The sequence below is a fragment of the Misgurnus anguillicaudatus genome, chromosome 13, assembly GCF_027580225.2.
Source record: "Misgurnus anguillicaudatus chromosome 13, ASM2758022v2, whole genome shotgun sequence".
Classification (NCBI taxonomy): Eukaryota; Metazoa; Chordata; class Actinopteri; order Cypriniformes; family Cobitidae; genus Misgurnus; species Misgurnus anguillicaudatus.
The window spans coordinates 19,734,595-19,978,387 of record NC_073349.2 but is presented as its reverse complement, the minus strand read 5'-3'; the positions used below and the strand labels follow the sequence as shown (position 1 = coordinate 19,978,387).

At 37.5% G+C, this 243,793-nt stretch overlaps 10 protein-coding genes and 2 long non-coding RNA genes across 19 annotated transcripts in view; 8 read left to right on the top strand and 4 right to left on the bottom strand.

Annotated features, from left to right (window-relative positions):
* The first annotated feature begins 1,657 nt into the window (after positions 1-1,657).
* On the top strand, positions 1,658-34,099 carry fignl2 (fidgetin like 2). Of its 2 annotated transcripts, none has more exons than XM_055188881.2 (3): positions 1,658-1,836; positions 19,414-19,551; positions 29,450-34,099. In XM_055188881.2, the coding sequence occupies exons 2-3, from the start codon at positions 19,527-19,529 to the stop codon at positions 31,495-31,497; spliced, it is 2,073 nt and encodes a 690-aa protein (XP_055044856.2). In that variant the 5' UTR covers positions 1,658-1,836; positions 19,414-19,526; the 3' UTR covers positions 31,498-34,099. The 2 variants fall into 2 exon arrangements, with proteins under 2 accessions (XP_055044856.2, XP_055044855.2); XM_055188880.2 differs by lacking the exon at positions 1,658-1,836 and adding an exon at positions 17,756-17,962.
* Positions 34,100-39,144: 5,045 nt separating this feature from the next.
* Positions 39,145-42,108, top strand: LOC129435168 (uncharacterized). 2 transcript variants are annotated; one of them, XR_012372922.1, is made up of 6 exons: positions 39,145-39,555; positions 39,985-40,027; positions 40,653-40,777; positions 40,919-40,984; positions 41,050-41,148; positions 41,953-42,108. It is a non-coding gene; the product is annotated as an uncharacterized lncRNA (long non-coding RNA). The 2 variants fall into 2 exon arrangements; XR_012372923.1 differs by having other exon boundaries at positions 39,146-39,555; positions 40,653-40,744.
* Positions 42,109-43,932: 1,824 nt separating this feature from the next.
* On the top strand, positions 43,933-76,487 carry stat6 (signal transducer and activator of transcription 6, interleukin-4 induced). The gene is made up of 20 exons (XM_073875323.1): positions 43,933-44,080; positions 60,798-60,940; positions 61,062-61,206; positions 63,151-63,231; positions 63,357-63,564; positions 65,479-65,570; positions 65,666-65,814; positions 66,331-66,465; positions 66,652-66,828; positions 69,204-69,291; positions 69,437-69,559; positions 69,637-69,729; positions 69,826-70,029; positions 70,221-70,315; positions 70,410-70,543; positions 70,654-70,803; positions 71,967-72,027; positions 72,806-72,916; positions 74,557-74,630; positions 74,713-76,487. Exons 2-20 carry the CDS (start codon positions 60,810-60,812, stop codon positions 74,799-74,801), a joined length of 2,340 nt encoding a protein of 779 aa, XP_073731424.1. The 5' UTR covers positions 43,933-44,080; positions 60,798-60,809; the 3' UTR covers positions 74,802-76,487.
* A 1,536-nt stretch (positions 76,488-78,023) lies between these two features.
* Positions 78,024-88,716, top strand: LOC129432544 (THAP domain-containing protein 6). 3 transcript variants are annotated; one of them, XM_073875321.1, is made up of 6 exons: positions 78,024-78,042; positions 86,292-86,395; positions 86,643-86,835; positions 86,982-87,071; positions 87,175-87,657; positions 87,765-88,716. In XM_073875321.1, the coding sequence occupies exons 2-5, from the start codon at positions 86,316-86,318 to the stop codon at positions 87,418-87,420; spliced, it is 609 nt and encodes a 202-aa protein (XP_073731422.1). In that variant the 5' UTR covers positions 78,024-78,042; positions 86,292-86,315; the 3' UTR covers positions 87,421-87,657; positions 87,765-88,716. The 3 variants fall into 3 exon arrangements, with proteins under 3 accessions (XP_073731422.1, XP_073731423.1, XP_073731421.1); XM_073875320.1 differs by lacking the exon at positions 78,024-78,042 and adding an exon at positions 85,120-85,193; XM_073875322.1 differs by lacking the exon at positions 78,024-78,042 and having other exon boundaries at positions 85,063-86,395; positions 87,181-87,657.
* Positions 78,044-82,685, bottom strand: mipa (major intrinsic protein of lens fiber a). The gene is made up of 4 exons (XM_055189367.2): positions 80,747-82,685; positions 80,303-80,467; positions 79,373-79,453; positions 78,044-79,287 (listed from the first exon to the last, which is right to left on the bottom strand). Exons 1-4 carry the CDS (start codon positions 81,104-81,106, stop codon positions 79,102-79,104), a joined length of 792 nt encoding a protein of 263 aa, XP_055045342.2. The 5' UTR covers positions 81,107-82,685; the 3' UTR covers positions 78,044-79,101.
* Positions 88,717-90,849: 2,133 nt separating the features above from the next.
* On the bottom strand, positions 90,850-94,147 carry ptges3a (prostaglandin E synthase 3a (cytosolic)). Its single transcript, XM_073875319.1, has 7 exons — positions 93,994-94,147; positions 93,813-93,882; positions 93,608-93,706; positions 93,428-93,517; positions 92,250-92,306; positions 92,035-92,062; positions 90,850-91,874 (listed from the first exon to the last, which is right to left on the bottom strand). The coding sequence occupies exons 1-7, from the start codon at positions 94,107-94,109 to the stop codon at positions 91,855-91,857; spliced, it is 480 nt and encodes a 159-aa protein (XP_073731420.1). The 5' UTR covers positions 94,110-94,147; the 3' UTR covers positions 90,850-91,854.
* Positions 94,148-95,772: 1,625 nt separating this feature from the next.
* dtx3 (deltex E3 ubiquitin ligase 3) lies at positions 95,773-102,954 on the top strand. The gene is made up of 5 exons (XM_055188233.2): positions 95,773-96,597; positions 96,766-96,813; positions 99,389-100,197; positions 100,391-100,608; positions 101,045-102,954. The coding sequence occupies exons 2-5, from the start codon at positions 96,801-96,803 to the stop codon at positions 101,118-101,120; spliced, it is 1,116 nt and encodes a 371-aa protein (XP_055044208.1). The 5' UTR covers positions 95,773-96,597; positions 96,766-96,800; the 3' UTR covers positions 101,121-102,954.
* Positions 102,955-103,897: 943 nt separating this feature from the next.
* On the top strand, positions 103,898-145,813 carry LOC129430868 (uncharacterized). Its single transcript, XR_008639662.2, has 3 exons — positions 103,898-104,005; positions 104,695-104,939; positions 144,770-145,813. It is a non-coding gene; the product is annotated as an uncharacterized lncRNA (long non-coding RNA).
* rnd1b (Rho family GTPase 1b) lies at positions 126,814-140,950 on the bottom strand. The gene is made up of 5 exons (XM_055188472.2): positions 140,688-140,950; positions 140,204-140,291; positions 130,672-130,781; positions 130,411-130,545; positions 126,814-130,299 (listed from the first exon to the last, which is right to left on the bottom strand). The coding sequence occupies exons 1-5, from the start codon at positions 140,805-140,807 to the stop codon at positions 130,054-130,056; spliced, it is 699 nt and encodes a 232-aa protein (XP_055044447.1). The 5' UTR covers positions 140,808-140,950; the 3' UTR covers positions 126,814-130,053.
* Positions 145,814-146,431: 618 nt separating the features above from the next.
* On the bottom strand, positions 146,432-171,120 carry cacnb3b (calcium channel, voltage-dependent, beta 3b). The gene is made up of 15 exons (XM_055188876.2): positions 170,993-171,120; positions 163,378-163,747; positions 159,175-159,294; positions 158,971-159,093; positions 158,471-158,592; positions 158,241-158,293; positions 157,997-158,016; positions 156,763-156,843; positions 156,016-156,074; positions 155,837-155,925; positions 155,598-155,749; positions 152,746-152,841; positions 152,457-152,627; positions 152,336-152,383; positions 146,432-150,520 (listed from the first exon to the last, which is right to left on the bottom strand). The coding sequence occupies exons 2-14, from the start codon at positions 163,417-163,419 to the stop codon at positions 152,354-152,356; spliced, it is 1,158 nt and encodes a 385-aa protein (XP_055044851.1). The 5' UTR covers positions 163,420-163,747; positions 170,993-171,120; the 3' UTR covers positions 146,432-150,520; positions 152,336-152,353.
* Positions 171,121-179,176: 8,056 nt separating this feature from the next.
* adcy6b (adenylate cyclase 6b) lies at positions 179,177-233,492 on the top strand. 4 transcript variants are annotated; one of them, XM_073875316.1, is made up of 24 exons: positions 179,636-179,853; positions 184,722-184,929; positions 185,050-185,125; positions 186,033-186,925; positions 212,041-212,186; positions 212,517-212,638; positions 213,429-213,540; positions 214,029-214,156; positions 214,241-214,399; positions 214,877-215,018; positions 216,780-216,908; positions 220,007-220,035; positions 220,364-220,511; positions 220,628-220,725; positions 220,822-220,909; positions 222,125-222,241; positions 222,533-222,685; positions 225,422-225,597; positions 225,883-225,906; positions 226,034-226,166; positions 226,330-226,593; positions 229,649-229,853; positions 230,463-230,587; positions 230,936-233,492. In XM_073875316.1, the coding sequence occupies exons 4-24, from the start codon at positions 186,034-186,036 to the stop codon at positions 231,062-231,064; spliced, it is 3,519 nt and encodes a 1,172-aa protein (XP_073731417.1). In that variant the 5' UTR covers positions 179,636-179,853; positions 184,722-184,929; positions 185,050-185,125; position 186,033; the 3' UTR covers positions 231,065-233,492. The 4 variants fall into 4 exon arrangements, with proteins under 4 accessions (XP_073731418.1, XP_073731417.1, XP_073731416.1 ...); XM_073875317.1 differs by lacking the exons at positions 179,636-179,853; positions 185,050-185,125 and adding an exon at positions 179,177-179,290; XM_073875315.1 differs by lacking the exon at positions 185,050-185,125.
* Positions 233,493-235,234: 1,742 nt separating this feature from the next.
* The window catches only part of galnt6 (UDP-N-acetyl-alpha-D-galactosamine:polypeptide N-acetylgalactosaminyltransferase 6 (GalNAc-T6)), a 12,945-nt gene continuing 4,386 nt past the window's right edge, over positions 235,235-243,793 (top strand). The window contains exons 1-7 of the mRNA XM_055188701.2: positions 235,235-235,446; positions 236,413-236,917; positions 237,776-237,948; positions 242,021-242,170; positions 242,584-242,818; positions 243,270-243,387; positions 243,507-243,707. Of these exons, the coding sequence (XP_055044676.2) occupies positions 236,439-236,917; positions 237,776-237,948; positions 242,021-242,170; positions 242,584-242,818; positions 243,270-243,387; positions 243,507-243,707 (1,356 nt within the window). The 5' untranslated portion in view covers positions 235,235-235,446; positions 236,413-236,438. The remainder of the gene's footprint in view (positions 235,447-236,412; positions 236,918-237,775; positions 237,949-242,020; positions 242,171-242,583; positions 242,819-243,269; positions 243,388-243,506; positions 243,708-243,793) is intronic.

Genomic DNA, 243,793 nt, shown 5'->3' with positions numbered 1-243,793 from the left:
AAGTCTATTTTCACTTCTGTATCAGATTATTCAAGACAAACATGAAAATCCTTCTCTTTATAAGTGGCTTTTGCTCTAAAGTAAATGTTTTAAGCTCCGTGTGTTGTGGGGGTTGCCATTGAGCCATCTGTTTGTGTGATCAGGTTGTTTCTGGATCCACCGGTCCAGTCTGACGAAAGAAGCGCATTCCTCTGACTGATATAGAGCTTGTAGATGCTGCATCTCTGGGTTCCAGCGCAAATGCAATTACGGCAGCCTTACAATGTCACGGCAGACACGACCCTGACAGGGGCTAAAGAATGAGCAGTTTAGAGATTGAATTATCCTGCCGCAGCCCCTCTGCCTCTGTCTAGGGTGTGAGGGATGATATAGAGCTGTCTAGAGCTTAGCTGCATCTAATTTTCTCTCCCTCGCTCTTTTTATGTATATCTGTACGGGCCAACCCTTTAATATATATTAATGGTATATTTACCCCAAAAATTCTGTCATCGTTTAATCACCCTCATATTGTTTCAGACCTGACGGTTTTTAAGCAGAACACAAAAAGTTATCACTCGAGCTCCTAAAAGCACAAAAATACATAAATATGAAAAGAAATATTTAAAAAATCACCCTGTGATGTTTATCTTCTGGTTATCTTAAGCCCTGATGCTGAAATTTTAAAATGTGGCTCTGTGCTTTTCTTGCCTTTCATTATGCATGACATTTCCACTGGTGAGATTTTGTAACTGAATCGCTCAATCCTTGACATCGATTTTTGCATTTGTAATTGGGCTACACTCTTAAAGGAAAACACCACCATTTTTTTATATTTTACTAGTTCTTACCTCCACTTAGACAAATTAATCCCTATCTTTTTCAACGCGTACACTTAATTTTTGTACAGCGTGTCTTGACTGTGTTAGCATTTAGCCTAGCCCCATTCATTCCTATGGCTCCAAACAAAAAGTTTATTTTGTACTCGTGTAACTACTCATGTAACAGTCTTTTTTTATGTAACAGTCTTTAAATAGGTAAAACATAGAAGTGTTTGGTGGCTTCTAAATTCATCCCTGTTTGGATCCTAACGAATGAATGGGGTTAGGCTAAATCCTAACACATTCACAACACGCTGTACAAAGATTAAGTGCACGCATTGATAAAAGATAGATATGTATTAATTTGTCAAAGTTGAGTTAAGAACATAGTAAAATATTTTAAAAAGTGGTGTTTTCCTTTAAAAATTAAGGTTCTTCAAGGTTTTTTGCCACAAAATAACCACCTCTGCCCTAACTTTTGAAAGTCTTTAGACCATTTATTCACTACCTAAAGAACCTTTTGTGCAACAGAAAGGTTTTGGGGATGTTAAAGCTTTTTTTATGGAACCATTCAGCCCAACAAAAGCCATTTTTGTAACCTTTATTTTTAAAGTTCTTAAAAAATAATGAGATTTAAATCTGTTTCTCACACAAAATTATGGTTTAGAGTTGAAACACAGCACACGGGTAATAAATTAGATACTTTTGTGGTCATTTTTGAAGCATGGCCTGTCAGTAATTCACAAGGTTTATTCTTTTGTGTTTTACAAAAAAATGGCCATGCATGTTTTTCAAACAACATAAAGGTGTGCAAGTAATTTTATAATTTTTATGCTTATCTGTGCTTTTGTTTTGTGCTTTTTTTAATTAAAGCTCCCTACAATCTTCTAAAAGAGTTTTGGGCTTTTACCGGACTGCACAAAGGCAGACAGAAAATGCAGAGAATAGATGTCAACAGCATTCAAAAATATTGCCCGTATATGACAACCACAGCTGAATATTTCCGAGCAGTCATGCCATCTGCTAGGCCACCACACAGGTAAACACATCGCATTCCCAGTATATCTCAAGTTTCATGCGCCTTCGTTCTATTTAAGAAGCAATTACTGTCATATTATTTAAGACTGGACAGCAGCCAGGAGCCACAGTATTGGGCAAAAACCTACGCTAATGAATTTGCGCCTCACCACTGACAGAAATCAATGCATGGTTTCTCTATGCTGTAAGTATGCTTACAGTAAAAACCTCCCTTCCTTCACAGTTACAGTCTCTGCCTCATTTTACTGTACACTCTCTATAGCATACATTGCACTTTTACAGATAAATTAATACTTTTACAATGGCTCTTATAATTTTTCCACTGTAGAGCACATGAGTCATTGAAATGGTAATATCAGCAATGAATTAAAGGTGAAGGGTAAAAGGACAGAAGAAACCTCCAATGTTACTTTGCCTATATCAGGAAAAAGAAATCACTCACCATAACAAACCATTTAGCAGGACAGTACATGTGCCAGTACACTGAAAAAATCTGTGTATCAATTTGTATTTTTGTGTATGCACAAACTGATAAACAGAGAATAGTTAGGGATGATGTGTAGGTTGTGTGTGTATGTAAAAGCTAATCATTTAGACAGTGTAACCTTGAAACAATACCATCATAGATTTATTAATGTTGAGAAAGGAGTGCATGCTGGAGAATTATGGAGTATGTTATGTGTTGAAAGATGTTGTTTGTGAATGTGCTCTATGTGCCATTCTGCATTTTACACTTTCGTTCGATATGATATTGTATAACAGTACATAAATTCACAATAGCAGCCTTTCATAACACTGAAATCACACAGACTCACAGTAGATGTTATGTGTAATTGACAGAGCTTTGCATATAAAGGAAACATTATAAGGCCTAAATATATGCTTTGATTAAATGTATTAAAGTGCACCTACACTGAAAAAAAGTATTCATTCAATTTACACATTTTTTAAAGGTACGGTTGCAATCAATTTATTTAAAAGACAAGTTCTGTATTTTACACGTAAAGCCCTGTTTTCAGATTGTTTATGATGAAATTGAATGGTTTTGACTGAATTTTGGACATATGATGCTGGCCCGAGAATTTTCGGTTTCTGTTGTATGACCCCACCACCTCTACAATGGCTGTATAGATGCACTGGAACAATCCTTCCTAAAATGCAGTAAACCTTCGTTTACAAAGACAGAAACTCACCGAGTGGTCAGGGGTGTTCACTGATATGCTCACACAAAAATTGCTGCAAAAGATGCTTTCCAACAGGTGTTTTAGCATTCGTTGTAAACTTGTGGACCTATTTTTCCAAACGCCTCACACCCGTATATTCTTCCGCTGAGAGCTTGAATAATAGACACTCCAGCTCAGTTGGTGGCAATAATCCACCTTTGCCAATGCAAGAATACAAACAACATTCCCGGCGTCGAGTAATACCGTACCTCACAGCACATCTAATACAAGTCAATGGAGTTGGACAAAAATTACGATAAAACCTGTTGGAAAGCGTCTTTTGTAGCGATTTTTGTGTCAGCATATCAGTTTACACCCCTGACCACTCGGTTCCATTTCATCATAAACAATCTGAAAACAGGGCTTTAAGTGTAAAATACCGAACTTGTCCTTTAAGCTATGTTTAAACAAACCAAAAAAGAAAAGTAAAAAAAGTAAATGTAGCTTAAATAAATTGATTGCAAACACTAACCACTTAAAAGATGAGTAAATGGAATGAATAATTTTTTTCAGTGTATTATGTCCTTTTTACAAGATGTAATACAAGTCTCCGGTGTGCCCAGAATGTGTCTGTAACATTTCAGCTCAAAATACCCCACAGATAATTTATTATAGACAATAGTTTCTGGACAGAGTACAACTTGCTGAGGGTGGAAACTATAGTAATGAAGGACTGTAAGTGGGCGTGGCTTTATCAGTGTGACCCCACATTGATAAGAGAATCAAAACGGCATGTCTTTTGAGACTTGCTTTGGTTTAATAGGGATTTAAAAACAAGGAGCGGGTGTTTTTTATTGTAAGGTGGTTGTGTTCACACACTGCCAACACACATTATGTCCAAAAACCTTGTTAAAGTGGATTTTGCATAGTAGGTTCCCTTTTAAGCCAAATTCTGACCTTTTTTAAAAGTACTTTGACTTTTGGCTAATAGCCTAAATAATGCAAAATCCCAACTAATTATTTTTTAATTATATGTCATAAAACTGTTTCTTTGGTTTTAAATTAGATTTGGACTTCTGGAGCCCACTGTACAGTAAAAGCCACCGACAACCACTGTCATAAATAAAAATGCTTTGAGACTTATTTAACAGGGAACACCGATGCGGCCACTTAATGACAAAGATCTTTTTCAGTGCTGTCTAAGCTTAGCATTAAAAGACTGGACTCTAACCCAGTGATGGCACTTTAGGGAGCTGATGAAGAGGGCGGGGAGCACTAATAGATTCTCAGCTGTGCCAAAATGGATCCTATCTCCTCCCAGGCTGCTGCGTTGTCCCTGTATTTGTGGATAAAATAAATTATTGATGGATAGCTGATCGGGAACTCAATTACCGGCAGATTACTGGGAAAGGCGGACACAAGGAAAACCAAGGACTGATTGAATTAGCACCCGAGCGTGGAGAGAAAGTGTCCTTCAGAGTCGGCCCTCCTTTCAGGACCACATAGAGAACCCAAATGCCGGGGCCCATTGCTGTCAACTCGTGTGTCTTTCTTCATGTGCCAAGTCTTTTCGGGAAAATTTGCTAAACAAATAGTAATTTCCTTTGGGCTAAATGTACAAATTGTAGTTTCCTTTGGGCTAAATTTACAAAATTATTGCTGTGGGTGTCTTGATATGATAAAGTGTAAAATCTTCTGTAAATTGGAAAATAAAGTTTTTAGATTTTGATAAACAAAGAGACAGTTTAGTATAAGATAAATAATAAATCCTTAAGATTATGTACTTATCGAACAACCAAATTTGTGCTATATTATCAAGACAATATATCATCATAACAAGATGATATTTAAAACACTTTCAGATCAGCTGATGCCCAGCTGATGTCTGACCAACGACCACCGGCCGAACCAGTTTAATCCCAAATTACCCGTTCACATACCTCAATAGTATTTATATTTATAAATATATATGTAACTCTCTCATGGGTTTTTCTCCTCCTAGGAGTTTTCCCCCTAGACTAGCAGGAGGGTTTTTCTCCTATGGAGGTTTATCATCAGGCTTTGTATTTAACTGCAAAATTTATGCAAAATAGATATTTCTAAATAGTAAAAAATTCTGCATATGTAAAAAAACACAAAATAATAGCTTTCTTGCTTGTTTCAGACAGGACCACACGCGTTTGAAGGTCTGAACGTCCTTGATCAGAATAAAAATGTCAGTGAAGCTCACAATATGAGGGCATTACAGCTTGTGAGTGTTTATATGTCGCCGCATGCGCGTGTGTGCTATGTGCATGGACATGTTAACATGCATTTACATGCATAGACCGTGGCACATCTGTTGAATATGTCGTCTGCCACTGCTGCCATTTTGAGATTCAATATAAAGCAACAATGAGACAGACGTGGGCTCAAAATATATGTGCATAAATATTGGCATTTATAGGAATCTCATTCATATAACATGATGCATTGAATTGGAATCCTGCCTTCCAAGGAAAGAAGCTATTATAAAGTTAATGTGGGCTCGGGATGGAGAGCTAGGAGCTGAATTGGGTGCATTTATCTTTTTCTGTTGGTCAGCAATGGAAAGAAAAAGTTCAAGAGAAAAAGGTTGCTGATACAGAGGAACACCTTTATTGGACAGATCAATTTGCTTCAGTCATCATCAGACACTTTTTACTGATGCAGGGAGGGAGCTATGTGTTCCTCTCTCGGTATCCAGGGTCAAATTCTGTCCATTTGGAGTTCAATATATGGTTTGCATCAAGTTTCTAGCCGTATTTTAAGTCCAGGTTAGCCTTTACTTTTAGGTTTTTTAGCAAAAAGGAAAAACAAAACGCAGAATGAGCACACCTGTTTGTGGCCATTGAAATTGCTCTTTTGCTTTGTCTGCTACACATTCTGGAATATACAGAGACTTTCTTGAGGGTTTAGTGAGTGCTCTAATGTTCAAATAAATACACATTTATTGATAGACTATAAAGAATACGCTGATGTCAGCTTTACTGACAGCCTTTAGCCAGCAGGCTCCAGGAGTATGGCTCACCACCACAGTTTTCAATACCGTGTGTGTGGGTTTGTATCCCAGCATCTCTGTTTCTCTCTCCAGACGCCGTTCTGGCTCCAGCTGCACCCCCCAGTGTTTTTGCCTGTTCAATTTATTGCACCTTCAGGCTCTCTGCATGAGTCAAACCTTGCCCCGCTAGAGATATTGTACTCGCGTCAATCAGACTTTTCATATTTGTCCTTGGTGCTATGGAAATATATTCAGCCGCACATACTCCGACCATTGATCACAGCCGATTAACGCTTTGAATCAGATAAACGTCTGACAGAGGAATTAGTTTATTTTGCTAACCAAATCTATTTCTGATCAATACGTTGGGCGATGTTGTGCACTTAAACTATCAATCACAGAGAAACAGAAAGGAAATCAACAAAGTTTGATAATGCTGTGGTATGCTTTTAAAATCTGTTTAAACAATGTAAGCACCTTGAACATTAAGCAGAGATGGTTTGTGCCTTATTTGCCAGGTACAATGACATTGATCAAGTGAATAGTGACTGTGGACTTCATGAATCATGCATCTGTATGTGATCTGGAATGTGTCCATCCCTGTCCGTGACTCATCCGTGCTAACTCAGAGCTTTAGCTATATTTAGAGTTCCTGACATCAAGCACTGTTAAGGGAAGAGCTGATGGAAAGTTATCCCGACACAACGGGCAATTCAAGGTTTGAATAGACAGAGGAGCTCAAGTGACATATGGAGAGTTGCAGAGGCCCAAAAGTTATTGTTCACATGTTGCCCCCGACAAAAAAGATAAAAAATCTGTGCATGCCTAAAAACGTGTTAAAGGGACACTCAATTTTCTTTGAAAGTAGGCTCATTTTCCAGCTCCCCTAGAGTTCAACATTAAATTTGTACCATTTTGGAATCCATTCAGCCGATTTCCGGGTCTGGTGGTACCACTTTTAGCATAGCTTAGCATAACATTGAATCTGATTAGACCATTAGCTTCGCTCTTAAAAATGACCAAAGAGTTTTGATTTTTTTTCCTATTTAAAACTTGACTCTTCTATAGTTACATCGTGTACTAAGACAGACGGAAATTAAAAGTTGCGATTTTCTAGGCTGATATGGCTAAGAACTATATTCTGGCATAATAATCAAGCAGGCGCAATGATATTACACAGTGCCCGATAATAGTCCCCTGCTATTGAAAGTAACCAAGGGGACTATTTTCGGGCGCTGTGTAGGATTTAATAAATAAAATTTTAGGATTAAATAAGAAAAATATCAAAACTTTTTGGTTATTTTTTAGCGCGATGCTAATGGTCTAATCAGATTCAATGGATTATGCTAAGCTATGCTAAAAGTTGTACCACCAGACCCAGAGATCAGCTGAATGGATTCCAAAACTGTAAAAACATAATGTTTCACTCTAGGGGAGCTGGAAAATTAGCATATTTTCAAAAAAAGTGGAGTGTACATTTAACATCAACAAAGCCTAATGCTGCGTTTACACCAACCGCGTTTCAGGCGTCAAAATCGTGTCTACCACGCCTAGTTTGTCGCTTGAACAGTTTGATAACATTGCCGTGTCAAGAGCAAAGTAGACGCGCGGAAAAATCCACCATTAGACACGCGTCAGAGGCTAAATCCGCTTCTTGTGGGAGGGGCAAGTGCTATGCGGTTTTCTGATTGCAAGATGACTGATGTTGATTGTGCATTTATCGAGAGAGTTACTGGTTTGTATTTAGTCACCTTACTATAGGGGGTAAATAAACGGCGCGGGTTGATAAAAATCACGTGACTCAAAAGTGAAAGGTGTATTTACAACTTACCAGGTTGCCCAATCTCCTCACTGACACTCTTCCAAGCGAGGTCCTTTTTATTCCTGTCTCTATAGAAATAAGAACTTGTGTCGTATAGCTCCGGGTGACTGCTTACGGACAATATCAAGCGTTCCTTCATGCTGAATGAGTGACTCCAGGCAGGGCTGCCGCCACAGCAGGCTTCTGATTGGTTAACGCGGTAAATTCCCCCAAAGTTCATATTTTTCAACTCTGGTGTCAACCGGCAATTCACGTCAAACGCAAAATGCACAAAAAGCACAATTTGCGTGTATCACGCGTACCGCGGCAGGTGCTCAATTCGGCGCATACGCGCAACTAGACGCGCGAATGAGGCGGAAACGTGTCTTCCGCGCCGTGCCAAACGCCTCATCCCCACCGCGAGACCTCCAGACGCGTGTCAATGCGTCTTCACATTGACTTAACATTGACATCACTCGCGCTTCACGCCTCTTACGCGGCTGGTGTAAACGCAGCATTACTGTTGCACACAATATTCTTTGTAGTAAAAATAAGTTTTGGAAAAAAATGCATTTGGTATACACTTTTATTTAATGCGACTTACAGTCCATTTAAGCTATCCATTTTATCACTATAGTTGAGATACAGAATTTTTTTTAAAACCTCTGACTTTTTATTTTTAAAAGTGTAATTAGAGACACAATTTTCCACTATTAGTACAACAACCAACTGGTCATTTGGTGACGTTTGGTGACGTTGACTAATATCTTTCTCTTATTACTCGTATTTAAAGCACCCTGCATTCCTTCTCATTTAGTTGAGCTCCGTTCAGCTATTTTTGTACGCAAGAGCATGTATTATGTAGAGAAACGTGTCTGATCCGGTTCAGTTGAACCCGAAACCGGTCTAATTATATATGGCTTCCTTAAGGCAGATTGTTTGTCTAAATATATAGTTTTGCACACCACTAATGCTAGAACAGTTTCTATAATAAATGACTTAATTCTGTATGTCAAAAATTAGGTAGGTGATTAGGGTGAGCATATTAACCAGTGTTTTCATATCACACCAAATGATTATTTTTTTTATACAATTACGATCTGTTTAGCCACACATGAACTGCAACAATCCGAGTGGTTAGCCGCAGTAACCAGAGTTTGGCCCTGCAGCTAGTGGATAAGCCCACTTCTGTCTTTAATTAAAGCTCTAAGCGTTCTCATCTGACTCCTCTTTCAGCTTTTGAAGAGCATTGCCACTTTAATCAAAGAACATTTAAAACCACATACTTCCCCTAAAGTCTTTGCGGGTAATATTAGAGTTTGCAATGATCCGACTCGCTTTTTTTCTAAGCTGGCTGGTTTTCTCAAAGCTATTAAATCCCAAAATTACCAGATATGAGTGGTGTCATCGAACGCTTTTGTTTAATACATTTCTCGCAATGGTTTTCCACTTGATTTTCACTGGCTCTTAGGCCACACAAGTCTAAATTTGACAGAGGCATGTATGTATTGCGTTTGGAATGGCATTAAAATCTAAATTCATCATAGGTGACCTTTTGTGTGCACAAAGGCCTGCTTGTACTGCCCTAAACGCCATGCCTGGGCCACACGGAAAGTTCATGTTTCTCTGTGGGCTGTGTCACATGTCCTATGCCAGATTAGCAGCCTTGCATGGACGTGACTAGACATCTGTGGGAAAGCAAGGTGTTAAAACAAAGCCTAGTTGGTTCCGCGGCTGATGGCACTTACATTGCAAAACTTGATCTTAGCTAGTGATCTGTTAGCTAGAGGAAATTTAACAATTACATTTATTCATTTTGCAGATGCTAAATCCAGAGTGGATTAAAAAACAACACAAAACATTTTTGTGGACAAATGTGAATCTCATAATCTAGTTTGATTTTACATTAATTTCAAACTTTGACATGACCTTACCCAGTCAATATGAAATAAATTTTCACAGGTCGGAGCCGATGGTGTGGGCAGCGCTTAGACAAGTGTTGCTTTCGCACTTTCGGTGACCCAAGTTCGATTCCCGGCTCGTGGTCATTGGCCGATCCCATACCCCTCTCTCCTCCCTATACTTTTCTGTCCTATCCTCACTTACTGTTAAATAAAAGCAAAAATGGCCAAAGAAATATGTATACAGTACTGTGCAAAAGTCTTAGGCCACCACCACCAGACTTGTTGTTTTAGAAGTTTTTATGTCCATCCATATTTGAAGAGTTTCGTTGCAAAACGAGATAAATCCGTTTTTTTTACATTTTTGTCAAAACATGTTTATTATTATGTTATCATGTTATTATTTTGTTTTATGGTGCTACTTAGCTGTATTTTTTAAGTTATGAAGGTTTAAATCAAAACAAACCAACTGCAGTTGAATTGATATTAATTGGAATGCACAACCAAACGAAACTCTTCATTTATTTTTCAATCTATTTTATTAAGATACATACAGAAAATACAGGAAATATGTACAAAAAAAATAAAAATGTAAATTTTCAGGACTAAATGTCTTCTTTAGGCATGGTCAGTGTTTAGTGTGACCTCTCTTGGCACTAAACATATCTTGAGCGTTTTTATTTCTTTAAAATTGGAGATTATGATTAAATTTTATAGGTTTAAGAAATCCTTCAGTTTCCTGCTATTGCTCAAGTGGAAGGGGAGTTTACCCTAAAAACTTGACACATCAGTTTACATTTTTATACGGTTTTTGCTACCCAATCTCACAAGGTTTCGTGATATAGTCATGTAATTTTTTTAATTCTTCTTTTCGTGATATTATCACGAATTCCCGAGTTTTTTCATGATCGTATAACAAATTCATGTTTTCATGTGATTATCACGTATTGTTACTCAACTGCTTTTTCCTATTTTTAAACCATTGTTTAGGGTTAGATTTGGTGCTTGCGCTGGTTTATACTATTTTTCTGATCTGCCTGCCATTAGGGTTAGAGTTGGGTTTGGGTAGGGATGTCATTTTATGTAAATCTAACTCTAAACCGAAGCGACAATGATAATCACACAAAAACAGGAATTTGTTATACGATCACGAAAAACGCGGAAATTCGTGATAATATCACAAAAAAAGAATAAAAAAATTATGTGACTATATAACGAACTTTCGTGAGACTGGGCTGAGTTTTTAATACTATATACACATTTCCTGTATTTTCTGGATGTATTCTATTAAAGAGACTGAGAAACAATTATATATGATCACTATTGCAAAAACAACAAATCAAATTCTGGCATGGTGGCCTAAGACTTTTGCACAGTACTATATATCTTTTTTTTTTTCAGAACATTCTTGACATTATGTACGATGATTTTAAATTTACATTTAGGCATTTAGCAGATGCTTTTATGCAAAGTGACTTACAAAGATTAGGAAACAATAAAGCGATATGTTATAGTACAAAAGGTGCTCATACCAAGATACAAGTTTTCACTATTTGACTTTAGTTAGGTTTTCATAGACTGGGTCTTAAAGGTTTTTCGATACCCTGGATGGCAATGGATATTAAAATCTGAAATCTATGACTTCTGAATAGATACTTTGGTATCTGGGCAAATCAGAGCTCACATGGACATCTTTTCTTGTCAGTCTTTTCAATGTCAGTCTTGCTTTCTGTTTCTCCATAAGCTCAGACTTTTAAAAACACAGAGCTTAAATCACTGAGTAACTGAGGAGCCACATTGCTGGATTTAACCCCAGTGTGCTGATCCCTCAGGCTGTTGCTTAATTCTCCAATTTTCAGCTGTTAGAGATAGAAAAGGAATAATAAACATTTGAAACTCCCAGCAATAATCCATCTGACCCCTCTCCCCTCCTCTATATGGACACTGAGGCTGAGCTAGAGTTTCACTCCGTCCTAATCTCAGCCAAAGACTCTGCACTCGCCCAACCTGCTAATGAAACCATATCAGCAAACTTCAGCAGCCTGAGTCTGATTATCACCACATTCATGTCTACCCCCACAATCTAACACATACACACTTTTGAAACTCAATGACAACTGTGTGTGTGGTGTGTGATAGCATTATGCATTTGGCACTTTTCAGGAAATATGTTAGAAACATATTTTTATCAAATCCTATAAAATTTTTCATTAGGTTACTTTTTTCAACAAATATTTTGGGGAATAGAAAAATCAAAGAATTTTTATTATCAATGTCAAAGTCTCAATTTTAAGGCTACACACTGTCATCATACGGTCAGGTTTCATTCAGATTATATAAAAATGTCAAAAATGTTATTTTTAAATGTTTGTGTCCTGTGTCGTTTTCTCAAAAGATATATTTTTTAAAACTCTGATCCAAATTTCATATCACTTACATACACCAAACTTTCCATGTTCATTTTTAGTTAAATTCTAAAGATTACCACAGAGGGATTTATTCACATAATGCTTATTGCATGATTTACATACCAATTTCTATTTAAAACACTGCAAAAATCCATGTTTAATACATGTGCATATAGTATTTTAAAAATGTATGCATTTAAAATGAAGGGTATCCAAAATAATTTCTGTATTGTTCTAAAATTAAATAACATTTTTGAACACATTTTAGGCATATGTAAATATTTGCATATTTATTGAGATTGTGTCCTATTTGCATATTTAATCACACTTTTTTTCTCGTGTTTTTTCCCTATTTTTAAATCATTGGGGTTGGGGTTAGATTTGGGGTTTGGGTTAGGATGTACTTTGGTTTCTACATGTTTTGTTCCGCTTTTAAAACTATTCTCGCCTGGAGTTGGGGTTTGCGTTAGGAAGGATGTCTAAAAATGTAACAGAAAGTGATTCTAACACCAACCCTAAGCGACAATGGTAAGAAAATAGGAGAAAACAATACATAAAATGAGACGAAAAAGAAAGTCGTGCTACAGACACAAAAACTATTTATAGAAATTTGTGCGAGTGATACGACAAAGACGTTTGTGCTACAGGCAAAAAAGCTGAATTTCGTGCCATGGACACAAATAAATTAATCACATTTTTTGTGACTATTACACGACTTTCCGTGAGATCAGTCTGGTTTAAAAATGTCCCTATTCACATGTAGTGTCTTGCCTTAAGGATTTTAAAGGAATAGTTTACCAAAATATGAAAATACTCTTATAATTTACTCAAACGTTCTTCAGGTGAACACAAACAAATCATTTTATATTAAGTAGGGTCAACATTGCAAAGCTCCAAAAAGCACATACATCTATGATTAGAAGTAATCCAGATGACCAGTGGGTAATAAATAGATGTGGAAAAGAAAAAATATATATATTTTGATCTTATTCAACAATTGATGTGTCGGATATCCATAGCAGCACAAAGATCAGTGTGATAATGTCATATATGACGGCACTATTCCTTTAAAAATTCAGTACCAATAGTATGGACATAATTGGCATTATAATGAACATAATAATATGGACATATTATTGATCAGGTATATAAATGTTTCTAGCATTATAAATTTGCATAAATTCCCAACATACTTGGATTATTACATTATAGTGAGTCATAGGACTGTACCCTTTTATACAGAATATCGAAATTTTACCACTTGACAGCTTGATTGACATAGCCTATCTGATATTCATTCAGCTACAGCAGAGAATGAACACGTGTCTTCAGGAGGGTCATTCTCTGCCTAATTATAGACTCATTTTATTTTAAGTGGTTGCTTGAAAAAAGCAGGACAATATTCCTTCTGCCAGCCCTGTGTTAACACACGGCAGTGTACAGCTGTCACGTAAGATGAGAGCCCGAAAAGTAGCCTATTAAACCGACTCCTGTCCGGGGCGAACAGTTAAAAATGTAAACTAACATAAATGGCCGAAGCCTATTAAGTCTTAAACGGAAAATCACCGGCGTGTCATCTTCATTAAAGGCTGTGTGAGAGTAGCTCTGCTCTTTTGCTCACATAATGAGTACCAGCGGGGGGTAAATGCAACGCTTGCAGTTTCTCATTCAACCAAATTACTTATTACCCTGATTCATCACATGGCCGTCATTTCTGCACCTGAACCTCCTTCACCATACTGGTGCGACACGAACAAGCTGCTTAACACGCGGAGAACTGGCATGAACTCTTACCCTGAGGTCAGATTGTGATTTTCAGTGTTTTGGGTCAATAGTAGTATGTCTCAATCCATGTTTGTGTTTAGATGCTCAGTACTTTTGTGCTTATAATGTAGTATGCCTAAAAAGATCACTAAAGAAAAATTACAATTGTGTATCTTTTATATCTCAGTGATTTCTTATAGACAGCAGTGAGTTCGGCTTTTTGAAGAAAATCTGATTTGTGATACCTTGTAAATAATGTGAAGTTTGTAAAATCAGTCGAAAGTCGAAAATTCCAATTTGATCTTAGCCAGTTCTCATCAATGCTAAGATAGCTACATAGCTCCTGAGCAATGGGGTTCTCTTAAAGGGACACTCCACCTTTTTTGAATATTTGCTCATTTTCCAGCTCCCCTAGAGTTAAACATTAGATTTTTTACTGTTTTGGAATCCATTCAGCCGATCTCCGGGTCTGGCGTTAGCACTTTTAGCATAGTTTAATCCATTGAATCTGATTAGACCATTAGCATAGCGCTTAAAAATAACCAGAGTTTTGATATTTTTCCTATTTAAAACTTGACTCTTCTGTAGTTACATCGTGTACTAAGGCCAACAGAAAAGTAAAAGTTGCGATTTTCTAGGCTGATATTGCTAGGAACTATACGCTTATTCCGGCGTAATATCAAGGACTTTGTTGCCATACTCTGGCTGTAGGCGCAATGATGTTACGCAGTGCCCGAAATAGTCCCCTGCCATTAAAAGTTACCAAGGGGATTATTTTCGGGCTAGTCATAATATCATTGCGCCTGCTGCAGCCATTTTAAAGAAGTTTTAAAAAGGAATAATATTCGAAACTCTTAGTTCATTTTTGAGCGTGATGCTACCGGTCTAATCAGATTCAATGGATTATGCTAAGCTATGCTAAAAGGGGACCCCCAGATCCAGAGATCAGCTGAATGGATTCCAAAACGGTAAAAATCAAATGTTTAACTCTAGAGGAGCTGGAAAATGAAATTCTTTTAAAGAAAGAACAACTTATGAACAATACAATTTTACTTTGTGGTTGTACTGGGTGGTACACTTTGAGCTGAGTTGATTTTATGAGTGACACCTGTCAAACTCACTCGTCCTTGTCTTTTTCTTTCTTTACATCTCTCTCTCTCTCTCTCTCTCTCTCTCTCTCTCTCTCTCTCTCTCTCTCTCTCTCTCTCTCTCCCTCTCTCTCTCTCATCTTTAAAGTAAGGCTGCTTTGTGGTCATTAGTGCTGTACTCAGCAGGCTTGCAGTAGCCAGACTGCTTGCCTCAGCGTTAATGTTTATTTTTTATCTTTTCTTGTAGGCTATAGAGTGATAGGTGAGCATCCTCATAAGGTCCTGCCAATCTACTCCCATACAATCACTATCCTGATATCAGTATAGCCTCCTACAAAACTACATCGCTCTTCCACAACGAAACAGCATTGCGAACTTACAGCATCTTACGTGGCATTGTGACCACCTGTACATACTGTAGTATACCCATTTCCACTTTTAAATGATGCTTAATAAAGGATAAAATGGCTGGTGATCATTTCACCCCAAGCTATGTGCTGAGCTACAGTTGTTTCCACTGGAATACAATTAAGAATAGTACTGGTTGAAGCTTTTTGTGAGGAAGTCCTTTTTGAACGGGGGTGGTGCTGAATGGTAGCATTGGGATAAAAGACCTTTGTTGGACAAAGGATAGTTTTATAGATGCTGATGGTGCAAGTTGCTGTGCAGAGTTGACTTGGTCACCGGCCGCACTGTTGGCTCTTTTTTCCTCACAGCACCATGCACAATGAGTCACGTGTGGTTGTTAATTTGGAAAGGATATAGCATTATGATGGAGATGTATGCCATCAATGATATCTGATGGATTTAGGAGCCTGTGTAACAAGAGCAGGATGCACAACGCAACTCTCTAAAAACAGATCCTCAGCTGTGCCGCAATGCTCCATACACAGACACAACTTCACCCACGCTTTACACCCCTCACAAATCGCTGATGAGCTCCAAAAATAAAAGCACAGGACTCCGGTGCACCTGTGAAAATGTAGGAGTCCATTCCTTTATGCCCCTCCCATGCTAACATGCTAAACGGTCAGTATGGCAGCTGCGGCCGTATCATGTGGTTATCGAATTTTGGGTTTTATGTTCACATTCTGATATTAAATTAAAATAATTTGGGAAGATAATGAGTATATATATCTTGTTTTCTTCTTTTTAGCAAAGCTGAAAGTCTTAAAGGGACAGTTCACCCAAAAATGAAAATTCTGTCATCATTTACTCACCCTCATGTTGTTGCAAACCTGTGTTAGTTTCTTTGTTCTGATGAACACAAGGGAAGATGTTTTGAGAAATGTTAGTAATCAAACAGTTTGTGGACCCCATTTACTTCCAGAGTATTATTTTTTCCTACTATGGGAGTGAATAGCGTCCACGAATGGTTTGGTTACTAACATTTCTCAAAATATCTTCCTTTCTGTTCATCAGAACAAAGAAATTTATACAGCTCTGAAACAACATGAGAGTGAGTAAATTATGACAGAACTTTCATTTTTGGGTTAACTGTCCTTTTAGGGGTCAACTTGGACTTTGGGGTTGATATAACTCTTCATGATCGAAGCTGATGAAAGTGTATTTAACAACTATAAACATGAGTATCATTAAGAATTGTCTAGAATGTTTAGGGCTCATTTAGTTAGAATTAAAGGTATAATTGAATGTCCATTAACAATGTTTTATAAAGTATATTTATAGTGTTTGAGTAAAAAAATCAATGTCCTATTCAAATAACCAGTTTGTATTTTTCCTTGCATTACAATAAAGGCAGAGGCATCCAAAATGTGTCCCGCATGATAAAAGCAGGGTGGAGTTATGAAGTTTTAAGGACATTTTAAGAATTTAATAGAGTTATGAGGTTTAATTACAAGCTTATTTTGAAAATTTACATGAATTAAATATTTACAAAATCAACAGATGTAAAGTGTGCCCAAAATAATTGATTTATGAAATAAAAGGTTTTTGCAAAGTAGTGACAATATTTAAATAATACAATATTTACTAGGGCTGGGTATCGATTCAGATGTTCTGGATCGTTTGATTCGATTTCGATTCATAAGCTGTCGTTTCGATTTCGAATCTCAGTTCGATTCCGATTCTCGGACAGATTTTTATACTCGATTCTCGATTCAACTCAATAAATATAGATTTAATACAAATTAATAAAATTTGTGGGTAATTAATAAAAAGAAATGAAGAGCCACCAACCTGTATATTACATTTTTTAATTTTAGGTACACTTGGGTAAATTAAAACAGAACCCATCTCTAATTTATAAATGCATACAATTATGTTAAATACAATACAATTTTGATGCAAGATGAAAAATTTTTCATATTTCTTCTATTACGTTATTTAGGTAAATGCAATTTTATAATGTTTGCATGCTATTATAGTTTCAATATCAATTAGATGCGTAATACTTGATGTTTTCGTATATTTGAACTAGTCAGCATGTTTTAATCAGAGTAATTTTACCATTTTGACCAAAATAAACACCATTACCCAAACTCCCTCAGGGACTAGTTCAGCCTCTACTGTTCCCAAAAACTACCTCTCTCTCTCTCTCTCTCTCTCTCTCTCTCTCTCTCTCTCTCTCTCTCTCTCTCTCTCTCTCTCTCTCTCTCTCTCTCTCTCTCTCTCTCCCCACTCAAAGCATGATTGGCCAGCTGCCCCCACTCTATAGTCAACCTCTCTCTCTCTCCTTCTCTGCTTAAATACTTTTAACAAAAAAGAGAGAGAGAGAGGTAGAGAGAGAAAGAGAGAGGGGGGATGGAAGAGGTGGGGGAGGGTAATTGTGTGCGTGTGTGTGTGCATGTGTGTGTGTGGGTACTCTGTTGTCACTGGTTGGGAGGGAAAGAGAGAGAGGGAGAGTTGAGTTGAGTCGTGTCCCATATGTGGAAAAAAGCATAGTAGTGCACACACGAGTCTGTCCGCTCCTAGGATTATCTAACTGGTTTTGAATCTAATGAAGAAATGCAGGCATGAGAAGGTAACTCTAGCTTGGTTTTAAAAATGCATTCTTTTCTGTGCGGTGTTGTCTGTAAATAATTCGCCCTGTCTTAGCACTGAATTGCACTTTCCTTTATTCCTCCTGATAGTTTGAACTCTTCTTCTTCTTCATTGCAATCCCCCTCTTTTAATGTGAAACAGATCCTTCTGCATTCCTCATTCTGCATGCAGGTGTGTTTTAAAGTGTACGACTAGATGAGAAATCATTTTAGGTTTGGACGTGTGTGTACAGAACGGGGTTAGTAGAACGTGTCAGCTATCATTCTGAACAAGTTTCAGTGTTTTGGATAGTGTTTCAGTCAGTGAGCATGCATGTAAAATCTCTCTCTTTAATGTTTAAAACATTTTCTTTGTAAAATCAAGTTTTGGATATTTTTTTATTTTAGTTGATGCATGTCATGTAGTTTCACGATTAATTCATTTTGTGCCAAAACCTGCAGTTATATACTGTAAATGAACATTGACAAAAATATGTTCATTTTATATTAAACATAGTTTGTGTTATGTGCATTGTGGAGTATTCTGTGTTTTTTATGTTTTGGCATATGTTTGATAAAATAAATGATGTTTTATAATAAACAGTATGTCAAAATAAAGTTTCCATTAAGTTTCCCCAAAGCTGCGCTGGACGCCACACTGTTTGACTAACATTATTATGTAATATTTTTCATTCACGTGTGAGCTTTCTGCACGCTCACTTGAGAAGAAATGATGCTTTTCTGATTGTTCAAGCCCTGTATTTACATACAGTACAATTTTTGCAATGTAATTTTTATTGCTTTCTGTCTGTTATTTGGTTGTGAGCTTTCAAAATACAGAAGTAGACTTTGTGCATTATTTTAATAGACTTTAAAACATTAAATATCTTATTTTTTGTTATTTTACTACCATCTTAAAGGTTATATCTTATTTTTATTAATTATTAATTTATCAACACATTTTTTATTGTCGATTTCTTGCTATTCATTTTTTGAATGCCTCACATATCCACCCTAGTAAATAACAGATCTAATCGATGTGATTGGGGATAAAATGAGCTTAAATTTTGTAAAAGCGTACTCTCTGCTGTGGTTACGGGGCGAGAAGAGCAGCTATGGTATGCGTGGTGCTTTTTGTTAGGAAGGTTTAAAAAGCCCTCTTTAGAAACCGGACAGAGCCATACAATCAGCTTAATGCCTGTGTGCGGACTCTTAATGAATACCCTCGTGTGTGTCCAGCCCACAGAGAGAGTGCTTGTGTCCATGACTGTTTCACTCTTGTCCGAATTTGAGATGACGGCTTAAAAGGTCTTGATTGTGGGTTGCGTGCCCGTAGGCGTGAATTCATGCATCATCAACTTGTTTACATTTACAAGCGCCGTATGGATTATGCAACAAGAGCGTATGCATGTACTTCTGCTGAATGTTTCCCGTTCTTCTCTTTCCCGAATAGATTTTATACGGAGTCCCAATGTGAGTGCAAGTGAATGATGGACTACGGCCGTACAGACGCTAGCCTGGGTTTCCCTGCAAAACTATCACCGTAATCGAGACCAGGTCCGCAGAATGCTGAGTCCCATTGTTCCCTATAGTAAGTTCAACCACATTCTCTGTTGCTAAACACAGTTACTGTCAAGTGATGTACTAATAAGAAAATTCCCCTATGGCTACAATTATTTAAGTATTTGTTAAACCTGTTTAACTAATGGCACACGCACACTTGACAATGTCAAACGTGTTTTTTAGCATGTCTCCAGAAAGTTCACCTAAATGGTCGTTGTTTATTTCTGTAGTATGCTTAAGTTAATGATGGGCAAGTTACCTTTTTATATTCAATACTCCAACTCCATTCAGCTAAATTTCTCTTATCTTCTATGGAAGATAAACATCACACCGGTTTGGTAGCTGAGTAACTAAGAAATTTTTTTTTAAGTCACATAATTATGTACAAAATTATTCTTATTCTGGGCGGTAAATTGTCTGACAATGTCATCTTACCATGATTACCATCCTTAACCCAGCAGTGTTCAGCTCACAGTTGCTTCCTCTATCTGTCTTTCTCTTCTGTTTCACCTCCACCCCCCTCTCGACGGACCTAATAACTGACGTGTCCAGTTTTAGCCCCATTCCTAACCCCCCTGCCAGGCTTCATTTGAGCTCGGCGCTGGCCCTCTCCAAAACAGCATTGTTTGTTGGCCAGCATGGGGTTTCTTCCCCCAGTTCTGCTTGAGGAGATGCTTTTTCCCCACTCTTTAGCTCTTCTCCCCTGCACTTTATAACCATGACAGTTACATGAAAAGAGGGAGGGAAATCAAACTAAAGGACCAAGTCACCTCAATTCGAGATGTAATCGTGTATTAATGAGGAGCCGGCTTGAATAGTTTTAAGCTGCCTTGCTAGATTGTTGCTTCAACTATTGAAGTGTAATATGGTGTTATAATTCCATTTAGCAAGGGCTTTTGTTATGTGTGCCAATAGACTTACTGTTTAGTTTGTTTTGTTAAATACCTTTTGTATTGCAAATCCAGTTCGACCTACAAATATAGTTTGAGAAATGATGAAGACATTGAGGGGAGATGGTTATCTTTTCTAATCGATACTGATGATATTGCTTAGACGTTAACTGAAGGTTCCTCTGATGTTCGTTCAAACATTCCTCAGAAGCTGAGTACAAAGAAGTATTTTGTATAGGAACTTAAATGACGGTTTATGTCTAGACACGCCAATTTAGTTTCTCTGTCTAGCACATTTTTTAAGAGAAGTAGTCTTGCCTGAACTGATATGACTGTATTGGTTAGTGATAATAAGCTTTTATTTTTTCAATAGGTATAAATTTAATTTCATCTGATTTAATTTGTTAAGTCTCACTCATTTTAAATAAGAAGTTATGATTTGGCAAACGCTTTTTCCAAAGCAACTAAGCAATGTCTATTCCTTGGGATTGAACCCACAACCTTTTGCGCTGCTAACACAATGACCTATCACTGAGCTAGAGGAACAGTATTCACCGTCTGATAACATTTAAAATCCGTAAAAAAAAGTAAAGTATTTTTATGTGTAGTCATGTGGGTCTCTATGCACACTTTATTTTAAAAAATGTCACAAAGCCCTGACAGAATTTTTTGAATTCTTTGAGGATCTCAATAGTGTTTTGTGTGTACGTGTCTGTGTGTGTTTGTTCAATTTCGTGTTTACTAGTTGTGTTAGGTTTGGAGGCTAATGTGAATTAGATTTTGATTTTCCAGTGCTGCAGCATGTATTTGCATTCAGAACTAGTTTATTCATTCAGTTTTTTATTAGAAACTGCATGTGTGTATGTATGTGCTTATCTTATATGTGGACTACAATGTTAGGACATCTCCTGAAAATTTCCAGTTTAATTTCTATGCTTTTAAAGGCATGCAAACTCCTTGTGTTCCCTTCAGTCCTTTAGTCCTGATACAGTATGTATGCTAGTTTTACCTCATAAGTCCTCTGTTCTGTCGTCAGCTGAATTTAGGGCAGCTTATATAGTATATACGTGAACAGTGTCACATCCGTGCTGGAATTTTCTTAGTGGCTGAGCATTTTTGACGTTGGTGTTTATGTTTGACCTGAGAGGATAGGCATTTTTGTACTCGTACAGTCATGCATCAACACTTACGTGTGCATTTGAGTGTCCATCTCATATTGCATCCACAAACCATCATGTGTGATGTCTCTTCCGTAACTCCGTGATGTGCACGTAAGGGCCACGAGCTGAGTTGCAGTCGAACCTGAAGGAAATCTGAGAGAGATTCCTGGGGTCATGGATACTCCTGGAGGGATTTGGTGAAAGAATCTGTAATCTGCACTTCAAACACACCCTAAAATCAGTCCCAGGCTAGGAGTCCACGAGTGCCCAACTCTTGTTGCTCTAAGTCTTGTTGCTCAGGGGTCCTGCTGTCCAACATATTCCTTATTGAAGGAGAAACAATCATGGCCAGATCCACTTCTAGCGCTGACCCATCCTCTCCCCTCATTACGACCTTATTTCATACTAAAGGACCTGGGCGATAAAGGCAATGCTCGAATTGCATCCGTTAACTCATTAAGGCTTTGAGTCTGGTCTATGGGAAGCGGCTTACTGGATGCCTCTAAAGAAGTGATGTAACAACGAACATCCAACACATCTATTCTAATGAGGGCAGCGGCTCTGAATGCGGCTCTGAAGGGGCCCTTGAGTAAACAGCAAGGTGCTGAAGTGTTGGTGTGAATGGGCACGGGGGTCATTAGCGGCGGGTGTGAATTGGCTTTAATTAGCCCACAGTGCACTCAGTGAGATGGAAGAGTAACGGCACCCATAGGAAACGGGGGGTTAGAGATACACGTTGTGTCAGGTACCCCGCCTCTGCTCATCATCTCAGCATCATTAAAGACAGATCATTAGGCCCATTGCCGCCACAATTACCATTCCAATTAAGACTTCCGGGGCTTATTGGGCACCAAGCGTGTGACCTGCTTTCAGCTCCTTCTGTGGGCCAGAGAGCCAAGATACAGAGAGCCAAGATATCTCTCCATTATGTCCATAACACTTGCTTGGATCAGTTTTTAAAAATCAAAATTTTGTTTAAATTTGAACAGACAAGTGCAGAGATGATAATAAGTCCAATTACAGGTCCTATTTGTAAGTGTAACAGAAAATCCCAATACATAATAAGTAAAGCGGTCAGGGAATTTGAGCGAGGGCACTGTAACGCAGTTAGGGAACTCCGTGAGGGGGTAGGGTGGATGGGAATGAGGGAGGGGTAAAAAAGAGATTGGAAGAAGGGGATGGAAGAGAGATTGGGTAAGGGAGACAGATGGAAGGGGGTGATTGGTCATCACAGAGCTTTAGGACAGCTGTTCTTTGATATATTAGTGGACACAATGACCCAAACCTGGCCTGCGGCCACAGAAAATAGGAACCCTGTTTTTTTGCATGAGTGGGGGAGCCGGGCATTTGGCCATTTGTGGACAAGAATTAGCTGACCAGGGGGTGGGGGAGTTGTTTCTAAAATTATAAGCATCTAGCCACGCATCTAATCATTCATTCACACCACTTAAACTCCGGTAAGACTCTATAAGCTTATAGTCCACACCTTCATTTTTCTCCTAATGCACCTCTCAAATGGACCATTATCCATTTTTGATTGCTTTAAAGAAAGCACATTTCATTTGGTACAAAGTTGGTGTGATGCACAATATTTGTAGCGGCATGCATGCCAACATACCAAGATCCATCAAGGGAACCAACACCTGGCAAGGCTTAGTGTCCCATAGGGCAAAAATAATAACACATACAAAGCTAGATTGAGGATAGAAAGAGCGAGATAGAAAATCAGATCTTTCACTGCCACTCTAGTAGATAGGTTTCTTCCTCTAGGGACCCCACTGGGCCCCGCCTGAAAAGAGCCACGGCGTCTGCAAGTGCGCTGAGGAGCAGGTGTGAAAACTCGTAAGGGCTCCACCGCCTCTTTCTTGCTTTTTTAGGCTATTGAAAGGGAGCAAATGAGAGAGAGAGCTCCCGTTAACCACACTGCTGTAACTAATGCAAAGATTTATAATTGTCTTTGTAATGACCTATTATGCATGCCTTGTGACTGATGATAAGCTGTTGCTGAATGCAAAATTATCTAACGGTTGTTTGAGGACGCACTCGTGCTTCTTTCTTTATTATGTTACTAATAAATACAGTTAGTTTTTAGTTCCTAATTTTACATAAATACAGTATTGTTTTTTAAAGATTGGAATTTGCATGTATATGCATTTAGCAGATGCTTTTATCCAAAGCGTCTTTCAGGGCATCTAATCTATACATTATCAGTATGCATGTTTACTGGGATCTAACCAATGACCTTTGTGTTGCTAACCAATAGACCTACAAGAATAAGGTCAAGCTTGACAAGCTCAGGAATTAAATAAAAAATCAATTACAGATTTGGTATTTTTAAATAAATATTTAGGATTATTCGTAATGTCTAATGCTACATACACACCAAACGCGGGGTTTCACGTTACTCTCGGGATTTAACTTCTTGTCATGCAAATATTTTCCTCGAGTTGAATATTTTTAACTTGGGCGAATAGGGAATGTTTTCACGGCAAACGCGCCACCCATATCGCATCATTCTCATCGCCCCACGCGAGGACGCATCTGATCGTGTCTTTGCATTGACTTTTTATGTAATCTATCACGCGCAAATCATTGAACTCACGTCTGGTGTGAACTCAGAGTTAGTTACTTATCAAATTTAAGGAGATTTATTACATTTAAATCATCTTGCGCAGTCCTTGAGTGCACGCTGTTCTTAAAAATAAAACATAGCCATACCACAAAGAAGTGCTTGGTGATGCCATAGAAGAACCATTTTTGGCTAAATGGTTCCATGAAGAACCTTTAATATCGGAATAATCTTTCAATTTCACAAAAAGTTTATTTAGTTTAAACTGTTTTTTAGGTTATATAAAGTTAAGAAAGAAATGGTTCTTAAAAGAAGCTTTGACTGAATGGTTTTTCTACAGTATGGAATTGCAGTGTATACTTACAAGTGTATTGCGAAAGTCTCAAAACATAATATAATTTTTTTATTACACATTTTTCCTCAAACTTGCTCAAGCCTGTTCCACTGACAGTAGAATGTTTATAAAGAAAATCTTTTTTCAGATTCATTTTGTTATAGAATATCCTGATAGAAAAATGGATTTTAAATACCCATTCTTATTTAAGGAGGGCTAACATCTTGCAAAGACTTATTGCAGTCTTTCTGCATCGATCCAGAGATGTTTGTACAGAATACAAATCAGCAGATAATTAGAACGCTGGGTGCCATCTTATCTACAGCGAAGTGATTAATTCATGTAAACACAATCCTCCTGGTGCTCTCACTTCAACCAGATCTTCTCTGTCCTTCTCTCTCATCTTTCTCCCTTCCTCTCCGTCTCGCTCCCCCTTCTTAATCACTTTGCTCTCTTGAAAGAAGCCTTCTTTTGTGGCATATATGTGGTCTTCAAAGAGAGTTTCTCACATACCAGAACCGTGGGCTGAAGTTTCAGAGCATAATTCCTAACAAAATCTTCACTATACAGCCATTCAACTTCTGTTCAGTTGTTTTGACATTTTAGTGGGAGTAATTAATCAAAAACCCTGGACTTGAGTAATTGTGCGTGTGTCTTTTGTATCACCTCCTTGGTGGTTTAATGTGAGTGTCCTTATTGTGGATGTCTGCCGTGCACACCATTTCTTTAGGTGAAGATGCAGTGAGTCTCTTTAAAAGCATTTGTGGGATTTGATATTGGAATTAGCGATGAGGGGGTTGCTTTTAGTAGATAAACCTATTTAAATCTATGTGAGGGGTTTAGCGAGTGGGTACTCACAATAATACCTGATTGGATTGATTCAGCTCGCTTCTGTTTACAACTGGCCCCTATGCAATCTGCTTGGTTTAATGGCCCCGTGTCCCAGAAGGCTTGTTGCATCCATGTAGGTTTTGTTCCTCAGGGCAGGAAAACAAAAGTGACGCGGCCTGAAAGTGCACACGGACCCCTAGGGAGCTGTGAGACACAGAGCATCCTTTGGCAGCCGGGCCGGGCCTGCTCTCACATTGCAGAACCTTCTGCTCTGGCAACCTGCTTGTGTTGATGTAGTGGCGTCTTAGAGATCACAGCTAATATTTCTGTAAGCCTGACCTTTACATGTAAAAGCGGATTTAATGAGGTAGATCTGCTGATTTTGGTATTTTTAAAAAATAAGTGTGTAAAGCTACGCTATCAAAAATTGACTAGTCGGCAGGTTTTCTGAATGAGTTGTTGACTAATTGGTTTTAATGTATAAGGAAATAATTAGGCTGGTTCACCTGACCCCATTCGGATGCATTTCTTATGGTGATTAGATACATTTTTGCATCCAGAAGCACTTAGATAGACTCCAACTGAGTCCAAAATTATTTTGAATGCACATAACATGGAGATGCACAGCATTAAAAATGTTAACCTGGCTGTGAAAACCCAGCTAAAGGAAATTTTTGTGATTTAATGTCTTTACATAAGTGATCCTACATAATGTAAACAACATATAACATTGATATCTTTATCATTTACTGAGTGATGTCAAAATTTGAAATTAAAGTGAAATCATTGAGTAAATTGAAACGTTGAGACTTTAGACTGGAATCCACAGACATGGTCCCAAATTGTAACTTACAAAATATAGATAAAGTTTTTTCATACACTGATCAGTACCCCTACATCTGCTGTTTCTTCAGCATGTATTTGGAGAAAATCAAGATAGAGCCCAAACAAAACACACACAATCTCCAAAAGTCCCTCAATAAATCCCAGGACGGCACAAAGGCTGTCAGTGCGCTGCTGCTGAATAGATTAATAAGATTTCCATAATTAGGCAGGCCTCGGACAATGGGATCCCTCAGCTTTTGTCTCAGGACCAACAGGATTGTCAGGCCAGGAGGACGTCTGCTGACTGGGCCGCCCAACAATGGATGCACAGACAGTAAGGCGACCATTGGAAACATCTGTCTCCCTGCCAGCCTCGGACCCTCACAGGGCCGCCACTACAGGCCACTCCTCAAAGCATTGACCAGGAACCTCCATGTAGACAATGAAGTTTTGTTTCAAAAGCCCTTCTTATATTAATTCACACAGAACTTATCTGTTTACAACAATCGTGTTAACGGTCATCACCCCACCAGAGAGTGGGGACCAAAAGTACATCTGGATATCAATTTAGAAAAATGAGTGACTTAAAAATCACTTTTTTTCTGAGAATATCAGCATTTTATTTTTGTTATTTGGTATATCCATTTTTCTTTTAATAGGAGCATGCACATCAGCTGGCATAGACTCATTGCACAAGTTTGTGCGAAGCCTGAAGATCTGTTTTATTTCATCACGAGAGCATTTTGTGTGCTTTAATGGGGGCAAACAATTCTGACCTTTTGTACAAGTAGGAAACATGGTCAATATTATTATTTTTTTATTTTATAGTGACCTAGACATCATCAACATTTTAGAGTCATAAATATTTAATTTTTATAAAGTTTAATGTTACTTAAAAAAATTCGAAAAATCTATAACCTTGTTTACGTCCAGGTTCAAAAGATTTCTTTAGTGTCAGATTTGATTGTATAATTCAGAGTGATTCTTTCTGAGGGTTCTGTCTCAGTGAGATGTAAAAAAAAACCCTAAAAAAAATTCAGTGGTCATATGTACCTTTATATGCAGTCATATGCAGTACAATTAGACCATCTAATTTTAAATGTCCATAGTGAGTTCAACTCTGGTGCCTTAAATAGAAGCGCAGATTAATTCACATCTAGATTATTTAAGAATCCCCGCTGAGGTGTAGATATAATTGCAGATCAGCTCATCTGTTTTTGAGTTCTTGCTAATGAGTAACGCTTTTAGCCGGGTAGCAGGACAAGAAAAGGCGATATTATGATCCGCCAAACCACTCCTTTTGAAGCAGACATGTTTTTGGGAATACCCAGACCCAAAATGCATTTCCTTATCCAGCTAGGGCAAGAGCTCTCCCATCTGTGTTGCTACACACGCACTCATGTATATTGATGGAGTGGACAGCAGTTTTGGCCGCCTGACTGAGTTTCCTAATGTCAAGCCCCTTCCTCTCATACACACTCATGCGCGTGCATGCACACGCACACATATGATGGCCGGAGTGCCTGCTGTCCACTCCCCTCCTCCTTCTCTACCCGCTGCAGGCTTTTATGAGCTCCCCTGGGCTGCCATCCATCTTTGTCACACACTGGCCTCATTATTGGGCTTCTTACAGCATTTCACGAACCAACCAGCAGATGAGAATATCCTGCTGGACACTGTTCTTATTGACTGGATGTTGACCCATAACATTGGAGTTTTGTAGTGCATTGAGTGTATATGGGAGTTGAAGTCATACAGGAACTTTACCTGTGTTCACTTTGTTTACTGTGTCATTCATTTTTTCGTTAATTGTTGTTTTGCTTTGGAGTGTTATTAAAGTCATTATTATGAGTAGAAGCACTAGTTTGGTGCTCTGGATTTGAAGGACATTGTAATCCAGTGGCCATCTGGTCTGTTGGTGTGATCTTTTAGAATAAATAGCAGGCGTAATCTGAAGACACACATGGGAAGGTTTGGCGATGGGAGGGGGGGAGAACTTAAGAAACGGAGAAAGCGCACAAAAGGGGGGTGGGGCAAGTTTTTTTTTTTGCAGAAAAAGGAGGAACAGCATACATACAAGACCGAAGTTTGATTTCAACGGCAATAAAGCAACAGCTTGTAAGCAATTGCAAAAATCTGAATACCGAATATTTTCTATATTGCAGCCAGCAAATAAGATTTATGCTTTATTCCTTTACCTTCCCATCTCCCCCTGTAGCTCACACCCCAGGCTGATTCCTGACAGTTCAATAATGCCAAGCTATGTAAGGAATTTCAAGCTAATGCCTCTGGAAGGAGCCGTTGGAAATCCCTCATGAAATGGCTAGTTTAAAGCCATTCTCTGTTCGTTGTAATTCAAGATCAAACAAGAAATGGACATGGCAAAGGATTGAGATCTTTGCACTGGGAAGAGGCAAAAATAGTACATGCCGTAATTTAATACTTTTGGGCCTTTATGATACATTATTATTTATTTGCAATAAGGTTTTTATAATTAATATCTTAATGATCTCTTAAACTCTCTTCAGAACTTGTTGATTTGCTTTACTCAACAATTTTTTACTCTTTGAAGCTGGAAATGCAGAGAAATAAAAAAAAATTTGATAGAGAACAAATGGATCCTAAAACCAAACTTTGTTTTTACTGAGCTTTATTTTCCCTCTTCACATGTGCATTAAGATCTCTTTCATCCCCTCTGCATTAGGCCAGCATAATTAATCAGGAGAAGAGTGTTGGGGATTGCCAGAGGAATGGGCATTCCACATTCCCAGTGCTTCATGGGAAGTGGTCAGTGAATAGCGCAACTATTCCGTCCACCCGTCCCTACCCCCCTTTTCCCACATCATCCCCTCCCTCTCCTCCTCTGTTCCTTCTTCTTTTTCCCTCCCTCTGTCAAGCCAGCCACAGAGGGCTTTTGGAGCAGTGCTTTGTGGATGGACTGCAGTGGTGGGAGGGGATGTATTGAAGAAAACATGGACAGGGTGATAACAGTTTCTCCTCTGGGAGAGCTGCAGATGGCAAAACAAGGCTGCTGTGCGGCTGAGGGCTTGAAAGGAGCAAATTCATAGCCCTCCTCTTTTCTGCTTACTATAGGAAAAAATTCTGGCAACGCTTCTACAAGAAACACCATACAGAATAACAAACAAAAATCAACCTTGCATGCAAGCAGCTTATGTGAAAATTTACTTGTCTAGCTTTATAACTGTTATAAATGACAAAGAAAAAGAATAAAAAGCAGAAATACTAAAACAACACATTATATTTTTTCTTTTCAGAGTTGTTTTATGACTAATCTAATACATTACTGTCTTCGGCAGGCCTTTTGAAGATGCACTGGAACCCGGAGCATGCCCAGCCCCTGAGCCAGTGGCCTGAGCAGCATTTGGACGTTTCCTCCACGACTTCATCCCCTGCCCACAAGTCTGACCTGTACCCCAGCCGCAACCGTGGCTCCTACAACTATGCTTGGGCAAACGATGACATATCAGCCCTTACTGCCTCTAACCTGCTGAAGCGCTATGCTGAGAAATACTCTGGAATGCTAGACTCGCCATATGAGCGCCCTGCCGTAGGTGCGTACCCCGAACCTGTGGCTTTTGGGGCTCTCAATGGAGGCCAGAAAGGTGAACTGGAACCTTGGCCTCTAACACACAGCACTGATGGGGCATATTCCGTGGTGCCTCCTTCCTCTCACGACGGTCTGACGGGGCCAAAGGTTCCCACATCAGCAGGCCCACCGGGCTCAGGCAGTGGGTCAACAGTTAACAGCAACCTGTCGGACTCAGGCTACAGTGGGACCAGCTCCTGCAGTGGCCCCCATTCCAGTGACTACCCCCCCAGTTACAATGGCACCTACCTCTCATCAGGGTACTGTCCCCAACCCACCTCAGCACTTCCACCAACCTCGCTACATGCCCTTCAGCCAAACCCCACACTTCTCCCCAGTTATACACCTTCTGCCCCTGTATACAACTACCCCCCTAGCACCTACCAGACTGGCCTGGCTCCTAGCTACACCCACCCAACTTCCCCTTACATTGCCTCTGGCATAGCTGCCCACTCTCCGCTTCCCTCAAGACCCACAGTGGTTGGAGGCAGCTATGGCTACCAGAACAGCAGTCTAGGAGGCTCGGATCCTGGGGGCTCTCTGAAAAGGAAAGCATTTGAGATGACCCTGGAAGAGGAAGATGGGGATGGCTCTCGCTATAGAAAATATAGCTATGACCCCATGAAAGCTGGTGGGGGTTCTCCTTACGGTGTTGCTGACAAAGCAGAGTGCCGTGGAAATAACTTCGGAACAGCCAGCACAGATCCTCAAACATTTAAGTCCAGCAAACCTTCATCACAGTCAAGCCTGGAAGGAGATAATGGGGGAAAGTACGGTGGGCTTAAACCATTGGTTTCACCACCATACGGCACAGCAGGGGACTACAGCCCTCCAGCAGCCATGACGGGCGAAAATGGAGGTGCAGATCAGGGCTTCTCTCAACAGCGGTCTCAGAAATGTTCAGATCCTTCGAAAAGCATGGAGCCCCGTATGCTGGAGCTGGTAAGCAGGGAGCTTCAGGATTGCAGCCCACCTTTGCTTTGGACTGAATTGGCTGGAAACTGTCACATCAAAGCAGCACTCGAGGAGGACCTGCTGTGGCCTGTCTTGCGGCCCAACCCTGCTGTCCGCCCTCCCAGAACAGTTCTGCTATTTGGCCCACAAAGAGGGGGCAAAACCACAATTACACGATCCTTAGCATCTCAAATGGGTGCCACCTTCTACAAGCTGAGTGGTGCAACACTGGCCTCCAAATTGAAAGGAGAGGCAGAGCAACTTTTTGTTACTCTGTTCACAGTGGCAGCTTCAAGACACCCCGCAGTGGTGCTGCTAAGCGAGGTGGAGGCCATTGAGGAGGAAGGGCTCAGACTGCAGCTGCAGGCCCAGTTAGAGAAGATCCAGCATGGTCAGACCAGCTTCGTTCTGGTGGTATGCACCACAAGACGGCCTGACTTGATCAAAGATTCTCTTCTGCGTTGCTTCTCTAAGCGTTATCACATTGGTCTGCCAGATGGGAGCGCACGCAGGCAGGTGCTTCTGCAGGCGCTGGCGCCCCAAGGCTGCGGTCTGAGCGAAAGAGAGATGTCAGCTGTACTGCAGCGTTCTGAAGGCTTTTCGGTCTGGGAGCTCCTGCAGCTCTGCCAGCAGGCCCTGGCATCGGCTTCAGCCTCCGCACCCGTGCCTCTGCACGGACTACCTGCATCGCTTTCTTCACCTGCCTTCCAAGACTTTGAAAATGCTTTTTGCAAGGTTCGCCCACATAGCACCCCCAAAGAACTGGACACTTGTATGGAGTGGAGCAAAGTTTATAGCCACTGAGAGACTGGTTGAAAACTTCTTACTGCTTTGTTTTTGTTTAAAACTACTTGTTGCAGCCAAAAGAGTGGGATTTGTTGAGAAATTACAGTTTTTGGTGGGGAGACATTTTGGATTTAATGCATTTAATCTAGGAAACATGCCATGGTGTGTTGGTTTTCTATAAATAAACATATACTTTATTTTTTCCCAAAGAAATGAAATATTAGGCCTTTCTTAAAAGGCATTTATTAGTTGCTCGGCTTATCTGATACAAAGTCTGAATCATATTTTGGAATATCACTTGAATTCCAATAAGCCTTGATCCTGGACTAAACCTGGAGATTAGAGATAACTTGACTTTTCCTGAAAAAATATCCCAATTAGTTGCAACTCTCAGGATTCTATTTATTCTAGTTATTGCCAGTCAACTCCAGTGAAGTTGTATCTTTTGCATTGACTAACGTAAAAGGGTGTTTGGTGTTGAAGGGCTTAGGATATATCAAAACTTTAGGAAAGTCTTTGTTTTACCAAAAATGCTCACCAACATTAAAGTCACAGCATTCACCAAAATGTATCTACTGTTATGCAACATCCTAGGAAAAAGCAACAGTATTTTACAAAATTAAATGTTAGGCCGTCGTCATATCTTGTGCACTTTGTCAAAACGCGGCCATTTTACCAAAACAGTATGTACATTGCTACCCAAATAGTATTCAAATTTGAATCCATAACAAGTCAGACAAGAGAAAAACTATTAACGTTGGCACACTTTCTACAGAACGTTGGATGAAAATAGTTTGCTAATGGTAATATGCACCAATACACATCAATAACTAAGCAGCCCTCACATTCCTCACAATCTCTGATTTGTTTTTGTTGGCGCTCAGGACTCTCGAACACAAAGACAAGTGTGGGTCCATGACTGTTTTCTCTCTTCTGATTTACTCAGTTTTTTCTTAGTATATGTAGTCTTGTTTGAAATACTCAGGAAGAATTTCTTTACCTCAGAAATGATAAAGAATGTATGTAATCTTAGGGTCTTAGTAGTACGCATTGAGGTTGGAGGTGAGCGACAGATCTGACACAGACTTGTATACACACTGCATCTGTGCTGTTACCTCGTAGGTGAAACTTGAAAATGCTACAAAGACAAATAATGAATGTAATTCAGGTACTTCAGAGGATATCTGATGCCATTAATCCATGTTTTTAACTCTATGAAAACATTTTCCCTTATCCTTTATTTTTGATGTAGATTTTGATGGAGTGATGATTGTCTTCATGCAGTGTTTATGTAGATGCTTTATTCTGTTGGACAAACTGTTTTTACCCAACCCAACCAAAGGTACGACGCATATTTCGAAATGCACCGAGTATGTTCAACCTTGTGCATGTATTGAAAGACATTTAAAAAAAAGAACCCTACACAGTATTGAAAAAGCAAAAAAGAAACACCCCAAAGATCAAAATCTGAATGTTTTTTTTGTAATTGGCAGCTAATCATGTCTAATCGCAAACTTTATTAAACGTGTCACACCATCACGTGTATACTGTATACAACTTGTAAACACGCTCACCATGTAGACAATCCAGGTAGAGCAGCCTGTTTCCAAAATGTGTAGCATGTTCAGCAAGGTATGCCCATGCTGCTACCACAATTTCTCATCTTTATCAAGATCTTTTGATCATGAGTTTATCTACATTGTCTGTAGATCCACTTATGTGGAATTTTGATAAAATGTCTTGCCCCATGATCGCCTCTTTCTCTCTACCCTATGATTTGAGCACAATGGTTTGTCTCCCTGGTTGTTGTATAGCCATGTGGTGAGCTGAGCTTCAACCCCCCGCTCTTCTATCTTACCACAGCCTTTGGGAGAAGCCATATTCTGATTGATGTCCAGTAACCCTATAGCACTCTTCAGCTCTTCAACTACAGCTGGTGGCTTCACTCATGCCACACGGGTCAATCAGGATGACCCCAGGAACACGTATTGATCCAAAACTTCAGAACCTAGCAGACTCATAGACATCCAAAGCGCACGAAAACATCTTATGTAATGTAGATGTCAAAATTCAGCTCCAAATTTAAAGGCAGGGTGCATGATCTCTGAAAGGCAATGTTGATATTTGAAATCACATAAACAAACACCCCCCTACCCCAATAGAATCTGGACCTTCTTTTGACCGATCCACCCCACACATATGCAACCCAGGCAACGATGTCGGTTAGCATGCCCCTTACTGCAGATTGGCTACAAGTGTGTTTTGGTACTCAGCCCAACTCCTGCACCCCGCCAATATCACTGGATCGTATTCGAAATACTGATTTTAAAACAGAAACACAAAGACGCAGAGCAACTTAACAGTTTGTCCAACAAAATTGGCATTAATTAGCTGTTTTAAATCTGTTAGTACAGTAACTTCGTTCTTGGATCTTGTTCTTGTACATTTTCTGTAACCATTTCTACCTCATTTTTGCAGCATATTGTACATGAAAATATTTATTTCATGTCTTTTTTGATGTCTGTTTTAAAAATGATAATGTTCTTGAACTGTAATGGTCTACCTCAGAAAAGACTGTATTTTAAGAAAAAAAGTATTACACAATATTAAAGAGAATATGTTGAAATTCTCTCTTGACTCAATCTCTCGGCAAGAAATGCAGATTGACAAGGTGACCTGCATTCACTTCATATGCTCTGAAGGTCTTAGACCTAACATCAGTACTAAGATTATCTAACATTTAAAGGGACATTCCACTCCATTCATTCTTACCGTTTTGGAATCCATTCAGCTGATCTCCGGGTCTGGCGCTAGCACTTTTAGCATAGCTTAGCACAATCCATTGAATCTGATTAGACCATTAGCATCTCGCTAAAAATAACCAAAGAGTTTCAATATTTTTCCTATTTAAAACTTGACTCTTCTGTAGTTACATCGTGTACTAAGACCGACAGAAAATTAAAAGTTGTGATTTTCTAGGCAGATATGGCTAGGAACTATACTCTCATTCTGGTGTAATAATCAAAAACTTTGCTGCCTTAACATGGCTGCAGCAGGCGCAATGATATTACACAGCGCCCGAAAATAGTCCGCTGCTATTGAAAGTAACCAAGGAGACTATTATCAGGCAGTGCGTAATATCACTATATTGAAACTCTTTGGTTATTTTTTAGTGTGATGCTAATGGTCTTATCAGATTCAATGGATTGTGCTAAGCTATGCTAAAAGTGCTAGCGCCAGACCCGGAGATCAGCTGAATGGATTTCAAAACAATGAGAATCAAATGTTTAACTCAAGGGGAGCTAGAAAATGAGCATAATTTCAAAAAAAGTGGAATGTCCCTTTAATATGGGGGCCATTTGCCAATTATATAACAACACTGAAAATATCTGAATGGTAGTAAATATTTGCTTTTGAGGTAGTAGAAATGATTCATATAGCAAATGAAAAGGGCAAATGAATTACTGTTTAACCAGTGTTTTATTATTTTGCGACTGGTGAATAAACTCTATAAGGATAAGGAAATGACCTTGCTTATATCACCGTGTGTTAGATGATATAGAATATGCTTCAAAAAGCCGACCCCCTCTTAACCTTCATTAGGTCCAATATATTTTTCAAATCTGAAGATTAATCTCTCTTTGAATGTAAAGTGCTGATGGATGCTGATGATTAGGTCTCAAATTAAGATGAATAATGCAGGGTTATACGCATTCATTGCCCTCCAGTCCCACTATGAAAGATAATTGTCCTCGAGCCACCGCCGGTAATGTAAAGTAGTTTCATTTGTTTTATAAACGTATATAGTCAATAACACATTCACCTTGTGGATGTACTAAGGGTTAAGAATACGAAGGGAGAATATAAAGGTCAATATTGGCTTCGAACTAAAGCGGTACTAAGCTCAATCTGAGACTTTGCTTTGATTTTCCAGCTGAATATCTGATCAATACACTGGCTTTTATTTATTTAGCTTTGAAATGAGATCAGTATGTATATGTTTTTACTAGTGTTATTTGGCTAGCTAAATATTTGAGCTGTAATCGAAGATTGTGAGAAAGCTCAGGTTTAATAAATAAACAAATGAGGAAGATAGTTCGTTCAATATTTGTGTCATGTACTCTAATTACAGGGCAATAATTCAGAGGCAATAGGAAGGAAACGCTTTGCAATTTATTTGCACAACAACATTTTCAGTGGCTATTAAGAGCTTGTTTTTTGGGGGGTGTATCTCTGTTTGGTTGTATAGTGTTGCTCTTGTAAGATTTATGTTTTAGGTATATTTACATATTAATTAAAAATATGGTTGTTACTGTTACTATATATATATGTTGTAACAGTAACAACCATATTTTTTACATATATATAAACATCACTTACAAAAAAGAGAATACATGGTTGTATCTATTTCTTGTATAATGTACTGGAACATATACCTAAGCAAAAATTCCCTATTCCCATATATTTTCCAGCATAACCTTTCCCATAACAACTTATGCTAGCACGCTCTGGAGGATGTGACCTGGTCAGCTTGAAATCGACCTCTTTGACTTGAGAGCTGGAACAGAATCTGAATTAGAGTATGACCAGGTATACAAAACATTAACCTCATTTAAGGCTGAAAATTACAGATGACTTTTAAAAAAATGTTTAGAATGCATAGGGAGACATGCATATATGTTCGGAAATGTTGTATTCCTGGTGGAATAAAATAATGCAAACTTTTTGGGATGGTTTTCCAGACAGTGATTATCTTAAACCAGGACTAGGCCTTAGTTTAATTAGGAAATATAACTAGTTTTAACAAACATGCCTTACTAAAAACATTACTTGTGTGAATTTTGAGGCGTTTTAGATAGGAAGTTGTTTCCAGTTTAAACAGCTTTTAAGATTAGTTCATTTTCTTAAAAAAAAAAAAAACAGATAATCTACTTACCACCATGCAATCCAAAATGTTTCTTTGAGGAAAACATTCCAGGATTTTTCTCACTTTAATGGACCCCAATACTTATTAGTTTTAATAATAAGTGCCGCGTCACAGGACCGGAGGAAGACGAGTTTAAAAGTGCATATTTTTAATTTTCTTGCCTAAAAAAAATACTTTCGCTAGATAAGTCCCTTATGCCTCGTTTGAGATCGATTAGATTCCTTTGAAACTGCAATTTTAAACTGCATTAAAACGTCCATTAAAATGAGAAAAATCCCGGAATGCCCCCCTCAAAAAACATAATTTCTTCCCGACTGAACAAAGAAAGACATAAACACCCTGGACTACATAGTGGCGAGTAAATTATCTGGATTTTTTTAAGAAAATGAACTAATCCTTTAATATTTTTTAGTCTAGGACTAGTCTAATCCCTGTCGGGGAATTAGATGATGTAATTTTTAACCCAAAAGACCCATTTGATCCAAATGCCCATTTTTCCCTTGTATATAAGGGGATAGTTCACCTTTCATTTTTGGATGAACTATCCCTTTAAGGGTCTGCTAAAGATAAAAGCTTTATAAGAATTTTTTTCTTCCACCCTTATCTTAAGTACTATATAAAACATTGACATCACCGGTAAATGGAATTAGCAAATTAAAATAAGCATATTTTCGATTTCAAAGATCAAGTATAGGCTGATTTCATATACAATAGAAAGTTTTGGCCTTTATGTACTCTGTGCTTAGCACTGCGCATTGATGACCTGTACGCACATTGGTATGTGCATTGGTACATAATACGAGTTACATATTGAATTTAAGGTTTCTACAAGAATACATTATATACATTACACTTTTACAGTGTCAATAATATGATCTATTCTTTTGTATTTTAAAATAGAATTGTATTTACATCAAGGTATGATCATGATGGAAACCAGAGAGGGTTCATGTGAAGTGCAGCATAGGCAATAAGATTTCCCATAGCTTGACACACTGTCTCTACCAACACCATGTCCATAACCGCTTGTCTTTTGCGCTCTTTTGTCCTATCTAGCCTTGATACTGACAAGGTTGACATCAGAGGAGATCCCTGACATAGGGTGAGTTAAGGCTGCCAGCTGGTAGCAATCAAGTCTATTTAGGAGTCAGGGACACATGGACCCCCAGGGCCCAACCCGTAACTAGCCCAACCCTTAGCCCTAACTCCCCCCAACCTACCGAGTTGGGCTGTATTGATTCCAGATGTGTTCCCCTCAGTACCGCTCAGTGCTGGGTCTTTACCTAAGAGGACCCTGAAATAATTACAACTTCACAACCTGTGAAAGAGAGGAGAAAAATGTGTAAGCAGGGCTAACATCAATATAAACAAACAAGTAGATGAGTTACATGGGTCAATCAACCAAATATTTGTAAATTTCTACCCTCTATTTATTCATTTACATTCATAATGATTCTATATAAAATAGATGTCATACTTAATTAAGTTTTTTTGTTGTTTTATCTGTTAAAAGTGACTCACGGGAATGTCAAACAATATCATTGTGATCTCAAACAACTTGATTGTGTCTATTCCTTAAAATTTTTTTAAGGGAAGATACATTTTTAATGCTGCTGTTACTTTTTTAAACAGCTGCAACATGTTTGTTCTGATAGAAATGAATCACTTCTTGCAAGCAATTTGCAATTAGGGACTTTTTATTGATAACATTTGCAACTTCAAACTTCATTTTTAGACCTGTCAAAATCTATCAGCGGGACATTGATCAAGTCAACTCCAAGTTAAAGCTGAACCCCTGAAGCTCATACTGCATTCTGCTGACCTATTCTCTCAAACACAGGCCAAATGAATCATGACCGGTCAGGAAATGGACTCTGATATGAGGAATGCCTGAGAACCCCCTGCATGACCATGCTACAAAAGGAATGAGTTAGTATTTAGTCTACGAAGTTGTACGTTTTGGTAAAGGCAGGATAAAATGTATGTTTTCTTTTTTGTTCAATACAATTTATTGCACAAGCTTCACTTTTACAAATGACAGGCCAGTTAGACTTTCACACGACGACCGACTGCCCTCTAGTGGTGGTATACGATTATTACAACCTTCAGCCACTTAAAGGGTTAGTTCACTCAAAAATTAAAATGGTCATTTTCTCATCCTCATGTTGTTCTAAACCTGTATCATTTTTTTATTTTCTGATGAACACAAGTAGATATTTTGATTAATGATAGTAAGCACACAGCTGATTTTAACCATTGACTTCCATAGTAGGAAAAATAAATGCGATGGAATTCAATGGGTAACATTAACTGAGTGCTTACAATAATTTATCAAAATATCTTCTTCATCATTTATCACAATACTTCCGTAATATTTATTTTCCTACTATGGAAGTCAATGGTTACAATAATTTATCAAAATATCTTCTTTTGTATTGATCAGAAAAAAGAAATTCATACAGACGAGAGGACGAGAAAAAGATGACAGAATTTTAATGTATGGGTGAACTATCCAATGAAAAATGTACGCTACAGTATTTAGGCTACTACAGGTTATCAATTCACTACAATTAATAAACTTCTACAGAATAATTATAATTGTAATATACATATAAAGTAGATTAATTACCATAATATACTACAATTTACTACAGTTTACTGTAAATCCTGACGTATTTAGAACAAAATGTGCATGCATGTTTATGAAATAATTGAACCCACCCTCGGATGAAGATCTAAAAAGCTATGTTTTAAAAGCACAATATTTCAGTTTATTTTAATAGAAGAAATATTTATTGTTAAACAAGTTCTAATTTTCAGTTCCGTCTGGACGTGGGCCATCTTTTTTACCATCTTTATTGTTTTTTTAACATTTTGTCTTTTGTTATGTGTTATTAGCTATGGTTATTAGTCATGTTCGACTTCATGCTGCGCTGCGAGAACCGACATCATACGTTGGTGACGTCAATGTATCGCGAGAGCGAGTCAAGAATTACGCTCTCGCGGTACATTGACGTTATCAACCTGTCTGCGCAGCAAGAAGTCGAACACACGTATTTGCGGGCGCGCGCCTCCGTCCTCGTGAGTTCAAAGTGGATTTTAACCGTTTACCTCAGACGACAGTTTTCATTTCTATGGCAAATTCTAAGGTAAGTTTTTATTAATTCCTGGTTAAGTCATTAAAATAAGTTCACAGTTATGTTTGTTTTGTTTTTAGTAACAGTTAATTCGATATGACTCAAATATTCTGAACTTTAATGTTGAATGTTGATGCAGTGGTTTGACTGTGCTCGTGACGCATCTGAGCTAATGTAGTGCAGATCTTTTATTTGTCTTTAACGTTACCTTCTATAAAAATGTGTTATCCTCGTTCTTCAAATTTATTTGACATTGTTTAGTTAATTATAACGCAAGTTATTTAAATGTAGGGTTTGACGCGTAAATGTAAGATTATTTAACTTACAGTACGGGCACAGTTTACAGTAACGTTAGCCTGTTAAAACTGTTAAGAATTTAAACAGAAGCCATCAATTCTGGATTAATAACTATTGTATATTTATGTTCACTTTTCTTTACAGGTCATTTTCTTGTTGTGTTTTGATGTTTTCCATTGGCTGAAGAGTAAGTATTACTTTGTGTTTATATTTGCATCCAAAACACAAGTGCTCAAAAAGTGCATATCTGGTTTATCATTGTCATTAGGAAAATATAAGAAAATAGTTTAGGATACAATGGTTATTGTTCAGCACAGCAATTCATTTCTTTTGTATGTCACTATTCCTTCTACAGTATGTAGGCTTACATATTTCAAACCCTTTGTTTTCAATAGACAGAGACAAAAGTTAATTCATAGTTCAGAGTGGATGTTGACATAAGTTTTAGAGAGGCTTCATGTTGACATATAAAATTGGTCTTTGTGGTGGTGTACATAACAGCATTATTTTCTATCTTTATGTATTATGGTTTTAATCATAATTTTTTAAATGATGGCTATGTCCATGAGCTACCACCCACCATTGTAACGCACCACCAAGCTAGCATTTTGTAATAGAAATCAATCATTTACAATTTATTTTTGAAGCATCTCCCCTACAACATTACAATGCATTTAGTATTTGTTTTGTATTCAGGTCAAATTCTACTAATCATAATAACTAAGATACAGTGTTTTGTATTTCACAATTTATATTTTCTTTTGAAAAGGGGCCATTATTTGTTTTTTATTTTATTATGTTTTATATTGTAGGCAGATTACCATGCAATTTGAAGAAGTGTGATAAAATACACAGAGGTGAAGTCATGTGTCTTTCCAGATGCCCAATCTGTACCACTCAAAAAGTAATGAAGTGACACTGTACCATGACAAATAATGTAAACATTCTTTATTTCTTTCAAAGTTGTACTTGGGCCACAGTTTTTTGTATTTCTAACCAAAACATTACATTTATGATTGTATTCTAATGAAATACGTTTTTCTTTTTCTGAACTTTATCAAACGCAATGATGGCTAAGATGAGCCTGAAGAGGAGATTTGGGAAGATGCTGTTTATAAGTCTTTGCTTTGCCAGATCACCTGTGGTAAGTTTGTAAAACATATATTAAAAATAGGACCAGACCAGTATCTAATCAAATTTTTTGATCAGGTCGAGATGTCTGCTAACAAGATGCCTTGTTGGTCTGGGCGAGTTTGAAGTCTCTCACAGACAGTCCAGAAGGTCTGGAGTCCATCTTAGCTTTTATTGGTAAGGGACTGCACAAAAGGCTGCTTGACCCACACGTAAAGCAACCAGTCAATGTTTGCTCTGTTCAGCATCTCTTTGGGGGGGGGGGGGGGTTAAAGTTGATATGACCAAAGTATTCCGACCCTTTACTCAGTACTTAGTTGAAGCACCTTTTGAAGTAGCAGTTACAGCCACCGGTCTTTTTGGGTATGACACAGCAATCTTTGCAACTCCTGGATTTATTTTTAACCAAAGCGATCAGAAGCACCATTCACTTCTATAGTATTCTTTTATCCTACTATGGAAGTCAATGGTGCTTCCGGACAGTTTGGTTACAGACATTCCTCAAAATATCTTCATGTGTTCATCAGAACCCATCAGCAACCATCAAGAGAAATTGGAGGCAGCTGAGCTAAATTGCAGATATTGATGCAAATGATCTGTATAATGTAAATATAATATTAATTTTTTCATACATTTGCAGAAGTTTCTAAAATTCAGTTTTTAGTTTGTCATGGGGTATGTATTGTAGATTTATGAGGAAAATATCTAAACAATTACAGTATCATGCAACCACCTTAAAATTTAAATGTGAAAGGGGTCTACCCTGAATACTTTCTGAATGCACTGTAGGTGATCTTGATTGAAGCTTATTGTCACCGTAAACACAACAGCTTTCTTCCTTCATCAGATGGCTATGCTATGTTTCTAGACAGACCATTAAAGAACACACACACACCCTGATGTGCAATAACAAGATTTTTTTATACATGGGCTAAAAATGCATCATTTTTGAAAATGAAATAACTTTTGTTTTCTCTTTAGATGCTTTCATCGGGTTTTAAGTACAGTATGAGCCAGAATGGAAGGGTGTTGGTGGCCATAAGAAGACTGTGAGCTAAACCTACAACAAAATTCATATTTGCAGTTTTCCTACATTTTCTTTTCTATTCAGATGAATAAAATGACTTTTAAATATTATTTTGTTTTCATATTTTATGTTTTTATTCTGTATTTGGAATATTCAACTTCCGCACTACTAACTGGAAACCTAACTGTTTGAAAGAATTTGTTTTTATCTATAAAAGATCAATTTTAACAGCTGCTTTCATGTTTATTTAGAAAGGGTAGGCACATGCCATCGTTCACATTCAAACTTTACCTACTTTATGTGTTTAGTTTTATGGATGGGTTTGTACTGTAGGTAATGAGCAGCAAGTTGCATTCTTGTAATAATTATACTAAAAACATGATATGTACAGCAAATCATTTGGTGCGTATTGAAATTTAAAGTGAAAATCTATATTTAGTGTTAAAAAGTGCGTTAAAACTGCTTTGCGATATCAACCTTGATTCACCTATGTTGAAAGTGTGACGTTGAAACAACATTGATATGTTGTGAAATCAACATTGAAACAACGTGAAGTCAACTTTGATTCACTTTGCAAAACCAAAAGGTAATTCAACGTTGATGCAACTTTGGTCCCTGACGTTGATTCAACGTTGAAATGCCGGCTGAGAAGCTAAGACCAACCTAAACCAGCTAAAACCAGCCTGGCCAGCCAAGACCAGCTTAAACCAGCTAAAACCAGCCTGGCCAGCTAAGACCAGCCATCCTGACCAGCTAAAACCAGCCTGGCCAGCTAAGACCAGCCTGACCAGTTTAAACCAGCCTGGCCATCTTAAACCAGCCTGACCAGCTAAAACCAGCCTGACCAGCTAAAACCAGCTAAGACCAGCCTAAACCAGCCTGGCCAGCTAAAACCAGCCTGACCAGCTAAAACCAGCCTGACCAGCTAAGACCAGCCATCCTGACCAGCTAAGACCCGCCTGACCAGCTAAAACCAGCCTGACCAGCTAAAAATTGTATGTTAAATTAAAACTATGTAATCTGTTATTTTGTGAAAACAACCAATTTCAGTATAAATAATATTTAACACCAACAAAATAACATTGCGTGTTAGCTTCATTAGCCCGTTAACGCTTAATGTCTTTTTAATTTATTTATTTTATTCATTTCAAACTGATAAAACCTTTTATGTGCCAGTCACGTTGCTCATTGGCGCTGTAACGATTTCCTTAGTTTGTATTTCCAGGAAGCAGAGAAGATGAGATCATAAAAACTTGAAGAAACTGAGTTCGTTTAAGAAAACGGAAACACATTTCGAAACTCCTTACTGGAAGCTAAGCTGTTTTGAGCAGAAAGGTCTTTGTTTCCCCGCCTACAGTCGACGATGGCACTCGTCGACAACAGAGCTGCCTATGCGTCTCACGCGCGTTACCGAACACGCACAGAATCCCCACACTGTTGTCTCGGTAGGCAGCTCACTAGGTTTTGAAACACATCCGCATGACTCACTGTGAATACATTTATCTACGTATTAGCCCACTTTGGAAGACCACTTTTGAAGAATTGCAATTAACTTTAATAATAATGCAAAAAACTTTTAATAATAATGTGCAACTTCATCCATTTCTGTTTACCCATCACATAGCTTAAATGGTTAGGCTACAGTGTGAAATTTTATTGGAAACTATATTGAATAAGACTACATAAAACTGGTAGTGTGTCTAATGATATTATTTGTCAGATGGTAACCAACAGAAATTTAAAATTTTAATTTTAATAAAATTATTTTGTAATAGTTTCAATATTTAATCGTGTTTATAATCAACCATTAGAATTTGTATTTTTCCCTCAATATAACAAGTATATGGTTTTATATTTGAATTGGAAAAATATATGATATGTTAATCATATGCTAATTAAACGAAATATACATTTTTCAAAGCCTTGTAAAGTTTTCTAGATATCCAGTAGAGCTGCGTCAGGGTGGCAGCAACTTCAGTGTAAAGTGAAAGTAAGTAGGCTAGATAAAAAAACAACAAACGCACACGGAAGACGCAGACCTATTTCTCTTTGAGTTTGTTAAAGAGCTGGCGTCAAAAGCAGGTATGTTCTTAATATTATAGTGTTTGATATATAAACTATGGACTGTAAGCTTATTAACATCTGCATTTGTTAATCGTTTAATGTTGCTGTAAGAAGGAAATGCGAGTTTTGTAACATTCACTCAACCGTCGCTTTGAACTCTTCTGTAAGCGAAACGTCGGTGTCGCGCGAAACGCGGAATAAAACTCGCATCTTAATGTTCTTGTGATTAAATATTCGTTTAAATGGATCAAATACACTTATAAATGATGTAACTTTGCTGTGCCATTACATATATCTCAAACAAACTGCGGCAAAGATTAAAAGATTAGAGTCTGGCCTGGCAGCTCCATGACTAAATATAAGAGATAATATTCACTCCTATGTGAACGTATACAAGTTTACTCATATACCTGTACTGGAAATATAAAGGACGACTTGTTATTAGGCTTATATATTATTGTACTATTCCTGTCTTTACGAATAAGTTACAGGTAAACGGTTTGGTAAAATAGGGGAAAAACATTTGGTGTGGCAAAACGATTTCACGCCCTACTTTCTGTTCCCCATAAGCTGTTTCTGACATTAGTGTATTGCATTGTTTTGTACATTATTGAGGTGTCAGTTTTTATAAACTCTCATCAGTGTTTTTGTATCATTGCTTGTGTAAGCTCCAGTCTTACGGATGTAACAGCCACATGCTGTTATTTTCATAAATATTACATGAAAACTAATGGATGGGTGTGCTCTCGCCTTTCTAAATGTATTAAAAGGTCTAATGGGGTGTTTGTTTCTGTATATGCAACAGGCATTAGATGAAGTAGTAGATTAGTGTTGGTGTGCCGTAATTGTCATTTACTTTCCCATTTGTTTATTTTGGACATTTTTTATTTTGAAAAAAGATGGTTTCTGAACAATGCTTATGAACTGATGTAAATAATGTTTAATTGGTTTAAAGTTTCAGTCAAGGATGTTCTGACCATAAGTGTAGTGCAATGTTTCACTCAATAGTAAGAATTATTGAAAGTGTAGTTCAGAAACAAAGACATTACACATACTGGAAAAGCCAAAAAAATCTTGCCAACCGTTTTTGATGTTAAGTACACTACTGCCATTAGCTGTAATTTAATGCATATAAAAATAACTTAAAGAGTACCTATTACGTTGCTAAAAGCAACGTTATCTTGTGTATTTGGTCTAATGCAATGTGTTTGCTACTTTACAGTAAAAAAAACATTATTTTCCACATACCGTACATCAATGGTCTCCCCACACGTAGTCTGTGAGTTGCCTGCCAAAGCACATTCTATAAATAGCCTCAATTTTAGTATTTAATTATTACATATTTGTTAAATCAGCGTGGCTTGGTTTACGTATGTTAACATTTAAAAAATGATAAAACATAAAATCAACAAGTAAAAGAAAAAGTTTTGAGTAGACTATTTTAAAAAAAGTAGCCCCTTAGATTGTTTTATTGTAGTAGCCCTTGCTGTGCATTATTGTTGGTCCTCTATGCCCTGCCTCTCTGAAACGCGCTGATTTTGTACAAAGCTTATCATTCTGAAAAGTGCAGTGTCCTCTGATTGGCCAACTAGCCAGAACGTTGTGATTGGCCTGAATACTTCTGTTGTCACCCGGAAATGAGACGCTCCTTACCATGTTTGGAAGATTAGCTCCCAATGCAATACTGACAGGAGTTAAAGGTGCAGTGTGTAGAATTTAGCGACATCTAGCAGTGAGATTGTGAATTGCAACCAATGGCTCAGAACACCGTTTACCGAAACGCATAGAGAAGCTACGGTAGCCGCCACAGGACAAAGATGTCGTTGTATAAGAGAAAAACGAACAGTTTGTAGAGCAGTTTGTCCGTTTAGGGCTACTATAGAAACATGGCGGCACAAAATGGCGACTTCCATGTAAGCGGACCGACAGTGTATGAAGAAAAAAAACGTCTCATTCTAAGGTAATAAACACATAACAGTTGATAATGTAAGGTCTTTATACACCACTGATAATATAGTTATGTATATAATATTGCATTTCTGTCAAGAGGTCCTTCTAAACTTACACACTGCACCTTTAATATCGTCTTTACTACCTTATCAATACGAGTCGAATATGATCCAGAAAATGCAAATGACCAAGCTGATCGATCAACTTGCCAGCGCAGCTTGAGCAGGACATAACAGATTGGTAAGGTAGGATTCTAAAACATTAAAGCTCACGTAACACACGCTGTTTCTGCATTTCTGATGTTAATCTGGAGTACCTATAGAGTAGTATGACATCCTTTATATCTCCAAAGAGTCTTTAGTTTAATCAGATTTATAGAAGAAAGATTAGCTTTACCGAATCTTTCCGATAACGTATGAAAAAATGAAGAGGAATGAAAAGAAGGAGGAGTTATACCGCGGGAGGCGCGAGTACGAGTCATGCAACACTATACAACAACAACATTTTAACTTATGATTCACTACATGTTCTTGTCATTTATATAATATGCACGCGACTATTTCCAACATAAGACAGTCTTACTTACCGCGTGCAACTCGTCATGACCCGGTTGGGAAAATCAACTGCATCAAACACACACGGAAAACTCCGCTGCTACCCCGGATATAAACTATATCCATTGTTTTCATAAGGCTGGATTTCTTCTCCTTACATCCAAAAACACACTTCATCTTTTGTGTCATTGTTGAGTTTTGAAATTAAACAAAGCTGAATGGCGTGATAAGATGTTTGCAAGCTCCAGCGTCTCCCGCTGATTGACGGGTGGGCAGGGTTTTCCGGGGGAAGTGCCCATATAAAGAAGTGATAAGTATCGAAAACCCCTGAAACGTCAGTTGGACCTGTAATCGAAAAAAACTTTCCGAAACTTGTACGAACCCTGGCGAAGTGCATTCGGCACATAAATACTTTGTAACACGCCCAACTGCTGTTTTGACACTTTGCCTACGTTTAGCATGAGGAAACAACTCTATAACTGTGTTAATAAGTCAGAATGCTTGAAATACCATTGAACCCCCCCTTTAAAACCATGTCTGCATTTGTGATCATAGAAACAACAAACAAGCGCTACTCTGCATGGCTCAAAACTTGCGTTTGACTTGCGGTTTAAGCAGTAGTACATTTTTTAAATATTATAACATAGACTACTCACAGGTTGTGAGTCAGAAGCCGGGGGAATTATGATAATGACCACAGTGTCCATGTCATCAGGTCGAGGAAGTAAACTGTTGCCTACAATTCTTGTGTTCGTTGTTGTCCAAGAAAAGCGATTTAAGTTGGAAATGATAACGTGCATCATCGTTTACTTTGGGATTTGTACCTTTTGGGTATCGTTAACATGTATTAATGTAAAATTGTGAATCGGATAATAGGTGCTCTTTAAATTCAGTGATATTACCTAATATCATGTATGACAGAAATTGCAGTGCAGACAAAAGCACTTTGAGTTTGTTAATACCTGTATAAGTGAGTTGCAAATCTACTGCTCATACACTTAACAGATACAGTAACAAAAGAAGTGACCGGTTAGTCTGTTGTATTCAGAGATGGGAAAAGTAAACACATCCTTTACTCAAGTAGAAGTACGGATACAAATGTTTAAAAATACTCTTAGGTAACAGTAAAAAAGTATCAGCTTTCCCATTTACTTAAGTAAAAAGTAGCCATTATACTACCCAAAAAAGATGTTAGCTTACGAAGCAGCTTACTAATCTTACCTGTTACATTTAAAGCGGAGGTCATAATAAATTATTTTAAGATTAAAAAAATATATAGTTACATATGTTAAATGGATAGTTCACCCAAAAATGAAAATTCTGTCATCATTTACTCACTCTCATGTTGTTACAAGCATGTCTAAATTTTTTTGTTCTGATTAACATGAAGGAAGATATTTTAAGGGATGTTTGTAACGAAACCGTTCGTGAGCCCCATTCACTTCTATGGTATTTTTTCCCTGTTAGGGAAGTGAATGGGGTTTAAAAACGGTTTGGCTACAAACATTCCTTAAAATATCTTCCTTATGTTATTCAGAACAAAGAAATGTAGACAGGTTTGTAACAAACTTGAGAGTGAGTAAATTATAAGAGAATTTAAATTTTTGGGGTGAACTATCCCTTTAAGACTACACTTACTTCCTTACCAATTTATTTGAATTCCCTTACACTCATAAAATTGTTTCATACTCAACAGATTTCTACAAAATATTCAATTCACACAGAGACCATCGTCTTCATTAGCATTATAGCAACATTTCAGGGGAAAAGTCATTACCTGGGAAAGATCGGTGGTGATACGCCTTAGTTATTTATTCATCCCATTCACCATGCTAGCAAGACACAATTTAAATAATTTTATCTTGTGGCATATTAGGTGTCGAGAATTTTGTTAATCACATACCTAAACAACAAGCCAAGAAAAGGGAAGGGCTGCTGCCTACCTGTCTGTGTGATGTGCCAGCTAGACACGCAAACATGCGCAGGGGCGGGGAGAGGGAGAGATCGGATGGGAAAATAAATTTTTTTAAAATAAAAAATACAAATTTAAACTAAAGTAATGAGCCTGGTTTAAAAATGTAAGAAGTAAATAGTACAGATATTTGAGTAAAAATAAAACGTCATAAAAATAAATAGCGAATTAAAGATATCAGAAGAATCGTATGCCACTAACTAAGCATTTGTACTTTGTTACTTCTCATCTCTGGTTGTATTGTCTGTGGTAAGTACTAGATTGTATTTCTTTTAGTTTCATTGCAAGACTTTTCAAATTCTTTTTCCAATAAGTGAATTAAACTCTCATATCCTCAATAATCTTTTTATTCTCAGTTGTTTTGAGGAGATTTGCTTAACTATCCTAAGTTTTGAGTTATATACTTACTATATACACCATAAAGGAGTCCTATTATGTTTTTTTTTACATTTTTAGTGTATAATGTGGTTTAAACATAAAAAATATTTCCAAAGTTACAAAGTCCACTCCAAGGAGATATATTTACTTAAAGAGAAAATACTGCACATTTTTAAGAAATGCAACATATGGCTTATTGGAACTACAACGTGCTTCTTCCATGTGTTGTGACATCACAGTTTTGCTAATTTAAATAATTCCCATTCAAGGCATGCGCTAAAATGGGGGGCGAAGCCTGGTTGAGCTGCTAAAGTAGTGTGTTGTCAAGTTGTTAAAGAGATGTTGTTTTTGTATTTTGTATAACACAGATATATTTAGACCATGTAAACCACGAATATGTGCAAAAAAATGTTGGTTTGTGATGTTGTGTCTGAAATGTGTAAGATGATAACATCATGTATGTGTAACTTATCTAAAGCCGCTCTTTGTGGGAATCAAACTGACAATCGATCTGGCATGATAGTCAGGCGCTCTAACTAGGTTTAGTCAGGTTCTCTAACTAGCTGGTCTCCGTTACACTTGCAATAGTGTTTCTGGCCGATCTGTTTGTTAAACTAAAAAAAAGGGCAGCGGAATCAACACAATTGTTAATCTTCACACCTGAGACGCTGAAGCTTGTGGTTATGGTTAGGGACGGGATATTTACATTACGGGATATAACACATGCTTTAAAGGTGCAATGTGGGACATTTAGAAGGATCTCTTGACAGAAATGCAATATAATATACAGTAGGCATGTGACGGTATAAGATTCTGGCTGTATGATAACCTTTAGCAAAAATACCACGGTTTCACGGTGTTGCGGTATTGCCATTGCAACACTAAAATGTGTTACTTTCAAATGCTGGGTAAAAATAAAGCCTTTAAATTATAATATGCTTTCAAAAAATATAGAGTATTTTCGTAATGTATATTAAATGTAAACATCAAATCAATCACATGACTTAATGATTTGATGAATTTTGTATAAACACAGCTCATACCTTGGAGACGGTATCACAGAACATTTTAGTGGTTTTGAAACCTTGACTGTTTAAAACCTCGGTATACCTTGAAACCGGTTATCGGCCCATGCCTAATATACAGTGGGGCAAAAAAGTATTTAGTCAACCACCAATTGTGCAAGTTCTCCCACTTAAAAAGATGAGAGAGGCCTGTAATTTTCATCATAGGTACACTTCAACTATGAGAGACAAAATGAGGGAAAAAATCCAGAAAATCACATTGTCTGATTTTTTAAGAATTTATTTGCAATTTATGGTGGAAAATAAGTATTTGGTCAATAACAAAAAGCAAGATTTCTTTCTCTCACAGACCTGTAACTTCTTCTTTAAGAGGATCCTCTGTCCTCCACTTGTTACCTGTATTAATGGCACCTGTTTGAACTTGTTAGCAGTATAAAAGACACCTGTCCACAACCTAAAACAGTCAGAATGCAAACTCAACTATGACCAAGACTAAAGAGCTGTCAAAGGACACCAGAAACAAAATTGTAGACCTGCACCAGGCTGGGAAGACTGAATCTGCAATAGGTAAGCAGCTTGGTGTGAAGAAATCAACTGTGAGAGCAATTATTAGAAAATGAAAGACATACAAGAACACTGATAATGTCCCTCGATCTGGGGCTCCATGCAAGATCTCATCCCGTAGGGTAAAAATTATCACCAGAATGGTGAGCAAAAATCCCAGAACCACATGGGGGAACCTAGTGAATGACCTGCAGAGAGCTGGGACCAAAGTAACAAAGGCTACCATCAGTAACACACTATGCAGCCAGGGACTCAATTCCTGCAGTGCCAGATGTGTCCACCTGCTTAAGCCAGTACATGTTCGGACCCGTCTGAAGTTTGCTAGAGAGCATTTGGATGATCCAGAAGAAGAGTGGGAGAATGTCATATGGTCAGATGAAACCAAAACATAACTTTTAGGTAGAAACTCAACTTCTTGTGTTTGGAGGAGAAAGATGCTGAGTTGCATCCAAAGAACACCATACCTACTGTGAAGCATGGGGGTGGAAACCTCATGCTTTGGGTCTGTTTTTCTGCAAAGGGACCAGGACAACTGATCCGAGTTAAGGAAAGAATGAATGGGGCCATGTATCATGAGATTTTGACTCAAAACCTCCTTTCGTCAGCAAGGGCATTGAAGATGAAACGTGGCTGGATCTTTCAGTATGGCAGTGATCCCAAACATACCGCCCGGGCAAAGAAGGAGTGGTTTCGTAAGAATAATTTCAAGGTCCTGGAGTGGCCTAGCCAGTCTCCAGATCTCAACCCCATAGAAAATCTTTGGAGGGAGTTGAAATTCCGTGTTGCCCAGCGACAGCCCCAAAACATCACTGCTCTAGAGGAGATGTGCATGGAGGAATGGGCCAAACTATCAGCAACAATATGTAAAAACCTTGTGGAGACTTACAGAAAACGTTTGATCTCTGTCATTGCCAACAAAGGGTATATAACAAAGTATTGACATAAACTTTTGTTATTGACCAAATACTTGTTTTTCACCATGATTTGCAGATAGATTCTTGGGGAATCGGACAGTGTGATTTTCTGGATTTTTTTTTCTCATTTTGTCTCTCATAGTTGACGTGTACCTTTGACGGAGGTTGCAGGCCTCTCTCATCTTTTTGGGTGTGAGAGCTTGAACAATTGGTGGCTGACTAAATACTTTTTTGCCCCACTGTATATATAACTATATTATCAGTGGTGTATAAAGACACAAAATGTACTCTATTGTTTTTATCACCTTAGAATGAGATGTTTTATTTACATACATAACATGGCCATTTTGAGCCATCATGTTTCTACAGTAACCCTAAACGGACAAACTGTCCTATAAATCGCATTTTGTTACTACATGGTCTTGGACAATGACGTGTTTGTCTTGTGGTGGCTACCGTAGCTTCACTATGTGTTTCGAAAGGGAGGGGGTAAGCTGTGGATTGAGCTGTTAGTTACGATTGACAGTTGCAGTAGTAGATGCCGCTAAAAGTCCCACATTGCACCTTTAACTGGGATACCAATTAAAACACATTGGGGCTGTTTCTCAATGTCAAGGATACTTCCTTGGCAGGACTGGTCTTTCCAAGTCACTTTCTTCAGAGGCTAGGCGAGGCTCCTCTTTAATATTTGGAGACCACATAAATGGAACAGGCTAGCAAGTGCACATCATTGTGTCATTACGTCAGTAAAAAGTTTCTGACGTAATGACTGCGTGCATAGGATTGTGGGTGATTTGAGAGCACGAAGGATAAACAGTGTTAGACCTTTATTAATCATTTAATGTTTTTAGTAAATGAAAAAAAATGTTAAACACACAAACACTTAAAATAGGGTACTGATTTGTTATTACTTGGATTTGGAATGGTGTTTTTTTTTGTCTTGGAGCAAGAAGGATACTGAATAGAAACAGCTCTATTTTAAAGAATTGTCAGAAAGCAGCAGTGACAGGCCATGCATTCCACACAAAATCCATTCTCCTTTTTCCCTCAAGAAGAGTTCGATCACTCTGTTGTGCAACAATAAGTCCTTTTCTATCGCCATGGAGGCCAATGCTGAAAGTCGAGTCCAGTAGTATTTCTGGCACAAGTTTTAATTTGTTGTAGGGCTGAGAATGTCTGTTTGACCGAAGCAGTAAACACAGGAATAGTCACTGCCAAACATGTCAATGCGTACAGCTGCCTCCTGCTCTCACCCAGACTTTAATGCTGCAGGAAATCAAGGATTTCAACAGGATTTTTGCCTTCAAAATATGTCATGGTATACATTACAGTCAGTTCTGTTTTTAGCCGGGACAGATCGAATAGTGTTCCGTGAGTCTGTGTTAAGCTGAGTGCTGTATGCGGGAATTTTTCCAGTATGTTTGAAACTGGTCAATCCAATCAAATGATGAGAAAATGCTGACGTCATTATAAGCCTGCTAGACACCAACTCGAAATCTGATTGGTTAATGGAATGATTCCATTGCCATTTATCTTAAGCTGAAGGCGCCTGCACTGTTCGTTCTAAAGGCCTAGGCAGATTTCTTTGAACCTGGCAACACATGATGTCAGCCACAGGCTGAAATATGATTGGATAAATGATCTATCAATATACACTACTGGAAGCAGCGCAACCAAGTGAAAAGCTATGAAATAAAGATAATAGACTATTATTGGATTCATATAATACACATTTATGGAAAAATATATTAAATTAGTGATTCAGATAGTGCCAGTAAAGAATCGAATTTCTCTTTTTTTTTTTTGCATGGCTGTTAATAATTTGTTAGACGATACAACTGTTGCGCCTTAGTACTGAATAGTTAAAGACATACATTTCTTTTGTTTATGTTTCTTATTTAAACTACCTAAATAAAAGCAAAGCTTTCACCAGGCCAGTTTTTCCTGCAGTGCTGCTTTGTAACAAAATTTAAATTTAACACCTTAACTCAAGGCTTTTTTGCGCACACTGAATTTGGTAGTATCTTGTATCTAAAACATGTTCAGTTTGTTAGGGGTAACAATTGTTCCAAGCACTATTGGTCCTATAACCTGACATAACTTGACACAGTTGTGATGTGAATATATGAATGATTATTGTCATTCACACAGTCTGATGCATACAGGTGTTGTTATTTTCTGCTTGCCTTACATTAGGCCTTTTTTTATAAATTAGTGCAAAGATGATATGAAGTATCCCATGTACACTGTAAGAAAAAAATTTGTCAAAAAAAAAAGAACCAGCAGCTGTCACAGTCTTTTGGGACACAAAGAGTTCATATTAAATACGGAGTGCACCATTTCTGAAAAACGTTTTGGAAAAGAGCGTCGGGCCGACTACCAAAACACACTTGTAGCCAATAAGCAGTAAAGTGTGTGTCTACTAAACAACATCGTTGCCTGGGTTGCGTATGTGTGGGGCGAGTCTATCAAAAGAAGGTCCAGATTCTATTGGGGTAGGGGTGTTTGTTTAGGTGATTTCAAATATCAACATTGGCTTTCAGAGATCATGTACCCAGCCTTTAATAAATTAGAGGTACATACCAGATGTATACTGATCTGTACCTAAATGGTCCATATTAGGACCTTTTTAGGGTACTGTCCCAGTGACAGTTTGGGACCTTCTTTCTTGACAGTGTAAAACATTTGAAATTGTTGGAATGTTTCTGAAAAAGTGTTTGCTTCTAACAGATAATTTTAAAATCTGGTTTCATCAGACGCTGCCATGGTTATGTGCCTGGTCTGAGGTTAACTTTCAGTCAGTGCTTGTTTATCGGTCTGGCTTGTGACTAAAGTGACCATTGGAACAAATGCCATGTCAAAAAAAATGTTTTGGTTTCCAAGGATAAGGGGAGACGGCGTGCATGGGTCACTGCTGTCTCGAGAGATTTGGCAATTGGCAGCCAGGCAAGAATTCAAGAATCTGTGGCTAACATTGTATTAAGTGTAGCTCAGTGTAGTAGTTGATACGCTTTAGCTATGATTTGAATTAAGGTAATTTACTGGTTATTATTTTGCTTGTTATCAGAAATGATCTACTCTAGATGGTGTTGTTGTTATTAATTATTTGTGGAAGTCTACCAGAAGTTAGGTTTGGGCCATAAAAGCTGTTTGTTTATGTTGTTTTTGCTGAAACCCATTATGTAGCTTAGTACCTTAGTGCAGTGGTTCTCAAACTTTTTCAGCATGCGGCCCCCCCATGTGTACAGTGCATTCCTTTGCGGCCCCCACACAGAAAATTTAAGACAATTTTGTTCTAAAACGTAACATTTTAATTAGTCAAAACATATTATAGTATGCAAAGTAGTGCTGTTGGTTAGTAGTCTTATTTTTTTAGGTTTAATTACACAGAATTCATGATAAATTAATGTAGTTTATAAAATATCATAAAACTGGGGCCCCCATGGAACCATCTAGCGACCCCCCTGGGGGCCCCAGACCCCAGTTTGAGAACCACTGCCTTAGTGAATAAAACTTAACACTTTAGATGTAGTGCAGTTATACTGTAAGAAATCCGAAATATATATATATATAATTTCATTTAAATGCTAAAAGTGTAGTTAGGCCAATTTACAACAGCATTTATTGTGTATTATATAGTCTTTGTTTAAACCAGGTACTACACCCTATCATTTACAGCGAAATGAAAATTGAAACTCTTGAGTAATCTGCTTTTTTCCTTGTAAATATGTTTGAATTTGCCACCCACCACTATATTTGAAATAGAGTTGTTAGAAGACCTATGACAGGTGTAGTAGAGTCTGAATAGTGTAGGTGGTGGTGAGTCAGAAATACACTGGAAACACTGAAGATTTAAAATATAATGAAAGCATTTGATTAAACAAATATATGACAAATATTAAGTCATGTGAATGAATAGCTTTGGGTGAATTTAACTTAAAATGTCCATATAATTAAAGTACATTGCATTAAATGCTAGGTTGATTTAACATCAACTATATAATATCAATTTCTATTTTTCTGATAATTACTCCACTTAGTTTCTTAAGTAAAAATGAGTTTAACTTTAATGTAATTTGACATACTTTGATTTAGTGCAGGCTACTTAAGGAGATACACGTGAATTTATGAGTGAGTTTGTCAATCATTGAATGAACTTGATTCTTCAGAAACATGTACGCAACTGTGTTTTATATGCTTTTTTATTACTGTAGAGAGAATAGGGTAATTTACCAAAGCAAAGTTTAATCAGCTGAACAGTGACCTCACAGCACACTACAATATACAATAAAATAACACGATTAATGCTAAGAGCTTAAACCTCTATGATCTTTTATTAACCCATTTACTCCTAAAACGCCTAAAACCTATATTATTCCAGGATAAATACCCTTATCTTCTTAGGGTTTTCAGAAAAAATACTAAGAATTGTCAACATCTACCAAAAACGTAATATCCAAGCCTCTGTAGCACATAGAAACATGAAATTAAAAAAAAACGGCGGTAGATGTAATGTTTCAGTGGGCAGCATCAGGTGCAAATGGGTTGATAACTATTTAAATAACCTGTCAGTTTTTATTCTTTAACCAAGCTTAAATAAACAAAGCTTTTCAGGCTTTCATCTATTTCTCACAGCACTTTGTACTAACAATTTTAAGTTCATTACATGTATATTTTTTAGTTTTTGAAATTTTGTAGATTAAATTAGTGCTGCACAATTAATCGCATCGCAATCGCGATGTCAGCCTGTGCGATTATATGACAGCAAAATGTTGCAATTATATTAAATAAATTAATGTGTGGACTTGTTAACACAAACTTTCTGATAACAGTTTGATGATTTTCCTTGCTATTTAAAAAAGAAAGAAAAACGAACAAAAAAGGCAGTGCACGTGTGGCATGCACATGTGTGGTGTGCGTCATCACTTATACCAGAGCAGAGATGGATGCAGAGGAGGTTGACAGTGATCTGGTAGCTAAAAAAACCTCTATGTCTGTTGTATGGCGGTATTTTGGATTTAGGATTACTGACACTGAGCAGTTGCTACATCACGTGGCAATACGAAAACATTTCGAGTTTTACAAATACACATTTTAGCTAAACTGTGTGTGGATTTTCCTTAAAACCCATCAAGTTGTCTCATGATACCATTTAGTATAATCGCAAATCGCAATATTAGCAGCAATAACCGCAAAATGCGAAAAATTACCCAAATCGTGCAGCCCTAGATCAAATGCTAAATTAACAAATATTTTTAAAGTTTTGGTCCAAAATGCTAAATTTTAGGTGATGTTGACTTGATTGTGTAAAGGTGGTGTGTTTACATTTAACGCCATCTAGTGCTATTTCAAAACGCATAGAGTAGCCGCCACAGGACAAACATGACATCATCTGAGACAAAGTAGGGGCGAAACGCGCTCTGTATAACAGTTTGTCCATTTAGGGTTACTGTAGAAACATAACAGCAACTTTTATGTAAGGGGACCCGCCGTTTATGTAAATTAAAATGACTCATTCTAAGGTAATAGAAACGTTTAAGGTCTTAGGTCTTTATACACCACTGATAATATAGATATATATTATATTGCATTTCTTTCAAGAGATCCTTCTAAATACACCTTTAGGTAAACCTTTGAGTTTACAATAATTTTCCCTGGTTCCTACTGAGAAATTTCTAGGGTGTGACGATACATCGATATGGATCGATACATGGATTATATTTCTAACGATCCCGATGCAACGACGCCACGCATATGAGTTACCTTTATTTTGACACTCTCCACCCTATCATTCCTTGACATAACGTCCATCTACGCATTTCCGCCAAAGCTCGCATTTTTGTTTATTTTTGTCTGCTAGCGTCAGCGCATAGATATATACACTAGCTGTCGCTTGGCTACGGCAGTTCATTGGAACGAATGGGTCAAAAAGAGCCGCCATCTTAAAACAGGGGAGCCCCTCCTCTTTATTGCATCAGCGGCAATGAAGGCAAATGTGTAACGAAAATAAAATCACCATAAATCGTCATGAATGCGATTTTCTAAGAGGGGGGTTTGTTCGTTTCAACGATCAGACATGTATTTAGCATTGAGTCCAGAGAAAATGTAAAGTTTTGATATTAAGAAAATCGACTAAATATAATGCATAGTGCTAGTAGGCCTAACATCCATACGCAGCACAAAAGTCCGGCATCGTCCATGAATTCGAAGTACAGGCGGAGATAGCATAGTTTCCTAGCTACTTCCTATGACAAGACCCCTGTTCCAAGATGGTGGTGGTTTTTACGCATGAAAATCTCTTAAAATATACCACTGCAGCACTTGTATAAATGTTAGATTTGAAGTTGTGTGACAGATCAAATGCTTAAGTTTAACAGCTTTTTTATATTAATAAATTTTTTCTAAAACTACCTCAGTGATTGTCATCACCATTGCACATTTTGGCACAAAATAGTGAAAGACTAAAAAAGTGTTGTTTTTTTGTTAGTTTGTTGTTGAAAATGTTCCAATTGGGACAGAGATTTTCAAAGCGTTTAAAAATCAAGATCGATAAATTAATCGAATCGCAATTGCATCGAATACGTGTTTGATGTATCGTCAAATATCACATCGGGCAAATACCACATCGGGCAAATATCACATCACCGGTGGTGAAGAAAATCGATATTGTATCACATCGTAAAGAACTGTTTGATTTACTCTCCTAGAAATTTCCTATGTTTTTGCTTTTTTGTATTTCTTTGTTGTTTAAATACTGAATAAAAAAGATTGGATATTTGCCTATATTAAAACGATTTTTAAGAGTCCAAATGAACTAATTTAGATGGCCATATTGGTGAATTCTGATCTTAATTTAAGGGAATTTTAAGTGAAAATTTCTCATTGTGATGAAAAAAATTGCAACCAAACAGGTTTTAACTGATGGGTAATTTCATATTTAATTGTTATAACTGTTTTAATAATGTCTAAAAACATAATAGAGTTATTTACTGAGAACTGCTCAAACCTGCTCTTGATGTTCTAAAAATGTTTTACAGTCCAAGCCAAAGCTAAATCTCTATCAAAGTATGTATACTCTAGTGTCAGAGACAGTAATAGGGAACATGATGGAGCATGCACGCATGCCTTTCAGCACATTTCAGGACTTGTACTGTATGGCTGTATGTCACTCCTTTGAAAACACATTTCGAAAGTTGTTAACACATTAGCAAATATTGATGGTGTCCTTAAGTTAATATTGTACGTTTCACTATCAAAAAACCTATGAAAATAAATGTCTGTGATGTCAATAATGCACATTGTACAGTTCAGCCCAGTCTCACGAAATTTCGTTATATAGTCACGTATTTTTTTATTCATTTTTCGTGATATTATCACGAATCCCGCGTTTTTTCGTGATCGTATAACAAATTTTTGTTTTCGTGTGATTATCACGTGTTGGTTGCTCAACTGTTTTGTCCTTTTTTCTTACCATTGTCGCTTACAAAATGACATCCCTACCCAAACCCAACTCTAACCCTAACGCCAGGCGACATATAAAAAAATCTGAAAAAATAGTATAGACCAATGTATAAAGTGACATTCTAATGCAAGCACCAAATCTAACCCTAAACCGAAGCAACAATGGTTAAAAATAGGAAAAGGCAGTTGAGTGGCCAATGCGTGATGGTCACACGAAAACAGGAATTTGTTATACGATCACGAAAATGCGCGGAAATTCGTGATAATACCACAATTTTTTTTTTTTAATATGTGACTATGTCACGAAACTTTGTGAGACTGGGTAGCATAGTTACAGTAATTTTAATTAGTTTGTTTATTAGCTACGGTATCATTACTAGGTTTATCACATTAAAACTAGATGTTTGTGTAGAGTACATGTAAAGTGTAGCATAGCTGATTCACTTTTCAAAATATCTGGGTATTAATGTAGACTTTTTGTAGTTTTTGTATTTTGTACAGTATGTTGTGGTATTGTATGTAATGTCTTCTGTCCCTTGTGTTAGTAAGAGATAAGGAAGACGCACTGTTTTCTCACTACTTGCTAGACAAGAGTCACATAGCAGATTGGTAACAAATTCCTCCAAACTTTTTCTGTCCTCTTTGCTCTAAATCAAAACTATGTAACAGCCCATCATGCCACATAAAACCTGAAATACAGTCTGTCATGAAGTGTTGACTTAAGAAGTTTGTTATCTTGCCATCAGATCGAAATTAGGAAAAAGATCCAGAAAAATAAACGAATGTGCAAGAAATGTTGCATGTTCTAACCTATAGAGACAGAGCGCAGCGCGTCATAACCTGAAAACCACGCCCAACGGGGGGGAAAGCAATCCAACCGTCTCCATTGACTTTGTATTGCGAGAGGCCGCCTCCTTGTCATTTCTTGCTTATAACAAAAAACTGAATAATGCCTAAAAGCTGCTGTGTGACAATATGTACAGCTAACAAGCCAAAGAACCCAGAAATACGTTTTTATAAGCTGTCGAGCCGTAAAACCCAGCCTTTAAGGAGAATAAAGTGGATCGCCGACTACGTTTCCCCCTATTGGACGCAGTTTTACTAATAGGAGTACTATGAAAAGTTGCCTGTTTCCATTTCTGTGTCTTTAAACGCTTGTTTTTTGAAGTTGACAGCTTATAAAAAAACGTATTTGTTTTTTTTGGCTTGTTAGATGTACACCTTATCACACAGCAGCTTTTAGGTATTATTCTGTTTTTAAGTTTAATCTGTAAATACGTTTTTATAAGCTGTTGACCCCAAAAAACGAGCGTTTAAAGACACAAAAATGGATACAGGCAACTTTTTATAGTACTTCTATTAGTAAAACTGCGTACACTAGGGGGAAACGTAGTTGGCGATCCACTTTATTCTCCTTAAAGACTGGGTTTTACGGCTCGACAGCTTATAAAAACTTATTTCTGGGTTCTTTGGCTTGTTAGCTGTACATATTGTCACACAGCAGCTTTTAGGCATTATTCAGTTTTTTGTTATAAGCCAGAAATGACAAGGAGGCGGCTTCTCGCAATACAAAGTCAATGGAGACGGTTGGATTGCGTTCCCCCTGGTGGGCGTGGTTTTCAAATTTGCATAACTGCGCTCTGTCTCTATTATAAACATGATTCCTGTAATAGAAATACTTTATTTTATGTAATACAATTCATTTGGCTAAGGTCATAGGCTGTATAAATAGCAAAATAATAATAGCAAATAGCCAATCTTTCGAACTATGATTAAAATATCAGGTTGTCGTGAAAATGCCTATATCGTGTCATTAGTAGTTGGGTCGCTCTCTGTCTGGTGCAGAATCATATGCAAAAGGAAGAGTGATTGCTTTTTTAGTGCTGGTAAATATTGTCCTAAAATATATTGTTACAGTTCCTGCAGACTATGGCGCTGTGGGCGCAGATGACCCCGCAGTTACAGTACCTGCCAACCCAGACGCTGAATGAACTCTATCCAGACACATTTCCATTGGACATCAGGCACTACCTGGCCAGTTGGATAGAGGAACAGGCATGGTATGATGTCACTGACATATATAATACAGAAGTCAATAAAGTTGAACTAACAGTATGGACTAAGTCATACTATAAAACGCATGACCCCATTTATAAACATAACTCTTGTTATTGGATTTAGGGAGAACTTTAATGTAGACAATATGGAGCAGGAGCCTCAGGCTCGAAGACTGCTGGAACAGATGATACATTTGATACATGAGGTGTCCAAACAAAACCCTAGCATGGTGGAGAGGGTCAAGCTACAGCAAATAAGCAAGAACTTGGTATGTACTGAAAATACTCACAACACTCATAATTATCACTGGTTAGGGGCAGACTGAAAGCTAAAAAGTACTATTAAAAATCTTTGGTTTTCATCAAAAATGAAAGTGAAATGAATGGCTTCAGAGAATCCGCAACAGAGGCTGTTAAAGCGATACGTCAGGCAAATATCACCCTATGATTTACTTACCCTCAAGCAATCCGAGATGCATATGTTTATCATCTTTCAGACGAGACAATTGGGAGTTATTTTAGTAAATATTCTTGCTTTTTCAAGCTTATAACGGTAGAAAACAGGGATCAACAACTTCTGACTTTGAAGCCCAAAAAAGTGCATCCACCCTTCACAGAAGTAATCCACACCATAGATATGTATAAAGGCTAGATGTGTTACGGCGGAGTCTCTAACGTCATCACCTGGCGGCCATCTTACCACAGGGCGCTCGCTCACTCGTAGCATTGAGCCCCAATGGTGCAGGTACTTTTAAATGACCATAACTTGCTCAATTTTTTACCGATTTTCAAACGGTTAAAAAAATAAATAAAAATGAATGAAACATGTTAAAGCATCCAGAATTATAGCCAAGAAAATTGAGCAAGTTAAGGTCTTTTAAAAGTACATGCACCATTAAAACTCAATGCTACGAGTAAGCGAGCGCCCTGTGGAAAGATGGCCGCCAAAATGCGTACGTTCCACTCAATTAGCCAGCAGCGCGGGCGAGACATCTAGTCTTTACATACATATCTATGATCCACACGGCTCCAAGAGGTTAAGAAAGGGCTTTAACGTACAATTGGTGCACTTTGGAAAGTAAAATATTCATATTTTAAACGTTATAAACTGTAAAAAATAAGCTTCCTGTATAGACGCCATATTGGACAAACATATGATGGAATATACCATTAAGCTTCAAAATGGACAATCTCGTTCACTATATTTGTGTGGCATCATTGATGTCAAACCTCAGTTGATGTTCAGTTCAGAATTATTTATATAGCGCTTTTTTACAATGTTGCATTGTTTCAAAGCAGCTTTACATGAAAGAAAAAAAATACAGAAAACAGGACAATTATTACATTTATAGAATAAAAAACACAAGGTATTATAGCAAATGTTATTTTAGTAAAAGATATACTCGAGTAATCTACTAAATCTACTAAAACTGAGACTATAGGACATTAGTAAATTAATATTATAGATGACATCATATTAAATCCAATATTTATAGACTGGCAGTATCAAACTTCTGCCCAAATGCTTGTGCGCCCAATTCAACATCACCATTCATAATGACACGCCCTGTTTCTATAGCATCAAATTACTAGCTAAAATGAAACATCACAAAATTTAACAATTGAAAATATATCAGCATGATAACAACTACCTTAAAGGACCAAAACCATCTTTCTGAAAATTTTATCAGAAGTGTAAATAATTTTTTATTTAGAGCCGAGTCCTGTTCGTTTGCACGGAGAGGGCGGGGTTTATTTCTTGTACTGCAGCCAGCCACCAGGGGGGGCGATCAAAGAGCCAGCGGCTTCACTTTTCAAGATGCATGAGGCACACCCGGTCTATCCAGCTTGCATAAAAATTCCCCATATAAAAAGATTCTTTAAGAACAGTAACAGAAAATTTGCAATGATACCATGAACAGGAGTGCAACATGTAAAGAAAATAGAGAAATGTGGATAAATGGATCATTGTAATAAAAGCAATATTAACAGAATTGTCCCTGAGCCAAGCTAATGCCAGCAATTTCCAGTAAGAAAGTGAAAAGGAACCAAAACTCCACTAATTTATAAATGGAGAAATAAACCTTTTGAGAAACCAGGCTCAGCTGGGAGGGCCAGTTCTCCCCTGACATGTTACAGCTTGATGCTCCATATTTAATGATTTAATGATTATACTATTTGTAGATAAGTAACTGAATGAATGTCTTTTTTAGAGCGTGTTCCTTCTACATCCCTTGCAGCTGGTGAGGACAGTACGGGACATTCTGAGGAGAGAAAGACAATTGTTACAGGCAGTAAGAACAAAGCCTGTTTATTTGGGATTTATTAAGAAAAGAGGAACAGAAATCTTAAATAAATAAATAAATAAATCATGTAAAGGTTCATTGTGTGATTTCTCTTTGTATGTGTTTGTCTATAGGGTATCCATTCTGACTTCTCACCCTATCAGCCTATTCCTCAGGGTCCTTCATCTTCCAACGGCACCCAGCAACTTCAACGGCAAGATTCAAGAATTGATGTGGACAATTTGGTGCTCAAAGTTTTAGAACTTCAGAACTGTCGCCAAGAGCTTCATCGGATTCAGGCGGACTTGAACTATGAAAAACAGGAAGCTGAGTCTGGACCTGGTAAGAAGTCTTAAAAACTCAAAAATCATTCAAAACTTGTCACATTTTAGCTTCTTCAGTCATAGCTTGCCTATAATTATTTGTTAATTTCTGAAAAAATAAGGATTAACAATTATTTCTGTTAAAAAATACTTCAAGCACTTACTGTAAAAAATGGGATGTTTCAACCCATTGATACCAAACCACGTGTTGTCCATAAATTAGTTCATACTTTACCATCCATTGGTTGAAACAACAGACAAACCTTGCAAGAGTAATGCTTGTTTCAGTGCCATGATTGATGTTTGGTGGAGTAGACATTTTTACTCCACAATATAGTAAGTGACAACAGAGATTACTTTTTTACATTACAACATTTACATTGTTTATCCTAATCCCAGACCAAAATAAAGCAATAAGCCCCAAGAAGCAGTGGGTTACCAGTGCATTTTATAACAGCTAAGGGGCATTGTAAGGCACGACATGAAGCTGTTATAAAATGCACAGTAACACCACTGCTTCGCGGTTCTTATTGCATTTATAAAACTGTTACTTCATATGCATAGCAGGGTTTCATAAAACGAAACAAATAAGTTGTAATTATATTAGTACAAATATTACTCTTGCGCCAAACAAAGTAATTCCTCAGAATCAAGTGTGTCTGCAACAGAGCGCAGTTCTCAAGCAACACAGGCGCAACAAAGACACAATGACAATATGATTAAAGACTGTGGTGTTTATTTTCATAAATTAACATTCATCTAATTTATACATTAACATTTATATCGTGCAACTGTTAAAGTGATGATCAAATATGCGTGGAAGCATGCTTAACTTTAACTCTTTCCCCGTCAGCTTTTTTTTTAAGTTGACACCCAGTTTTAGTTTAATGCCTTCCAGAAAAATTATCTTCTTTAAATAAACATAAAATATATCAAATGAAAGAACAGACGCTCCGCTTTAAAAAAAAGGTTTCATCCTACCTTTATTTGTTCTCTATCACCTCTCAAATTTTCAGCTAAACGCTGAGATAATTTCATTTTTGTGAAGAACTTTTCTAAGAGATCAGATTCAGAACCACGATCAAAACATACATGGTATGTTTATAATGCGTGTTTGAGCTGCCTTTATTTAAAAACTCCATGTACTGACATATCTTAACATATATCAGTGACCAGTGTTGGAGGTAACGCATTACAAGTAATGCGCATTATGTTATAATATTACTTTTCTGAAGTAACAAGTAAAGTAACGCATTACTTTATAAATGTACACATTAATATTTGAGTAACTTTTTTAAAAAATAATGCAAGTTACTTTTCAGTTTAATTAATTTAATTTAAAAATAAAATAATGTACTGAATTAAACTGAACATATTAACATAGCATTACGCACTCTGTGCGCCTCAGCGGGAACAGTTTGAGTCAGAAACGGAGATGGCAGGTCAGAGCTTGACATTTTTGCGATCATAAAAAACACCTGCAAGGCCTGAAAGAGATCAGGCCTCAGCCAAGTAAGAAAAAGTAACGCAAGTAACTTAAAAGTAACACAAGCATTACTTTCCATAAAAAGTAACTAAGTAACACAATTAGTTACTTTTTTGGGGAGTAACTTAATATTGCAATGCATTACTTTTAAAAGTAACTTTCCCCAACACTGTCAGTGACATTGTTTTGTCTCAATATGCATACCAGTATTGTTTTGTAAGGTTTGTTTGTAAAAACTACTTAAATGTCATAATATAATTAAGCTCTAGTCCTGGATTAATTTAAATCTTGCCCCAAAAGGTTTACCATGAAAAACCATAAGCAGTCAACTTTAGCTATTGGTAATACAGTTCCGCATCTATTTGATAGACGTGCAGACAGACAGACTAGCACACACTTGTAAAGCATGATGTTATCGTCTTGTTTTTGTTTACCCCCCAACAATAGGACAGAATGAATTGGATCTACAACATTCAGATCCAGTCGCTAAAAAAAAACGCATACAGCAACTTGAGTACAATTCTTCAATTTGTGCAGAGGTAAACATTTGAAAGCATTTGTTATGTAACAGAGTAATATGTGGACATTAAGAAAGACACTCTTTGACCCTGATCTACGTGCTACGTGTTTACAGAAACGTGTACAGCTCCTTCAGGAAGCTGTTTGTGCCCTGGAGCAGTGCCAGTCAAGTCTTATACACAGAATTAAGACCTGGAGGTGGGAGCAACACAGGGCAACCATTGGCTTGCATTTCGATGACAACCTTGGACACCTTCAGACACGGTGAGGTTTACCTTTGTGGCCTTCCTGATTTTGCCAAGTGAGAGATATTTTTGGGTCCACGTGATTTTTGATCCTGCAACAACATTCCAATCAACCAAACAGATTTGTGCAATAAATGTACAGTTCATGTGAAGTTTAGGCTTACTATCAGGGTTAGGTGCACCATTGTTTTTCCACTTGTTTAGCGATAAGTTATGCTTAGGGTTTGGGATAGGAGACCCAGGGACATCTCTAAATTGGCAAAATCAAGTCGAGCATCATTTACAAAATTACGTTTGCAGAGGTCCTAGAACATTTTAGAAAATTCAACATGAAATGTGACTTACTTTTTTATTGATGTTATAATGTGTTCAGGACTGTTGCTTTCTTTTCAAAAAGACAGGCTTGTCTTTTGATTTAAGTGTTTGCTTTCTTTCCTGCTTGCTCTCAGAAGCCAAAAATTATGGTAATTTTTTATGTAAAGCCGTCCATTGGCATCTGCTTAATTTGGGTGTCCTCTGTTTTTCTGGTTTGCAGGTGTGAGCAGTTGCTTGGGGTGAACGGAAATCTAAGACAGGAGGTCATGTTGGTAAAGAGAGACCATGGAGTGGCTGAACAGTTTCAGACGATGGAGGAAAGTCTGTCACGTCTTCTCCAGACTCTCATACAGAGGTAATTAACCTGTGTCTTGTGAGAACGACTTTTTGGATTGCAATTTAGTTTGGTGCCTTGCATTTGCAAAAGCTTTATTCTTCAGAATGTCACGCTAGGTTGCCTCAGTTAGAAATTACACAATAACAACATGATAATCAGATTTTTTAAAAATTGTTTTTATTGTTTTTTAAATTGGTTATTCAGTTCCTTGGTGGTTGATAAGCAGCCTCCCCAGGTGATTAAAACCCAATCCAAGTTTTCCACCACTGTGAGGTATTTACTGGGAGAGAAGATCGCCCCTGGGAAACCCGTCCTGTTGAAGGCCCAGATTATTACTGAGGCGCAAGCAAGAAACTTGGGTCAACAAGGAGTCATACCCAGGTGAGAATTCTTATCATTGGCGTACAGTTTACAACTCTCCGTTTTTCAATGCAGGAACAGATCTTGTATAAATAGCTCAATGCACATTCCATATTTCAGATCTGGTGATTGTCATAAACTGTTTACAATGACATCCCTAATAGTATTATGTTATTATATAAAGAGATGACTCAAAACAACACTGGTCTAAAATCACATGCCTGTCTTTCAGTTCAAATAATACAGCTGCGAAAAACTCAAGAGACCACTTTAAAATTGTTTTTAGTTTCCTAATTTTTTATGATTTATAGGTATGTGTATGAACACAGTGGTTCTCAAACTTTTTGGCTTGGCATGCGTTCCCACTCCCCGTGTGTAGGCTGCATCCCTTCGCCCTCCCCCCAAAGAAAATTCATGATGTAAAAAAATCTCAAACTTAAAATTTGAACTAAACAAAACATCTCAAATGATACAATGAAGTGCTATTGATTTAAAAACGTATTTTTCTCAGGTTTAATGATGTCATATAAATTAATGTATTTTCTAAAATAATGTATTTTATATCATCTATTTTATAATCTATTTATTTGTCATAAATCTGGGGCCCCTTGGCATAATTTTATGCCCCCCAGTTTGAGTATCACTGGATAAAAGGGGACATTTCACTTTTTCAAGATAACAAATAAATCTTTTGTGTCCCCAGAGTACATATGTGAAATACCCCACAGATAATTTATTATAACATGATAAAAATTGCCACTTTGTAGGTGTGAGCAAAAATGTGCCGTTTTGGGTGTGTCCTTTTAAATGCAAATTAGAAAGTGCAGATTAAGGGGCAATATTATCCCCTTCTGACATCACAGGTGAGCCAAATTTCAATGAGCTATTTTTTCACATGCTTGTGGGGAATGGTTTACCAAAACTAAGTTACTGGGTTGATCTTTTTCGCATTTTCTAGGTTAATAGAAGCACCGGGGACCTAATATTAGCAACAGTGGCGCAGTGATACTTATGTAATGCGGTCTGAACCGTGGGGTTACCGGGGTATTTTATCAAGGCTTAGAACACGTTTCAACCAATCAGAATGAAGAACCAGAACGAGCCATTTTATAAAAATGTTTTTACCTCAACTTAGATGAATTAATACATACCTATCTTTATTCAATGCATGCATTTAATCTTTGTACAACACGTCATGAATGTGTTAGCATTTAGCCTAGCCCCATTAATTCCTTAGGATCCCAAACAGGGATGAATTTAGTAGCCACCAAACACATCCATGTTTTCCCTATTTAAAGACTGTTACATGAGTAGTTACACGAGTAAGTATGGTGGCACAAAACAAAACGGGCGATTTTTAAGCGGATAAAAATGTAAACTATATTGTATGGTATAAGAGCACTTAGTTTGTAGCACTTTGACCTCAGACGCAGTAATATTGACGGAAGTTTGAGCGAGAGGGGTAGTAGTTAAGAGTGATGATGTTACTGCACGCCGAGGTCAAATTGTTGCAAACTAAGTGCTCTTACCCCATACATTATAGTTCTCATTTTTTATCTGCTTAAAAAATTCCCACGTTAATTTTGTGCCACCATACTTACTTGTGTAACTCTTCATGTAATATGCATCCCTGTTTGGATCCTAAGGAATGAATGGGGCTAGGCTAAATGCTAACACATTCACGACACGCTGTACAAAGATTGAGGTAAGATTGAAAAACGTTGGTGTTTTCTTTTAAACGTGGAAAAAGTCAGATGTTTATGATATGTTAATTTAACTTGCAGAAGTAGTACTGGTGTTTTGTCTGTGATGCTAATTCATTGTCCATGTTACCAATATTTTGTTTTGACTGAGATAAAATGGTAAAAAAAATGAATGCACTGTAAAATAATAAACAGTGCATTCAAGGTATGCATTTAAACAATATAAAGCAACACTTTATCAGTTGACATATAGAAACAGTTCACATTTGCTTAACAGACATTGCAAACTACTTACATTTCGAAACAAGAATTCATTTTAATGGTACCTTGCGTCTTGACTACTCTTCCTGTGTACATAAACAGACAAAATAAAAACCCGACTGATACTAAAGCATTTCGGATATACATCTCACTTTGATCCGTAACATGTCATTGTTTCATAATGGCACTTTTGTGCTGCATCCGTATGTTGAAATCTGCCTACGAAGACTGTCGTACATGTTATACATTTTAAGGCGTTTGTTACTGTGCTTAGACTTAAAGAGGAAGTGCAGGCACAACAAGATAAGCAAACAGATTCAGGGTTTCAGTTGAGCTGCTAACCAGACTAACCATGTAACTGTTTACATACTGTAAACTTATATAGCCTGCTAATGTTTTATGGTAATTATTCGTCTGTTTTTCTCCATTTAGTGAAAATGTAGGAGAACTTATCAACAGCACAGCCATACTAGAACATAACACCGCCAGCAAGAGCACATGTGCCACCTTCAGAAATATGGTGGGTGACATTGCAATGACATCTGTTTGCACAAACTTTTGCTTTCTTAGGCTTTCTTTCTGATTCGGTTATGTTTGTGGAAAGGTTTTTAGATCAATATGTTGGTAAATTCAGGCATTTTATAAACCGTTTTTCTCCTCTACAGTCGATAAGGAAGATCAAACGTGCTGACAGGAAGGGCTCAGAATCTGTGACAGAGGAAAAGTTTGCCTTGTTGTTCACCACAGAATTGACCATCACAGGCTCTGAGTGCCCCTTTAGCATGCAGGTATGGACCGATGGACTGTTTTATGTATGTTAACTCATATTTTCAAAGTTACTTACTGATCTTTTTTCTGCTCCCAGATCATTTCACTTCCTGTGGTTGTAATTGTACATGGCAGTCAGGAAATTAATGCAATGGCAACCGTCGTATGGGACTGTGCCTTCTCCGAGCCTGTAAGTACCATTGGAGGGACACAGCTTTTGTTTAATGCCACAGACCATCTACAATGTCCATCTGAAAGCGATTGTTTTGTGATGTGGCATTCTCAGAACAGAGTACCGTTCGTCGTACCCGAGCGCGTGCCCTGGAAGCAGATGTGCGATGCTTTGAGCAGTAAATTCATGTCTGAAGTGCAGACGCAGCGTGGTTTGGACGTATACAATCTTCATTTTCTCGCCCAGAAGATCTTTGACCAACCAGACATCTCGGGAGACTTTACCAACATGCCTGTGTCCTGGGCTCAATTCAATAAGGTACCTATGTAACTTTTAAATGCCAACATGTTTGAGGTTTAAACAACGTTGCAATTGAGCAACTTCAGCTCATTTTTCAGCACTTTTCCAACTATAAATTTAATTTTGATTCCTGTATTTGTCTTGTATTGAAACAACTCAGGGGTTAAATGGGAAGTAAATAAACATCTGTGACTAACTTCTGTAATAAGGAAGTTCTGCCTGGCCGAAACTTCACGTTCTGGCAGTGGTTTGAGGGAGTGATGGATCTTACAAAGAAATGCCTGAAAGAATATTGGAGTGAAGGGTACAATAGAATAGCAATGACTTTATTTGTTTTCTTTAGTAAAAGTTTAATCTTTAGACAATTGGGTTGTAACTGCCTTTTATTGCTTCTTCAGATTGATCTTTGGCTTTATTGGAAAACAGCACCTCCATGTCATCCTGCAGAACAAACCCAGTGGCACATTTCTTCTGCGCTTTAGTGACTCAGAGATAGGTGGCATCACCATCGCCTACGTAGGCGACAGTGAAAGTAAGTCTTAAGTCCTTATATTCATTCATACATTCAATAAATCTGTATATTATTAAGGCATTTAATAAGATCTCAACATGTGCTAGAGAATTAAAGCTTTTTCTGCTCAGATGGAGGCAGGAAAATACAGAATATTCAACCCTTTACCAAGAAGGATCTGGACTCAGCTGGACTTGGTGACCGTATACGAGATATTAACTGCATCACTCATGTGTATCCTGACATGCCAAAAAATGATGCATTTAAGAAATTCTTTACAGGCGAGTAAACCAAATTTACCAGACTCTTAAAGTCCCCCTGTGGTCAATGTGATGTTTTTATGGTTGTTTATATGTCTAAGAAATGTTGTTTATTAGTTATTAGTATTTGGGCTGTGAATAGTGATTGGGATCCTTTTGGGCTAGTTCTGAATGTCCATTGGGTGGTTTTGATAAGGTCTCGTAGCCTTAAATTGCGCGTGCTACGAGTCTGTAGGGTGTCCCATCTCTCATTTTTACTCCCTGAAGTGTGCTCATCAGCGCCCCCTTTGCACCCTTGATGCGGTTTTTGGCTAAGCCCGCACTGCTGCAGGCTTCACGCACTTTGACAACCCAGAAGTCCTTGTGAAAGAGCAATCAGACCAATCAGACGACGGATGGGTGGAGTTCACACTGATGGGCAACTTCTCTTCCTATTTCCGGCGTGACACTCGAGTCTGTTCAAAAATATGTGGACTATTGTAGACTTGCGTCAAGGGTCCCTAAAGTCCGCACTACATGATGTCATCAAAGTGTGGACTCTGAGGATGTCAACAAGTCCAGAGTGTGCTATTTTGGACAGGGCCATGAGCTCTACTTTGCAGATACATGTCTGGAACTGCCGAATGCTACATCTATATACATATACTGTATATCTATGGTTTGAGCTGGTAGATGGGACTAATTTGCATATTCATATCTATGGTCCGAGCTGGTGTGATTGAGTAGAGGCAAGGACTAATTTGCATATTAATAGAAGCTCGTACACTAAATGAGGCATTGGTGTAGAGCAGGTTTCACCAACCCTGGAGATCTACCCTCATGCCTACTTAAGATCTAATCCTGCTTCATCACACCTGCCTCAAAGTTTTGCGTAGCCGTGAAAAGCTTGATTATCAGGTTCAGGTGTGTTTGATATGTGTGTTTTAAGTGTTGAAGGTGAACTCTTCAGGAAAGTAGATTTCCAGGAACAGGGTTGGTGACCACTGGTGTAGAGTTACATTCAAGAGGAGTCTTAAGGAATACAATTTTGACTAAACATCACAGTCCTCATTCACTTATTTGTGTGTAAAACCATGTTTTATTCAAAGTACAGTCAAATAAATGATATGCCAGATATAAGAGAACAAAGCAAAGTGTATAGCATATTGCAATTTACAAGGTCTTTTTTCTCCTGTCTTAAACAGTGCCCTCCCCCCCTCATCCAGATGGATACCTGCCATTTAAACTAACAACAGTAGTCAACACGTAAGTTTTACAGAATATATAAACTGAAACTTCTTACCATTAACATTGAACGTGTTTACATTCACAGTCTTACTCTGTGTGATAATGTGTAAGGACTTATAAATGCATAAAACTGTTTCTTTAATGGGGCAATGTGTAGTAGTATTTTATTAGTCAAAATCAATGTCTTTATTCATAAATATGTCCTCATTGGTGTCAAATGACCTCTGCCAATGATGTGACTTTTCTTTGTAAGCTTAGATTTTCTTTTCTTTATTTACATTGAACGGGTAAGTCCAAGAAGGCTTCCATGTCATTTCGCCAAATTGAAAAACTAATAGCAGAGAGGGACAAAAAGTACTAGCCCACCGCAACGCATTTCCACAATGTGTTTTCGTTCAGAACACGTGAACCAGTTGAAACCGACAATGAGAGTATATAACGGCTACCGTACTTGGAACATACCTTTGGAAAAGCGAGGCGCTAGAGAGCACTATTCCTTTGAATGCAAAATACAGTTTCACCACTAAATGGGGGGAAATCATACTTATTGTTCCTTTAAATGTGAAAAGGTCATAAACGGGTTAATCAAAATATGTTTTTGCCGGAGTTTACTTTGTTTCGGTTTTGTTCATGTGCACTGGTAATGGAACTGCCTGCAGGAAATATTCCATGCAAATGCAGTTTTCTGCATAGCCGGTTTATTGATTTCCATGTAAACTCATTTTTAATAGTTATCTTTTTTGTGCATGTAAACACACCCATTGTCTGTAACATAATTGTTTTTTGTAATCTTCAGAGACCATAGCACCACATCCTCCAACATGCCAAATCAGAACGAACTTTTATCTGACCTCTATGCACTTAGCCCTTCTATGCCAATGTCTTTCGGCAACCAGGTTGATCCACAGTAAGTATAAATGTGGCAGTATTTACGTACAGCACATGAGAGACTCGACTACAATCAGCGCAGCACATTTAAATAAGACATAGAAATCAGTGGCGGCCGGTGACTTCTTTTTTCGAGGGCGCACGATGCGAAGTTCCTCACAACATGTGTGTGGTTCGTCATTTCGAAATATGTGTTCGGTGCGTTAGGTGAACCTACTATATGTGCATCACGTGCCTGCTGCGGAAGCGTCTAAAGGGTTTATGATAAAAAAGACGCCCGGGTTTACCAGATACTCGCATAATCCAGGGTTCCCGCGGAGTCTTAAAAAGTCTTAAAAAGTCTGAAATTTAGAAAGTTAAATTTAAGGCCATAAAAAGTCTTAAAAATGGCAAGATTTTCACCCTAGGTCTTAAATTTAATTAACACAATTCTTAAATTTCTTAACTCCATTTATTCCCGAAAAGGTTGTCCGAAAAAAATAAAATGGTAAATTAAAATGCTGTAGAACTCATCAGTGACGGAGAACTAATTCTGCACTTTGCGTGTCACTGAATGTCACTTCAATCCAGTTTTTAATCATTATTTTTTAAAGAGGATACAAATGTAGGCTATTATAATCCACGCAATTGATGCCATAAGCTATATTTCAGGTGTTGTGATCCGACTGTATACTATAGGTTTGGCGAGAAACAAACCTTAAATGCAGTTTTTTATAAGCAAAAATCTTTTGTGTTAATTTAACCAACTAGCCCGTGGCTTACCAGAGCATTTGCAAGGTTCTGAAACAGAGGACCCAGAAGCGAAAAAATCAACACTGCTTTATTGAAAATCAACTTAACAGTCAGGCCGTCAAGTCCCCCGCCATTAACAATGAGTCAACTTTAGTGTTACACAGTTTTCATATGCAGCCTACAAATGCGACCTCTGGAGGCTACAGCCTTCGGATTTAGAAACGGCCTTGTTTGCAACACACAACAAACCACAAACAGCCTTTTAATAGTAAATTTCCTTTTCATTTCATTATTGTGTAATTAGAGAGGGGAATAAATGCGATGGCGGTATAGCGCATATTTATGCATATAACGTATGGGTGGAAAGTGTAAAACATTTTAACAAGGCACATATCAGCAGCTGACCATACTGATCTTCCCATATTAGTGGATTTTATTTGTCAAAAAAAAAAAAAAACAATAAACAAAGATATAATAAAAATATAATGTTTTGAGAATTTCTGAGATCACTGTGCCGCTTTGGTCTTAAATTTCACTCATAATGGTCTTAAAAAGGTCTTAAAAAGTCTTAAATTTGACTTGGTGAAACCTGCAGGAACCCTGTAATCTCATGCGTAATTAGAGTTTACTGTTAAGTGAGTGTCTTGCGTGTATTTTGTGAACGTGAGCGTTTTATCATAAACGGTTTGGACGCGTGTGCAGCAGTCACTTACTTTGACAAAACACATGATGCACATGGTTCGCGTGACGCAACAAACACATGTTTTGAAAACACAAGCAACACACATGACACTCCAAACACATATTTTGAATTTGCGCCCCTCGGATGAGCAGTCACGAGCCACCACTGATAATAATTAATTATTGCATTATTGGTTTATACTTTTTAAATGGCATTTTTGACTTTGTTCATGTTTCGTTTTCCAGACATTCCACTCTTTGTTCACCCCAGTATATACCAGACCATCACATGTCTTTTACAGGACCAGTAATTCCACCAACCATGTAAGTACCAACCACGAGTAATGCTTGTTGGTACCACAAACATGATAAGTTGTGTTTCTCACATTTTTTTATTCTGTAACATAATAAATCCCACAAGTGAGTTAATGGACATGGACGGGATTTTGTCGATGTGTCAAAGTGCCACCGAAGACCCACATTCTGCTTAGGCGATTCATACCGCTCTTCTCTTCCTGTTGGATTAAGGCTAACTAACACATGGCTCGGTGCTCCTTCCACTGCTTGTCTTACTAAGGTCACAAAAGGATATGATAATCTGATGTGTATGTTATATACACTTGTCTTATGTGTCTAAACGCACACATGCATGAATCAATCAATCAGTGGTAAACAATAAGACTGTGGGCAGAGGGATATCATCACATGGTTTGTATAAAACTAAATGTTGCGGACATTCATAGTGAAAAATAAACTAAACTAGACCAGTGTGTTCAAATTAGCTTGAAAACAAGTAGTGTAGGATATTTGGCACTTAAGTCATTCCTGAAGTATCAGGTTTGACAAGAAAGCAGCATTATAATTGACAAGTGACCTAACAAATATGTTGTTTACTCTATGCTATCAGTAAAGCCAATAAATTGTTGTATTAAATCTTAGTTTAGGCCTCACAGTTATAACTAATACGTGTAAACTTTGCTCATCTGACAGTCTTTTTGTATTGAGTTGATTTGCATATTTACCATTGAATATTCAGTATTCTTCTGATGCTACAGTCAGGTTAGCCTATAGAAAAGCTAAAATCAAAATCGAATGTGACTATAGTGAGTTTTACTTTACATGTTCATGTATCTTGATGTGTCAATTTAGTGGCACAATCATCTATTTCTGCATTTTAGCACTTCTCTGAAAACCTCTTTACATGACTGATAACCATAAATTGTGTAAAATACATTTTATATGCACAGAATTAAGGTTTTGTGTCCAAATGATGAAAGGTATGGGTCTCTGCATACTCTACAATGTTTCGGTGAATCTTCCTTTAATGCACACAAGTCGCCTCGCTAAAAATTGAAATGTAATATAGTTACTTTCCCACAAACTGTGATTTTGCCTTCTATAAATACTGTTCGTTTCCCTTGTAAAATAGTAAACTTACAACTTCTAAGTGCTTTGAAAAGGCAAAAATATCAAATGAGCTGTTTTTCAAGGTTAACAGTAACCTAACTGTTTGTGTGTATTTTTAAAAGTCATAGGAGAATATCACATTTTTTGTTTTAATTGCATAAGATGTTCAGACGAATACGATGGCTACTTGTCATCATAGATCTCGTATCCCTTGTTTAGTCATGACGTAAGAAATACTGTTTCCGGGTCCAAGGCTCCACTTATTTGAATAGAGGATATTATTTAAACAGCCGTTTATGAGCGCTATTTATTCATATTACACCTTTACACAAACATTTTATAAACTCACAGTGTACACAGCTAGCAGGCTCACGGAATCACAGCAATATATTCGTATAAAATCTCGGATTTTGTTATGAAGATAAAAATTAGGATTGGATGTTTTTGATAATTTTGCATGATAATACGAGTGTATATAGCAAGATTTTTATGTTATTTCCCTATGGCATTTGAGATCGGTTGCCAGGCCCCAAAAGCGGTGCATGACGTCAGACTAAACAAGGAGATTGCAATGCTCAGTCTCAAAGGAATGTAAAACATTCATAAATTTGTCCCTGAGGTTTGGAAAAGAAATTGTCAAAGTTTAAATATTTGTGGTTTTTTTTCTCTTAATGTAATGTGAGAAAAGTAAAACTAGAATCTTTTTTTAAAATATATATATTCTTTTTTTCCACGTTTTAGATGATTATAAATAAAGTACAATGGCATGAGACAGTGTCTTGGCTGTGTATTAAATGTTTGTGGTTTGACCAGAATAAATGCTTGACTTCATTTTCATAACCTAAAGTTAAGTACAAAAGTTTATTTTAACACAAACAACTGTTCATTGTAATTTAAAAATAAACATAAAAATCATCAGTTGACACTCCACTTTTTTTGAAAATATGCTCATTTTTCCAGCTCCCCTATGGAGTTAAACATTAAACATTTTTACCGTTTTGGAATCCGTTCAGCTGATCTCCGTCTCTGGCGGTACCACTTTTAGCATAGCTTAGCATAATCCATTGAATCTGATTAGACCATTAACATTGCGCTCAAAAATAACCAAAGAGTTTTGATATTAGAGTTTCGTCCTAAAAATTATTCATTCAATTTACTCAATTTTTTTAACTCTTTCACCGCCAGCATTTTTTTTTTTAAAGTTTCCAGCCAGTGCCAGCGATTTTCTGAAAATTTTCTTCTTTAAATATATAAATATACAATATAACAAATTAAAGAACAGACCCTCTGCTTTCAAACAAACAAACCCGTTTCATCCTACCTTCAGTAGTTCTTTTGTAATCAGCTTTTGAATATGGGTAGGTTTCTGCAAAAACACCACATTTTGAGCAAAAAGCAGAGATAATTCCATTTTTGTGACAGACTTTTCATAGAGATCCCATTCAGAGCGATCTTTAAAACAGACACGGACACGCAGCCGCTTGCCATAGGGCAATACTTCCGGGTTTAAAAAGTTGCGGAAGGGCGCCACCTGGTGGATAATAGCGGTGTTGCGGAAAGCCGGAAATACTCGTCATTGGCAGGGAAGCGTTTTCTCTTGATTAAGGAAATATCTCATTAATGGCGGGGAAAGAGTTAAGGTAAGTGGTTGCAATCAACCTATTCAAGCTACATTTAAACAAAAGTTTTTTATTTTACTTTACTAATCTTTTTTGTTTAAATGTAGCTTCAATAAATTGATTGCAACCACTTACCTTAAAAAATGGAGTAAATTTAATTAATCATTTTTTCCCAGTGTATTTAAAACTTGACTCTTAGTGTACTAAGACTGATGGAAAATTAAAAGTTGTGATTTTTTTTAGGCCAAAATATGGCTAGGAACTATACTCTCAAACTGGCGTAATAATCAAGGACTTTGCTGCTGTAACATTATGCTAAGCTATGCTAAAAGTGCTAGCGCCAGACCCGGAGATCGGCTGAATTGATTCCAAAATGGTAAAATCAAATGTTTAACTCTAAGGGAGCCGGAAAATGAGCACATTTTCAAAAAAAAAGTGGAGTGTCCCTTTAATGAGAGCACTGTGGGCTTGTACACTCCAAACTTTGTATTCCCACAAAAAGCAAAGACATTCAGTAGCTTAAAATGATCATTTATACTAGTTTCAACAATCATTTAAAGTTGAAAATTAAACCTTAACACTTGTAACAAATGATATATTTGCTTACAGTGCCCATGAAGGTGAAACGGTCAGTGTGGTTTGATGATCTTTCAGCTATAACCTTGATCTCCTCCATCAGTGGGAGTACAGAAAGGCAAAGAGAAGGGTGAAGCATTTACCTTTTCATTCATCAGATCCAAAATGTTACAATAACATCAAGTGAATTCAATATCCAGTACAACACAAGCTAAAATACAGATCTCAGACTGATGGGCAAGACGTAACCTCAATCACACTAAGCCCATTTTTGGATAATGCCCTAAAATATAAGGAAAAAAGTACTCAGATGCTGACTGTTGCTCCAATGAGTAAGGTTTTCAATTCTTTTCACAATGAAATACAAATATGTTTATGTCCGAGAAAAAATCTGCATTTTCCAAACTTGCTTTTTACACACAAAATGATGCCAAACTTTATGCATGCTGATATGAATGGCAGAAAACAAAAAAATATCAAACATTGAATAAATCTGGAGGTATTCAACTCAAGTTTTGAAAATGATATGGGGAGGGGCGGGGGTTTGGTCAAGTGTTTGTATCAGGTAAGAGATTATATCAATAGCTTTCATGTGTTTATTTGATTCTATTAAAGAAACACACATTGGGCTTTTATGCCACAGTTAAACAGTTTAAAACGGACTCATAGTAGAATCGAAAAACTACTTTTAGAGAAACCAAATGTTTAAAGAAAACTCATGATACAAACACATGGTGGATTCTGAAAAAGAACTAAACTGGAAATTGCCAGAATAAAACACACATGCACAAACACAACTTCTTAATGTAAGACTGTAAGTAAAATGTAAACTGTTGCAAAATGTCACATCTTCGAAATACCAAAGAAAAGAAAATGGAAACCTGAAATAAAATGATTGTGATAGATTTAAACACTGTGAAACTGTAAAGCATGCAGAAGTCCACTTCTATACTGTAGTTCACTCAATGAGTAATGACAGATTCCCATATAGTGGATGCCATGAGTAGTGCCATCAACCGGTTTGGCGGTCGATAACATGTTCCCTATTCCTGCCGGTACAGCAGTGTGAAGCTTTCTCAGGGTCTTGGTTTTTGGGAAGCTGTTATCCCGGAAGGCAGACTCACTTGGTATGTTAATAGTGTGTTGAAATTCAGGTGTGTGAGATCATTGTATGTGTGTTTTGCAATGTTTATAGCGCTTGTGTTTTGAGTTCGATAGTCTCCACTCGCACCTCCTGTTGGGTTTCAACCCCAGGTGGCCGGTTGCCCTTGAGCATAGCCAGTCGCTCAGACAAACCACGCGTGCGTGGAAAAAGCAAGAAGTCGTAGACCACAGCACCCATAGCACCGCCAATCATAGGGCCCACCCAGTACACCTAGAAGAGAGAAAACATATAAATTAGTAAAAGCACAGATTATTCCCATTTGAACCTTTATTTTTTATCTCATGATCATCCTCACCCAATGGTTTATAAAGTTCCTAAAAAGCACAGCAGGGGCGAAAGACCTGGCAGGGTTCATTCCAGCTCCGGTGTAATACATCTGCAATGAGATTTGAATGATTTGGATGTTAAAGACTATCGTGTAGCACCTTTTTTTAAGAGGGAGGAAAACTACAATACACCCAAAATATGTAACACCATGAGTCTGTATCCTTTGAATCTTAAAAGTGCATATTAGTATCTCAAAGATACGTATTGGTACCAGAGAGCAGACCATCCCAGGCCGGATCCGCATCAGAGCTGCTGCCATGAGTCGTCTGCTGTCTGGTATACATATTTGTACCAAATTAAACATATTTTACCTTCTTAAAGGGACATTTTTTTGAAAATACGCTCATTTTCCAGCTCCCCTAGAGTTAAACATTTGATTCTTACTGTTTTGAATCCATTCAGCTGATCTCCGGGTCTGGCGCTAGAATTTTTAGCATAGCTTAGCATAATCCATTGTTTCTGATTGGACCATTAGCATAGCACTAACAAATAACCAAAGAGTACTTGACTCTAGTTACATCGTGTACTAAGACGATTTAATAGAAAATGGCAACTTTTAATTTTCCGTCGGTTTTAGTACACGATGTAACTACAGAAGAGTCAAGTTTTAAAATATCGAAACTCTTTGGTTATTTTTTGTGCGATGCTAATGGTCTAATCAGATTCAATGGATTGTGCTAAGCTATGCTAAAAGTGTTAGCGCCAGACCCGTTGATCAGCTGAATGGATTCTGTACACTACAAATTGGCCCAGTATTTGTTCTGAAGTTCTGTTATTTATGCATATGCAAAATTGCACATTTTCTTATTTTGCATTAGATTTATGCAGTGGTAACCACTTGAAAAACCACTGCTCTAGATATCTGAAAAAACAGGAAGTCCTAAATCCAGCCTCGTACCCCAAGCAGGTGACCCATAAGCACTGAGAAGCCAATGGACAGGGCTGCTGACCCTAGTCGCCCGTTTCGTCTCTCATCCGTCACAGCGAAGACACAGACCACAAGTTGCAGAGTCAGGAATATCTCTATGGTGGTGGCCATGCCCAGACTGATGCCTGGCTGAAGCTGAAAGAGATGAGACAGGAAAGACCTTTTGTTTCTGTTTTCAAGTTTAAATTTCACTGAAATTGACATTTTTATCACATGCGCGACCAGTTTCTCTCACCTGAAACGTCAAGTCTTTATGATAAAATATTTAAACATTTCAAAAACAACTGCACGATATATTTAAGGCTAACATCAGCAGCAGTTTCCCAGGGTTTAGGAATGCTCATGTTTCAGTAAATCCAAGCTGGCAATTCAGCAAATGGACCATGAAAGGCTGGATGCATGAAAGGCCCTTACCGTGTTCAGGGCCAGATTGCCTCTGACATTGTTTGGCGTGACTCCATACAGCACAGCAGCCCCGGCCAGCGCACCCAAGCATTGGGCACAGATGTAGAAGACGGCACGAAACAGAGACATCTGGGAGCTGATCAGGTAGGCGAATGTGACGGCCGGGTTGATGTGGCCACCGCTGACGTGGCCGATGGACTGGATGAGTGTGGCGGCTGCCAGCCCAAAGCAGAAAGCGACCTGGAGCACATTGAGTGGTCCGGTGGTCCAACGGAGAGCTGCTCCCAGCCCGAAGAACACAAAAAACATCGTGCCATAGAACTCGGCAAATACTGCCCGCCAAAAAGACAAGGTCCGGAATTCCCACATGGTTGTAATGGTGTTCTCAAAAAATGGAGGGATGTGAATGGAAAGAAAAAAGCACCTCCAAGTTTGCAAAAAGAGCTTCCTCTTAGATCAGTCTACTGTCCCTTCTATATTTGTGGGTGGACACAACAAACAAAGGTTTATAAACTATGAAACGCCTTTCTAACATACACCCCAACTCATCTGCCCTGTTGATTTCTCACCTCTGGTTTTGTCATAAAACATCAAACATGAAACAGGCAGATGATCTCTGCATCTATGTAAAAGTCCTAGATTATTTTTAATAAACGGACATGGCTAGACAAAAATGACCATGGCCTGTGGACATTCAACCGCTCTAATGGGGCATAGAGAGGATGTGGGGTATTTATAAAGACCCTCAGTGACACTATAATCCTACTGGAGAATTGTGGGAGGGGGCTGCAGACAATACAACAAATCAAAAAAAATGTTTAACCCTTTCCTGCCCTAGTCACTTAAATTTATGGCTAGAAATGTATGATGGCAAAATGCAACAATTATAAAGTTTTATTAAGCTTTTTTATGAATTGATCAAATGTTAAATTATTATTAGTAATAAAATCAATTAATTAAAAAATATCTGATTATCTGAAAGATATTTTTTCTCTTATTGTTTATGCTCTAAAACATGCAAAAGAGACTGTATGAAAACACACTGTGGACCACTTTAAAATTACAGCTCATGAAATGGGCCAGTGCAGAGGAAGGAATTGCTTCATGCTGGCCCTTAGCTGAACTCAAATACAATTTCAGGACCCCTAAAAGGGTCTCGTCCCCTAACACAAAAAACTATTCTAGTTCAGAACATACACACACACACACACAATCAGAAAAAAATGGTCCCAAGCTGTCGATGGGCCAGTACCTTTTGATAAGTTTCTTATGTACCATTCAGGTGCAGATGTGTATACATTTGGTACCTATATAAACCTTTGAGATAGGGGAGAGCTGGGGCAAAAGTACAATTTTTCAGAAAAACTTAATTTTAAAAGATAATGTTATAGACAGATATATATTTTTGCTGTGGTCAATAACTCTCAAGTTTGGTCTATCAATACCAGGTGAAATTTTGTAAATGACTTTAGTATTATTTCACTTTGAACATAAGTGGTGAATTGTTACTTTTGACCCCACCTGCAGGGATGAAAGTAACACAGGTGGATCAAAAGTAACATAACAAAACAAGATAGATTTTTGTGTTACACATGTTTTTACTCAATATACATGACCTTGTTACTATGTTTTTTATTTGTCTTATTTGTAATTTTCATTTAAAATTTCAGTTTTATCAAATGTTTTAAAAGCAACCAACAGTACAAACTTAAATTGTTGAAAAAAAATTCCACAGTTTGAACACCATGAAAATGAAATGAAATAAAATAATATCAATTGCCAAAATATACAACAGTATTAGCAGTATTAGACAGTAACTCCTCACATTTAAACATGATTTACTTTTATTTTGAGAAGTGAAACTTCAGGATGTGTTATAAGAAAAAAATGAAATGAAATGAGGTAAATGAAAAGGAATTTACCTATCATGGTTGAAAACACATTTCTGTTTGGGATGTAAAAATTTTCAGGGCTAGGAAAAAAGCGCTATTTCGTCCCGTCTTACTTTTGCCCTCGCTCTCCCTTACTATTATTCACTCATTGGTACCAATAAGGTGACCTGTTTAGGAACTTTTTTAAAGGGTACTGCCTCAGTGACAGCTAGGCACCATTTATGAACATTTTATCTGACAGTTGCAGGACAGAAGTGAATGTGTGTTTTGAGTAACACAATAAACAAATGAAAGTGATTCAAAACTCAGGGTCGGATCCGCACTGGAGCTGCTGAATTTAGCGTGGATCCGGTCCAGAGTCGGCTGTTGTCTGGGACTGTATTTGCTCTGACAAGACAGTGTTTTCTCAAAATCATGTTTTGTGGCTTGATCAATCCAAGAGCAAATTTCCTGTTTGGAAAAATGTTTAGTCCACCGAGACCTAACATCTGCTTTGCTACTGCTTTTAATATGTGCCCCATCTGATATCGCACATAAATCACATCCCTCCAGAACCAACAACACTCCCTTCTCGTTCCATGGGATCTAGGTGAGAACTTTTCCTGTACACCTCTGGTAAGGGCTGTGCCAGTTGGTTCTGTAAAGAACTGATTAGGTTGAAATTTACATTGTGTTTGCAGTCAGGACTGCTGGCCTAAATCCCAGTAAGGCTCTGGAAAATCCATGTTTGGAGAGCAGGGGTATCAGTCTCCTCTTTAGGCACACTGGTGAAAGGATATTGCTTTGCTTGTGCTTTTGCTCTTTTATTAGGTGTGAAACAAAATGCTGGCTGCGACAGTTTCTATTGCCTTTGATTAATGTTTGCTGTGCAGTTGCGTCTGCGATGATAATGCAATGTGTTGCATCTTTCTGCAAATGGTACTGGATTGTGCATGTTCAAGCATTATAGTTTAATAACTCTTTTTTTTATTTTTGGACCCCTATTTTCAGTAATGTCATTTTCATACAGCATACTGTCGGGTAAAGAAGAACATTGTTTGAGGCACTTGTTCCTAATATTTTAACTACTTACACAACTAGGTGTCATATGTTTACCCTGCTGTCAAGTTTCAAGGAAACTTACCAAACCAGAAGTGTTTGCTGTGGGGGAAAATAAATCTGGTTGGGTTACGAGTTCTGCAATGCAGCCTTAGTGTTGTATCTCTATTGTGGGCAGGATTACTTCTTGCGCTGGGTGCTCATGTGTTGGTAAGCCACCTTTTGTTGTATGGTAGTGTCAGCTTAAACCTATTTTTCGTTTAACTCTGGTAAAGACTGCTGACACCAACATAATACTGCTCAACCGGCCATACTACCAGTGTAAACAAAATGCAAGTCCAGTCATTTCTATACTCTCAAAATACCCCAGGCTTCACAAATCAACATGGGACCTATGCAGTAAAACTATTTACTAACACTTCTTGTCATCCTATAAGGACTACAGGGGACACTCTAGTGCTTAATGAACCCCTTAATAAAGTTCTCTATACTGCCAACATGTCTGTCAACCTATTTGTTTTTATGAACATTGAATATATTTGAAGGCTTGAAGTTTGTGACCATAAAAGACATTCAATGAGCAGTCTGAAACAAGTGTGAGATACTTCTACTAACATAATAATAATAATAATTTATATATATTTAACAAGATTGTGTTACTATGTGTTACAGTTTTTCTCAGTCGCTTTGGAGCATTTCTTAAAATTTGCTAGAACAATTTGTACAAACTGCAAAAGCAGCCAAAGCATGTAACTCCTTAGTTCATCTAGGAGTTGAACTAGGAGAAAAAAAGAAAAAAAAAACATGTCAGTGTACATGTCAGTCCCATCAAAATGACAAGTCACATGTGTCACTGATCATGAATAAGACAATGGAAGATCAAGATCATCAATCAAAACAAGACAATGAAAAGACAAAAGTACACAATTATAGCTGTCAGTATTTTCTGAAGTGAATTTTATAGGTACAGTTTTGATAATTGAAACATTACTGGCTGCACTTTGTCAATTTTAACAGTATGAAGTTACTCATTTGTGTAGGTGAAATATTGATTGCAAGAGATTGGACATAATTCACATTTACACTTTTACTTTTTTCTGTAAAAAAGTTACACACATTGTGGTATTGAATAAATCGTGTTTTACAGTGCAAATACAAAATAACACAACTAGAAAGGTTTCCTGTATGATGTAAAAAATTCTAATCTCAACTCAAAATGTTCTCCTGATGGACATCCTGATGTCCCAGGCTGTCAGACAGATTGCCACATCAGATAATTTTTATCAAATCAGTTCACCATTTACAAAAGTCTACAAAAAATGTTGCGTACACTTTGTGATCAGCACCCCCTTGTGGCGAACCACTCGGAGTTCCAAGCACTGTGACGTGTTTCTGGCTAAAGTGGATACAGCCATAGATATGTATAAAGGCTGGATGGCTCAAGGCGGAGTCAGCTGTGTCGTCACTTGGCGGCCATCTTAGGTCAGTGCTGCCATAGTGCTGCTCCCTGCTGCTGTGGACGGAAGGTGAGTGACATACGCCAACTAAAATGCTCGTAACTTGCTGAATTCTTGACGGATTTACAAACGGTTTGGTGTATTACAAACCTTATTAACGTGGCTATGATTTGTGCTGATGCCGATGTTTAAATTGTAGCTTCACGTTTTGAGAAACGCTTAACATTGCAGAGTAGCTGTGTGTAGTGATGGGAGAAACGAAGCTTTTCGAAGCTTCGAATCAATTGAACCAATTGCTTCGAAAATTGATTCAGTTTTTCGAAGCAGTTTGAAACCCACACACGGTGGCGACCCCTGCTGGTCAAATTAGTGTAAAAGCAGATGTGTCCAGACATTTTACACTTTTTTTTACAAAATATAGCAAGATTTTTATTAAAATATGTTTAAAAAATTATTTAACTTAATTAAGACATAGTTAAAAGTGTATTATGTGTTTTTAGTTTTATTTAGGGCAAACAAATGAATAAAACTAACTACCCTTTTAATTATGCACATTTTTGTCATTAAATCTGTCTATAAACAAAAAGTAGACAACATGGCAGTGTTATTAGTCAGAAGGATAAATGTTTTATGAACTTTAATAATAAAACTGACCCGATAAAACTGACTGGTCATGTGATCAACTCCCCCTAGTGGTGAACCATCGGATTTTCGAAACGTTTCGAAACAGTTATGACGTAATGAAGCCTCTTTTGCTAAAATCATGTGACTTGGGCCAGTTTGAAACAAGCTCCGAACCACTGATTCGAAACAAAAGATTTGTAAATGTTTCGATGCCTCATGAAGCAGTACTTCGAAAACGACCATCACTAGCTGTGTGTTTCATGGCTGCCCTCTACTCTAAAGTGATACCACACAGTCGACATTTTCAATTATTAACAGGTTTCCTGAGACCAGTTTCTTGACAACCTAATCTTTTGTCTAAATGTAATTTTGTGGATGTGGTTGTATTTATTTGCTGGCTAGCAGTGAAGAGGTCGTAAGTGAGTCACCAAGCAATTGTAATTTCGTTTCAACATAGCTTTGAGTTACACATGATTTCCAAGTGGTTTGGTTTCTTAAAAACATCTTTACATTTGGATTACTTTGTTGGTTTTTTGTTTACAGAACTTCTGATTACGCTTGTGGAAAATGCCTGATTTTTGTGCTGCCTACGGCTGCACCAACGAACGGAGTCTCCAAACCAGAACGCGTGGGATCACCTTTCACAAGTAAGAAAAGAATAGAAAATATTATGACTATTATTAGGATACTTAGTAATACAAGTTCTGCTAGGAATAGTGTAACTGAGACAACATTACAAGATTGGCTACATATATTTGCATACATGCAGTACATAGAATCAAAATGATAATATATTTTATACTGTATTTTAGTCCATACCCTCAATGTTGAAGGAAATAAAGGTGCAAGGTTAACAATCATTTATATCTGACTACTATTTCTCCCATTTGTAAGGTTTCCCAAATGTAGCGAGCGCCGGAGACAGTGGGAGCGTGCCCTGAGAAGGGAAGGTTTTGTGGCTAATGACAGAACACTGCTCTGCAGTGAACACTTCAGAAATGAAGATTTCGACAGGACAGGGCAGACTGTCAGATTGAAAGCTGGAGCTGTTCCATCTGTCTTCAACTTCCCTGCTCATCTTCAGAGGGTACGTGTATAATTGGCCAACTAGATTACAAGGTGTTAAAGATGGATGCATCGATATTTAAATGTGATTTAATGTTACACTTTCTGCAAGTTTACCAATACATAAAGTGTATTACAGATCAATTGAATATTTAACTATTTTTTCAGCCGGTAGCACCAACAAGCACAAACGCTTCAAGAAAAGCAGGAGAAAACCAGCCCATGTACCCCGAGCAGGATCAACCTCCACCTGATGTTGTGAGTATTTGTACACATGAGGAATGTCACTAACAAATACACTAACCCTAACCCTAATTAACTTCATTATATATATATATATATATTTTATTTTTTTTCAAAGCCACAGCCATCCACTAGAGAGAGGCAAAGGAGTCGGAAGAGGAAGGCCCCTGACCACCAATATGCAATGCCTTCCTCTCCAAAGGCTCTTAAGGCCAAACTTGATGCAGCCATGGCCACAGTGCGTAAAATGTGGCGGGAAAAGAGCAATGCCTTGGCAAGGGTAAGGAGGGCCAAGAAGAACATGAAGGCTCTTCTGGAGGAGCTGAAAGCTAAGAACCTCATCAAGGAAGAGCTGAATGACTAAGCAGCAAAGGCAATGTGACAGCACAGGATGACACAGAGTCCCTACCAGCTGATCAGTCTGCTGTTCAGTCCTACCGCATAGACACATCTACCAACCTGTCGGCTGTAGAAATGTCCTCTGCAGAAGGAGAAGATCTCCCTTCCCCGTTTGCAGACATTCCTGCCCTTGTACAAGACCACAGCTATCTTCCCAAGAAGTTTGATGGTCTTGTGGAAAATGTGCTTGTGTACATTTCAGGTAGAGTTAGACTTTATAGTAGATTTAGCCTATAACTAATTCATTTCCCCATGCTTATTAATTAAAAAAAGTCATTATAATGTGAATCTGTCCACCATTGATTTCAGGATTTGTGGTGCGACGCACACTAAAAAAGCTTTCCTGTGATGTCTGCCGGGCAAGCCTGTTGATGGATGCTGAATCTGCCAGTAAGGACCAGAGCTACCATCTGCTGACGCTGAAAAACAATGGAGGTCTTGTCATCCCATCAGCAGGCACCGTGAAGGTCGTCAGGGCAGCAGAGTGGGTTGTTCGGCAGGCAGTAGCAGATTCCAGGAGATCGCAACCCATCAAACTGTTGGAGGTCCTCTACATGGTGAGGAAGAGGATAGGTGGAGAGGATGTGTTTTTGCTCGGGGAGCACATCACTGACACGCGATATGGCATTGACAGTCACCACCATACACTCTTGACTCTGGTTGTGTCCCTCTTCTTCAAGCTAAGGCTGCACCACATTGCGAAAATGTCAACGCTTAGCTTGCAGAAAGACGGTGTGAGACAGAAGCTCACAAAAACTGTCCTTTTCAAAGGGCAGTAGCGCAAACTATTTGTGCACTTAAAGGATGGGTTTTCAACTGGTGGTCTGTTTAGTTTGCTACTCTTCTTTGATGTTTGCACGTGAATGAGTGGTGTATGAGTGTGTGCGTGAATGGGTGAATGTGGGGCTTTGTAAAGCGCTTTGGGCACCAAGATGGTGTAGAAAAGCGCTATGTAAGTTCAGACCATTTAAGAGAGAGGAGGAGAGGGAGGGAGCTGTATTGATTATATTGTATTGATGGAAAGAGTTTTGTGTCCAATTGTGTCTTAATGTTTTTTTTTTTTTTGTATATTTTGCATATTTTTTTGTAAGTTTTTTCTAATTGTGTGCCTTTGGACCTAAGTAAAAAAAAACAAAAAAACAAAGACCCATCTCTTTTCTCTTTATTTTACAGAATGGCAACTTGAGACAGATTTATATTATACATAAATTTACACATGTATTCAATAATGTTAATATTAGTAATAAACTAAATTGCACTATTTCATGTTTCATGTACCTTATAAATATTGACATCATTACTGTGTGTGTGTTTATGGGTATACCTAGTACTTTACCTGTCTAGTCTGCTTAATATACTATTTTCTTAATAAACTCCGTGGCTATAATTTTTCACAAGTATGCAGTTAAATAGCCGCATCCCTGACGTTTATGACACACCAAGCCGTTTGAAAATCGGTTGAAAATTGAGCAAAATATAGATATTTCAGCACTACATGCACAATAGACTTTAATGTTATAACTGGACGAGCGGTCCTGTCCTAAGATGGCCGCCGTGTGACGTCGTCGGGTCCCATTGGCTCTCAGCGCCATCTAGCCTGTATACATATCTATGGATACAGCTACGGCCAAATCTCTCGAAATGTTGGGTTTAGCGTTGTAAGATTAGGATGGAAACAGCGGTTCTGGTTAGGTATGATAGAGTTACAGCCTAAATCCCGTGAAATATTTAGATTCAGGTTTAGGGTTAGGATAAAAAACAGCGCTCATCCGGCGAGATTTCACAAGATTTTGGCTGTAGCTGGATTCCTTTTAGCCAAAACCCTATGACGTAAAGACTCGTTTGCGAAATCCAGTCTTGGAAAAAAGTGACTTACAGAACAGGCTTGTTCGACACGTGGCTGATAACATTACATGGAAGAAAACATGGTTATAACCATATAAATACTGTATACCAAATATTATTACCATATAAATACTGTATATACCAAATAAAGTGAAAGAAGTGCACTTTCAAATTTTGCATAATATACACCATGTCATGCTTTTTATCTACATTTTAGATACATTTTCTGATGTAGCTGATATATGTACCATACGTTAAGATATTTGCCATTTATTTGTCTCATGCAATGTTTCAACACTTTTCTGGAAAGATTTGAGTTTTTCTAAAATAAATGTGAATTTTAATTTACGCATTAAAGATGTGGTTTGTTTTTCTTGAAAGTCAAAACAAATCTTTAGAATCAGCTGTTAACTGCTAATTTGTATTTCATATATGACCTGTTTGAATAAAATAATAATAATTAAAAAAATCTTGTTCGACACGTGGCGCCGCATAACCTGACAGGCGGATGACATCAAAATACCGCGAGAGATTAGAGTCATACGGAGGAATCTGCTGTCGAATCGCTCTCGCGGTACTGTGATGTCATCCGGAATCGAAACAAAAGATTCTTAAAGATTCGAATCTTCAAGAAGCAGTTTCGACAGCACCCATAAGGCAGTAGTTCTCAAACTGGGGTCCGGGGCCCCCAGGGGGGACGCGAGATGGTGCCAGGGGGGCCCCAGTTTTATGACATTTTATAAAATACATTCATTTATCATGAATTCTGTGTAATTAAACCTAAAAAATAAGGCTACTAACCAACAGCACTACTTTGTATAACTTAATATGTTTTGTATAATTAAAATGTTACATTTTAGAACAGTTTTTGTCATAAATTTTCTTTGGGGGGGCCGCAAAGGAATGCACCGTACACAAGGGGGGCCGCACGTGGAAAACGCTTGAGAACCACTGCCATAAGGAGCACACGCTTAAAAATCAAGGTGGTAAAGAATAGCAGGAAGTTGAGGAAAATTAAACTTTGCATTGGTGTACAAACAGAAGAGCACAACGTCACGGAACCTAGTAATAGGCTACTTAACTGGTCACAATGACTAAACACTTTTAAAGGCTAAATAATGTGTAACACTGTTGAAATTACACAGTAATGAAATGTTTAGGTAATTAAATCTTATTATGGCAACACTGTTGCATGTTTACAAATAGAAAATACAATTTATATCCGGATTTCCCCAGCCGAAATTTTATCAGGGAAGCACAGTTTTTGTATTCATATAAAATAAATATTACGCCTATAATTTCAATCATTAAAACACAGGTTAAAAAAATCTAGATTTTTACCAAAGCAAAATGTGAAAAGCTTAATAGCTGTTCAAATAAGTGAAACAAAAATAAATAACTAAAACTTAAAGATCAGATTGATGCCAATAAAACAATGCTAATATGCTATATTGTATATTCATAGAAATTATAATTTTATTAAAGCCCCATAACACAACAATCCTCTTATCTGAATAATATGCAAAAATAAACCGAGAATGGCAAAGTGTTGTTTATAGAGACAGTTTATTAGAAATATGTAGACAAAAACCTCACTGCATTTAACAAACTTAAATTTATAAACCTAAAACTGTCAGGTCACAACATTACTGTTTTAATCTTTTAGTCACACCTGCATTGATATTTAGAGTGCAAACACAAATTGGTCATCTATTGACAAGTTATCCTTTTGTTCTGTACAGCGGTGAGGTGTATGCCTTTATTTACTTCTCTCGACGTATATGGAAGAAACCAGTGTACAATTGCCTGCTACACATCTAAGTGTGATACAAAACAACAAATACTAATTGACAACCTGAAATAATTTTGGAAAGCAGCGTGTACAGACATGACTATGTACTTTGAACATTTTGGATTGATAGAAACCTATCTGAAGGTCAAAACGGCAGCTAAAACACATAAAACAGGTTTACAGATGAAACACTGCAAGGGATTTGAATATGCTCATTCCAGAGGCAGCAAATGTTTTGGATGGCATTTGGAAATAGAGAAGCATATGCATTAAGACAATGCTTGCTTCACTCACGCACAGAAATTTGAGCCTCCACACACACAAAAAATAGAATTAAATAAAATGTACAGTTTGACAGAGGTCATGTCGGCAAAAAAGTGTTGATAAAGTCATTTACATCCCTTTTCCATTAATACGAATTACAATGTATGCGTAATAGGATGCAAAAACCCCACTGACACAGAGGAAAACGCCCAAGACTGTAAAAGCCATTTCTGAGTAAACTGAGCATTGATGGTTTCCACAATACATTATGGAAAGCTCATAACTGTCCATGCAGAATATAAAATAAAAGTGTATATTGTCGAGGGGTCATCAACACAATAGTAAAAAATTCATCCCATGTGACTTTCTGCAGAAAGACCTTGAAAAGTGTTTCATAAATGATGCAGTTTTTAAATGGCTACCAACTCAAACCTAGTCTCTCTTCATTTAACTTAAGTGAAATCCTTGCTTTCTTCTGTATGATGATTTTTTGTTCCTTCACTCAAGGTCTGGCATTTCTGAAAAAAAAAAAATCAAAGATACAGTTACTTTATGATACTGAGAGATTCACTGTAAAAGCTAATATTCTCACAATCCTTCTCAACACACATTAGCTCAAGTCCTTTACATAATCAAAGAGAGGAAGACGAAAAAAAAGTTCACAGAGGGAAAACTTACTTTCATCATCACTATCCGCAGACTCTTCCTGAAATTTAATATACACACAGGTCAGACACAGAAAGTTTGTAGATATGTAAATCTCAAGACATTTAGATTGTTTTTGCATTCTTAGTTTATACATTTATCTGTTGTATGTAATTGCTTTACAACATATTAATCTGCATTTTTTCCTGGTCAGCTCAAAAATACCATAGGCGGATTTTTTCACTTACATCATCTGCACCATCCACATCTGGTAGGTCATCTTCCCCACCCATGTTGTTCATCATCTTAAAAAAAAAAGAAACAAGAAAGTGATGTGATTGTCAAGTATGGTAACCCATCCCAGTAAGTATTAAACACATGCACTGCAAGTCATGAACACACACACAAAGCAGTGGGCAGCAATTCACTGCAGCACCCGGGAAGCAACTGGGAAAAGGTGCTTTGCACAAGAGCGCCACAGTTGCCTTCTTCCGTACCTCTAACTAATAGGCCACGACTGCCACACACACAAACTGTCTAAACTCACCTAAAGGATTATTAGGAACACCATACTAATACTATGTTTGACCCCCTTTCGCCTTCAGAACTGCCTTAATTCTACATGCCATGATCCAACAAGGTGCTGAAAGTAGTCTTAAGAAATGTTGGCCCATATTGATAGGATAGCATTTTGCAGTTGGCATGATGGATCCATGTTCTCATTCTGTTTACGCCAAATTCTGACTCTACCATCTGAATGTCTCAACAGAAATCGAGACTCATCAGACCAGGCAACATTTTTTTCAATTTTCAACTGTCCAATTTTGGTGAGCTCATGCAAATTGTAGCCTCTTTTTCCATTTGCAGTGAAGATGAGTGGTACCCGGTGGGGTCTTCTGCTGTTGTAGCCCATCCGCCTCAAGGTTGTGCGCGTTCTGGCTTCACAAATGCTTTGCTGCATACCTCGATTGTAACGAGTGGTTATTTCACTCAAAGTTGCTCTTCTATCAGCTTGAATCAGTCGGCCCATTCGACCTCTAGCATTAAGTCATTTTTGCCCACAGGACTGCTGCATACTGGATGTTTTTCCCCTTTTCACACCATTCTTTGTAAACCCTAGAAATGGTTGTGCGTGAAAATCCCAGTAACTGAGTAGATTGTGAAATACTCAGACCGGCCCGTCTGGCACCAACAACCACGCCAAGCTCAAAATTGCTTAAATCACCTTTCTTTCCCATTCTGACATTCAGTTTGGAGTTCAGGAGATTGTTATGACCAGGACCACACCCTTAAATGCATTAAAGCAACTGCCATGTGATTGGTTGATTAGATAATTGCATTAATGAGAAATTGAACAGGTGTTCCTAATAATCCTTCAGGCGAGTGTATATGCATTTCAGGGAACATGAAAATATTGAAACAACACCTCTGAAAAGCGGTCAAAACTGGACAATTCTTCATCCGAGTCATCCTCCCAGTCTTTCCAGTTATTGAAGTCCACACTGAGCCAATTAAGCTGCACAAAAAAATAATGAGAAAGATCATTAACATGAGTGATCTCAAGAATGAATTTTACATATAAATGATTTCAACAAGTAAATTCTACCTTCGTTTTCTCTTTTGTTAACCTCGGCCAAGATTTGCCAGGTTCTGCTTTTCTTAGACAGCAAAACACAGACCTGTCTGTGCGCTTGTGTTTAGACCCCTGCAAAAGATAACAATTATTTAAAAGAAAGGATACAATAAACTATGCAGACCACCTGAACTTTGGGCTTAAACTTTGAGATGTTTGCATGAAGTGAAACACTTACATTTGGGTCAATGGATTCAAATAGTTCTACTTCATTATGGTGTTTCGCGTTATCTATTCCACCAACACAACTAAAACAAAATAACAGCATATTTATTACATTATAATTACCAATCCAAAAATTAAATTACACTGTGACAAAGTAGGAAATCCTTTCTAACTACTGTAAGATGAACACATACCTGAAATCAAGCTTTGTTTTGTCAAATTTAACTTGGACGTCTTTGCTGTCTTCTATACAGAATTCAATGAAGACAGCTTCTCGTCTGTCATACCACTTGGCAGATGCGTTCTGCATGTTAAACAAATAAAATTAACCTGTATATTGAAATCAGTATGCAGAGCTTAAGGCCATACCACACCTTAATATAACATTTAAATAAAGTGATTTAATTTAAGATGGGAATTGGCAAACATGTCTAAACAAGAAACCAACTAAGTGAATGTATTAAAGCAACTCCCAAAACTTAATTTATTCTGCATGCACTTTCCAATGCTTCAGGAAAAGTTGTGGGAAGGACTGGTGAGTGACACCCAATATTCATTTGATCATTTTGACTGGGTATTATTCATTGCAAATCACTTTACAAAACAAAGATGTCTGTGCAGGAGGGGCTGTTAGGGGCGGAGCAACAATGACGTTACCATGACAACACCTGTATATCTTCTGGCAGGTTAATGCACAGCGCTACAAACACCAGCAACTAGTGTACACAACCTAAACTATGTGGTTCACCAATATAAAAAACACAACTGCAAACCAAACCATTGCAATTACATTATGTTAATGCAAAATGGCTATTAATGCATACTATGCTGGTTAACTTGTTGATCCTGCAACGTCATGCATCCACAATATTATTTAACCCCTTTCGTTTCAGTAACTACAACTGGTTATTAAAATTAACTTGAATCCAGCTGGTGTCGTTATATTATATATTATGGTCTAAAAATTGGAAATAATTAGTTTTAGTCATTTGAATAAACTATAAACAGTAACTAGAACACAAGACTGCTGTAAGTTAATACACATACGTTTAGATCTGCTGAAAAACATTCTGGACAGGATTAATGGACAACATTTGTTAGTTATATCAAATCAACATCCTAAACCTGGGACATAAATTCAATGCATATTATTTAGGACATAAATTCAGCCTTAAGCATAACGACAACAAGCACCCTGTTAGCCTTGGTGAATCGCATAAGGCTTAATCCAGGGTGTGAACATTTGCTTGTAGATTCTACTGTAATGCAAACTAGTGTTTAACTAGTAAACAGCCGTGCATGAGTCAACTAAGCTGAAGCTGTAAAATGTTAGCAGTGCAAGAACTGAAGGCCTCATCTATCTGATGCTAACTAACTAGCCAAGCTACGCTGTGAGAACAATGTGCACTGTTTCCACCGCTGTTAACTAGTTACTGTTTTAATGCAACCCAATATATTGTGCTCGAGAATAATCTTAAAAAAAAACTCAAATTAAAAATTCAGTCTGATTTGCACACCAGAATTGCCGTTTGCCTGTCAGTCGCTATCCACACATTGGCTAACTAGCTAATAAGTTAGTGCATCCTCGTTACTGGCAGTAAAGCTTACATGTTAATATCTTCTTTCAGTTTTCACCAAAAATCTGCGTTGTCCCTCTCGCCTCTGTTAGCGTGTTGTATCTATGCTGTCAATCCAAAGCCAATGCATAAAGAAAAACGCTAGCTGCTTGGTCAACCTGCACGAGAACAGCGCGTGCCTGCGTTGTACTCACTGGCGCGCGGTGACGCATCCTCCCAACGTTTCTAGCGACTTCTGCTGCGCGCTCTGCGCCAGGCGCGCACCCCGAGCAAATGCGTCTCTATGGTAACGCAATTCTTGCTCCGCCTCGATGGTACAGCAGGAAGCCTACTGATGCAGGACCATTGTAGTACCTGTGATTATATGTTTTTTTCTTTTTCAAACAAATACAGACAAAATAGAGCAAGAGAGTAAATTAAAAATAATTATAAATAATATTATTCGAACATAAAAGAAAGTGACAAACTATGTACACATAAAGTTCTTAAATACAATCAGATAAGATGCGTTCAGTGTATGGCATCAAAGTAACGCGAGAGCGATTGCAAAGTCGTGCTTTGGAATCGCTCTCGCGATAGTTTGATATCATATGCCGATCGGTCTGCGCAGAAGTCGAATACACTTAATAAAACCACAAAAATGTAGATAACGTAGTTTTAAAACAGCGCCACTAAGCGGCTACATTAGTTTCCAATCCAGTAAAACTACACAACGATTGATTGTGTGGTTTTAAAGAGCGCCACACAGTGTTCGCAGTCTGTTATCCGTCTCAAACCAACAGTCACAGACTACAGTGACGAACTTCCTGCCTACATGATCTTGTAATCATAGGATTTTCCTTTAGAATTTACTGAAAGATAAACTATGTGACAACGAAGCACAGCATACAGACGATGACTTTGTGTCGCAAAGGTGCGGAAGGGGAAACATTTTGCTCGTGACAGTCAAAAATGCTCTTTGTATTCGTGGTGGCTTGCTTTGGCCAAGGACGGAGAACTGGAACATCACAAAGAGAAGGAGCTAGTGTATTGATCGGCATGTGTAAAATGATCAAGAACAGGGATATCTGAACTTGGGTAGGATATCCCAAGTAAAAATTCGCTAGAATTGTCATCGCTTTTAAGGTAAAATCAATGCAGCGGTCGTCTTTTGAAAGGAATTCTCCAGTTGCAGTAGGTTCCCTATACATTCATCTCTTCTTCCGGCAGTTACTACAGAAGGTGAATATGTTATTTCATTCACACAATAGGCTTTATGACAATGTTTTCCCCGTTGTTGTTCTTATTATTATGCAAGTGCCTGCGCTAAAGCAGCTGCATCCTGTTTTTCATGTATTTGCAAAATAAACAATGTCTTGATTTAACTAACATTTATATTTTCTAAACCAGGGAAACAGGCCTGTTACTGCAATTAAGAGGAATTTATGGGATCACAAGGTATTTTTTTTTTAAGAAATGTAATTGTTGCAAGCACCATGTGAAATGTGTAAGCTGGAGCAGATAGTGAGAATGATTCTTTGTTTAAACAGTGAACACATATTTTAGACTCTGCACAGCCTGTTGGTGTTATACGACTTGGCAATATTCAAAAGAAACTATATGGTCTAGAATATTCCCCCTTTTTGCCACAACAGTCTATTAGGAATAGGATACAAAAATTTATTACACGAACTAGGCTATGACTAAAGAAGAGAATCACTTTTTAAGAGATTAAGAGATGGGTGGTTGTAAAGGATGCGGAGATAAATCTGACATCTGAGAAAAATGTTTTCCTGCAGCGTGTCTTTTCAGGTGTGAAGTATTGTGAAGTCACGCAGGCTTGACTCATTATGCCTATTACTCACCATAAATGTCTGTCGTTACAAGAAAATGGGCGAATTTATTACAAGCACAATAACATAAAAGGGTAAATGTTTAACATAACTGTAATTAGATATGACATATTAAGCAGTCACCCCATGTGTGACGTTATACTTAACCTAAAACTCTATTATACTTCTCATTAACTGAGATAGTAGAAATAAGGAATATTTGCACATCGTACATTTTTTTAATAAACACACATTTTACTGCATAAATATACATTTATACATGTATACATTTAAGGTCAATCTCTGAAAACAGAAAACACAACATGTGATTGTATTGTAGAATATATGAAGAGCTCAGATGCAAAAGCCGCTAAACAACACCTGTGTGCTCTCGGCACGTATTTCATCAAATTCTTTCGATTTGAATACCCAGCCTCAGGTCTTACAGAAATACTGGTTTGTTGGCAGAATCCGTTAAACGCCACATTGATTTTTCAGCAAAGTCCTCTAAGCTACTGGTTCCCAACCTTTTTTTGGGTGGGGGGCCCTTATTACATATATAACAATCTGAGCCCCCCAACCCTCTACATTTATCTTTCCGCTTGATTTTACTGTGTTACATTGACAAGCATGTTGAGATGGAGAGAGTAAAATTCGAATAATTATTTTACACAATAATATTTTAACTACCATATCTTGGCATTATAAGCATATAATTTAAAAAAAAAAATTCATACAATTATTAGTGGAACATTTTATTTATATTTCTAGACATTTCCTGGAATAGAGGGCATTGATGTCACTTTTCCACGTGACCATGCCGGAACTCGCCCTGTTGATTGGCAAATGATTCAACAAAATGGCTGGTTTTCATAGAGGCTGCTGCGTTGACTATTATCAGGTTAAATTGAATTAGTTGGACTTGGATAGCAGAGGTGGACAATACTTAGTTACATTAGTTACATTTTCCAAGCATCTGTGCTTTATTAGGGTGTTTGTATTGGGAAAAACATTACTTCACTACAGTCTAAAGCATAGAATTAAACTGTGTATTCTTTAATATTGCATATTAAAATTTATTTAATACCTAATTACATTAAAATTGTGTAAATTTTACTTGAGTAAAAGTATGTTAATGTACTTACATATTAAATGTAAAACAAAAACGTATTATTAATGAAATGTAATAGAATAAAAATTATGATAATATGCTTTGGAATGTATGTTTTCCAAAGAAAAACACGGATAAAATATAAAAACATGAAAAATACTTTTAAGTAGAACGTAAAACCTCTGCTTGATAGTGACCCTAGCAACTTATCAACCCACCTGTGGTCTGTGGACGTTGGAATGAATGATCAATTTACTTCTCCTTTCGCGTTTTTTTTGGCAGTCTGTTAAACGATAGCTCCGAATTCTTGTTAATCTGTTAGTACAGTCTATCGCACAACAGCTGTTTCCCATTTTGAAGATGTTTTCACCGTGTTATCGCCGATGTCACGCTGTACTCAAATGCTGCCGCTCTGTCTTTTGCCACTCAGTGGGCATAACTACAGCACTCTCGCTGACGGTGACGTCATGTGCATACCCTCTATAGACATTTTCTGGAATAGCGTTTGTAATGCTACTTCTTCTGTGGCACAAAGGGAGTTTCTGCATGAGAGCGCCCCCTGGCTTTGGGATGTGCCGGGATTTCACTGTAATTCATTCAAATTCATTCATTGAGAAAACGGACATTTGCATGATTACTCGTTACAGCCCTATTCCCATTAAAGTAAATTACTGAACCTAAATATGAAAGCCTTGTGCTTATTTACAAGAAAACATGTCATACGCTCTTAGATGGTTTTGCAACTGAGCTCTTAATATAGAGAAATAAGCAAATAACTAGAAAATCGACAAACACTAAATAATTGCATATTAATGTGTTAGTCATTTTAATGACATTTGCAAACTGATGCAATTTTAAAAACAAAGTTTCTTTGTCTGGCTGAATAGTTCCCTAAAAACCTTTAAAAAATTAATCCACAGAACCAATATTTTGCAAAGAAATAGTAATGCAAAAATTTTAAACAAATGGTTCTTTACATAAACTTTGACTTAATAGGTTCTTTGGGGATTCACAAATGCTTCTTCTATGGCATTCTGTAAAGAACCTTTATTTTTAAGAGTGTGTGCAAACTGATCTCTTTCTCTCCCAGTTTCATCTGATGAGATGAGTGTGCGTGCGGGGCAGGGCAGTGACGAAGTACTGGTGTCGCAGGCGGTGTGGGATTACCTTGCAGCCGCTGGACGGTCCTGGTTGGTTGACTTCGAGGATAAGCAGGGACTGAGTGCAGACATCATCCGACGTGGGGAGCGTGGAGGCTGCTGCGCCGTGCGGCTCTCCCCAGTAGAGGGCGGCAGCAGGGCCAGAACTGGGCTGACGGAGGGGCCAGTATCTCCTCATACTCGCAAAGCTTTTATAGACTTATGCCGCTGTGCCCGGAAAGAGATGACCAAACAGGAGGCAGCTCCTAAGAGAAAGCGTTCTCTGTTACCCTGTGTGACGGCGATGGAACCCGATGGGGAAGGGAGCTTGCTGCCTCCACTCCCTCCTCAACCACGTCGCTCTCAGAGACAACAGCAGAAATACAAGAAAAATGCAGAGGTGGAAAACTGCATGGTTTTACCCATGCAACATGAAGCCGCGGCAAGAACCGGGCCGGAATTAAACGGCGATCAGTTAAAGGAAGAAGAGAGCACCATTTGCTCTATCTGCATGGGGGAGATTGCAGAAAAGACAACTCTTGACAAATGCGGCCACACTTTTTGCCGGTCTTGTTTAGAACAGGCGTTTCAAGTAAAGAAGGCGTGTCCTGTGTGCAGGCTGGTGTACGGTCAGCTTATCGGTAACCAGCCAGCCAATGGGAGCATGATGGTGGAAAGAGACCAAGACCTAGAGTTGCCTGGACATGAAGGTTACGGCTGTATATGCATCATTTACAGTTTCCCTCCAGGTTTCCAAGCGGTAAGTTATGCTCGCAGCCTAAAAAGAAAAGCAGTGAGTTTTACATTCTGATCACTTCTTTAACAGAGACCCTAAATCCGATTTCATTATCCAGCACATAAAAATGCACAGTCGAACTGTTTGTAATTAAGCACACAGTTTTATTGCTAAAGAAAATGGCTTGTGTTAACCATTATGTTTTGAATGATTTCAGCAAGAGCATCCTAACCCCGGAGTAAGATACCCAGGCACAGACCGTGTGGCATATCTACCTGACAGCCCTGAGGGAAATCGCGTTTTACGCATGCTGCGTCGGGCGTTTGAACAGCGCCTTATCTTTACCATAGGCACCTCCATGACTACCGGGATGCATAACGTCATTACCTGGAATGATATCCACCACAAAACCTCCATATGGGGCGGACCACGCTGGTATGCAATTTAATACTTGCTGACCAAATCATTTCTTTAGATCCTTTGAAATTGATCTCAACATGTACAGTATGCCTCCATGAACTTTATGTAAAATGCAGACCGCTTTTGTTAGACTACTTATATAACTGAAGGCTTTATTTAGCTTTTAGTTCTTTTAATATGAAATGGCTCTGAAATGAAATATGTTTACATTTGCTTTTTAGAAAATATGTTTTGTGCTATAAAGGCCACCATCCTCAAAAATGAGCTAATAATATTAACCGAATGGCATTGCTATATTATACATTCATCAAATACTTTTACAGACCGTTCAGAAATACCGTTTTGTTGGAGTCAGATAAAAAGTGCTCTTTTACAAGAAAACATATCAGATGCACTTAGCATCTGAGCTCTTCAGTTATATTATATTATAATTTTTATGCTCTTTCTTCAGCTTTGGTTATCCAGATCCTACATATCTTGTGCGGGTAACAGAGGAACTGCGAGAGAAGGGAATAACAGCCGATTGACCGTTTCTACGTAGCATCTGAGATGTTTCAAAAGGATGACAAATGTGTGCACTTGACCACAGTCTCTTCATAAACTCACTGTGTCGGATCAAGCCACAATCATCTGCTGCAGCATTGGATCAGTTAGGACACTGTCACAATGTTTAACGGTATCATTTTAGTCTGTGTCTTCAGCTTTGTTTCTTGGTTGACATGACTGAAGGCAGTGTTTTTCCATACACTTTTCTTTGGCACTTTACCAAAACATATATTTTAAAGGTACTCAGCTAAGTTAAGGTACCCACTGCACTGCTAAAATGTGAATGTACACATTTATTTATCTGCAGTATAACTTTCTTTTCCCTCATTCAGGTGAGAACCAATTATTAGGCCTCCTATATCTACGGTTCTTCCATCCACATTATGCTTAATGGCCTCATCACATTAAGGTAACATCTGGATGAGGAAAAATTAAGGGGAAATGGCATAGCACAGCTAAATGGGTACAGCTGGGACAATCCCATACAACCTTTTTTTCTAGGAATCAGCACTAAGAGGCACTTTGCTATGGAGGTAATCTTTGTATTATGAGAATTTAAAGTGGATTCTGCCTGATCTTCCAGAGTGGTTTTTGTGGGCCTTTTTAATTATAAGGTCCTGGTTAAAAAGATGCTTTGATTTCAGTCCTTTCTGACGTCCATTTTCCTTCATTCCTAGAAAATGCTGCCGTTTTTCAATTTAATATCGAGTGCATGAGAATTGTTTTTGTCCTTTTGGTGTTCGCTTGAGTTCTCTTGTATTTGTATGCTGTTTACTGATTTTTTGGTTTGTTTTACATTGATGTCAACACTTCTGTCACTTATAAAATGATAAAATGATGTCAAACTGAAAGGGCGTGTATAACACTTAGACCAAACTAAAAAGCATTATAGCTCTTTTTTGTGTTTCTGCCTCAGACTTCTAGATAAGCCTAGCATTGGGTTTATTTTAAAGGAAGATAAGCTAATTTTTCATGCAGAGTTAAAAACAAGACTTCAATTACAAAAGAAATGGGTACATCTTACAAAAACTTGTCAAGGTCACAAAATTTAAAGTTATACTTGGGATTACTGAAGCCTAATTTTAGGCCATTGCATTTTTGCTATTATGGTTATGACAAATGCGGTGAAAAGGTGTGCAGCAGAAATATCACGTAAATTATATTACAATTTAAAAAATTTCTTAATTGCAAAGATGATTTAATTTCATATTTCTTTTTAGTTTCTTTTGATTGTGAAATAAGCCCAGGTGTGGTCTTGACAGATTTTGTGGGATTCACCCAAATGTCTTATATTTCTGCTTTCATTAAGCAAATGATCAGACCTTTTCATTAAAAAATGATTGTGCCTTCTACCAAAGGTCACAGCCTGTTATAAATGGTACTCTGTACTCACCAGTTTATACTTATTGCAGTATTTCAGCTTTAAGTCCATCATACTTAAGGGACGGATTATTAAGCATAATATTATTTAACACAAACCAAACTGTATTTACGTTCTGTTAAAAGCGTTTGTATTGTGTGCAGTATCATTAAATGAAAAGAGTATCATATTTGAGTTTTCGTCACCCCCACCATTTATGTTATGAAGGACCAATTCAATCAGGATTTGTTGGACTAAAGTGTTCCTGTCATGCAAAATTCTATGCACTCAGATTTATAAAATAAACCTTTTCAGATGACTGATTGTTCAAAGTAAATAATTTGCCTTTATAGTTGTGTTGATTTGTATTACATTATTAAATTGTATGCTACAATTAAAACATGTGCTTTACATTTTCATACTTGAATAAAGAGGTTCAGTTCTGTTACATTAAATTGTTTTTATTTTACGCTTGACACATTTAAGATGCAATTTGCTCTTAGGTTGCCTCTGTGTTTTTTCTGAATCTTAAAACTAGGATAGAGGTCTTCGAATGGATATTGGCTTTGTTGTGACCATCTCTAAATGCTTATCTAAGTCATCAAGAGTTTCTAGACTTTTTAAGTCGTAAAGTGAGATGAGTATGTTTGGAAATTGAGCGCACAGCTCTGTTGGCTACTGATCGAGCTGAGGGGGCAGAGGCTGCGCCTGCCCTCCTGAGCTCAACAGCGCCCCACATTGTACATTTGTGGTAAAAAAATGGAAATGCAGCGAGCCTTAAAGGTATAGTTCACTTTAAAATGAAATTTCTGTCATTTACTCATCCTCATGTTTTTCTAAACCTGTATGAATGATTTTTTTCTGATAAACACAAAATAAGATATTTTAAGAAATGATGGTAAACACACAGCAGATAGTCACCATAGACTTCCATAGGAGGAATAAAAAAATATGATGGACTTTAATGGGTACCGTCAACTTTGTGCTTACCATCATTTATCAAAATATTTTCTTCATTTATCACAATACTTTCCTACTATGGAAGTCAATGATCACTATCTGCTGTGTGTTTACCATCATTTTTCAAAATATCTTCTTTTGTGTTATCAGAAAAAATAAATTCATACAGGTTTAGAACATGTTTTTTTTTACGGCTGGAATTTGTAAACATAGGCAATGTCAAAACGAAGTTTCTTTCAAAACCACAGTTGTTTTGTGTTTACAAAACAATCCAACAGAGGGCACTACTTCATCACTTTACCACAAATTCACCATGCCCATAATTTCGTGTTCGGCTTCATGCTGTGCTGCGCAGAACAACCTGCTTTTTGACATCACAGTATCGCGAGAGCGAATAGAGGGCTTTACTTTGGAATCGCTCTCGCGGTACCATTATGTCAAAAAGCAGGTTGTTCTGAGAGCGCAAGAAGTCCACCACACCTAATAATAAACTGTTTTTGACCGAGGACTCGCACTATGAAGTACGTATTGGAGGATGAATAGTAGGTAGTGATACTTATTTAAAAACAATCAAATATATTCAATTGTTTGACATTAACGACATCTCCGTCTTTTGGGCAAATGCTGAGACGACGAGCCACACTTCAAACAGGTTTCAATGCCATTTGACTTTATCCGCATTATTTTTTTTTGAATTTGTCCTCATAAAATTGAGTATGCTAGTATTATCGGTTTATGTTCCCAGTAAACACTAATCCTTCCTGTAAGTAATTATCTGAGAACACAATATAGTTAGCTGATATCTGTCTACCAACAGTACATCAGGTTTTTGAGGATGTTTTGGCAGATATGCTATGATGGGTGGTGTAATGGTAAAGTGCCGTAAATTGAAAAACCCGTTTGAAATTTAAACTTAAGGCATTCCCAGCATGGCCTTGAGCAATGCAGTAAATCCCCATCTGTTCTGGAGTGCACAATGATTGTTCATGTGCCCTAACCAAACCGCTCTATGTGTATTAGGTAAGAGCATGAAAAAACACAGTGTCACATGGTGCTACTTTTTTATTTGTCTCATGTTTATTTCTGATTCATTATTAAAAAGTCAAATAATTCTATATATATTTTAAGAATGCTGTTAAGGGAATAACGTCATTCTTTTAGGATCTTTAATTTGCTAGACTTACAACTAATACTGAAAAAATCTTCTAATTCCCATTCACAACATTACATCTCAGAGCTGAGGGGTCAGGTGTGTGAGGCTCATGTGCAGGATGGATGGACCATGAGGTTCTACAGTGATGTGAGCTCCAAAGTGAGTGCCTTGCCGGACATCTGCTGCTCTTGCATCTCACAACCCGGCCCATCTGGCCCAGCCAGTTTCCTCATGCCAGGAAGATTCTTTTTCCAGCCTTTCTTTTTCGCTCTCATCATTCACATTTCTAGAAGAATATGAGGACCATCAGATCCGAATATTTGGAAGGTAGGCTACTACTTGCTTGGGTGAACAGGATAGTGTTTAAAAATATTCAGTATGTTTTTAAGAGCCCCTATTTACTTTTTTGTGTGTTAGTGTGTATAACTATATGTTAACCATCTGCAAAGTTACAAATCCCAAAGTCTACAATGACTACAGTATCGTCTCAAACACGAGTTTGGAACAGTGTAGAGTAGCGCTTGTTTGTTGTTTCTATGATCACAAATACCTGGTTTTATGTTTTAGTATCCTACCTTACCAATCTGTTGCAATCTGCTCATGCTGCGCTGGCAAAGGTGATCGTTCAGCTTGGTCACCTGTATTTTCTGGATCAGATTCGGGCTTGTATTGATAAGGTAGTAAAGACACATTTATTTCCTATTGGGAGGGAGCTGATTTCCAAATATGGCAAGGAGCGTCACATTTTCGTCACATGCCTAAGGTATTTGGCCAATCACAACACATTTGATAGCTGGCCAATTGGAGCATACCGCATTTTACCGAGCTTTGTACAAATCAATGCATTTAAAAAAAGACGGGGCATAGAGGAGAAACAATAATGTATGGTATTTGGAAAATAATGTGTTTTTAAGCATAAACCACAGGAACACAGTACACCAAACACACACACACACACACACACACACACACACACACACACACACACACACACACACACACACACAAAAACATTATTTTAGCAACATAATAGGGGCTCTTTAAAGGTTTCTTGTTGTTGTTGTTGTTGTTGTGTGTGGAAGTTACCAAAATAATATTGAACAGATATGCCCACCAGTCTGTTTCTGTGCCAATCAGGGTGGGCTTTTCAGAAAAAATGGTCCAAAAATTGTCCAAGCTATCATTTGGGCAGTATGCTTTAAAACGGTCCTAATATGCACTCTTTGGTACCAATATGTTAGCCTGGGTGCCAGCCGATCTTAGCCCCGCCCACAAGAATGTGAAGACGGGAAGATCGGTCTGGCGTTTCTCCGTTGAGGAGCTACTATGCTCAGACAAATGCTGGTCGAACCAATCAAATTGTCAGGGCGGGCTTTATACGATGATGGACAGATAATCAACAGTAACGTAATGAACCACGTCACCAAAGAGCGCGTGTGTTGAATGGCTGCCGCTGTAGAGTTCAGATGTGTGGATTCTGACATTGAGTCTGTTCTAAAAGATATCGACAGAGCATTGATTTTAAAAGAGGAACAGAGAAACGCGAGCAGGGCATTTGTTGATGTTTTTGCCGTCCTTCCTATTCGGCAAAAGTTGGTCGCAACTGAAATGGCTAACGTTATCACGGCGATGCAACTCTGCGTGCACGACGAGATGGATATAATTAGCGGTCGTTGCCAGCTTCTTTTCGGAAGCCCGGAATCGTGGTTGCTGAATAATTGGAGGGACATGCTAGGCTCCAATATTTTCAAGCCAACGTAATGGGTATTGTCGTGGATGAAGTTCACCTAACGTACAAATGGTAATAGATAGTCTTGCTCTGACTTAGTAAATACTTCATGTTGTGATAAACGAAATGTTGTAAACATAATAGGTGTTGATGTTCATTCGCTAACTCAGTATAATCAGTGTCATTGTAGCGAAGTAACTAGCAGTTCGGTCAGGCTGTAAAAGACGTAACGTACGTCACACACTCCGTTGCTCTGATTGGTCGTAGGTCTATCCAATTGAGTGCAGAGGCATTTTTCGGTTGAGACACGCCTCATAATTATAGCTCAATGGAGCGGTATCAGACTCAAATTCTGACTAGAATTGAGTATGACAACGTCAGGCTACCAATATGTACCTTTGATGTACGAATATGATCTCATTAGGTTCGAATGTGTACTTTGAAATCATGTGTAGAAAGGTCTGCTCTGCAAAATTGCCGGTTCTGTGATTTGGTCTTTGCTCCACATGTCTAATTCCCAGGGCAATCTCTCTCACGTCATTACCCATCTGCCTGTATTAGAGTACAAGGGGGCAGGGAACCATTGAAATAAACCCAAAATGCAAATATTGAGAACAAATTGAAAGAAATATCTTTGTGATTGTAATTTTCTAATTGGATAAATCAAAATGGAATAAGAATAATGAAGAAAACAAACAGCATTGTGAACAATGGTGGTAAATAGGACCTCCAACAGCGTGTAACCATTGAGATTCATTGAATCTTGCCCGTTTGGCACAGAATGACAATCAATTGTGATGGCTGAGCTAGTTGCGACCTTCAGCTACCAAACTTTTCTCTGTCTCTGTCTTCCCATGGCTCTGTGCAACATTGTGCAGTGTTTTATGAGATTTTGGCTTTGACATTTCGGTGCCTTTCTCTACACAGAAGCTACCTTGTGCCCCCTTCCCGCTGCACTCTTTAATTATACAAGATCTGGGCTCGGACAACCTTGGCATGCAGCTTCTCTCTCTTTGATTCTCTTTGTCTTTCTCTCTTTATTTCACTCTAGCATACTCTGTAGCATACTTTGGCAGGAATAGAGTACACGCCTTTTATTGAAGATGTTTGAAAAAGTATTTGTACCCTATACGATCTTCCATCTTGCAGATGGGCTTAGACCTGCTTGAAAATGCTTGCAATGCAAATCATACATGAATTGTGTTTGCATTTCATGCACAGAAGAATAGTAAGAATACTATGGTAGTGTGCTAATCTGAATACAGGCATATAAAAATAGGTTTTGTCTTTTGACTTAGATTGGTGCAGTGGGGAACCTTCAGGGCCTTCTACGCCTTCAGAGAAGGCCTAAAAAATTTATAAAAATATTTTTTATTATAATAATACAAATAAATAATATTCAATAAAAATATGTTTTTACATTTTTTTATTTCTATTTAATTCAATTTAATACAATACATGTAATATATTTTCTCTCATCTATGTTCTAACGTTAAGCTTACTGTCAGGTTCATGTCATGAAAACATCTAATCCAATCAGAATCGTCTGTCTCTATTAAGGCCCGGTTATCTGGCTCATCCATTGGTTAGGACTTCATGAATCCCAGGGAAGGCCAAGCTATGTGTTTTGGTGTGGAGAGTGACGGGCAAATCGACCAATCACGTTTTGATTTCAAGTGGGCGGGCAAAAAACAAAACATTGTAAGCCTTCATGAAGTCCTAATCATGCAACAAACTGGATGCGAGCTGCCATAAAACACGAAAAGACGAAGATCATAGACCGTTAATATTAATACAGTCTAATGGCCCGAATTTCTGCGGTGAGAGTGGTTGAGGTAAATGGCGGAAAACGTGATTGACGTTGTGGCTAGCTTGATAGGGCTGAGGTAAAAACGAAATAACTTAAGCGCGTACTCGTGAAGAGCACAGCTGGGAGAAGCGCGTGCAGAGGAGCCTGCATATGACGCGAACACGAGAAAAATAATGGGTTCAATTATACTTTTACTTCCTGACAGTTTCACTTGTTACGCGAGGATATAGTAATGACTGACAGACGACGCCGAATTACATACAATATCATTTCCTAACTAAATCTGAGAGAATGCGAAAACATTCAAATATTTTTTACCTCGCTATACCCGACAACAGTTATAAGCCACAAGGAGGTGCACTGAGAACGCAGGGTGCTATTATTCCCCTTATGAAAAAGATTAACAAGGTATCCTACAGCTAAATATATATTTCCAAAAAATAAAAAACAAATTAAAGAACTTAATTTAAGCTTGTTAAATGCAAATTTACAGAGCCCCTGTCATTACAGAGCAGCAGTCTGTATTTGTGTTTATCAGTTAGATTAAAGTAATTTTAAACTTTAAAACTGCATTTAAAGGCAGACATGCCCATTCTGTAATATAACTTTGCGTGCTCAGATATTTTACACGTTCACTGTATGATTTAACGAAATACGAATAGCCTAGTATTATGGATGGAGAGGCATTTGCACTTCATTGCATATTTTGAAGGCCCAGCTGAAGTACCCACGGTTCGCCACTGGATTGGTGTATGGCTTTTTTCTGCCCAATTTAACAGAGGCCCATAGATTCTGCTGACAGATTTACAGATGGACATTAGGGCACGAGAACAGCTCTGGCAAGGGTTGTGTTTTGGCTCGGTTTCCAGAAGACAGATTGAAGAGACTGCTCGAACTGTTATTCATTACTTAAAGCCTGTTATCACTTGTGACAGTTAAAGGCATTATGATTATTCCTCTGTGTGCAAGAGAGATTAAAATTAGGGTCTGTAATTGCCTCTTAAACCTATTATTAAATAACTATAGAGGAATGTCAGTTAATAGACCGGCCATCACTGGGGTAAATGGGTCAGAGAGGAATTATGCATGCGGGATGATGGAATGGTGATTTTTAACACTATGGTTGGGTGGTTTCCCGGACAGGGCTTATCCTAGTCCCAGACTAAAATGCATACATTTTTAGTCAGTCATGAATTTTGTGTTATAATACCATTTATAACCAGGCCTAAATTGGCCATAGGGAGGACCAGGAGAATTCCCAGTTGGCCGGTCTGCTTTTTGACTATGAGGGCCGGTGTTGTCATGCCACCGGGTTGAAGGTTGCTGTCCCTAGGGTGCCAGCACTCACAATATTATCCAGCCCCACTCACGTTATTTGCGGGTGGGAGATGTCACCACCGCTTTATGCCCACGTTGATTTTGTCCCGACTCCGAGTCCCGACCACTTGTTGGAAGAATTCTTGCATTAGGGTCCATTAACATCTAAAATGCATGGCAAACACAGGATGCGATACTTTCTTCTGCCTTTTAAAGCTTGCCTGTAAACATGAGTTTTGTTTCAGACGCATTTATATTTCCACATTTATTTATTTATATGTTTGAGCGTGCGTCTAGATTATACAATAAACTTAAGCACGACTTCATACGAACAGCCTCTAAAAGTAATTTTTTTTAAATCTAAGTCATAGATGTAACAATGAATCGTCATTATCATCTTTTGCAAGCAGTGGCGGCTGGTAAATAGGGGGAAAAAAGATACTTTAACATCTTACCAAAAATATATAGTGTAAATAAAAAAATTATAATATTAATTAACAAAATAATAACAAACTAAAATTATTTTGTTGTACTATGTCACTTAGTCATATTATATTTTATTTAAAAAAATCAAAACTAAGTTCGTTGTGTGTCGTGTGTGTGTCTGGGGCGCCACCCAAACGAGTGTGTATGCAGGTAAAAGCATGTGACCAGAGGCTCAGCTCTTATTGGCTTGTTTCAGATCCACCTTGGGGCGCAGCACTGTGCGCCCCAAACCTTCCCACTTTTGTTGTTAGCAAATCAATATTGTTTTTATGTTTTTGACCTCATGTGATTGGATCGTTTTCAGAGTCTGATTGCAGATTGACATGTACTGCTAGTTACAGTACTGATCAGTGAAAGCAAGTAAAATATCTCGAGATAAAATAAAAAAATATTTCTTGTTAAAAGCATGTGACCAGAGGCTCAGCTCTTATTGGCTTGTTTCAGATCCACCTTGGGGCGCAGCACTGTGCGCCCCAAACCTTCCCACTTTTGTTGTTAGCAAATCAATATTGTTTTTATGTTTTTGACCTCATGTGATTGGATCGTTTTCAGAGTCTGATTGCAGATTGACATGTACTGCTAGTTACAGTACTGATCAGTGAAAGCAAGTAAAATATCTCGAGATAAAATAAAAAAATATTTCTTGTTAAAAGCATGTGACCAGAGGCTCAGCTCTTATTGGCTTGTTTCAGATCCACCTTGGGGCGCAGCACTGTGCGCCCCAAACCTTCCCACTTTTGTTGTTAGCAAATCAATATTGTTTTTATGTTTTTGACCTCATGTGATTGGATCGTTTTCAGAGTCTGATTGCAGATTGACATGTACTGCTAGTTACAGTACTGATCAGTGAAAGCAAGTAAAATATCTCGAGATAAAATAAAAATATTTCTCCATATAAAATCACCATTTAAGGCAGGGGTGGGCAACTCCTGGTCCTGAGGGCCAGTGTCCCTGCAGAGTTTAGCTCCAACCCTAATCAAACACAGCTGAAAAATCTAATTGAAGTCTTTAGGACTGTTTGGAAATGACATTCAGGTGTGTTCGATTAAGGTTGAAGCTAAACTCTGCAGGACTGTGGCCCTCGATGCCCACCCCTGATTTAAGGGATTAAGGAGCTTGGACTAGGGTTGCCGCGGTGACGTAATTTTCCCACCGGTTAATCAGCGCGTCACAAACACGGTGATACCGGTGTCACCGTGTGGGAGGGGCTTATAAATGCGCATGCAGACGTGCACATTTTACTTTCACTTTTGAATTACGCAACTGTTTAAATGCAGTGCTTGCGTACGCTACGTTAAATTGCGTATGAATTTGCGTGCAATGCGAGTCCAACAGCTGATTTAATTAAGTGCTTGAGTCAATGTGCGCAGGTAATTCTCAAAGAACCAGCCAGTCCCAAGCAGAGCAACCGGCTACTTCTCCAAGCGCTGCTACTTCTCCAAGCGCTGCTTGAATGATGGGTTTATTATTTTTCTTGATGATAAACACAACAACAAAACGATCTCGCTTATATTAAACATCATATATTTATATTATTAAAAAAAACGAGTAAGCACGCGGCTTCTGCCTTCGTCTGGTCAGTCAGCTTGCCTCGCAAACTCTGACAGGAATAAATGAAATCTCACCCCTGGTTCTTTGTGACGTTAAACGGTTTCCGCTCCGTTTAATACAGCCACCAGACACATTCTTTTGGCTCTCTCTAACTAAATTTTTAATTTACACAAAAATATCAAAACGACGGTGAAAGACGGTGTCGCGGTGGGCAAGTGATCTAACCGGTGAGAGGCTGAAGCACCGGTTATCACCGTTTCACCGACTATCGCGGCAAGCCTAGCTTGGACCAGATTGACCAGCAGGAAGTGATCGCGGTCGAGTTTACACTGTGTGCTTATCCAGCACTCATGGCAAACGGAGTTGGTTAACATTAGCTGGATGCTATGTAAGTCATGCCTTTTATTGTTTTCCCTGTTTCCAATTTCAAAGTCTGCGAGATAGACTGCGTAAAATTTTCTGGCGCATTTGAGCTGCCTTTGCGTAGACATGATGCTCAGATGATTACCTGGGTTAGGGTTAGGTTAGGTATATTCTGTATATTTCGTGACTTGGTCAACTTTGTTGCTTCCAAATGGAGTTTAAAATAGCACCCAGAAAAATCCACTGTGTTTAAGGGAACTTTGAGCTTTTTGACTCTGTTGTAAGGGAACATGTGCTTCTTTACCTAAACAATTAAAACAAATGTAACTTATAAAATAAAATCCATTAAGGTGAAATTTACTTAATTATTTAACAAATGTTTCTTGTATTATTAAGTCAAATTTATTTGATTTTGGTAGGTAAGTTACTTTAAAAAGTTTGTGCAAATTGTTACTAGGATTTTATTAAGTAAATTTTACAAGTGTGTTCCCTGCAAACCCACACTGTAAAAAAAGATTTGTAGGTTCAACTTAAAAAAATAAGTTGCCTTAAAAGTTTAATTCCATTCGACTTAAAAATATTGTGTCAACTAATATTTTTAAGTTAAATTAACACAAAAAAGGCAACCAGGTAACTTAATTTATTAAAGTAAAGCAAAGTAAGAGTAACTTTTTTACAGTGCACAACCTTCACGCTGTTAACACAATGCTTTGCACTGTTCCTAGCTGTCACTGGGGCCCCTACACTTAGTAAAAAGGTAAAATAAATGCTTGTTTTACAATCAATGAGTAATCATGTTAAATTATCTGGATTATATTTTTTCAATAATCGAGGAGCCCTAAATTGAATAGAGTATTTGTTATAATACCATGCTGTAGCCTTGATAACCTCATATTTTATAAACTTCATTCATTCCTTTTTGGGTTTTCTGGTGATGCATGTCTTAATAAGACTGCCTTATTTGCAACCCCAGTTTTAGGCGTTTAGCTTAATCAGTTGTGAAGAAGATTGTAGAGATGGCCCATGAAGCTGTATTGATAAAACCGTAAATATGTTTGCTATAGTACTAAAGGCGGGTAGGCATGCAAGTATTGATGGTGGCAGTCACCTGAAAAGACATTTGGACTAATTAATTTACATTGGCAACAGTTTGCTGTGCGTCTATGAGGCTGTTTACACTTGGCATTAACATGTGTTTTCGTCGATCGGATCACAAGTGGACGACGTTAATGCCAGGTGTAAACGGTGTTCAAAACGTTTTGAGCTCGTCCACTTTCGACCACTTTCAACCACATCCAGAGGTGGTCGAAACCACTTTCGATCGGATCGCTTTGGAGTTGCGGAACGCACATGTGGTTGAATGCGTTCGAACAGCCACACGTGACCGCCTTCTCTCCGCCCATTTATCTAATTTGAGGTATTAAACACAAGTTTTACGTCTTTTTTGACTTCTGGCGTGAACATACGGTGAACAGCGCTATTTTTAGCCTTTCATTGATAAAACTAAGCGGCTGATCTCCGTAGTTTCGTTTTGAAAGCGTGTGAAAGTTGCGCGATCCTATTTCATCAATTGCGCTGAAAATTCAAAGAAAGCTCTTACATACTCATGTACAAAACACTGTTTACTTGCTAAACAAGCAGTGCACTCCGACATAATATTAGTTTGCGTCCATATAAACTCATAATTACTCCCGCTCGTGTTTGAATGACAGCAGAGAGACTCGCCCACCGTCTCACAGACCACCCCCTCATAGTATTCAGCACAGAAGCGGTCGAAAGTGGACAAAAGAGAAGGATTTAAATAACAGGTGTACACATAATGTGTCTCTCTCGACCACTTGTGATCCGATCGATGAAAACACATCTTAATTCCAAGTGCAAACAGCCCCTATCTGTTGTATCAATACCAGCGTGTTTCAGATCCACAAATTGAACTTTAAACATGAAGAGGTCAGACTCAAGGATATTCATGACTCATGAGCTCTGTATCCTGTCCAGAGTAGAGGCCATTCATGTGATTTTTAGCTCTGTTTGGCTAAATCTTTGGTTCTGGGATGAAAACATATCGCTTGGTCTACTGACCAGACAGAAGATAGTTTTAAGTTGCTTGAGGTGAAAGTACTTTCTTCTTCTTCACGCCATTCCAGCTTCTACAGCTATATTCCTGGCAAGAACCAGTTAATCCATACACAAATTTTATTCAGACAAGTTGATCCATACACAGGTTGGGGGAGGGACAATTTGGCATCTCCGGTTTGGCTAACGTGCATGTTTTTGGCCTGTGGGAGGAAACCGGAGTACCCGGAGTAAACCCATGCTGACATAGGGAGAACATACTTCTGTTCTGCATTTGCCTTTTTCTATTAACATAAATATTATATTTTTATATGAAATTCATAATTTTTTATGCCTCTTTTTTCAAAAGTAATAAAGATCAATGCCACACAAACTTCACAACTTGGCTAACAGGGTACAACTGTGAATTGTAAAACAGCAGCAAAGCATCAAGAAAGCAAAATCAACTCCCAAATAACAAAAATGAGTTGTTTATAGATCAAGCGAACAGTACAGAACATAAAGTCCCTGTGTGTTTCTTGCATAACCCCATTTAAGCTCACTTTGTGCTTCACTTGCCATAGTTTTGTGAGTACATGGTGAAATATCCTCCAAGTGCTCGCCCAGGGAGTGTGAATCCTAATCGCAAGCCTGTCATTGGGATTTAACATCAGCTAACTCACCAATTCCTTTATTCTTAGCCTTCCAAAAGAGCTCAATGTTTAAAATGTAACAGCGGTTGGGTAAAATATAGACAAACGAAACAAATGGGATATATGAACCTAGAAAATGTCCACATTTAACATATGTTGAAACAGCCCAACTAAAACACAGTGATCGGGTTTGTCCATTTTTCCAACCAACCTGGCATTTTTAGAGTTTACAACATCAGAGCAGGTTTCTGCTTATCTCATGTTAAACTTAAGTAACCAATAGAGTAGCATTACATCCTTTTATAAATCCAAAGAGTCTTTAGTTTTATCTGATTTATAAGAGACAACAACTATACCCACTGGTGTCAAAAGTATTCACATTCATTACTTCGGAGAAGTATAGATACTAGGGTTTAAAAAGACTTCTGTAGAAGTTGAAGTATCAACTCAAGCTTTTTAGTGAAACTTGAGTTCACTCAAGTGTAAAAGTAGGCTACTGGTTTCAAAACTCCTTAAAGCAGGGGTCTCAAACTCAAACTGGCTTGGGGCCATTTCTAAGACAGACATTTCATCGGGGGGCCGCAAATTTTAACGTTAAAAAAATACTATATTTCTGTAAATGTCATGTTTATTTTCTATTATTTAATGTATAATAATACTTGAAAATAAGCAGTGGTTTTATCTTTTTAATATACATTATTTTATAAAAGTAAGTATATCTTTTCTTAACCTTATCTTAAATAACCTAGACCTATAAGTTAATTCCATAAGACCTATTAAAACTTTTCACTAAACTAACAAAGTTAATTTCTGTATAGATTTATAAACTATTATAAAAAAATGTTTTTTATGTTTCTGTTTGGATTTATTTTGGATTGTTTTCAGTCATATTGACTTCATTATGTTCTTTATTATTTCAGTTTTAATGAATTTTCTAACATATGTGGAAAAATATTAAGTGAAAGTGATCCTAAAACTTTTGAATGGATATAGTCAATGTTACATAAGCTGGACAGTTGGACAGAAAAAAATAATAATACTGCTCTATGTGTACTTGAATAGTAAGCTACATAATAATATATTATACTTCATTATATATAGCAGTATACCTACTTTTATCTTCTGTACATTTCTCCTCATCTTTTCTCTTTTCTTAACCTGGGCACTCTTTTCTTATCTATAGTTTAAAATGTGTTGCATACATCTACCGCTTTGCCTCCCTCCCTATGCGGTGTCTCTATTAGATGCTGTGACTTGAGGTGAACTAACCCCACCGCAGCTCAATCTTCTCTGAGTAACAGCTGATATCCACCCGGAAGTAACAAATCTTCTCTGTCCCGACAAACACTACAAAGTCCCGACCAGATTAACTGATCGCATGTTGACAAATGACAATGATATGATTGACGCGAGGTTCAGTTGAGGAATTAAAATCCGATCACGCATTCCGTTATCCTCGACATCAAGGACACGGAGCGCGCGCGGTTCATGGCTTCGTAGCAACGGGTGACGCGATCCACGCCACGAACTTTGGAAAGTAATGCTTTTACTCGTTTTAACGTGTTGTTAGACGCGACATGTGAACGAACTCTTAAACGTTTAAATCAAAAATCAAACGAATATAAAACAAAGTGAATAAAAATCTTTCTGCGGGCCAGATTATGTTATATTTTTGAAAGGTGACGCGGGCCGCAGAGAGGGGGAGGGCGGCCCGCAAATGTCCCGCGTGCCGGGAGTTTGAGACCACTGCCTTAAAGGAACAGTATGTAGGATTGTGGCCAAAACTGGTATTGCAATCACAAAACTTGTGGCTAAAACTGGTACTGCAATCACACAACTGGTGGCCAATACACAAAATGACAACATAAACATCAGTTGAGGGCTGCAACTCCACTTTTTAAATGACAATATCCTGGCCAGACCACTGTTGTGAGTGATATAAGTATTTGAAATGAAAATGTTTTCTTAATGTCTAGTTACATATCAGGGCCATTTTATGATTAATTGATATAAATTTCTTACATACTGTTCCTTTAAAGCATAAAAGTAAAAGTAATGTAAGGAAAAAATGCCATTAAGGACAAAAGCTTAGGGCCTATTCTGCACTACCCCACCTTCTCAAAAAAAAAACCTTTTCTAAAATGTTAATGTTGAAAAATTTGGGATGCACCTGTTTCAGCCACATATATGGCCATTAAAAACTAGGGCTGGGCAAAAAAAAAAAAGATTTTTCAATTAATCTTTTTTTATGTGGTCGATTCAAAATCGATTCATAAAAGCCATGAATCGATTTTTTTCCATACACTGTAAAAAAATTCTGTAGAAATTACAGTATTACTGGATATTACTGGCAACTAGCTGCCAGTAACTTACTGTAGATTTTACATTTATGTTATTTACTGGCAATAGTTTGTTCAAAGTTAAATGAACATTAAACATTTTTAGTCTTTATCTTCTACAGTAAGTTAATGCCAACCAGCTGCATAATTACAGCTAATTTTTTACAGTGTATGTATTTCCGCAAACATTAAACATAAGATTAATGTTAATCTAATTACAATTCTCCACTAGACTATTCTGACTTTTTTCAGCATACATTTTTCATCTTGCATCAAAATTGTATTGTATTTAACATAATTGTACGCATTTGAAAATTAGAGATGGGTTCTGTTTTAATGTACCCAAGTGTACCTAAAATACAAGAGTTTAATATACAGGTTTGTGGCTCTTAATTTCTTTTTATTGATTACCCTTGTAAACTTATGTTCACTGTTCTTTTTTTTATAAATGTAGTATTTGTATTAAATATATATTCATCGAGTTGAATCAAGTATAAAAATCCACCTGAGAATAAGAATCGAATCAAGAATTGAAATTGAATCAATTTGATAGCTTGTAAATCGAAATCGAATCGATCTGGAACATCTGAATCGATACCCAGCCCTATTAAAAATGCATTTTAGTACAATGCAAATACATTAAAGAACCATATATGTGTACTACTAAGCATTAACATGTTTCATGGAGCGGAAGATATGATGACTAGTTGCCTGTAAGTACTGTAATGGTGCAAAAAGTCAAACTTCAGAGGCATGTCATCAACAACCTTTATTGGAATGTAAATGTACATTGTACAATGTAATCTTGTACGGTTGTCAATCGCATTATCAAACGCTAATTTATTCAACGTCTCTCTCTCTACCAAACAAACTACTGTAGCTTAATTTGCGGACAACGAAGAGAAAGCACCCGTTTAATAAATTAGGTATAATAACTTTTAAGAAATAATCTGTTTTTAACCCCTTATGGTAAATGGACTGCATTTATATAGCACTTTTAACAGTCCTATGGCCCTCCAAAGCGCTTTACAATTTTGCCTCACATTCAACCATTCACTCACACATAGACGGCAGTGTCAGCAATGCAAGGCGCCATCCAGCTCGTTGGGAGCAGCTGGGGTTAGGTGTCTTGCTCAAGGACACCTCGACACTTGGTCAGGTGGAACCGGGGATTGAACCACCAAGCTTCCGATTTGTAGATAACCTACTTGAACCACTGAGCCACTGCCGCCCTTATGGGATGTTGGAGCCATTTTTGTTTTTGAGTCTTAATTTGGCTCATCTTTCTCTGTGTTTCAGCAAATGGAATGATTTTTGGTGACAAATCTCATATTGGCACACATTTTGAGAAAATGCTTTGAAATAAAAAAATGTATACCATGTGCAGATTTACTACCCTTTCTGGTTGTTAGTGTACAAAAAGCCACAAAATTAACGCGTGTAAGAATATAAGAAACTTTTTTCAATTTTTTATGTTGCATAAATCTGTTAATCAATCTAAGTACTGATTAAAACTGCCAAATGTTTACAAAAATTACAAAAAAAGACTTAACTGTTTAATTGCCAAGTTCGTAAGTGATGTCACTGATTTGGAAAAAAACACAAAATGACCAATTTTCAATATAAAAAGTGATTTTTTTTCCCTTTTTCATGATCTTGGGCATGTCAAAGATTAGTAAAAACATTGGCTTTGATACATTTTTAGTTTTTGTGTGCAGCATCAGATTAGATTTTTTTCTCCCTAATTAGTTGTTCGTGGCTTTTTTTGCCCCATTGACTTCCATTATAACGACATTTAAGCCATGACATCATAATCATGCATTATTGATTGTTGGTGGTTTTTCCTTTTGTAATGAGGTTTTTGTAATTTGTCATGTTTACTGTTGATCACCATGTGGCACCATTAACCCTTTAGTAGGCCTGTGCAAAAAAACAGAGCTTAATTTCTGGGTTGTACATTAAGTTATATGGAGTATAACAGCATATTATTGTTTATAAATTTATTATAAATATATATTTTTTTTTAAACTGCATACGGCACAGAAATACTCATACGTCATACGTCCAACTGCTTTTTTGACACTTTGCTTATGTTAAGCATGAGGAATACAACTCCTAAACATTGTTAATAAGTCAGAATGCATGAAATGGCTTTAACCCCTACCCCCCTTAAAGTGTTTTGACTGTAAAATAATGTATTTGTTTGATCATATTAAAGTCATGTGATCCATTTAAATATTTGATCAATATGGCAGCTGCATGCAGTACCAGCATTGCTGTGCCTGCTTTTCTCTTTAATAGCAATGTTACATATATGAAACTTACATACAATCATATGAATTCGTTTTAAGAATGCTTAAAAATGAGTATTTGACATGTTTAATAGCCCTGGTGAGTTGATCGGGTTATACAAGAATGAGTCATCATCAGTGGTTTACATTCCTCTTTGTTGTCTGGCAGGTTTAATTGCAGGACTCTGTGGCTGGTCATTGCTCGAGCGCTCCACTGTATTTCGTTGGTGGTTGGAGAGTTAGAATGAGAGTAAACCTGACTTATGACTTCAACACACAGCTTTGGGTTGTTTCTGCTTGGGTTGCCGTACACAATGCTCAATACTGTCACATTCTGCACATCACATTGCGCCGTCACCGCCACAGCCTTTGTGTGCACTGTTGCCTAGTAATGGCATGAGGGAAAGCACAATGTCTGTGTGCACATGTTTGTGCATCTTTGCTTTGGCTTATTTAATATCCTGTTTGAGTTACTTAGAGCGGGCGTGCGGATATTGTTATAATCGGAAACCAATATTTAATTAGAGCAGCATTATGAATTAATACTGTACGTGAAGATGAAAAACATGCCTACGTTTGCGATTACTCGTCCAGAGAGATAGCACAGAACCGCTTGATTTGCTTGACTGAATTGTGGGCAGGACATACCATTTAATGTGTTTGGATGTGTCCTAGAAACACAGAAGATTTTGGTGCTTCTTTAAAAAAAAATAAAACGGAAGAGTGAGTCTGGCAAAGCTTCAGGAACGTTAAACAATTGATCATGTCTGCATTTGCCCTATACAGAGTGAGGGGGTGGACAAGGTGCTCATGGGAAAACATGAAATCACGACACTGTCAGCCAGTTGCTGCATGATTAAAGCAACACACGAGATGTTTTGCTTGGATAAACAAATGTTTATATAAATATTATATGCATGTAATATTGTGCAGTATATAATTAATAATACATTTTGTATAATTAAAAAATATATATAAAGAATCTAAAACTTTTATGCAACACTAATTAATACTTTATAGTGTACTTTAGTGCTGGGCAAAGATTAATCGCGATCAATCGCATACAAAATAAAAGTGATTTTTTTGCATAATATTTGTGCGTGTACTGTGTCTAATTATTGTGTATATTTTACCACACATTCATATATTCATTTCAGAATTGTTTCACTTATATATAATTTTTTTTCATTTATTTTTAATATAGAATATATAAAAATATAAATAAATATAATTAAACATGTAAATGTTTCTTAAATACATACATGAATGTGTGTGTATTTATTTATGCATAGTAATTACACACAGCACATACTCATATATTATGCCAAAAATCACTTTTATTTTGTATGCGATTAATCGTGATTAATCTTTGCCCAGCACTATTTATAATACTAATTAAAGGTAGCCTACCAGATCAGTCTTATAGAGAATGAGACGTGGTGCCCCATTTATAAAGCGTGCGTATGCACAGATTTGATCGTAAAGTGTGCGCAGGCAAAAATCCACGGCAAAGTCCATATTTATAAATGTTGATGTGGAAAAGTGCTTAGCGCCACGTCAGGGTCTGAGCAGACGTACGCACTTTTGCTTGTCTGATTGCTGCAGGTTTTTGGAAATATAAGCCATTCTTGCTGTTTGAAATTGGGTTTAAACATTGACAAGCGCTCTTTTATATGTCTGACATTAATTACGCATTGTTTAAAGGCGGAGATCTGAAACTGCTCGGCTGCGCACACAAGTTCAAGTTCATTTGCGATTTATAAATTTGAAAGGGGTACGCGCGTTTTCTGCGCTTACGTTTGGTTTATAAATCACACGTACGCATTTTTATTAAATGATCGTAAGATCAAATGTAGGATGATTTTTACGCAGCATTTTATAAATGAGGCCCCTGGTCTGGAAACCATACGCTCATTTTCTCGTATTTGAGGCGTGATTTACGAATGCCCAAAGCCGTTTATTGGGCGCTACGAATGTCTATCAAATGCGTCTGTACGTAGCTCATAGCCAATCGTTTTAATTACACCAGATGACGTATGTAGAGCCACATAAATTCAAACGTAACTTTTATCAGTACTTGCACACAGCTGAAAGCTATGCAACTAAACCGGTAGCTGTATACAGTGTTGATATTGAAAAGCAACACAATTTAGTGGCACGGTGACAACCACAGTACAGGCATAATGACAATATGATATTAATAAATACTTACCATACTTACCATTTATAAGTTAATTGTACTTCGTCTACAACGATGCCTAGCAGGTTGGTCTATAAAACTCTGTGGCTGTCATGTCTCGGCATATCCAAACATTCTTCTTGGATATGAAATTGTTTAATGCCAGAAGTTGCTATTTTTTTAAATAAACTTGTGTTCAAAACTACTTAGAACACTATCTAAGGCTGCATTGAAAAGTAACTGCCCGTCTGGATTAACAAAACTGCTTTGGTGTGTCGCATAGACGTCGTCATCATCTTGCTGCCCCCTCCCCATTCTATTTCAGGGACAAAAAAGGTCCATAGTTTCCATGCTAGACTTGCAGCGTAAATAAATTTGTGTACAAGGCAGCATGGGGAAACCCAGGCTAAATTAAAGGCGGAGTCCACGATGTTTGAAAAACGCTTTGGAAAAGGAGACGGGCCGACTACCAAAACACACTTATAGCCAATCAGCAGTAAGGAGCGTGTCTTTTTCTTTCTTTTTTTGTTGTAAGGAGCGTGTCTACTAACCGACATCCTTGCCGGATTGCGTATGTGTGGGGCGGGTCTATCAACAGAAGGTCCAGATGCTATTGGGGTAGGGGCGTGTTTGTTTAGGTGATTTCAAATATCAACAGTGGCTTTCAAACATCGTGGACTCCGCCTTTAAAGGGACATTCCACCTTTTTTGAAAATATGCTCATTTTCCAGCTCCCCTAGAGTTCAACATTTCATTCTTACCGTTTTGGAATCTATTCAGCTGATCTCCGGGTCTGGCGGGACCACTTTTAGCATAGCTAAGCACAATCCATTGAATCTGATTAGACTATTAGCATCGCCCCAAAAAAAAAAACCATCAAGGACTTTGCCGCCGTAACATGGCTGCAGCAGGTGGAATGATATTATGTAGTGCCAGAAAATAGTCCCCTGCTATTGAAAGATACTAAGGGGAGTATTTTCGGGCACTGCGTAATATCATTGCGTTTTCTGCCGCCATGTTACATCAGCAAAGTCCTTGATTATTACGCCAAAATGAGAGTGTAGTTCCTAGGCATATCTGAATAGAAAATCGCAATTTTTAATTTCCCGTCGGTCTTAGTACACAATGTAACTACAGAAGAGTCAAGTTTTAAATAGGAAAAATATTGAAACTCTTTGGTTATTTTTTAGGCGCGATGCTAATGGTCTAATCAGATTCAATGGATTATGCTAAACTATACTAAAAGTGGTAGCGCCAGACCCGGAGATCGTCTGAATGGATACCAAAACGGTAAGAATCAAATGTTTAACTCGAGGAGAGCTTGAAAATGAGCATATTTTCAAAAAAGTGGAGCCTTTAAGGTACACATAGCACATGACATTGCATTCTGGGATTGCCTTGTCTTCGAAGGAGATGTGCTACCTTAGAATGTGGGTAAATTGAGGCATCTTACGATGCTTCATAACTGAGATCTTTTGGAAGAGCGCATCTATCTTTTTTAGGCAACTTTCTAGGTTTGGGAACAGAGGTGTATTAAGTTAAAATTTTAATTTAGTGCACAATAACACATTCTCATTCATCACTTTTTTTGTTGCAATCTGCCATAGCATAAGGTAATTATTGCCCTGTGGGCTTTTAATCATTTTTACTGGAGTAAATGCAAGGCACATGTTATCCTTGCAGCTGTGTATGCTTCATTAGTCTGCCCAAAGCTCCCAGACGCTTATGGACATTCATAAATTAAGTGCCAAATCAAATACATCACATTATTATTTTGTGTGAAAAACATGTTTCGAAATATCAAAACATCAACAACACAATCTTAACAGACAGAGCGTTTGACTGGCATAATGCCCCTTATATCCCTACATACCAGTCTGGGATAAAACCGATGGTTGTTGATGAGCTGGCTGGGTCCTGCACTGCGGCAGAGCCTGTGTGTGAGACAGTCGGAGGGTGTAAGTGTCTGTGGCTATGCTGCAGAGGCAGACAGCTCATCAGTAATCTGGGAACGATGCTCACTATACCCCTTCTCAGGAGGCGTGTATTCACACACAATCAAACCCAAACAGAGATCTGCTTATTTGGATTGCAGCTCACTCACAGTTCTTTCGATGAGACTTCGATGTTGTTTCTTTTTGTCAGGCATGAAGGATGTTTTGAAGGATGCCGAGAGACCTGTTTGCTTTCAATAAAGACCCAGCTGTCAAAGCAAGATCACAGAGGATAGTGATACGCTTACTATTTTGCTACTGTTTTTAAACCAATGTAGCAATATAAAGGAAAAATATTTAAGGAATAAAATGAATCACACTAGTTAAAGCAATTGTTCCCAATCGTTATCCTTTGGGGTCTCATCTAGCTACGTACATATACGACAATCTGAGCCCCCCCAACTCTCTACATCCATCTTTCTTTTGATTTTGTTATTACATTGACAAACATGTTGAGATGGTGCGAGCATAACTGAAATAATTATTTTACTTAAAAAAATATTTTGACAACATTATCTTGGCACTGTTAGATGATTTTATATAAATTATAGTGGAATATTTTATGCATCTTTATTTCACCTTGAAGCATATCGGATATAGATCCTTGTACAATATGCAATCAGTTTGTAACCATAAATGTACATTATACAGTTTTAACAAAAGCAAATGATGTAAAACAAGCTAAACGACTTTTTAGAGATATTACCGGTTCGTAGCATGTGCCATGATGCCTGTGGCCCTTAAACATATCCATTCATGGCTAAGTGAGCAATTCCTCTTCTTGTGTCTGTCCAGATGTTGGCCTAATTTGCTGACGCGTGACGTCATGGCTTTCTTTACTGGTATACCCACACACCCTTGTTTTCATTTCAGGAAGCAGACTTTGTATTAGGACACTATTTGCACAGTTAAATAAGCTGAGACTGGAACTTTAGGTGTACTTTCACTCCATGTGGTTAACTTGGCATTTAACAATAACCCAGATACTTCTGGCATGCTTGCATAAGAGCTTTTGAGTGGATCAGGAGCACGGCAGGTGACCATGAGGTCACGGAGACCCAGCAAATGTACTGATTTAAGGCCGGAAGCCATGCTTTTCATCAAATCCTGCATCCTGTTTTAGATGCAATGTACTCTTTTCTTTTGATTGCACATTGGATTGAAGCAATTTCATTTTACTCACTTTTTTCAGTAAAACCATCTAAACATCTTCAAATCAAAAAATGCATTTTCTTAAAAAATTATGTAGAATCTTGTTTTTTGAGGAATCTAACAAATTTGTTGTGCTTTAAACAATTAAACAAAATAAATGATTTTTAATAATAATTTTACATTTTTTTTGTCATTTAAGCATAAACCTTACTAATCTTTAATCAATTACACAGAAAACAAGACTGGATGTGTACATTTGCTTCTGAAATAAATGTATCTTGTTTAAAAGGGACATTCCACTTTTTTAATATGCTAATTTTCCAGCTCCCCTAGAGTTAAACATTTGATTCTAACCTAGAGTGGCCATTCGTGCCAGTTCCGCCGGACACGTCCCGAACATGTTTTCGGGTGCGTTCTCCAGAAGTCGCGTTCTCACATTTCAGTTAAAACACATTAGAAAATTAAGATTTATTTCTTTTAAGACACACAATCATTGTAGTTTCATTCTTACCTTGTAATGTAACGGTTGCTTTTCTGTAATTGAACCTGAAATATTAAACCTTGATGATGTATGCGGTCGACCAACGCGACTTCCGGAGAACGAACCCGAAAACATGTTCGGGACGTGTCCGGCGAAACTGGCATGAATGGCCACCCTATTCTTACCGTTTTGAAATCCATTCAGCTGATCTCCGGGTCTGGTGCTAGCATGTTTAGCATAGCTGAGCACAATCCATTGAATCTGATTAGACCATTAGCATCGCGCTAAAAAATAACCAAATAGTTTCGATATTTTCCTAGTCCTAACCATATCTGCCAACTTTTAATTTTCTGTCAGTCTTAGTTCACGATGTAACTACAGAAGAGTCAAGTTTAAATAGGAAAAATATTGAAACTCTTTGGTTATTTTTTAACGCAATGCTAATGGTCTAATCAGATTCAATGGATTGTGCTAAGCTATGCTAAAAGTGCTAGCGCCAAACCCGGAGATCAGCTGAATGGATTACAAAACAGTAAGAATCAAATGTTTAACTCTAGGGGAGCTGGAAAATCAGCATATTTTCAAAAAAAGTGAAGTGTCCCTTTAACAATGTTAAAATGCTTAGCTAAAACACAAAAATACTAAATTAATTTTTTGTAATATTGCATCGGTAGTCCATCGCTAACCAAGTATCAAAAAGCCCTACAAGCAGTTCTTTAATCTAATGTTAGGGAAGCCTTTAGAGACTTTGATTTCATTATACATGCGTGCGATAGGTTACACTTCTTTGTACTTGATTACATTTGCTTTAATAGTGAGCACTTTTGGCAGTTGGGTTGGGGTCTCCATCTCAGCCATACGGCTTCTGGCAGCGTTTGGACACTGCAGCAGCTTGTGCTTCACCCCCTTCCAGATGTTGTGTCTTGAGACAGATGTGCACCATATCGCATAACCAATGAATCTGTTAAGTATGTGGTTAAGAATGGAGATGTCTTATTGGCATGATCTTTCCTTTCGTCAGCTAGTATCTGATGGCCTACCTGGCACACAATCAATGAAGGGGTGCCATGGGTTAGCATTTCTCTGATGAATACATGTAAACTCTAGTAATGCTACAGCAATATTTCAGATTTATTTATTGAATTAAGCATTAAATTTGAGTTTCCAAATTTTCAGATTAATGGTTCCCTTCTTTCTGTGTTTTTGAAGCTTTGATTGTGTTTACAGTGCGCAAAATAACATGTGTTCATGTTTCATTTGTAAAAAAACGTGGTATTTTTCACACAATTTACTTATCTGTATGCGCTGTTTTCACTGTCCTAAAAACGGGCTGATGTCTTCCTTGTTCTATGAAGTCCCTTCTTCAGAAATACGTATTGAGTTCTGATTGTGTAGTTTGTTTAGTGTGTTGTGATTCGATAGCAGTTTAGCTTGCCATTAGCTTAGCTGGCGACTGACGTATTCCTGTGGGTGGAGTTTAGTCAAAAAACTGTTTTAGTCAAGTTTTAAATAGGAAAAATATTGAAACTCTTTGGTTATTTTTTAACGCGATGCTAATGGTCTAATCAGATTCAATGAATTATGCTAAGCTATGCTAAAAAAGGGTGAGCCAGATCCAGACATCAGCTGAATAGATTTCAAAACGTTAAAAATCAAATGTTTAACTCTAGGGGGAGCTGGAAAATGCGCACATTTTCAAAAAAAAGTGGAGTGTCCCTTTAATGCTTCACCTTCTTATATATATAATAAAGACAAAAGCCTCAAAATATCTCAACCTAAAAAAAATACTCAAAGTCATGCGTGCCACACAAAGGCAAGCTTTATTACTGCAAAGACAAAGAGAGGGGAAATTCAATAATTCAAAACAATAATGTTAAGAAACAAAACTGTGTGTACAACACAAACGTAAAATAATCACCTCAAACGATGAATCCAAATAAATAAGACTAAGCAAGTTTACATCAAGCACATATTTGTCAATCCACGACATAAACAAATATTAATCTCATGACATTGTTTTACATGTCTTACAAAGATTACAAAACAGGATCTGTACAACTGAGGAACCACAGTACATGCTTGAAGTGTAATCGTACGCTACGGTGTGCAATGGCAGTGTAATGACTGACGGCACAGAATCATTTATCTATGATGAATCATCTGGAAAGCTCAGATTACCCAGAGCTTTAAAAAAAAACATTTTTGCAAGTAAATCAGCAGCTACAACATCCAACCAGTCACGTGACATGTTTTTGCAATCTCCATCACCCAAAAGTCTCTCTCTATTTGTGCAGTTTGTACACAATGCAAAGGAATTAAAGTTGCGGTCACAGTGGCGGAGTCTGTAAACAGCCACTGGAGCGAAGAAATTACAGTGGCTGCCCACTTCCATCACTGGTGATTTGTTGTGATGAGAAAAAGATACATTTGTGTACAGAAATGAGAAAAAACAACAAACTAAACGGTTTGTATGTAAAAATGGAAAAATATCTTTCAATAAACAGGGCCAGCCTGTTTTCATTCTGACCTTGCAGATACACACAAAAATCAAAGCCCTTATCACGAGTCAGTGTCTGAATCCTCTTCCAAGTCCACCCGCCCTTAAAGCAACACTAAAGAGTTTTTGCTCTTTGCTCCCCCTACAGGTTAGAAGCGTAATTGTCCATTACCACTGTCGTAAATACTGCAGCATAGCTGGCTCTGATTGGATTGTAGGTCTGCCGTAAAGCAAATTTTTTGTAGTTTTCACTCGAACTACAGGACCGCGACCCGACGGTTGGAAACTTTTTTAGTGCGGTTTTGACCGATAGAGGGCTGCAAAGCGAATGTGAAAGTGCCGTTCACCCTGTTTCGAGTGGATGAACGACTGAAACTTTTTTGGAAACGTTATTTTAAGGTAATAAAAACTCTTTGGTGTTGCTTTAAAACTGAGAGTATAGTCTGTTTTTATACGTGTACATACGTGAGCATACATACGTGAAGTTTATTTGACTCATATGTGTACACAGATGTTCAACGCATGCACATTGCGATAATATGCAATGCATCTTCTGGTCTACATTAATTCGGTCTCTTGTATCCGCATGCACGGTAACAAAAATTTAGGGGTGCGCATACAGTGTACGTGGACCCTCGCGTATGCGTATAAACGGGACTATACTTCCAGCTTAATGCATTTACCTCCCATATGCTCATAAACGCAACATTACTATTCCTATGAAAAGCTGAGGAACAAATGTGATGTACTCCAATAACTGGTTTAATTTGTGTTTTAATACGACCGAAAATGTTACCTAATAACAGAATCACAATATATTTGCTTGTTTTTACAGCAGCTGTGATGTATTTCAACTTACATATACTGTACGTACGTACGTCCACAAAGCAGTAGCACGGATTAATTACTAGGCTTTTTTACTTTTTTACTTATTGCCGCTCTACAGACTCAAATAATTATTATTGCTTTGTGGTGTAAAGCAGACTTAAAAATCAGCACTTTGCACATAAAACACGAAGCTTTAGGTATATTCCAGGTAAGGTTATCCACAAATATTTCAGGAAGAACTGCTGCGGGGAGGTCAATATATGAGCACGGATATAGAGGAATGGACATTGGAGGTCACTGAATGCTACGATAAAATATCACATAGATGTGTGACTAAACAAATCTATGCTGGTCCGATCACAAATCATAACATTTTATAAATTCATGAAAACGTCAACATAGTGCTACAATATCTCAGGAGGTAATTTTCGAGAATAAAAGAAGATTAATCAGGCCTATTTCGATCTGATAAGAGTTAAAGGTGCTCTAAGCGAATTCACGTGTTTTAGACCATAAAACATTTTTTGTTACATACAGCAAATATCTTCCCACTATCTGCTTGCTGCCTGTCCGCTGATCAAACTGTAGACAGCCTAGGCTTCACAAACTGCAATAAAAACAAATTGGCCAAACCTACCAACAGAAACGAAAACAACGTGTTCCAGCCAATAAACGACAAGAAGGATTTGGGGGTGGGGGTTAGGCGCGTTCATGAAAGCACAGAAGGGAAGGGGAGGAGTTAGCTACGCTCCGTTTGTTTGAAAACAGTTCAAACATCAACAAAAAGTAACGTCACACAGATTCGCTTAGAGCGCCTTTAAACCTCACGGATCGGTTCACAGATTCTTGGTTGCCTACACTACAGCAGCAGGAGTCGTAGATACAGATCATCACTGTAATGGACCTCGGTCACACCCCTCCAATCCCTCCGATAGTTATTGCTTCTAAAAATAGAAGCTTGTACATATATCAGAGAGTATTTCAGTGAAGGGAGTGATGGTTTGGAAAATCGACTTTGGTTGGCAAATATTTTTGGCCCTCTGTTTCGGTCTTAATCGCTTTAAGAAATAAGTGGTGGCCCACAAAAACAGGCAGCTTCCACTTTAAAAAAAATAATAATAATAATCACATTTTACCTGCACAGCAGCCAATCAAACCAGCATGATAATGCCAAATAAACGTCAGTGTCGGATGCAGCCGCCCTTCTCCTTTACGTGCCCTGGGCCTCATGCACTGCTCCACAACGCCTTGAGCTATTCCTCCAGCTAGAGTCTTTAGTGCATACTGTATGCATGTCTTTCATTTTGAATCTCAGATAGCGATCTCATATTTATACACTATACGCTTACATTGTACGAAACATTATTTGTAACCTTTTTTAAACATTTGTTTTCTATTTACTAAGTTGAATCATTCCGAGCTTCAACTGGCACAATAACACTGGTGCGACAGTAATTCGCTTGATAATAGCAAGGAGTGACTAGATGACAGCTGATGATCGAACCTCTTTAAAAAAGCAAGATAAAACAGGTATGCACTGTTGAAGAACTCAGGACATAGAGGACAGCATGGTGTCCGCTTGTTCTGATAGGTGTTTCGTTGGGGGGTGAGGAAGGATCCCACAATTCAATGATGTGGCAATCGGAACCCACCCCCCTTCCCCAGACTAAAGCGCGGGGAATGGTGTAGCTTTTTGGGGGGAGCTGAAATCTCCACTCACATTACGGAGCAACTCTTTGCTTTCTCCTTCTTGAAGGTGGAAGAGAGCAGCTCAGACCTGCTGGGAAGGTGGAGAAGGCGTTTGGACAGCCGACGGGTCGGGCTGGGTTTGGCCAGCGGCTGAAGCTTGTTGATGCAGGCCAGCGCTGCGGTACGAAACACGCTGTGGATGCTTTTCTCAGAGGTGAAGGCTGAACATTCCAGATAAGCCTCTGCGCCCAACTGTTTGGCCATGGCAGAGCCCTGCGAGGGGAAATTGAAATTAGCCACTGGCATACCTATAATAGCTTATGTTGTTTAGGAAGGCAGCAGTCTTGGTTGATGTGAATAGAAAGTGACAGTGATTGGCTATACCTGCTCATGAGTGATGGGTGTTTGTTTTTGATTGGACAGCTCCATCAGTGTGCAGACATCTGTGCGAAGGTCTGTCTTGCAGCCAATAAGGAGAATACGAGTACTGGGACAGAAGTCAAGGATCTCAGTCCTCCACTGCAAACAGATAAAAACGTGCCAGTTAATATGAAAAAAAGATTTAATATTTGTTGTTTCTTACCCATAAAGTTTCATTATGTAATTATGAGATAAGTGCATCAAATTTAGGTTTCTTGACATTACCTTCTTAAGTCCACTGTCAAAGATATCTGGGCGGCTGATGTCAAAACATAAAAGCACTGCATCAGAGTCACTGTAGCAAAGGGGTCTCACGTTATCATAGTATGGGGATCCTGAAACGAGACAAGAAAATGATCAATGATGAGGTGCAATATGACTATCTTACTAATGTATCTCAGAGCAAATAATGTGGGGCGGGGCTTTTATCCCTGGAGTGTGCAAAGATAAAGAGGTAGAGCTTTCCTATTTCTCACTTCATTTCAAGTCAGATCCGCTCATATCTTAAAACCGCCTTCCTCTCACTGCTTGCCCTGTTGGCATTTTAAAGGAGAAGAAAATGACAACTGAGCTCTAAATCCTCATTGATCTGTCCGTCTCGTTCTTTCCTTCCATTTATTCAGTAGATTATGCAACCGGAGAGAGGGCTAGGGTATGCAGTTCATCTCATCTTGCTCAGGATCCTTAAGTAAGCCGCCCACCCCTCCGCGCACCCCCACATATATGCACTACCCTCCAGTCCCCCTGTTTCCACAGCAACAGCCTTGGAGTCAACCATCTGCAAAGCGCCATCCTCCTACCCTGCTATAAAGGCGTCCTTTAACTGCCTATCAATCATTTGATAGAGAAGTGCCCACCCACTTGGTACCGAGGAACAGGGGTGCTGTAAACAGCCTTATATACTCCGTTGTGGCCGAGTCTATTTGTCTGGATGAATCTTGCATCTTTCTAATGAGAATCTCGCATGTAACGGATTTCAAGCTAAAGGGGTGTTTGCATGAGTCAGTGAACAACTTGCTGTGTGAATAGACTGACATGCTCGATTGCAAAATGAATTGCTGTGATAAATGTGGCAGATTCTCTTAGCAAAGCATCTTACGGTGCATACAAGGTATACAAGGTTGTGTCAGTTCATGTATTCCCATATTGCTAGCACCCACTGAGCAACAGGAACACTGCAGGAACTAGGCTAGCGATGGGCTTGTCTTCAAGGATATAGAAATTGACCAAACAATATATTCCTGACTCAAATGATACAATCTTATTGGTACAAAAGCTGTATCCTTTTACAAGGGTCTTAATAGGTACCATACAGACATGTACAATACACGTTACCAACATGTACATTTAGGTACTAATATGCACTCTTTAGGTACAAAAGAAGACTTTTTATAAGGGTGTCAGCTTTTGTAACTTATTATCTGAGAATGTGGATTACTGTGTTAGCAGCACAGAAGGTCGTGGGTACGATCCCAGGGAACACACATATTAACTCTTTCCCCGCCATTGACGAGTTTTTCTGGCAATACGTATTTCCGCTATTATGCACCAGGTGCCGCTCTCTTGGAAGGTTCAAACTCTGTGTATGTTTTGAAAATCGCTCTGAATCTGATCTCTATCAAAAGTCCTTCACAAAAAAATCCTTGTGTGAGTAAGGTTTGGGGGGGGGTGCTAAGTTGCTTTTCAAACAAAGTGCTCAAAATCCTCCTTTGCAAAATGTATAACGTTTTAAACGGAAGAAAGATCAAACAACCATGCATTAGGAAAATTAATAACTGCGTTATATTTTCTATAGATGTGTAAAACCATATTTTGGCTGAAAAAAAAAAGAAGTAAAAACCGAATCGTGACCTTAGAATCGAAAATGTAATTGAATCGAGGATTTGGAGAATCATGATAGGCTACCCCTATTTGCGAGGTACATTTGCAAATAATTCATAAAGTCATGCCTCTGCAATTCTTTAAATGATTGTGTTTTAGAAGTACTTAGGGCTGGATTTTTCGATTAATCGTTTTTTTTCTCGTGGTCGATTAAAAATCAATTCTCAGAGAGCAGAATCGATTTTTTCTTTCATATTTATTTCCGCAAACATTGAACGTAAGATTAACTTTAATCTAATTACTAGTCTTCTCCGCTTCGCGTCGGGTCCTGATCACACTGTCGGGGCTTATTTCCCAATAACTACCGGCTGCCTCTACATTATCCCTTACGTAGCTAACTTCTCTCGCTTCTTCACAAAGTTCACAGGTTAAAAGTGCAAAAGGGTAGGAATCAGTTTGAAAGCCACACTGCAGGCATACCTGCATCCTGACACACAGATCACTTCCTCTAGCTACACGAATGGGAAGTCATGGACACGCAGGCCCGGACGTGATGCTGCATTCAAGTGCTCCTGATCTAAATGCAGCAATCGATGAAGATGTACAACAGGGGACTAAGAAGCCATTTCAATTATACTTGACAAATGACACATCCAAGCAGACAGAGAAAGAGACAGCAAGGGTAATACCAAGGTCTCACCTTCAGACGGTGAACCTACCAAAGACCACACCAGACATTGTATTAAAAGCACACTGTGACATAAACCTTATTGAAATAAACGCTTGCAGCCATTTTTGAAAGGTGGCACGGAAGCTTAACCAGACATGGCATTTAGGTGCGTTTATACCTAATGTTTACGTATTTAGAAGTATGAAATGCATGATTAGGATATAAATTGGGAAATGTATTATCTTAAATTAAGGCCACTTTGATGCTGTATTTGAAATACACAAACCAAAGGCAGCATCAAAACGGTCTTTGATAGTAGAAGTTGTAGGCTTCTATGCTGCAATGCCTCTTTACACAGAATTTCAAATCAGACAGGAAGGGTTGTGATGCGTGAAAACAAGGGGGAAAAGAGCAGTGTAACGCTGCAACAAATGCACTAAATGCTTCTTTCGTGAAGATGCCATGCCTGGAGGGTACTAGCTTGGTTGAAAAGTGGGCCAGCTTGTGCATGCGATTGATACGAGATGGTCTTTCTGTTGGGCCCAGAGAGAGTCTTCCTCCAAAGAACAGATGGAGGTGGAGTGGGCTGCTTTTGTGTATCATACAGACAAAAGCCACGGCTCATTGCAGCGCATTCCATCTGCTGAAGCCCTTTAGCGACTCTATAAGAAATCCTATAAAGGAGTTATACCAGCAATTCCAAAATATGTAACAAAATATGTCATAAAAGTGAGCAGATAGTGATTGTATATGATTTTTTGGATGTTACAGGCACACTAGTAGTATAATGCATTTCTCAAAAAACTGCTTGGTGTATTTACTTGTTTGCATTTCCTATGATGCATCACCCTGCAATGCAATGCAAACCCTATAGTGTGCGCATAAAGTTTTGGTGAAGGATGTAATAGACAAGTACTTTCAAAAATACAATACCGTATATACCCGAATATAAGACGACCCTGAATAAAAGACGAAACCCCTATTTTTCAGTCTTATTTTTGGGAAAAAAATAGATTTTTTGGAAAAAAATCTGGTTTTCAACAGAAAATAATTTTATTTAAAAATTCTAGTGATACCGGTAATTCATTGGAAAAACACAATTCATTAATTATTTGGATTAATTTGTCACAAAATAAAGTGCACTCTGTCAATGAATGAGTTCAGAAATGAATGAGTGACAAAAATTAATAACCTTTCCACAAAAATGCAATAATTATGTAGGCCCATTTATGTATGTAACTGTGGTACTGGGAAGATAGATAGAAAATAAAAATCTTGTGATTTTGTCTACTGTATATCGCAAATATAAGACGACCACGACCCCCCATTTTTCAGCCTATTTTTAGTTCAAAAACCTTGTCTTATATCCGGGTATATACGGTAACTGCATTTGCATTACTTTGTAAATTGCGCAAATTGAAAGTACACCCAATGAAATTTTGCGAAAACTCCCATTAATTGCAAACAAAATTTTACACTTGCACGAGGTGGTTTTATACAGGCATATCAAAAAAGGAATATTGCAAAACTTCACAAAAATTTGAAACAATTTTTGGCATTTGCAGGTCACATTATCATTCTTTAACTCTTTCCCCACCAGCAATTTTTATGATTTTCATAAAAGTTTAATGCCTCCCAGAAAATGCTCTTCTTTAAAAATATAAACATACAATATATTAAATGAAAGAGCAGACCCTCTGCTTCTTCTGTTCTCTTTTTTATCACCACTCGTGTATGGTAGCTTTCTTCAAAAACACCAAATTTTGAGCAAAAAGCTGAGACTTTTGATAGAGATTAGATGCAGATCGATCCTCAAAACTTAGACGGACATACAGCTGTTTGCCCTAGGGCGATACTTCCGGGTTTTATAACCTGCCACCTGGTGGATAATAGCGGTATTGCGGATTGACGAGATAACTCGTCAATGGCAGGGAAAGAGTTAAATATGCAAAAATCACATACTATAACCTCCCAGAAGCTCACCTCATATTGGGAGTGGCCACACTTCCTTGGCATTAATTCTTGGACAACACGACTGCATCTTCTTTGATTAAAAATAATGAAATATATGTAGACCCACCTACATCCTTTGCCATGATTTTTTAAATAATTTATCGTAAGAAGCAAAAATTACGTTTTAGTTATGCTGTCATTTCACAATCATTTTAATCGACATTTAGAAAATACCGCAAAAGTTTTGCTAATGAAACAGACATGATTTCCTTCTGGTAAACAGATGCCTTGAAGTACCAAATCTTGTTCTCTGTTTGTAACAAGCAATTGAAACAACAGTGACACAGCTTAAAAATGAACATTAGTAGACACAGTTATCTTCACAGCTTATGACTAAGCTTCTGTCTGAATGAGTCATAACTGGTCCTGTCAATAAAGTGTCACATCTTCAATTTACTAGAGAATAGATATAAGCCTCAGGGCTCAACACAAATATTTTTTATACTGGCCCGATTGGGTGGTTCAGGTTTCCACTTGCCCTGCCAAAATTTTCACTGTCTGGCCCCAATAAAAAAAAGTCAGTGTTACATATTAATAAATACAAATTCAAAAGTCAAATATAATTGTATACATATACAACAGATGTTCCAACGTTATTGCATTGTTTCTTTCGTCGTGTTTTACCTAAGTAAATGTCTGCATCCAAGATGTTAAATAATATACATTGATGATGAAAATATATTTTAGTGACTGAGGGTGAAGCACAGGCACAATAGGGCAAATGACAATACTTTTTACTGCCCCAAATGTCTCTCACGCTTGCCCCGGGCCACTTTATGTTGAGCCCCGCAGCCTTAATGATTATTCCAGATGTGAATGAAACCAGTATCAAATAATAAAATTAGATGGTATCATACTGTATTAGTTGACATTTTAAATTGAACACAGATGCAAAGAGCTGACACAGTAAAATATCAACCCCATGTATACTCTTCAAATCGGTGGGAACTGCTCCGTGCTGTCACACTCATGTAAAAGCAAGCGAGGGGCTGAGAGGTCAACGTTCACAAAGGAACCTAAAGAAAGTGAAAGCCCCTGTTCTTTATCCCATTAGAGATTATGGGAACAAAACCTGGAGCATTCTCTGTAGCACCCCTACCCCCATTCCCAAAGATGCAGAGATTCCTTCAGAGAACCTGATGAGTCCAACAAAGGACCTCCCCCCTCTCATTGTGAGGGTCTGGCCATGACCCCGCAGGGAATACCCTCTTAAAAGGGCCCATCGCTGTTTGTGGCATTTCCTTTACGTTGCTTGTCATCAACTGCCAATAGTGACCGAGAGCTCATTAATCTGTAGGCTGTTTTAATGTGCTAATGGAGCATTATTTTTACGCACCTTTCATCCTGCACGCTCATCCCATACTGATGCAGCGGAATTTATATTTGCAGAAATGTACATCCATCAGCATAATGGCAAACACAATTCAACCCAAGCTAATACCTTAATGCAAATTAAATATAGCCTCCCTCCATATTAGGAATACAGCAGCCATCTTCTAAGAGCCTACAGGTCTTCCAATTGGCTGTACTGATTAAGAGAGACAATTGATTTTCGCCTGCAAATTCTTTCTGAGCCCTAAATAAAGCAGTTCAATGCCCAATGATGAGGTCGGTTCAATCAATGAACAGAAGACTAATAATAAGAAGCCTCGGCTACAATAGATAAAACAATCTGGAGGGCTACTTTTTGGATAGTCAAACCTTTTTTGTTTTACTTGTTAATTTTATTTTATTTTACTTGATATGTATTATCATTATTTAAAATGGTAACATGCTGTACATAAAAGAAGCAAAGCTATTTTAAAAATGTGCGGGCAAACTGGAATAAAACGTCATTTATTGTTTTATTTTTGTCACTAATAATGAAACCTTTCATCATATCACATTTTTCACGCAAATATATTCTTAGTTCTTTAGTTTCAAATTTGGTCATGCGTAATAACTTAGCATAATTTGACCTAATGTTACCTTGTAATTTATGCACCGATAATACATTTTTCTGCCAATACCGATTTTTTTTCAGACTAAGATGTCATTTTTTGAATGTTATTCATTCATATGACCATTAATATTGAACATTAAATTTGTGATTTTGTTTTTTATATATTTTCTAAATACAGGTCAAATTCATTGCATTGTTCTGTTCTCTTTTGATTGACAGGATATATCGGCCATGACTATCGGCTGTTTTTAAACTACCGATTACTGGCCGCCGGTGAATTCTTTTTTCAAGGGTGCACAATGCGAAGTTCGCCACAACATGTATGTAGCCCGTCATGTGTGTGGTTCTTTTTTTCAAAATATGTGTTCTGCGCGTCGAGAGATCATGTGTCTTGTCAAAATAAGTGCCTGCTGCAGATGCGTCTAAAGGGTTTATGATAAAAAAAGACACTCGTGTTTGCCAGATACTCACATAATCACACGCGTAATCAGAGTTTACTGTTAAGGGAGTGTCTTGCATGTATTTTGTGAACGTGAGCGTCTCTTTTATCATAAACGTTTTTGACGCGTGTGCAGCAGGCACTTATTTTGACAAAACACGTGATGCACATGGTTCACATGATGCAACAAACACATATTTTGTAAATGCAAGCAACACACATGACTTTGCGCCCCTCAGATGAGCAGTCACGATCCGCCACTGCTACCGATATGGCCGATATATCAGTGCATCTCTAATTAATGCAGTTTTGTAAAGTTAAATATCAATATTATAATTGTTTCCCCACTCCTAGCATTAATCTATGTACAGTTTAACCCATAAACCGACTGATTATATGTCAGTGAAATTTTGACATTTTAGCATTTGAAGAATCTGACTTGATCAAATTTAGCATATTTGCTCAAGCAAGCAACCAGTGGGACATGAATAATTTTCACTGAACATTGTTGTATATCTACAGTATCAACAAAGATTATCAGCTTAAAACTAGCTTCACCCTCTCATTCCCATACAAACCCTCACTCATCCCTTAAACTGCTTTCTGCCTCTCGGCTGGCTTGTCTCCAAGCAGAGTAATCAGATCAAACAGTGCAAGCACAGACCTATGGCATCTTAACAGCACATATTTTATTTAGTGTTTATTATAGATATCCCACTGCTACCTCTTCCTCCACACCATCCGTCGATCTAAATCAATAGACAAATAAATGATAAAAACCTAGTCTATCAGTAGTCTTACATCACTGGGTGCTAATTATGATCCTGAAGCTGACGTGCATTTAGTACACATCCAAAAAAGAGATGAGATTATGCATTCTGTCATTTACTGGAGATTTGATATGAGCCGAGCAGACAAACAGCACGTTGTAATCAGGTCAATAGGCTACAATGGGAAGCTGTAGGGAGATTTGAACTGCCTCAGTGATCATGAAGCTTCTGATTAGAGACTACTGACTGCATATGGAGCTAACAGAAAGACAGACACAGTGCTTAAAATGACAATTTAAGCATTTGGCAGATAAGTTGTACTGCATTTAAGCTTTACATTTTATGAGTTTGTGTACTCCCTGGCAATCGAACCCTTGCCTTTAGGCAGTGCCATTCTCTAGCATCTGAGATATACAAAAGTTAGTGTAACTTTGTAGCATTTATGCAGCTTGGTTGTCTACTCAAAATGAAAACTCTACTAATGAAACTCTTTCCATTTAGAAACCCATACTTAAAACACATACTTTTTTGAAACACATACTAAAATAGTTCTATGAATTAGTGATAAACCGATATATCGGCCGGCCAATATATCTGGCCGATTTGGAGTTTTATGTGTATCGGCATCGGCCGATATGTAGCTGCTGTGTTCGCCGATAGTTTTTTCCGGCATTATTTACAGACAAGAGTGTTGGAAAGACGCAAGAGATTGCAGGTCATGTAACTAAAACCAACCAACCGTTCCATGACAACATCGAAAGCTCGGCCTAACAGCTGATCATAGCTGGACAAAGCGGGGTTTTAATTTTCATCTATATATATATTTGTAGTAGTAAAATGCTAGAAATAAATATCCTTTGCTGACGAGTTCCTCGTCATTGTGGAGAGCATAGTTCATGGTTCCATAGCACCCTCACCTGTTTTTACTTTTTGTTAAATATAGTTTTTTTAAGTTCAATAAATGTTACTAAATTGAGACTTGTAACATTTGGCATCATCATTGTGTCATTTTTATGATGTAAATTGAGTGAGCAAAAGCAGTATCGGCTCCAAATATCGGCTAAAGAAAATCGGCAGCCTGTATCGGTCATCGGCTAAGGCTGATGAAACAAAAATCTGTATCGGCACTAAAAAAAATCCATATCGGTCGATCCCTACTATGAATATAACAGCATGATCACAAAACAACATTTATTGTCTTATCTTATGAAAATAGGGGGATAAATTTGCCATAATATTTTGTTTGCTTTCAATGTGACCTGTGAAGTCCAGGCTAAAGTCTATCTAATCTTTTTATGAGATTTTGAGCATTTAAGTTTGATGTCATTGATTTCACACTAAAGGGACAGTTCATCCAAAAAATCAAAATTTTGTCCTCATTCACTCCTATGTCGTTGCACACCTGTTTACATTTCTTTGTTCTGATGACCACAAAGGATGATATTTGAGAAATGTTTGAAACCAAATCGATCATGAGCCGCATTGACTTCCATAGTAGGAAAAAGAATACTATGGAAGTGAATAGGCCTCATGATCGGTTAAGTTTTAAACATTTCTCAAAATATCTTCCTTTGTGTTCATCAGAACAAAGAAATTATACAGGTTTGTAACGACACAAGAGCGAGTAAATGATGGCACAATTTCCATTCTTGGGTAAACCATCCCTTCAATTTCATTCTTTGACATGGCCTTACTTGGTCAATATTTAAGACATATTTAACAAATAGTTTTCCCATATTTCTGTACTAACATGGATTTACTCCTAATCTGCATTGCAAAATTGTGAAAATGCAATAGAAATAAATCTCAATTGAACTGAATTAACTACACATCAATGCAAAAGTAAAATTAACTGGGAGAGCACAGAGACGGCACCGTACGTCAGCATTCTCTTCACATCACACTAGCACACTTCAAAGGGCATATAGTATATCAGTCAAGCACAGACTCACACTAATATATCTTTAAGTGATTTTCATTTGCCATCACTACGACATTCAATTATGTTGAGACTCACACACACATGTAAAATAATCATCACACTACCCAGCTTGCATAACCAAGCAAATGTTATTGTTGTAAATATTTGGAGGCAATCTTACCTGATGTGTCCCATAAACTCAGTTCAACACGCTGATCATCAAGCTCCAGGCAAGCTGTGTAATTCTCAAACACTGTGGGCACGTACGTCTGTAAACATGTAAACACTGATTAACATGCGTGTGACGCTGCAAAACGTTATGTATGTCATGCATAGAAATACAGTTAGTAGTACGTGCATGATCAATCGCATTTACACGTCTAAATAATTATATATTATTATTTAACACGTATTGCGTATTAAATAATGGCACTTAAAGACATAATAACTGGACCTGTTAGACAACTATGCTTAAATAAATTACAATGAATTGTGATATCATAGATATTTTGTTATAAAGAAAGTATCGTTAAAATGATCAACATGCCTAATAAAAATAACCTTAATGCATAAAAACTTTAAAACAGAAAGTGAAGCTGTAATATTACTTACATTGTTTTAACTAAAAGCCGTATTTCTTCAAATTAAATGAATCGTTTACTCACCTCTGGATAACAATCCTTCGCCAAAACCTGTAACATCGCAGTTTTCCCGCATTGAACATCCCCAACCAGCACCAGTTTACATCTGACAACCAGTGGCTGTGCATTTCTTCTTTCCTTCATGATTCACAATATCTACGTTACTAACTAACCAAAAGAAAAACCGAAACCGACTAACTAAAACACGAGGATACGCGAATTTCTTCGGTAACTACGCAGTTCACCTCAAGTATCCCCCAGTTGATGTGACTGACTGAACAGCGTAGACTGCGGATTTATATTCGCCTCACAACAGCCAATCAGTGTGCCCGCTGCTCGTGACGTCGCACATTCCGCTTTGCATCCTGATCCTGCAACGTACTTTCCCTACGACTCAACCTTTTGGGAAACTTTTTTTGGGATTCATTTATCCAAAATTCCAGGGGAGTGTTATTTTTAACAACGCTATGTCTTGGGTCATTTTCCGATTGCACAAGGCTTTTGATTTATATACCCTGAAATGATATCATTATAATGATTATGGCCTCTGAGAATAGCGTGTGTATTATTACAGCATATTCGTGTTTCTGTTACCTCTCAATATGTTTACCTTTAGAGGTATATTCCAGGCAATTTCCTGTTTCCAGTAGTAACTAATTAATTTGTTTTCACCAATTTTTTAATAGCAACAGACATGACAACAGGACAGTTAGCACCATCCTGTCTTTAATCCCAACAACACTCTAACCTTTATTGCAATTTAGTTGCAATGTCCTTCATATACTGTAGAACCTCAAGTGTTACGTTTTGGTTTCATTTCTAATTTACTTTTTGACAAATACCTTAGACATGTCTTATTTTTTCCTTTAGGCTATAGTGCATGAACGCTTATAAAAATCCCCTTGACTCAAACTAAAATAGGTGTTTGCATGACTGGATTATTTAACAAATTGCTCTTTGATCCCTGTCTGTGTTTGTTTTAAGCAAACCTCTTACACTCTAAAGCTATTTTGGGGATTTCCGCCTGGATTTGGCTTACCAAATTTCAAAAGCTTCCCATACGCACATGCAGAGTTTGGTATCATTGTACAGGAAACCCTTTGAAATTACATAAAACATGGTTGAAAGTGCTGAACATGGTTATATGTGATGTCAGTCCTCTAATAAACACAAAAATAAAAAGGCGCATTTGATGGTTTTTTTTCTAAAGTCTGTATTTGAAAGTTTATAACTCTGGCCCTGGGTGCTCCAGCAACCTGGAGACATTTTTGATTGATTCTAGCTAATGTCAACTTACAGAGGAAAAAAGATTTTTTTCTCTATCATAATGTATGCAAAAGTCATTCTACTCCAACTGAAGGGAGGAATAATACCCTTTTTGTATTCAATTTCCACCTAAACATTTGAAGTGTCCCCATAACCCATAACCACATACAGTGGAATACATGCAATTTCTTTATATCATTTTACAGAAAAACCCTTTGAAGTTACATAAAAAGCTGCTGTTTGTGACAAATATTGTTATTTAGGTTGTTTTTCATACAGATTAAACACCAAATTTTCTTTTTTTTGTGTGTGTGTTCTAAACACTCTTTGAAAGTGTATAACTCTGGTTCTGTATGATCTTGCAGACTTCAGATAGTTCTGTTGTTACCAGCAGCAGACTAAACACCCATAAAAATAATGATCTCTTTAGCATGTCGAATTCAAAAGTTATTCGTATTTTACTGAAGGGAGTGAAAATACATTTTTGATATAAAAGTACTTTGTTTTGTTTTGCACATACAATAAATAGCAAGGGATTATTCATGCACACAACCAAAGAAAATGCTGTGAATGGACTCATTTTGTAGAGTAGGACCTAAAATAAAAGATGGTGTAGCATTAGTGGCTATCTGAGGCAGTTCACGCTCAAGTTTCACGTAAATTTACAAAAGACCAATTTTACCTCATTATTCATTTGACGATTGATGGATATGTTATGATTATAGAACAGCAGAATTCCTGAGAATGAGAGCTTTCATTTGATATAAGACTTGCCCATGTTTGTCATATTTGAAAAATATGAAATATGTGAATATTAAATCATATAAAAAATTGGGGGGGGGATAGTGTAAATTAAGTGTAAATAACTTTCTTACAGTAAAATATATGTCAAAGTGATGCATATCTCCAGAAAGTAGAGATTCTAAGCTTTCAAACTGTATTTCAAACCAAAATTAAAGGATAATTTTATATTAAGTCATAACAGCACACAGAAGTTTATTTATTGATGGGTGTGAGGTCACAAGTTTATTGGGTTTGATGGGACAACATCAAATGTCTGCACTGAGGGAGACTCAAAAAGCTACTGTGGTCTAGTATACAAACACCTCCAAAATGCCTCAGACTAGGAGGAATAGACTTATACAGGACTTATATGCAAACATTTCCGCCTTCTTTCTCACTTAAAAATTCAATCATTGCTCATCACAAAATTGGATCTAGTTTCTAAGACCAGATTCATTCGTTTTGCTGAGCAAATTAGATATATAGGGGCGGTTTCCCGGACACGGATTAGACTAGTCCTAGACTTAAATAAATGTAAGGGATGTCCAAACTGAAAACAGCTTGCACTGACATATATTAAAATACATCAGTGCCCATTGTTTTGCCTCAAAAAGCACACAAGTAATGTTTTTAGTAAGGCATGTTCATTAATTTCCTAATTAAACTATATAGTCCTGGCTTAAACTAATCCATGTCCGGGAAACCACCCCATAGGGTTTATAAACTGTGTGTTTTACACTTTATAAGCAAATACACCTTAAAATAAAATGTATTGTCTTTAATTAAACTGGAAACTTACAAATATATATATATTTGGTGCCATTGAACCTGAACTAGTTAGTGATGTCATGGAGTGTGGTATCTGCAGCAGGGGTGGAGACCCCATGAAGTATGTATGAGAAAAGAATTCCCTCGCTGTAACAGCAGAGCACAAAGCGCAGCAAAGCAGGTGGAGCTGAATAATCAACAGCGCAGAATGCCACCTTACAATCTGGTGCAGGAGGAAGAGGAAGGAGGCGACATGAGGTTATGATCACTATTTAACCTCAGAGGTTCATGGTCACAATAAGGTTTCCATATGGTTATCCGTGACAAAATAGTGTTTGATTTATCCATTTTTATTCATTTTTTCCTAATGGACTTTTATTAAAAGAATTAAAATAAAAATGTATTAAAAGTGTGTTTTTCGAGGTCTATCACGTGCATACCAAATGATTGCCTTTTAAAAGATTTCCTGCAGATTCAGACAAACTGCTTTGTCTCCTAAGTCATTAATTGAGTTATTTTCATTTAGCATTCATTTAGCATCAATAGGCACAGACATAAGGACAATATAGGGCTATTAACACATCCCTGTCCCTCCTCCTAATGGCTCTAAACTTTAATGATGTGTGAATTCCCTAATTTCCTTTTGTGAAGACCTTGACTGTTATGTTTGTTTGGCTTCAGGTTGATGTGTTTGGGGTTCACATTTATATGTTAATTGCTATTGCAAAGTTCATTGAAAATGTGAACAAAATTTGCAGGCTGCCTGTTTATTTTGCATATGTGTTTGATTTTCATGTTCTCTCGTTTCATGCACTATAGATATTTGTCATTTTGAAAACTCTTTTATAATATATTTTATATTGTTACAGTGCGTACATGACCCTTAAAGCAAAAGCATGCAACCATGCTGCTGAATAAACATTTGTTTTACCATATTAAAGCTTGTAACCGTGCCGCTTTGTGTTGTTTTACATATGTATGATGTTCAGTTGTTGGCGGAGTGATAGAGATCAACCCTTGTGTGACAGATGGCTGTGTCATTTAGAGATAAAAATGAAAGCATCCTAGCATCACCATCTCAGACGGGAAATGGAGCATAGAGAAGTAGCATATGGAAACGGCAAAGCCCATTTGTTCTGGGGCATGTGGGGATCTGATGAACAGTGCGAGGAGGTCAAGAGAAACAGTGAAAATGCTCTCTCGAAATATACAGTTTACTATCTCTAGTAGTCAATCTAGACCACCCATATCCTAACTCTCTCTCTCCTTCTCCAACTCTGTCATTACAGAAATTTCTCTTTGAGCTTTGCCACGAGGACCGTTATGCCCTGATGACAGGGGATGTGACACTATCGGGTATATCAGGCCACACCGGTAATCATCTCCTGCTAAAACACCAGCTGAGCGAGGAAAAAGGTAGAGAGACTCCAACAACACCCCCTGACCCAAAACCGCCCACTTGCACCAGACAGAAACACAGCAGGCAGCTAATTAGCATGTGCTAATGAGATCCTGTGCCAAGGTGACCGGCATTCAATAGTGCAGGGAAAGCGTGGTGCTTGTAAACACAATTACAAACAAGCTTGACAAGCTTTGCAACTCAAAACAGCAAATTTAGTAAAGTGTTCACAGAATAAGCTTTAAAATATCTATATGTGCCGCAGGGATAGTTTCCTGAAGTCATTCTGTGGCTCAGTTGGTACTGGTAGAGCATAGAGTTGGTTGTGGGTTTGAATTCATAATCTTGATGAAAAAATGTATACCTTTATTATACCTTTTATCCAAAGCGACACTGTAAGTCGCTTTAGTATAGATACAATCATCCGCCATATGCATGAATGTAAATTCTGATTGTCAAGCACAAATTTGGGTGTTTGGCCTAGTTTGACCCTTGGTGATTCTCATGAAATCCAGACTTAAAGGTGTCCAGCATCAGATTTTTTTAAAAAGCCATTGAAGCCAATATTTTATTTTGCACATATGAGATTAGGGTCTGAACTTAATTTAACCATTATTTTTTGAGGATTTAAAAAAATATTTCCTATAGAATTATTTACATTTTTTAGATTTTCATTATCAAAAATTATAATTACCGCAACATGTTATTACATTAAATATATGGAGTTACAAATTCATGTTTCGGTAATGAGAACTAAAAAGTTGTCTAGGTACTATGACAAACTAAATTTCAACTTTTATCTGGAGAGAAAAAATAAGAACTGCTTACCTGGTAGCCATCTTGAGTGTCACAGTCAATTATGTCCTATCCAACAATTTTTTTTTGTGAAGATGTTAGTTCCTTGAGGGCTTTAAAAATGATTGAAAATTGTTGCGGAGGATGAGAAAATTTTTATATTCCTTATTATTGTCTACATTTACCAATTATCACCAAATACCACATGTTTCTTTACTGTAAATGTTTATAGTATAACATGCCTTGAAGCTCTTTTTAGATTTTTTAATTATAAATATTTTTATGTCAAAGAACCAAAATCTAGTCATGGACACGTTGCGGTAATGAAAATTTCCCCCTTAAATGTGAAAAAAAATTGGTTTGTTTGATGTCATTTGAAATCATGTGCAATATAGTACATGAAGAGATGTTTGTAACTGTATGCTTCTTATTTTGATACTCTTACTTTGCATTTACTTTATTTTTATCAAAATGTTTCATGACACCTCATAAGTCTAATTTCACGAGAATCACCCACTTGGGTTTTCCTGATTTCGTTTTGTATTTGATGGATAATAAGGAAACCATGCTATGTGCTACAAAAAAGTTATATTCTATTCTATTCTATTCTATTTTGATAACTTTGCTTTTCTATCCCAATTCCCAACAAATGCTCATGCACTGCCTTCTAGTGGCCATTTTATAGGCAGACATTGTGATATGCTTCTGGTTTAAACATGCATGCTTTAGGAAATGCACAGAAAGAGGTAGAAGAAAATCAAGTTTTTTCATTTATTTTCATTTTCCAAAGCATAAAATACTCTGTTCAGCATTAGATAATACTTTTTACCACATTTTTCTTTTGTCAGAACTTAGTGCTGGGTCAGTTTTGTCACATCAGTACAATATGGTATAGGTAACTACATTGGAAGAGTGTTTACACACTTACAATATGCATTTATTGCATTGTATTCAAACCAAGCAATACAAAACCGAAATAGTGCAATCATATGGATTTCCCTTTACTCTGACCCTTATTAGTCCAAAATATTGTCTTCATCTTTCCTCCTTCCTCCAGTGTTGCATACAGTACAGTAAATTGTGATACAGAACAGCATAAACATCTAATAAAATAAACAATTAGCATTCAAAATATAATTCGAAGACCTGGAAGGATATCAAGCACATTTCGGATTGGGAAGAGCTTGTTTTAGTCGTCACTGTCGTTGTGCTTTAAAGCCCGTGTCTATTCAATGTTGCTTTCAAACCAGATTAAAATGTGGCTTATGTTAACTAAAGCAAAAAAGATTTTACACATTTAAAAGGTTTTGTTCAATATAAGTAAATGATATTACATTATGTACATGTTAAATGAAAAGAATCTGTATTTGTGCTATATTTAGACAAATTATATTAAATGTGTAATATGTATATATTCAAGCAGCTTGTGATGGTTAATATGCATCTACGTCTTTGCCATTGCATCACTCTATTTAGTTTACAGTGCAGTGGTTTTCTACAAATGGCTGTATCATGCATAGTTATGATTAGATTCAATGTACAATGAAACTGCATGTGCATGTATGCAAAATAAGTTCATTTACATAAGAGATTGTCTTGCAAATGAGACATTCTGTAATGTGTGATAATATGTTGAAATAGTGTTGTATGGAAGAACAGCAAGCAAGAATCTGAATTTCAGCAGCAGATCATCAAAGTGATTATCATGCAAATAGGTGTTGATGGCAAAAGATAAAAACGACTATCCAATTCGTGAACAAATCACTGTTTTGAGTCTAAAACAGGTCTAAATTATTCTTTCATGAAACAGACATTGCAACTTTCTTATGAATGCACTAAAAAGAATCAGGAGACCAAAGCTATCATACTATCAAACGTTACACTCAAATAGAGGTACAAAAGCTTTCACAGGATCAGTACCTTTTCATAAAGTACACCTTTGTACCTGAAGAGTGCATATTAGTACTTCAAAAGTACATGCAGGTACCTCAAAATACATTTTGGTACCTCATATCTGTAACTAAATAGTACATATTGGGACCTTTTCAGGGTTACCGTCCCAGTGACAGCTTTTGTACCTTTTTCTGACAGTTTAGAATACTTGAAAGATCTAGTCCCCAGTCAGCAGACGACTTCGGGCCAGATCCGCACCAAATCCGCACCGGAACTGTTAACTGCGGTGCGGATCCGGCCCGGAGTCGTCCGCCGTCTGAGTCACCATTCATTGTATTTGCATGGAAAAGAAAGACAAGTACATTCTTAAAAAACAGTGCTTCTGTGTTATATAAAGAAAGTCATACATGATGTGCGTAATGACACAAAGTTCAGCAAATAATAGATTTTCTATGAAAGGGACACTCTTTTTTGAAAATATGCCGATTTTCCAGCTCCCCTAGAGTCAAACATCCGACCTCCACCATTTTGGAATCCACCCAGCCGATCCCCGGGTCCGGCGGCACCACCCCCAGCACAGCCCAGCACAATCCACCGAATCTGACCAGACCACTTAGCATCGCACTCAAAAATAATCAAAGAGTTTCAATATTTGTTTTCTATTGAAAGGAATAGTCTATCCTTTTTCCATATTAAACTATGTTATTACCTTAACTAAGAAGAGTTGATACATACCTCTATCATCATGGGTGCACTTTATCGCTGTGGCGCCCGGCGACACTTTGATAGCATTTAGCTTAGCCCCATTCATTCGGAGATAAAGTTAAAAGTGACCAAACACATCAATGATTTTCCTATTTAAAACAAGTAGTTATACGAGCAAGTATGGTGGCACAAAATAAAACGTAGCGCTTTTCTAAGCGGATTTAAAAGGGTAACTGTATTGTATGGCGGAATAGCACTTTTGGGAGTACTTCGACTCGGCGCAGTAACACTCTCCCTCTCATTAAGAGAGGGAGAAGGGGAGCGGATTTTTCAGGCGAGTCGAAGTACTCCCAAAAATGCCATTCCGTAACAAAAAAAAGTGCTAAAGCGTAATAATCAAGGACCTTGCCGCCGCAACATGGCTGCAGGAGGCGCAACGACATCACGCAGTGCTCGAAAATATTGCTCTGCTATTGAAAGTTACCAAGGGGACTATTTTCAGGCACTGCGTAACACCACCGCGCCCCCCGCAGCCATGCCACAGCAGCAAAGTCCTGGATTATTACGCCAGAATGAGAGTGTAGTTCCTAGCCATATCTGCCTAGAAAATCACAACTTTTAACTTTTTTCCGTCGGTCTTAGTACACGGTGTAACTACAAAAGTTTTAAATAGGAAAAATATCGAAACTCTTTGGTTATTTTTAGCGCAATGCCAATAGTCCAATCAGATTCAATGGACTATGCCAAGCCATGCCAAAAGTGGCACCACCAGACCCGCAGATCGGCCGAATGGACTCCAAAACGGCAAAAATCAAATGCTCAACTCCAGGGGAGCTGAAAAATCAGCATACTTTCCAAAAAAGTGGAGTGTCCCTTTAAGCTCTTTCAGAGTCAAAGGGCAGTACCCTTTTAAAAGGTTCTAATATGTACCATTAGGTATAGATATGTAGACATTTGGTATACCAGTGTGTACCTTTCAGGTACTAACATGCACTCTTTGGTACCAATATGTACCTCTGAGGTACTAATACTGTATAAACTCTTTAGGTACAAATGTGTACTTTTTTACTCACACCCACCCAACGACAGCTGTCCCAGGGTACATATTTTGACCATTTTATCTAACAATGTATTGTGCAAGAGCTCTGAGCATGTTAAGCAATGAAAATAAAGCTAATGTTGCGTAGGAGGTGAAGGTTGAGTGAACTGACTGGCAGTCGTGCAGGTTCGTGTTAGTCTCACAAGGCAGATCTCTCTTTGAAAAAGTGGTGAGAGCTCTCTGATGTCACTGCCAGAATCCCACCAGGCATGAGAGCAGGGACTGGAAGACAGACGGGACCACTGAGGGGCTGTGGACAACCAGTTTATTTCCGGATACGTTTAAATGTGCAAAATTTATATTGGTTGGTTGCCTAAACAACACGTCGACTTATGGGTCTTGAGGAAGCCCTGCATTATTAGGATGTTTTCGGGTTCACCTAAGCCCATTTAGATGCATTCTTAAAATATAAGCATTCTTGTTTTGACAAACAGGTCTTGCAATACGCTTTTAAATGATCTGACATGGGGTCTCTAGAAATGCAACAGATAAAATACAAATAATAAATAATAGCACAGATTGCTATGCTAATGTTTGTGCTTTAAAGGAGATGCAACTTTTCAGAGATGATTTTACCATGCAAGCCATCTAATATATCAGAATGTTGTAAGCACCGGTCGTAACTAAACCACTTAAACTAAAAATATAAAAATGTGAAAAGAATTCCCCTAACTAGTTTACTACTTTTTATAGCTTATCCCCAGTTCAGACCAGTTAAGTGTGTCTATCTGATAGATGTATAGTGTGTGTGTGTGTGTGTGTGTGTGTGTGTGTGTGTGTGTGTGTGTGTGTGTGTGTGTGTGTGTGTGTGTGTGTGTGTGTGTGTGTGTGTGTGTGTGTGTGTGTGTGTGTGTGTGTGTGTGTGTGTGTGTCGGCTGAAGGCCTGCAGCAGAGTGGTCCTGAGATGTAGAGGACAACACGTGTGTTAGTGCAGGAAGAGGGCCACTGTTGTGTGGTCACTGTTAGGTCTCGCTTACATTGAGACTGTGAGTGGTCCAATTTCTCACAAGCCCTTCATCCCTCCACTCCTCTTTATTTTTTTTAGTGGACAGCTGCTCTGAGCCCTCATCTCAGTCTGGGGCAGTGAGTGGCTGGCCTTTGAGGAATTCTGGGGGTCTTTCTGGAATGTTCAGTTTCACTCAGATTCATCTGTAACAACCATAAGCAGTGGCAGATAGTTTATTATAGGTTATGTACCCTATGGTGACAAGAAATAAGTCACCAGTTACTTAAAGGGTACCCAGACTATAAACACATGTATGGCATAATAGGCTATATGAATGTGAATTTAAAAATGTTAATACACTTTGAAAAAAATCTTTTCACTCAGAGGCCATTTTGTTTACATCACAATACCTGATGTCAAAAGGTTGCAATCAAAACCAAAGCCTTGCTGTTTTTTTACACTGAATTTGTGCTACAGACGCTTTCTTGGCCGCCATATTATATTTTCGAACTCGTCAAGGTTCGATCCGGTGGACCGATGACATTGACATTGCACACTGACGCATAGAATTGTGGTACAAGAGAAGGTATCTCAGAAAGTAAAGCAACATTGGATTCGGATGTGCCTTGATGTCTTCCTGCTTTAGAATGCTGCCTCCAAAGGCACGCAGCCAGAGTTAAATGCACACAGACAGTAGGTGGCGATATTTGGTCTTAACATCTGCATGCCATTAAATATACAAGAACATCAACTACTTATGTTTAGACCTTAAAGGAAAACACCACAGTTTTTCAATATTTTACTTAGCCAAATTAATACATACCTTATTTTTTATGTGTGCGCCTAATCTTTGTACAGCACGCTGTGAATGTGTTAGCATTTAGCCTAGCCCCATTCATTCCTTAGGATCAAAACAGGGATGAATTTGGAAGCCACTAAACACTTCTATGTTTTCCCTATTTAACTCTTTCACCGCCAGCGTTTTTTAAAAAAGTTGCCAGCCAGCGCCAGCGTTTTTCATGATTTTCACAAAAGTTTAGTGCCTTCCAGAAAATGTTCTTCTTCAAATATATAAACACACAATATACCAAATGAAAGAACAGACCCTCTGCTTTCAAAAAAAAAAAAAAACGTGTCATCCTACCTTGAGTAGTTCTTTTGTAATCAGCTTTTCAATATGGGTAGGTTTCTGCAAAAACACCACATTTTGAGCAAAAAGCAGAGATAATTATATTTTTGTGACGGACTTTTCATAGAGATCCCATTCAGAGCGATCTTTAAAACAGACACGGACATGCAGCTGCTTGCCATAGGGCAATACTTCCGGGTTTAAAAAGTTGCCTAGTGGATAATAGCGGTATTGCGGAAAGACGGAAATACTCGTCATTGGCGGGGAAGCGTTTTCTCTTGATTGACGAGATATCTCGTCAATGGCAGGGAAAGAGTTAAAGACTGATACATGAGTAGCCACACGAGCAAGCACGGTGGCACAAAATAAAATGCGGCGACTTCCTTAAGCCGATAAAAAACGAGAACCACATTATATGGCAGAAGATCACTCCTGACTACTCCCCCAATCTCGCTCAACTTTTGTCAATATTACTGTGCCAAGATCGAAGTGCTGCAAACTAAGTGTTCTTCTGCCATACAATATAGTTCTCATTTTTTATCCGCTTAATAAATCGCCACATTTTATTTTGTGCCACCATACTTACTTGTGTAACTACTTTAAATCTGGAAAACATGGAAGGGTCCGGTGGCCTCCAAGTTCATCCCCGCCTGGATCCCAAGGAATGAACGGGGCCAGGCCAAATGCCAACACATTCACCACGCGCCGCACAAAGATTAAGCGCACACGCATTGATAAAAGATGGGTATGTATCAATTCGTCTAAGTTGAGGTAAGAACATAGTATAATATTGAAAAACGGTGGTGTTTTCCTTTAATATTAATGGACAGTAATATGAATGATAAACAATACAGAAAACATACAAATGAAGGATGATAATAATACCCACCCTTATTTGTGGTAGTGCTCATTCAATTAGTTCTTGTGTCTCTGAGAACTGAAGGAAAAGAAAAAAAGCGTTTAAGAAATCATGGCTACAGGTGTGATCCATATTGTTAACATAAACTCACCTGTTGGCTAGAGTTGGCTGAGGGTGGGGTTGCCACATTTTGCTCCACCGTAGGATTCGTGGGGGCAGAGCCTGGAAGGTGAGTGGCCCGCCAATATATATCTAAATATTCAGCTAAGTGTTCACAAGCATCTTCTAGCTGATTCTCGTCCAGTGTGACGTCAAACATTTCCTAATGCAAGTGAAAATTGGACAAACAGTAATGATGCAGAATATTGCACCTGTTCATTTATTGCAAACGGCAGGATCAGAGCTTTTGTTAAATGTATGTGTAGTACTGCGAGACTCACTGCCGGGCACTGCGCTAGTTTATCTCCTGCCATCATTTGCAAGTTGAGATGTTTGCTTTGAGATTTCCCTCTGGATTTAATGAGTCTTTGAAGAACCTGGTGTAGAGTGAGTGACACTCATTAAATAAAGGTACCTGTGGAAGTTTTGCTTGATGGAAAGACATTAATTTAGTGACTCTAAACCTATTCATCTTTTTACAGTTGTTTCAGATATTAGCACATTTTTCAAATCTAAATCTTAAGGTACTTATGGATCATTTATTACAGCGCAGAAAAACACTGGTGAATCTGTATTTTTTAATCTATGGCAATTTAGTCAATCTAGTTTTTTATATAAAAATTATATCTATAAACTAGTGTGCTCAAAGCATTATCTATAAAAAGATACAAGCATTAAAAGTTACAGTCTCTTACTTTTGTCAATACGGCTCAATGATTTTTATGACATCACTCTGCACTTCAGCTTCTCATTAGATTCCAGGCTGAGAGGTAAACTAAACTCTACTGGCTAAAGGGGAGGAGCCACTTAATAAATCACGCACACACTTCCTGATTCAGTGAAAATTACCTTAACCCCTTCAGACCTCATTTTTCAGGTGTTTAACATAGATATGTATAAAGGCTAGATGTCTCGCCCGCGCTGCTGGCCAATTGAGTGGAACGTCCGCATTTTGGCGGCCATCCCGCCACATGATGCTCGCTCACTTTTTTTAATGGTACAGGTACTTTTAAATGACCATAACTTGCTTAATTTTTTTACCGATTTTCAAACGGTTTGGTTTGTTATAAACGTCAAAGATGTACCTATGACACTGCATGTTTATACTAAAAAATAGAAAAAAGTCATGAAAAATGTTAAAGCATCCAGAATTATAGCCACGTTAATAACTTTTGTAAGAAACCAAACCGATTGAAATTTTGGTAGAAAATTGAGCAAGTTATGGCCATTTAAAAGTACCCGCACCATTAAACTCAATGCTTAGAGTGAGCGAACTGTCTGCCAGGTGAGGCCGTTAGAGACTCCACCGTAAGACATCTAGCCTTTATACATATCTATGGTGTTTAATCAGTGTGCCTTATTTTGATTGGTTGATCAGCATTTTATTGGTTTGAACCACAAAACATGTGATGTCCATTCCAGTGGACGCAGGGACTAAAGGGGTTAACGCATCGAACATCTGAAGATTATCAAGGCATTTAAAGAGATCTTTTAAAAACTTGTATTAATGTATTTGTTCTGCTAAACACAAGGGAAGATCTTTTCAGCACTGTTTGTAACCAAACCATTTTTTGAGCACCATTCATTTCCAACGTAGTAGTTTTTCCTACTATGGAAGTCAATGGTGTTTCTGTTTCCTGCTTCATTACAAATATTTTCCTTTGTGTTCAGTAGAAGAAAGAAGTTAATACTGGTTTATAACAGCATAAGAGTCAGTAATGGCGCTTTTTATTGCATTGTACCCCATGGTTTGGTTTGGGTCGGGTCAGCTTACTTTTGGGGGCTTTTCCACTGGCTGCAGTACGTAGTAACCGATTAATTTTTTTACTACCATCTCGGTTAGGTTCCAAGCGACCCGAGCTGATACCAAAACGTGAAGCGAAAACACTGTAGATCACTGATTGGTCTGAGAGAATCGTCACTACCAGCGTCATCGCTATAATGTAAAAGATTAGCTTTACCTTCATGCTAGCTTGCGCTGTCTAGAGTAAACCTGTTGTCATCTGTGCTTTGCTGTAAGTTCCCAAACTCCCTTTTAGCAATGAAAAACATCCACAGGTTAAGAATCAGGAACAACATAACAGTTTTTTCCAGACTTGCAGTTTGTGGCGGCACATTCGCGATGCACACGTCCGCATAAATGCTTAAATGCAACTTAAATGAGGCTCAGCGGAGCGCGTCTACTGACGCCACGGGTGTTTGTACAGAAACTGTCACGTGATACAGAGGTAGTGATAAACGCGATGTGCAAACATCTATTTGTGGAAGTTAATTAAAATTTTATGGTGGACTGAAAATAAATGAATGTATGGGAATGTACAATGACGCTTTCACATGATGTCACAGCAGTAGGCAGCGCAAATATAACGACACGCCTATAATCCCTTCCACTCCAAAGTGTTACTAAACTCCATGGAAAATCTAACCAAGCCAAAGTGAGGTGAGCTGACACGACCTGACCCAAACCAAACCGTGGGGTACCATGCAATGAAAAAGCGCCATAAATGATGAATGATAAATTTTTTGGGTAAACTGTCCCTGGCTTTGAAACACACATTTTAGACTCACAAAGTCTAACTAATTTAATATCTACTAGCACTTTTCAATATGCATCAAAGGGGAATTATGTTATTACTCTAGTTCTTAAAACATTTATCATTTATATTTAACAAAATATAATAAACATTGAAATGTTTTGTTTTTTCACTCATTGTTTAGATCACCGTAGTATTTAATATTGAATAATATAATTTTTAATGTTTCTTACTTTTAAGATTTATATAGTATTTGACTTCAATGAAGATTTTTTGTAAAACTTACTCTATAAAAGCATTTTAAAATTTGCAAAAATTATGAAAGTGATTTTATACACTGTAAAAAAATCTTTTCTGCCTAAAATGTTGAATCAACTCAGATTCACAAGTAATTTCAACTTATCTTGACTAGAGATGAGTTGTTATAACTATAGAAGAGTTGTTATAACTTATAAAATGAAGTTGAGTTTTTTCACTCAACTTGTAAATCTGAGTTGATTCAACAAAAAAATTAAGGCAGCAAAGATTGTTTACAGTGTATTAAGAAGAACAAGCTGAATTCTGTTAGTTTTCAGAAAAATCATTAAATAGTGCCATACCTTTGGAGAAGACACTTTCACATAGACTATAATGGGAGCGAGTGATGTCTTAAGTAGCTGTGTAGGATGGTTAATGGTATCTGCATCCAGGACCACCAGCTGCAGGCTCTTAGCTAACTCAAATATTCTGTTAATCTCACTCTGTACCTCCGCTGAGAAATAAACAGATTAATAATAAAATATCAAGTCACATCCTTCATACAAACTCTGTGGCCTAACCCCTGTATGATGTCACTCACCCAGGCTAGACGGATCTAGATTTGGTTTTTTATTCAATACTGATCGTTTGGCCAAAGACAGATCCGCAGTTACCCTTGTGATAGAAATCCTGCCAGGAAACCACAAACCGACAAAACAAACAGTTGTACTTTCAGCTCAAAACTCTCTTACAACTGATAAAAAAGGCTTTCTCACTCACCTCCCATCAAACCTGTGCTTCAAAAAGTCAAAAAGAGCTTTCTGCATCATATCTGTAACCTGAACATTGTGAAAAAAACATATACAGTCTAGTGTAGTTAACCAAGAGAGTGTAGGTTGTGTTAACATCCAAACAATCATTTTGTTGTTTAAAAAAATCTATGGCAGGGATTTAAAAATGTGCCATGTATGAATTTTTGTGGTTTGGGTGATGTTGTTTTATTTAGACTCTGTGAAAAATGAATGACTCTAGGAATAAAGACTGGAGATTCAGCGGTGTCCACTGTCTCTGTTAAAGAGCTGACTGAGAAATATGTCCAGGACTTTGTGTGTCACCTCCATTATGAAAATTTTACATTCACAAATCCACTTGCAGTATGAGAAATTACATACAGAAGTCAAATAATAAAACTCTGATAATAGCTTGCCTCTTAAAGGCGGGGTGCATGATTTTCAAAAAAACACTTAGGAAAAGGAAGTTGGGCTAAGTACCAAAACACACTTGTAGCCAATCAGGTGTAGGTCGTGTCTACTAACCAACATTGTTGCCTGGTTTGCATATGTGTGGGGCGGGTCTATCAAAAGAACGTCCAGATTCTATTGGGGTAGGGGCGTGTTTGTTTAGGTGATTCCAAATGTAAACATTGTCTTTCAGAGATCATGCCCCCCGCCTTTAAGCATGTAAGCAGCCACAGTCTTATAACTACTTCAACCCTTTCAGTCATTTAATACATTTAGTAGAATTTACCTCATAGCCTTTTAGTGAGGGACCAACCAGAACAACAGGCCTCATAGATGGAACAACATCATAAGGTGGAACATGCTCTGTCTGCAACACACACACATATACATTTTACACATACTGAATCATGATTCATGACTAACATTTCCCAACATCTAATGAGTGACTTTAAAGGGACATTCCACTTTTTTTTTTAAATATGCTCATTTTCCAGCTCCCCTAGAGCAGTGGTTCTCAAAATTTTTCAGCGTGCGGCTCCCTTGGGTACAGCGCATTCCTTCGCCCCCCCCCCAAGAAAATTTATGACAAAAACTGTTCTAAAACTCAACTTTTAATTAAACAAAACATATTGAATGATACAAAGTAGTGCTGTTGGTTAGTAGCCTTATTTTTTAGGTTTAATTGGACAGAATTCATGATAAATTTATTTTATAAAATGTCAAAAAACTGGGGCCCCTCTGGCACCGTCTTGCGGGCCCGGACCCCAGTTTGAAAACCACTGCCCTAGAGTATACACAATAGATTCTTACCATTTTGAAATCCATTCAGCTGATCTCCGGGTCTGGCGCTAGCACTTTTAGCATAGCTTAGCATACTCCATTGAACCTGATTAGACCATTAGCATCACGCTACAAATAACCAAAGACTTTGGTTATTTTTCCTATTTAAAATTTGACTCTTCTGTAGTTACATCATGTACTAGGACTGACAGAAAATTAAAAGCTGTGATTTTCTAGGCAGATATGGCTAGATAGGGGACTCTTTTTGGGCAGTTCATAATATCACAACGCCTGCTGCAGCCATGTTACATCAGCAAAGAGTATAGTCCTAACCATATCTGCCTAGAAAATCGTAACTTTTAATTTTCCGTCGGTCTTACTCGATGTAACTACAGAAGAGTCAAGTTTTAAATAGGAAAAATATAAAAACTCTTTGGTTATTTTTTAGCGCGATGCTATCAGATTTAATGAATTGTGCTAAGCTATGCTAAAAGTGCTAGCACCAGACCTGGAGATCAGCTGAATGGATTCCAAAACAGTAAGAATCAAATGTTTAACTCTAGGGGAGCTGGAAAATTAACATATTTTCAAAAAAGTGGAATGTCCCTTTAAGGAACACAGTTTCAGTAACAGAACTAAAATCTTATTCGGAGAATCTAACATACAAACTAATTGTAGGTCACTTTTTTGGGGGAAAGTGTTTGCGTTATGTGAGTACGAAAGCAACCTTAACCACTAACCTGCTTTTGCTTCTGTTTGGCTTTTTAAAAACAAGAGAAGGCAAAACATAATTTTATACTGATAATAACTGAATAAATCATGCTGAAAGATAAAGCACATGAAGAGCCGTATTTAATTATTTATTAAAGTTGCATGCAATTTCCCAAGCACACTTGTTTTTGACTATTTATGTAGCTCAAGCAGTGTCATTACAATAAGACAGTAACTGTTCAAACACTGTATTGGTATTTAAATACCTCTCACCTGCAGGAGATGCAGATTTCCGGCTGCCAGACAACGCATTCCCACCTATTTTTCTGATGATGATAATAATAAACATTGGAAATGAAAGAATTAGAATTAAAAACACATGCAAAGTCCTTACAATGCCAACTTGGAGGTACAGGTGAATGCAGAAACAGCTTATTAATGCTGATTCATGCATTATTTAATAATGACCATAGATAATGATAGGATGTAATTGTTGCTCCAACCTCTGAGCTGCTTTCTGTTCCTGCTTGATGCGCATGGCCTCCAGTTTAACAGGACTGGGAATGAAAGCAATATCTGCTCCCTCCTTTACCAGCCTCCCTATCCACCAGTCATTATTGTACTTCTGTAGGATGGGAGAGAATGTGCTTACACTAATACACTAATAAGTATTGAATTAAACATAAAATCGTATGGAAACAGTATAAGAATAACTTAAATTCGGGTTTAATTCCAAACTAGCATGATTTTTATTTTTGAGCATGACATCTCTAATAAACTTTCATGACAATCTAAGATACTTCCATGGTGCTTTTTGACATTATAGATCTTAATAGGACAGGAAGAAAGTCTTTTAAAAATGGCCTTTTTAAACAATTAGCCTTAATGTTTCAAATAACAAACTCAAACAGATCTGTTGTCATTTTTGAGTGAACCATCTTTCATCAAACTTCCCTGACTGCTCTTCATTTAATTCTTCAGTCATTTGATGCAATAATCTCACCTCTTTTATATGTATAAAATCTTTGGTTTCAAAGTTGACGGCAGCACCTTGAACTGGACAGTCCTCGTCCAGAGCCCCGCAGTAGCTGACATTGGTTCTCACTGCAAATGCCACCGGTTTGGCCTGCAAAAAGACGAATAGAAAACGATCTGAGCCTATCGATATAAAAGGTATGAAATAAATGAGATGTGTGCGAAAGTGCACCTTGGCTCTTTCGAGCTGGAGCAGGACCTGGCGCTCGGCTTCACGCCGAGACGCCTCCTTGTCCTCCTCCAGGGACAGGTCGGAATCAGATGGCCTGCTCGTGTAGGAATCAGCTGAACTCTGCAAAATGGATAAGAGCAGAATGTGTGTGTGAGATATAAATAGTTGTTTAAAGGTGCAGTGTGTAAATTTAAGTGGCATCTAGTGGTGAGGTTGCAAATTGCAACCAACAACTCAGTTTGCAGCTCATCCTTAACTTTTAAAATGCATAGAGAAGCTACAGTAGCTGCCACAGGACAAACATATCACCCTTAAAGATAACTACGTAAAAAAGTTTGCCTGTATAGAGCTTCTGTAAAAAACATGGCGGCACAAAATGGCGACTTCCATGTAAGGGGAACCTCTGTGTGTGTAGTTAAAACGTGTCGTTCTAAGGTAATAAAAATATAACGGTTCATTATGAAAGGTCTTTATACACCCCTGATAATATAGTTTTGTATATTATTTTGCATTTCTGTCAAGAGATCCTTCTAAAAATTACACACTGCACCTTTAAAGGGATAGTTCACCCAAAAATAAAAATTCTGTCATCATTTGCTCACTCTCATGTTGTTACAAACCTGTATACATTTCTTTGTTCTGATTAACACAAAGGAAGATATTATGAGCTCATGAGTCCCATTCACTTCCATAGTAGGATAAAATAATATTATGGAGTAAATGATGAACTATTTGGACTATCCCTTTAAACAACTATTACAACAACTATTATTACCTACAGCAAGTATTACACATTTAGCTGCTCTTTTCTCTCCCCTCCACACCTGACACAGTGAGGATATCATTTAAATATCAAAGCCAGCCGCAGGCTCAATGTCCAAAGATATAAAAAATAATTAAGCAGACACTGACTAATATAAGATTCTTATGAGCGATTAAAATATACTTTCCATTGAAATGAACAATTTAATTAAAAGTCAGCCCTGCTAAAGAATGTAGTATAAGCTATATATCGAACAAATTATTGGCTGATTTATGCCACAGTCATTTGTCCAATAAATCATGTTTATTGGAATTGTGAGGACAGCATGATAAGAAACAGACTATATAGTAATGTTTAAAGGTCACCACATAACATCTACCATAAGAGGTCCTTCTAATGCAATGCAATAGATCAACTTACAGTATGTGACCCAGTCTGTGAAAACCCAGGTAAAGTTTATTTGTGATTTACTGTTTTTCTAAAGAATCATACTGCATAGTGTAAATAACATTATGTAAAAATATAACATTGATATATTAAAAGGAAAACACCACCGTTTTTCAATATTTTACTGTGTTCTTACCTCAACTTAGATAAATTAATACATATCTATCTTTTTTCAATGCGTGCACTTAATCTTTGTACAGCGTGTCGTTAATGTGTTAGCATTTAGCCTAGCCCCATTCATTCCTTAGGATCCAAACAGGGATGAATTTAAAAGACACCAAACACTTCCATGTTTTCCCTATTTCAAGACTGTTACATGAGTAGTTACACGAGTAAGTATTGTGGCACAAAATAAAACGTGACTATTTTTAAGCAGATAAAAAATGATATTGTATGGTGATGAGCACTTAGTTTGCAGCACTTCGACCTTGGGCGCAGTAACATCATCACTCCTGACTACTCAGTGGCTGTTTCTCAGTGTCAAGGAAGGATCCTCGGAAGCCAGAATTTCGAGGATGCTACGTCATCGCCATCCGTCGAAGGACTGTTCCAATGTCGAGAATCCTCGAAATTGCAACCAAGGACTGAATCCTTTTTTCGAAAAATATCCCACTGTAAAAACAACTTTGGTGCCTTAACATTTTTTGTTAAATCAACTCAGATTTACAAGTCATGTCAACAGAGATGAGTTGTCACAACTTATAAAATATAGTTGAGAAAAGTCAACTTAATTTTATAAGTTATAACAACTCAACTGTAGTTATAACAACTCATCTCTGGTCAAGATATATAATAGTAAGTTGAAATGACTTGTAAATCCGAGTTGATTCAACAAAATTCTCATTTTGTATCTGTCTAAAAATGCACGTTTTATTTTGTGCCACCAAACTTACACATGTAACTACTCATGTATCAGTCTTTAAATATAGAAAACATGGAAGTGTTTGGTGGCTTCTAAATTAATCCCTGTTTGGATCCTATGGAATGAATGGCGCTAGGCTAAATGCTAACACATTCATGACGCACTGTACAAAGATTACGTGTACGCACTGAAAAAAAATGTATTAATTTATCTAAGTTGAGGTAAGAACATAGCAATATATTGAAAAACTGTGGTGTTTTCCTTTAATATTGACTGAGTAAGAAAAGAAACAAGACAAGATCTGGAGGTCAGGATCCAAACATCAAGCTCTGACACAACAGATAGGGCTGGCACGAAACAATACATAAAAAACATACAGGGATGAGAGGACCATGACACATAGTGCTTCTGAAAACACACATTTTGTATTCCGCACACACCGTTTTACATTTACTCTGAGTCTATTTTTGATGACCTGACAGACTAAGCAATTTTTCCACTTAGTACCTGGATCGATAGAGTAATGTAATCCTTTAAAAGACACGATGCATGCCATCCTCTTCTGCTCAAAGTGTTTTCACAAAACCACATCTGATATTCTACTTACAACACATTCTAACCATCAGCCTTTCTCGGAAAAGGAGGTGAACAGTGCTTATGTTAAAAAAAATTATAATGCACCATGATCCCAAAAAATATCAAAGTTTATTGTAAAACAAATATATATCATCAAGAACAAAGCATCCTCAACAGTCAATATTATATATATATATATATATATAAGGAATAATTGACGACGGGCCATTGAATTATAAGAAAACAATGCACACCAAGGTGGTAATGCGGCACGACGCGAAGCGGAGTGTGCATTATTTTCAAATAATTCAAAGGACCGGAGTCAATTATTCCGCTTATACCACGGTTACCACAAACATTGCTCTGGTGCCTATTTTTAAGACATTTGAAAAATTAGGTGTGCGGTTTACAGAAAAATAATCAACACCCATAGAACATTTCTCAGCCAATCAGAATGCAGCATTCAACAGACGCGTGGTATAAATATATATATATATATATATATATATATATATATATATTATACTACTGTAAGAAAAACACAGTTTCCTTAAATTGCTGTGCTTCCTAGGATTTTGATGTAGGGAAGCCAACATATAACTCCTTGTGCAACCAACACCACCAACAGGGGGCGACAAAACCCAACAAACCACCTCTTGACCAAAAAGCATGTTAGATAACATCAATTCACATATGCTTCAAACACTTTCAGTGTTTTGATATTGTCAGAATGTAATACACTCTTCTCTAGTGCGTCTCCTGCAGTGCCTTTGAACTGATGAGTACTGTGATGAGGACAGATCAGAAATAGATGTGGGAGGCTGGATCTCCACAATGAGTAACTTCATGCACCACATGCATACTGTATATAGACATAAGATCAAATATAGAAATGTAGTGGTGCAGAAGCTCATTTTAATCTTTTGTTGTTAAACTTTTTAGTAGATACAGGCCATGTGTGGCAGATGGCAACATGGACAGGTAGCATGCCATCATCATCTTTAAACAGAGAGCAAAACTACAGCAAGTGCAAGATATGACTCAGACTACAACAATACAGATTCACCTGCAAAAACACTAAGCAATGCTATTGGAGAACTTGTATTGGTTCTCCAAAACAAAGAAATACTAAGAAGCTTTTGTGCAACAGAAATGTAAACCAAACAGCCATTTTAGTCCTTTATTTTGAAAAGTAGGAGTGACATGCATCTCCAAACCACCATAACATATGAATAACTATGTATAATTGTATATTTATCGCATGGAGGTAAATTCATTTGCCAAATAGGATTGAATCAATTCAGCTTGTGACTATATACGCTTGTCTAAAAGCAAACCTTTGCATCTCGACTGAGAATTATTTATTCATAAAAATAAGACTTACGTGATGTTATTAATAGACTACGAGCCAGGCAGAATGCATGCAAAATTCATTCACCCCACCAAAGCATCGCTGATTGATTACAGAATCACATGGAGTCAAAATGTAATACGGAGAGAGTGAGAATCAGAGAGAGCGAGAAAGAGAGAGAGAAACAAGGCAAGCTGTCCCTACCTTGCAACTGAGCAGTGCTGCGCTCGAATCGGACGCGGACATTCCTATAGAGACGGCTCATATCCACCTGAATCCCTGTTCTCCATCATCAACAGCAAGAGGCTTGCAGAGAGGGGAAGCCTCTGCTGATGATAGCCAACTTACTGCACTCAATGCCTATACAAAATTGATGCCTCGACTGCAGCAGTTGAGTTGAGAGCAAACACCCCCCCACACACGCTGCTGCTGCTGCTGTTGCTGTTCCTCCGCCTGCACTCACATACAATCAGGCTCCATCTTCTCCACACACTGGAAATGCTGTGGTGCAAGCAGTGCAGCGGGGGTGGAGATGTTTACATCTCACACCAGCAGACACTGAGATCTGATTCTCCTGCAGCAGGAAACACAGAGGGGCTTTACAAGTGGGATGCCCATTTCAGGAGATGTGTAACGCATCATGTTGTGATGCCTGATTTTGCTGTATTGTTATGTAAAGCAAAAAAAAAAAAAATGGATACAGTGGAGTCCAAATGTATATGACTGTAAGTGTTAATTTTAGATTGCAAATGTATGTTATAAGCATAACAATTCAATGGGAACTGGTAAACTTTGGGAAATTATATTTTAAAGTGCTTGTTTTTGATAATTTTGCTTTGATGACAGCTGCCATGTAGCCTTCTTGTAGTAGTGACGATCCATTTTACATTGCATTTACGCATTTCACAGGTGTTTTTATCCAAAGCAACTTACAGTGCATTGCATCACTTTATCAGTATGTGTGTGTGTGTGTGTGTGTGTGTGTGTGTGTGTGTGTGTGTGTGTGTGTGTGTGTGTGTGTGTGTGTGTGTGTGTGTGTGTGTGTGTGTGTGTGTGTGTGTGTGTGTGTGTGTGTGTCAGTGTGTGTGTCAGTGTGTGTGTCAGTGTGTGTGTCAGTGTGTGTGTCAGTGTGTGTGTGTTCCCTGTGATCGAACCCACAACATTTTGTGAAGCTACTGCGATGCTTTACCATTGAGCTACAGGAACAATTTTATTTCAGCATTATTTATTAAGGATGTCCAAAAGAGCATGTTTTGTGCTCCAGTGGTTATCTTACCTTTTGTAAAAAGAGATCTACTTGGTCAGTGGCATCATTGTCTTATTTTAAAGGCGGAGTGCACAATGTTTGAAAGCCAATGTTGATATTTGAAATCACCTAAACAAACACGCCCCTACCCCAATAGAATCTGGACCTTCTTTTAAAAGACCCGCCCCACACATACGCACCCCGGCAAGGGTGTCGGTTAGTAGACACGCTCCTTACTGCTGATTGGCTATAAGTGTGTTTTGGTAGTCGGCCCGTCTCCTTTTCCAAAGCGTTTTTCAAACATTGTGCACTCCGCCTTTCAGCTTATTTGATTCACTTAAATAAATAATTAATAATCTTTTATTTTAAAATTTCTAAATTTGCATTTGGACCCCACTGTACCTGAAAAAATTATGATTGTTGGAGCCATGCACTGTAAAAAATACTTTGCTGCCTTAACATTTTTTGTTAAATCAACTCAGATTTACAAGTTATGTCAACAGAGAGTTGTCACAACTTATAAAATATAGTTGAGAAAATTCAACTAAATTTTATAAGTTATAACAACTCACCTATAGTTATAACAACTCATCTCTAGTCAAGATAAATAATAGTAAGTTAAAATGACTTGTAAATCCGAGTTGATTCAACAAAAAATTTTAAGGCAGCAAAGTATTTTTTACAGTGTGGCCTGATCTCATGGAAAGTCGTTATAGAACTTATAGTCGCGAAAAATTTGATTAATTTATTCGTGTCCATGGCAGGCAATTCAGCTTTTTTCGTGCCTTGACCACGAATGTCTTTTTCGTGTCACTGGCACAAATTTCTATGAATTGTTGTTCGTGTCCGTGGCACAACTTTTTTTCATGTCATTTTATGTATTGTTATCTCATAGTTTTTCCTACTTTGGCTTGAGTATGATCTCCTGACCATCCTTTCCTATCTTTGCTTCATTTACAGAGCCATAAATAAATAGACAAGCATCTTTATGGTATAGCATGCCAATAATGAGCGATGAGTTGCATACCCTTTCATTTGTACCTGGTAAAATGTTTTCAACACTCTCGGAAATAAAGGTACAAAAGTTGTCACTGGGACAGTACCATTTCAAAAAGGTACACCTTTGTACCCAAAGAGTGCTTATTAGTACTTTGAACTGCCAAAATGTACCTTTAAAGGTACATATTTGTACCTAAATGGTACATATTAGGACCTTTTTTAAAGGGTACTGCCCCAGTGACAGCTTCGTACCTTTATTTTTGACCGTGAAGTTTACACTAAAGTTCTTTCCATTTTGTCCAGCTCATGCACTATTTATCTTTTCCATCATTTCATGCCTACATTTTTTAATGCCAACAATGCCAACCAGACTCCAAAAGCAAATGCAAATGTTAAATCAGGACCCAATAAACTGAAATCTTTAGCACTCTTAATCTCTCTTGTGCATGAACTAACAATGCAAACAAAGTCACATCTGCCTGTTGAGAAACAGCTGTGAAACCAATTGCATTAATGCGCTGGTGCCCTATAATGTGGAACAGTGAATTAAATGGACTATATTATCTAAGGCCTACACAGTATTAGCAATAGACTTGAAGTGAACAGCCAGGGTTTTGATCTTGGCATTATTACATTATATGTAAGTTCATCTGTTTAAATCATATGCTTTTAATCAATATTAAAATGAGTTTAGTTTTGGTCTATCTATCTCGCTGAGAGCAAATCTGTTTAGCCCAGTGAGTTCAGGAATGGATGCTGTCCTGACAAAAGCATGATGGAGAACAAGCACAAGGTGGGTCAACTTTCATGCAGAACCAATGAAATGACACCAAAACTTTATCAGTGGCAGATTAATAAGGGTCTTTTCTCTTATCAGGTTGTATTAAATCAGCATGCTAACAGGGGTCTGTCTGCCCCAGGCAGTGTGGAGCTCTCTTTGAAGTCCATTTTACTAGAAGCATGTGTTCTTCATTCAGATGTGGCTTTAAGAGCCGCATGTCCTGAGGTTATGCTCCAACCGCGCTTTTTATCATACTATGAACTTAGAAGACAAAAGTAAGAGCACATTCGCACACAGCCCTAATGGCAGGATCTTTTAAGGATCACAGAATGTTTGTATTACAGTATTTTGTAGAGAGGAGACTGTGGGTTAGTTGTCACACTTCTTGCTCAAGTGAATATTCCTAGGGGTAGGTTCATTTTTGAAAGGCACTTTCTATATAAGCACATGCTTTAAAGCCCCTCTAACCTAGAAAATGCACTTTGAAATGTGTTTCTAGCAAAAAAAATGAGTTGCCAGTGTGTGTGCGCAGAAACATCCTGTTATTATACAAATCCATTTATTCTTTTTTGTGTAATCTTTTTTAAACCACAACAGTCACACAAAACAGGCTGTTGAGGATCCCCTATCAATGTGATGTCACATTGATTAAGCCCCAACCATGACCGCTCACAGACTCGGCCTTATGAGCGCGTAGTTCAACCTTCTGCCAGAGAGACATGTTTTAATGTAGTCCAAAGCACATGTGTAAGCTTTGCATACGGGAAACACACAAAAACAGCATGTTTTTCATTGCAGCCACCAATGGCATGTTCAACAAAATATAATGAAAGATTTTTTGGGAACTTTTCAAAACCTTGTAGTAACTAAAATATATTACTTATAGCCTTGCCTCTCTCTCTCTCTCTCTCTCTCTCTCTGTGGCATGTTTCCCATGTGACAACTAGCCCCATTTTACCATAATACTTCAGTTAATTTTTGAGGTAAAAACCACCAAAGGATATACGACTTTTATTAAGAACAGGTTAAGAAGAAAAAGTGAGGGTATACATGCTTTGTTTAACTTCCACTATACTTTCTTTTTTTATGTTGGGTTCATAAAAGGATGCTTGGATACAGGCTGATGAACCATGAGAAACCAAAGGGTGGACTTGGAAAGGGTTATTTAAATGCTGCCGATGTATATTTTAGGTACACTACTGATAAAGTTATTTTTTATTTGAGTGATTAAATGTTTAAGTTGGTATCATTTCAATGTGAACAATGTGGCTGACACAATGTCAATAGTGTTTTTTACATGTGGCTGACCATTTTAGATGTTTTGCTGAGCTGTGGAAAACCAATCCCGGGAGAAGATTTAAATTCGGTAACTTCTCATTTCTATTGTAGATGAGACGTGGGTAAATCAATACCAGCAGCAAAAAGACTGATATCTCATCCCATCCTGTTTCGAAATTCCCGTTCTCATCTTCTCGTTGTCCTGCTAAGTTTCATCTTTCTGCCCGCATTTTTTTTTAAAGTAATCACTCTTAATTATGCAATAGATTGCCCCAAGGACACAGATTCCAGTCAAAGATGCTAAATGGACAAGATTATATAAATAGGTTTTAACCACAAGCAGTAAGAGTGGAATATGAACACTAGAATGACAGTGAGTCTAACGATTTAACAGCAACATGAGATGTATATTATATAGGAGCGCTTTGCCGACACAGCACACAGTACAACAATGGCTTTATGGGATTGACTCCTATAGTACTGATCAAATGACATGACCAACCAAATATATATCAGGTCAGAAAGCAAGACTATAAAGGTAATTAAAGCAACTTGATACATCCCCACATATTGATTAATTTTGTGGACGCTTTTATTTTAAGTGACTTTCAAGTTTCAACTTTCAAGTAGTTTTACTATACTAATAAAAAGTACTAAAACAGTAGTGCTACTCTACCAAACTACACTACAGTGCAATGTACAATTAAGTACAATTGTTTGTAATTAAATAGACTTTATTTTCAACGCATTGGGTCAAAAAGGAACAAATAGCTGATTTTGTCCCTTTTTGATGCAATGCTGGGTTAAAAATAACAAAGATTCAGTGAAATTGAGCTGTTATTAAATTTAAATATAAGTTACTGAAGTTCCACTGTAAAAGATCTACTTATATTTAATTGGTAACACTTAAAAAAAAAAGTTTTCTTAACTATAAAATTTTCTCTATAAAGGGACATTCCACTTTTTTTTGAAAATATGCTAATTTTTCAGCTCCCCTGGATTTAAACATTTGATTTTTACCTTTTTGGAATTTATTCAGCTGGGAAGTCATTCTCCGGGTCTGGCGGTACCACTTTTAGCATAGCTTAGCATAATCCATTGAATTTGATTAGTCCATTAGCATCGCGCTAAAAAATGTTTTGATTTTTTCCTATTTAAAACTTGACTCTTCTGTAGTTACATCGTCTACTAAGACTGACAGAAAATTAAAAGTTGTGATTTTCTAGGCTGATATGGCTAGGAACTATACTCTTAAACTGGCGTAATAATCAAGGACTTTGCTGCTGTAACATGGCTGCAGCAGGCGCAATGATATTACATAGTGCCCGAAAAATAGTCCCCTGCTATTGAAAAATATTAAGGTTCTTGACTAAGAAGAGTCAAGTTTTAAATAGGAAAAATATTGAAACTGGTTATTTTTTAGCGCAATGCTAATGGTCTAATCAGATTCAATGGATTGTGCTAAGTTACGCTAAAAGTGCTAGCGCCAGACCCGGAGATCGGCTTAAGGTGAAAAACTTAAAAAAAATTACTTCAATTCTAATTCTACACCTAAAAATGTAAGCTTTTGTCAACTTAAAATTTTCACTAAAAGTAAGAACATTTAAGTTGCCAAAATGAATTTTTTTTAGATGTCACCAGTTAAAGGAAGTTAATCCAACTTTCACTTTTTACAGTGTAAGTGATCCTTGAAGATGTGTTAAGTTTATCATGGGTCAAATATAGATTTAAATATATAAAAAACAAAACAAAAACAGAATCACTGAGTTGAATAAGGGATCACGCCTTTGAATCTGCAATTGTGTTTTGCTTTCATTTTCAGCCTTTAGTCTGTTGGGATATTTTTGTGTCGACTTGCACATCTACAGTAGACTTTGTAATATTTGCACAATTCATCTTTTCAAGTTTAGTTTAATTTGATGGTGACCTTTGGTGGACTGAAGTCTTCAAGTCATTTCACAGATTTTCAAAGGGCTCTGACTACTACATGCAAGGACATTCACCCTTCTCTTTCAACAACTGTGTGGTCAATTGTGCTTGTCATGTTAGAAGGTGAACCCTCTTCTCGTTTTCCTTCTATCCTGACAAGTGTATCTATCTTGACTTGTTCCTTTTTATGCTGAGCTAGTGACAATGACAGCAGTTGAGGGAAGTCAAATGTCTTTTGTGCCACTGAGTCTGTGGCTACACCTGACAAAGTCATTTTGGGAGGGGTGTGATCCTTAGTTTCATGTTTTTTCTGTTTTGTTGTGCACTTTAATGTTATAAGTTAATACAGCTAAAACAAAAATCGTGTCCTCTTCATTTCAGGCAGCAAAGCAACAAAATATGAATTTTTTACTGTTCATACTGTATGCTATTATATAACACTATGAAGTGCTCCAGGTTATGCCCTGACCATGACATTTTAAAGGAAAACACCCCCGTTTATCAATATTTTACTATGTTCTTACCTCAACTTAGACAAATTAATACATACCTATCTTTTTTCAATGCGTGCACTTTTAATCTTTGTATAGCGCCTCGTGAATGTGTTAGCATTTAGCCTAGCCCCATTCATTCCTATGGCTCCAAACAGGGATACATTAAGAGACCACCAAACACTTCCATGTTTTCCCCATTTAAAGACTGTTACATGACTAGTAACACGAGTAAGTATGGTGACACAAAATAAAACTTTTGTTTGGAGCCATAGGAATGAATGGAGCTAGGCTAAATGCTAATACATTCAAGAAGCGCTGTACAAAGATTAAAAGTGCACCCATTGAAAAAAGATAGGTATTTTTTTAATTAATCTAAGTTCTTAGATTAATATAGTAAAATATTGAAAAACGGTGGTGTTTTCCTTTAACTTTTTTAATTTACTTTCCTTTTATGCAGAAAGCATGCATCAATTAGTGACATCAATCTTTTAAAGCCCCTAAATGAAGATATATTTACATTAAATGTCTACATCTCCATAAACTGCAAGTTCATCAAATTGAATCAAGGCATTGTGCACTGATGCTCCAGCACACACACACACACACACAAACACAAAGCACTCCCTTCCTCACGGACGGGCTTTTAGTGCTCTAGTCTCATGCAGTATTTAATTGACCTCACACAGGAAGCCCAGCGGTTCCAAATGCACTCCTTTCCCCAACACAAAGGAAACACCATGAATGCCCGCAAGTATGCCAACATCCCTATAGGCACTGATCGTGTGCATAAAAATATAAATCTATACATATTCCACCAAAACTGCAGGAACAGATTTTTGCATTAAGCTCCATTTCAAGAGTTGAAACCTCAGCAGGTTCGAAATGATGGCCTTGAATACTTTATTTCCACTTAGCACAACTCCATCAGTCAAGTTAGATCACATTCTGTTTTAAAAGCTTGTAATATTTCATATACAAGAGGTTTTTCAGACTTAACCTAAACTAAAGTTGTAACTTAAAGATGAAATACTGACAAAACATTCACTAAAATGTTTATAGTATGTTTAAGGTTGGAAATGTAAGTGTACTCACTCAGTTGGAGGTGTGGAGATAATCGCGCAGCTAGCTGGTCATGGTGTGCTTCCTCTTAGGGCAGAAGTGAAGTGAAGTGTACTGTAGCCTCAGACTTCAGTTCCCTCTCCTGTTCTCTCCCTCCCCCTGCACATTAGACAGATTCTCATATTCCCACTGTCTTATTTTTTCCCAGCTCCCTCCCTCCCTCCATCCATCCTCTCTGTCTCTCTCTCTCTCTCTCTCTCTCTCTCTCTCTCTCTCTCTCTCTCTCTCTCTCTCTCTCTCTCTCTCTCTCTCTCTCTCTCTCTCTCTCTTTCTCTCTCTCTCCACACACACAGACAAACTTAGCTCTTTATGCATTTGTGTCTTCTCATTTTTCTCGCATCACACTGGCTCAGCTCAAGCATCATAGTCATCAGGTGAGTCCACTCCCATTACAAAGCTGATATATCAAAAGGATATTCATGACACTTTTGGCTGAAATCTGATTGAGGTCATCGCTTTGCCTCTCTCAGCTTTGGGTAAAGTGCACATCATCAAGTGGTTCAGTGTACATCACACATGCCACCATCTAACGATAGTAATTGTCACAATGCATAACTACTCATTATTTTGACCAGCTGCAATGCATCTTTTAATGTTTTCAAAAAGAATCACAAAGAAGTTCTCTCAGATGTTTCTTCAAGAAGGAACTAAGAATGGAAATGTAAGTCTGTATGGCTCTGGTGTTTTACAGAGGAAAACACTGTGATTTCAGCAATGTCACAAACAGTTAATAAAGTCAGAGATATCATTGTGAACAATTCTTATTAAATGTTACAATAACTTAAAGGTGCAGTGTGTCATTTTTAGAAGGATCTCTTGACAGAAATGCAAAATAATATACAATATTATCAGGGGTGTATAAAGACCTTTTTATAATGAACCGTTATGTGTTTATTGCCTTAGAATAAGACGTTTTATCCACATACACAGAGGGTCCCCTTACATGGAAGTCGTCATTTTGTGCAGCCATGTTTCTGCAGAAGCCCTTAACAGACAAACTTTTTTTACTAAGTTGTCTCCATCGATGACATGTTTGTCTGGTGGTGGCTACAGAAGCTTCTCTATGTGTTTCAAAAGCAAGAGGTGATCAGTGGACTGAGCCGTTGGTTGCAATTCACAACATCACCACTAGATGCCGCTAAAATGTACACTCTGCACCTTTAATGTGATTGCTCTTTAAAGAGTAACTAAACCCTAAACCAACTTTTTTTAGTTAATGATCTGTAAGAATGATGGTTTTTTTGTGGTGTTGATTGATTTTAGTAAGTTTTTTGTTTTTTGTATATTAAGTGTTTCAATTCTAGAATTTATGGTGTAATATCGTCTGAGTTGTGCGGTCTTCTGGTTGAACTGTGGCTACTGCAGTTGAATTTTTCTATTGGATGTTGGGTCCAAAAAATAACTTGTGACGTAAGCAGGTTCAAGCTCACCACGCCCTTGTTACGATCTCACCACACACTTGGTACGAGCCTCGTTCCTCCCCTTTATCTCCATTGGGATCTGCCCACTTTTCTTGCATTTTTCAAATATTGTCAGTGGGTGGAGTCAGGCTCTGACCAGGGGTTTAGTTACGCTTTAATTAATATTAGGCCTGTGTCTCCTGAGGTTGAAAGAAAATATTCCTCCATGTCCACTTTGAATTTGGACCCCAACTAATTATCTCACATTGTCCAATGTTAAACTTATAGGGGTGGTTTACCGGACAGGGCTTATCTTAGTCCCAGACTAAACGCATGTTTGAACTGCTTTAATTTTAAAACCTTGTACTGACACATCTTATAAGTGCATATTATAAGTGCTATTGTTTTGTCTCAAGATGCAAACCAGTAATGTTTTTTGTACGGTATGTTTGTAAAAACTACTTTAATGTCCTAATATAACTAAGGCCTAGTGTCCTGGATTAATCTAAACCCTGTCTGGGAAACCACCCCATAGGTAAAACGTTTAATCCAGTGACAGTTCTGTGGTTTGGGAGGGAATGTTAAGTTGCCATATGTCTATTTTTCCTTTTTTCATAAACAGATCATGACGTCCTGAGGCTCTTAATATCACACGTTCATAGCTAGCAATATTTGACATAAGGTCCATCCATTCATCATTTGAGGAAGGTGTGTCTGATTTCCAATGTCTAAGAATGACTCTACAACCAGAAACCATAGCTAAACGGCACCATAACATCTGTTGTCGAGATAAATGCATATGCTACGGTGTAATACCCAACATACAGAAGGCAGGGTTCTTATATAATGAAAGGTCAAAAATACTATTAACAAATTGTACCATTTTCTCCCACATTCCCTCCACCATGTCACATTCATATAATGAACCATAGTACCTAAATCTTTGTTACACCGCCAGTATAGTGTAGTATCTCTTAGTTTGCCATATGTCTATTTTTCTGTGTTTATGTCAGATATGTGGACATGTCCCATGTGTGATCTATTCTAGAGAGACAGGGCTGTCTTACATAAATGTTCTTTATAGGCTGCTGAGCCTAGAACTGTGTGGCATCAGTGGCACCAGCATCAGCCACATAGCTAACAAAGTACTCTGGCAATCTGCCCTTTTTTGAGCAAAGAACATATACACACTTTTTTTTTTCGCACAAACACACATATACAGTATACACTCACCTAAAGGATTATTAGGAACACCTGTTCAATTTCTCATTAATGCAATTATCTAATCAACCAATCACATGGCAGTTGCTTCAATGCATTTAGAGGTGTGGTCCTGGTCAAGAATGGTGTGAAAAGGGAAAAACATCCAGTATGTGGCAGTCCTGTGGGCGAAAATGCCTTGTTGATGCTAGAGGTCAGAGGAGAATGAGTCGACTAATTCAAGATAGAAGAGCAACTCTGACTGAAATTACCACTCATTACAACCGAGGTATGCAGCAAAGCATTTGTGAAGCCACAACACGCACAACCTTGAGGCGGACGGGCTACAACAGCAGAAGACCCCACCGGGTACCACCCATCTCCACTACAAATAGGAAAAAGAGGCAACAATTTGCATGAGCTCACCAAAATTGGACAGTTGAAGACTGTAAAAATGTTGCCTAGTCTGATGAGTCTCGATTTCTGTTGAGACATTCAGATCGTAAAGTCAGAATGTGGCGTAAACAGAATGAGAACATGGATCCATCATGCCTTGTTACCACTGTGCAGGCTGGTGGTGGTTGTGTAATGGTGTGGGGGATGTTTTCTTGGCACACTTTAGGCCAATTGGACATTGTTTAAATGCCACGGCCTACCTGAGCATTGTTTCTGACAATGTCCATCCTTTTATAACCACCATGTACCCATCCTCTGATGGCTACTTCCAGCAGGATAATGCACCATGTCACAAAGCTCAAATCATTTTAAATTGGGTTTTTTTAACATGACAATGAGTTCACTGTACTAAAATGGCCCCCACAGTCACCAGATCTCAACCCAATAGAGCATCTTTGGGATGTGGTGGAACGGGAGCTTCATGCCCTGGATGTGCATCCCACAAATCTCCATCAACTGCAAGATGCTATTCTATCAATATGGGCCAACATTTCTAAAGAATGCTTTCAGCACCTTGTTGAATCAATGCCACATAGTATTAAGGCAGTTCTGAAGGCAAAAGGGGGTCAAACACAGTATTAGTTTGGTGTTCCTAATAATCCTTTAGGTGAGTGTATGGTACTTAACATGTATCATTAGCTAGTGGTACTTTGTGGCACTAAAATAACAAATCCCAGCTGTAAAGTTAAAAAAATGCAGAATGTCAAAGTAACCCTCAATGTTGGGGTAAAACTTAAGGGAGCACATGCAGTTTAAGGGAGACTGGGGGCAGTTGCAACAAGTCTTATCAGAAACAAGCTAGTGTGATGATACTCATACTATACATGCAAAGTCAATGTCCTTTATTATCATATGTATAGGTATGGTATACAAGTAAAAAAAATTAAATTCTTTTCCAAAGACTATAGACAAAATACTATACACTACTTTCAGAACAAAATGGCCAAAAATGGGCCCTACCAGCACTCTTTCAAAAAGCAGAGTGCCAATTTGACCTGGGACAAGTTAAGTTCTGTTATTAAAGAAAGATGCAAGCTGCAACATGCGACACAACAATTTGAAGTGTTTATATAATCTGTGGTAGTAAAAAGTCAAATATTATCAAAATATCATGCAAAGACAATCAAATCATATAAACACTAGATAGATCTTTTTATCTAAAATTACAACCGGACAGCTTGTATTTTTTAAAACCCTTATTTTAGACAAACATTGCAGTCATATTGTAAACAGTAATAGATCATAATAGTGGAAAAAAATATATACATATATGTAGCTAAGCTGAGAGCAGATGGTAGATCTCAAATAACTTTTTAATTTTCACTGTCCAGTAGATCCATAATAGATGAGGACATGTCGCTCAAAACAACCAAGCATGCAAAGCAGAAGAAGGGTTTGAGTCTATATGAGTGCTGCATGTGAATAAAACATGAATAGAGGCTTGAAATCCACAATGTTATCAGAGCAGAGTTAGAAAGTGAGGAAGAAAGTGAAAGAGAGAGAGGGCTAAATTTCTGTCAGGATGTTGGCAGCTCCATGAGCTCAGCCCTCGAGTCTGTCAGTTTGTCTCTTGGACTTGTTCACTGAGTTGAACGCTTCAACATGCATTATGCATAAACTTTTTTTTATTTTAGGGGCTTCTTTGAATTTTAGATCTTTTTAATTGGAGGACGTTGTTTTAAGATAACGAGGGACATCTGTTTTCATTATTAAAAAAGATTACATCACCAATTACACCTGAAAACTCGCCTTCACCAATGATACCAAAAATGCTGTCTAGGTAGACTGCTCACTCAGTATAGAGACACAGTCATGGTAATGCACCGCTGGCATTGTGGAAGCACTTTCTTTCCGATTAGATGCCAAGGTAAAACTGCATTTTTAATGTTGCAGACTAGAACCACTTTAGACATGGAAAGATTGGATTACCTTTATTATAATAAATAATGCAGCTGCACTTTCAGATCTATCTATCCATATATGCTTTGATGTTCTTTGGTCTTTTATTTTTTTTCCTTTGATTTTCTGTATATACTGTATGTATGTACCCAGAGCCCCCACTTAGCGAATAAACCTTTTGAATCTAATTCTGAAAATGTATTGTTCATTATTATCATGTTAGCTAATGCAAGCGTTTTGTAAAGTGTTACCTATTTTATTTAATCACCCTTTAGGTTTCTCGCAATTCTCATTAATGCTTTACTGTGTTGCAAATTGATATAAAAGTCTAGTCTGTTAATTGATGATTGTCAAATAAAAAGTATAATATTTATAAGAATTTGCCAAACTTTTTTTGTCATGCAAGCTTCCCAAGAACAGAGAACAAGGATCAGTCTGTTTTCCAAGTAATGTCATTGAGGAATAAGTGTATTTGGTTATGCTGGCAGGAGCTGCTCTCATTTTTCACTGATGTGGCATTTCGGTACTACAGGAGTTGCAGTGCTGTTTATTTTAGATTGAACTATTGACTACCGTGGCAGGTTATATGAATGTCAAAAAGACAAGATTTTTGTAATCTGACAAGCACACCATTTTTAGTCACATCATATTACATCTTAGATTTGTGAGCTCACTACATTATTTATAAAAAAGAGCTGGTGTGTTTTTGTTACACAATAAGGCAACATTTCTACAATGGTGCCCTCTGGTGAACATGTAGAAACTGTACAAATGTTGCAACTGATATAGTTTAAATAAATTGCCTTGTTGTCTTATTTTTGTTTTATTTTGTTTGTTAATGGAAGTTATAAGAATGAACTTGAGGGTTATATCATTAATTAGTCAATAAATGTCGCGAAGTTGAGGGTTAATTCATGAATGAGTCAATAAATATCACGAAGATTACAGGGAATATTTGCAAAAAAATAATAATTTTCACAGTATTAAAATGTCAAAGGCATTGCAAAACAGGACGGCATGAAAAAAATGGTACAAACACTAGGTGGCAGTAGCAGGCAAGAATCTTTAGCAAAAAAAATTATTAACTTTTACATTATGCAAAGCAGAACGTATTTTAATTTTTTATAGGAATTTATACTTCATTAATTTTACCTTCACTACAAGAGGAAAAAATTCAACGATATAAACTTATGTTTGCTAAACTAGGGCTGGGCATAGATTAATCTAGATTAATCTCATACAAAATAAAAGTAATTTTTTGCATAACATATGAGTTTGTGCTGTGTGTAATTATTATGTATATATAAATACACATCCGTCATGTATGTATTTAAGAAACATTTACATGTGTATATACATTTATTTATATTTTCCTAAATTCTATATTATATATATTTAAAAAAAAAACTATATATAAATAAGACTTTTGTTAAATGTATATATATGTGTGTGTGTGTGTGTGTGTGTGTGTGTGTGTGTGTGTGTGTGTGTGTGTGTGTGTGTGTGTGTGTGTGTGTGTGTGTGTGTGTGTGTGTGTGTGTGTGTGTGTGTGTGTGTGTGTGTGTGTGTGTGTGTGTGTGTGTGTGTGTGTGTGTGTGTGTGTGTGTGTGTGTGTGTGTGTTTAAATATACATCATATTTACACACAGCACAAACTCATATATTATGCGAAAAATTACTTTTATTTTGTATGAGATTAATTTAGATAAAATCCAGCCCTACTATAAACATTTTGAGAGGATTCTCACCAATTTTGGTCACTTCCATCCAATATGTTTTTGAACACTAACTTTTGGTTTTGGTAAATGCCTTTCAGTTGCTGCGTTATTATTTTATTATTTATATTATTGTTTTTATTTATTCAGCTTTTCCTTTTGTGAATGTGTTTTTAAAAAGACTGTTCTAATCTAAAGTCTATATAGTGTCTGCCAAATGCATAAAAATGTAAAAAAAAAAAGAAGATTTTTGCAGGAACCTGTTAGAAGACATATAGTTTTGACTTTGACCTTCAATTGAATTCTTTGCTTGGGGTTGTTCAGGGTTTAAGACAGGAAATTAAAGCTCCTCGGATCAAAGTCCAGACCCTTCCGTCATCACAGATAGATGTTTGAAGAAGGTAGAGAGAGAAGTCAGATAAAAGTAAAGGCAAGTTTAGATAATACACCACAGGTAATGGTTATGATAGACACTTAAAACAGAATGGACTTTATGTGCTGGAAAGCAGAACACCGCCTTCCAACACCTATAACTCAAAGTTCATATTGTTGAATTGCTTCCTCTTGTAGACTATAGGATGGTGGTTTGTTTATAAGTGTGTGTGTGTGTGTGTGTGTGTGTGTGTGTGTGTGTGTGTGTGTGTGTGTGTGTGTGTGTGTGTGTGTGTGTGTGTGTGTGTGTGTGTGTGTGTGTGTGTGTGCACAGTCTCTGTATCAATATATGATTACAGCATGATCATAAGTGCTAATTTTGGCATATTGATTTGATAGATGACAAGTCAAGTTGGCATTTACCATCAGAATTTATGTTGCAATAATACTTTATTGCTATTGAATGGAATTTTGAACTTTAAAATTGTAGGAGGAAGTGTTTACAGAAACATTTCATTCAGAATGTCATTGTATTTTTGTGTTTTTGTGCACTTAAAGCACAGTGGAGATATTGGGAGTTATTTGTGACATACCTTGGGGTGGTTTCCCGGGGATTAACTTAAGACAGGACTAGGCCTTAGTTTAATTAGACAAAATAACTAGTTTTAACAAACATGTCTTACTAAAAACATTACTTAAGTAATGTTTTTAATAATTAAGATATTTTAGTGCAAGTTGTTTTCAGTTTGGACAGCTCTTACATTTATTTTAGTCTAGGACTATCTAATCCCTGTATGGGAAACCGCCCGTAATGGTATATGTCTTATATCATATAATGTGCCAATGTTAATTAGATTTTTTAACATTTTCAGGGTTATTATTACTGCTTCACCTTTTACATAAGAAAGTTTCCATTTGTCTTGATCTTGTTTTCACATTAAGGCCATGCAATTGCTTGAAGTTAGCCTATTTTGAAATAAATAATTTTTTTGTTATTATCTTTGGGTTTTAACAGAACAGAGATACCCAACCACAGAGATTTTGACTAAAAGAGACCAAACTGCATTCAAAGGTTGCGTGTTCTGTGAGCAGAACAAATAAAGCTTTATTTGCGTAGTGGGGGGCACCAGTCACACACATAAACACGCACATTGTTTTTATCAACTCAGGATCCTCGGGCGATGAAAAGCGAAACAGAGGGGAAAATCGTTGTTGAGGTCCACTTTAAAAGTAAGTTTGCAATGTATTGTCAAGTAATTATTCTGACTAAAACCATATTTTGCCATATTCACATTGTATTGTGGATTAATTATGATCTGTTCAGCCTGTTCCAGCACAAACACATACGTTGTTTCACAATATAGTGAGGTCATTCCATAGACTTCCATTGTTTATCATGTGAATGTTTTTTCCTATCCCCTAACCCTCACAGAAACATGTGCATGACATTAGAGAAACGTGATTTAGTGAGGAAGTTGGTTGTCATGATATTTCATTATGCTTGTGCAGATTTGACCCTCACATACATACTGTAGCTAATCCTGTACAGTTACACGCAGTTACACACAGAGAGAGAGAGAGAGAGAGAGACACTTGCATGCTCGTGCACCTCTAGGGGGACTCCCGACTTGAGTGAATAGTAGCAGCGCGTGAAGGGAGCATGAAGACGAACGTGACGGTTTCGACCAGCGCGCGCAAGAATGTAACCATCGCCCTACACGCGCTGTCGGATAACACACAGTTCCAGTCGTGATTTTGCCTTTGAAACGCGCTGCGGATTCATGGGGTTTATGGTGAGTGCTGGCTGCCCTTTGGATGTGGTTTCGTTTACTCTTGAAACGTGTGCTTGTTTTAGTGTGTTGTGCATCTTGTTAGCAGCGGCATACGAGCTTTAGTCAACATGTTACAATTGCAAGCGCCGTTTAAACGCACGCTCGTGAAAATATAATAATGTAGCTGCGGTTTGTTAGACGAACATCTTTACGATTAGATGTGGCGCGCGGACATTCATACAGTAACCGTAATGCAAAGGTCTACAGTACAAAATCCAGTCACATTTTCACATCGTAGAGTTTGGGTTTATGGTATTTACTTGTCTAACAACTACGACATCACATTTAGATGCAGTGGGTTTTTAAATGCTGTCTTATGTTCTTGCTTTTGAGACACAGGCAAAGTATGATGTAGAAAAAGGGGATTTTTGTTAGTTATTTCATGAATTTGGTGTGTCCCATGTGAAGTGTCAAACTAGAGCTGTTTGGAGTCATGCCTCTGGATTTATTGCTTTACTGCTGTAAAGTTAAAGGTTTGAGGGTGTCATCCTTTACTTCACTTTCATATTTTCTCCTGTCAGCACTGAATGAATGGTTGAATCTTCCTGCCAAGTTAAATTGAAGAATATCAAACCGCAATGTCTGTAGTGTGCGATCCACAGAGGAAAAATAAGCCCAACTTTCCCGTAGACCACCTTAAGTTTATTGACATAGCTGTGTCTGATTTAAATCTGTTATATTGTGCATAATGTTCATGCTTTCAGGTCATGCATAAAACAAGTGTGTTGTCGTAGTGGTAAAATCATTATTTCCAATTGGAGTACATTTTATTTCATTTGCAGACAGTTAACAAATCGTTTGAAGTTACTAATGTCCTTCACATGAAGTAGACTAGTGACTCATCTGAGCACATTTAGGAAGCATGGACAATTTAATCTGAATTACAGAGCGTTGACTTGTGATGCCACACAGGCAGTAAGCCCTTTGTTGTTAGACACCGAGCTTAAGGCTATGTTTACATGAATGCTTTTTCGCTTTAAAGCGCATTACTTTTGCAACAGTTATGCCTGTCATCCAGACTACTCCAGAGTTTACAAAGAACAGACTTTTGTAAATGCTGCAGACACTGGGCATTTCCCAAATCCAAACAGCATTTTATGCACCCTTGAAGTGCCCTTTGCAAAGGCGATGCCATTTGTAAAGGCGTTCCAAATGAAAGTAAACATCTTAATCCCTCATTGATGGGCTCTTTTAGAAGTTGGCTAGCAGAGTGTAAATGCCATTGGCACTTCAAAAAAGTAAAGCCCAATTTGTACTTCTGTGTCAATTGTATGGCATAGCCTACGGATGGATGTGAACCTGACGAGCACCTCTCCAAAAATTAAACAATGAGTCGGTACCCTCATTCACAAAGCACTTTGGTCCCAGAAAATGTCTTTAAAATTGGCAGACAGGCTTCAGTGTGAACACAAACACGTCCCGTTCTGGGATCGCTCCCGGAAAGAGGACCTAGTAACATTGCCATAAGATACACTGAAAGCGTTGTGTGTGAACAAGACGCAGAAATAATGCCTTAAAGGTGCAGTGTGTAAATTTAGCGGCATCTAGTGGTAAGGTTGCGAATTGCAACCAACGGCTTAGTCCACGGCTCACCCCTCGCTTTTGAAACACATAGAGAAGCTACGGTAGAGATTTACATGCAGATTAACATTCCCGATAAGAAATGCATGCAAACTGGAATGAAGCAGCAATTAGGGAGCTTGTCAAATATCCACTTTGAAGCTGAGATTATTATAGTCTTTTATAAATAAATAAAAAATGCACACGAATGGTTCCTGGAGAGAGAAATAACGGATAATAATAAGCAAACTTTAGATGCTGTGGAGAAAAACAACCAAGTGCAGGACTTTAAACAGTGTCTTTACAGGATCTTTGCGACATCTGTGTGAATGCACGCACGGATTCCGAAAAAATCATTGGCAGTGTGTATGAACCAAAAATCAAACGATCACGGACAAATCCCAGATGCATTTTTCGTGTGTTTTCCGTAATGTCTGTGTGAAAAGGACCAGTATGCAGACCGCAAGCGCTGGTTGCTTGCATTTCCGCTTTCAACAGTAAAAACAAAGATGGACCAAGTTGAGGAGCAATATTTAACAACTCAAGCTGCAACAAGGCGCTGTCTATTTACCTCCGTCATTGCTGATGCTTCTCCAACAATGAACACAACAAGCTGCCTCTTCCTCAGCTTTTGCTTTGGTACTTTAAAGGCATAGTTCACCCAAAATGAAAATTTTCTGTTTATTTACTCACCCTCAGGCCAGTTTGATGACATTTTTTTTCTTCAGTAGAACAATAAAAGAGATATTTTGCAGATACCCCAGTGCTCTGTGATTTGTATAAACATATTGCAAGTCAACGGTTCTGCCTCTTTGAGAGTTAACAAGCCGATATATCCAATACAAAAGTAATCCTCATGACTCCTACAACAATTTACAACATTATTAGCATTAATGCAGAGCCTCTGCCATATATCTGTGTATAGTGTGGATGGAGATCTTATCTGAAATGGCAGCATAGACAAGGATTGTTTACATCTTCGCAATAAAAAGTCGCAATAAAATTGAAATAAAAAACTGTAATTTGTTTTGGAATATTATGTTTTTTTTTTACAAATGATTTATCTGTGAGCTTCATTATTTAAAAACAAATGAATGTGCCCTCATAATCCTTAATCAAAAACCCTTATGACGCGCTGGATTTATTTCAGATGCTAGTCCAAGACGCGCGCATTAAGTCCTTAGAATCGAAAATGTAATTGAATCGAGGATTTGGAGAATCATGACACCCCTAGTAAATACAGAAGAGTCAAGTTTTAAATAGGAAAAATCTCAAAACTCTTTGGTTATTTTTTAGCGCGATGCTAATGGTCTAATCAGATATCATTGATTGTGCTAAGCTATGCTAAAAGTGCTAGCGCCAGACCCGCAGATTAGCTGAATGGATTCCAAAACGGTAAAAATCAAATGTTCAACTCTATGGGAGCTGGAAAATTAGCCTATTTTTTTTAAGTGGAATGTCCCTTTAAAATGCACTCTCATTTTGTATTGCTCTTTGAACATCCAACCCTTGTCATCTGTACAGAGTTGGCTTAACCTGCATCTTTTTAAACATATGTATTTGCACTTTTTTCTTGTGCACACACAGATTTACCAAAAGATTGACTGTTGGAGTGAACACTTTTGTCTGTTAGCAGAGCATTTCCTTTCTTAATTTGGTTTTATGTAAATATGTATACTTTTGGAAATCAGCTGCAGAAAGGTTAACTGTGAGCAAGGGGTAAGCATGGTAAACATGCAGTATTAGGGAAAAAACAATTGCAATGCATTTACACGTACCCTAATTATTGGGACCTTTTGCATTTTACAGTTTACATAGCAGTATATCTAAGCTAGGGACCATGGGTATGTAACATGATGTAACATGGAGAATAATGATTTTTCCATTAAACCACAGTTAGATAAATCAGAGCTGAATTTGTTTTACACATTATGTAAAATACATTATTTACATTTTCACATTTTACACATTAACAAAGTCTTTTAGCAACTTTTAAAAAAAATAATCCAGGAATAATGCTTTTAATTAGATTACATTTTTAACTGTGTTATCATATCACAATGTGTTAAAGGATTAGTCCATTTTCTATAACAGATTATTTACTCGCCACCATGTCATCCAAAATGTTGATGTCTTCTTTTCTTCAGTCAAGAAGAAATTATGTTTTTTTTAAAGGAAAAATTCCAACATTTTTCTCACTTTAATGGACCCCAACACTTAACAGTTTTTTTTCCAAAGGAAACTAAACGATCCCAAACGAGACATAAGGGTCTTATCTAGTGAAATGATTGTCATTTTTGACAAGAAAAATAAAAAATATGCACTTTTAAACCACAACTCTTCTTCCTCCGGCTGTGTGACGCGCCAGCGCGACCTTACGTAATTGCGTAATGCCGTGGAAAGGTCACATGTTACATATATAAAACGCACATTTGCGTACCAATTTAAACAATAAACTGACACAAAAACATTAATTAGTATCATTCGACATACAACAACGTCGGATAGGTCCTCTTTCTCCACACTTGTAAACACTGGGGCGTAGTTTCGCACACGTCATCCGTGACATCTTGACGTGATGATGTATTATGTGAGGTCACGCGGGCGCATCACAGGACCGGAGATAGACGAAAAGAAAGTGCATATTTTTAATTTTTCTTGTCAAAAATGACACTCGTTTTGCTAGATAAGACCCTTATGCCTCGTTTGGGATCGTTTAGAGTCCTATGGAACTCCGTTGTAAAAAACTGTTAAGTGTTGAGTTAAGTCTTAAGTGTTGGGGTCCATTAAAATGAGAAAAATCCTGAAATGTTTTTCTCAAAAAAACATAATTTCTTCTCGACTGAACAAAGAAAGACATCAACATTTTGGATGACATGGTGGTGAATAAATTATATGGATTTTTTTTTTTAGAAAATTGACTAATCCAACTGTTTATATATGTGTGTTAACTGTTTGTGCACCCTTAGGAAATAAGCAGCACATCTGATTCATTAATGCTGAAATCAGATATACACTTTCAATTCCCAGGAAACAGCACATTGATCAGAATCAGAAAGAGCCTTGCAAAGTATGTTGTATGTCTTAGTGACAAATAACTGTCACCAATAAAACAACTGTAATGCAGATAGAATGCAGAAATGAATTCAGCATCCTAATTTCAACAGCAGACAAGTGAAACAAGAGTTGTTAGTTGAAGTTATTTGTGATAATTAGAAATTGTGTCTGGTTACTTAATGTCATCTGCTCTGTTTGTGTTGTACCAACAGACTCTGTTGGGTGAGAGATGCAGAGATCTCAGCAGTACACCAGGAGTTTCTATTGACCCTGTGCTGGAGGGGCTGTCCCAGAACCCACAAACAAACCTTGCATGTGTTCAGAAAACCACCGGTAATATTATCTCTCGAGTCTCTACACTAGAGTAAATGCGGTGCCTTGTAAAACAGAGCAGTGCCAAACAAAGGGGAAGCCACACAGGTAAGCCGACCTTTTCCGAATCGCTTGTCAACAACCACTCTGTAAATACAGTCAGTGGAGAGTTTAGACACACCTGACTGAACGTTGTTTCTCATCATGGCCAACATGAAAACTGGGAAGCATCCCAGATGGCAATCAGTAAAGTTGGTTGAGAGTGTGCAGGGTTAAAATCCGGCTACTTGGAAGAATATAAAATGTAAGCCTTCATCTGTTTACCTTTTTTTTTTTTTTGGGCCACTTTGTAACCACTATAGTTATATTCGTGTTATTTTGAAATGTTCATGACTTGACTATTATGTTAAATGTGCATAAAACTGTATAAAAATAGAAAAAAAAACAGTGGTGTGACTGAACGTTTTACTGACATATGTTGGTTACATAATTTTCATGTATATATTTTAAAGGAAAACACCACCATTTTTCAATATTTTACTATGTTCTTACCTCAACTTAGACAAATTAATACATACTCATCTTTTTTCAATACGTGCGCTTCATCTTTGCGCGGCGCGTCGTGAATGTGTTGGCTTTTGGCCTAGCCCCATTCATTCCTTAGGATCCAAACAGGATACATTTAGAAGCCACCAAACACTTTCATGTTTTTCCTATTTAAAGACTGTTACATGAGAAGTTACATGAAGTATGTATGGTGGCACAAAATTAAATGTGCAGATTTTTCTACGAAGTGCTACAAACTAAGTGCTCTTCCGCCATACAATATAGTTCTCATTTTCTATCCGCTTAAAAATCGCCAGGTTTTATTTTGTGCCACCATACTTACTCGTGTAACAGTCTTTAAATAGGGAAAACATGGAAGTGTTTGGTGGCTTCTTAATTCATCCCTGTTGGAATCCTAAAGAATGAATGGGGCTAGGGTAAATGCTAACACATTCACAACGTGCTGTGCAAAGGAAGTGCATGCATTAAAAAAAGATAAGTAAGTATTAATTTGTCTAAGTTGAGGTAAGAACATTGTAAAATATTGAAAAACTGTGGTGTTTTCCTTTAATATAGCTAAGATTTTTTTTCAGTATCATGCACCACTAGTTGCTTGCTACTGCACATACCCATGTTGTTCTTATTCACCATATATATTTTGTCAGAATGTCTTGGGTCAACGGCTTTAAAGCTACCAGAGTGGACAACCACAAGACGGCATGGGGTGAACGCAATGGCAGGAAGTCGAGGCGTAAAAGGGACTCGTCCCTGTGTAACCCACGCTACATGAGCTGTCTTCGGGATCCTGACTCCATGGATCGTCCATCGCAAAACTACTCCCGTGCAGCGGGCGGTGCCACCAGCAGCAACTTCAGCACACGCTGCGTCTGGCAGGAAGACCACTATGGCAAGAAGGGTGATCTAGGTCTGAGATCCGTAGACCTGGCTTTCGAAGATGCAGAGACGAGGCAAACAAAAGGTGGTGAGGACTCGGATGATTGCGGGGAGGAGAGGAATGGTCCGGACAGGTGTTTTTTGGCTTGCTTGTCGCGGTTGGCTCATGTCTTTCAGACCAAGAAGTTCCAGTCCACCAAACTTGAACGACTGTATCAGCGATACTTCTTCAGGCTAAACCAGAACTCTCTTACGATGCTGATGGGGATGCTGGTTGTCGTTTGTGGCGTCATGCTGGCTTTCCACTGCGTCCAAGGTCCACCTGATGTGGCATACGCCACGGTGCTTTCTGTAGCCATGGCCCTCTTTTTAGTATTGACGGTGGTGTGTAACAGAAATTGCTTCCATCAGGACTACATGTGGATTGTAAGCTACCTGGTGATGGTGGTGTTAATGGTCGTGCAGGTGTTAGGCGTGTGGATGATGGCTCCCCGCAGCTCCTCTGAAGGGATCTGGTGGACGATGTTCTTCATCTACATCATCTACACGCTGCTGCCGGTGCGAATGAGAGCGGCCGTTATTACTGGGGCTGTGCTTTCCACAATTCATGTTATAATGTCATGGAGACTCAACCTTGAGGACAGTCTACTTTGGAAACAGATAGGTGTGTGCTCATCTCAAGCAGTGTACGGGAAAATAAGCCCCAGATGTTGTACTGTAGATTTTGTGTTTTTCCTTTGTAGTATTTTTTCGAGTCTTTTGAAAAATAGGAGGGATCACAAGAGAACAGAACAGGGGTCTTGTGATATGTCTTTAAAGGTTGAACTGTTATCTTACCTTCAACCTTGACATCTTAATGAAGACAATGGTTTTGGTGTTGGACACTACGACAAAGAGCTACAATAGTTAGATAGTAGTTAATAAGTTACATGCCAACAAATAACTAATCAATTGAAGGCACAATCTCCCAACCTTCATATCTCGAAATGCTTTGGAGAGACAAAGATAATTCTTTGGAAAGTTTTGATTGATTCAGTGCTTCACAATGCCACGGTAGATATAGCTATTGTTTTGCTATACGTTAACCTTTAACATAGAGACTTTCTATGCAGGAGTTAAAACGCATTATCTCAAAAGCATTGCTCGAATGCAACATCTCCCCGCGTGCCATCCACATGCTCAATTTGAATTATTTCTGACATTGTCCAGGTTAATGCTGGTTCAGTTAGCTCATGCTCTTGTGTGTTTGCATCTTAGGCCGCTGAGCTGTGGGCTTTCTACTTGGAGCTAAACCCAAGAGAAATGGATTGGGATAATGGCTGCTGATTGACTCAGGCCATGCCCTGGAGCATGTACTTGTTGATTACCATGATAGACATTTGGGATAGGTTCCGGCCTTGTGGGCAATCAATGCTGGACAAAAGTCCAGTGGTTGTGTTGGTGGCTGGTTAGTGCCTTTTAAAAATGCTCTTTAAAATGCAGGGAGCAAGCAAGGTATGCTGCCCTTGTTTGATTCATGGTCTTTTATTCAAGACCACATCGAGAGAAAATTCTTGGGTTGAGGGTGGAACTCTGAAGTTGGAGTTCATGAATTGGTTTGCTAATGTAGAGTGACTCAATAGCTGAAATACAAAAACTAGAGTTTCCCATGGACATAGAAACTTGGATCAGGTGTTGCAAGTAGGGTGGGAAATCCAGGCTAGAGTGTCGATGTAATTATGAGATTAGGAGCATCGAAGTGTATTTTATTTATTGATTTCACATTGATTTCAGTCTTTGACATGACCTTACATAGTCAATTTTAAAGATATTAAGGTTATATGTTCTTTATGTTATGTTGGATGATTACATGTAATTCTATGCAGCAGTTAAAGGGACACTCCACTTTAAAAAAAAATAGGCTTATTTTTCAGCTCCCCTAGAGTTAAACATTTGATTTTTACCGTTTTGGAATCCATTTAGCTGATCTCCGGTTCTGGCGGTACCACTTTAGCTTAGCTTAGCATAATCCATTGATTCTGATTAGACCATTAGCATCGCGCCTAAAACAAAATAACCAAAGAGTTTCAATATTTTAAAACTTGACTCTTCTGTAGTTACATCGTGTGTACTAAGACCATTAGAAAATTAAAAGTTGTGATTTTCTAGGCAGATATGGCTGGGAACTATACTCTCATTGTGGCGTAATAATCAAGGACTTTGGCTGCAGGAGGCACAACGATATTACGCAGCAGCTGAAAATAGTCCCCTTGGTAACTTTTAACAGCAGGGTACTATTTTTGGGCACTGCGTAATATCATTGGGCCTTTAAATAGGAAAATTATCGATATTTTTTAGGCGCGATGCTAATGGTCTAATCAGATTCAATGATTTGTGCTAAGCTATACTAAAGGTGGTACTGCCAGACCAGGAGATCGGCTGAATGAATTCCAAAATGGTTAAAATCAAATGTTTAACTCTAGGGGAGCTGGAAACTGAGCATATTTTCAAAAAAGTAGAGTGTCCCAGTAATTCGCAATAAAAAATATTTAGATGAATTTTTACAGTCACATTGATGCATTTGGCATTAATCTAAATAGACTGGCAATGAGTTTAATGCTTATACTTTTTATTAGTGCATGACAAGTACTCCCTAGGATTTTTTTTCATGGTAATGGTATTTTTGCATGTATATCGATTTCCGAAATATCTTTTAGATGCACATAGAAGTCTATTTTTGATCTTGTAGAGCAGAATGGGCGGACACATTTCTACTGTCTTACACAGACATAATACCCGACTTTACTATAATTTTATGAATGCCATTGTGCGGTAAGCCTAGACCATATTTGTGTATGGCACACAGGGCTGCGTTTTCTTCTACAGCATGTGGCCAATCTGATAAATGTGGTTATACCTCAGGAACCTAATCTACTGCTGCTGGCTTTTTTTCTTTACATTTCTCTCTCTCCCTTCTTCATTTTTTCTCTTTCCCAACTGTCCCTCCCTCTCATACCCTTGCTCTTCGTCTCCCTGTGCTGTTTGTGTCCTGCTGAGATGGCCAGCAGTGCTGAGCAGATAGAGCAGGTCAGTGGGCGATCAGCTGAGGGACAATAGCTGTCTTTGTGAAGATACACAGTGATGGGGTGGAATGTGGTGACAGGAATGGCTGTAGATTGACAGTATGAAATAGTGCCCAAATGACATGCAGGACTAAAAAAGTCTCTCTCTCTATTTCTCTCTTTTCTCTCTCTCATAGTCACAAATACAACAGGGTCCATAAGATGGTCTGTTGTATCTATAGACCTTTTGCGAGTAGACGTCACAGTTACGTCACTGCAGGCTGTGCGTGCAATGTGGTGGCAGAAAAACAGTGGAAATTAATTAGACACTAGAGAAACGCGCAAGATAACTCACGAGAAAATGTCTTGTTGTGCTGTCGAGTGTCAGAATGCCAAAAAAAGATGGCCTTCATTTTTATAAAATACTGTCGTCGAAGACACCATTTGAAGATAAACATGTGTTTATGATTGCAATAAGCCCTTAAACGGACAGATTGGAGTGATGAAATCATCTGAAAATCTTTTAATAATTAGAATAGAAAGTATTTAGAGAAGATATCCGGTGTTCTGTCGAAGTCTGATCCCTCTATGCATTTCTTATAGCGTTTTCATCACGTTACGTTTATAATTTATTTAGAAAGTTTAAAAATTTGAATAAGTTCATAATATCAATAATATCACCATTTATTAAATATTTCATATTTTTTCCATTTTCTATTATTTCTTTTTACCTTATAACTTGTCTTCTTCCTCTTTGTTCTAATTTTTTTTTATAAATTTAATAAATATATAAATATAGCACACACACATGATGTAAAGTGTTATTAATATATAAACAAGCCTATGCATATTATTTGTATGTAAACATAATAGTTTTATAATAGTTTTAAAGCAAACACGTAGGTTGTAAATATAAGGAAGAAATAATAGAAAACAGGAAAATGATGAAATATTTAATAAATGGTATTATATGAAATACATGTAATTATTTGTAACTAAGTATTGCTTAGTTTTTATATGTACTTTAGCGATTCATAGTAAAATAATTGTTTTACAAATAAAGAACAATACATATACATTACATACACACACATATCAGTAGCCAAGCCATTTAAACTTTTAATTTATCTAAAAAATAAACGTAACATGATGAAAACGCTGTAAGAAACATTACACTAAAGAGAAACAGACTTCGACAGAACACCGGATCCATAAAAATCACAGTTTAATGCTAAAACACTTCACACCGCTACTGCAGAGCTGACACTTTCTGCCACCAGTTGAGCTCCGCCCACAAAAAAACGTAATCTCTGTTTGCAAACACACAAATGGTCTATACTGGTGTGCATTTATGCAGCTTGGTACTAAAAGTTTTCTGGAGTAATGGCATGGAGGGCACTTATTGTTTTTATTGTGTAGACTTCGTACTTTGCATGAAATACATTTATATAATAACAACAAATAACTAGATAGCAACTTTGCTATTGTTTTGACACGCATTCAGGTCTGACTGTTTTTGTTGGGACGACCCCATCAATTATTAATCGAAAACCAACTGCATTTTATCCCCACTTAAAGGTATAGCGGAGGATTTTCTCGAATTTTAGAAAAGAACCGCTTTTTCCACTTTTTAAAAAAATGCAATTGCGCAACACTCTTGATTGACATATAGGAGGACCAATAGTCTTGATGATCCACCCGGAAATAGAAAATCCTCCGCAATACCTTTAACGTTTGCATTTATGCATTTAAAAGATGCATTTTTGTGCAAAGTGACTTGCATACATTACAAGATATACATTTTAATTGCCTGACCGAAGTTATCTTCCGGTCTGTTCTTGTTTATCGGTCTGGCTTGTGGCTAAAGTGACCTCTGGAACAAATACTTTGTCAAAATAAAATATTTGGGTTTCCTATAGACAGATGACGAGCATTAATCACCGCTGGCACGTGGCAGCCAGGCAAGAATTCGAGGATTTGTAGCTACTATTATTTACATTAATTGCTACTTTTTTGTCTACTTAAAACTTTTTTGTTTTATTTGTTTCTTTTATTTTATTTTACTTATTGATATGTTTCATTATTCACATGTATCATTTGTTTAAAATTTTAACATACATAAAAAAAGCGAAGCTAATATAAAAATATATAATAAATAAATATTAAAATTAAGGCTATTAATAGAAGTGCTTTGGCGGTCAACTCACAGACTCTGTGCGGGCAACCTGGTGCCTGCGGGCACCGTGTTGGAGACCACTGGTCTATAAGTATGTGCACTCCCTGGGGATCGATCCCATGACATTTTGCACTGCTAATGCAAAGCTCTACCAACTGAGCTGAATTGACACTGAAGTGTCACAGAACTGATAATTATAGGTGCTGTCCTGAGATAAAAGTTATTGTTGTTATTGGAGAAGTGACAGCCACTGATTTCACTGGCACTTTCTGACTGACACTTTATGACACCACCTGTTCTGTGGCTTTTACCCCGTGGGGTTTAACTAGGCTCACAAAGAGACCAGCAAATTAGATACATAAGTTTAACACCTTTTCACAGTCACCGAGCTCTGAACGTGTTATTTTTAGCCTGAGACCTGGTTACACACGTGTGTATATAGCAGCTTAATTAACCAATAGATTGCCAAATGCACGGATGGTACAATATACAGATATTGACACTTTAATGGAATCTTTTCCTCACTTGTTTCACTTTCATCTGCATTGTTTTGAATAACTACACAGTTATGTTGATGATTACTGTCATTACTTCACTATCTGTGTAATGCAGTATTGTCAGATCCACGTCAATTCTTGCAGCCAATAAGGCCACACAGCCTCTTTAAACTGTGTGGAATTACACTGAAAGTTTCACTTAAACAGAAACAACTACTTTCAGCAATCAGCATAAGTCAACTTAATAATTTTAGACTGACATTTTGGGCAGATCTCCATAGCATGTGCAGAATGTTGCTCAGGGAAAAAAATAAAGAGTTTATTCAGTACTATGGGTTGTTTTGCATGAGAACAGATGAGATGAAGTGATGGTCATTGCACTGCAGTAGAGGACATTACTGCACTTGAGTTTTTGAGTCAAAGGTTTAAACTGTACATCATACATTTATCAATGTGTAAAAATATACTCACTGAAGGCATCATGCTTGGTCTATAGCAGGGATGGGCAACTTCGGTCCTGGAGGGCCAGTGTCCTGCAGAGTTTAGCTTCAACTTACCTCAGCACACCTGCCTAAAAGTTTCTAGTATGCCTAGTAAGACCTTAATTGGCTGCTTCAGGTGTGTTTAATTATGGTTGGAGCTAAACTCTGCAGGACACCGGCCCTCCAGGACAGAAGTTGCCTATCCCTGGTATATAGGCATGTAGTTGGTGACCGGTAAAAAAAAACTAAAGAAATGCCACCAAGGAAAATCTCAACAAATTATTTATTTAAAAAATAGTTTTATATTGGTGCTTGTAAATTTAAAAAAAATATATAATTACAGTATTTATTAACTCATTCCCCGCCAGCCATTTTTTGAAAAGTTGCCCGCCAGCATTTTTTGTGATTTTTTTTAAAAAAATGCCTTCCAGGAAAATTTTCTTCTAAAAATATATGAACATACAAATATATCAAATGAAAGAACAGACCCTCTGCTTTCAAACAAACAATAAACAAACCAGTGCCGGCCCGAGCCTCTTGGGGGCCCTAAGCAGAATTTGTTTGGGGGCCCCCCTCCCACCATTTGTTTTTAATAGGACCGGGACTCGATTAAAAAAATTAATCTAATTAATTAGAGGCTTTGTAATTAATTAATCGAAATTAATCACATTTTAATCACATATAAATATTTGACCTGAGAACATTGAGAAGTTATTTTTTCACATTTTTAGTATACCATGAATAATGACTGAATACATAAGCTTAAGCAGCAAAATATATTGTTTATTTTTGTTCAACCAAGTCATTGTACTCGGAGTCGGCTAACGCCCACGCTAGCTGCTATATGTTTTGCATTGAGATGAGACTTGAGGCTCGATGTGCTGCGGTGATATGTGAATTGCTTGTTGCATAGCTTACACACAACCATGCTCTTATCGACGCTTCCATCCGTTCTTTTTTATTTAAAAAAATCCCATCCACGGGGCCAACCAAAGCGATCTCATCGGCTTCTTCGTTCGTGTTCACTGTGGTTTGTTGTTGTCTGAAGTCATGAACGCTAGTTGGTGCTCCAGTATAATCGGTCCCCACTCATCCAATGAGAAATGTTCCGCAGTGCAAAAATAAGTGTGATTAAAATGCGTTAAAAATGTTTAATCTTAATTAACGCGTTAAAGTCCCGGCCCTAGTTTTTAAATAAAGAAATTATAAACATTTATAAAAAAGAACAAAGTTGCACATTAAGTAAGGGCTAAAATTAGCATTAGGTACAGAAATCAAATAAAATGAATCATAACACTGTCTTTATTGTATGAATTAAATATAATTAATATTTTTTAGAGCTACAGAAGTGATTTTCTCTTTGTCTTGGATTGTTTGATTAACATTAAAGACACAGACTTAAGTAGGTTAATTGAGGTTACTGTCTCTTTAAGAGAAGCACGGACCTGGTTTCTGCCTAAGACATAAACAAATGTTTTTTTTTTTTTAAAAGAATACTGTGGATATAATTTTGTTTGTATGTGCCCTGTCAAAAACAGAACGATTTTACGTTCGCTTGCTTTCTGAAACGCATCTCTACATGTGTGCACTACTGAGTGCACTTAAAGGCTCGCGCGCACACACACACAGACGGAGGACAAATTACAAATGGCGCAGCATAAAAAAGTTTTTGTTTTTCAGTGCTCTGTTCCTCAAATGTATGCTAATGGACTATGACACACAGTAGCGTAACTCTCTCTAAAGTATAAACATCAAGTGTTCTGATCTCTGAAAGGCATAGTGAGGATCACTTCTGACTGGAGCTGGACCGAACACATTCACCCGCATGTGCGTCTGGAAAGCTGCTCACTTTAGCGCCTTTTTGCGGGTTAAATTGTTTAAAATCACTTGAAATGTTTAACATTTGCAAACCTTTGAAACACGTGCAAATGATAAACTTTCCCTATTTAAATTTGTGTATTAATTCGCGAATCGCATGCGAGCCGAACCGTGGGTCGATCACGGATCAACTTCGATGTGTCACAACAGCTGCTGCTGCTGCACAAATTAAACATACTGTAAATAATCATGCAAACATACCTTTATCTGTTTTTTTTCTCCTCCTCTGTCCTTTTCTTCTTTCTCTGTTTGGCACAAGAAGGATACATCCTTTTTTGTGACATGGCTTATCATTTATTACAGTGACGCGCATTTGCGTGCCGGCACGAATCGTCAATGCAGTTGTCTGCAAAACAGAATTTCTTCGTATTCATTCATTCATTCATTCATCCATTTATATTACTTGTTTAAGTTATTTAATTGTAAAAAAAAAACGATTGGGGGGTTCGCTTATGCCTCGGGGCGGCCCTAAAACAAACAAAACAATAAATTGGGTAAGCGCCATCTATTGGATTATCACAGTATTACAGGTTAACATAAAACCTCATCAGAAACACATTTCTTTTGTGCAAATATTTTCTTTTTATTGACGAGATGACTTGTCAATGGTGGGGAAAGAGTTAAAACAGTGGAGGTTGGAACATATGCAATGATTGTCTAGATTTTTTCTATTAGGATTTTACTGTATTTAACTTCTTCCATTAAACAAATGGAATGGTTATGGTTTCGATTCCCAGAAAACACATATAGGCTACGCATAAAAATGTATACCCTGAATGCACTATTACTTTGAGAAAGCTGTCTGGCGAATGCACAAATGTAATTTAAAAATCTTACCCTTGAGCCATCACATAACAAGAAGAATGAACAGAAAAATAGTTTTCAGCTATAGTGCTGCTCAGCACAACTGGAAAGCTAACAAACACTTAACAAACATTTAAAAATGATAACACGTAGAGCTGTTTTGCTTGCTGAGCATTCAGTCAAAACTTCAGGTTGAGCTCAGGTCAGCCTGCTTTGCCCGGACCACCATGCCTGACCGATCCGCTCAGAAGGTGCCATAAATTAGGATTAATGATAAAGAGAATATTGCACTTGACAGAAGTGTGCTGATAAAGGTAATAATAGCGCGGCTAATAATAACTTTTCGAGTGAGGAGGAACACATTAAGGACTTTAATAGCAGACTGTATGGTTTGCTAATGAATGGGGCCTTTTCCTTCAAAGCTATTAAAAGGTTTCAGCACTGCTGTGAGTCTGCCGTAGGATTCTGTTAATGATGATAAGCAATAAAGAGCATGTGGTTATTTTCACTTTGCATTCGCTAGTTTATTCCTAAGCTGTTTCTTGAGTTGTTTTTCTCCTTGCAAGAGAAAAAAATGAGGGGATAGCAGAGCAAACTCGATAGAGGACAGCATGGGCAGTCATAACACTTAAAACAAGTAATTAAAAACTCAACCTTCTCACCTCTACCTTCTCATTATGTCTATCAAACCTTGTATGGTCCGTAACTAGATATAATGATACATTTTGGCCAAAGTTATCTTTTTTTAAAGCATCTCGTCTGTAAAAGAGGTGCATTCTTCAGATTATCTCTTTTTGTGCTCCATGGAGGAAAGAAAGTTATACGGGTTTGAAACAACATGAGGGTGATGGAAAAATAAGAGAAGTTTATTTTTTAAGTAAACTTTAACTTTGTAGTTTTTGTTATGGTACTGTATGCTATCAGGCTCTTTTTTATGCCATTTCAACATATGTAGATCTAATCATTATCAGCTCATTCAGCTATTGATGTACCTTTGTAGTATTTTCTCACTGTTCTCTTGTTCATCCAAAACTATTGATCTCCACAGTTCTCAATCTCTCCTTCTCATGCACCTTTGTACCTCCATATCTTTTTTTTTCTTATTGTGAGCTGTTTTTCGTTTTAGACCATGTGGTGACCCTTGTGTTTTGCTGTGCATTGGAAAATTGAGGACGTATGAAGTTCAGAGTGGGTTTCTTAGCATAAAGTGATGCTTTATTTGCCTTGGCAATCGTCATTACCACCACTTGGCTCAAATTTTGTGACCGTTGAGAGATCAATAGCATACAATAGCAATGCATAATCCCAAAGACTGGAATGACATCATGTGTGTCATTTCTGTTTTGAATTATTTGTGTTTTCATGCTAGAACCACAGTGTTTGCTGCTCAGCTTGAATTTGTCAAGCAGGCCTGTGTCATTTTTGCCGTTTTCGTCATCATGATAAGAAATTCCTGACAGGGTGCTTTAAATTCTCTCAGGGAGATGCCGGTTCCCTATGAGAACTTTCTCTTAAGCCAGTTTCTCTGTGTGTTTATGTAAACAATACATTATGTCCAGGCCAGTGAGGAGGAGGTGGTCACGTGCCCATCAATGTGCTTGACTGACCTTGTGTGCTTGTGACAGACAGGCTCCGCGTAGTCCTGGAGCGCATTAGTACAGTGCTCAGAATAGAAATGAGAGGAACGCATTCATTTTATGGAAGTGGTGCAACTTTATTGATTCATCCATGCTTATCTCTTAAAGGGACAGCTCAACCAAAAATGCAGGCTGTTATTATTTACTTACCCTCATGTCATTCCAAACCCACATGCTGGTATTTTTTTTCCATGAAGTGAAAATTTTTTACTTTTTTTTGTTGGGATAATTGATACATAGCTCTTGCCAAACAACTTTCAAAGTTACCAAGCAACACCATATATGTCATTTATTTGAATCATGGACTTTATTCCAAGTCTTCCAAAACTAATTACAGACCGAAACAGAAATTTTTGACAACCTTCTCCTCCTTCATCAACGTTCAAATACGGGGTTTGAGTGCAATGTGACACTTTTGGTTTGATTTAAGTCTTAAATCTGTAGTAACCGAACGCAGTGGTTTCCATATTTAAATTCTTGCTGTAGTGAAGGGCAACATTTTTGGTAAAAATGTGCTTTTTTAGTTTTATGGAGTACTTTTAAGTACTTGAAAGCCCTTATAACTATTTACTAGGGCTGTCAAAAGATTAATCACGATTAATCGCATACAAAATAAAAGTGTTTTGCATAATTTATGTGTGTGCACTGTGTGTAATTATTTTATATATAAAAATACACACAGGTTAATGTTTGTATTTAAGAAACATTTACATGTATATTTATATATATTTTATAAATAAATAAATAAAAAATATACCTATTAAAATTTTTCTTAAATTCATACCCGTATGTGTGTATTTATACATAACATATGCACACAGTACACACACCCATATATTATGCAAACACAAACTTTTATTTTGTTATTGATTAATCGCGATTAATCTTTTGACAGCTCTACTATTTACATTTATGCAGACACTTTTATCCAAAACGTACCTGCAGTGCATTGCAAGCCATAGTTTTTTGTGGTGCTGATCTATATGGGAGCACTAAGAAATTATATGAAAAGCATAGGTAAATAATAGGGGTGTTATGATTCTCCAAATCCTCGATTCAATTACCTTTTCGACTCTAAGGTCACGATTCGATTTGATTCTCGATTTTTAATTTTTTTAAAGCACAAAAATGCTAATATATATATATATATATATATATATATATATATATATATATATATATATATATATATATATATATATATATATATATATATATATATATATATATATATATATATATATATATATATATATATATATATATATATATATATATATATATATATATATATATATATAGACTAGACTTTTATGAAATATAATATCTGACCTTGAACCCGAAGATGCCCTGCCATGTAAGTCGTGCTGCCAATGGACAAAATATGGTACACGCACATACCTGATAAAACGAAAATCGAAGTTCGGGGTTGTGACTTAATTTCGATCAATTTCGATTTAAAATCGAAATCATGACACCCTTAGAGGCTGTTTACACTTGGCATTAACATGTGTTTTCGTCGATCGGATCACAAGTGGACGACGTTAATGCCAGGTGTAAACGGTGTTCAAAACGTTTTGAGCTCGTCCACTTTCGACCACTTTCAACCACATCCAGAGGTGGTCGAAACCACTTTCGATCGGATCGCTTTGGAGCTGCGGAACGCACATGTGGTTGAATGCGTTCGAACAGCCACACGCGACCGCCTTCTCTCCGCCCATTTATCTAATCTGAGGTATTAAACACAAGTTTTACGTCTTTTTTGACTTCTGGCGTGAACATTCGGTGAACAGCGCTATTTTAGTCTTTCATTGATAAAACTAAGCGGCTGATCTCCGTAGTTTTGTTTTGAAAGCGTCTGAAAGTTGCGCAATCCTATTTCATCAATTGCGCTGAAAATTCAAAGAAAGCTCTTACATACTCATGTACAAAACACTGTGCAGCATGTTTACTTGCTAAACAAGCAGTGCACTCCGACATTATATTAGTTTGCGTCCATATACACTCATAATTACTCCCGCTCGGGTTTGAATGACAGCAGAGAGACTCGCCCACCGTCTCACAGACCACCCCCTCATAGTATTCAGCACAGAAGCGGTCGAAAGTGGACAAAAGAGACGGATTTAAATACCAGGTGTAAACGTCATGTGTCTCTCTCGTCCACTTGTGATCCGATCGATGAAAACACATTTTAAGACCAAGTGTAAACAGCCCCTTAGTAAATAATTATTTTGTATTTATTTTTTTACTGGTTTACCTATCATACTAATGGGAAAATAACAACAATAATTAAAGTTTTCAGTTGCACTCACTAAGGCTTATTGGGTCAATTCTAATTCGTATTTTTGTTTGGATCCCTAACTTGTTTTCCATTGGTTTTCTGTTTGTGATCATTTGTATACAGCTTTCATATGACCTGAGCCTAAAGCCATCAAGCCTATTGTACTGTCGCTGAATGTGTCTAATTCACAGCTGTTTGTTTCAATACTACCACAGATGGGATAATCATTATGCTATAAAAGGGATATTCATCTTTTGCTCTGCTATGGGCGTATTTTTATACTTTCGAATCAGATGACTGACTAGCTGGCCTATTTGTAAATTTGCTCTTTTCTTCGGGCTAGCATGGTAATTTACTAGGGGCCCGGAGACCCAAACTGTTGTGAAAGATATAAACCTTCCCTTTGTAGAAAAGAGAAAGTTAGAAGTGGAGATGAGTGCAGGCTATAATTTCAAATAGGTCTTCATGTTTATGCCCACAGTATGTAGAGCAAAAAGGATCTCACATCTACAGTACATTAAATACTTTTTACAAGTGGACTTTCAATCGCCGTAAACGAAATTTTATGTACCATACATTGTAGGTTAAAGTGCATGTTAATGAGCAAGTTAGTGTGTTTTTGACTTTAGTGATAGTTGATACGAGTTCTTTTAAGGTCATAAATGCTTTAATATGGTTTTTATTACCAGGAATCATCTTTGTATGGCAGACCGCAAACCAACCTTAAATGTTTTGGTTGAGTTGGAGGAGAGACCAGCTGCTTTCAACATTGCATTTGAATAAACATTGTTTAAATGATGACTTTAGCTCTCAGTGGACGTTTAACTAAATCCTGTCATCTCATCTATGTGAATAAGTGTACTGTATGTATAACATTACGTTTCTGGGCTTCGCTCCAGTGCGAGTAGGTCTTCGTCCCTCTTATGTAACTGCCCTGTGAAATCAGAGCTTTTGTTCAACAGCGACTTCCCAGAAACCGATTGTTTTGCCTACTTATCTATTCATTTAGAAGATCTCTCTTTCTGCTTTTTTCATCTTCATGCATTCTCCAGCGGTCTTCATGCTCCTAATTCTCTCTGATCTTGTTTTTTTCATACAGTGGCTCCTGAGATCAGATAGAAGATAAGGAGGTCTTTATGTTGGTTCAGTATAGACAGGGCTTGGTTTGGATTTTGACCCTCCCCATGTAAAATCTTTATAAGGTTACCTTTATAAAGTTCATTCTCTAGCCTTTGGATCTGCGATCAGTTAGATACAGTTGGTATGTTTGTCTCTGTGGGTGAGGTTTTGTTGATTTTCATGATTTCATAACTTTTGGGTCAGTTAACAGGATAGTTTATCCAAGAATTCAATTATATCATAATTTACTTTCAAATCTGTATAGACCAGGGCGCCGTTTGAAATCTCTGATATCTGCATACTGTGACAGTAGGTACTCAGTTAGATGAAACATACTCATTGACCGTTAAAACAGTAGGTATAGAATGAATATGGATTAGGGATGCATATCAATTAATCGCGATTAATCTATAGCAGAACAAAAGTTCCTGTGTACATCATATATGTGCGTGCACTGTGTACAATAACTCTGCATAGTTAAATGCACACACATGCATGTATATATTTAAGCAATGTTTACATATGTATATACATTTGTATATTTATGTATAATTTATATTATATATAAATATAAATACTTAGTATATAAATATATTTTTTTCTTAAAATTATACATGCATGTGTGCATATTTATATATACATAATTATTATACACAGTTCACACACATATATGATGTAAACAAAAACCTTTATTCTGCTATAGATTAATCGCGATTAATTGATATGCATCCCTAATATGGATAGTATGAATGAATTTATGTGACATACATCGTCTTAAAACCAATTACCGGTAAGTGGAATAACGTTAAACAAGCGCAATTTAAACACAAGGCACAGCTGTTTAAAGGAACACGCTGACTTTTTGGGAATTTATTATTCACTGTATCCCCGAGAGTTCGATAAGTCCATACATACCCTTTCATATCCGTCCGTGCTATAACTCTGTCTGATGCACCCACCGCTCGCCTAGCGTAGCAAAAAGACTGAAAGTAAATAACTACAGCTAGCATACTGCTCCCAATAAGTGACAAAATAACGCCAACATTTTCCTATTTATGGGTGATTCTCACGAAACCATTGAAACACCACGGCACTAATGATTTTAGCTTTAAAATGTGTAATATAGTAACATTAAAAAACATCAGAATTAACACAATACTGTGTTCTACCTTGCACAATGTGTGATTTCAACATAAGAATTTATAATTGTAAATTTTATCTCATTTTCTGCTGAAATTCTCATTACCGCAATGTGTCCGGCTGTGTTTGAACATGCGTTATGTTGTAATTTAATCAAATTAACACAAAAACATTAAGAAAAAAAATAAATGGATGTTTTGCTAGACTAGTTTAGATGACAGAAAAAATATTTACTGAATATTCATGTATAATAATAATGAAGAAAATTAGGAAAATGATGTGTCCATGCCTGATGTTCTCATCCTCTGCAACACTTTTTGAGAACAGTTTAAGCACACATACAGAATTTTAATAAAGTTTGATTTTGAGTGACCAAGCACATGGACCAGTTACTTCAAGATGGCTACCAGGTAAGATCAATTTTTTACAGTTAATTTGAAATATTGTCTTGTCAGAAGGCTTACACAACATTTTGATTATCATTACCGCAACAGATGCTTATTAAATGTTAATTTAATTAATAGAAGCATAATACTTTGATTTTAAATGCATGTGCAGAATCTCCAAATTATGTTCTTTCAGATTTGTCATGTCATTTTGAAAATATGTCAGTGTTGATGTTTTCTGACTGTTGCGGTAATTAGATTTTTTAGGACTAATTTTTTAAATTATGTTACAAAAAGTGTTAAATGATAAGTACAAGTTTTTAAATTAATGTTCCCATTTACTCCAGACTTTGTTTTTCAATGTCTGGTGGGAAAAAAGTAAATTTAAGCAATTTTTACATTTTCATGCTTGACATTTTTAAAACCAAGTTTTCATGAGAATCACCCTTATATGTTGTGATTTGTATAGTCACAGCGTGTACAAATAACAAGGTCATATGAGACACAGCCATCTTTAAACCATATACATTACATACTGGGAACTATATTCTCAGAAGGCAAAGCACTGCAACCTCTAAATATTAATTAATATTGAAACAATTTGCCCAATTTTTTTTATTTACTTTTTCAAGTATTGGTGGGCTGAGAGCATGAACTTTTAAAAGTTGAAAAATAAGGACCACCCTATTACTTAGCATTGTTCAGCAGAATGAAGAAATGTATACAGGTTTGTAACAACTTAAAGGTGAGTTAATGATGACAGAAGTCTAATTTTTGGGCGAACTATCGCTTTAAAGAGCCAGTAAGATGCCAATTTTAAGTGTCTTATCACTGTTTATAAGTCCCGGACAACAGGTTTAAATGCATGCAAGGTCAAAAAACACTGTAATTTTCTCAAAATATAAATTTAAAATGACCCCATCTCTCAGAGATCCCCAAACGATTCGCATGAAGCCGTTCAACGACTCAATCTGTCTAAACCCCATCTTTTAGTAGCCTATTCTGCTCTGATTGGTCAACTGACAGAGTCTCTGCACAGACCACAGATCAGTGGCACAGACCAACAATAGTGCAACATGTATTGACCTAGTGCTAACACGATTTACTAAGAAGACATTATCGACATCAATACATATCATTCATCATTAATCCAAGCAGTATAAACGACGACAGAAACTAACATTTTACACTCATTTAAGCATTTATGTAAACTAACCGGGTCATAGCAAACCCGTAAGTGCAGCATAAGCCGCCTGCTATCGTGATTCTCTGACAGTATATAGAGTTTAAACAACGACATCATTCATCATTAATCCGAGCAATAAAATCACGATAGAAACTAACAATTTTACACTCATTTAAGCATTTATGTAAACTAACCGGCTCATAGCAAACCCGTAAGTGCAGCATAAGCCGCCTGCTATCGTGATTCTCTGACAGTATATAGAGTTTAAACAACGACATCATTCATCAATAAAAACGACAATAGACATTTTACACTCATTTAAGCAAGTATGTAGCTATAATCATACTTACAGGTTGTGGTTAGGAGACACATCTCGTGTGACGTGGAAGCATTTGTGTGACGTGGAAAAAGTCAGGCAGGAGATCCAATCCATATAATGACTCGTTTCGGCGATTCAGAGTCAACTCCCTACTTTAGAAGCCAATAACTTTATTAATGGTGCACTTTTTGGTTCAACTACTTTGCACATTGTTTACATTGATGGACAGCTACATGACACACTGCAATGCAGGTCAGTTTCGATTTTGGATCGGTGTGGCTCTTTAATGAAACGTGCGTTGTTTCACCAGTGCAAATTAAACTTTGGACTGAAGCAAATCAGACTTTCAAAACCAACCCTGAGCATTAAGAAGAATACCACAGTAATAAACCCCACGCAAAAGCTATCTTCTGACCCCTGTGAGTTGTGACGTTTAGCCGGTCAAGTGCTGGAATTCAGTGTTTCTATCTTTAAGCGTTTGTCATTTTGAGGGCTCTGAAAGTTTGAGGGGTTTCAGTGTTGTTGCTCAGAGCAATACAAGTAAAGAAAACAACTTCTTCCCTGAGGATGTTATCGTGCCAGCACTGAGATGCTCTTGGGGTGGGACTTAAAAAAATACCAAATAATGAAGATGGCTGATGAAGAGGGCTGGGAAATTTGCCACATCATTTTAAAACATTAATACAAAGTTATCTCTCTGTTGCATGGCTTTTGTCCAGATCTGTCGAGCCCATAGTGTTTGATAAGATCACTTTTAAAGGGATAGTTCGGCCAAAAACGATATTAAACCCATGATTTACTCACCCCCAAGCTGTCCGAGTTGCATATGTCCATCGTTTTTCAGACAAACACATTTTCGGATATTTTAGAAAATATTTTAGATATTTCTGTTCATTAAATGTTATGTTACGGGGTCCAGCAATAGTCCACGACCTTCAAGTCCAAAAAAGTGCGTCCATCCTTCACAAATTAAATCCAAACGGCTCCAGGATGATAAACAAAGGTCTTCTGTGGGTGGTCCGTGCGGTGTTTTTGTAGAAATATCCATATTTAAAATGTTATTAACTTTATAAACTAGCTTCCGGTAGCGCCGCCATTTTGGAGTGATGCGCATTCAGGATGAGAGCTTACGCAGCGTACAGAGTTTCTCTGCTGCTGCTCGGTGCCCCCGCCCTCCGAATTTGTCATACGTCACTAAGAAAAGTGCGTACACTACGCTAATCCTCTCTCCTGAGTCTAAGATGGCGGCGCTACCGGAAGCTAGTTTATAAAGTTAATAACATTTTAAATATGGATATTTCTACAAAAACACCGCACGGATTACCCACAGAAGACCTTTGTTTATCATCCTGGAGCCGTTTGGATTTAATTTGTGAAGGATGGACGCACTTTTTTGGACTTGAAGGTCGTGGACTATTGCTGGACCCCGTAACATAACATTTAATGAACAGAAATATCTAAAATATTTTCTAAAATATCCGAAAATGTGTTTGTCTGAAAAACGATGGACATATGCAACTCGGACAGCTTGGGGGTGAGTAAATCATGGGTTTAATATCGTTTTTGGCCGAACTATCCCTTTAAGCATCATTGCTCAGCTGAGACCAATTTTGGCCTAAACCATGAATGAGTTTTACTGCCAAAACGGCCAAAGTCAAATTGTTTCTTTTCTTAGCATTTATTTTCCTTATCCTTTTCCTTTCCTTATCTATATATCTTTTCTTTGAAGTAAGTGAATGTGAGCTTATCCACCCTAACAAATTGAAGTAACACCACTCCCTATTTTGTTAACTTGGAGCTGCCAAGACCGCAACAAAATCATCTGCCTACAGCAAATGTACGTGTTTACCATATCACCATTCCACTATTAAAACTGATGTTTTAAAACAACACGATCAGTTAGTTTAGGGACAACACACTAAATGCGTTGTCCCAGAATACATATATCTCTGTGTTATTATTGGAACAACACTGTTTGTGTTACTTTAAACACAACTTGTGTTTTATTTTAACACAAAATGTGTTAAAATGATGACACAAAATGTGTTAAATAGCAAAACACCAAAAAGTGTAATGCCTTTCGTAATTGAGAAAAAAATAGCAGTATCATTCAGCCTAAATATTCAGACTGGCTTATGAACTACCTTCCTAGGATAGCCATATGTTTGCTACAACTAAAAACATTCAGTCAGACTTTAACGCCTTATAAGCCAATGTTTAGTCTCTTGCCTTGTTAATGTGGAATGCGTGAAGTATTTCTCTGAATAAAATCTCACACTCCAGAAACAACAATCTTGTTCCATGCGTTTTCAGCAACATAAATTGCGGAAAAATAGTATGTACTGTACGCATGCAGACGCTTTAACTTGGGAATAAGTAGCGGTTTCACAAGCGTGCCCAAATAATGAAGGGTTAGTCTGGTTTGACTTGATGTCACCAATAAAATGATTCAAACTTGAGGCTTCAATTAAGCTCGGACATAACATTGGAGAAGGAAAGTGGGAATTGGGGTGGAAGAGGAATGTCAGAGGGATTCTCGGAGAGGGTGAAGTCAGCAGCTGTTACAAGCGATTGGCAGGGTTATGCGAACATGCTTCTGCCAAACTGCATAAGTAACTTCAGGGAATATAATCAACAGGCTTTCTAAGAAAATCAAGACGGGGATTAAATACAACAGCAGTCTCTTTATACTGTGATATTTCTAAATGCACAGTCCTTGACACACACACATATGCTTAGCGAGCGATCTCATTTAATCAGTCTTGTTCAGAGGTAAAAGCATGTGACATTCCCTCTTACCGATGTGCCAGCTCAAATGTCAATCGCTTTTTAAAATTTCACTGATATAATCTTCTCTCATTCAGTGATATAGTGGATTGGTGGTTGCACACAGTCACTTTAAGTCACTTTGGATAAAAGCATCTGCCAAATGCATGATTGCAACAATGTCAACAGGCATGTTTTATTTTTTTATACTTTAAAGAGCGCCTATTGTCCGATTCACGTTTTTTAAATTTCCTTTTGTGTGTAAGTATTAGTACATGTTAACGATATGCAAAAGATACAAACCCAAAGTAAACGACGATGCAAGTTATCGTCTCCAACGTAAAATCTTTTTTTTTTGGACTACAACAAACACACGGATTGTAAGCAACAGTTTACGTCCTGGGATTGGTGATGTAGACAAGACCGACATTATCATAATTCCTCCCGCTTCGGACTCACAGCCTGTAAGTTAACTCCTGTTAGCATTGCACTGGGACCGAATCTTTTAAACATGGTAAGGAGAGTCACGTTTCCGGCTGATGTCAGAGGTATTCAGGCCAATCACAACGTACAAATAGCTGGCCAATCAGGGACACAACGCTTTTCAAAACCGTGCGTTTTAGGAAGAGAGTGAAATCTGTTTTTTACCATAAACCATGCAAACACATTGTATTCTACCAACAACATGGTTATTGTTCAGCTCTTAGACACATGTAGATCAGCGTGTGAATAACCCTTCCCAATCAGATTTTCTGCGTATTTTTCAGAATCTGTATGTAAAAAGGGCTTTTGTGTCTTGGGCTGTTGGCTGTAGTAAGGATCCTTTGAAGAGAACTTCTTTTTGAGGTTTTAGAAAAGTTACTTCTAGTAAATTACCCAAATCATTAATGTCATCTGACCAAATTGATGCCTGGTGAGTCTGGTTTTTATTCCTGGACTCTGAAGATGTTTGTACATTAACCCTAGGGACTCTTGAAAGAGGGAGTGGACTTATTTGTCTTGATCTCTGCTTTCATTTTTTGTTCATCTTCACCAAAAAATGAAAATGCACCTGTAAGAGCTGAATGGTGGTGCCAAACCCTGACAAAAGGTATTTCCTGAAGCCAGCAACAAATGGCTGAATCCACAGGAAACCGCTTCCTAATTCCTTGTTGAATTATCATCTGAAACCCTCCACAAAGAATTCACATCTACCCCGAAACCTTCCTCAAAGAATTCACATCTACCCCCCAAGACAGTTACCCCATGGTGTGGGACAGAGTCACACCCGACCACACTTTCTTGTCCCCCTCTCCTCATGTTTTATAAAAGCAATACATTCTACATGTACAAAGAATGTGAAACTGGTTTTGTTTGGTGTTATATGAAGTGTTTTAATGCAAGTGGTACATTTGGGTTTGTTAATATGACAACAGGATTCAATATTAATCTGTGACAATAAATAAGTAAACTTAACCTAATGTTGGGAGACAACTCCTAACTTAGATATGTTGACCAATCACCCACTGTATGTATATTAGGCTACACCCCTGATTTTACAACAACCAATCAATACCAAACTCCTATATTCTTTGTTCTCTGGTTATTTAAGGAGATGTGTAGAAGACTTAGGCGGGACTTTCTATATCTAGAAATGCACCCCCGTGATGTTGTAGTTTTGATACAGCATCATGTTTCTTTTTATTTTATTTTGAGGAATCTGTAACCAGATCTTCATCTCCTTACCAGGTATGCAATGGTTTTTCGCTTTATTGTTTTGTATTTGAATTGGATATATTAATTGGCTTTGAATTATGTTTTTCCTACCTGGTTAATAAATTGTTACATTTGCATTCATTCTAATTTGCTCTGTATTATTGACTCTTCTAAATTACTATAAAGTACTACGATATCCTTTGTTACCACAAATCTTTGATCGGGGTTAATTCATGTTAATTAGATTCTGCCTCTTAACTATGTTGGTGGGCAGTCGCATGGACAATCGGAGTGATAGTTCTTTTAAGTGTTGTAAGCGACTGTGGGGGCTATATGGATACTATTTAATGAGAGCTCGTAAACATGAAACGGTATCGTTAAATTGCTTAAGCCATAACCTCTAGTTATTGTATGGTCAGATTAATTATTTAACCTTAACTAAGTTGTTTTGTAATCGCACTTGGTAATTCTAATTACTTCTTCATAATCATGTTGTTATATAGTCCTATGATTTGACTATAGGCGTCTAGAAGGAGCTAGATCGAACCTCTGATTATGGTCTTATGTCTTATATTTAATTGGCGATTTTTGAGAGCTATATGGGGACCTTTTAACAAGAAATTGACTTTGTTAAATTGCTTTAGCTACAACCTCTAGTACGGTCGAGTTTGTGTTCAGTACCCACACAACGGCCGGTGTGGACTGATATGACATTGGTAATCGAATGAATGAGTCCAATGTAAACATGAGTAAATAGAATGATCAAACATTTATCCAAATTCCAAAATCACATCAATTCGATTCATATTACAATACGTTTTATATCTTTGGAGTCAGGTGTAAAGTTGCGTAACGTTAATTTGTCTTTATAAGCGCCGGAAAAGACTGAACGCGCTAGAACTCATCGCCAGCGTTTGGATTCCGTCGTTGGGCCAAACGGATGGATGGGGTCATATTTGTTACCCTTACACACCACATTGGATTGCAACAAAATTCTCACTTGCAAAGTTTCTGCATAAGTTTCTGCATACACGCAAAATGTAGTTCTGCATCAAATGATTTTGACATTACAGTTCAAATACTTATTTTTGCATTATGAAACATTGCAATTAAAAAAACTAAAATAAGGGCCCTTTGACCCCTTTGTAAAATTCATAATAATTCATCTGTTTATTTCTGCCTGCATGTCATCGCATAATCTACTGTGCAAGTTAAAACATCTCTTAAAAACTATTTTCAGCATAACCGTCTCAAGTTCTTTTAAACACACAGGTTTGACTGCATACCATCCAAACCCGAGATACTTGTACTGATACTTGTAAACACATAGAGCAGACTGCTTGATGCTTTTTATAGTACTGCACTGTGCTTTATTGTTTAAATTGTTCAACGTTTTTTACTACAGGGTTCCCACGGGTCCTTGAAATCCTTGAAAGTATGTGAATTTGGGGGGGGGGTTCAAGGGCCTGGGAAGTTTTTGAAAATATACATACACAGATAAAGGTCATTGAAAGTGCTTGAATCTACTTTATGCTAGAAGTTTTCTTGGAAAAAATTCCATATTATTCCCTGTGTAGTTTAGGATAATATCATAAAATTCTAGACTTTTTAAGCACACATGCTAAACTGTTTGCTTTAGATTTTGCATAGTTGTGTTTGAGACATGAAAATGTCTCAAGTTATGTATGTAACTGTTGTTCCCTAAGAAGGGAACGAGACGCTGCGTCTCCCTTGCCATAATTCCTGCGTCCCTGTAACGCCGTCTTTGGCAATATTTCAGATAGCGATATACTTCCTGGCTCCCGCATAACCCTGTCTTTGTCGTTAAGCCTCACCATTGGTTGAATTTAATATACACATTCCGCAGTGACGCAGCGTGAGTTCCCTCAAAAGGGAACTGTAACAATCTTAAAAAGGTAACACAATGTAACCTAGCTCTTACTTGAAACATGTCCCCACATTTAGTCCTTGAATTTGAGGGTATTGCACCTGGAAAGTCTTTGAGAGGTCCTTGAATTGGAAGTTAACTAAGGTGTGGGAACCCTGTACTACATTTTATTGTATATGTATTTAGGATGCATAAATCTGCTAAATGTCTGCTAAAGAAAGAACTGCATCAAAAGTCATACTTAGACTGGATTAGGATAATTGTCTGTACTCTGTTCAATTCAGATGAATATCATTTGTTTTGTACATCTCTTTGATGCTCTTGAACTCATTCCACACTCGGCTGTAGTTCAGTTTCCTCATTTAAAGTTTAGTGTGATTTATTTCAGCCTGAATAATGTAATAAAAGCAGTAAGTAATAAAGTTTGACAGTCCAAGATACTCCACCCCACCTCAGAGGACTTTATGACACATTGTTAGCGTGTTCGTCTGCGCATTTTGTATTCATTATGGATGCTACAGTATAATAGTCATAGGGGATGGTAGTTGGTGTCGTCTACAGAGATCATGAGTTTTTACACGTGAGAGGATGAGAAATTGTACGTGAGGGTATTATAGCTATAAAAACTGACATAATGACATATATCTGTCTTACTTGAACCCTTTTGAGTTCAAGATAGTCTTGTTTTATTATGTGGACTTCAAAACATAATCACTGCTGGCTATTGCACCATTTATATTTCATTTTTAAATCAGATGTTATTTGCAGGGTTGGTGGTTAAAGGAAAACACCACAGTTTTTAATATTTTACTATGTTCTTACCTCAACTTAGACAAATTAATACATACCTATTTTTTTTTTCAATGCGTGCACTTAATCCTTGTACAGCATGTGGTGAATGTATTAGCATTTAGCCTAGCCCCATTCATTTCTTAGGATCCAAACAGGAATAAATTTAGAAGCCACCAAACACTTCCATGTTTTCCCTATTTAAAGATTGTTAGATGAGTAGTTACACAAGTAAGTATGGTGGCACAAAATAAAACATGGTAATTTTTTAACTCTTTCCCCGCCAGCTTTTTTCATAATTTTTAATTATGGGTAGGTTTCTTTAACTCTTTCCCCGCCATTGACGAGATATCTCGTCAATCAAGAGAAAACGCTTCCCCGCCAATGAAGAGTATTTCCGTCTTTCCGCAATACCGCTATTATCCTTCCGCAACTTTTTAAAACCGGAAGTATTGCCCTATGGCAAGCTGCTGCATGTCCGTGTCTGTTTTAAAGATCGCTCTGAATGGGATGTCTATGAAAAGTCAGTTACAAAAATTGAATTATCTCTGCTTTTTGCTCAAAATGTGGTGTTTTTGCAGAAACCTACCCATATTCAAAAGCTGATTACAAAAGAACTACTGAAGGTAGGATGAAACGTTTTTTTTTTGTTTGAAAGCAGAGGGTCTGTTCTTACATTTGGTATATTGTATGTTTATATATTTGAAGAAGAACATTTTCTGGAAGGCATTAAACTTTTGTGAAAATCATGAAAAATGCTGGCGCTGGATGGCAACTTTTTTAAAAAACGCTGGCGTTGAAAGAGTTAAAAACACCAAAAGCTGAGATAATTCCAATTTTGTAAAGGACTTTGGATAGAGATCAGATGCAGAGCGATCCTCAAAACTTAGACAGACATACAGCTTAGTTTGCCCTAGGGCGATACTTCCAGGTTTTATAAGTTGCCACCTGCTGGATAATAGCGGTATTGCAGATTGACGAGATAACTCTTCAATGGCGGGGAAAAAGTAAGCAGATAAAAAAGGAGAACTATATTGTATGGCGGAAGAGCACTTTAACCTTGGTGCGCAGTAACATAACTCCTGATTACTCTCGCTCAAACTTTTGTCAATATTACTGCGCTGATGTCAAAGTGCTCCAAACTCTGTGCTCTTCCGCTATACAATATAGTTCTCATTTTTTATCCGCTTAAAAATCGGCATGTTTTATTTTGGGCCACCATACTTACTCGTGTAACTCTTCATGTAACAGTCTTTAAATAGGGAAAACATTGAAGTGTTTGGTGGCTTCTAAATTCATCCCTGTTTGGATCCTAAGGAATGAATGGGGCTAGGCTAAATGCTAACACATCCACGACGCGCTGTACAAAGATTAGGTGTACGCATTAAAAAACGACAGGTGTGTATTACTTTGTCTAAGTTTAGGTAAGAACATAGTAAAATATTGAAAAAAGTTGGTGTTTTCCTTTAAATGTCTGCATGCACACTGCGTTATGTCTCTTATGTACTTTTTCACCTATTCTCTATAGTTGATATTCACCATTTTATTCACACACATCTCTCTCTCTCTCTCTCTCTCTCTCTCTCTCTCTCTCTCTCTCTCTCTCTCTCTCTCTCTCTCTCTCTCTCTCTCTCTCTCTCTCTCTCTCTCTCTCTCTCTCTCTCTCTCTCTCTCTCTCTTCCTCTGTACAGATAGGTGCCAATGCAATGATTTTCCTGTGCACCAACATCATTGGCATCTGCACACACTACCCAGCTGAGGTGTCTCAGAGACAGGCCTTCAAAGAGACTAGAGGATATATCCAAGCCAGATTACACCTTCAGAGAGAAAACCAGCAGCAGGTCTGCAAACACATCCACCCACCCACTGTTTGTTCATCTCTGGTCTTTGTGCACCTCATAAACTGGGGTTACAAGTTTCATTTATTACATTTTATTCATTTACAAGTTCCATTTATGCATTATGTTTTTTTATCATGTTTTCTCATCATGCCGGCTTGATTTTAAACATGTTTCGCCTGAAAACTAAAAAGTTTTTACATTTAAAAATGTGTAAAAAACAAAAGAAATGGAAAGCTTGTTGCAGTAACTAAAAATGCATGTTATTTGTTAGCGTGGCGCATGTGTACTTGTGCACATGATTACTAGTGTCATCTCGTAAACCCGATCCAGGAACGCCTGCTGCTCTCGGTGCTGCCAAGGCACGTTGCCATGGAGATGAAGGCAGACATCAGCGCCAAGAAAGAGGATATGATGTTTCACAAGATCTACATCCAGAAACACGACAACGTCAGGTACGCAAATGCCAAGACCGCCACGCGGTGTCATACAGTTACGGTTGCCAGTGTTGTCATCACACCTCCTGAATGAAAAACAACAGTGTTAAATACTCAAGTCTCAATGTGATTAAAGCAGACGGCAGTCTGTGTAAAACAGAGACACATTAGACACCGAGGCAGCTTAAGGTTATTGTTCCCAAGGTTGAGGCTAAGTTGATTGCTTAAACGCAGATTAGGTTGTTTGCAGTCCTTGAGACGTGACTTTCTGTCATTTTTAGTTCCTGTCTGGCAAGATCGAGGGTCAGGCTGCTATATGGCCCTTGGTAAAATGCCATCAGAGAAAAATTATGTAGTTACAAAGAGCTATGACCACATATTTCTATTATCTAAGCGAGTTAGGATCATCCATGCCACAGAAAACTTCAATGTCTACATGCAACTAGGAAGGGATCTGAATTTGACATGTCTGAGCATAAGAAAACAGTGCCAATTGTTTTCAGGTGGTAATGTGTCCAGACTGTGTGTGTCCATTCTGTCATCTCTTAAATTGTAGTTAATGACCGTATATCCTACTTGTACCAAACAGGACATACAGGATACCAGGCAGGGAGCATTGTTTCTAATTGAAAGATAGACTGAAGAATTGTGAATGGCCACCCTTTATTCAGGAAACGAACCAAATCGATGTTTTTTCTTATTTAGCCCATCAAACCAACGGCAGTGACCCAGACAAGGGCTCTGAGTGATTATTGATCTCATTTTCTTCTGTCTGTCTTTTGTCGTCGTCTGTCTGTCCTCTCGACAGTATCTTGTTCGCGGACATCGAGGGCTTCACCAGTTTGGCATCGCAGTGCACAGCCCAGGAGCTGGTCATGACCCTTAATGAACTTTTCGCACGCTTTGATAAATTAGCTTGGGTAAGCAGACAATATACTTCAGTTCAATTCAAATTATTCATCTAGCATATTTTTGTATTGTTTCAAAACAGTTTACATGAAAACAGATAACACAGAAAACAAGGGAATACACCCCAGAAACCACATAGCAATGCCCTGGCAACACCCAAACCCCCCCCAACCACATAGCAGACCCTGGAAACACCCATAATGCTATAAATGACACTCAGAAGACCTTAGGAATTACAGCATTGGATAAAAGCTTGTACCAAATGCATAAATATAATGTTATATGATGCAATGTGCTAATAAAGACTTAACAACCGTGTAGAAAGTCTATGGCAACCAGCAAAAACACCACAGGATCACAAAAACAACTTTCGCATGGGAAAGCAACACTCACATTTCCTTTAGAAAATAAATATCAGACTAAACCTTTAAGGATTTGTCCATAGCTATGCAGTAATGACCGTTAATATACATGCGGTGTGTTATGTCTGTATTCTCAGGAAAACCACTGTCTGCGGATCAAGATCCTGGGGGATTGTTATTACTGTGTGTCTGGACTTCCGGAACCTAGGGCCGATCACGCTCACTGCTGTGTGGAGATGGGGGTGGATATGATCGAGGCTATATCGTACGTTTTTTTTCTACCTCGTTTCCCACGTGTTCTTGCGTCAACACACTTGTCAATTAATGTGCATTCATGCATTCATTGCAGATTGGTTCGAGAGGTGACCGGAGTGAATGTAAACATGCGTGTGGGTATACACAGCGGCCGGGTGCACTGCGGGGTGCTCGGTCTACGCAAATGGCAGTTTGATGTCTGGTCCAACGATGTCACACTGGCCAACCAGATGGAGGCTGGAGGCCAAGCAGGGTAGGGAAGAACGGAGGGGACATGTGATGTAATAATCTGTTTCAAATTTAAATTTGGCAAAAATGATCTCCGAGGTGGGTGTGGGCCAAATTGCTTATGCATTAGGATTGTTTTCCCAAATTGTTATGGAATGGTCCACAAAAATTGATACATTTGATTCTGGTAAGAGGCATTATGCACAGGGAAAAATGTTTGCGAAACTGACTTTATATAGACCATTTCAAAAGATGTAAACAACACTGGTCCAGAAACACTTCCTGTTTGAGTTTGTGAGTGTGTTTTTTTTATTTCACATATATCATTATCTTTAAGATGTTTAACTTTTTGATTCAGTTCTATATGTTCTGCTGGTTATATTTTATCCCAACATTTATCTGGTGTTAAAAAACTGAAACAGGAAGTGCTCCTGGACCAGTGTTGTTTACATCCTTTGAAATGGTCTATATGTACTAAAATCGAAGCTGTAAATGTTTACAGGCGGATCCATATAACCAAAGCCACGCTGCAGTATTTAAATGGGGACTATGAAGTTGAACCAGGTTTTGGAGGGGACAGAAACGCATATCTTAAGGACAACAAAATTGAGACGTTTTTTGTGCTGGGCTGCAGTCAGAAAAGGGTTGGTTACACAATACACACATATCTGAATTTTACGTTTTGAATTGGAACTATATAGAGCCCTTAAAAGTTTGTAAACATTGCAATTTCTCCAGGTGGGCGGGGCTTAGCTGGAGGCAAAAAGAGCCGTGGAGGCAATATTGACAAGCGTAAGCTAACACGTTTTAGGAGGGTTTTATTAAACATGGATGTGGAAGAAGGTTCATAACTGTTCGAATATGTACAGTCACTGATTCTGCGGGACCGTGACAGCTATTTTTGTAAATTACAGGGTTCCCACGGGTTCTTGAAATCCTTGAAAGTTTGTGAATCTGGGAGAAAAAATTCAAGGCCCTGGGAAGTTTTTGAATATATACATACATAGATACAGGTCATTGAAAGTGCTTGAATTTATTTTATGCAAGAAGTTTTCTGGAAAAAAATCCGTATTCCCTGTGTAGTGTAGGATAATATCATAAAATTCTAGACTTATTAAACACACGTGCTAAACTGTTTGCTTTAAATGCTTATATCTTCTGTATGCAAATGTTGATTCATACCAAAATGCTTTTTTGCATAGTTGTGTTTCACACATGAAAACGTCTCGGGTTATGTATGTAACTGTTGTTCCCTGAAAAGGGAACGAGACGCTGCATCTCCCTTGCCATACTTCTTCCGTCCCTGTAACGCCGTCTTTGGCAATATTTCAGATAGCGATATACTTCCTGGCTCCCACGTCACCCTGTCTTTGTCGTTAAGCCTCACCATTGGTTGAATTTGATATACACATTCAGCACTCTTACCCTTGAAGGTGTCCCAAAAGTGTCACCGCAGTGACACAGTGCGAGTTCCCTCGAAAGGGAACTGTAACAATGTATCTTAAAAGGTAACACGATGTAAACTTGCTCTCACTTGAAATGTGTTCCCACATGTAGTCCTTGAATTTGAAGGTATTGGACCTGAAAAGTCCTGAAAAGGTCCTTGAATTTGAAGTTAACTAAGGTGTGGGCACCCAGAAATTAACTCTCTTAGTTTTAACCAGGTATTGGATATTTCCTAGACAACATATGAATTACTTTTGGGTGGTTTGAGGAATTTTGTCAAGGCTTATTGTCTAATGTTATCTATCGCTGGGCTAACTAGGATGGCACACACATCTATCGCTGTATGTTTGTTTGCGACTTTTCACCTCTAAAACAGAAACTTGCTGATTTGTACTAGATAAAACCAACACACCAGTACATATGCATAGATTATTTTACCTGATATGAAGTGTGGACTGCAAACACAAGCATTATTTATGATCGTCTCTGTCCAGTCTGTACACAGTATTGCATTCAACCACAACTGTCTTCTTGATTTCTGTGAAGGAATGTTTGCCGGGTCCGGTAAAACTTTAGTTTTGAACCAAAAGTGCTGTTCCTTCTATTCTGGCAGCCAAAAACACAACAAGATGACATTTTAAAGTAAAAACCTCAAACTTTTAGAGTGCATGCTATGAGTTCCTACTTATTTTTTGCCTCCAGCTAGAGCGGTGATTAAGGGGTCTATACATATAAATATGACCTTACCTATGTAGATTCCCAGTCAGTGAACTCCTGTTTTCATCATTTTTGATGGTGGGGAAGTGCATTTATTTTCTTCTTAATAAAAATCTACAACATCTTAGCATTTTTATGTTATTTATAACGCAGAAATGACAACATTGTCTTTGGGGATCAATACAACTATATACTGTATCCAGTTTAATTTCCTGTGTGTTTGTGCCAAATATCCCCTGCAGAAAGAAGAAAAGGCCATGATGGCTAAAATACAGAGAGCTAAGGCCAACTCTTCAGAAGGCTTGATGCCGCGGTGGGTTCCTGACAGATCTTTTTCTAGGACTAAAGATTCAAAAGTCTTCAGACAAATGGTAAGCTCTGCTTTGTCCGTCCACTCACGTGCCGCCTCTTACAGCTCACACCGTCTGATCTCTTCTGCAGTTGTTTATGAGTATAGCGACAACTAATAATTGAGGCGATTTTCTCCTGACTTGGCCACTGCGTATGTGTGAATTGCTTTTCAGATTTTCCAGGCGAGGGCTTTTCTGCTTTCCATCAGTGTCAAATAAAAGAAAAAAGCACAGATGATAATACTGTGACAAATAAAACCTATTGTTTCAGAGATTATTAATAGAGAGAGGAAAATGACATGCATTAAAAAAGGAAATGGTTTAATATAATGGGGTAGCTTTTTTGTTTAAAAAAAATATTAAAAATATAAAAAAAATTTAATTGGTGCCGTTTCATTAAAGCAACACTATGTAGTTTTTTTTACCTTTAAATAATGTCTCTAAAATTATTTCAGTGAAAGAACAACTTTTAACTGGACAAATTGTACTGTTGCTGCAACCTGAGCAGCCTCCTAGCTGCTACAAGCACACTCTGAAAGTGGCGGTGGAGGGTAGAGCACACAGCTCCGCCCCTCCCCCTGCCTGCAGAAGAGTGTCTTATACCAGGCACTGTTGCGCTTTTCAACCACATGGGGGAGCTGTAAGTCATTTTTACATGGAAACTACATAGTGTTGCTTTAAGGTATGGGTTCCAAACAAGATACATTACATTTAAGGCTGGGCCACACTAAAAGACTTTTAAAATCTTATCAGAGACCACAAACATTTTCCCAGACAAATTCCCTTCACAACCAACCCGAGTCTCGACTAAAACATGGGAAGACTTGCAATGTCTCTCATAGTCAAATGTGATTTCACAGTAAACCAACATGGCGGATGACGGAAATGAAGAAATCGTATTATTATTGCTATGAGGACAATTTCTTATGTCCATCTCACTTTGCCAGCTGTGCCATAATTGCCGTTGTTATGCTTTCAGATTTTGTCAGCTCACTTTTTGATAGGGTATTATTTTGTGCCACGTGACAATCTACAAGATGTTTTTACAGCATTTCTACACTAGATGCGTTGTCCCAAACTAGACACAAATCTGTGTGGTTGTTGGAACATCACATTTTGTTACTTTTAAAGCTGACATAACACAAGACATTTTTGCCAATCTAATGTTAATCTTGCTTATATATAGAGTAGTATTTTATCATTCATATGTCCAAAGAGTTTTTCGTTTTGTCAGATTTATAAAAGACGCCAAAAATGTTTCCGATTTTTGGCGTAAAAGGTTGAACACTTGAAGGCGTGCTGTAGGCGGAGCTGAAGAGTTACGAGTACGCGCAGCTTCGGATACTACTTTTGGATTTACAGCCGACATAGATGGAAATCAAACTTAAAAAAAAACTTTTTTTTTAAATAACCAGCCTTACATTATACATACAGAATCGGATACTTAGTCAGTAATGGACGAACAGGAACAATAGCAGCAACGATTACAGCAGGATGTCTCTATCAGGTAATTAATCCTTGCTTGTTTATCCGCTATTTTAATAAAAAAGCAACATAATCCAGTTTTTAAACTGCATTTGCCTGTTGTAAAAGGTGTGAATGTTGTAAATGCAGTACAAAGTGCTGTTGTTGGTGTTGTTTACATTACATGCACGTATGCGCGATTGCAAACAAAACACGTGAGATTTTGAATTACTTACGCCTGTGGTTGTGACTCCTAAACGGGGTCTTTTAAAGTTTTGACCGCTCCAATAGTTGTAAAAAAGTGGAAAATCCGGCGTCAAACTGAGCCTTGTTTGTAAAGCAGTCCTCTCCGAAATACAGCCAGGGAACAAACGAACTCATTCGCAATTACGTATTACGTTGCTGTCCGGGAAAAACGAACTGCATCCACTGTTGTCTTAAGACAGGGAAAGCTAAATAAGGTTTTCTTCTCCTTACATCCAAAAACACACTTCTTTTGTCGAACTATCTTGCTAAAACAAAGTTGTCGTGTGCTGTGCAGTGATACCGGTGACTTCTACTCGACGGAGCAATGCTAATGCGCGTTCTCGCTCTCACTTCACGTGCAGGGCAGGCGTGCTTTTCTTGAGTTAAAGGCCCATAAAAGGAATAAGGGGTCAATCAGTCGTAACGGATACCCCCATTTGAAAAAAAACACAAAATGACACATAATATATTAAATAGCATAACACAAAAAATGAGTGCTGCCTCACAATTAGTTGTGACTAATCATTTGCAGAATATACGTTTTTGTTTAGATAATTTATGTGTGTGTACTGTGTATAATAATTATGTATAAATACACACACACACACACACACACACACACACACACACACACACACACACACATGCATGTATATAATTAGGAAACATTTGCATGTGTATATACATGTTTATATTTATATATAATTTATATTATATATAAAGATTTATTATATAAATATCTTTTTTCTTAAAATTATACATGGATGTGTGTGTATTTATATATACTTAATTATTATACACAGTACACACACATATATATATTATGTAAACAAAAACTTTTATTCTGCAAACGATAAGTCACGACTAAAAAATTTTTTTAGAGTGCAGGATTGTGGTAAGAGGGAAATTAGCGCAATTTTTGGCCCGATTATCTTTTAGTGTGCGTATTCATTTAGTAGATGCTTTAATCTAAAGTAACTTACAAATGAGAGAGCATTTAATAGTTACTTATTGTTGAAAACCAGCAAGTGAATTACAGAGTCTGTTTGGTTATAGATTTTCTTTTTACTCTTTAATTTTTATAGATTTTTCAAATTGATTTTCCAATCGGACTTGAAGAGAAGAGAAATCTTGAATTCTGGTTGTTTTCTTGTTTTAGGCATAAATCTAACAAACTTCAATGAGGTTTAGGTTTAAAGGCAAAAATAATGAATGCGAAAATCATTTGTTGCACTATACCAGCCTGTTTTAGGTCCTGTCAAGCTTTACTCTGGGTGTAATTTGAAGTCTCTGATGGGCAGCGGCTCTTGTAGGAGCTTTGGAGTCGTGTAAAATGCGACTGCGGTGTGTTTTCCTCTTTTCCACTGTTTTTATTGCCCACTGTAACTAATCTACCTGTCTGTTTTCAGGGCATAGATGAAGCCTCCAGCAAAGATAAGTGAGTTCTGGTTTTATTAGGACACAAATTCATTCTCTGTGGCTCTGCAGGGGTTTATGGGTTACATTTCACTGGCTGTTTTAACAAGTGTGCTCTGGGAGAAAGCCAACGTGAAATGAATATTCTAGATCTGGTTTCATATGTAACCACCCAATGCTTCTATCAAAAAAAAAAACACCTGTATTGATACAAATATAAAAAAAATATATTTACTTTGTATTATTAGAATATAATGTTAGTGGTATTCGAATGCCTTTAATACTATGTGCAATTTTTACTATACGTCATTGTAACATTTCTTGCCCTTGATTGAATGTTCCCTTCTCAGCCGCTGTGTTCAAGAGGCTTTAAATCCAGAGGATGAGGTTGATGAGTTTTTAGGCCGTGCCATTGATGCTCGCAGCATCGACCAGCTGAGAAAAGACCACGTGAAGAAGTTCCTGCTTACATTCCAAAAGCCTTTCCTGGAGAAAAAGGTCTGCCTTCAAAATGCCTGTTTTAACGCCGTCCATCACATGGCATATTTACACACTCATAGTTCTGAGAAAATGTCCATAACAGCTAACAACAACACCAATTTTCATGCTTTCAGTACTCAAAAAAGGTGGATGAACGTTTCGGTAGTTACGTGGCCTGTACCCTCCTCGTCTACTGCTTCATTGTTTTTATTCAAATCATCATCTTTCCCCGGTGAGTTCATTTGTGTTATTTACCAACGATTTTTTATTTTTTATAAAAGCCATGTGATCTATGGTTGCAGTTTGTTTGAATGTTTTTGTTTTGCAGTACTCCCTTAATGCTGGGCATGTTCATCAGCATCTTTATTATCCTCACCAATGTCCTCTTCATATGTGCCATTTATTCCTGTGTTAAGGTCAGTCATACTTAATCTTTCCTCTTTGTTTGTTGTGATGTCTGGACTGCATATTCATCTATTGATAATGCATACGCACACTTTTTAAATGTGGTTGAGACAGTGCTGATTTTGTGGAGAAATAATCTGATAGGAAATGATCGAAATGTTTCCACAAATGTTTTATGCTTTTTGGGGAAATCCTCATGCAAATGGCGTGCACTCTTTTCTTAGATAGGATACAGTATTTTAACATTACACACTTTAAAGGAATATTCGATTTTCTTAAATGATAATTTACTCACCACCATGTCATCCAAAATGTTGATGTCTTTCTTTGTTCAGTCGAGAAGAAATTATGTTTTTTGAGGAAAACATTGCAGGATTTTTCTCATTTTAATGGACTTTAATGGACACCAACACTTAACACTTAACTCAACACGTAACAGTTTTTTTTCATCAGAGTTTCAAAGGACTATAAACAATCCCAAACGAGGCATAAGGGTCTTATCTAGCAAAACGATTGTCCTTTTTGTCAAGAAAAAAAATGCTCTTTTGAACCACATCTTTTCGTCTGGGTCTGGTCCAGCGCGACCTAACGTAAATGCGTGGTGACGTAGGGAGGTCACGTGTTACATATATAAAACGCACATTTGCGGACCATTGTAAGCAATAAACTGACACAAAGACATTAATTAGTATCAGTTGACATACAACAACGTCGTAACGTTCCTCTTTCAACACATTTGTAAACACTGGGGTGGAGTTTCGCGTTCGTCCTCTGTGACCTCTTGACGTCATGGCGTATTGCGTGGGGTCGCGCTGGCGCATCACGACCGGATCTGGACGAGAAGCTGTGGTTTAAAGGTGCATATTTTTTATTTCTCGTTTCGCTAGATGGGACCCTTATGCCTCGTTTGGGATTGTTTGTAGTCCTTTGAAACTTCGTTGAAAAAAAACGGTTAAGTGTTGAGTTAAGTATTAAATGTTGGGCTCTATTAAAGTCCATTAAAATGAGAAAAATCCTGCAATGCCCTCCACAAAAAACACCATTTCCTCTCGACGGACCAAAGAAAGACATCAACATTTTGGATGACATGGAGTAAATTATCTGGATTTTTCTGTTAAGAAAATGGAGTATTCATTTAAGGGTAATTTAAGAGTTTTCTGTGTTGTGTATTATAGCTGTTTTCTATTTATTCAGTGTTATGTCTTTCTTTCAACTTTTTGTCTTAGTTTTTTCCAGCTGCCTTGCAGACAGTATCAAAGAGGATTGTGCAGTCCCGTACAAACAGCACTGTAGTCGGAGTCTTCACCATTCTGCTTCTCTTCATCTCTGCTTTTGTTAATATGGTAGGAATCTGATCTGCCCGAGTGAATTAACTTTAATGGATAATACAGAGAATACTACGCAGATGTTTATGTACTGTCTCTGAAGTTTGTCTTATTTTTCGGTGTGTTTTGGTACTTTTCAGCAAGCTCACAAATATTTGTAGCCTGTGTATTTCATCCAGTTACTTAAACACTCAGATAAACTATAATAAAAATATAATAAAAGGATTTTTTTTTCGAACTAAAACATAATGTACACCTCTTCAAATATGCTTTGTACATAAAACATGTTTTCCAAATTGATCTTTTCAGTTTACCTGCGACCGAGTAAATCTACTAGATTGTGTAGCCAAACAGTCGAATGGTTCGGATTTGGTCGCTGTGTGTCTGTTGTACAATCTAACTGGAACAGCAAAGGACCCACTAACACTGTGTGATCAAACTTCACCATGCCATTTACCTGAGGTCAGTGTATGTCATCTGTACATATGTTTTGTGTAAACTTAGCATATTTTCTCTTATGCCCCCTACTTTACTTTTTGCTTAGTGAGGCCAAATTTTGTTTTCTACAACTTAAGCAAAATTTTTGTTTACTTTAAAGCAGGGTTCTCCAACCTTTTTGTGAGCAAGGGCAACCAAAATGGATAAAGCAATTTAGAGGGCTACTTTTTTGATATAGTCTACTTAAAACTTTTTTTTTATTTGATTTGACTTGTTGATATGTTTTATTATTGTTTAAAATGGTAACATACATAAAAAAGCAAAGCTAATATAAAAGTATGTAATAAAGGGGCTATTAATAGAATGTAATGTTTTGGTGGGCAACTCACAGACCCATTTTGAAGACCACTGCTTTAAACCTTTTAGGGTTTGCCACAGTTTGCCGTTATGAGTCTTGCCATGGTAACAACATTATGGGTGAGGGGATAGATATTTCAGAGAGTTGCAATATTTGACCTGTTTTTGTATTTTCAACAGAAATTATTATTTTTTGTTACGTTTTTATCACACATATTTTAGAAAAAAGTTCACCAGTCAAAGTATGTGGGAGATTAAATGTATTGCAGCATCAGAAATTCAAAATGACCCAAATATGTATTTGTACAAACCATAATATAGACCAGGTGTCTTTAACGTTTTTGGGGCAAGGACCCCTTAGATGAGAGATGCATGGAGCAGGGACTCCCTGATAAAAACAAGAGGCTGCTTTATTGTATTAGGCACAAGGCAAAGTGGAGTAAAGCACAAATATTGACCAATCAGAATCAAGGACAAGAATTAGCTGTTTTATAAATAGAAACAAACATATTGTCTCACTTCACTATACTATGTTAGTACATTAGCACTGTTATACATGCTGTTGTTGTACATTTTTCACAATACATAACACATATTTATTTTACTATGAGATGGAGAATTACACATTTACCTGAACCTAAGCTTTCAGTTTATAAAGAAGACTGATCATGAATGGCAAAAAAGACGTCATTGTAGATGTACAGTAATAGATTCTGTTGTAAAAGCATGTCATTTGGAAGCAGTGGAGTTCTTTTTTTTTGCTTCTCTGTGTTGTTGCAGGTAAAGAACACACACATGCTTATTTATAATTCTGAGGTCCATTCTCGTGGATCATTATTGTTACGAGTTAATTTACGCATGTTTAGATTTACAAGTACGCAGCATCTTTAGAGCAACATGTTTGACAAGCACTATTAGTCCGCATTTCATTCCGACTAAGGGCCTGATTTACTAAACGGGGCAAATTAGCAGGAGAGCGCAATTCCAAAAAAGCGCCAATGGGAGTTGTAATATCTGCTATTTTATTTACTAAAAAGCGCAAATTTAATAACACAGACGCAACAGCTTCCATAATGACCAACACAATCTACTAAGATATTTATAGCAATAATTGCATCTATTTCAACACAAAGTTATTTAAGACATGCTTTTTTTCGGCGTAAAATGAAGGCGCAAATACCAGTCATAACGCTTGCGCAAACATTAGTAAATCGCATTGCATGAATCATTTTAATAATCTCCTCCCAAAAAATTTGCGCCTGAAACAGAAACTCCTACAAATGCATATGCAATAAGATCAGTCACAAAAATAACTAGACCACACCTTTTCAGCGCTAATTATCCAATAATTATTCATTATTTTATGATGCAGAAGTAACTTTTTTTCTTTCGCCACTGCTAAGTGCCTTATCTTCGGATATTTTGTTTTTGTCCACAAGCAAAAATTGCACTGCACGCGGGACCTTCAATAAGCTTACACGGCCTTAAAGGGAACATTGGTTTTAACGTTTTGTACATATGTTTTACATTTTTTACAAACAATGCTTGTGATTTCATTGGACACACACTTCATTTAGGGCTGGGGTGCTGTTCCCAAAAGCATCGTTTGCCAACTACTGTCATTTCATCGTTACTGACAAAGTTCAACGCTGTGGTGTTTCCCGAAACCATAGTTCAAAAAAACATTTGCAAGCTGCATCGCAAACTTGTGTGGTTTGAACGACAGCTCTTCACCTGACGTTAGAAGCATAGTTTCTTGTTATTATAATATGTAGACTTAACGTTGATCATGCTTTTGAACAAAATAAGCAAAAAACATGTAGTACATTCATTCTAATATCCATCATTCTAAATATATAAAAAAATTATTTTACGTCTTTAAGTTTGTAAACAGAATTAAAGCGCTGCATTTGAAAACTGTTCATGTGCGCAGTCCTACGAGCTTTAAGACCTTGGGGAATTCCTGGGAGGAGTGATGTAAGAGGGAACTTGCGCATTAATTAAATATCTTTAAAAAAAAACACTAAATCACGATAACAAAATCAGTCGTCCGGTGCAATATACGTTATTTACAGCAGTAATCTAACATTAAATCGATTTGCACAGATTAATTAGTACTTTACCTCCCACGTGACATCATCAACTATGTTGTTGAACCAATATGGTTCAAACGACGAATGTGCGACAAAGTTACTATGCTTTCGGGAAACAGTCGTGACAAGCTAGTTAGTTTCTCCAACTATGCATCGTACTATGGTGGTTCAGCAGCGAGTTACGTCGTTGTTCAGGAAATCCACAACAAATCCACAGATCCAAAAATCCACCTTTTAATATAACTGACATTTAAAAAGTTACGGCATGTTGTGTGATGGCTTTAACTGTTGGTGTTGTCTTTGTTCTCAGTATTTCACATACAGTGTGCTGCTGACTCTGCTGTGCTGCTCCGTGTTCCTACACATCAGCAGTATAGGCAAGCTGATCCTCATGGTCTTCATTCAGATCTGCTTTCTGCTGCTTGTAGAATGGCCACTGGCCACTCTGTTGACCAACGCCGACCTTCTGGTCAATGCCAAGGCACTGTAAGTTGAGCATGTTTTAAGGGTACATTAATTAAAAGGCATATAAGGTCTGGTTCACATTGCAACTTATCTTGGTCAAGAAATAAACACTTACTTTAGACCGAAAGACACTGAACAAATGGCATGTCGATACAGATCATTTTGTTACAGTATTTGTGCTATTTAGCGATGGGTTTAAATTAATTAATTAAAAAAATTCTTTCACAATAATAAACAGGTGTGAAAATTTTTGAAGGGTGTTGGTTATGGTGTTTGTGGTAAGATTGTATTTTTGTTTTTGCACAGGTCTTTTAATGGAACAGAGAATTGGTAAGTTCATGGCATTGTTTATTGTTTAATCATTGTATGGCAGAAACTTTAACATTTGAGTACCGAGACAACAAAGTATTAATGTTATTCATTAGTTTTCTCTCAAACTTTTTTGTTCCCCATATAGCCATCAAACGGTGAATAAAGTTTCTCTAAGAGTGACGATTCCAGTCATCCTTACTGTATTTGTATTGGCTCTCTACCTGCACGCACAGCAGGTCGAGTCCACATCTCGCCTTGACTTCCTGTGGAAGCTACAGGTGTGTCCTCTTCTGGTCTGAATTGCTACACATTTTTAACAGAAATCACTTTTTTTAAGATTTTTAATTCAGCCTACCGAACTGAGTTTGGTCAAGTGCAATATGTATTAGGAGACTACAATGTCCTGGTCTCTGATCTCCTCCATGTGTCTTTCCTCACCAGGCGACTGAAGAGAAAGAGGAGATGGAGGAACTGCAGGCCTACAATCGTCGTCTCCTTCACAACATCCTGCCCAAAGATGTGGCTGCCCACTTCCTTGCCAGAGAGCGGCGAAATGATGAGCTTTACTATCAGTCGTGTGAATGCGTGGCTGTTATGTTCGCGTCCATCAGTAACTTCTCAGAGTTTTACACTGAACTGGAGGCCAACAATGAGGGCGTGGAGTGCCTGAGACTCCTGAACGAGATCATCGCTGACTTTGATGAGGTGAGACGATTAACTTTAGGAACATAAACTTTAAAGGGGCCATGTCACAAGACTTTTTTAAGATGTCAAATAAATCTTTGGTGTCCAAAGAGCCCATATGTGAAGTCTTAGCTCAAAATACCATATCAGTTACTGGGTTGATCTTTTTCCACATTTTCTAGGTTGATAGAAGCACCAGGGACCCAATCATAGCACTTAAACATGGAAAAAGTCAAATTGTCATGCCATGGCCCCTTGAATGTATGTCACGTTATAAATGGAAATGCATTTTGAATGTTTAGGAAAGGACTGCTAAGTGTTTATTTACCGATTATCGATTTTACACTTTATTTATTTATTTATTTATGTGTCAAAGTTGGCTGGTTGGTTATGCGTCTTCAGCGTGGCTGCCAGATAATTTTTTCTAAGTCACTAATATGACTCTTTTGTGAGTTTACATAATTTATACATGTTCGTTAAAATATTTGTATTTCTTAATAAAACATTACTTGATGAAATGTTATCAAAATTCTAATATTTAATATGATCTAATAATCTTTTTTATCCAAAAATCTTATCCAAATATTTTTGTGACCCTGGACCACAAAACCAGTTGTTTTTTTGAAATTGAGATTTATACATGTTTGGATAAGAATCAACTATTTGAAAATCTGGTATCTGATTGTGCAAAAAATCTAAATGTTGAGAAAATCGTCTTTAAAGGAAAACTACACCGTTTTTCAATATTTTACTATGTTTTTACCTCAACTTGGATAAATGAATACATTCCTATCTTTTTTCAATGTGCACTTTTAATCTTTGTACAGTGCTTTGTGAATGTTTTAGCATTTAGCCTAGCCCCATTCATTCCTATGGCTCCAAACAAAAGTTTTTTTTTGTGCCACCATACTTACTTGTGTAACTACTCATGTAACAGTCTTTAAATAGGGAAAACATGGAAGTGTTTGGTGGCTTCTAAATTCATCCCTGTTTGGAGCCATAGGAATGAATGGGGCTAGGCTAAATGCTAACGCATTCAAGAAGCGCTGTACAAAGTGCACGCATTGACAAAAGATAGGCATGTATTAATTTGTCTAGGTTGAGGTAAGCACATAGTAAAATATTGAAAAATGGTGTAGTTTTCCTTTAAAGTTGTCCATATGAAGTCCTTAGCAACACACATGACTGTTAGGGTGGCCGTTCATGCCAGTTCCGCCGGACACGTCCCGAACATGTTTTCGGGTTTGTTCTCCGGAAGTCGCATTGGTCGACCGCATACGTCATCAAGGTTTAATATTTCGGGTTTAATTTCAGAAAAGCAACCGTTACATTTCAAGGTAAGAATGAAACTACAATGATTGTATGTCTTAAAAGAAATTTTCTAATGTATTTTAACTGAAATTTGATGACGTATGCGGTCGAGCAACGCAACTTCCGGAGAACGAACCCGAAAACATGTTTGGGACGTGTCCAGCGGAACTGGCACAAATGGCCACCCTAATGACTATTGATATATATATATATATATATATATATATATATATATATATATATATATATATATATATATATATATATATATATTAGGGCTGTCAATAGATTAAAAAAATTAATCTAGATTAATCGCATGATTTCATGAGTTAACTGCGATTAATCGCAAATTAATCGCACATTTTTATCCATTCTAAATTTACCCTAATTTAACACTTTTCAGGTTTTTATTATTCTAATCATATATACATATATATATGCTTTATGCAAATGTATGTTAACAACAGCCTGTTTACATTTTAACAGAATCACCAGCCATTGTTTTGTATATGAATTTTCCTTTCAGAAGATTTTTCTTTCTCCATTTTTGTTTGCTGCTGCATCATTTGTGACCTGTGCAGGCAAGTTGAGTCGGAATTAGCAAATTTTAAAAAAATAGTTGTTCATATTTTGACATTCTCTATTAAAACATAGAACAATGCATGATTTGTTGAAATATAACAAAATATGACAGAACTACACTTGTTTGAAGTTGAAAGAGTCAAATTACCACAAAAATTTCCACATCCATACATTATATTACCACATCAATACCTTAAAATCACTGGTAAAACTAATAGATTTAGCACACACAAAGCAAAAACATCATCAATGTATGTTCAACTTTTTTTCCTTTTGTTTGATTGACATTGAGACAGACTGCTTAAAATCTAAGTGATCTAATATAATGTTACACATCAGATAGTTTTACCCAACAGTTAACCAAACATTTACTTAAAACATAACAGATTATAGAGCCTACCTGCGTGAATTCTTATCAAAACAGATATTTGTAAAACTGTAATTTTGTGTAGATGTCTATATATCCGGGTCGCGCACTCGCGCGTCTGTGTGCACGCGCTTCAGATATCAGTCAGTCAGCGTGAGGGGATCGCTTTTGAGTCTTGTCGCTCTTAATAACTCTTTAACATTAATCAGGTACCGAACTTTATCTCTCTTAATGACTCTTTTAACATCAAGCAAGTCCTGCAGTCTATTTTATAAGTCATGCATAAAAGCGAAACCAAAATGAATTGAGACGCATTTTTGTATTAGATTATGCATTAGGAGGACGGTAACGTTACACCTCTCAGACGTATAAATAAAGATCATATCAGATGTCCAACGAGCATTTAGAGCATTGGATTTGGTAGACGATTTGCTTAATGTTCTTATTTCTATGAAAACCTTTTACTCATTTAGAGAGAGTCACATTTGTCTGCGTCTCTGTTCATTCAACTATGGGCTGGACCAAGGGTCAAACAGAAATTGCGCGTTGCGTTAATCTCCGTTAAAAAAATTAGTGGCGTTAAAATGAATTTGCGTTAACGCGTTATTAACGCGTTAATTTTGACAGCCCTAATATATATATATATATATATATATATATATATCGATATATATATATATATCGATAAAATCGATCATTTTGACCCATACAATGTATTTTTGGCTATTGCTACAAATGTACCCGTGCAACTTATAAAATATTTGTACAGCATCATGCTAATATAATCTTTTTTTTCTTGATCTTTGATCCTAACAGATCATTTCTGAGGACAAGTTTAAGCAATTAGAGAAGATCAAAACTATTGGAAGTACGTACATGGCAGCATCTGGACTGAACGACTCGACGTACGACAAAGAAGGCAAAACCCACATTCTAGCTCTTGCCGACTACGCCATGAGGCTACGAGAACAGATGAAGTACATCAACGAACACTCATTCAACAACTTTCAGATGAAAATAGGCAAGTCTACTGAAAAATAACTGATAACACCATGCATCTAATTTATTGCTAAAAATTAAGGTTATTTTGTGTATAATAAAACGTGTTCGCGTGGTTTACGGTTAAAAAAACACATTATTTTCTACATACTGTAAATTTTTGTAGCTCCAGATTTCACTCTCTTCCTGAAACGCAGGTATTTAAAAAGCTCTGTGTCCCTGATTGGCCAGCTAATCTGTACGTTTGGTCTAAATACCTCTGACATCAGCTGGAAATGTGACGCTCCTTACCATGTTTGAAAGATTCGCTCACAATGCAATGCTGACAGGAGTTAACTTACAGGTTGTAAGTCCGAAGCGGGAGGAATTATGATAATGTCGGTCTTGTCTACATCACCAATCCCAAAAAGTAAACTGTTGCCTACAATCCGTGTGTTTGTTGTAGTCCAAAAAAGAGATTTACATTGGAAATGATAACTCGCGTCATGTAAAAACGTGAATCGGACAATAGGTGCTCTTTAAAATTTTCATCATGCTACATTTTTTCATCACAGAAATTGTTTCACAGTTTCTTACAAGCTTCTGTGCCTGCTTTGTAAAAACTGACAATGACAAATTGTTTTTTTGACAGGCCTGAACATTGGACCAGTGGTTGCTGGTGTGATTGGAGCCAGAAAACCTCAGTATGACATATGGGGAAACACAGTGAATGTGGCCAGTCGCATGGACAGCACAGGTGTTCCTGATCATATCCAGGTGACCACAATATGGAAATCACTTTGCGTGTACTTTGCTTATTTTATACTGTGACTATTTTGAGTCAGATCCTTTCATGTAGTGCAACACAAAGTAACCACTTTCATTACTGATATGATTGTGCTGCCATCTATCTTCATATGAATGCTATTGCAGTTCACCATCAGCAGTATTATATACTACTTAATGTGACTTTTCTACCTTACCATAGTTATTACTTAAATGTAAATATTTTTATGTTTAAGTGTTTTTTTTTCTTTAAGTTTAATAGCAAAGGTTACATACATTACTTATCTCAGATATCATTATATTTGGGGAAGTCCTAACTGTTCTTTTGTATTTTTACAGGTGACCACCGATCTTTACCATGTATTAGCAAGTAAAGGTTACAAGCTGGAATGCCGTGGACTGGTGAAAGTAAAGGGGAAAGGAGATATGACCACCTACTTCCTCAATAGTGGTCCTGCCTGCAGTTAACACTGACCAAATTTATCTTGATGCACTGAATTGCAGGATGGATGATACAGAACGCTCTGAATGAGTTTTGAACTTGATCTTGAACAGATCCAAATATAACCACTCACAAGCTCTTTTGTCTGAGCATTAGTGGATATGTGTAGTATTTAAAATACGCACCTATTGGGAATAATGTACGATTTAATGAAGAACTGTTGCCTTGGAGACAACATTGAAGAAACCTTTGTTTTGTAGGAAAGACTTTTTTTCCGTACCAAAATTTGAATTCTTTATTTATTTCGACAGGTTTTTAAAGCATGTAAATAAAAAGAGACTTAAACATGATTATATATGCAAGCATCAAGGAGCAAGAAGAAACTGACCAAAGAACAAAGTATTTGATGTAGGAACACGACACATCTGCTAATCTGTTTGATATGTCGGTAGACAGCTGTTATACAATTGTCTGGTTTTGGTTTTGTCCTCCTGTAACTCTACCACAAAGGCCATATTCTAGTATAGACACTAATGCAAAAAATCTGCTGTCAATAAAGGCCTTAGAGACTGTGGTTTTCTTAACTACCGGTGGCTTGTATTTACTACGAGTTATGAAGATTGTTTTTCTGTTTTAGTTTTTGTGTACAAATGAGATCAACTCAAATGAAGGATAAGAAATAGTATTAGATATGCTAAGTATTTTTGCATTGCCATTTGTACGAGTGTGTTTGTGTGCGTAGGACTGTCTGAGTATCTTCAAAGGGCATAACAGCTCACTGTGACATTTATCAAATTTATTTAAAATAGCATTATTACATGTTATTTTAGTTTCATTTCGGTCTTCATTTTCTTCTAACAGTGGTCATTTCCCCTTCATGTGAATTTGTAGATCTTATTCCTGCAAAGAATATAAAGCCACATGTGACCAGCACGTCTACACTGTGAAAAGTTGGATCTAGTTAAACAAATTACCTTTAATCTGTAACACTTTTAAAAAATGAGTTTTGTCCGTTAGAATTTTTCACTTAAGAAAATTTAAGGTGAAAAAACTTTCAAAAGTTAACCTACTTTAATTGGTACTTAAATTTTCACTTTGAAGGGACACTCCACTTTTTTTTTAAAAAAAATGCTCATTTTCCAGATCCCCTGGAGTTGAACATTTGATTTTTGCAGTTTTGGGGTCCATTCGGCTGATTTCCGGGTCTGGCGCTACCACTTTTGGCATGGCTTGGCACGGTCCATTGAATCTGATTGGACCATTGGCGTCACGCTAAAAAATAACGATATTTTCCTATTTAAAACTTGACTCTTCTGTGGTTGCATTGTGTGCTGGGACCGACGGAGGATTAAAAGTTGTGATTTTCTGGGCAGATATGGCTGGGAACTATACTCTCAAATTGGCGTGGTGGTTGAGGACTTTGCTGCCGTGATATGGCTGCAGGAGCGCATTGATGTTGCGCAGCAGCCGGAAATAGTCCCCTTAGTATCTTTCAATAGCAGGGGATTATTTTCGGGCACTGCGTGGTGTTATTGCGCCTCCTGCAGTCATGTTGCGGCGGCAAGGTCCTTGATTGTTGCGCCGGAATGAGAGTGTGGTTCCTAGCCATGTCTGCCTAGAAAATCGCAGCTTGGAGTTTTCTGTCGGTCTTGGTGCACGATGTGGCTACGGAACAGTCAAGTTTTAAATGGGAAAAATGTTAAAACTCTTTGATTATTTTTGGGTGCGATGATGGTCTGGTCGGATTCAGTGGATTGTGCTGAGCTATGCTGGAGGTGCTGGCGCCAGGCCCGGAGATCGGCTGAATGGATTCCAGGGCGGTGGGAATCAAATGTTTAACTCTAGGGGAGAAAATGAGCATATTTTCAAAAAAAGTGGAGTGTCCCTTAAAAGTGAGAAAACTTGTGTTGAAACATCGTTTTTTTTTTAAAGTGAATACAACTTTCACTTTTTACAGTGTACATAGACAGTATTGTCAGCAACGTTATAGTCTTCTTATGACCCTTGTTAAAATATGTAACCGTGCTGACAGAGTCCCACAGGACTTAGTGGTTGCTGACAACGTGGCGGGACCACTTTTTACAGTATTTGACTGTGTTCAGCAGAAGTCCATTTCAGCATCTCCTCAAAAGTGTTCTTAGTCATGCCTGTGCAATTAAAAATTTTTAATAGTTATGCAGTTACCGGTCAACAGCAAAAGTTTAATGCAAAGTCTTTTATGATTCCTACTTTAGATGCAGCTTTGAGTTTGATTATTGCTAAGAAATATTATCCTTCCCCTTTCTTAACATGCATTTAACAAAATGAATGTACATGTATGTATAACATTCTTCTCATAAATACAAAAGCACATATGATTTTAAGTTGAAATATGTTGGTGGTATATGGACCTTAGAAAACATTTTCCATTAAGAAGTTGGTAAATCAATAAATTTGGTGTTTTGTTAAAATATATTTGGTTTCTGTATCTTATATCACAAGCATGATTAACATTGTAAATAGAAGATCCCATGAAATGGCTTGAGCAGTGTATTATTCACTACCATGCTACTGTAGCTTTATGCACCCTGCTGAAAAAAAAACAATAAAACCATTACAGAAAATTCTAATGGTTTCCATTAAAACACCAATAGGAACCATTAGCTTTACCATTAAAACCACTACACTGTAGTGTGTTTTGGGTCAAATTCCATTAGAACCAATACATAGAACCAATATACCAATACATACCATTAGAGACCAACAAAAACCAATAAAATTCCCAATAAAATCAATAAAACCATTAGAATTTTCTGTAATGGTTTTATTGTTGTTTTCAGCAGGGCAGTCTTGAAGATGGCAAAAACACTGGAATTCTGAACCCAGTCCTGGTGCGTCCCCAACACTGGACATTTTGGATAGATGCACCCTTGAAACCTAATTTAACCATTAAGCTTACTGGTATTGACTCTTCAACCTGTCCAAAAAAATTAATCGCCAAATTGTGCAGTGCTCAGGCACTGTACTATTATAAAAAATAGTCAGCAAACTTTAGTGAACCATGAATAGTTACTTCTTACTTCTAGTAGGAACCAGGTGGTCCTGAAGGGGGACATTATCATTCTTGATAGCCTTTCTTGACAAAATCCAAAATTTGGTTTTGCAGGTCTTGAAGATGTCAAAAACACACATATACAACTGTGATTCTTAACCAAGTCCTGGTGCATCCCCAACACTGGACATTACGAATGTCTCCATCCAACACTTGATTAAACCCACAAGCATACTATTGATTCTAGTCATTGACTGCTAGTATGAACATTTCTGGGGGGACATTTTCATTCTGAATAGCATTTTTTAGACAAACATTAACCAGTAAAAGCTCTTAAAAAAGCTTTATCAGTTTATAACCTGTTACACATCTACTGAATGTAACAGGCGTGCTTCAAAACGATTGAAAGCTATCAGGTGGACAGACAGGCCATTGTTAGCCGTGAGTGTCTTTTAGTGATTGTTGTGTTAATGGGCCCTACTCTTTGTTCGTGCTCAGCGTGTCTTTTCTTCAAGTATCCAGAGTCTAGTCTCATCATGTCAGTCGATAGTTGGTAATCACGATTCTGTCCTACAAAACTACCGACCCCATTTCCTCTTAGCCATCCTTTCTCAAATGTCTGAATAAATCTGTATTCGGTTACACGGACGGGACGCAAGAGGCATTGAATTTAATTGCATCCTTGTTAATAATTGATATAAGTTGAGGTGTAGTTTGTTAACTTACTATATCTTTTCCTTTGCTTTAATTAAGTAATCAACGCCTTGCAGTATAAAACACACATAAAAGCGCACAAACCAAAACTGAAACGGCTTTAAACTGGAAAAAATATGTTTAACTGTACTTTGAGTGGAAAAAAATGGTGAAAATTTAGTTCGGGGACTCGGGCACACTAGTGGCCCTCAACAAACTTCCAAGGTGGAATTAAGATTATTTAAAATAATGCGTTTAAAAAAGACAAACACGTATTAAAATAAACTGAAGATTTTTATTTGTTATGCAAAACTCAAGAATATTTTATTGGGTATACATTGTGAGTGCTTGAAGTATCTTTGTGGGTATTTGGAGGTCAAAAGGGTTACTCTCTTGAATTGAGCATCTTGCACGCTTCGTTTCGTCAGGCTTTAGGACCCTGCGGACTCTCAATCATTGAACGAATGGCACCTGTTGCGTTCAAAGGGAAGCCGGGAGGCTAGCGCGACTGGTCGCGTGAACGCATCGCGCGCACGGTTCTAATCAAACACCTAAAAAAACTCAAGAGTAACAGCCGAAACTCAACAGCCGAACAAACCCTCTCGTGATAGACGAAGCAACGCTACTATTATCAATATTATCTGACCTCAGGAAGCAGCACGTGATTGACTAATCTTTATACAGGTAAACTTTAAAGATTTTATCAAATGAGTGTTTTATTCATTTCGACTCGTTTGCTTGGTCAGCACATCACGTCGGTTGTCATCGAGATCCACCTCAGGGTGTTTCAACCTCTCAATGATTTGAGTAGATTTCATCTTCTTGTTAATATCAAATATTGCGTTCAAAGACACGGAAAGTAGTTGGTCGTGTTAGTCTTATTATTTTTGATCGACATTGTGTTGCTAAAGTATGTATGTATAGTGTATGTTAATGTAAACTATACGCTCTATTCATAGCGCACTTCCTTTTTCTATCTATTCAAATAAGTTTCATTACATCTGTCATGTTGCGTGGCATTCAGTGTTTTTCTTTGAGGAAGTGCTTGACGTTTACGTTTAGTGTGATGCATCCTAAATGTTACGTCACAAATGTCAATTGAAGCATATAAGTATGTAGACTATTTATTTCGTATTTATGTAGAAAAACCGGTTTGGGGTTGAGTGATTGGGAAAGTATCGAGACACCCATGCGGAAAAAACAGAAGTTGTTTGTCTGTGTTGGCCATCGGCTGTCTTGGGATTTGTGATGTAGATGTTTTTAATAGACTGGTGCCATGGGTACTGTGAAGCATCAGAGTGTGATTCATTTAAAACCATTGTGATATGGTTTCACAATACAGAATAGTATTGTATTGATATTAACAGACTTGTTGTGAGTTGTGGGTGATGTTCTGTGAAATGGATCAAAGTTGACGTGTCACTTGAAGTGTACTTATGCAAAGCTTTAAATGTCTCCATTAAAATAAGTTGAAGTGTTTGAGTAACCTGTGCCACGTGGATCAAGAAGGATAAGGTGCAGTAAGGTGTGTGTTTGTTTGCTCTGTTACTGTGCTCCATGTAAGACTTTCCCTGTTAAATTACAACTTTTCCTTTTATACCGTCACATTCATTATTATTTAATCTAACTTGTAAATCTTTCATTTCACAGGAGTTCGTTTCCATCCGTCCGGCAGAATGCGTCTCATAAGGCGGCGTATCTCCCCTCTCAAGCTTGCCATTTTGGGTGGCACGCTTTTTATGGTGGTCCTCGTGGTTCTCCAGAGAGACGTCGGCAGCAGTTCCCTACAGGACCCCTGGCTGCGAGATCTCTCTGACAAAAAAGAAAGAGTGTTCGAGATGGTCCGCGGGGCGGTCAACAACTTCGGTTTCCAGATCGGAGCTCCGCAGCCCCCGCCGGTTGAGATTGAGCCCACCCCTGACAAACAATGTCCTCCGGGCTTCTACACTCAAGGGGACCTTAAACCTTGGATAGAGAGACCACCCCAGGACCCTCAGGCTCCTGGAGCTGACGGCGCGGCCTTCCAGAAGGCCAGCATGTCTCCGGAAGAGGAGAAGGAAAAAGAGGAGGGCATGACCAGGCACTGCTTTAACCAGTTTGCTAGTGACCGGATCTCCTTGCACCGCAGTCTCGGTGATGACACCCGTCCCCCCGAGTAAGAATGGCTACATTGTTAGCCACCACCACGAGAAGCAACAATACTTTCAATTCAACGTCAATAGTGCCCTTCCTCATATGTAAAAATTTAATGGATAGAAGCTATGACGTGCTTTATAATGTTTGCTTGCTTTTATACGCCCATAATTAACTTTGATCTTTGGCACAGAAACTTAAGGTGTGGACTGTACCATTGATATCAGTGTTGGGACTGAGGCCACGTACAGTAAATGCTGCCCAAACACACTCATTGTAGATTAGAGTCTTTAATGCTCTACGGCTTTTTTAATCTGACCTTCACCTGTTGCATTCACACCGCTCTTTAAACTAGGCGGAGGCTTTATTTTTCAAATTATATCTTATCATGTTTATAGTCTTTGTTGAGTATCAGGCAACCAGCAACTTGTTTAAATGGATAGTTTACCCAAAACTCTCATTTACTCACCCTTAAGTTGTTCCAACCTGTACACATTTTTTTTGTTCTGCTGAACACAATGGAAGATATTTTGAACAATGTTTGTAACCATTTTGGAGCACCATTGGCTTCTATAGTATTTTCTTTTTTTACTATGGAAGTCAATGGTGCTCCAAAACTGCCTGGTTATTACAAACATTCCTCATAAAACTTTTGTGTTCAGAAATGTATACAAATTTAAAACAACATGAATATGAGTAAGTTATTACTAAATTTTCATTTTTGGGTGAACTATCCCTTTGAGACATGCAACATTTTATACTACTAACTAATGCTATAATTGTGTTTTACTTTTTTATAATGTGTTTTTATCCAGCACATAGGCTTAAGGTTGCTGGGTGATATTAAGTTTCTTTCTAATATAATTTCTGCTTGCTTCAGGTGTGTCGAGCGAAAGTTTCGCCGGTGTCCTCAGCTTCCCACCACAAGCGTGATCATCGTTTTCCACAATGAAGCATGGTCGACACTTCTACGTACCGTGTACAGCGTGCTGCACACCTCGCCGGCGGTTTTCCTTAAAGAAATCATAATGGTGGATGATGCCAGCACAGCAGGTGGGCACAGCTTTACCAGCTGCTTCTGTAAAAATTAACTACCATTTAAAATGGAATGTATCCTGTAGTTGTATAATACTATGTAAGGAATAATTGACGATGGGTCGTTGAATATTTCAAAAATAATCCACACCCAAGGTCGTAGTTACACTGCAGGTACCATTATTTTAAAATTTTTGTCATGGGAATGTTAGGAAGTGACGTGATTATGCGACGTGAACATCAATCAAAAGTTGCAAACCGTTTTGGCAAGTTCCCGCAATTTTGGCAAGTTCCCGCAATTTTGGCAAGTTCCCGCAATTTTGGCAAGTTCCCGCAATTTTGGCAAGTTCCCGCAATTTTGGCAAGTTCCCGCAATTTTGGCAAGTTCCCGCAATTTTGGCAAGTTCCCGCAATTTTGGCAATTTTGGCAAGTTCCCTCAATTTTGGCAAGTTCCCGCAATTTCATAGCATAAAATTGCATAAATATCCTGCATATTCCTTCGCATTTTTTAAGAAAACGTCAAATGTTTCCAACATGTACTAATCCTGACAATTTTACTGTTCTTGTGTAAAGATTCACCCTTAAAGGAGTAGTCCATTTTCTTAAAAAAATCCAGATAATTTTATTTTGAGACATTTGACAGTTTAGGTGTGCGTTTATTGAAAAATAATGCATACCCGTTGGACATTTCTCGACCAATCAGAATAAAGCATTCAACAGCCCCGTGGTATAAACGATGTTAATCCATGTACTCAAACGGAATTTACAGGTGCATGCTGTCTTTAATATGTTCTGTTGTAGCGAATTTACTGATACTTTAAACTGGTAAACAAACGTGAACCTAATTAATTTCAAATTTACAAGCAAGATTTGAACTCGCTGTCCATTGCTCTTAAAGGGGCCATATCATGAAAATCCGACTTTTCATGTTTAAGTGCTATAATTGGGTCCCCAGTGCTTGTATCAACCTAGAAAATGTGAAAAAGATCAACCCAGTAACTTAGTTTTGGTAACCATTCTCTGCAAGCATGTGAAAAAATAGGTGAAATTTGGCTCCCATTGTGATGTCATAAGGGGATCTTATTATAATAATAATAATAATACTACCCTTAATCTGCACTCTTCAACCACGGACTGCCACTTATTGCAGAAAGAAAAAATATTTGACAGCACAATTGAGTTTTAATGTCAACAAACCATCATCATTGTGATAAGTGTTTGCATTTCATCAGCTCATTTGCATTTTAAAGGACACTCCCAAAACGGCAAAGTTGCTCACACCTACAAAGTGGCAATTTTAACATGCTAAAATAATTATCTATATGGTATTTTGGGCTAAAACGTGACATATATGTACTTTGGGGACACCAAAGATTTAGTTGACATATTAAAAAGTCTTGTGACATGTCCCCTTTAAGGCAAGAAATGATTGACATGTTTTAAGGTGGTGCTTGAGCCTAGACATCTACTGTAAAATCGCATCTGATTCTATAGTGTCACTTATCAGATCACTGTTTATTTTCCAGTCAACAGAAAAGCTTGTGAGGTATTGAAGAGAGATTAATCAGAGGTTTCTAAAAATATGTGTTCTTTAAATCACCAAAAGGAATTGCAGATAATGCTCCGTTGTGCTAATGATAATGCAGAGATAAAGGAAACGTGTCTGTTCGCTTGAAGAACTCCCTTACCACAGGAAATGTTTCGTCACTGCTCTGAAGGTCTGTTTATTTTTGGATACAGAAATGTGTCACGTCGAGTGGATGTCTTTAAGTTACAGTTGAGTCGAGACATTTTTGACAGCAACTGAGCAAATGTCAGCAATTTGACAGCAATTTCATGCAAATGTCATCATTACCATGAAAATGTACATTTTTACCAAAAGTTTTCAATCGTACTGATATCTCCGATATCAATATTAAGTGGCTTAAAGGTACAATGTGTAATGTTTTAGGAGGATCTAATGACAGTAATCCAATACATAATCATGTTTTCAGTGGTGTATAAAGATCTTGCATAATATTATGTTTGTGTTATCTTTTAATCAGCCGTTTTTATCACACACGCCCTAAACAGACAAACTGCTCTACAGAGCGCATTACTATGTTGTAACAGATGAAAATGCGTTTGTCCTGTGACGGCTACTGTAGCTTCTATGCCTGCGTCTGAACAGCATACTGTACAGTATGTACTAAATAAGATAATTAAGTACTTACTTACTGACCGTTAAAACAATAGGTACTGTATAGTATGAATAATGGTGGTATAAATGCGATTCAGACATACTACATCCGCCATGTTGATACATCACGTGACATATGTCGTCATTACGCATCGCCGACAACACCTCTTCTTCGTTGGATAACTCCTGTTCTGGGGCATCATGAGATAGTAAAGTGTCTGTGATGTCATATGCACACTTCAAAATCTAAAATCGGAAGTAGTATGTTATCCGGGTACTTTTCGCACACTGTTTTTGGAATACTATTATATGTATTCGGACATACTACTCGCCTCACCTACTGCTTTTTGCTTACTGTATAGTATGGAACTAGGCAGTTTCGGACGCTGCATCAGTGTTTCGAAAGGGAGGGGCGAGCAGTGGACTAAGGCGTTAGTTCAAATTCGCAACCTCACCACTAGATACCGCTGAAGTCTACACACTGCACCTTTAAATACCAACGCGAGGTGTCTGCTTGTTTTAAAACTTTTCCATAGTTTGGTAAGTGCAGCTTTCAGAATTGTCACATCCATAACGCCGTTTCATCCTCATAAATGCGCAAACGAACATTAAAATAAAATAAATATTTTTTGTTTATTTTAAGTGCCTTCTCCATTTGTTGGGTATTATTAAGTAGTCTCCCTAACATTTGTCCATTTTTGTCATTTATGTATTTCCATTATCTAAAACCGAAAACATGATAGACTGATATTTTTCTAGACTTTTCTAGTCTAGACTCGATCATCAGGAGTTTAGGAAAATATAAACGGATATAATATACTGCTAATAAATACACTCTCTAAGCAATTCAAATTATGAATTAAATTGTCACATCTATATTTCTATATCTATATCTATGTATCTATATCTCTATACTGTATCTATATCTCTCTATATCTCTATCTATATCTCTATCTATCTCTATATCTCTATATATCTATATATCTCTATTAGGGCTGTCACAATGATTAAAGGTGCAGTGTGTAATTTTAAGAAGGATCTCTTGACAGAAATGCAATATAATATACAAAACTACGTTATTATGGGTGTATAAAGACCTTTTTATAATGAATCGTTATGTTTTTATTACTTAAGAATGAGATGTTTTTATCTACATGCACGAGGGTCCCCTTATGTGACAGTCGCCATTTTGTGCCACCACAAAAATGTCTCCGATATGTTTTTCCGGTGGCGGCTTCTCTATGCGTTTCAAAATCGAGGGGTGAGCTGAGCCGTTGGTTGCAATTCGCAACCTCACCACTAGATGCTGCTAAATTTTACATACTGCACCTTTAAATATTTGTCTCATCGCGATTGTTTGACCTAATCGTGATGATTTCAGATCATCGCAATGATTGCACATCTCTCTAAAAAAACACAAGGGGGAGCGCCTGTATAAACGAGACAGTATCAGATTACTTTTAAATATGTGTTATGTGTATTAATATTTACTGCCAGGTAAACCTAGCAAAATATTTAATTTTAATAATCACAACAATATGTGAAAATTATTTCATAAACAAAACAATATAAGAATTAAATGTCAAAGCAATAAAATAGACAATTAATTGCCATAATCCCTAAAACAAGCAATTAATCACCACAATTTGGTGATTGGCAATTAACTTTCAGCCAAATTTCATTATTGTGACAGCCCTATATCTCTATATATCTATCTCTCTATATATCTATCTCTATATATGTATAGAGATAGATATTTAAAAGATATATAAACCGTTATTCTCCTGTGAAAGGCTCATATGTGAATTCATATACGTATCAGCCCATCCAAAACTTTGATCTCTTTAAATGGAAAAAGCATCAGAGATTTTATCTCCATTACGTCTTTTCTAACTTCTGCATTTTTGCAGACCACCTACAGAGTAAACTGGATGAGTATGTGAAGTCGCTGAAGATCGTGAAGGTTGTGCGTCAGCCTGAGAGGAAGGGACTGATCACGGCCAGACTTCTGGGGGCAAGCAAAGCTCAGGGAGATATCCTTACCTTCCTGGATGCCCATTGTACGTATACACATTATTGCTCCTTATGTCACTTTGTCATCTCACGAGGTGTACCGGTTTCTGTTTGAACATAATTAAATGCTGCCAATCTTGTTACACTTTTGGAATGGACGGGTGAACGTGTGGAAGGAACCTGCTGTTCGGGTGCTCCTCCCACGACGTTTGCAAAGTTATGCAGCATGACAAAGAGCTAGTCTTTGATGCTTATCTCGTTCACGTAAAACCTTTGTTGGAAATATTGAGTAATATCGAAGGTTCATGACACAACACCTCATATGAAATATTTCTCATTTTACCTTCAGTAAAAGAGTTGAAATATGAGATGCTTCATCCCGGCTTATTTGCTTAAGTAAGGAGTAAATTTACAAAACCCTCCAGCTATTTTGTTTTCTCATTTGTTTTGTCATTTAAAGGCGAGTGCTTCCACGGTTGGCTTGAGCCACTCCTGGCTCGTATTGTGGAGGAACCCACTGCGGTGGTGAGCCCCGAAATCACGACCATCGATTTAAACAGCTTCCAGTTTCACAAACCCGTGCCGACTGCCCGTGCCCACAACAGAGGCAACTTCGACTGGAGTCTCACGTTCGGCTGGGAATCAATTCCAGCCTATGAAAATGCTAAACGCAAGGATGAGACGTATCCTGTAAAGTGAGTTTGTGTTTACTCTCAATTATAACACTGTAAACACTGGGGTGTATACGTTTTTACAGCTGTATTTAAACATGCGATACAGCAATGCATTGGCACCACAAAGGACATGCATACTAATCAAATGTAGCCTATAACTTGAATGCACTTGTAATTAAATAAGTACATTTTTTTCCAAATGCATAAAATGTAATTGCACGACAGACCAGCTGTCAAACTGATTTTCATAAATGTAATTACTTAGTTGTTCATTTGATACTCAACACGGGTAGCCTTTATATTTGCGGTTGCTCTCAATATGTATTTAGTTACATCTACAGTTACATCTATTCAAGACTACTTAAGGTTGCAGTTCTCTGTATAAAACACCTGTCGTGTTAAATTTTCCAACAATAGTTAGTATTCAGTAGGGCTTGACCGACAGTTCTTGTATTTCTTTTCTCCCCATCAGAACACCAACTTTTGCTGGTGGCTTGTTTTCTATATCCAAGGCCTACTTTGAGAAAATTGGGACCTACGATGACAAAATGGAGATTTGGGGTGGTGAAAATGTCGAGATGTCTTTTAGGGTTAGTTCTCCAAATTTGATTGCGTTACTGCATTTTAACTGTAACTGTGTTATGAAATAATGATGCAAGTTATCTTTTATAAATGATATCAATGTTTGTGTTGTGTTATGTTATGTCAGGTGTGGCAGTGCGGTGGACAGTTGGAGATAATTCCTTGTTCTGTTGTGGGTCACGTCTTCCGCACCAAGAGTCCTCACACTTTCCCCAAAGGTACAGAGGTCATTACACGTAATCAAGTGCGTCTGGCTGAGGTGTGGATGGACGACTACAAGCTGATTTACTATCGACGCAATCAAAATGCTGCTAAAATGGCCAAGGATGTAAGAAATGCTTTCACTTTCATATTAAAGCAACAATATGCAGTTTCCATGTAAAAATGACTTACAGCTCCCCCATGTGGTTGAAA

Bases quoted from the DNA above. Each gene is read 5' to 3' on its own strand.
- fignl2 (XM_055188881.2), top strand. From the start codon at position 19,527: ATGCTGAGTCCCATTGTTCCCTATA. The intron at 19,552-29,449 runs GTAAGTTCAACC...TGTCTTCGGCAG, and splicing joins GAGTCCCATTGTTCCCTATA to GCCTTTTGAAGATGCACTGG.
- stat6 (XM_073875323.1), top strand. From the start codon at position 60,810: ATGGCGCTGTGGGCGCAGATGACCCCGCAGTTACAGTACCTGCCAACC. The intron at 72,028-72,805 runs GTAAGTTTTACA...TGTAATCTTCAG, and splicing joins CTAACAACAGTAGTCAACAC to AGACCATAGCACCACATCCT. The intron at 74,631-74,712 runs CCATGTAAGTAC...TTTTATTCTGTA, and splicing joins AGGACCAGTAATTCCACCAA to ACATAATAAATCCCACAAGT.
- mipa (XM_055189367.2), bottom strand. From the start codon at position 81,106: ATGTGGGAATTCCGGACCTTGTCTTTTTGGCGGGCAGTATTTGCCGAG. The intron at 80,468-80,746 runs GTAAGGGCCTTT...CATCTCTTTCAG, and splicing joins GCAATCTGGCCCTGAACACG to CTTCAGCCAGGCATCAGTCT. The intron at 79,454-80,302 runs GTACGAGGCTGG...ATCTCATTGCAG, and splicing joins TTATGGGTCACCTGCTTGGG to ATGTATTACACCGGAGCTGG.
- LOC129432544 (XM_073875321.1), top strand. From the start codon at position 86,316: ATGCCTGATTTTTGTGCTGCCTACGGCTGCACCAACGAACGGAGTCTC. The intron at 86,396-86,642 runs GTAAGAAAAGAA...CCCATTTGTAAG, and splicing joins CGTGGGATCACCTTTCACAA to GTTTCCCAAATGTAGCGAGC. The intron at 86,836-86,981 runs GTACGTGTATAA...CTATTTTTTCAG, and splicing joins TCCCTGCTCATCTTCAGAGG to CCGGTAGCACCAACAAGCAC.
- ptges3a (XM_073875319.1), bottom strand. From the start codon at position 94,109: ATGCAGAACGCATCTGCCAAGTGGTATGACAGACGAGAAGCTGTCTTC. The intron at 93,883-93,993 runs GTATGTGTTCAT...ATTTTGTTTTAG, and splicing joins AAAACAAAGCTTGATTTCAG to TTGTGTTGGTGGAATAGATA. The intron at 92,063-92,249 runs GTAAGTGAAAAA...ATTAAATTTCAG, and splicing joins ATGTGGATGGTGCAGATGAT to GAAGAGTCTGCGGATAGTGA.
- dtx3 (XM_055188233.2), top strand. The intron at 100,198-100,390 runs GTAAGTTATGCT...GAATGATTTCAG, and splicing joins TCCCTCCAGGTTTCCAAGCG to CAAGAGCATCCTAACCCCGG. The intron at 100,609-101,044 runs GTATGCAATTTA...CTCTTTCTTCAG, and splicing joins ATATGGGGCGGACCACGCTG to CTTTGGTTATCCAGATCCTA.
- rnd1b (XM_055188472.2), bottom strand. From the start codon at position 140,807: ATGAAGGAAAGAAGAAATGCACAGCCACTGGTTGTCAGATGTAAACTG. The intron at 140,292-140,687 runs GTGAGTAAACGA...ACATGTTTACAG, and splicing joins CGAAGGATTGTTATCCAGAG to ACGTACGTGCCCACAGTGTT. The intron at 130,546-130,671 runs GTAATGTCAAGA...ATCTGTTTGCAG, and splicing joins TTGACAGTGGACTTAAGAAG to TGGAGGACTGAGATCCTTGA.
- cacnb3b (XM_055188876.2), bottom strand. From the start codon at position 163,419: ATGTCCGCGTCCGATTCGAGCGCAGCACTGCTCAGTTGCAAG. The intron at 159,295-163,377 runs GTAGGGACAGCT...TCCATTTTGCAG, and splicing joins CAGCACTGCTCAGTTGCAAG to AGTTCAGCTGATTCCTACAC. The intron at 158,593-158,970 runs GTGAGATTATTG...CCCATCCTACAG, and splicing joins ATTTTATACATATAAAAGAG to AAGTACAATAATGACTGGTG.
- adcy6b (XM_073875317.1), top strand. From the start codon at position 186,034: ATGTCTTGGGTCAACGGCTTTAAAGCTACCAGAGTGGACAACCACAAG. The intron at 220,512-220,627 runs GTCTGCCTTCAA...TCATGCTTTCAG, and splicing joins AGCCTTTCCTGGAGAAAAAG to TACTCAAAAAAGGTGGATGA. The intron at 229,854-230,462 runs GCAAGTCTACTG...TTTTTTTGACAG, and splicing joins CAACTTTCAGATGAAAATAG to GCCTGAACATTGGACCAGTG.